The sequence below is a fragment of the Rattus norvegicus genome, chromosome 3 (assembly GCF_021556685.1).
Source record: "Rattus norvegicus strain SHRSP/BbbUtx chromosome 3, alternate assembly SHRSP_T2T, whole genome shotgun sequence".
Classification (NCBI taxonomy): Eukaryota; Metazoa; Chordata; class Mammalia; order Rodentia; family Muridae; genus Rattus; species Rattus norvegicus.
In genome coordinates this window covers 118,955,607-119,243,224 of record NC_141536.1, presented here as the reverse complement: position 1 = coordinate 119,243,224, position 287,618 = coordinate 118,955,607, and the positions used below count along the sequence as shown (strand labels likewise).

Here is a 287,618-nt window from a genome sequence, read left to right as displayed (position 1 = left end):
GTACTCACTTTCACTTTGTAGAACACGCTGGCCAGGAACTCAGAGAGATACACTGTCTCTGCCTCCTGGGGTATGGGATTAAAGGTGTGTGCTTAAATCCTAGGTTTATGTGGTGCCCAGTGGACAGGACCCATGACTTCCTGCATATGTGGAAAGTTTGTGCAACTTGAACCACATCCACAACCCCAAATTCTAAGACTTTTAATATTTATTTCCAATTTCCTACCAGAAAATTACACCAGGCACAGACTATGGGGATAACTTGGTGGTAGATCAGCAGCACGGTCCTGGCTTCCATCCCCAGCCCTGACAAACACCACCTTTTACACTCCCACATGCAATGCTTCATATAGAAGGTTAAAACGTATCTCTATGGAATGTATATTTGTTTGCTAAGGTGCCAAACAATATTTCACACATACACTAACATCAGGCCTTGACTCTGGCAGCCATGCCTTTCTGGATTTTTCGTAAAGCTCCCTTTCTCTTACTGAAGGTAAGTCCAGAACTGCAACCAAGCTTCCTGCAATGGTTTTGAGTGTTAATAACTTAATAACTCTGTTGGTTATTACTATGACCCGGCCAGTCCCCCAGTAATTGAGACAGACTCCTATGGATTTTTAAAATCAGCTTTAGCACATTAACTGGGCAAATCACTCCTAATCTAATTATTTATACCATAGACTTTAAAATTCCAGTTGTGCTCCCCAAGTACTTACTCTGTGAATCTCCTCGCCTGGGTTATTTCTGTTCTGTCAGTCAGAGGGCATTTCATCTGGCCATGTTCTCCTGGTCCACCACATCTAATGGAGACCCCCTGTTCTCATTCTCCCTTCTTCCTGTCTCCCCCCCACCCCCGTGGTCCCTGCCTGTGACTGAAACCCCACCTACTCTGTTCTCCCAAGGAATTAGCTGTAGCCTCTTTTATTTAACCATCAGCTTTAAACAGACACAACAAAAGATGGTATATGTTGAGAATCTGCTGGGGGGGGCGAGTCACAACAGATCTTGGGGTTCAGAATTTAGCATTTGTATACACAGCAGCACCAGATCAGTGGGAAAGCTGTGTGAGCTTGCTGAAGATCCTGTGTCCCATGCCAGTACTAAAAAAATAGTCAAAACTTTTTTTTTTTAAACAGGAATCCTTCAGTAGGAATTTTTTTTTTTTTGGTTCTTTTTTTTTTTTTCCCCCGGAGCTGGGGACCAAACCCAGGGCCTTGCGCTTCCTAGGCAAGTGCTCTACCACTGAGCTAAATCCCCAACCCCAAGTAGGATTTTTTTTAAGCAAAGAATACAGAATGCCACTCGAGATTCCATCAGCTCCCAGAACCAAGATTCTGAGATTTGGGGCCAACAATGCAATCAGAGAGCTTTTTCAGAAAACCATCCCTGTGAATTCAGAAACAATTTAGGTGGCTACAATTTAGTCAAGCAACTAGCAATTGACTAGTTGAACTAGATAACTGTTCCCAGCTTTACCGGTTCATTGGCTATAGGACCTTAGATAACCAAGCAAAGCTGAACTGGTTTGGTTTATTGGGCTCAGAACAGATGCCTAATCCAAATCTAAGGCTCCATCTTAAGCCAGGTTGCTCATGCCTATAATCCTGGCACTCAGGAAGCTAAGACAGGGGAATTATTGCATGCCTAAGGCCATTCTGGAATACATAGTGAGTTCCAGGCCAGTCTGGGCTCCATTAAGAACCTGCTTCTAAGGGTTGGGGATTTAGCTCAGTGGTAGAGCCCTTGCCTAGGAAGCGCAAGGCCCTGGGTTCGGTCCCCAGCTCCGGAAAAAAAGAACCAAAAAAAAAAAAAAAAAAAAAAAAAAAAAAGAACCTGCTTCTAGTTAAAAAAAACAAAACAAAAAAGCAAAACTCAGTTTGAGTTAATGTCCTGGAAAAAAAACCTGGTGTGTTCACCGAAGCCGGACTTTTAGAAGTTTTTCTTTCTTTCTTTTTTTTTTTTTTCTTTTTCTTTTCTTAGCTCTACCACTGAGCTAAATCCCCAACCCAGAAGTTTTAAAATATTCATGTCTTATGAAGTGTTTTATGTTAGAAGCCCATGCAGCAAGATGTCATAAGGATTCACAAAAATACTTTTCTTACTGAATTTACATTCATTTGAATGTAATTTGACATCCTCAACCACAGCTCACCCTTGCTTCTCAGTTGTTTTAAGAAGGTCTCACATAGCTGTAAACTTGTCTTGTAGCCAGGGACTACCATCATACTCCTCTTCCCTCATCCTCCCTAAAGCCAGAATTGCTGTCGAGGGAATCTCTCAGGAATAAGTACTCCTGCACCAGGAGTGGAACAGAGATATATTCACTGGTCGACCAAAGCCAAGATAGCTCCTGAAAGACTTCAGTCCTGAGTGGCTATGGGAGTGCACTGTTGGTCCCGCACTTGGGAGGCAGAGGCACATGCATCTTTGAGTTCAAAGCCAGCCTAGTCTACACAGTGAGTTCCAGGACAGGCAGGGGTATGTAGAGAAACCCTGTCTTGAAAACAAAATAAAGGGTTGGAGAGATGGCTCAGAGGTTAAGAGAACTGACTGTTCTTCCAGTGGTCCTGAGTTCAAGTCCCAGCAACCACATGGTGGCTCACAGCCATCTATAATCAGATCTAGCGCCCTCTTCTGGCCTGCAGGCAGAATAAATAAATATAAAAAAAGTGTTAAAATAAATAAATAAATAAAACAAAGACCAAAAATACTTCAGTTCCAAGTCCATTTTACATTCTCATTTTATATTTTATTTTATTTTTTTAAAGTTTTGGGTTTTTTTTTAAAGATTTATTATATATGAGTACACTGTAGCTGTCTTCAGACACACCAGAAGAGGGCATCAGATCTCATTACAGATGGCTGTGAGCCACCATGTGGTTTGTGGGATTTGAACTCAAGTCCTCTGGAAGAACAGTCAGTGCTCTTACCTGCTGAGCCATCTCTCCAGCCCTCATTTTGTATTTTAAAATGAGATGGGGTGAGTAGGCAAGTAAGCAAATGTCTTCCACGAAGCATGCATCACAATTAGCTTTTTGCTTTTCAAGTACATGTGTTACAGTTGGCAAGTGTAAGCTTTTGTGGTCAGATTGCTAGGGACAACAAGCATTTTGAGGCTGAGATTTTTCAATTGCCTTATCCCCTGTCCATGTCATTCTGATTCTGTAGCGAGGTGATGTTATGTTTGGCCACAAGCTGTACAGCCAGTGTTTTCACAAAGTAAATCAATAAACCAGTATGTAATAACCACTTTTCCTTTATGTACTTCATTACCAACTTACGTTATCGCACCTAACTTAAACTTGAGCCCTTTATCTGGAGTTTGAAGAATTGTTACTAGGAAGATTCCATTGATGTGTTCTAAAAGTTTCACCAGGCATCAGATAAAATATGCATAATTCATTTATTTCATTCCTAAATGTTAAAGATTCCCTGAAAATGTAAACTGGACCATGCCAGAGACATGTTGTAGAAGGGTCCTAAGTTTGAGGCTACCCTATGCTATGTAACAAGTTCCAGGGCAGCCTGACCTACAGCGAGACCCTGTATTTAAAGTGCAGGGGTCTGTTTTAACACTGCCTTGCACTTACAAAGGGCCAGCACAGTCCTGTGTGATCTGTCCCTGCCTGGCTCTGCAACCTCACCTGATCGGCCTCCACCTGTTCATTATGTTTCAGCCCTGTCAACCTTTGGGGTCTACCACACGACACTGAGCGCACCTTTTCTTATCACACTCTTCGGTCTCGTCCTCTCTTTCTTCCTCTCCCTCTCTTTCTCTCCTGCGTTTCTGGGGATGGAACCTGGAGACTTGTGTATGTATGAGCTACATCCCCAGCCCCAGTGGCTACCATTTTAATCATTCTGCTCTCTACTACACTGCTCTTTCTTCCACTCCCAAACAGCTAGCTTCTCTGGTAAAATGCTACCTCCTTAGGCAGGCTTTCTACAGCTAATACATAGCTAGTTGTAAGTACTTGTTTCAGTAAATTCATGGGCACTGCAGGCAGCATGCCCAATGGAGTTCATCTGCCATTTAAAGGCAGATGTGTCTTCTGTGTCTTCAGGAGGCTGGGGTGTGGCTCAGAGGCGGGCTTCCGTTTAGCTTTTCTGAAGTCCTGACATCAGTTCCCAGCATTCAAAAAAAAAAGTCTCTAAAATGACTACTCTGTGTCTAGGCATTAAAGAAAATATTATGTGGGGGCTGGAGAGATGGCTCAGCGGTTAAGGGCACTGACTGCTCTTCCAGAGGTCCTGAGTTTAATTCCCAGCAACCACATGGTGGCTCACAACCATCTGTAATGGGATCTGATGCCCTCTTCTGGTCTGTGTGAAAACAGCTACAGTGTACCAACATTAAATAAATAAATCTTTAAAAAAAAAAAAAAAGAAAAGAAAAGAAAATATTATGTAAGCCCCAGCACTGAGACAGAGCAACAGAAGATGTATATTGTTGTTAGGAAAGAACAGATTCTATGGTTTGCAAAGGAGACGAGATTTTAAGAAACACAAGAAAATTCTCACAGATTTTTGCAGCTATATTATGGGTTTTTATTTTTGTTTGTGCTGTGGTATTGGATATCTAACCCAAGGTCCTAACCACACAGTAACACTGAGCTGCAAGCCCAGCCCTATGTCACCTTTGATGTGTGAAGGAATTACTCAGGCTGTCAAGACAGCGTAGTAGGCAAAGGGACTTACCACTAATCTGGGCGACCTGAGTTCTATTCTGCGATCCACGGTGGAAGAACAGAGCTGAGTCTTGCATGTTTTCCTCTGACCTCCACACATGTGCTGAAGCATTCATGTACCACATATAAATATTAATAAAGCAATAATCCCAAAAGCTCGGAACACCCAAGATACAATTCACAGACCACATGAAGCTCAAGAAGAAGGAAGACCAAAGTGTGGATGTGTCAGTCCTTCTTAGAAGGGGGAACAAAAATACTTGCAGGAGGAGATATGGAGACCAAGTTTAGAGCACAGACTGAAGGAAAGGCCATCCAGAGCCTGCCCCACTTGGGGATCCATCCCATAAACAGCCACCACACCCAGACAATACTGCTGATGCCAAGAAATACATGCTTCCAGGAGCCTGATATACCCCTAGCTCCCAGGTTTTTCTTAAAAGATACCCACAAGGGTAATATATGATTAAGGGGTCGGAGTAGAGGGCCTGAAAGTATAATAGTGGGGTTTTCTGCATTTTTTATTTTAAAAAATTTTATTCAATATTTTAAAGATTTATTTTTTTAAAGTTTTTTTTTTTTTTTTTGGTTCTTTTTTTCGGAGCTGGGGACCGAACCCAGGGCCTTGTGCTTCCTAGGCAAGCGCTCTACCACTGAGCTAAATCCCCAACCCCAAGATTTATTTATTTTGATTTATATGAGTTCACTGCAGCTGTCTTCAGACACACCAGATGATCCCTTTACAGATGGTTGTGAGCCACCATGTGGTTGCTGGGGATTTGAATTCAGGACCTATGGAAGAGCAGTTAGTATTCTTAACCGCTGAGCCATCTCTCCAGCCCTAAGATTTATTTATGTGTTTATATAGAAACAGGTACTTTTCTGCACATACATCTGCACACCAGAAGACAGCATCACACAGTTGTGAGCTGCCATGCAGGTACTGGGAATTGAACTCAGGACCTTTGGAAGAGCAGCGAGTGCTCTTAACCACTGAGCCATCTCTCCAGCCCATACCATTTTTATTTTTAACTATACAGTATCAAAATTGTATGTAATAAAGCACTGCATGGCAATTAGAGAGTTTCCCTCTTTTGTGCTGCAGGAAATAATGATGCTTCTTATAAACTTATAAACTTCTTGAAACGTATAAAAAATGCTGGGCTAGAGAGATGGCTCAGTGGTTAAGAGCACACTAGCTTCTCCTGCAGAGAATCTGGAGCTCAGTTTCCAGCACCCATGTGGTAACTCACAACCCTATGTAACTCCTCTCCTGGGAGATCCAATGCTGCCTTCTGCCCCCAGGGGCAGTAGGCAAGCACATAGTACACAGATATGCATGCAGACAAAACACTCATGCACATAAATTTTAAAAAGTCAAATTTGCCAGCCTGGTCCAAGCAAACTCCAGTACAGCCAGGGAACATAAGAGGCTCTTATCTCAAACAAAACAAACAAACAAACAAACAAACAAACAATCAATATATCTAAAGTCCAATAACACAGATACCCCTAATACCATATGCCAGATGGGGTAAACAGTGTAGGGAAAATTGACATTTGGCATCAGAATGGTCAAGAGTATTCTAGACTTGATGAAATAAATGAGTTATTTCATCATGATGCCACAGCCCTAGAATCCCAGCTTCTCCAGAGGCTGTGGCATCAAATTGTGAGTTCAAGGCCAGCATGGATAACAGAGTGAGTTTAAAGCAAGCCTCAAAAAATTATGGAGACTCCTAACAGGCTGAGGCTATGGCTCAATGATAAGAGTTGTTATACAATGTCCTGCCTAAATCCCCAAGCCAGGAAAAGAAAAATCAAACAAGACAAGCTAAAGAGAAATGCTGTAAATAAGGGAAGAATAAATACACATGATATGTGGTTAATATTTTCATACGTAAACCATTCCTTTTTCCCCCTTCGTGTCAGTCTTGGTAGATAGTCCAAGCTGAGTTTAAATCTAGGCCCTCCCACCTCAGCCTTCCCATGTGCTGGAATTAGCTGTAAAACACTCTTACCAGCTAAAACAATCCTTTTAACTTTCTGAAATTTTATATATCTTATTAGTAAAAAAAAAAAATGCAAATAAATAAAACATCACACACCAAAAGTTGTGTCTACAGTTAGAAGAGGCATTCCAAATGGAAGCTGGAAGTTTTACACTTCCACTATCAAATATATTTTATCTACCACCAAAACCAAGAGAAAAAGCATTAGAAATAGAAATCATTTATATCCTTTTGTAAATGATGCCCATTACCTACATTCAGTTCTTCTCCATCCTCATAATCAATAGGAAAAAGAAGTTTTAGTAGAACAAAATGCTGCAGCCCAGGGACATATGAAAGACGCTTCACCTGCAACAGCTAATATTTTCAAGATGGGGCTCAGGCTTGGGTTCATCTTAAGCCTAAAACTAAGATGAAAATACTAATATCTACCTTTAAAAATATAAAAGAAACCAACCATACAGGAAACTAATTACGTGGTACACATGAACTATATATCTTTGCAGAAGCGTTCGCGTTAAGAGGCATTTTTTTTTTTAAATCTTTAGGGAGGAAAGTTCAGAGCGAAGCACCCAGGTAAGTGTTATGAAATTGGGGAGTGTTCAGATAAGATGGCCTCTTTATTACTCAATATTTTGCGGCATATTTTTTACGCAGTAGTAAAAGAAACGCACTCCACTGTGTTTGAAGGAACTACAGTCTCCCTCTTCAAGGCAGGCCGCCGCGCACTGCAAGTGGCTTTCATTTCCGTGGCGCAGAAACTTCCTAAGGAACATGGAAACCACAGCCTAAGCTCCCTCCAACACCGGCGGTGACGACAGCCTACGCGAACCCCGTGATGCCCCTCGCCTCCCACGCTCTTACCGCACAGCTCCGCCTCTGTATACGCGGCGGGGCGGGCCTTGCTCAAACCACGGATACGATTGGTTCTAGAGGAGAGGTGGGTGGGTCAGCGCTGTGACGCCACAACCTCGCGCACTGAAAGAGCGCGCGCCTAGGAAGCCGCGGCATTAGACGGTTGCGGGCGCAGGTGACTGGTTATCGTCCCTCCTGGTCTTCACGCTACTTCTGCATCGTGAGTCGGGGTACCTTGTCAGCAAGACCTCGCTCCCCTTACAGTAACTCTCATCTAGACGTCGCAACTCCGCCACCATGTTTGAGGCACGCCTGATCCAGGGCTCCATCCTGAAGAAGGTGCTGGAGGCCCTCAAAGACCTCATCAATGAGGCCTGCTGGGACATCAGTTCGGGCGGCGTGAACCTACAGAGCATGGATTCGTCTCACGTCTCCTTAGTGCAGCTTACTCTGCGCTCCGAAGGCTTCGACACATACCGCTGCGATCGCAACCTGGCCATGGGCGTGAACCTCACCAGGTGAGCGGGTGGCGGGAGCTGGGCCCCATCCCTCCCGCTTCGGCTCTTGGCGGGGCTGTGTTCCTGCACTCGCATTGGCTGGCATGGCCGTCCGCGCTTTCTGATTGGCCTGTGGTGCCGGGGACATCACCCACCAAAGCGCGCGGTTCCGAAAAGCCCGCGCTGGCTGTCGCGCCTACTTTTTTCCCGCGCCAAAGCCACAAAGCGGTAGTCAGCGGGAAAATGCGTGCTTCCGAGCTGCGCTCATTAAGTGCCTGCAGCTTTTTCTGGCCGATTTTAGCGCCTAATAAGCGAGTTCTGGTGAAAAAGGACTGTCGACTTAGAGTCTTAGAGTGACGATAGGCCTTTTCTTGACTTCTAGAATCTCACTGCGCGTCATGGATTTGCAGGAAAATCTCAGTTTTAGCTTTTAACTTTGCTACAACTACCTGTGTTAGTGCCTCCTGTATACATTTCAAGGACAATATGTGACTTATTTTGGTACAGATATATGGATTAGTGTCACTTGTATACATTTTGAAACATTTATGAAAAGGCCAGACGCGATAGGGCACACTCTCCAGTACGCTGAAAACCGAGGACACCCCACTAAAAAGGATGCGTTCTTGAATGTTGGCTTTTAGTGCATTTTACTAAATCGATTTTTAAGGATCACATATACCCGATAATTTGCTTAACCTCTGAGAGGGTTCGGGGTACCCTTATCCTCCCTAACAATTCTCCAATCATGAATGTGAAATATAAATTTAAAAATGTAAATGTGGAGACATGATGTTGATAAGCCCTGTGTCCTTTTTTTTTTTCTAGCATGTCCAAAATTCTAAAATGTGCTGGTAATGAAGACATCATTACATTAAGGGCTGAAGATAATGCTGATACCTTAGCACTAGTATTTGAAGCACCAAGTAAGTTACACCCTTAAAACTCAGTTGCTACAGAAATTAAAGTGTGCTGTTTCTGTTTCTCACAATTAAAAACAACAGGGTTGTGGTAAATTTACAACATAGATATGAACATGTGCTTCAGTAACACTTGGATTTCTTTTGGTAGATCAAGAGAAAGTTTCAGACTATGAGATGAAGTTAATGGACTTAGACGTTGAGCAACTTGGAATCCCAGTAAGTATCTTGTTTCTGATGGTGTTTTACCAAGCTGTGATACCAGCTGATGCATGTTCTAAAGTGGAGTTGTGGTGTTTGCCATTTCACCAGACCACAACAGCCTAAACTTGATTGAGTTGTAAAGACATCAGAAGTCTTGTGTTCTGAGTTCTAGTTAAGGTGCTGAAACTTGAGAACATGAAGCTGAGTCTTCCTCTTTTCTAGACTGACCTTTAACCTTGCATTTACAGGAACAGGAGTACAGCTGCGTAGTAAAGATGCCATCTGGTGAATTTGCACGTATATGCCGGGACCTTAGCCATATTGGAGATGCTGTGGTGATCTCCTGTGCAAAGGACGGGGTGAAGTTTTCTGCGAGTGGGGAGCTTGGCAATGGGAACATTAAGTTGTCCCAGACAAGCAATGTTGATAAAGAAGAGGAAGCTGTAAGTAGCAAGAGGTGTCGTCCAGCTAACTGTGTCTGAAGCAGGATTGCCGGCTTAGCCATTAAGCCTTGACTTCTGTTTGTTTATTCATTCTTTCATTTTGAGATGGCATTCTGAGTAGACCAAGCTGGCTTGGAACTCAGATGATGCCACATAAGCTTTTACAGACAGGATTTGGAAAGCTAAGTGTACAACCTTTTGCTTCCTGGAAATACTCTTGACAAATCAGTGAGGATTAGCAAGTGAACGGAATGGTTGGGGGTGTAAAAGTCTTGGGATCATGTAGCTCCTCTAATAGCTTTTATGTGTTGTAGGTTCAGTTACTAGTTCATTTAATGGTGCAAAAGCAGACTGAGCAAAGTTAGGTTGTAATTTAGGCCTAGCTACAGGCAACAGGACTCAATACAATAATAAGAATATCCACAGTACCAAAGGAAATAAGACTTCATGCAACTCGGAAAGAGTTGCATTGAATACTCTGACATTTTATGTGCCTAGAGGAAGCTGGACATGGTGGCTCAAACCCATAACTGTGACACTCAAAGCAACAACAGGATGATTCTCAGTTTAAAGTCTACCTTGCAGAAAATGGATCTCAAAAAATGGGGAAGAAATTGGGATGGCAGGGGAAGATGCTTGGCAAGCCCTCATTCAAGCAGAACACACTAGTTCTCTTAATTCCTAAGTAGCCCTGACTCAAGGCTTTCTCAGGAATCAGATGTATATTTCATGGTTACACTTTTAAGTTTTGCTACCGAGCCTTAGCATCAAAGTCTGAACTAAGTGAGATTTCAGGGTTAATATGGTGAGATTCAGAGTGCTTACCACAAAGTATGTAAGGTAAATAGAAGGTGTTACTTTCTTGTCCTCTGCACAGACTTAAAGTAAATGTAAGTATAAGAATTAGAGCATAGATAGATATACACACAACTCAGAGAGCTAGTTCTTAACCTTACTCTGCTGAATTATGTCTACTTCCCTGTGAACTTCAGCTCCTCACTTCTCAAGACATTCAATCTATCAGTATTTGTCTGAAGTGCAAGCATTTCCACAACCAAAGAAATAACTTCAGTATCTACATATTCTTTATTTGAGAAGTTTAAAGAATTGGGACTTGAATAAAATTGATACTCATACAATGAAAATTGGTTTACATATTCCTTAGCTTACATTCAACTGTTGGTTATTTTTGTTTTTAGAAGTGGTTTTTGTGTCGTTTTCCTTCATGCATTCTTTGCAACAGATCAGTGTTTGAAGTCTGACTAGGAACAGCTTTCTCCTTTGTCTTGATTGCTTGGGGTATGGTTCTACAGGATTGATGAGCTAAACATGTTTTTATTTTTCTTTAGGCAAGGTTTTCCTAACAGTTTTGTTTTGTAGTGTATATCATGAACTAGTAGTATGAGTTTTTGATGATGTCTAAAGTGAGCCTGTTTTCGTTTTTAGGTGTCCATAGAGATGAATGAGCCAGTTCAGCTAACTTTTGCTCTGAGGTACCTGAACTTTTTCACAAAAGCCACTCCACTGTCTCCTACAGTAACACTCAGTATGTCTGCAGATGTACCCCTTGGTAAGATAACCAACATTGTTTTGAACACTGTTTTGTAGTATGGTATTTATAATACTCGGTACTGAATTTTTCCTGTCTTTCAGTTGTAGAGTATAAAATTGCTGACATGGGACACTTAAAGTATTATTTGGCTCCCAAGATCGAAGATGAAGAAGGATCTTAGGCGTTGCTAGAAATTGAGAAACTAAACCTTTGACGATCGCTTCTGAGATGCCAGCGTGTTCTGAGGTCTTTTCTGTCACCAAGTTTGTACCTGAGTATTCTTAAATATTAAAATAAAATGTAGATATCTTCTGTAAATAACCTTTTTTTTCCTCTCCATAATTTGCTTACAGAATAAGCTCCAAAGTAAAAACTGGTTTTGTTAACATAAATGTCTCTGCCTTACAAATACTGGTGATTTTCATAAATGATCTTGACGCTAAATGCAGTTTTAAGAAATATTTTTCAATTTAAATAAAGTTAACTGAATTTGAAAAGTCAAGAGTGGTGCCTTCTTTGCGCCATAGCTGCTGAATAGTTACTCTGTTATATAAATGGGTTTTTGTTTTCCATCATGGAGATGGCAGTAAAAATGTTTAGCTTTAGTATATATAATTAAGTTGTACAAATTTTTTCTGGTAGTCTTATTTGGGATGTAGCTCTTTTAAAATGCAACTTTATTGGCTGTGTGTGTGTCTATATCAATAAATAAAAGGCATAAACTTTGTGGATACTTGATCCAACCGTGAAGGGTTTAAAAAGGCCCTGTGGTTTTGATATGCTACACACTAAAGAATACTTGAATGCTTTGTATTTTCTGTGTATGTGTGAGCCTCATGTGGAGATCAGGACAATTTATAGGAATTGGTATACCCCTACAACATGGCTTCCAGGGATTGAACAGTTCTTCAAGCTTGGTGACAAACACCTTTATGCTGTAAGCATTGCTCATCCAAATCACCCCTCTTCCCCTTCAGTTTTTATGTGTGCATGTATTTTGCAGGTATGGGTGAGCGTGCGTGTATTAAACCTGGCTTGGTGTGGGGAACCATCTTCTGTGTTTTTGCTTTATTCTAGCAGGCTCTCAAAACATGGTTAATATAGTGTCTGAATGCTCTGCTCCCAGAGGCCACACTTGACGGTTTTTAAACACTAAGCTCTCCATAGTCCCCAAATTCATTTTTTCCATTGTGTTTTATGTTTGACAGTATGTAAACTACAGCTTTGACTGTTCTAGGAGGTTATTGGTTAGCGCTCATTCCCAGTTAGCTACAACTTTCAATTCTTTGAGCCAGTTAAGTATGGAAAGAAGTAGTAGGTAGGCTGCAAATACTCCTTTCATAGACCTCTGGAATGATGGAAATGCTTTATCAAGGCTGGTCACTGTTTCACGTGGACGTATGTTAGAACTCAATTGTGCCTAGTAGACACCTGGGTGTGTCTAATAATCAGGTAGGGAAGCAAGGATTTGGGGCTGCGAGAACGCTAATTAGTGAGTGCCAACCAGTGTCAGCATAGGAGTGTCTAGGGCAAGGCAAGATACCTGGTATGTATTCCTTGCCCACCCCTTTGGATCCCGGGGACTCTGCTGTGCACAGGCTTGGCCATAGGGTCTGGACGAGAACCTGATTTAACAGTTTTGCTGTGGGCTTGATCCCAATGGGTGAAACCCTAAGTACACGCCCACCCACCCTATGGAGGCAGCAGGTCCGGGTCACCAGAACAAGACAAAAGCGATACCCCGTTGAGCGTGGTGCCATTCGCCTTTAGTCCCGGGCAGACCTCTTGAGTTCGAGGACAGTCAGCGCTACATAAACCCTACCAAACATTAAAAAGACAGCAATGAAGCTCTCCAGCCATGCGCCCTGGAAGCGGGATTCGATGACATAATTTCCTGGTGACACCACTTCCGGTGCGCCTCTATCCGTCACGCCACTTCCGCCGGGCTGGCCTTCGTACAGCCAGTCGTTGGCTGTTGAGCGAGCCGTGCGAGCGCGCCTAACGGAGAACGGGGCGCGCAGCGCGGGTAGGGGGGCGGGAAGCGCTCCCGGAAGCCAGCGGCGAGACCTGGCCCTGCCACTGAGGCTGCTTCCCAGAGCCAGTTATTTTACGTGGGTCCTGACCGTGGGCGACGAAGGCGGAGGCCGACGGGAGGTTGTCCACAGCGCCACGCGCAGGTGCTTGTGGGGTCGGGAGGGTGGGCAGAGATCGCGGTGGGGCCGATTAAAAAGTGTAGTAGAAACTTGGGCTGATTTTTCTTAAATTGTCATTTACTTTGTGATAACTCCACTTCAGAATTCCTTGCTAAGAAAAACAAATCTTGGGGCTGGGGATTTAGCTCAGTGGTAGAGCGCTTACCTAGGAAGCGCAAGGCCCTGGGTTCGGTCCCCAGCTCCGAAAAAAAGAACCAAAAAAAAAAAAAGAAAGAAAAACAAATCTTCCCATTTTGTTGTCGTTCAGTAACATTTTTGTTTTGATGCGAATTTATAAGTGGAAAGCACAAAACTTTATAATCTGAAATACTAATCCGGCATGGTTTAATGCTTCGAAACTCCCGTTTATTGGTAGCTTGAATTTTCAGGTATGAGGAATTAAACATGAGATGAGATGACAACACCAAAAACCTAGTTAGTACTTAACTTTTAGAAATGTAAATGAATTCCCGTTGCTCCTTTTTAATAATCTTCTGAACTAGGATGTAATTAACAAAAACACAGAAACATTTGGCACCAGTTTCTGCATGCTAGTTACTTTAGGTCGACTGTGAGAGCAGTGTCTAGCACCTCATCAAGATCGAATAAGTATCACACGCCATTACGGAGATGTGCAAAATACCACACCAGTGAAGGCCAGGCTATTGAAATACTTAGTACTCTCTAAAAGATGGGCTTTTGCGTTTAGAATTCAAATACCTTTGCAATTAAAATATTCTGTTTTGTTTACATAGTTTTATGACTTCGTAAAGAATCCACACATTTCATTTGCGATAGGGGAGAATGTCTGGTCTTACTATGTTGCCCAGACTGACCTCCATCTTCGTATACCCACACCTGTCTTCCCAAGTAGCTGGGATTACAGTCACCTACTGAAGTACTGAGCTTCAATTTCAAACTTTTAAAATGTTAATGTCATTGCTTTTAAATTTTACCTACTCTCAAATAATGCAGTAGTTGTGGTTGTATTATGGCTGTCGGCTTTGAATAGTTTGAGTAAAACAGACTTTTAAATCCATTTTTTCAGGAGCTACATGATGTGGAATGTAAAATCACTTGTTTCATGCTTGGGATGGGAGCAGAGAGAGGCAGGTGGCTCTGGAATGGCTGGTGTGGTATTGATAGCCAGTAAGTTACCTACATGGATAAGATTTTGTGGCTCGTTTGTACATAGAATGATACCACACCTAGAAGTAGACACGATGCTGATGTGAGTGTCCACCGTTCTCTATCCACCCCCAACCCCCTTCATAACAAACAAACGTTACTTGAATTTATGCTCCTGGGGTTGGGGATTTGGCTCAGTGGTACAAGCGCTAGGCCCTGCGTTCGGTCCCCAGCTCCGGGGGGTGGGGGGGGGAAGAAGAGTTGCTGTGAATTTATGCTCCTGAGGAAAGTTAAGGAGCAGGCAATACTGTAAGGGAGGGGTTGAAAATGTGAAAGTTGGAATCAAGTCTTCACTCACCTCCATATGACTTTGGGAAATTAGGCAGGAAACATTGGTAGCAAATTAAACAGAGCCTGATTCTTTGCGAAAGGCTTTTGATGTCTTTGTGTGAAGTCAAGCCAGATACATGAAGGAAGCATGCTTAGTGTCCAGGAAGTATCAGGTCATGGTAAGAGCGGTGAAGCCTAAGCTGCCTTGTGTCATGTATAGCACGGCAGCACAGAATGGCATTGGACATCCTTTCCTGTGTTCTAGTACTGCTATGGACAATAAGTCTTTCCCTTTCAGACTAGCTGTGTCACTGTGGTATGATGCCGTCTCGTACCAACCTGGCAACTGGAATCCCCAGTAGTAAAGTGAAATATTCAAGGCTTTCCAGCACAGACGATGGCTACATTGACCTTCAGGTAACATGATCAGTCAATCAATCAATTTTAAAAATTTAACTTTATTATCTCTTATCTGGACCAGTAAGAAACAAGCTTATCACTAAGATCTTTTGAGCCCCAACTTGGAGAAGGGACCTTGGCAGGGCAATTTCAAATAGGGAATATCCATTTTTAGTTTCGGTTGAAGTGTTAAAGTCATGTAGCTGTAGATTTTTTTTAATTCATCCAGAAAATTCTTCCCTGACATTATGAGATGCAGTTACAGATATTCTTTATGGCAAACGGGAATTAAAACAAGTTAAGTTTGTGTCCTCTTCTGACCATTTTTAAGTAGGGTAAGTATCTCCTTTTCCCACTGTCCCTGAGGATAACGTAGTCTAGGTGACGTCTGAGCCCAGAATGAAGCCACAGGAAGGAGTCCATTCTTTTAAATATAAACAGATCAATAATTCTTTGTATGTATTTGAAGAGGGGAGAGTAGCTCTGGGAGCTTCTAAACCCTTAGTGTCAGATTAAGTAATAAGCTGAACCTTAGAAGGTTTGTCCCTAAGTTCCTAAGTGTTATTAGCCTGTCTTATTTGTACTAATATTGGGGTTCACTGTAACATTTTCATAACATGTCTACACTGTATTTCAGCCTTAATTTATCTCTGAATCTTAACCTTGAGCTGAATTTATTCATAATGCATGCTTGGGAAAGCTGAAATTTAGGTTTTAGTGGTGGCTCAGCAGTTAAGAGCATATATTGTTCTGCTGTCTTTAATATTTGTTTTATTAATTATGTAGCATATAGATATATAGATGTTACATATATAAAATAAATATGAATACTATAATAAAATTAATATCATATTTATGTGTTATATGTATGAGTGTTTTGCTTTCATGTGTACCATGTATGTACCTGGTGCATGAGGAGGCCCAAAGAGGGCATCCAATCTCCTGGAACTAGAGATCCAAATGGTTATGAGCACAATGGCTGCTGGGAGCCAAACCTGGGTCTTCTGCAAGAGAAGTTGTTGTTCACCGAGCCATCACTCCATGTTTCCCACACTCCTTATAATTAAAAAAAAAAAAGTTAATTCATTGGGTTTTTTTTTTCCAAAAAGATTTATTTATTATGTATATAGCATTCTGCTTGCATGTACACCTATATACCAGAAGAGGGCGCCAGATCTCATTTTAGATGATTATGAGCCACCATGTGGTTGCCAGGAATTGAACTCAGGTCCTCTGGAAGAGCAGTCAGTGCTCTTAACCTCTGAGCCATCTCTCCAGCCCCAATTCATTGTTTTAAGTATATGATGTTTTGCCTGCATTTTTGTCTGTGTACTGTGTGCATGCAGTGCCTGAAGAAGCTAGAAGAGGGTATCAGATCCTCTGACGCTGGAGTTACAGACTGTTGTGAGTCACCATGTTGGTTCTAGGAATTGAACTCAGATCATCTGGAAGGCAAGTGCTCTGACCTGGAGCCATCTCTCTGGCTTACAAGTACCATTCTTGCAGAAGACGTCATGTGATTTGCACCGCCTGTAACTCCAGCTCTTGGAGGATCCAATTCCTCTGGCCTGAACAGGATCTGCCCTCACATATATATACCCACACATAATTAAAAGTAAAATGAATCTTTAAAAAGGAAGACAGAAAAGAGAGCTAAAATTCTGTTTCTGACTTTTGACTATAAGCTAAGTCACCTTCAATTCCAGATTTTTCATGTCTGCATAGCATGGTGCTTTTAAATCTCCACAGGTTAGTACAAGCTTCCATGCATATACTCTTAGTAAATACATGTTCAGCAACGAGGTGACAAAGTCATTTTAAAGGGGTTTCCTTGTTTGTAAGGAGGGGTCCGTGGAATAGCAGAAGCCTCACCTGCTCATGTGCCTGTTCTGTGTCCCAGTGCTGTGCCGTGGACGTACAAGACACTTGAAGCCTCACCTTGGCATTCACTTACCCACCCTGCATTAAAGTACTTTAAGCCTGGTCTCTTCTCAGTGTTCATCATTTCTGTTTTTCTCTCTCTCTTCCAGTTTAAAAAAAGCCCTCCTAAGATCCCTTACAAGGCCATAGCCCTCGCCACCGTGCTGTTCTTGATTGGCACCTTTCTCATAATCATAGGCTCTCTCCTGCTGTCGGGCTACATCAGCAAAGGGGTAAGCCAATGGGCGTGTGGCAATACGCCATGGGTCTTTCAGAGGTGAGCGGAAGGTACAGTGGATTCCACTAGAAGAAAAACAATCATCACAGATAGTTTGTTCTCTGATGAGAAGGCGTGCATGGGTTTTGTTTTTGTTTTTTCCGCCTTTGAGAAATGTTCCTATAATTCTTAGAAGGTGGGTACTTGTAAGTAAGCAGGCAAAATTTCTGAGATCATTTAGAATAATGCAGCTTTGCCTGGGTTTGGGCTTCCAGACTAGTACATGGCTGTAGCTGGAGTAGCATGCCGGGGTAGTGTTACTGAAGTATGCACGTGCTGACCCATGTTTGGGGCGAGGCAGTATGGCTTGTGTAAGTGGGTTCCTCTTTCCATTGGTTTGGTAAGAGTTCTGTTGAGTTTCAGTATTCAAAACCTCAGTGTGCTTGGTAGTGCTTTCCCTTGTGTGATGCTTATATATCCAGTGTCTTAAATTATCCTAAGTAGGCTGGGCATGACGGTACACGTCCCTTTAATCACACTCAGAAGGCAGAGGCAGATGGATCTCTGAGTTCCAGGACAGTCAGGGCTACACAAAGAAACCCTGTTTGGGGTGTGGAGGGAAGTTACCCTAAGCAGTATAGATAGGCCTCATTATAAATGGTTGTGAGCCACCATGTGGGAAATTGAACTCAAGACCTCTGGAAGAACAGTCAGTGCTCTTAACCACTGAGCCATCTTTCCAGCCCTATTTTGTTTTTTAAGACAGGGTCTCTCTACATAGTCTTGGCTGTCCTTAAATTCACTATGGAGACCAGGCTGGCCTTGAATTCAGAGATCCTCCTGTCTCTGCCTACAGAATGCTGGGACTAGAAGTGTGTGTCACCACACCCAATTGCTACTTAAGTAATATTATCCAGTCCTTAGAGACAGGACAGAGGATGCTATGTTTACAACTAAGAACTTGAAAAAAGTGATAGGGAGATTGCGCACCAAGAAAGTGCTTAAGGACCTGGATTCTGATTCCCAGCACCCACATACAAAGCTAGATGTGTTGACATGCATCTGTAGCCCGGCACTGCAGGGGGGAGCAGACAGGCAGATCCCCAGAGCTGGCTGCTGCAGGGAGGAACCAGACAGGCAAATCCCCAGAGCTGGCTGGCCAAGCCATTCTAGGCAAATTTGTGAGCTCCAGTGAGAGACTCAGTGAGAGATGGGATGAGTAAGGATAAGACTAAGGAGCTGGAAAGATGGCTTCACTGTTAAGAGCCTGTTCTGTTCTTGCAGAGGATCCAGACCTACTGTAACTTTTTTTTTTTTTTTTTTTTTTTTTTTTTGGTTCTTTTTTTTCGGAGCTGGGGACCAAACCCAGGGCCTTGCCCTTCCTAGGCAAGCGCTCTACCACTGAGCTAAATCCCCAACCCCGACCTACTGTAACTTAAGTTGGATGGCTCACCACTGCCTATAACTCCAGTTCCAGGGCAATTTAAAGCCTCTGACCTCTTTTGGAACCTGTGCTTAGGGGCACATACACAACATAATTAAAATAAATCTTGGGGCTAAAGGGACAGCTCTGTGGTTAAAAACACTGGCTGCTCTTCCAGGGGACTAGGTTCATTTTCAGCACCCACATGGCTACTCACAACTGTCTGTAAGTCCAGTTCCAGGGCATCCACTGCCTCTGTAGGAGTTAGGCACAGTTGTGGTGCATAGACGTAAGTATAGGCAAAACATGTCTTTTCAGTTATTAACTTGGGGCTTACAGTTGTAGGAGGTGGGCAAGTCTTCTGAGACTATAGTCTCGGGAGAGTCTTTAGACTTGTAAACTGTTGAGACTGAACAAATAGGGACTTTTGAAGTTGAACTAATTCTTTGCATCATGGTACAGCTCTTAGCCTGTAGGAACCAAGGAGTGAAATACGGTTTGTGTGAGAAGAGCCTCCATGGGCTCAAGTATTTGAGTGATTGGCCCACAGTTGGTGTACTGTTTAGGAAGGATTAGAAGGATTGGCTCTATTTTTCTGTGCCTTATGTTTATGGGTCAGATGTAAGCACGTAGCTACTGTTCCAGTGTCCTGCCATTTTCCTCACCATGATGGTCATGAACTCTAACCCTCAGAAACTGTAAGCCAGCCTTCAATAAACTCTTCTATAGGGGTTGGGGATTTAGCTCAGTGGTAGAGCGCTTGCCTAGCAAGTGCAAGGCCCTGGGTTCGGTCCCCAGCTCCAGAAAAAAAAACAAAACAAAACAAAAAAAACTTCTATAAATTGTGTTGGTCATGATTTCTCTTCGCAATAGAAAAGTGACCAAAACATACCCATACATATATATTTAAAATAAGGTGGAAAGCTATTGAGGAAGTCACTTGAAGTCAACCTTTGGCACACATCTGCATGCACGCTTGTAGACCACAATAGTATGTACTGACCAAAACACGGTTGCATAAGCACACAGCTTGAAAGAGCAGAAGGAAATAAGCCTAATACCTGAATAAAAATAGTTCTTTTTTATAATTTTGGATTTATTGCTTAGTTTTTAATCAGGAAGAAATTGGGAGAGTAGTACTTGCCTAACATGCCCAGCATCTCTGATTTGATCTCTAACATGGAAAGATAAGAAAATAAAGAGGAGGTGACGATTTATGCTGAGAGACGTAAAGGCGTGACTTGGTGGGACTAATGTTTTCCTTCTGCCACCAGGGGGCAGACCGAGCTGTTCCTGTCCTCATCATTGGCATCTTGGTGTTCCTGCCAGGATTTTACCATTTGCGCATCGCCTACTATGCATCCAAAGGCTACCGGGGTTACTCCTATGATGATATCCCAGACTTTGATGACTAGCATTCACCTCAGCCTTGAGAAGAGTCACAGCGCAGCCACTTTAAGACATCAAGCAAGAACTATAGCTACGGGCTGAGGAAGTCTACAATGTGCAGAAGTTTAGCAAAACAATGGCCAGATTGTATGAGTTCTTTTCCAAAATGCTCATGCTTTATAATTAGCTAATTAGGACATGGTATGTTTTCATCTCCTGGCAAAGCTTGACAAGTTTTTCCACATGAGTAGGCACCATGTCAGAGCTGTGAGGCTAATTGTCTGGGGAGGCAGCCTATCCTATAGTGGAAAGTGTTACTCTCCTTAGAGGTGAACCTTTCTTTTGTCTTCCATTGTCTGCTTGGTTTTGTAGCATATGGAAAATGTATTATGTCTAGTTTCTTATTACTAAGTAATTTATTTTTAAAATTACCTATCTTATCTCTCACACTCTCCTCTACCATTACATCCTATAAAATTAAAGTATCTGTCTTATCCCTTATACATTCCTCTACCTTCATACACCAGTAAAACCAAATATCTGTGGGTCCGCCTGTCATAGGCTTTTATTAAATTGACAGCAACCTGGAATATTTAAACCAGGAAGCTGGGTATGGTGGGACACGTCATGATCCCAGCACTTGGGAGGCAGAGCCAGGTGGATCTCTATGAGTTCAAGGCCAGTCTGGTCTATAGAGTTTTAGGACAACCAGGGGTACCTGGTGAGATCCTGTCTCAAAAAAGAGAAACTTCCTCTGGTTTCTCCATAGCTTGCCCACCACAAAACTCAGGTGATTCTGTCCTTCATAGGTCAAGAGATTGGGTGACTCATACCTTAAGGACTAGACTTTGGCTGTTTCTTCGTAAAACTGTAGATAAGTGTACTTAAAGAGTTTATAACCCTACTGCTGGCACCTGGTACTATGATATCATTCTGCTAAAGATTGCAAGACTTGGCCAAGATCCCTGAAAATGTATTAAGTCAAATCTGGTTTTCAGCTTGTAAAAAGTGACAATTTTTTTCTAACTGTGTGTGTGTTTATTTATTACTAATTTATTTTATTTTATGTGCATTGGTGTTTGCCTACATGTATGCTTGTGTGGGTTTGTCAGATCCTGTAGTTACAGGCAGTCGAGAGTTGCTGTGTAGGTGCTGGGAATTGAACCCAGGCCCTCTGGAAAAACACACAGTGCTCTTAACCACTGAGCCATCCGTCTCTTTAGCGCAACATGTTTTTGGTTTTGGTTTTGGTTTTTAATTAAAGTGTCATTAATTCAAATTTCAGATTTAAAACTATTTAACTTTAGGCCTGTTTTTGAAAACCATTCTAATGAGTCCCAGTACATGGGGTCACCTCTGTTTTGGGGTAACTGGCCTTATGAGTCAGACTCTGCATTTGTTTTTTTCTCCTCCAAGGTTACAGACTTGGGCAACCAGAGTTCTAGACGTGTCCTCAGCTTGGAAGGCTGTGAAAAGGGAAGTTTTGGGAGAAAGGTAATTTTTTGGATGTGTTGCAACTTGATGTCCACTCAACACCCGAGGAGTGCTGTGGAGAGGAGAGAGGAGGCAGTTGAAGTGCTTGCTCTCTGTCTGGAAATTGGATTGGGTCTCATAAAGGTAGACATGCTAGAGTCCGTGTTTGGGTAGTAACTTCAGAGCCATAGGGCTGGGCGAGCTCGCCTGTGGAGTTAGTAAACACAGAGGGAAGCAGCTTAGAAAGAAGGCAGTGGGGTTGGGGATTTAGCTCAGTGGGAGAGTGCTTGCCTAGCGAGGGCAAGGCCCTGGGTTTGGTCTTCAGCTCCCATGGCTGGGGGTTGTGGGGGAGGTGAGACAAAATAACAGAAAGTAAGGCAACAAACCCCAGCAGCTGCCAGGTTTGGTTGTATTTAAAAATTGGGGGTGCAGGAGGGGTGGGGTGGCTGGAGAGATGGCCCAGTGGTTAAGAACACTGCTCTTCCAGAGGTCTGAATTCAATTTCCAGCAATCACATGGTGGCTCACAACCATCTATAATGGAATCTGATGCCCTCTCCTAGTGTGTCTGAAGACAGCTACAGAGTACTCATATAAATAAAAATTAATTTAAAAACGGGGGAGGGCTGGAGAGATGGCTCAGTGGTTAAGAGCACTGACTGTCCTGAGTTCAATTCCCAGCAACCACATGGTGGCTCATAACCATCTGTAATGAGATCTGGTGCCCTCTTCTAGCCTGTAGGCATACATGCAGACAGAATGGTGTATAAATAATAAATCTTTAAAATAGATTAGAGGGGAACCCAAAGGGTCTTTGGTGCTGAGCAGTTCTAGAACCTGCTGATGAGGGTTTGCAGTGGCATTGGATACACAGCTTCCTGTCAGGCATTGCTTGCAAAGCTAGAACTAGATTGGTTCAGCCAAAGCAAAGAGCTGGGTGGTATTTATATTCTAGAAGGAGTGCTGCTGCAAAGGAAAGGAAATGCTAATATCACAGAAGGGCACAGGATGCAAAGGCAACCTCTGTCCCAGTTCACGTCATGCCGTTCAGGGTTTTACTTTACAGACAGCTGTGGATGTAGAAACACATGCTTTATAAAAAGGCCTAAATCTCCATAGTGATGAACTTTTCTTTCATATTAAAAAAAAAGAATGCATAAATGTATGTGGCACATGTGTATGGGAACCAGACTCAAATGTTCCAAAGAACTGTACATGCTCTTATCCTCAGAGCCCTCTCTCCAGCCCCTGCTAGTCATTTCTTTTTCTGAGACCTTGTGTACAATATTCTGATGAATTCTGTATGATTTTAATCTCTGCAAAAGTCCTGTGTTAGGAAACAAAAATTCCCATGCTTAAATTAATGTCTTAGGGTTGAGCAAGTAAAGAAATAACAGGGATACGTACAGTAGAAGCAGAGATCAAGCCACTATCAAATGAGTATTTGCCTAAAAGCAGCCAGTTCTCTTAGGCTGTTGGCTAAACTAGTTGACACAGTAATTACGACACCTATTACACTTTCCAGGAAATCCAAAGCAGAAACAACCACAGTGACTTGTGGTGGTGTTCGTGTGATGAAGAGTCCAGACCCATTCGTTGGCATTGTGGTGGAAAGTACCACATGTGGCCAGCATATCACACGAGTTGACCACTTCGTTCTTTCGGCAGGTACAAGGAAAGATGGCATGGTCACCGAGGAGTAGAGGTTGCAAACTAATGGTCACTTGACTTGCTTAAAAACAAAAAAGAGTTACGTAGTGTTGGTGTTTGATTTTTCTTTAAAAAGAGATTGTCAGACCTCTTGGAGCAGGTTGTAAAGGTAGCTTTAACTGAGAAGAGATTCCCAATTCACTGTAATCCCAGGCCGACTCACCATTTGATATTTCTTTACCCAGCCTACAAATATCCCTCCAACAACCGTTCATCAAAGGAAGAGTATGACATTTTCCCTTCAGTATGGACAGGTGGGCAGGTCCGCTGAGTTGAGGCTTCCCTGTGTGTCCTTCCACCCATTGCCATGACAGTCAACTACCCTTCAAACCGTTGGTACTCTGATGAGTCCGGTCTCTGCTGGAACCATGTGCTTCATCCCCTGGGTCCACACCTGTGCTTGGCAGCGAACTCACAGGAGCTGCTGCTTGTACTACAAAGGAACCTGGAGCCAGAACACCACAGCGTGGCTTCTGGCCTTTGAAGTGTCACTTGCCAATCATCATTACCCTTTAGCTTTCTGACCTGTCATCTTAATCTTATCCTGAGGCTTCTCGTTCCAAAGGTGTGTGGTTTATGGTTTAATGCACTGGGAGGGAAGGGCAGACTCTTAGTTATAGGGGATTAGACAAATGACCTGAGCTTTGCCTGCTTTAGAAAGTGGGGTAAATTAACTCCTGCATTAGGGGGAAATGGCAGGGTTCATTGGACCAGGTTAGGGTTGGGGTGGCAGGCTATTGCTCATGCCTAGAACCTGCTACTGGGAGAAGGGAAGGTCAGTCCTTTAAGGGCAGGGCCTGGAGTAAGGCCAAGGATGCTAGAGAGCTCACCTGCCATCCCTGACCTCCTGAGGAACTTGTTCTATGACAAGGCCACCCCAGAGGTAGGGCTTCTTCCTAGATGGAACGGAAGCGTATGAGGTAGTCCTTTTCCTGTATGTGGCTGGGCCAGGCCTTCAACTAAACTAAGGCAGACTTGCAGAGACGACCGTGAAGATGAGGTGTGCCTCAGCAGCGTCTGACCTCTCCTGAAACTCGTCCCTTATGTCTCCACCCCTCTCTCTGCTTTACCCTATCTTGCCCCTTGCTACTTGGAAGCTGTCTTCATTTCTTTTTCTGTGGCTGTACAGAGATACTGAGACCAAGGCAACTTATAAAGAGTTTATTGGGGGGTTGGGGCTTGCTTAGTTTCCCAGGATTAGAGTTTATGACCATCATGGCAGCAGGCTGGCATGATGACAGGGCACTACTCGAGCAGTAACTGAGAGCTTACATCTGAGCCACAAGTTCAAAGCAGAGAAAAAGAGCTAACTGGGAATGCTGTGACCTAGTGATAGACCTCCTGACCAACTGTAGGCTAGTCTCAAATACATGAGCCTATGGGGGCCATTCTCATTCAACCCACCACCGAAGCTGTGCTCTGGATCAACAGCATGGCAAGCTCCACTCGGGAGCTTGTGAGAAAAGAAGTAATGCCACAGGAGACTGGGACTTCATTATCCCTAAGCACTCTGCACCTCCTATTTCATTTCCTCTCCTTGGGGCTAGACCCCCTTCCAGCAATGCTAGTGGTGGGAGAGGAGAATTCAGGAGATGTAGCCCTTGAGAGCTACCATTACTCTAAAACTAATGCTGGGGTGGAGGTGAGGAAATCTCATAGGCAGATCAGGGAAACAACAAAGGAAGACTCTGGGAACGCTTTTGTGAGCCAGGAGAAACCAACAGAGTCCCAGGGTAGGAATAGAACAGAGTATGCAATTTCATCCAAGAGAGGCAGGAACATGAGCTTGGCAGGAGTTAGTCCTGATTATTGGAGGCTGTGACTATCCTCATCTGACAACCCCATTCTTCTATCCCTTACGGTAACTTGAGAAAGAGCTGTCCAGAAAATGTTCTAGTCTGAAGTTATCCTTTGAGAAGGTTTTCTTTGAAATTTATAGAACCTGCAGCTTGCTGGTGTCTCTTAAAGCTGAAAGTGGGAGCTGCAGAATCCCTAGTAGCCTAGCAGGGTTCATGGCCCGGCTCAGTTGAGGCTGGCACTCCATACAGTAAGCAGGTGTTGGGTGTGGCCACGAGCAGCCAGAGGACAAGCCGGGCCACCTGCTCTTGTGTCTGTGGCTTTTATTTCTGCAGTGCTGATTGGACCCAGAGTCTCACATCTATTGGACAATTGCTCTACCACTGGTCCTGATCCTGAGTGTTGGTTTTGTATCCTGAAATTTGATTTAGTTGGAGTCTAGTAGTTCGGGGGAGTAGCTTTTGTATTGACTTGTGTTTTCAGGTCATGACATCTGCAAATAGACTGCTTTGGCTCTATTGTGATGGGCACCTCTCTCCATTTCCTTTTCTTGCCTCACTGTTCTAAGACTCAGTACTACGCAGTGTGGAAGTGGGGAAATAGGCAAGCTTGTTCTTAAGCACAGAGGAGAGCCTTCCAACTTTTCCTCATTGAGTGAGCTATTAACCGTTGTGTCATGTGTGAATGAAGGTTCGCAGAAGGAAGCTGACCTTCTGCTGAACCTTCTGCAAGGCTCATTAACTAATTAGAACTTCAGCAATTGTAGACGAGTTTGGAATGCTGCAGGTTCAGAGCCTAATTACAATTTCTCTAAATAAGCATTCCTTGCCCACTTCTGTGTCTGACCTAACATCCTGTGGCTAACAGATAAAACCCTTTGGAACCTATTAACAAACTCTAGTTTCCACTAACCAAAAAAGCTAAGGATGTCATCAGAGAACATCTGAAATCTATTGCAAGACTTCCCTGCTTCTCCATACCCCAACTTCCTACTGTTTCCACCAATATGTTTGAATAGTGCCTTGACTGATGACCCTGTTCTGTTGCTATAAAAACTTCCAAGGCAGGTATACGCCTTTAATCCCAGCACTCAGGAGGCAGAGGAGGGTGGATCCCTGTGGGATTGAGGCCAGCCTGGTCTACATAGACCTGGACAGCCAGAGCTGCATAGAGAAATCCTGTGGCAGACAGGGTAAGGGTAAAAAGATGAGGAGGGAGATAGGACCTCCTAAAACTGCCTCCACGTTGGAACATGGAATTTGGGATTATTTAAGCCTGTATTCCTGGACCATCGTCACTTATTTTTTGGCTCAAGAATAAATTCTCTTGAGTCTGGGGAGATGGCTCAGCAGTGAAGAGGATTGGCTGCTGCTCATCTAGAAGACCAGGTTTGATAAGTGACTCACCACTGTCTAGTTCCAGTTTCAAGAAATGTGACACCTTCTAGCCTCTGCACACCAGATACAGATACAGTGCACAGACATGTGGGCAATATACCTAGACACATAAAAATAAATAAAAACTTTAGAAAGAAAAAACTATCTCATATACCCTTTAATATAAAAGAATGCTGGGTTTTTTTAATATTTTTTTCTTTTTCGGTTTTTCTTTTTTTTCCTTCTTTTTTTTTTAATGTGCATTGGTATTTTGCCTACATGTATGTCTGTGTGATGATGTCATATCCCCTGGAACTGGAGTTACGACAATTGTGAGCTGCCATGTGCATGCTGGGAATTGAACCCAGATCCTCTGTCACTTAACTGCTGGACCATCTCTCCAACACCTCAAGGATACTGAGTTTTTTGGTTTTGTTGAGTACACTGTTGCTGTCTTCAGGCACTCTAGAAGAGGGCATCAGATCTCATTCAGATGGTTGTGAGCCACCTTGTGGTTGCTGGGATTTGAACTCAGGATCTTCTGGAAGAGCAGTCAGTGCTCTTAACCACTGAGCCATCTCTCCAGCCCCTGGGACGCTGGATTTAATTAGCTTTTCTACAATCCATTAGTGATGGATACTTTTTGTTCTTTATTTTATTGGTGTGGTGTAGTGTTGATTGTTCTGTGCTGAACTGGGAACATCAGAAAATGGTAAGAACTTTTCCCCCTTTAGCGGGGAATTCACATTCACACAAAGAGCCATGGAATGGTGCTGGTCTGAGGCCGGGACTCCTGTTTGGTCTGAACATTGATCCCTGAGCCCTCCCGCTGCACTGTGCTGATGTTTCGCTATTGCTCTTCAGGCAAGGGGCAAGAAAGTCTTCTCTCTCCCACAGTCTTATCAGATTGGCAGTAAAGAAGTTAACCTCGCTCACTGTGCGGAGATTGTGATTTGGCAATCTGGAAAACCAAAGGAGGCAGATACGGAGTCTATAAAGGCATATCAAGTATTGACAGACTGGACCTGCATTTGCCTACCCACCCCCAGATCACAAACCAGGACCCAGAGAATACTTTCAGAGCAAAATATCTCTTTGTTAAAACAATTCGACTTAAATATTAACCAACAAAGCAGAGCAGGAACTTTGAAGTCCACTCTATCATTCAATTCAATCCTTTACATATTTTAACTATAATCGGTCATAGTATTAATCTAACCTTGGCTTTTATCTCCAGACTTTGATTTAAAACTACATATGAATTCACCTTGAATCCTATAACTTTCCAAGAATGAATGTATATTGTTTATGTGAGTATTATATAAAGTATAAGTATATTTATAATTCGTGTACCTAGTATAGACACAGCACTTTAATCGGGCATCAGAAAGAGGTCTCATTTACCCTGGTATGGTAGTTCACACCTGTCGTCCTGACACTTGGGAGGCTGAGGCAGGAGGACCCGGAGATTAAGGCCAATCACATCTACATAACAATTTCAAGGCCATCCTGGACTACATGAAACCCTGTCTCAAATGACAACAAAAGGAACTGCGTTTGAAGACATATTTTAAAAGAATACCCTTGATTTTTGAGCTCCCTATCTCCTGGAAGGTGAAAAGCTAGACCTGGCAGTCTCCTGTGAGGATAGAGGATGTGGTTGTCTGTTGTCCAAGAAAGATATAGCTGTGTTATGGAATATCTCTGGATGGCTCTGGTCATCTGGAGTCAACTGACTCTCCTGGTACTTGGATAATTTTCCAATTTTTTGCATAACTAATTTACATATGAAATTGTATTGGAAAAATACTCAAGGTCTCTTATTATTTCTCTTTTTTTGACAAAAAAATAAAAACTCCTTTCTTTGTGAAATACAACACACAGAGAAAGGTATACAAAATGTCACGTGCATAGTCTAAACAGTCATCAAGTCTGAAACTCAAGGATACACTGCTCAGATGAAAAATATCCTGTGGGGAATGGGGCAGATAGCAACACCAGCAGTATGGTAGCAAGTGACATCACAAGGGAGCCCTGAGCACTACCTGCCTTCATGGTGCCTGGGAGGTTCTCACAGGAGAGGCCTAGTTGTGGACAAGTCCTAGCTTCTGCCCTGACAGGGAACCACCCCCTCTCCTCTGGTTCACGTCTAAACCTATCACATAAGACCAGTGACAGCACAGCTTTTCTTCTTAGCGCTGTGAGTTAGGATAGAAGCCCCCATCTCAGCTCTTGACTTTAGGTGGAAGCAGGGGCTTTGAGGGGGGCACTCAGGAGACCCCAGAGCACTAAAGGAAGTAGAGAATTAGTGGAGAGTTGCCACCCAAAACATTAAGTTCAGACAAAGAAGATACCATTTGTGGAAGATTAGGGAGGGCATCGGCAGGGGCGATCTGGAATTCAGGAATACTGCTGTCAGATAAAAACCCAAAGATTCAGGGAGAGACATTTCAAAAACAACACATCAAAGTTTAGACATTGAAATGAATTTGTTTGGCAATGCTAGAGGTTAAACCCAGGGCTTTATACAATAGTATAAAATATTAAAATTGACTGAAGGAACTGGAGAGTTGGCTCAGTATTTAAGAACACTTGCTCTGGCAGAGGACCCAGGCTCTGTTGCCAGCATCCACACGTTAGCTCACAACAATCCTTTACCCTAGTTGCAAGGGATCAGATGTCCTTTCCTGACCAATGTGGGCACCAGGCACACACATGGTGCACAAACATGCATCCAAGCACAGCACTCAAGAGCATTTAAAAGTTGACTCAGGAAGAAATGGAAGTCTGAAAAGATCCACTATTGAGGAAAATAAATTCTAGTGGACTGAAAAAGGTGATAAAAAATTTTTTTCCCAAGGATCCAGAGAAATGCCTCATCACTTAAGACCACTACTTGCTTTTCCAGAGGACCGAGGTTCAATTCCCAGCAACCACATGGAGGAGGCTCCACAACCATCTGAAAATTCCAGTGTCAGGAAACCCAATGTCTTTTCTGACGTTCATGAGCTCTGCTTACATGTAGTATACAAGCATGCAACCCAGCAAAGCGGCCATGCACATAAAAATAGTGAAATCTTCACAAAAAATATATTGGGCTGGTGAGATGGCTCAGTGGTTAAGAGCACTGACTGCTCTTCCAGAGGTCCTGAGTTCAAATCCCAGCAACCACATGGTGGCTCACAACCGTCTGTAATGGGGTCTGATGCCCTCTTCTGATGTGTTGACAGCTACAGTGTACTTATATAAATAAAATAAATCTTTTAAAAGAATGTTACGGGTTGGGGATTTAGCTCAGCGGAAGAGCGCTTGCCTAGCGAGCGCAAGGCCCTGGGTTCTGTCCCCAGCTCCGAAAAAAAGAAAAAAGAAAAAAAAAAAAAGAATGTTACATAGTGGTGCATACCTTTAATTCTAACACTCAGGAGGCAGTTCAATCAATCTCTAAATTCAAAGCCAGCTTTGTCTACCTATTGAGTTTCAGGATGGACAACCAAGACTACACAGAGAAACCCTGTCTCTGAAAAAAAGTCTTACTTCAGGGCTGAGGCGATGGCTCAGTAGGTAACATGCTGTTTAAGCATGTGAGCCTGAGTCTGAATTACCCAGAATCCAAGTAAAGCCAGGCTAAGTAGCCCACATCTCAAACAAGGCAGAGGGCAAGAGCTAATACTGAGGTTCTCTGACCTCCATATCTGATCTTTCACACACACACCCCAACACACACAGTTTTAAAGTCTTCCCTAAATTTTCAGGCCTAGACCAAGTTGCTAATATCGTACAAAATGTCTAGTAAACCTTGAGAGTGTGATTAGTTTGAGAGTCTAGACCATGAGGAATGTCTCGATATATCACTGTTTACTTTACAAACCTAGTATCACCCTCAAATAAAATCTTGCCCAAATCAATTTCCAAATGTTGATTTTAAGATTGTAAATAAATTGTGAAAGGATAACGCCTAGCTTTTGAGTAAAGCGAGTAGGCAAAGTCAAGGGTATTGTGTTATGTTTCCCTGCCTTGATAAGTTAAGGAAAAGAATCACACAGCCATTTTGACAGATACCAAAAACTACAGCAGACAAAACGGAATACCCATCTTGACTTAGTATTTACAAAATAAACTCCAACCAACTTCAAACACATGGTGGTGCCTAACCTCATAAAATATGAATAACAACAGACATCACAACTAAGAAAATATCAGATGCATTGCCATTAAGAAACAAGGTGAGCGTGCCTACAAATGCCTGTCATCCTGGCCAAAAGGCCAAAGCAGGCGTGAATCTCAGACAACAGACAACTTCTAAAGAAATAAGGCTCCCCACCCCCTTTCTTTTATTTAAAAAATTCCACTGGCTTTGACTTTCCATCATGAGTCACCATTTTTCCAGGTTATGGAAACTTACTCTCAGTCATTATGGGAGAGGTCCTCTTCTTGGTAGCTTTGACATCTCATTGGGAGCAAGGACGTCACACAGTGTCAAGAGCCCCGGGGAAGAGAAACCTCAGACCCATGAGTGCCCACACTAGTATTTGGTTTGTTCGGCATGGTTTATGTTTTTAAAGATATTTTATTATGTATTTGTTTTATGTAAGTACATTGTCACTCTCTTCAGACACACCAGAAGAGGGCATCAGATCCCCATTACAGATGGCTGTGAGCCGCCATGTGGTTGCTGGGAATTGAACTCCAGGACCTCTGGAAGAGCAGTCAGTGCTCTTAACCACTGAGCCGTCTCTCCAGGCCCCTGCTCTGCTGGTTTTCACTTTTTAAAATTTACTCATTTTGTGTGTGTGTGTGTGTGTGTGTGCCCTGTGTACCTGTATGGATACACAGATACCATACTGTGTGCATACTGTGTGTGTGTGGATTCAGAGAACAATTTTGGGGAGTTGGTCCTGGACTTCCACCTTGTTGAAGCTGTCTCCCTTGTTCTACTATGGTTTTTTGCCCAAGCTAGCTGACCTGAAGCTAGTTCTGGGTGGTTTATTTGTTTCTGTCCTTCATCCCCCGACCCAGGACTGGTAAGATGACAGATGTGCACACTGTGTCCTGCACACTCAGGTCACCAGGCTTGGGTGGGCAGGGTTTTTAACTACTGGGCCATCTCCTTGACCCCGAGTTTTGGTTGTTTCATTTGTTTGACTTTTGAGGCAGGCTCTATAGCCCAGGCTAGCCTTCCCAGTGGTGGGACCCACCCATGTACAAGGCTACTATTTGCTGATGTAACTTGTCTAGAGTGTAAATGGCTTAACTTCGGGGCAGCTCCCTGTCTCTCAGATGCTTCTGCTCTTCAATTGGACATGCAGGAACATTTGGGCCTGCTTGGTGGGAGTGTTTCCCAGCTCCTGGCGTCCTTCTAGACCTGTGTCAAATCATTCTGTTGCCCCTAGCACTGTGCTCTTAGGGCTGCCCAAGTGCACCCACAGTTTTTAACTTCTTGATGAAACAATACATTTGCTGCCCCTTGGACACAACTAAAGGCTCTGCATCTCTACAGATCCCAGTTGCTTGTTCTGTCTGGGGTCTCTTGCTGTCCTCCTGTCAGCTGTATCAACCTATCCCTCACTGTCTATTTGTGTCAGTGTCTGGGCTTCCGAAGCATGAGGACAGGCTGCAGAGACATTTTCCAGTGTTGGACATTTGCTTCTAACTCATTTGCTCTGAACTTAGAGGCATTTCATTCGACTTAAGAGGCACTTCTCGGGCCACCTGTGCTGGAAAGCCATTCTGGTTTACTCCTATTGGTCCAGATGGCAGTGATGTCAATTTGTCAGTCTAGAAATTGACTAGAAATTAAACCCTTTGATTAGCCGTGGCATCTCCGAATGCTCATAAGGGCTTCTCCTCCAGATCTATGACAGCCCAGCCCAGGGACTTTGGTCAGAATCGAGGAACCTGTCATGTGGTCACTGCTTCATGTGCTCTTCCAAATCTGATAGACTTGGCAACTTGACTTCCTTTTCCTACATTCTGCTGTCTCACCCCATTCCTAAGCCTGCAGGCAGAGAAAAGCCTCAGCACTACCACTAGAAAGAATGGGTCACAAGGTCCCAGAAAATTGTGGAAATGAAAATTGCATCATCTAGCTTGGCAAGTTTCATTCTTGCTCCAGAAATGAAAAGTACCTAGGAAAGAAAATGTGAAAACCCAATCACAATTTGTAAGTAAGTCCATTACAACCCTCAAAAGACAAGAGACGGTTTTAAAACCAGAGCCAAACATAGTAGTCCAACACCTTTAATCCCAGAGGAGGCAGAGGCAGGCAGAGCTCTGTGAGTTTGAGACCAGCCTGGTTTAATGAGTGAGTTCCAGTACGGCCAGGGCTACACAGTGAGATCCCATCTTGAAGGAGGAGGAGGAAGAAGAGGAAGAGGGAAGGGAGAAAGAGACAGAGAAAGAATAACACTAATAAAGAGAATTTAGTAAAACAGAATCTCACTGAGAATATCAAAATTGAGGACATTTCTACTACCTTTTAGGTACATGTAGCTAATACTTATCTTATTCATTTCTGAGCAGTACAACAAAGTCTCATTCACAAAAGGCTGAAACAGGGCTGGAGAGATGGCTCAGTGGTTAAGAGCACTGACTGCTCTTCCAGAGGTCCTGAGTTCAAATCCCAGCAACCACATGGTGGCTCACAACCATCTGTAATGGGATCTGATGCCCTTCTCTGGTGTGTCTGAAGACAGCTACAGTGCACTTATATATAATAAATGAATAAATCTTTAAAAAAAGACTGTCTAAAGATCAGAGCTATGGCATAAACCAGAAAGAGTCTCAGAGGGTCTTGAAGAAATCCTGCCCTCTGACATTAAACAGCATTCTAAAATGGCCATTTATACAGAAGTTATGTATAGATATCTACAGGAAAATCAATAGAAAGGAAACTTGGACAAGAAGCCCAGGGCTGAGGTGGTGGCTGTCAGTTCAGTGTGTACTAAGCAAGTGTAAAAAGTTCTTATCCCTAGAACCTATCTCAGATTAAATAAATAAAAAAATCTATCATTAAACAAAGATTCAGGATATTGGTAGAACATTAAGACCGTCTGTGCATAGGTTCCTATGTGACCACACAAACCACATGCTGGCAACACTGATCCTGCCTATAATTGATGTACTGGTCCCCTCCCTTCTCCCTTCCCTTGAGTACCTTTCCCTAATCACATTCCGGAGACCACACTTCCCTGGGGCAGCAGTGCTTTGTGTGTGGTCCATTTGTGATCTGGTCACTCAGATGTCATCCTCCATGCTCCTGATCCCTGAATCTGATTTGTTTTCCTTCTAAATCCTCACCACCAGCTGTCACAGTATATACTACACTGTATATGTACACACACACACACACACACACACACACACACACACACATTTACTGTGTCCCCTTGCTAGAGTGTAATGCACAGAACTACAGACTTATTTAGTTTGTATCACTTCAAATTCCCAAGCCGCTGTTAACTATGTTTACCGAGAGCAGTAAGTGAATCAGAGAGTACATAGCATGCATCTGCTATTGGTGGGCCTATCCACCCCGCCAGGTCATGTCTGTCCAGTCTTTGCATCACACCATCCCTAGAGTATCTGCCTTAGAACACTCCTTGTCCAAGGGAACAGATGTTAGGGGTGCGCTTGGGATCGTGATGGCGTTCTAAAGCATGACCACACAGAATACCATGAGGTTCTGTGCTGTGGGGAAAGAATTCTTCTTAAAAATCACCTTTGCTAGCTGGGCATTGGTGGCCCACACCTTCAATTCCCACACTGGTGAGGCAGAGGCAAGTGATCTCTTCAAGTTCCAGCCTGGCCATCAGGCAGAGTTTCAGGATAGCCAAGACTGCATATAGAAAGAGTCTGTCTTGAAAAAACAAAACTCAGCTGGGTAGCAGTGGTGTACTCTGGGGCAGAGGTAAGCAGGTCTCTATAAGTTCAAAGGCCACCTTGGTCTTCAGAGTGAGTTCCAAGATAGCCAGGGGTACACAGTGAAACCCTGTCTCAAAAAACAAACAAACAAAACAACAAAAACAACAAGTAACAAAAACCAGTTTTACTAGGGCACAATTGACATAAAATATACTCGATCCTAACTTCATAGCTGGAGGAACTCAGATATATGTACATACCAGCATTCTACGGAATTTTAAAATTATGCTTAAGAACCATAGTGTTGCACTTCCTAAATCAATCACATTTATTTGTGCATTTATGTGTTTCCTCTATTTACGCATGTGCATGTGTGAGTGCAGCTGTACACTGTGGCAAAGACAGCTCTGGGGAGTCTGTTCCTCACCTTCCATGTGGGATGAGGGGACTAGCACAGACTGTCAAGTCTGAGCCATCACGCTGGTCCAACATTAGCATTTCAAGTCGCAGATCTGTCGTGTTAACATGCACACTGCTGTGCACTCTGCCTCTAGAACCCTTTCATCTTGCAAAACAAGCTCTCCCCTCAGTCAACACCAGTTCCCTTTCCCCCTCCCCAGGGAAAAGATTCCTTTTGAGTCACCCTTGTAAGTGGAGCATTCAGGATATTTAAAGAACTCCTGAAAACGATCCCAAAATACAGCTGCTTCCAAAAAGAGCCAGTGATTCATCCAGGGCTCGTGAGAGTGCAAAAATTTAAAAACACCACTTAGTTTGACTAAAATTTAGAAGGGATTTGGGAACTGCTGTTCTGAATACTCCTCTGACCAGGGTTGAATGACATGGCCAGCCCTTCCTGTGTCAGCATAGTCTCCAGTTTTCTCTCCCTCCTCGGCAGCCTGCAAGCACCAGTGATTATGCACTGGGTCGTTCTTTCTTTTACAGTCTTCTTCCTGGCCTCCCCAAACTGGCTGACCTGTTTCTTCCTAAAAACCCAAGAGAGGGCTCTCAGGTCTCTAATGGGTCTGTTTGAGTCTGCTGGCCACAATGACCAGAGGAACGAGCCTGTTTCTTGGGAGTGAACTTCAGTTATAAGGTTACTTGACCTCTTTCTTGATCATCAAACAGCCCAGGGAGGTTGGAGTCAAATTCTCAAGATGCTTCAAGCTCACGTCCATGACCAGTTCTTCTCTAAGAGCCCCAAGTAGAGACATCCCAGGATCTGTCCTGCCTTGCCACCATGGATCATGCGTGTGGGCTTCCCTGGGCCATCGCCATGGGCAGAGAAACCTGCTCAAAAACTCCACAATTACAAAGTGGAAGTTGGTTAGTTTTACTCAATGCCAGCCTAAGACGAGAGACTTGACTATTTAACAGGCCCTCCTGAAAGGCTTTTGATCAGGGATATGAGGTAGCTTAAATTTGTAGAAAGATCTTTACATGGTAGGATAAGGAGCCCATGGCTAAGCAGATACTTATGCCTGCCACGTAACAACTGAGTTTGATCCCTGGGACACACAGGTAGAGGGACAGAACTGACCCCCCACGATTTCTCCTCATATCTCCGTGTTTATGCTGTAACACACACAGATATTAGACACCGTCAAACATCTACTGATACTAAATCAAACATTTATCTTTAAACATTTGTGATGCACATATAATCTTACCATTTATTAAACACAAAAGCAAAATTGCATATTAATGACACCGATGCTATTCTGTCTGTGTAAGGAAGTGTTGGCTGAATGTTCAACACTGCAGATGGAGAGGGGGCTCCAGGGTGTTTCAGAGGTGACTGACATTTCACTTTTACAGTGCTGAGATGCCATTTGTGTAACTTAGTAACATAAAATGACCAAAGCATGTCGAGGGCCATTTCAGAAACTGTTGGGGATCCTCTCTGAATCGCAGGTCAAATTAATTTAATATTTTTACTTCCTTTATAAAGACTTATCATGGGGTTGGGGATTTGGCTCAGTGGTAGAGTGCTTGCCTAGCAAGCGCAGGGCCCTGGGTTCGGTCCCCAGCTCCGAAAAAAAAAGAAGGAAAAAAAAAAAAGTTCAAGGCCACCTTGGGCTATATAATAAAGACTTATCATCTTAATCATGTATATGTGCTTGTATCTGTATGAGGGTATTAGAAATAAGTTTGAGGTCACAAAAGAAAGGACCCACCATCCCAGCTGAAGTGTCTGGACAGACGAACGTTGCTCTCGATCAAGAGAGAGTGCTCAGAAGAGCAAATACACGTAGATAGGAATTGCATCTGGTTTTTATTCTAATTCAGGTGGTGGATGTGATTTTCCTCATTGGCTGGGGTCTGACCTCACAATCTTATTCAATTGGCTGGTTGGTCAGTAATGAATTGGCACACAGGGATGTGGACAAAAGGGAAAGGAGGCTCTGCACTAAGACGGGGGTCACTGCTCCAGGACATCAAATCCTAGAATAGAACAAAGGTTTTAATGAATCAGAGGAAGCAAAACACTTGCGTGAACATCTTGCGTGAGGGAGATAAAATATTTTTATTCCTTGTCCTTGTTGTATAGGATTTAATAGAAAAGACTCATAGATGTTATTTCTTACAGATGTATGTGCTGGTGCCCATGGAGGTGAGAGGCATCAGATTCCCCTGGAACCTGGGTCCCAAGTGATTGTGTGAGTGCCCAGTATGAGTACTGGGACCCCAAATAAGGTCCTCTGTGAGAGCGGTTCATGCTCTTAGTCACGGAGCCATCTCTCTAGTCCTTTGTATAACAATTTAAAAATAATAATAAGGCTTAACACAGCAACTCAAGCAAAGGTTTTAAAGTCTTTGATTATTGTGTTTCTCTAGGAGCGGAAGACTGTGTATGCTCTGGGGCTGGAGAGATGGCTCAGGGGTTAAGAGCACTGACTGCTCTTCCAAAGGTGGTGAGTTCAATTCCCAGAAACCACATGGTGGCTCACAGCCATCTGTAATGGGATCTGATGCCCTCTTCTGGTGTGTCTGAAGACAGCTATTGTGTACTCATATGCATAAAATAAATAAATCTTTAAAAAAAAAAAAGGACTGTGTATGCTCATTTAGACCTCTGCAGTGCAGAGCATACAGCGCTCAGAATCTATGTCCTGGTGTTTCAGAGCGCTGCTGCTGTGTGTTCAGAACCAAGGCTAGGTGACATTGCAAGTGCAGCACGGGTGAGCACCGTCAGCAATGGCTCCATGCATTAGGTCTTTTATTTTGAACTATTCTTTGGCCATTGTGCATTCAGAAATTTGCTGAATTTCCAGTGAACCTCACAGTCAGGATCCATGTAGAAGATCCTAACACAGACAGTAGAGTGCCTAGGCCTGTTGCTTTCTGAAGGCCCAGACAGGAGGCTGTCTGGCCTCCAGAGAGGAAATGGATACAAATGAATCAGCATGTTCTCATCTTGCTTTCTGACACAATTAGTCATCACTTTTCATTTCTGACCTATTAGTGATTTCTTGTTTTAGTTTCTGGCCTGATTTCTTGTAGAAGATTCAGAATGCACTGTATCAGTGCTTACCTATCATACTGCTGGGAACTTAGAGGCAAGCCCTAGTGTCTCCCAAGGGCTTCAGACACTCACATCCTCCAAAGCCGATCTTAATCTTTGTTTTCTGAGGCAGGGTTTCACTATGTAGCCTATGCTGCCCCTGATTAGATAGTTCTTTCTGCCTCAGCTTCCTGAAAGGGGGAGTTAACCACCAGGTCCTGAATTAAATTGTTGGTACTTGTGCTAGGTTTCTGTCAACTTTATACAAGCTAGAGTCGTTTGGAAAGAGAGAACCTCAACTGAGAAAATGCCCCCATCACATTGACCTGAGGCACACCTGTGGAAGCATTTTCTGGGTAAAATATTGATGTGGGATGCTATGGCCCACTGTGGAGCAGTGCCACCCCCGGAGCAGCTGGTCCTGGGCTATATTAGAAAGCGAATCCCGTGAGTCATGAGGAGCCAGCCCAGAAGCAGCGTACCTGCATGGCCTCTGCTTGGGTTCCTGTTTCCAGGTTCCTGCCCTGATTTCCCTCACAGAGCATGTATGACGTGGGAGGAGTGAGAGAAATAAGCCCCTCCTCCCCAAGCTGGTTATGGCTAATGTTTTATTATGCAGCAGAAAAGGAAACTGAGATAGGATGTTCAGCATTCTCTCTCTCTCTCTCTCTCTCTCTCTCTCTCTCTCTCTCTCTCTCCCTCCCTCCCTCCCTCCTTCCTCCCTTCCTCTCTCCCTCTCTACAAGAGTTTTGGGGTTTTTTATTGTTTATTTTGGTTGATATTGTTCTAGCTGGCTCTGGCCTCCTGGGCTCAAGTGCCCTTCCTGCTTAGGGACCCCTCCCCACCCCCACCCCCACCCCCACCCCCACCCCCACCCCAGTAGCTGAGACTACAGGCTCTTACATTACCCCCAGCTATTCAACCTTTACTTTTTTAATAGTGTTTATAGATAAATACCGTAAAACAGTTTTCAATGATAAATAAAAGTGAACATGTACTCCACTCTCCTAACCATGTTTGTGTATCACACTCCAAGTTTTGTCAGGAGACATTTTTAAAGTGTATGAATGTTTTGCCTACATATAGACAGACAGACAGACAGATGTAGATATAAATATAGATGTGGCATGGTTATGGCTGGTGCCCTCAGATGTCAGAAGGAGACATTGGATTCCCTAGAACTGGAGTTAAGGGTGTTCGTGAGCTACCGTGTGGGTGCTGGGAATTGAACCCAGGTCCTTTGCTTGAGTAACACGTGCTCGTAACTGTGGAGTGCCAATGGCTTATATTCTTGAACATTTTTATTATCACACTTGTAGTGTACATGCTGTTCTTCATGCCAACTTTATAAAAGTATTTCCATGAAAAATTAAAAAAAAATATTTCTAAGCTGGGCAGTAGTAGCCCATACCTTTAGTCCCCACACTCGGGAGGCTGAGGCAAGAATCAAATCTCTGAGTGCAAGGCCAGCCTGGTTTACAGAGTTAGTTCCAGGATAGCCAGGGCTACACAAAGAAGCCCTGTCTCAAAATAAACAAACAACAAATAAACAAAAACAAAACAAACAAACAAAAGAAACAAGGAAAGAAGGGAGAGAGAGAGAGAGAGAGAGAGAGAAAGTAGATATTTCTAGGCTTATTTGGAAGTTTCCATAGTCATAAATAATTTAGAAAGAACAGCAACAATAAACTTTTAAAATATTTTCAAATTATCAGCCCTCTCTTTTCTCTCCCTATCAGAATATTTGTATTTATCTCACACAGAGACATGACCTGCGGTGTGTGCATATGCCTCAGATATCTATCTTTCCATATGTTTCTTTCTCTACATGCAGATATTGATATCTACGTGCGTTCTGTTATGATGTCTCTTTCCCTGTACTTATAACCCATACTCAAACCCCACCTGCCTCCAGCTCCGTAGAACCACGCCCACTGCTCATCTGTTCTGCATGTTTTGTGGTAGACATGTACAGGTCAGTGGTGCACACTTCCTGAACTGAGACAGTCACTCATGACAAATGACTGACTCCCACCGTCACATTTCGCCATCATTTCTGCGGCATCTAGGACATGGCCATCTGTGTTTTAGTGCCTCTTGACAACCACCCCATTGCTTTCCACCTAGAAATGGGGCCTCCACAGCTTCCGGAAGACAATAACAGCAGACAGGAACGCCCAGGCATCTTCCGAAAAGGCTCTGTTCTTCTGCCACATTTGCTCCAAAGCAACGGCACAAACAGAAACAAAACACAGCACTGAGGGACCAGGCAGGAGTGAGGTAGGAGTGGAACTTGTCAGGTTATTCACAGGGAAGGAACAAAAATCTTTTTATGCAAATACCCATTGTCTTCACCCACTCCGTAATTAAACCCTGCCTTCTGCTTGCATCTGCGTGAGTGGAACCACCAGCTGCCGTCTGCCAGCCGTTAGCGCACCTGGAGCAGGAGGTGGACAGACTGGGGGAGCTGGCATTCCTAGGTAATTAAGACAGATTTCAGTTCCTGGCTCAGTGGCTCTTCTGGTTGTCTGTTTCTGTATTGCCATAACAGCTGAACCCTGGGGGTCGTATATTATTACATTTGGTGGAGACGATGGGGCTCAGTTCAGCTCTCTCAGATTGCTACAGGGTTGGTTTGGGTGTTGGTTAGGGTAACAGTTATCTGAAGACTGGCTCAAAAATGCAGGATGGCTCATTACATAGCTGGTGGTTAATGCTAAATGCAAAGCCCTCGGCTGGAGCAATTGGAAAGATCCATGATAGCCTCTCAAGGTGACTTGAGAATCCTAGGAAAAAGTGGTTGGAGACTGAGAAGGAGTATCTCAAAAGCAAATCTGTGGAGATGGTCAGATGAGAGAGAGCTACATGTATCTTTTTTTTTTTTAAAGATTTATTTATTTATTATATATAAGTACACTGTAGCTGTCTTCAGATACACCAGAAGAGGGCATCGGATCTCTTTACAGATGGTTGTGAGCCACCATGTGGTTGCTGGGAATTGAACTCATGACCTCTGGAAGAGCAGTCGGGTGCTCTTAACCGCTGAGCCATCTCTCCAGCCCCAAGCTACATGTATCTTAGGACTGAGCTCCCCCAATAGCCTCACCACTCTCAAAGGTCATCCCCAATCCGAAGAGAGAACTAGACCTCTTTAAGGAAGTTACTGGACCAGTGACCTTCTTCAGGGGTAACTTATTCTTGTCATTCAGTGAATGACAGTTCAGAAATGAGCAATGGACAAGTAGGTCTCAAATCCCTGACTCATGCATACCCCTGGGAGGTAATGTCTAAGGCAAAGCTTCCCTACAGCTAGGATTACTTGTAGATTTCAGAGATTAGTGACATAGGGAAACCTTCACGGTGGGAATCTTGAGACTGAGACAGGGTGTCTCTCAGGGTGTCAAGGTCACATCTCAGGAGACTGCACTGCAGTGCAGTGGCCACACTGCATACAGGAAGCGAAGGAAGAAGTCCCAGAAAATGACTCAGCTCAAGGCTTCTTAGAAGGAAGGGCTGATAGGGTGTCTTCAATTGGGGATGAGTGTTAAAAGGATACATATGCTCCTGTCCTGGGCATGAGTATTTGAACACAAAGCAAGTGGTTATAAAGTGTAGAATAGAACCTGGGCAGTGGTGGTACACACCTTTGATCCCAGCGCTTGGGAGGCAGAGGCAGGCAGAGCTCTGTGAGTCTGTGAGTTCGAGGTCAGCCTGCTCTACAGAGTGAGTACCAGGACAGCCAGGGCTACACAGTGAAACTGTGTCTCAGAAAAATATATATATATAGCAGAGGCTTCCTGAGCAGGACCTTATGACTGAATGCCATGGTCACCCAGGAAACAGTCAACAAGGGTTCCTACTGTTCTCCACCCCTCCCCCGAAGCTTCTCCTCTGAGAGTGACAGGAATATCCCCAGGAATCCTGGCCCCACTCTAGATGGCACCTCCTCCTCTAGCTATCTTTGGTATTGAGAGCAATGTTTTAGAAGATGGGATGTTCGTGTTCTTCCCAAAGGACTGCCCTGTGGTATGCATGGCAGGAGGCAGAGCCCTCCCTCCAACCTGCCCTTTGGCCCAGATGACTGGAGGCTGCAGCCCTATGCTCATTTCCCCTCTATTTTGTAGCAATAGAATGATACAATCTTGTCTGAGTAAATAACTTAAGTACCAGATGGCCTGACCTGGCCACCAACATAAAAATGTTTCCTGGTTTCCTTGGTGGATAGAATATGGTCATGTAACTACTTCTGGCCAGTAGAATGTAGGCGGAAGTCACTGGTGGGAAAACTGCATAAAAAGGAAGTGTTAGGGGCTACAGAGATGGATCCGTGAGTAAAGCACTTGCTGCGTAAGACCCACGTAAAGTCAGGCATGGTGTGTGTGAGCCTCTAACTGCAGTGCTGAGGGAGGCAGAGATAAGAGGATTGTTGGCTTGCTGGCTACCAGCCAGGTTCAGTGAGAGACCCTGCCTCAAAGGAATAATAAGGCAGTCTCTTAGCTAGCTCCAGCTGTCAATTTGACACAGTGCAGACTTATTTGAGGATCTCTCTCTCTCTCTCTCTCTCTCTCTCTCTCTCTCTCTCTCATTAGATTTATTTGCGTGTATGCTGTGCACCATGTGCACGGTTAGTGTCCAAGGAGATAAAAAAAAAAATCAGATACCTTAGAACTGGAATTAAGAATTCTTGTTAAACACCACGTGGGTGCTGGAAATCCAACCCAGGTCCTCTTCGAGAACAGCATGTGTTCTTAACCACGAAGCCATCTCTCCGGTCCCTCTGAGGGAATCTTAACTGAAAGATTGCCTTGATCAGATTGGACTGCGGGCATGTCCATGGGGCGTTTTCTCAATTGCTAATTGATGTGGACAGCAGGCACGCTGTGGGCATGTATCAGCTGTAGGCAGTGGGTACTGGACTGAATGAGAAAGCTCGAAACAACAGATCAAGGCAGTAAGCAGAGTTCTTCCTCCATGGTTTTTGGTGAGGGTGTTTATCTCAGCAACAAAACAAGGAAACTAGAATAGGCAGAGAGTGCTAGGTCAGGCCTCTGTACATATGCGCGTACACACACACAGACACACACACACACACACACACACAGACACATACACACATACACACACAGACACACACACAGACACACACACAGACACACACACAGGTGCATCTACACACAGCAAGGAAAGAGAGACACAGGAGGGGGGAAGGGAGATGGGGAGAGAGGGACAGATGTTACTGTTATATTTATTTTTGCCTTTCTACCTGTCTGGGATACAGATGCTTGGCTTTATAACCATGAAGAAATCTTGATGTTGGATGTGGAACAAGTGCCTGACACTACTGACACACCTGACATGTGCCCACTTCAAAAGCCTCAGAATTTCCTCCCACACATGAACACTCCAGCCTGGTTACAGTGGTAGTCTGGACATACTGGTGGTTTGGGAACCTAAGGACACCAACCAAGTGCCAGGCATCTGTTTCCTTTCATCAGGTCACTCTGAATAACCATCAGCAGCACTACTTAGAGAGAGCCAGGACCCAGCCTGGGTCCCACGGTGGTAATCTATATCAAACAGGCCATTCTTCCGTCTCACTGCCCCACTTCTCGGAACTTCCAAACAACTGAACACAAAATTCAGAGATGGGTGCAGTGTCTGTGTCACTTAGAACTGGAGAGCTCTTAGATGATTAAACGGGGCCTCATATGGGTGTAGGTTGGCAGTAGGGGACCATAGAGGTGGAGGCAGGGAACTGTAGAAGTGGAGGCACAGGACTGGAAACAAAGAAGTTTCAGGGAGATGAGCATACTTTTGTCTACAAGGGGTAAGGACGGCTGACCCACATAAGTGGCATTCAAGGCATGAACCTCTTCAACTATGCACCAGGACAAAACATTCCCCTGGATGTGCTTCAGTCTTGACACTTTCTGTTTGTTTGTTTTGGCTTTTCATTTTGATTTTTAATTTTTTGTTTTGATTTTTTTAAAAGACAGCCTAGATTGACCTTGAACTAGCTATATAGTCTAGGCTATCCTCAAACTTGTAACTCACCACCATACCTAGCAACACTTCTATTTTTAACAAAACACTCTTTGGGGGCTGGGGATTTAGCTCAGTGGTAGAGCGCTTACCTAGGAAGCGCAAGGCCCTGGGTTCGGTCCCCAGCTCCAAAAAAAAAAAAAAAAAAACAAAAAAACAAAACACTCTTTGCTCCTCCACATTGCCTTCTCCAGAATGCTCAAGAACTCTAGGAGGAGAAAGAAGCATTTCACCTCCATCAGAAGAAGACAGTGTCTTCTAAAGAATGACTCACCCTGCTTGGCTAGCTGAGTGGCCTGAGGTCAGAGCCTGGGACTTGGTTGGCCAATCCCAGCTGTGTCCAGGAAGCAAGACAGTGTGGCAATGATGTGTCACCTACTTGGTTTACTGGACTTGGCTGGCCTGACCATGACTGAGCGAGACTGTGAGGTTTCCCCAGTGTGGAAGTGGGGACCACATAATGGTGATGCCTAAGCAGATCTCCAGAGCTCAGAGCTTTGGGGCAACTCCCCTTACATGGCAGCTTCTGATCCAGCCTTGGGTGTATCTGCTCCTGCTTCTCTGATCTCCTCAGCCTCCACTCCATTATAGCGTTGATCATCCCCAGAGAAGCCCTGGTCTCACCCACACTATGGTCTCTAGCATGGCAAGGGTGTGGTCAGTACCCCATATAGCCAGTGAGTCAGAGTCTGTCTGTGGAGTGGTCACTTCCTGTCGTTTGTGTGCCCCAGGGCTAGAGCTTACCCTGGGGCCCTCATTTTACTTTTTAATATTCTTACTAAATATTCTTTGAGATGTTCATACAATATATTTTGATAATACTCACCCCCCACACCTCTCCTAACTCTGCAAAGATCCACCCCACCTCCTTACACCCCTCCAAATCCATGTCCTTTTGAAAACAAAACTTAATGTAATCCATTGAGTTCAATTTGAGCTGCCTAGACACTCCTGAGCGTGGGAACATCCTGTAGAGTGTGGTTGACCTACTAAGGTCCACACCCACAAAGAATACTGACTCCCTCCCCTAGGACCCATCAGCTCTCCATAGTTCCTTATTTGGGAGTGTGGTTTGAGAAGCCCTCTATCTCCGTGTTAGAATATTGATTGCCCTGCTTGACCCTGTGCTGTAAGAACAGCTGCTCTGGACTTGGGAGTGCAGCAACTCAGTCACGTTCCAGAAGACCCTGCTCTAGTCCTCTCTGACTCTGTCTCTCACAGTCTTTCTGGCCCTTCTTCTTCTGAGCCTTTGGGAAGGAGGTAATACAGATGTATCATTGTGTCTGAACACTCCACTGACAATCTTTGCACTTGACCGGTTGTGAATTTCTGTGTTAACAATAGTCCGTTGCACAAACAAACTTCTTTAGTAAGGTCTGAGATGCTCTGTTTTTTTTTTTTTTTAAGATTTATTTATTTATTTATTTATTTATTTATTATATATGAGTACACTGTAGCTGTCTTCAGACACACCAGAAGAGGGCATCAGATCTCATTACAGATGGTTGTCAGTCACCATGTGGTTGCTGGGATTTGAACTCAGGATCTCTGGAAGAGCAGTCAGTGCTCTTAACCACTGAGCCATCTCTCCAGCCCTCTTTCTTATTTCTGATTTGTGTTTATTTTGTTCTTTACAGATTTTTCATATCTTTATACAAAGCATTATTAAAGTATGATTTACCTTGCCTTTAAAATAATATTTTTGGGGTTGGGGATTTAGCTCAGTGGTAGAGCGCTTGCCTAGCAAGTGCAAGGCCCTGAGTTCGGTCCCCAGCTCCGAAAAAACAAATAATATTTTTATTTATTCTTTGAAAGTTGCATGGAGTTGTCTACAATATATTTTGATCACATCCATCCATCACTACCTTCCTCATAATCCCCTTGGTTTCCCTTCCATGTCTCCCTCCGAGCTCCATGTTGTTGTTGTTGCTGCTGTTGTTGTTCCCTGAGTACAGCTAGCACTGCTCATAACTGCAAAAGTGTAGGGTCAGCCACTGGGGCACAGGCAACCTACTGGTGGCCACATCTACAAAGGAGAGTGACTTGAACTCAGTAGTGATCAACAGCTAATAGCTCATACACCAAGAGTGAAGCCCTGGAGCCCCTCCTCTGTCCATGCTGGATTTTGCCTGGCTTGATCTTGTGTAGGTCATGTGTCGGTAACCACAGCTGCTGTGAGTTTAGAAGTCAGCATTCACAGCGGTCCTCCCCATCCACCAGCACTCCTCCCCAACTCACAGTGTTCTTCCCCATCCTCCAGCACTCCTCCCCATCCTCCAGCACTCCTCCCCAACCTCCAGCACTCCTCCCCATCTCACAGCACTCCTCCCCATCTCACAGCACTCCTCCCCATCTCACAGCACTCCTCCCCATCTCACAGCACTCCTCCCCATCTCACAGCACTCCTCCCCATCTCACAGCACTCCTCCCCATCTCACAGCACTCCTCCCCATCTCACAGCACTCCTCCTTATCTCGCAGTGCTCCTCCCCATCTCACAGCACTCCTCCCCATCTCACAGCACTCCTCCCCATCTCACAGCACTCCTCCCCATCTCACAGCACTCCTCCCCATCTCACAGCACTCCTCCCCATCTCACAGCACTCCTCCTTATCTCGCAGTGCTCCTCCCCATCTCACAGCACTCCTCCTTATCTCGCAGTGCTCCTCCCCATCTCACAGCACTCCTCCCCATCTCACAGCACTCCTCCTTATCTCACAGTGCTCCTCCCCATCTCACAGCACTCCTCCCCATCTCACAGCACTCCTCCCCATCTCACAGCACTCCTCCCCATCTCACAGCACTCCTCCCCATCTCACAGCACTCCTCCCCATCTCACAGCACTCCTCCTTATCTCGCAGTGCTCCTCCCCATCCTTCAGTGCTCCTCCCCATCTCACAGTGCTCCTCCCCATCTCACAGTGCTCCTCCCCATCTCACAGTGCTCCTCCCCATCCCACAGTGCTCCTCTCCATCTCACATCACTCCTCCCCATCTCACAGTGCTCCTCCCCATCTCACATCACTCCTCCCCATCTCACAATGCTCCTCCCCATCCTCCAGCACTCCTCCCCATCTCATAGCACTCCTCCCCATCCTCCAGCACACCTCCCCATCTCACAGTGCTCCTCCCCATCCTCCAGCACTCCTCCCCATCCTCCAGCACTCCTCCCCATCTCACAGCACTCCTCCCCATCTCACAGCACTCCTCCCCATCTCACAGCACTCCTCCTTATCTCGCAGTGCTCCTCCCCATCTCACAGCACTCCTCCCCATCTCACAGTGCTCCTCCCCATCTCACAGCACTCCTCCCCATCCTCCAGCACTCCTCCCCATCTCACAGTGCTCCTCCCCATCTCACAGTGCTCCTCCCCATCTCACAGCACTCCTCCCCATCTCACAGCGCTCCTCCTTATCTCACAGCACTCCTCCCCATCCTCCAGCACTCCTCCCCATCTCACAGCACTCCTCCCCATCTCACAGTGCTCCTCCCCATCTCACAGCACTCCTCCCCATCTTCCAGATCTTACATCCTTTCTGGACCCCTATTCCATGAGGTTTGCCAAGCTTTAGATGTGGGGATGTTAATACAGATGATTCTGTTACAACTGAACATTCACAACCAACTCTTTGGCAAATTATGTCTCTGCATTATCCACCAGCCACTGAAAAAAAAAAGAAGGTTTTCTTACTAAAGTTGAAGTCAATCTATGGATGTTTAGAGAGCAGTTTAACCGCTTGTCTCCTTAGCATAGCAACGATATATATCCCTCACCCACCCACCCACTCCTCAGTCATGGACATTTGGCCACATTTAAAGTCCATGCATGAAATCCTTCCAATGGAGGAAGCCTCTTATCCAATGAGAAAACACTTGACTACCCCATAATTGTAATGCCACTATTGCATGTGTGGGCACATCTAGCCAGACACATTGGTATTGTAGTGTGCAGGGACAAGTGTTGATTGAGACCACTGTGTCTTTCCTCCCCCAGGCAGCATGCACAGTGCCTGCTGACACAGTGTAAGCTAGTCAGCAGGGAGGGAGTGTCCTGGGCAGTTGAGGTTGAATTTGCTGTGTCATCCAAGGTGGCTTTCTTTTGTTTTCTCAAGGTGGGGGGAGGGAGAGGGATAGAGAGAGAATCTCATATATCTCCAGGCTGACCTCAAATTCACTATGTAACTAAGGATGACCTTGAACATCTGATCTTTCCATGTGCAGCCTTTAAGTGCTGGCATTGCTGGTATGTGTCACAGTAGCCAGCTTATGAAGAGCTGGAAATTGAACCCAGGGCATTGTGCAGTGCTGGGTGGGCACTGCTACAGCCCAAGCTACACTTCTTTTTCTTTTTTCTTTTTTTCCGAGCTGGGGACCGAACCCAGGGCCTTCTGCTTGCTAGGCAAGCGCCCAAGCTACACTTCTAATCCCTGCTCACGCTTTTCACAAATATTTATTTTGTATTTCTATCAGTGGATTAGTATTTGGTTTGATTTGTTTTATTGACTTTTTGCTTTATTTTTACTGGCTTCTGGTTGTACTTTTTTGGGGTTGTTTTCTTGTTATTCGCTTCCTAGTTTCAGGGACTGAGCCCGGGACTCACGAAAGGGCCACAGTGCTTAGTGCCCCCGTGGGTGTGAGCCACTTTGAGTACATGGCCCGGGTGTCTGACACAAAGCTCTCCAGTTACGCTTATTCCAGAACAGTTCATTCTTTCTGCAGTTTCTCTGCAAAGCTGAGAAGGAGCCTCAGTCTCCTCTGGGGGAGTCCCTCGTTGTTTATCCTGTACCAGGCTGTCAGCCCTGAAATCATATAAATAGGAGCATCACTTAAGAAGCTCAGTTGGGGGCTGGGGATTTAGCTCAGTGGTAGAGCGCTTACCTAGGAAGCGCAAGGCCCTGGGTTCGGTCCCCAGCTCCGGAAAAAAAAAAGAACCAAAAAAAAAAAAAAAAGAAGCTCAGTTGGTTGTATTTATATATTTATACACATACATGTAACGATAATAGTGAAAGAAAAAGAGGCCATGAATTTGGGAAAGAGGGGGGGAGATATATGGGAGACACTGGAGGGAGGAAAGGGAGGGGAAATGTAATTATATTTTAATTTTTAAAAATTGCCCCCAAATGCTAGGCCTCTAAATGTGCTGAGTTGGAAATTTTACTGGTATAATATAGCTATTTATTTAAGTGACACAATAATAAAATTATGTCTTTTCATACTTAACTTTTCTCAGAAAGTATACTTTACATATGAGTCCATTCCTAAAATATTATATCTGCTTTTAGATTAGCAAATACTTGGATTCATAATGGTGACATAGTGTATTTACATTTTTTCTCTTCCAGTTTATTTTTGTTTGTTTGTTTGTTTTGCAACTTGTTTTGTTTTATTTTTTGAGACAGCGTTTCACTGTGTAGCCCTGGCTGTCCTGGAACTCAGTCTGTAGACCAGGCTGGCCTTGAACTCACAGAGACCCACCTGCTTCTGTCTCCTGAGTGCTGGGATTACAAGTGTGTGCTACCACCACCAGGCAAGAAACTAGTCTCTTTAGTGAATACTTAGGAAACTATAGTTTCTTGTGTGTAAACTCGGTTACTAAGCAGAGAAAAAGCATGGAGTGTTTCTCAAACACATCTGGAATAGAATCTTGTAGAACAAGCACTAGTACATGTTCCAGAACAGACCCTATGCTGCCCGGGACACTATTTGCAAAAGGGTTTTTGTTTTGTTTCCTGTCTCAATCAAACGTCATTTCCCTCAGTTGTTAGCCTCTCTCATCTGACCCTCTTAGGGTGTTCGCTCCTGATTCTACAACGCTGGATGTCTAGAGCGCCTCTGACATTGATTTTGTCTGCAAATCAAAGCAGCCCGTGTCCTCGTTTGTTATGCACAGATAATTGCTTGTCTTAAACCTCTGAATAGGGAGGGCATACATTTCATCTCCCAGAATGACTTAGGTAGGGGCTGCCTAAACAGCACTTCTTGTACTCTCTCGCAGAGATGAGTCATCTGCAAGCATGGCATTGCTGGTAGACATGTCATTAGAGCAGTTTAGGGCGGGGCCCGGGCAGTTTAGGGCGGGGCCCGAGCGTCTGCACCACTCACAGGCTCCCTGGATGCTGTACTGTGCACCTTGGAACTTCCCAGATAGCGAAGGACAAACCCACTGTGTGGACATGGAATCAGCGGTGACATGGAATCACGGTGGGAAGGAACGCCATGATTAATTAGTGCAGCCAATGACGAGAAAAATGTTGAGCTGTGAGTAGCTGCTGTCTCTATATTTACCCTCGTGGTGCCTCTCTTTAAAAATGACATATTCCACAGAGGATTTTTAAGGAGTTGGTTATTCATAGCATAAAATGTTATGCAGCCATGGAATTAATGTTCTTTGTTACGGCGAGAATCTGAAATGTCATTCCTTAGACTCATGTTGTGAATGTTTGTTCCCTGTCTGGTGGAACTGTGGAATGTGAGAATCCATGTAACCCTTAGGAGGAAGGACCTAACTGGCAGGTAGGGCACAGATGGGCACCTCGATATTTACCCTTGCTCTCTGCTCTCTTCTTTCTGGTCCACGGCGATGGACACTCCCACCATAGACCTGCACTCTGCCTGCCTTCTCTACTCGTGGAAGTGAGAGTGTAGTTAAACCACCAAGCCAGACTACTCCATGGGTTGGAGGGAAAGTTTACTGGGAGTAACAATCTGCTGCGCTGATTCTGAGAACGAAGGGCATCGGCTTGGTGGGAAAGCAAACAGATGTTACACGGTAGTCAGCAAGGGCAAGGGGGGGGGGTGTCCTTGAGCTGATCCAGGCTGCTTGGGCTAATCTGGAACTAGATGCCCTTTCATGAAGCAGTTGGTCATTGGCACAAATAAGGTAAGCAGTGGTTTTCCTGGTAAGCAGCAAAGCAAAGCAAAACAAACACCTTACAAGATTCTTGAGGAATGCTGAGCTTATGCTTCTGTTTACCTGATAATAATTCTTCTGTTTGCTTGGTCAGATTATTTTTGTCCTAGTGGCTTACTTCTGGTAGCTTAGACTCACCTTCTACATGTTCTGCACTCTCCCTAATTAGGGCCACAAGCTGGGGAATCCAATTAAAACATGAATTTGTAAGGGATGTTTCCATTTCAAAGCATAATATTGTGCCCTGGCCCCCAAAGGGTTACGGCCATCTCTTAATACATATGTGTTTAATCAGATTTAAACTTTTCTAAAGTGTTTAACCAGTCCTGACATTATTCAGAAGTCCGTCCTCAGCTGAGGAATAATGAGATGGTTCAGTAGGTAAAAGATGTTCTACCAGCCTGATGACTTGAGTTTAATCCTAGGGACACACATGGTAGAAGGACAGAATAAACACTCACAAATTGTCATCTGACCTATACACAGACACCATGACACACACACACACACACACACATACATACTGTGGCACACATGAACCCAACCTCCACTGCATGCATGCATGCATATTAAAAAGTCTAAAGTTCGGGGTTGGAGCGATGGTTCAGTGGTTAAGAGCACTAGCTGCTCTTCCAAAGGACCTGGGTTCAATTCCCAGCAACCACATGGCAGCTCACAATCTTTTGTTCCAAGGGATCCAATATCCTTACACAGACAAACATGCAGGCAGAACACCAATATACAGGAAATAAAAAGAAACCAATCATTAAACAAAATAGTCTAAAGTTCAAAGTTTCCTTTGAGACTCAAAAGCAAAAAACAAGTAAACAAAAATACCAAAACCAACCAAACAAACCAACAAAATGTCCTTTGAGCCTCTGTAAATTCACAAAGAAAATTATATAGTTCCGATATTCAATAGTAGAGAATGAACATCCCAGTTCCAAACCAGGAGCTGGAGAATCATGAGGGACTGGACCAAAGCAAGAGCAAAGCCTGGCAGAGCATTAAACCCTAGAGAGCCACATTTGGCAACCGACAGGTGGCGGAGCAATGTGTGCCACCAGGCTTAGCAACCCCACCCCTCCACATCCTCTCCAACATGAGCTGTCCTTGGTTTTGTTATCTTGGCCATTATGACTGGGGTAATACGAAATCTCAAAGTAAAATTGTTGGGGTTTTGGTTTCTGTTTTGAGACAAGATCCCTCTATGTAGTCCTGACTATCTTTTTTTTTTTTAATATTTATTTATTTTATGTGTAAGTACACTATAACTGTCTTCAGACACACCAGAAGAGGGCATCAGATCTCATTACAGATGGTTGTGAGCCACCATGTGGTTGCTGGGATTTGAACTCAGGACCTCTGGAAGAGCAGTCAGTGCTCTCAACCACTGAGCCATCTCTCCAGCCCCTAGTCCTGACTATCTTAGAACTCACTATGTAGACCAGGCTAGCCTAAAACTCATGGAGATCTACCAGCTTTTGCCTCCTCAGTGCTAAGATGAAAAATGTGTGCCACCATGCCAGGCTTCAAAGCAGTTTTAATTTGCCTATCTCTGGTGTTCTCAGCCTGTCCTTAAAAGTCTCGCTGAGCTTTTCATAGTCTTTTATTTCTGTAATTCCTTAAAACCAAAGGAAGGGGTAAGCACCAAGTTTTGCTGATAACTCAAGTACTAGCTGAGCCTCCTTGAACTACAACCAGAGAGGCTCTGAGGGATACATTTGAACCCAGGGAAATACTTCCAATATGTCCCTTCCCACCAACATGCCCTGGAGACTATTTTAAAGGAATGTCTTCTAGGTGAGTGTTTCATTTTACACACCCTGAGGTGTGGTCTTGTTGTCAAAACCATTCTCTACTGTCCCAGGGCAAAGTTCACAGCTTTTTAGCAGCACTAATTTCTTTAACACTGTAGCAGCTGCATCCGCACTGGTTTGTCTGTCCTTTAAACTCGCCTCTCATGGCCAAACTGCACATTTTTCAAATCTATTTGTTCCACTTTTGGCTCCAAATTCTCCCTGTAATTCTGGCTACAACCAGCCAGCAAAAACCATTCCACAGTCTGAATGCTATGCTGCCTTGAAATTACTCTGTCAAAGTAATTAATGAAGCCTCATTTCAAAATGTCCAGAGACAGATTATTTCCCAGAATATAATACCAGTGGTCTCTAGTTGAACTCCCAAGAGTCTTTCCTCCCTATCTGAAACGTCATGACCTTGATCTCTTGTCTATGTTTTATTGTCATTATTCTATGTGCATGCCTGATGGTGCTACAGAGCACATGGTGTGGGACCCAGAGGACAGCTTGACAGAGCCGGTTCTCTCCATCTACCTTTCTGTGGGGTCTGAGGAGTAGACCTGGGCCTGTTGGCTTGCATCATGGCTAGTGCCTTAATCTGCCAAACCTCTCTGGCCCAAAGCTTTTAATTTTTTTTTTTTTTTTTGCTTTTCTTGAAAATATATTTATTTTTAATTTTTATGTATGTTTATCTGCCTCCATGAGTTTATGTGGACCACGTGCATGTAAGTGCCCATGGAAACCAGAAGAGGGTGTTGTATTCCTTAGAACTAGAGTTATAAGCAATTGTGAACCACCCAGTATGAGTGCTAAAAACTGAAACCAGGTCCTTCGAAGAAACTCCTCTTAAAGCCGATCCATCTCTCTGGCCCTTCAATTCTTTGTTTTATATGATATGATGTGCTCTACTATAATTTTATTAGAGAGTATGTGTTTGTATGTGCACATGCACACCTCATAGCACATATGTGAAGGTCAAAGAACAAGTTTGGGAGTCAGTTGTTGTCCACATTTCTATTGATGATCTGAATCTTTAAACTCACGTGTAGCTACAGCATTCTGGGGCATTTCTTGCCCACATCTGCAAACTCTTTCACATTCCTCCTAAAAACATCGAAAAGGCTTAAAAGGCACCTAGCCAGACTTTCTCACAGCAACAGCCCACTCTTAGTGCCAGTTTTCTATAGCAGTTAATTTGCATCCCTTTCGTCAAAATACCCCAGAGAAACAACTTGGGGTTGGGGTTGGGGGAGCAAGTGCTAGGGAGGCTGAGCCAGGAGGATTTTGAGTTAGAGGCCAGTTCAGTCTACATAGCAAGATCTGGCTGACCCAGTACAGATCAAACATACGATAGAGAGGTCAGTCTCAAACTATATCAAAGCAAGATGGGAGTGTCTGAGGATGAAGGTCAATGTGTGTTTAGAACATGAAAAGGCCTGGGTCCAACCTCCATCATTTAACATATCAAAGTGGACCTGGTCACCTAGTTCTCCCAGCATTCCTCAGTCCCAGCATACCTGTTACATGGTAGGGCTGGCGTACCCTTCCATCTACCCCTAAACTCTTCAGCCCAGGCATTGGGCTACTCATCCCCCGAAACTCTTCCCTATATAACTCAGGCATTTTGGTTACCCACCCCTTTTATACCTTTGCCCTCTTGGCTGCTACACCTGGTTCCCTTCTCTCCCCTCTCTTTTCCCTTCTACTCTCCCAACGTGGCCCAGCTCAATCTGCTCATGTCCAGCTTGGACTTTCCCGGACATCTCTGCCTCTGACTATGCTCTCCCTTTTATCCACAATGAATTTTCTCCTCCACTACACCTGGAAGCAGTCGTATCTTATTTATTTAACTGAGAAGGGACTTCTAGTGCCCGTCTCTCCTCTTCATTTCCTTTTCCAATTCCTGGAGATCATCTTGCCCATCTTGTTCTGCCCAGGGGTACACCTGGAGTTCTGAAGGAAATGACAGAATGTGTCATTAGCAACACAAAAGAGAAATCAAGACTAAGAGGGGGTAAGGACAACAACGGAGCCACACAGGAAGTAGAGCGTGGGGAGTAGAGTTGGAAGGAGGCTTTTTTTTGAGATGTGAGAGAGGGGGATTGCTTCTGGGATATCAGCTGAGGAGGAGGGGCAGCGGGTGTTTTCTCGGCCTCTCTGAGCTCGCAGGCTTTCAGCTCAGCATCTGGCTCCTTAGTCTTCGTGGGTAAAATCGCACGATCGAGATTTCATTAAAAGGCAACAGTGAAATAATTCACTCGGTGGATCTGAGTATAAGCTGTAGGGAGCAGAGGAAGCCCTGGGTGCATTGTGTTGCTGACATGAACACAGCTGTGTCAGGAACCTCATGTCCCAGGTCCATGGGAATGGCAAAGCCTTCTTCTGGTCCATGTGGATGTTAACTGTGTGTGTAGAAAATGGACCTCAGCTTCTTCCTCCCAGATGTTTACAGCTTAAGAAGGCTTCCTACAGTCTTCCTACTGAGAGTAGCTAACCCACGTCCTTCTACTGAACATAATAGCTGCTTCGTTTTCAGGTTGCATAGTAAAAGGCACCCTCCATCAGATCAAGTACAGTCCTCCCAACCCCAGCTCTTCCGTATACATGTGCTTCTCCTTCATTCCCAAGTCACTCCAGCCAGGGTTCCAGGTCGGAGCACCGGACATGACAGTAAGCCATTCCATGTTTGATTGGATTTATTCCATCCCATAAATCCCTAAAACATGGTGAGATAACCTAATATATTAATTCTTCCTCCAAGCTTTGAGTCTTTTATAATTCGATAAATATTATTTTTATTCCTTCATTCCAAATTACTGAAAAATATATTAAATAATACAGAAGTAAGGGCAGGCTTTTAAAGAGCACTTTTAAAGAGTCTGTAAGCTAGACTTGGTAGTGTATGCCCGTGATCCCAGCTGAGACAAGAGGATTATTATGAGTTTAAGACTAGCCTGAACTACAAAGCAATTACAGGACAGCAGTATGATCCTGTCTCAAAAGAACAAACATAATTAATAAGGGCACACTAGCAACACACACACACACACACTATATTAATTATGTGTATGAACATGTCTCAAAGTCAGACATATTTATTATTGTACAAGGATGTTGGGATTTGGCATGGAAGCAGGAGATATTATGTAAGGCCTTTAGTCTAGGAATGCATTGAATTGTTTTGGGTAGACTATTTTATTTTATGTTTTCGTATTGCTGGAGATTGGATTCAGGGCACTGTGTATACTAGACAAGAAGTGCTCTACCATTGAATTATTCTCAAAACCATGTGAAATGGTTTTGAATGAATTACGTTATTGATTAAGCCACATTGCTGCTGCTGCTGAATCCAAACTTTCTTCTTCTTCTGGGTATGAATTAATAATTTCCAAAATTTAAGGTTTTAAAGGAAATTTCTCAAAGGCATCATTGAGCAGATGTGCATAATACTAACACTGGAGATGCTGGGACAGGAGTTTGAGGAATGGTGAAACCCTGGTTCAAAAAAAGGGGAACATGCACAAATATACACATGCATATATACACATACATACACACATGTATACAGACAGCATACAAACACATGAACACACACATACATATATACATAGCACACAAATAGATGTACATACCTAGACACACACACATACATATATACATAGCACACAAATACATGTACATACACAGACACACACAGACACACACACACACACACACAGAGTATAAGATCTCCTAATCTGTATTATTTTAGGTTAAGCCATTTACTATATTAGAATAGTTCTCTCTCTCTCTCTCTCTCTCTCTCTCTCTCTCTCTCTCTCTCTCTCAGTTTATAGAAACAGGAGTCTTTCTATATTATCAAAGCTCCTAAATTCTAAATTCAAACAATCCTTTGCCTCAAACTCTTGTAAATGTTATGTTTGGAGGCATGCACCCCCATGCCTGGCTCCTTTTGTCTCCCTCATGATGTAGTTATATAGAAAGCTAGATGTTATATACAAGTACACACCTGTTGTCCCAGCTACTTAGAGGCAGAGACAAAGAGGATTGCTAGAAGATCAAGACCAGCTTGGGAAGCATAGGGAATCTCAATAAATAAATTAATGAAAGACAGACAGACAGACAGACAGACAGACAGACAGACAGACAGATAGATAGATTAAGCTAGGAAGGAAAAAGCAGGGGTGGCCCATTGTGGCCCTGTTGTGGTATTCACAGCCTGTGTAGCCAGCCTGTGTTTGAAGCAAGGCTGCTCTGTGTGATCTGTAATGAATAGCAATGCTTTATCTTCCGAAGACAGGTCATAAAGACATCTAGCTCCTCTCTGGCTCTCTTGAAGTCCCCACTCTAGACAAAGCCAGTTTCTATGCTATGTGCCACTCAAGCAGTCTCTGAAGATCAGAAGCCCAGATAGGGAGGAACCAACCTGATAGTTATGGGGTGAAGCCTTGGTGCAACCTTTAGAAAGCTAGATAACTGGAGCCCTGGGTGACATCTAACAATGACATCAAACAAACCCTGACTCATAAACTTTCATAGCCCAGGATGCCAGGCTATGAAAGCACGAGAGATGATAAGTATTTATGATCATTCGAAGCAACTTATTACATGACAAGAGCGGCTAACACATAAGTCCTTGAGCCCGTGGCATTAGTCAGCATAGTGAAAAGCAAAGCTTTGATAAGGTTTATTGAAGTAGATGAGAAGGTAGGTTGGAACAAGCCTTGCTCAGATGCACGTAAAAGAAATGTTCTCAACACTTTGTCTGGCCAAGAGACTCTCCCTAAACCATGTGAAATCTGAGTGCTTTACCTCATGAAGGACATTGGGTTCTTTTTGTATCTAAGCACACTTAGTTCAGTCCATCAGATTATTAGCGAGAACTATAGTATATCAGACCCATGTGGAGCTGTGAGGGTTAAGTGAGGACACACTTGCTTTTCCTTTAATGGCCCATGCTTTAGCGAAGAAGGCAGCTTATATACAACCAAGAACAGGGCAATAAAGCAGGTACACTTGCTGTGTGGTGACAGCTGTAGGACCGAGGAGGCAGATGACAAGAATAGAATGCACACACGGGGATTCGGGGACATAGATTTTCCAATGGAGTGGAAATGCAGGTAATAAAAAGGCATTCGGGGCTGGGGATTTAGCTCAGTGGTAGAGCGCTTGCCTAGGAAGCGCAAGGCCCTGGGTTCGGTCCCCAGCTCTGAAAAAAAGAACCAAAAAAAAAAAAAAAAAAAAAAAAAAAAAAAAAAAAGGCATTCACTCTACACAGCAAGGATAAAGCAGCGCTGGGTCTAATCAGGGTGTAGCCTGGGAACGTGGGGTGAGCCATCCTGGGCAGGCCTTGGGAGGCCATGTTTAGGCATGGGACTGTCTCCTGCGGTCTGGATGGCAAAGTGATGGAGAGTGGTCCTGAGAGCAGGATGGGTAAGTACTATGGCTTGGATATGTGTCCACTGGCCCACATGCTGGCAGCTCTGTCCATGGGACAACAACACTGGAAGATGGCAGAACCGCTGAGAGGTGAAGCCCAAAGGACCCCGACAGCAAAAGAGGTGGGGCCTGCTGAAAGGTAGTCAGATCATAGGAACACTGCCTTCAGAAGGGGTCAGTGCCCACCTTCTGGGACCAAGATTGATCAGCTTACGTGAGTTGTTATAAAAAAGAGGAAGCATTAAGCTGGGCACAGGTATAAGTAATCTCAGCCCTTGAGAGAGGAGGCAGAAGGATCAGAAGGACAAGGCCAGTCTCCTTGAGTTTGAGGCCAGACTGTGTCTTGAAAAACAGTACCAACAACAAAAACAACAACAACAAAAAAAACACAGCGCGCACACACACACACACACACACACACACACACACACACACACACACACCCTGAGCCCACACTGATGGTGCTGGCAGGGACCAATCTTGAACGTCTAGCCTTAAGAATTGGAAACTCAGTAAGACTCTTTTCTTTAAAAAGTACCAAACTGTCTTAGTTTTCTTTCTGTTGCCCTGATTAAATACCCTGACAAAGAACCTAAGAAAGGGATGGTTCATAGCTTAAGAATACAGACCATCAGGACCGGGGATCAACAACAGCAGGAGCTCAAGGCACACCCAGTCGAGAAGCAGGCTGATTAATGCTGATGTTTGGCTCCCTCTTTCCTTTTTATTTAGTCTAGGATCCGAGCCCGTGGAATGGTCTCATCCATATTTACGATGTGTCTTCCCTCCTCAATTAACTTAATCTATACTCCTCATCAGCATCCTCAAGGGCTTGTCTTCTAGATGATTCTAAACCAGTGGTTCTCAGCCTGTGAACCATGACTCCTCTGGGGCGGAACAACCCTTTCACTGGGGTCAACAAGACCATCTTGCACTTCAGATATTTACGTTATGATTCATAATATTACATAGCAAAATTACAGTTACGAAGTAGCAATGCAAACAATTTTATGATTGGGGGTGGGGGTCATCACAGCACAAAGAACCGTATTAAAGGGTGGCAGCATTAGGAAGGTTGAGAGTCACTCTTCTAGGCCCTGTCAGGTTGATAGTTTCTGTTTTGTTACAGAAACAGAAAATAGACTAACACAGTAAATGTTTTAAGCCAGAACAAAATATATGCTCGACAACATTACAAAAAGGAACTCTTGAGAAACTGAGGCAAAGAAAGAGTTCTGGGATGAACTTTTGCCTAGGAGAAAGTTGCTGATGCCCTGAGACCCTGGTTGCAGGAACTGATAGGAAGGAACAGATTCAAGGACCATTTCAAAGACAGAGAGTAATATGCACTGCCTTGGTAAACTGCCATGCGCCATTTGAGTGTACTGAAAGGATTACTCTGGACGCAAGGTTGTGCTGTGTCTCATTCCAGACCCAAGCAAGTTTGTCTCAACGAGTGCCAGCTCTTTGTCTCAGCTGCAGGTAGGATGACCTTGCCAATTGTGACAAAGGGAGAAAAACAGCAAGACAGTCTAAGAATAAAAACATCACGTCCTTGAGAATAGCCAGAAAGCAAACCATTTCCAACAGACATTACTACTGTTTACCCTGTGATCTGAAAGTGTCTGCTGTGTGAATGGGAATTGCAGCCCGGGAGAAAAAGTTTGCTAGGGAACTGCGCTGACTTGGGTCAATCTTCCCACTAGGTGTTTACTAGATGTTGTGAGCAATCAATTTGATGATGTCATCTCTATCTCTTGCTATTTATTCTTTTACTTGTAAGCCTCAGCTAAGAGGATACAAGTCTTCTGAGACAAGGTTCTACCAGGACTCTTTTGATCAGGAACTCTAGCTGATGACCTAAACAGGACTTCCCCGGGTTACTTCTGCTGGATGTTTGAGCTCCAATTTGGTGATGTTTGGCAATTTATCCATCTACCTTACCATCTATAACTTGCTACTTATTCTTTTACTTTGGCTTGATATATGCATAATAAACAGACTCATTCAAAACTAAAACGTATGGCTACCATAGCCATTCTCCGCAGCATACAGAACATAAGAGAAAAAAAATATGATCATAGTGAAACTTTACATTTTCCATCTCTAGATCCTAGGGTTTAAAATAGAATAATCTCATTCATAATAGCTCCCAGAAAAGTACTAGGAATAATCCTAACCAAAAAAGAGACCTCTCTGATGACTGTTCTTGGTTGTTAACCCAACTATATCTGGAATGAACTACAATCCAGAAATGGAGGGCACACCTGGGAGAGATTTTCTGCTTGGTATGAAGTGGGTGAATCCCACTTCCAATACAGATCTTAGAGGCACACCTTTGATCCAGATCTCTAGGCAGGGAGACACATGTCTTTGATCCTGTTCTGGCATGCCTTTAATCTGGGCCACATCTGTTGCAGGAAGTATGTATAGGGACACAGAGGAAGGAAACACTTGGTCTTTGCCTGCTGGCCCTCACCTTGCTAGCCCATCCTTTCCTTCATTGGCATTGGAGCCTATGTCTTCAGGATGCCAGCATATGTAGAAGACTGAGACACCCAGATGACAGAGCCAAACTTATGGGACGGAGCAACTACTAGATTCTTGGACTTCTGCTCACAGATAGCCACTGTTGTATTAGCTGGACTGCAGTCTGTAAGTCAGTAAATTAAATTAGATCTGTGAAATATGACATTGGAATTTTGATGGTTGTTTCATTAAATCTGTAGATTAATTTTGAATATACACACATACACAGACAGACAGACAGACAGACACGCACGCGCGCGCGCGCACACACACACACACACACACACACACACACACACACGGAGAGAGACAGCCATAAGTCTGTCATTAGATAAGTTCTGTGACTTTGGGGAACCCTGACTAACACAAGCTCTAATGAAAGTGAAAACTTGGGGTTGGGGATTTAGCTCAGTGGTAGAGCGCTTGCCTAGGAAGCGCAAGGCCCTGGGTTCGGTCCCCAGCTCCGAAAAAAAGAACAAAAAAAAAAAAAAAAAAAAAAAAAAAGAAAGTGAAAACTTGAAAAGAAAGTCATAAAGACATTAGATGATAGAAAAACCTTCCTTGTTTCTGGATTTGCAGAATTAACATTTAGAAATGGCCATATTACAAAAATTAATGGCTGTATTATCAAAATTTCAATATCATATTCCACAGAAAAAAAATACAGTAATTCACATGGATCCCACATGAATAGCCAAGACCCATGAGTAGCTAAAACAATCTTAAAGAGTAGGAACATAGGTGAAAGCTGGACCGTTCAGTAAGGCTTTCAGGTTAGATCCAGCTCTAACAATCAGTCTTGTGCCCTAAGTCTCCAGGGTATCCACAATAGGGGCTGACTTTCAACCTTGGAGAGGTAACCAAGGGCAACAGCTATGGTGTATATGTGTGTGTGTGTGTGTGTGTGTGTGTGTGTGTGTGTGTGTGTGTGTATAAATATACATATATATACATATATACATACATACATACATACATACATACATACATACATACATACATATACAGAGAGAGAGAGAGAGAGAGAGAGAGAGAGAGAGAGAGAGAGAGAGAGAGTATTGGGAGTTACTTGGACTTCCCTGACCAGTGACTCAAAACGAAGTTGCTTGTGCCTGGCACTAAGATTTTTGTTAGTTTGTGGTTCTTGAATTGTCAGCCCAAGTGGCATAACTTCTGTGCTGTTTGGAATGAGCATAGCCACCATAGGCTCAAATATTTGAATGCCTAGGCATCAGGGAGTGAAGTATTATCCCTTTTGCACAGGATTTCCTTGGCTATCTGGGGGTTTTCAGATACCATATGAATTTAAGGATGCCTTTTTGTCAATTTCTGTGAGGAATACTGTGACTATTTTGACTGGGATTGCACTGAATATGTACATTGCTTTTGGTATGACGAACATTCTTGCAATATTAATTCTACTGATCCAAGGCCGTGGGATGACTTCCCATTTCATAATGTCTATCTCCATTTCTTCCTTCAGATATTGAATTGTCCGTTGTAGGTGTCTTTTGCCTTCTCGCATAGATGTTATCTCAAGTTGTCTCATTTTCTTGGGTGCGATTATAAATGGGAGTGTGGCCATCATCCCTTTCTCAGGGTTTGTTGTTCGTCTACAGAAAAGCTTTCATTTGAACTTTGGTTTTCTGCCACTTTGCTGAAATTGCTGGTTGTTTCTGGAAGTTTTCTGGTGGAGCTTTTGGCATCTCCGATGTGTACTATCATGTCATCTGCAAAGACTTCTCCCTCCCGACCCCTTTACTTGCCCTCTCTTGCCCTATTCCTCTAGCTAGTGCTTCCTGCTACACTAAAAGGACTGGGATGGTGGGCAGCCTTGCCTCATTCCTGGTTTCAGAGGTCGCTTCAAGTCTTCCTCCACTGAGGATGACATTGACTGACTCGGTCACATAGAACCTTTGCCGTGCCTCAGCGTGTTCCCACCAGTCCGACTGTCTCCAGGACTTTTATCATGAAAGCACGTTGGATTTTCTCAGAGGCTTTGTCTAAATCTATTGAGATGGTCATGTGAATTTGTCTTTAGGTCCATTAATATGATTTATTATCTTTATTGACATACATATGTTGAATCAACCCTGCATTTCCCAGAGAAAGTCAATTTTTACAATGGTAAATGATCATCTTCTAATGTGTCTATATTTAGTATGCTAGTACAGTACTAAGGATTTTTGCATCATCAAGGATGTTGGTCTAGAGTTTAGGTTTTTTGTTGTGCATTTACTGGGTTTTGGGTGTTTGCAAGCTGCCAAGATATGGGATCAATTAATGATCCTACCCAGCTACAACATCTATAAACTACAAAAGTTGGTGGTAATAAAAATCTAATTAGACTAAGTCCCGTCAACAGGAGGAAGTCATGAAACCTAGTACTAGAAACCTAGCCACTTCCTGGAGCTGGTGATGCCGTAAATATCAGAAGATAACCTACTACTGCCACTTTGACACACCAGCATACTTCTTTGCTACATTCAAAATCTTATCCTAATACCACAGATAAACAGCTACCACCCCTTGTCTCAAAGACAAAAAAAAAAATAAAATAAAATAAAAAGAAATTTTGCAAATATTGGAGTGGATACAGGGGAAAAGGAACTCTTATTACCTGCTGGATGGTGTGCAGCAACTAGTATCCATACGTTATTCATAAATAGTCATATGTTAAATGGATATTTAATATCCATTACAGAGATCTATTTAGAGAGTCCTCAAAAATTAAAACTATAACTACCATATGATCCAGCTGTACTAATCTTGGACCCGTACCCAAAGAACTCCATATTCTGCCACAAAAATATATGTACAAGCATGTTTATTGCTGTTCTATTTACAATAGCAAGGAAATGAAACCAACCTAGATGTCCATTAACACATGATTAGATAATCGAAGTGTGGCATGTATACCAAGTGAAATCATGAAAAGGTGGTCTTGGGAATTATAATATTAAATGAGGTAACAAAACAGAAAGAAATAAATTGAATATTTTCCCTCAGGTATAGATACATATGTATGTATATATATGGGCTACAATGTATCCTTGTATATACACAAACAGGCATAAGTGTAAAGTGTGATAGCTAATCTTGGTTGTCAACTTGACTGGATCTTGAACTAAGTAAAAGACAAGCCAATGGGAACTTCAGATTATTTGAAGCACTGAGACTCAGTGTAAACGTGGGAAGCTCCTTCTGGTGGCAGCCCAGATAAACCAACGTGGAAGGAGGAAGCTTTGCTCTTTGCTGGACTGCCTTCACTTTGGTTGGCAAGGTCATCTATCCAGTTGCTGCACTGCTAGTTCACTGCTATTAGGACTAGTTTCTTTGGATTCCCAGCACACACTGAAGACAAGTAGCTCTCCCAGAAAGCCCTGTGCCTTCAGCACCAGATTGGGGCAGCTGAGACATCCAGCCTTGTGGACTGAACAACTCCTAGATCTCAGGCTCTCCTACTGGATCTGGGCATTGTTGGACTGCTCCAACAGTATCCCCTCTTACTATCTATTCATCCTAGCAGTTCTGTTCCTCTAGAGAACCGTGACTAATAACAGTGTCATTTAGAAAGGAGACCAAGAGAGACTCTGGTTGAGAGACAAGGAGGGACAGAGTGCAGGCAAAGGAACAAAGGAGACATAGAAGAAGTCTTGTGATGGCTAATCTACACTGTCACCCTGATATACCTGGGAAGAGAGAGCTCCGTTGAGAAATTGCCTCTATTAGATTGACCTGTGGAATGCTGTGGGGCATTTTCTTTTTCTTTTTTTTTTTTAATTTAGAGAATACTTTATTAGTTTTTGTAATCAAACCCACGTAGATAAGACCTTACATATTTAATACAGTGTGTTACCCCTGTACAAATGGAAAAAACTTAAGTTCAACATTTCTAGACCAATATGGCTGTTAATTTCTGTACAGTGCCAACTCAACACAGTAAACAGGGATACTTTTTTCCAAAGTTGACAGCACAGCTAAAGTTTCAAAAAATTCAAATTATATAACTGTATATATATATTTATATTTATATAAAAAGACCAATAATAGCAGTGTGTTATGCATCAACAGCAGCAACAGCTTTTCCAGGTTCTGCAGTCATCTGAACAAAACTGTAGAGACATCCAGCACACTCCATTAAAAAAAATAAAATAAAAAAACAAAACCCGAGAAAACAGCACAGTTCTGTTACTCTTGTGGTACCTGGCACCATTTTTTTTAAATTAGCTTCTCAATCATCATCTGGAAAGAAAACATTCTGAGCAACATCATTAAAAACAGCTCTGATAAAGCACGGTCACTACTACGTATCATAAAGCAGGTACAAGCTATTTTACATCCACAGAGGTATGATACAGTACTGTCCTACATCTATAATACTAGAGGATACAATTTAAAAGGCATTATTTGAGACTTGATTCTACTTTTCCAGCAGAGGGCCCAAAGGATGGTATGACACAGCTTTGTAAAGAAACATACTCTAGATAGGATTTCCTTTCACTAGTGGCACAGGTCTAATGATTCATTCTCTCCATGAATGTCAGCTAAAACCGTTATTAAAAAAATGAAATATCCCTAGAACAAAACCGTATAACCACCGGATTCACATGAAGATGACCTAGTGGAGACAAGCTGGACCTCACCTTACCAACAAGCTATCAAATCTGTTATGTTTAAACAGTGAGACCTCCAAGGAAGGAGATGCCAAGTAGTGCTTCAAAGCTTCGGACCACAATCAAACACAGCATCCTTTTCAACAGAAGCAGAAGCTCATCTGAATATGCTCAAGGATGCTGACATCAACATTTAATCATCTCCTCACTCATCCAGGAAGAAGGGGAGATCAGTTACTACTGTACTTTATTGTGTTCAACCAAATCACCATGTTACAAAAATAGCAAGCTGCCATAATAAAAAATAAGGCTCCTCTATCCAGCACCAGATAGCATCATTTTACTTTCAAGCCTAGAAATTGCACACTTGTATATAAACCAACCGAAGATGAGGATTGAGAGTTCATCTTGGTGGATTTTTCCTTTGATGAATATGAAGTGTCCTTCCTTATCTTTTTTGATGACTTTTAATTGAAAATTGATTTTATTTGATATTAGAATGGCTACTCCAGCTTGCTTCTTCTGACCATTTGCTTGGGAAGTTGTTTTCCAGCCTTTCACTCTGAGGTAGTGTCTGTCTTTGTCTCTGAGGTGTGTTTCCTGTAGGCAGCAGAATGCAGGGTCCTCATTGCGTATCCAGTTTGTTAATCTATGTCTTTTTATTGGGGAGTTGAGGCCATTGATGTTGAGAGATATTAAGGAATAGTGATTATTGCTTCCTGTTATATTCATATTTGGATGTGAGGTTATGTTTGTGTGCTTTTCTTCTCTTTGTTTTGTTGCCAAGATGATTAGTTTCTTGCTTCTTCTAGGGTATAGCTTGCCTCCTTATGTTGGGCTTTACCATTTATTATCCTTTGTAGTGCTGGATTTGTAGAAAGATATTGTGTAAATTTGGTTTTGTCATGGAATATCTTGGTTTCTCCATCTATGTTAATTGAGAGTTTTGCAGGATACAGTAACCTGGGCTGGCATTTGTGTTCTCTTAGGGTCTGTATGACATCTGTCCAGGATCTTCTGGCCTTCATAGTTTCTGGCGAAAAGTCTGGTGTGATTCTGATAGGTCTGCCTTTACATGTTACTTGACCTTTTTCCCTTACTGCTTTTAATATTCTTTCTTTATTTTGTGCGTTTGGTGTTTTGACAATTATGTGACAGGAGGTGTTTCTTTTCTGGTCCAATCTATTTGGAGTTCTGTAGGCTTCTTGTATGCCTCTTTTTTTAGGTTAGGGAAGTTTTCTTCTATGATTTTGTTGAAGATATTTACTGGTCCTTTGAACTGGGAGTCTTCACTCTCTTCTATACCTATTATCCTTAGGTTTGATCTTCTCATTGAGTCCTGGATTTCCTGTATGTTTTGGACCAGTAGCTTTTTCTGCTTTACATTATCTTTGACAGTTGAGTCAATGATTTCTATGGAATCTTCTGCTCCCGAGATTCTCTCTTCCATCTCTTGTATTCTGTTGGTGAAGCTTGTATCTACAGCTCCTTGTCTTTTCTTTTGATTTTCTATGTCCAGGGTTGTTTCCATGTGTTCTTTCTTGATTGCTTCTATTTCCATTTTTAATTCCTTCAACTGTTTGATTGTGTTTTCCTGGAATTCTTTCAGGGATTTTTGCGATTCCTCTCTGTAGGCTTCTACTTGTTCTCTAAGGGAGTTCTTTATGTCTTTCTTGAAGTCCTCCAGCATCATGATCAAATATGATTTTGAAACTAGATCTTGCTTTTCTGGTGTGTTTGGATATTCCGTGTTTGCTTTGGTGGGAGAATTGGGCTCCGATGATGCCATGTAGTCTTGGTTTCTGTTGCTTGGGTTCCTGCGCTTGCCTCTCGCCATCAGATTATCTCTAGTGTTACTTTGTTCTGCTATTTCTGACCGTGGCTAGACTGTCCTATAAGCCTGTGTGTCAGGCGTGCTGTAGACCTGTTTTCCTGTTTTCTTTCAGCCAGTTATGGGGACAGAGTGTTCTGCTTTCCGGCGTGTAGTTTTTCCTCTCTACAGGTCTTCAGCTGTTCCTGTGGGCCTGTGTCTTGAGTTCACCAGGCAGGTTTCCTGCGGTTCCAAGGCTCAAGTTTGCTCGTGGGGTACTGCCTAAGTCCTCTCCGCTGTGGCAGCAACCGGGAAGATCTGCGCTGCTCTTTCCGGGAGCCTCCGCGCACCAGGGCTCCAGATGACGCTTGGTGTTCTCCTCTGGCGTCTGGACGTGCACAGAGTGCAGCCTCCTCTCTGTGGGGCATTTTCTTGACTGCTGATTGACATGGGAGAGCCCGGTTCAGTGTGGGCAGTGCCATCCCTAAGCAATGGGTCTGGGCTATATAAGGAAGTTAGGTAAACATGAACCTGGGAGGAAGCCAGTAGATGTCTTATCTGTGCTTCAACTCCTGCCTCCAGGGTCCTGACTTGAGCCTCTGACTTGTTTCTCTTGAAGATGGACTGTAATCTGTAAGAAAAAGAAACCCTGGGCTGGAGAGATGGCTCAGCAGTTAAGAGCACTGACTGCTCTTCCAGAGGTCCTGAGTTCAATTCCCAGCAACCACATGTTGGCTCACAACCATCTATAGTGGGGATCCGCTGCCCTCTTCTGGTGTGTCTGAAGACAGCAACAGTGTACTCACACACATGAAATAAATAAATTAAATAAAAATAAATTAATTAAAAAAATAAGTCATTAAAAAAATAAAAAAGAAAAGAAAAAGAAACCCTTTCCTCCTGAGTTGCTTCTGGTCCGTGTTGTATCACAGTAACGGAGGGCAAACTAGAACAGGTTACAGAGCAACTGTGTCATAGCTTTTCCTTGTTTTTAAATGGATAAGTGAATTCCACTTTCTGAGTATTGAAGTAGCAATAAGTAAATTAGTATTACGAAAAATAGCAATTAAAATAATTCTGTTATTAAAATAAACACAAATATCATCCAATTGCTGAACTTGATGAATGAATGAAAGCCATCATTGATAATAAAAGTACGAAACCCTAAGCAGTGCTCCACGGCTTCAGAATGGCCATTTAGACTGCATAGGTGTTCACCAGACCCATAGAACTCAGGCCGGGCAAATGTCTGAATGGCTGCCTTAAACCAGTTGTGTAATGGTGTAATGTTTTATCTGTGAACTAATTACAATAAAGTGATTTTGGATAATCTTTTTTTTCTTTTTTTTTCGGAGCTGGGGACCGAACCCAGGGCCTCGAGCTTGCTAGGCAAGCGCTCTACCACTGAGCTCAATCCCCAATACAATTTTGGATAATCTTAAAGGAGTATCTTGTGTGTGTGTGGTGTGTGTATGTATATGTGTGTGTGTATGTGTGTTTTGCTGAGGAATTAAATCTTGGTTAAATTAGACAAGTGCTTCCTTGATGGACTATATCCCCAGCCTTTCATTTTGTTTCATTCTTGGTGCTGGAGAGATGGTTTTGTGATAAAGAGTACTTATTGCAGCCGAGCATGGTTAATCCCAGTGCTCAGGAGGCAGAGGCAGGCAGATGAGAGCCCAGGTTTGGTTCCCAGTATCCACATCTTTTTCCAGAGCACCTGCCTCTGCCATCCACAGGCATCTACTACCACATATATACTCATAGCTAAAGATAAATAACATACTTTACTTTTTAAAGGGAGCTGGAGAGATGGCTAAGTAAGCTGTTATGAATACTTGTTCTTGCTTGCTGAAGCTCCAGGTTTGATTCCCAGCCCTGGTTTTGTGGTGCACAACTGTCCACAACTCCAATTCCAGAGGATCCAACACTTCCAAGGGCACCAGGCACACACTTGATACACAGATGTTCATGCAAGAAAAACACTTATTTTCCCCTCCCCCAACCCTGCCCCAAGAAAAGCACTTATACACATAGAATAAATAAGCTAACCAAAAGACAACAACAAAAAAATCTTTAAATGATATTTTCATTCTAAGCAAGTTGCCCAGGCTGAATATGAAATCTCTTTGTAGTCCAGGCAGGCCTTGAACTCGTGATCCTAATGTCTTAGCTTTCCAAGTGCTGAGATTACAGGCCCATAACACCAGGCCTGACAAAGACAAGTAGGCTGAGATAGGATGTAGGTGTGCACAATTTGATTTATTGAGCTAGTACCTCATTAAAGGAGAGGAGAAGGGAGGTCAGGAGTCAGCCTCGGGGGTCCTCCAGACACCCCTCCCTGTTCTAGTGCTTCGCGGGGGAGGGGGCTTCAGACTGCTGTACTGGAAGGCGGGGTGGGGTGTCGTGGGGCATACGAGATCCTCTTGGGAAGGGTTCCAGAGTGGGTCCCACCAATCGGGGCAACCTTTGCTGAGCCTGACCTGTGTGGATCTGTAGTGGAGGCTTAAGCAACCTGCTCTTTGATGTTCGCTAGAGAACCATGTGCCCAGTGTGGTCGGGGAGCCCCCACAAGGTGCTGCTAAGACTCTACTGGGCCATCCTGCAGAGTGTAGACTCCTTGGTATTAGAAAGTGTGATGTTGGGTTGGGGATTTAGCTCAGTGGTAGAGTGCTTGCCTAGCAAGTGCAAGGCCCTGGGTTCGGTCCCCGCTCTGAAAAAAAGAAAAAAGAAAAAGAAGAAGAAAAAAAGAGAGAGAGAAAAAGAAAGTGTGATGTTTGCCATACTTGCAGAGAGGTCTCTATGGCCCCAACTTTATGGAGTGTTTCCAGAGGGCCGCTTGGAACAGTACCTCCCAGTTACTGGGTACAGAGCCGGCCATTGAAAACTCAAGAGCTCTAGGACCCAGTGTTGTTAGGAGCCATTGCAACAAAGATGGCCCGTTTCCATAGTATGGAGATGCCCTTCACTAAGGAGCCCTGCTGGTTGTTTGGGACCATGGACCCGTACCTAAAGCAGATCCAGGACCTGCCTTCCACTAGCCTTCCCCAGACGAACCTGGTGGAAATGTACAACCTCAAGGATGAGATGAACAACCTCAGGAAGTTACTAGATGCTACACTGTCACCAGTGGTCTTCTGCCACAGTGACATACAGGAAGGAAACATCTTATTGCTCTCAGAGCCAGACAGTGATGACAACCTCATGTTGGTTGATTTTGAGTACAGTAGTTACAAATGACTTTGACATTGGGAATCATTTCTGTGAGTGGGTTTATGGTTATACTTACGAGGAATGGCCTTTCTACAAAGCAAGACCCACAGACTACCTCACTAGAGAACAGCAACCCCGTTTCATCTGTCATTATCTAGCAGAGGTTCAGAAAGGTGAGGTCCTCTCCAAAGAGGAGCAGAAGAAACAGGAAGACTTGCTGATAGAGATCAGCCGGTATGCCCTGGTGTCTCATTTCTTCTGGGGCCTATGGTCCACCCTCCAGGTTTCCATGTCCACCATAGAGTTTGGCTACGTGGAGTACGCCCAATCTTAGTTCCAGCTCTCCTTCCAGCAGAAGGGGCAGCTGACCAGTTTCCCATCACCGTGAGTATCCAACCCCACCTCATATTTCTCCTGGAGCCTCTGGGGCAGGACCTCGGAGGCAGGGGCAAAGACCCCAGAGCCTGGGCTGTGCCTCTAAGTGAGACTGTTGTTGAAATAGCTGACCACTGTACCCCTTTTTTAGTACTTGCCCAAGATGGGTATCTGAGAATCCCTGGGGCTGTGTACCTAAATAAATGAACTTCACAAATACAAAAAAAAAAAATTAAATAAATAAAAAGGAGAGAAGAGGAGAAGGGAAGGGAAGAGAGGGAAGCCAAAAGTGGCAGAGGAAGAAGCTGGACAAATATGTGCCTTTCAACTAGAAGCTGTTCTTAGTCAAATCCCACAGTCCCACAGTGGGCTCAGGAGCATAGCGAACATCCGTGTGTCTGGCTCATCTGGAGACAGAACACTGTACCAGGCAGCATTGTTTGAGAGCTACTAGAAGGAAGATAACCTCCCAAGCAAGACAGTCCTGGCTGGCCCTGGCTGGATAGCAGAGTCACTAACAGTCATCCTTCCATCAGCTGAGGGAGCAATATACAAGGGAGTCCAATGGATTGAGTTCTTATCCCTCAAAAATTCCCTGGGAGCCCTAACCAACCCAATATTGGGACTTTAAGGAAAGAACATTAAAATGAGTTTCTTAAGATGCCTCCTTACAGCAGTCTGACTGGAGTTCTTATACAAAAAGGGTATTCAGAATGTAGAGAGACATCACAGATTCGGGCACACAGAGACATCAAGAATGCAGGCACACGGGCTGGGGATTTAGCTCAGTGGTAGAGCGCTTACCTAGGAAGCGCAAGGCCCTGGGTTCAGTCCCCAGCTCCGAAAAAAAGAACCAAAAAAAAAAAAAAAAAAAAAAAAAAGAATGCAGGCACACAGAGAAAGACCATGTGAGGACATAGCAAGAGGATGGCCAGGGGTTGGAGATTTAGCTCAGTGGTAGAGCGCTTGCCTAGCAAGCGCAAGGCCCTGGGTTCAGTCCTCAGCTCTGGAAGAAAAAAAAAGATGGCCATCTACAAACTGAAGAGAAAGAGAGCCACCTCACAAAACACCAATCCTGCTGACTCTGAAACCTTCGGACTTCCATATGCTGAGGAGAGCTCATTAGTGTTCATGAAGCCATGTGGTCAGTGGCATCAGTACGGTAGGCACGGTGAACATAGCAGGTCCTATAAATGTCCCTTCATCACGATGGAGCCTCACCAAACCCTTTTCTTTTTCACCTCTGCACCTTCAGCCTAGCTCATTTAACTCTGCCATTCTCTCTTTGCTGCCAACTCTAGGAACTAGCTAATTTTCTTGACGGAATACCAGCTGCCTTCCACGGATAGAAGCCAACTGGCTTTCCCAACTTCTCTCCACAGCTTTGACATCTTGATGGAAACAGTGCAATAGCTTAGAGATTTATAATCCTTTAGCAATAAACAGCAGGTAATTGCATGCGTTGCTATAGTTCAGCCCTTAGCCTTAGCATCTATATCCAGGTTTAATGACCTGAGTGATTTGTGCAGTCTTGCCCAAGTCTATAAAGAGCTTAAGAATTGTTTCCGTGAGAGGCAGGTCAGTCGCGAAGAGAAGGAGGCAGAAGTGACTAGACTTTCTGAGATGAGATTTTTAACTTACGTGACCATCAATCATTGAGGTTAATATTTATTGATGGCCAATTTTCATTCCAATGCTAGACTTATCTTGAAGCAATAACTCCATCAATCCAGCTTCCATGTCGAAATGGGAATTCTGTAACCTTCCAATTTACTGCCACAATGAATAACCTAGCAGTGGACACCAAGTCTGTTAAATCTGTTGTTCAGAGATTTGTAGTTTAGTAATGAAATGCGGCTTGTTTTCTGAATCAGAATGAGTGTGCTGGTTTTTTAGGGCTGCCATTACAAGCACATAGAGTGTCTAAAACAGCAGCAACTTATTCCCCCACCCTGCTAGGGGCCAATGAGTCTGAGCCCAAGGGAACCACAAGGCTCATTTCTCCCAAGGCTGCTCTCTTTAGCACATAGATGACTTCTCTCTCTCTCTCTCTCTCTCTCTCTCTCTCTCTCTCTCTCTCTCTCTCTCTCTGAATGCATGTGTACATGCATGTCTTCATTCCATTTCCACTGTATGTAACTCATCAAATGTCCTCGTGGACTCAAATGGCCCAGCAATCTCATTGTATTTATTAGGCTCCTTTCTTCCCAGTTGCCTCTTTGCAGTCCTTGCCTCCAAGTACAGTCCCTTTTTAAGATTCTAGGAGTTAGAACTTCTCAAGACAAAAGAATAGACTTGAATCCATTTTAGAGAGTGACACTTAGAAGTTTGCTTTGGACGCAGCAACAAGAAGATCAGAGGTCAAAGTATAGAGGGCAGAGTGCACAGGTGTGCCAGGGCCTTTCGCTTGCTGACATTTTTTTTTTATAGTGTTATTGGGGATCGCATTAAACAGGGTGTTGTGCTCTCATGTGTAGCCAAGGATGGATCTGCCCTGGGAGAGAGAAGCTGCTGCCTTTGAGTGATTTTTGAGAAGTACCCCTTCATCTAGGTGCCATCCCTACTTTGTAAAGTCTTTCTCTTTCCTTCCCTTTATTTGAATTGTGGATGCAAAGGCTAGAACTAGTGATGCTTTATTCTGAAAGAGAGAAAAGACAAAGGGAATTGGAACTTTAAAATACCTTCACGGGGGGGGGGGGGGGGCTGGAGAGATGGCTCAGTGGTTAAGAGCACTGACTGCTCTTCCAGAGGTCCTGAATTCAAATCCCAGCAACCACATGGTGGCTCACAACCATCTGTAATGAGATCTGATGCCCTCTTCTGGTGTGTCTGAAGACAGCTACAGTGTACTTATATATAATAAATAAATAAATCTTAAAAAAATGTTTATATAAATAAATAAATAAATAAAATACCTTCACAGCAGGTGCCTTTCCTTTAAATGAATTTGAATCCTTACAAGGGCAGCCCTTGTTGAATATGGTTTTGCCCTCCAGACACCCTGGCTTTTGTCCCAGTGAAACACAGGATGTTCTTCAGTGATGCTGGTCTCTTTAACAACTGCAGCCCTGTTCTAGGTAGAAAATTCTCTTGTCCTGATATTTCTTCCTCTGCCAAATGAATCTTTATCTTTAAGCTCAACTTTGAGCTGCAGTCAAGTTGTTAGGACATACACAGAATGAAGCCAGATTCTGGGCCAACATGACACATAAATGGCCACAGGCTAGTTCTTGATAAAAATCCCTGCTCCCCCCTGAAATCTCATAATCTGAACTTCCACTGTCCGAACTCCTATGAGAATGGCCCATTAAGATCCACTTTCATGGTCTGGAGAGATGGCTCAGTGGTTAAGAGCACTGACTGCTCTTCCAAAGATCCTGAGTTCAATTCCCAGCAACCACATGGTGGCTCACGACCATCTGTAATGGGATCTGATGCCCTCTTCTAGTATGTGTCTGAAGACAGCTGCCATGTACTCATATAAATAAAAATAAATGTTTTTTGTTTAAAAAAGATCTTGGAGAAATTCTGCACTGTGTAGGTTAGTAAGAACAAAAATAAAGGAAATGCTGCAAAAATATGTGTTTTTACCACTAAAACAGAGCCAGAATATCCAATTAGCAAGTGTTAATATAGATTAAAAAAAAAAAAAAGATCTGCCTTCATTCTTTGATTTTCCTAGCCCTAAGTGCTAAATTTTTCTACATTATACATTATACCTTCAAGATCATTCCAAAGGTCTAAGAACTACGTAGACTATCACAGAAATTAATGAGATGATGGATCAGCAGTACTCAGTGTTCTTATAGAGGACTTGAGTTTGATTCCCAGAACCTGTATAGTTGTTAGCAAAATCTTTAACTCCAGTTCCAGGGAATCTAATATCCTCTTCTGGCCCATGGGGGCATCAAGCATGGACAAGCTGCACAGACTTACCATGCAGACAAAATACCCATTCACATTAAAAATAATATTTTTAAAGAGCCCTGTGTGATGGTGCATGCTTCAATCCCAGCACACGGGAGGTAGAGGCAGGTGGATCTCTGTGAGTTGGAGGCCTGGTCTACACAGTGAATTGTAGGCCAGACAAAACTAAATGGTGAGACCTGTTACCAAAACAAAACAAACAAACAAATAAGAAAAAGGGTCTGGCAAGACGGCTCAGTGGGTAAAAGTGACAACCTGCAGGCCTGATGAACTGAGTCTGATCCCAGACACTGAAACTGTGAGAGGAAAGAACTGTCCCCAGTACACTATCCTCTGACCTATAAACATACACTGTGGCTTATTGTGCCCCGCCCCTACAAAATAAATATGCAAAAAATTAAAGAGTGAAAGAGACAGGAACGCTGGTTCCGTGTGGTTAAGAGCTCAGGCTGTTCTTGAGAGAACTCACATCTTCAAGTCCAGCTCAGGGGCTTCTGACTCTCTCTCCTGGCCTCTTTGAGCATCAGCATTCAGTGCATAAATCCCCAAGCAGATACTCACATATGCAAGTAATTAAAAGTAAAATAAGCCGGGTGGCTGGGTGGCGGTGGCCCATGCCTTTAATTAAGCCCAGCGCTCAGGAGGCAGAAACAGGCTGATCTCTATGAGTTCAAGGTAGAAGTGGTCTACAAAGTTGCAGGATAGCCAGGGTTACACAGTGAAACCCTGTCTTGAAAACAAAACAAAATAGACAAAATAGTAAAGTAAATATGAAAGGGGGGGGGAAGAGAGAGAGAGAGAGAGAGAGAGAGAGAGAGAGAGATGAACAAAGCAATTTCTAGGGAGAGTGAGCTGTTGTGTCCCTCCTCACAGACCACAGTTTCTGTGTGGCTGTAAGGCCTGTTTAGCCTTGAGTCTGGTAAATGATCTATAGACAAAAATTGGTGGACACTAAGAGACAGCAGCATTGTCTTGCTTGGTATCTCCTTCAGGGGAGAGATCATTGCCAGTTCCACCCAATGCTGGATTACTTCCCTCAGGCAAGGGCAGAGAGTGAAACACTGAAGGGCAGAGTTGGGATGCACCCTCTGCTAAGAATAAAGAGATTTCCTTAGGCAAAATAAGCCTAACAGAATCTGAGAATTTGGTGTCCTCAGGTTCTTTGGGATCCTCCCACACGTCTCCATCCCAAGTTACAAGATGCCCCTCTTTTCCAATCAGTGCCATCACTTAACTGATGACACAGTGGTGGTTTGAATGAACTGAAATCACACAATCATCTCAAAAACAATAGATGCAGAAAGTCATTTTTTACAAAAGCCAGTATCTTTCAAGATAAACACCAGAAGAGGCAAGGAATGGAGGAAATGTATACCAGCATAATAAGAGCTCCATATCACAGGCTGTTTAGCCAACCCCACATTAACAAGAAAAACTCAAAGCATTCTCACTAAAATAAAGACCATAACAGGGTGTCTGTCCCCACTCTCCCTGCTCCTACAAAACATAGTGCTTAAAGTCTTAGCTAGAGCAATAAGACAAGAGAGGAAAATAAAAGTGATATGAACAGGAAAAGAAGTCAAAGTATCCTAACATACAGATCACTTGATTCTATACATAAAAGACCCCAAGAGAACTACAAGCGCCGATGAACTTGGAATATTCATAAATAACTCCAAAAGGTCAGTAGTCTTTCCATATAGCAATGACAAACATACTGAGAAAAAAAAATCAGGGAAACAATCCCATTCTCAAGGGCTGCAATAGAATACCATGGAGGAAAGAAATACCTTGGAAAAAGACTAACCAAAGAAGTAAAAGACTTCTACAATAAAAACTTTAAGACATTGGAGGAAGAAATCGAAAAGACGCTGAAAGATGAAAAGACTTTCCATGCTTGTGCATCAGAGGAAGCACTGTAGTGAAAGTTACCATCCTTCCAGTAGGAATCTACAGGTTTGATGTATTCCCAACCAAAATTCCCAGCCATTCTTCACAGAACTAGAAAGAACAATCTTAAATGTCACGTGGATGTGAAAAAGACCCCAGGAAGCCAACTTATTCCTGTGTAAAAAGAACAATGCTGGAGGTATTACCAACCTGATTTCAGGTTATGCTCTAGAGCCATAGCAACAAAACAGCCATGAGATTAGCACAGGAACAGACGCACAGATCAGTGGAATAGAACTGAGGACCCAGCTGTAAGTCCACAACTGGTCCAGCTACTTGATTTTTTTTTCTTGGTTCTTTTTTTCGGAGCTGGGGACCGAACCCAGGGCCTTGCGCTTCCTAGGTAAGCGCTCTACCACTGAGCTAAATCCCCAGCCCCCAGCTACTTGATTTTTAACAAAAATGCCAAATAATGATGATGACAGCGATGATGATGGTGGTGGTGGTGGTGATGATGATGATGATGATGATGATGACAAAGACGACGATGATGATGAAAACAACAACAACAACAACATAAGATAAAAGACAGCTGCTTCAACAAATGGTGCTGGGAAAGTGTTAGCATTCTGTCTAAGCTCCACCCCCACAGTTACCTGGCAACATGTATGCCTGACACTATCAAAAGGGCTGCTTGCCCCCTCCTCACTCTCTTGCTTTTATCCTCTTCCCACTTTGTCCCTTCTCTCCCATTCCCCTCCCTTCTTCCTTCCACGTGCTCATGACCGGCCTCTACTCCTCTCCTCTTCTACTCTTCTCTCTCGTCCCTCTCCCTTGTCTCGTCTTCTCATTAAGCCTTTCCATGTGGAACCATGTTGGCCTGGTGTGGTATGTCCAGATGCGAGCCGAGATTTCTACTCCAATAGAAAGCAGGATATGATCATGCATCTAGAATGCAACTAGACACCCATCTTTCACTCTGCACAAAAAATATCTTCAAATGGATCGCAGACCTCAACATGCCTGAAACTCTGAAAATGCTGGTGGACAAATTAGGGAGTGTGTTGCAAGAAATAGGCATAGGAAAGGACTTTGTAACTAGGACACTCTGGTGGCTCAGGAAATAAGGCCAGTGATTGACAAAGGTGATCTCAGGAAACTAAAAATGTTCTGTACAGCAAAGGCAATGGTCAGTGACCTGAAAGGGCAACCAAAAGAATGCAAGAAAAGATTTGCCAGCTGTACATCTGACAAAGAATTAATAGATAGAAAACACAATGAAGTAAAAGAACAAAACATCCAGAAACGTTCGACTTCAAAAAAGGGAGGTCCTCTATGGCTGGGTGTGATGGTTTATGTGATCTCAGGATGCAGAGGCAGGCAGATCTCTAGAAGTAGAGGCCAGACTGGTCTACGTAGCAAGTTCCAGGCCCATCAGTGAGAGCTTGTTGTTTTGTCATTGTTGTTGTTGTTTAAAAAAAAAAAAAGAATAAAGAAAAGGGGAAAAAACTATGCTTTGAATCTGAACAGAGATCCCACAAAACAGGGATTGCAAATGATGAGCAGACATTTTTAAAGTGTTCCACATTGTTAGCTAACAGGGAAATTCAAATTAAAGCTCTTCCTTATCAGAGTGGCTGCCAAGAAAATGGGGGCAGGGCATGTGTAATCCTAACACCTGGGAGGCAGAGGCTAGCCTGGTCTCCATAGAGTTTCAGGACATCCAGGGCAATATAGAGAGATTCTTATCTAGATAAATAGCACCCAATGATGCTAAGGGTGTGATTCGAGGAAAAACCGTATTCACTGCCGATCTACCCTTGTGCATATACATAAAGGGGCAATACACAAACCTAGGTGTGCCTGGGAAGACGAGTCTCAGCTGAGAAATCGCCTGCCTCAGATTGACCTGTGGGCAAATCCATGGGACATTTTCTTGATTGCAACCAATGTGAGCCCGGGCGACTGTGGGCACAGTCATCCTTATCCTGGTGCTGTGAAAAAGAAAAGTGGAGCAAGGCAGAGGGAAGCCAGTGTGCTGCCATTTCTCCAGGGTTTCAGTTTCTGCCTCCAGCTCAATGGTGAACTGCAATTTGTAAGCTAAAATGAATCCTCGTCAACTGAGGCTGGTTGTGGTCGGTGTTTTATCATGGCAACAGAGAACCAGGCTAGAACAGACTCTCTGACCCACCGTGGAGATACCCGCACGTCCATGTTCATTGCTGCTCCATTCACAAGAGCCAGGAAATGGAAGGTGGGACCCTTCCCTATGGATGGTTGGTCAGAGAGACTCCAGAGGCTCCACTGGACCTAGGTGATAAGGAACATTTGCAGAAGACACAACTCGCTTTAGCTGTAAGACATGGAGAAATGAAGCTGGAACTGAACTGGAGGGTTCCTCCCCATGGCTAGCATTCTCGATGCCGAAAGGTGCTGGGGGAGGGGGGGAAAGACATCGGTCGTCCTCCTCAGTGGTAGACCCTGCGTGCTATTGTACCGAGGCGTGCCCACTGGCACAGTAATGATAGAACTATTTAAGAGGTTATTTATGTGTATGAATACTTTACTTGCATGTACCTGTGCCATGCGCCTGCTTGTTAAGACTAGAAGAGGGTGTTGGATCACCTGAAACTGGAGTTATGGATAGTCGTGGGTCGCCATCTAGGTGCTGAGAACCAAAGTGGGTCCTCTGAAAGAGCCACAAGTGCTCTTTTTTTTTTTTAATTTTATTTTAGTGTTTTTTTTCCTGTATCTCTTTCTCTTCAAACAGGTAACATCGTTGTTGTTCTTGTTGTTTTGCTTTGTTATTGCTGCCGTTGATTCTTTTTTAAAAGATTTATTTATAATATATACTGTAGCTGTCTTCAGACACACCAGAAGAGGGCATCAGATCTCATTACAGATGGCTGTGAGCCAACATGTGGTTGCTGGGAATTTGAACTCAGGACCTTTGGCAGAGCAGTCAGTGCACTTAACCACTGAGCCATCCCTCCAGCCCACAAGAAATGCTCTTAACCACCAATCCATCTCTCTGGACCTGGAGGTTACATTCTATTGTCAACCTCATACAACCTAAAGATTGAGAAGGAGTATTTCGAAAAGAAATATATAAGGCTTGTAGGTGTGTCTGTGAGGGGTTGTTGTTGCTGTTGTTGTTGTTAATTGAGACGGGAAAACACCCCCAATGGGTGACAACTATGTCACAACTTGGCTCCTGAACTGGGTAAGAGTGAAGAAAGCTGAGACACAACAAAGGAAGCACGTAGTCTAGTGATTCACTTGGTGTGATGAGCTGCTTGAGTTTAGCCTTGACCTCCCCTCAGTGATAGGCTATAACCTGGAATTATAAGCAAAATAAACCCCTTCTGCCCTTCAGTTGTCAGAATATTTTATTATAGCAACAGAAATGACAAGTACAAGAGAGGGTAATCATCTACTTTCTGTCTGGATTTGGGGCCAGCTTGAAGGGAAGGGTATCTCATTTGTAAGCCTAGTCAAAAGCCCGTGGCTGGGGAGGTCAGAGGCCTTAAAGGAGATCTGCAACTTTGTCTGCTGCATGGACATATGAAGCTTTAAGCCTTTAAACCTCTCTGAGCTCCCAGCTCATAGTTGCATGCTTTATGCTGCCTGCCCCAGATGCTCTGGATCTCGGACAGCAACACACACACACACACACACACACACACACACACACACACTCACATTCACACTCACACTGTCTTTATATTTAAATATGCATCAGCTAGCTCAATGGTTGGGCTACTCCCAAACCTCTCTGAATTAATACTTTCTAAAATCTATACTTAATCTCTGCTACCCCAGACCCAAATGGGGGAGTGGCCCTTGGGGTCACTTTTTCCTGATTCTTACATGGTTGGTTCTCTGTCTTCCACAGTTCTTATGTTTGTATCCTCTTCCTTTCTTCTGCTGGGCGATTCTCTCCTCCTTCTCCTTCTCCTGCATTTCCTCTGCAGGAATCCTCAAAGTCCTGCCTCTGTTCCTTTGCCCAGTCAATGGCTGCTGGCTCTTTATTAACCAGTCAAAATAACCACTGTTGGCAGGGACCCACAGTGGACATGCGAATTCCCAGGTAAGCACAAATCAAATCCCCATCAGGCCTACAGCAAAGCTGCATTCTATATAGTGATTTTTAGAGCTGGTGAGATTTTTAGAGCTCAGAGGGAAAGGTGCTTCTTGCACAAGCCTGATGACCTGAGTTGCATCCCTGAAACCCACAAAAAAGGTGGAAGGGCAGAGTTGACTCCTCAGAGTTGTCCTTTGACATCTACATGCACACTGTGGGTTGGGCACTGTGAGAAAGAATGAGACCACCATTCTAACTGAAGTGTCTGGATAGACAAACTTTATTTTGAATCAAGAGGGTTTGCTCAGAAGAATGAACACATAGAGGCAAGAAGTACATCTGGCTTTTATTCTAAGTCGGGTGGTAGCCGTGTTTCTTCCCCATTGACTGGGGTCTGACCTCACAGCCTTAGTCATTGGCTAGTCAGAAAAGAATTGGTGATTGGGAGATGGAGGAAGGGAAAAGTGTTGCTGCTCCAGGACATCAAATTTCTAGACTAGAACAGTGGGCCTTAGTGTAAACAAGGTTATACTGGGTGAAGGGGATTAAAACATTTGCATAAATGCTTTTCAAGATAAAATTTGGGGTTGGGGATTTAGCTCAGTGGTAGAGCACTTGCCTAGCAAGCGCAAGGCCCTGGGTTCGGTCCCCAGCTCCGAAAAAAAGAAAAGAAAAAAAAAGGATAAAATTTAACTTAAACATTTATGATTACGTTTTTAAATCTTTATGCGTATGGGCGTTTTGTTTGCATGTGTGTCTGTGCACCATGTGTATGCCTGGCCCCGGCAGAGGCCAGAAGAGGGCATCAGATTCCCTAGACCTGGAATTGTAAGCAGTCATGAAATAGTGGGTGCTGAGGCCTAAAGGTGAGTCCTCTGGAAATGCAGCCATGTCTCCAGCCCCTAAATAGTTAACATCCATAGAGCAGCGCAGTGCTCAGCGTCTGTCAGAAAAGCTTCTTTTTACAATGAACAGTAGTTACTACAGAGACTCAAAACTGGCCAAAGTGCAGAGAAATAAGCAGCTGAGACATAATAAGCTGAGAAATAGGTTGGGTGTTCATCTCCAGACATAACCTCTGTGCCACCCTCTACAAGGTTCAGGGAACACAGGGAAGCAGGCAGAAAGATCCAGAGAACCCGGAGGGCTGTGAAACATCTGGCTCTGACATGACCGCTGTAACCATCAACCTGTAACAGCTATGTCTATCTGTACAAAACATGCATGGCATTCCGTCATTGGTGAGGGAAGGGCTCATGACGCCTCACCCTTCCCTGTGGTTGTTGAAAGAGGGGGAGTCATCTTCCCAGTGCTACCCAGGGTCGTGTAAGCAACCCTAATTAGAAACAGTCAGCTGCAAAAGTAAAGTAAGAGGAAGACTAGCTGGGAAGAAGAAAGGGGAAAGTAGGAATGGGAGGGAGATGGGAGGACTCACGGTGAGTGGGGAGATCACCATCATACCTTATATACATATATGGAATCGCCAGAATTTTTTAAAAAATCAGGCTGGGTCTCATTGTAGCCGCTAGGTTGGCATTGAACTCAATGGTCAGCTTTCCTCTGATTCCTGAGTGCTGGGATTAAAAACATGTGCCAGCATGCCTGGCTCTCACTTTTTAATATATATCTTATTTATTTTTTTAAAAAAACTTTAATTAGGCATGGTGGCTTAAGCCTTTAATCCCAGTACTAGAGAGGCAGAGACAGTTGGAACTCTGTAAATTCAAAGCCAGCCTGGTATACATCTACGTAGAAAACTGTAGGCCAGTCAGGACTAGTAAGACTCTGTCTCAAAAACAACAAAATCAAAACAAGATGCTGTCCTATCAGGACAGCCATTATTCTCTCTCTGATGCAGCCTCTCCCAAGGAGAGCAAGGAGGACCAGCTGCTCATCTTCTGGGACCTTAGAGAATGCCTTTAAGGACAAAATGATCTATGCTATGCCAGCTCCAAGGATTCCATCAGCAAGAAGCAAGGATCAAGGATGAATTATGAGCAAACTTCTAGGAAGAGGTCAAGGACCACTGCCCACTGGCAGAAAAAAAACGAGGTGATGGCATTGTCATGCTCTGAAGGGCAAGCCTTTGTGAGCCACATCCTGCTCTTGCCTGGAGCGTTTAGCACTCCAGTCTTGCTCTCGGTGTTGTAAGTTCCCCACTTCCTCTAGATAGGCTAGTGGAATCTTAGCAGGGGGCAGACAATCCCTTCACCCCAGTTGCAAAATGCCACTCCCACACCCTGACCTCCTCCTCTCCCTCCATCTCTGAAGGTTCTGGCCTTCCCAAACTGCTTTTGATCTTCCTGTTCTTCTTAGGTTGAAGCAGAACTCCCCTCACCCAAGCAGTTTGTGGGAGGGCTTTAACGACACCCTTATTCAGCCCTTCTCCATCCTGTGCTGTCAACTCTAACTGCAATAGTGACTCTGAGCTTTTCTGTCCTGTGTTTAAATGGGACATTGTGGAAATGACCTGCTCAGAGTCAGCTGGCTTTACTTCCTCTCTCCTTGGTCTTAGCTACTTACAGAAGCAGGTCCATTAAGGGACTTATGATTAAAAAAAAAAAAAAAAGAAGGAAAAATATGATAAAAGTAAAAGGGCTAATTAAAACATAGAAAAGAAAAACAAATGTGGGTCGGATAAAGAATCAATGTATAACTAGCAGGATACAACAGATGATAGGTAGGTAGATAGATGGTAGGTGGTAGATAGATGTTTGATTGGCTGATTGATTGATCGGTTGGTTGATTTTGTTGGGGCGAGGAACGCAGCGGGATCCTGGATGAGTTTATGCGTACCAAGTGCATGAAGGTATCAGAGGAGGCCAGAAAAGAGCCTGAGCTCCTCTGGAACTGGAGTCACAGGTGGCTGTGAACCAACTGATATGGGCATTGTGAAATGAATGCAATTTTCTGGAAGAATAGCAAGCACTCTTAACTGTTAAGCCATTTCTCGAGCCCTATATATATTTATATATTATTAAGAATTCTTGCTGGGTGTTGGGGGTCTTATCCCTTTAATCACAGCACTTGGGAGGCAGAGGCAGGTGGATCTCTGTGAGTTCGAGGCCAGGCTAGTTTACAAAGAGAGTTCCAGGACAGCCAGGGCTACATTGAGAGTGCCCTATCTCGAAAAACAAACAAAAAACCAACCAAACAAACAAAAGAATTCTCACGTCTTCGTTCCCATCGCTCATCTCCGACCCAGACGAACTGTGGACTTTCAGACCATGGCCAACCTTGAACGCACCTTTTTTTTTTCGGAGCTGGGGACCGAACCCAGGGCCTTGCGCCTGCCAGGCAAGCGCTCTACCACTGAGCTAAATCCCCAACCCGAACGCACCTTCTTTATCATCAAGCCTGGCTTGCAGTACAGCCCGGTGGGCCAGATCAAGTGCTTTGAGCCGAAGGGGTTCTGCCTGGTCGCCATGAAGTTCCTTCGTGCTTCTGAAAAATACCTGAAGCAACATTGCATCGATGAGAAAGACTGGCCTTTCCCCCCACTCCACCCCACCCCCACCCCCGGTCTGTTGAAATACAAGAACTGTGGTGGTCATGGATAGCAGGGGCTCAGTGCGGGCAGCACAGGCCTGGAGTGACCAATCCAGCTGATTCTAGGCCAGGCACCACGCCCACTAAAATAGCCCTTCTCTGTGAGTCCACTCAGGTCCGGTTGGCTTGAGACCAGGGTGGGACCAGAGGTTCTGCAGTCCCATTCAACAGGAGAAGTGGGAGGCTGTAGCTTCCAGGGGTCCATCCTAGAAACAGTGCTCTAGAAAACTCTGCCCGGGCCTCCAAAAGTAGAAGTATGTCCTGCTCTGTGAGTGTGAGACACAGATAGGGAGTTACAGAGGCCGGCGCCCGTGGTTTCCCTGCCTATTTTAGGAGTTCTTAGAAGCCTGACCTGGCCTAAAAACCTCCTTTCATCTTTCCCCAGCTGCTGCCAGTGGATTTTTAAAATCTCCCCTTTTTAAACCTCCCCCATGCCTACCTTTATGTCACACAGGTTTACTTTCAGTTTTTATCTTTCCAGCCTTTGTGAAGTTCACTCATCTGCCTCCCGTGCTCCTCTTAAAGATTCTTAACTGGTTTGGAAATGTTTAAGCTCTAGTTTTACCCTGCCTTCTCTTTCTCTTGCCTTCTATATCTCCCATGTCAGTGACCGTTGTTCGCCCTCTTAACGTCACAGACCCAGCACTGTTTCCAATTTGTTTACACATTCCCCCCTTTCCTCCCCTCTTTTTCCCCCCTCCCCCCCCCCATCTATTTTTTGTGTCATTTTCTTTCCAAATGTTTGTAACCCTGGATGGCCTGAAACTCACTATGCATGCAGAGTAGGCTGGCCAGCTGAGATTAAAGGGGTATACCACCCAACAAGACCTATTTCCCAATACTCTTGCTATGATCCTCATTGGTTTAATTCGCTGATTAAGTAACTCACGAAGTCACAGGGTGGCTGAAGTAGTTGAGTAGGAATGACCTCCATAGAGCCATGTGTTTGAGTGTTTGGCCACAGGAAGTGGCTCTATTAGGAAGCATATCCTTGGTGGAGGAAGTGTGTCACATGGGGCTGGGTTTTGAGGCCACATATGCTCAAACTATACTCAGTGTAGCACACAATCGCTTCTGCTGCCTGACCTGAGGGTCAAGATGGATAACTCTCAGCTGTAAAACTTAAGCCTGGTTTCTTCTCCCAACCCCATGCTCCCAGAAATAAGATTCAGACTCAAGATATATTTACAAATACCTTGGCCATATAGCTAGGCTCTGACTGGAATCAAAATTTAAGATGACCCATTTATGTTAACCTACATTCTGCCACATGGTTGTTTGCCTATGTTCAAGTACCATGAATCTGTCTCCTCACATCTTCCTGGGCAGATCTCCTGCCTATCGCTTAATCTCAGAATATTTTTAGCCTCCCTGATGTTCCACCTTATATTTCCTGCCTAAGCCACAGGCCTTAGGCTTTTAATAGACAGGCGATGCATCCACACAATACACAAGAGATTCCCTCTACACTCAGCTCCTTCTCCAGCACCACATCTGCCTGTACATGGCCATGCTTTCCACCATGATAATAATGGACTAAACCTCTGAACCTGTAAGCCAGCCCTAATTAAATGTTTCCCTGTATAAGAGTTGCTATGATTCTGGTATTTCTTCACAGTAATAAAAACCTTTACTAAGACAATGGCCTCCTAGAAGCCTATCTTGTTCAAAAAACCTTTAAATCCCCAGAGAAGATACAGGAATGGGTAATAAGCACATGAACACGAAACAATGATGTCTTAGTTAGGGTTTTACTGCTGAACAGACACCATGACCAAGGCAACTCTTACAAGGACAACATTTAATTGGGGCTGGCTTACAGGTTCAGAGGTTCAGTCCATTATCCATCAAGGCGGAAGCACAGCAGCATCCAGGCAAGGATGGTGCAGGAGGAGCTGAATTCTACACCTCATCTGAAGCCACCTAGGAGAAGACTGGCTTCCAGGCAGCTAGGATGAGGGTCTTAGAGCCCATGGCCACAGTGACATAATTTCTCCAACAAGGCCACACCTACCCCAACAAGACCACACCTCCTAATAGTGCACCTCCCTGGGCCAAGGATATTCAAACCACCACAAATGCTAATGTCACTAATCATGTGGGAATTACAAGTTAACACCACCAACCACGGGCTATGACAGAAAGAAGAAAAAGAAAGACAAATACAAGCAAGTGCTGGTGAGGCTGGGGAAGCTGGTGTTGGATGGCTGGTGGGGGAGACATGGTGTAGCTGGTGTGGAAAGTGTGGAAGCACCTTAAAAACCTCAGAGCAGGGTTTGGGGATTTAGCTCAGTGGTAGAGCATTTGCCTAGCAACCACAAGGCCCTGGGTTCGGTCCCCAGCTCTGAAAAAAAGAAAAGAAAAGAAAAAAAAGAAGAAGTTATAAAACCTCAGAGCATATTTCCCTGTGTTGGTAACTGGGTTAGGCAGGCGTCTCCATTCAAAGCTCCACAGTGCCAGCCGAACATGCACACAGGCCTTTCTGACCACCATGTTCACTTTTTACATATGTTCTTCATGACTTTGAACTAAGAGTACCCAGACACCTGTCTACTGTCTTCCTTTTAAATTGAGACCTCGGGTTGGAGATTTAGCTCAGTGGTAGAGCGCTTGCCTAGCAAGCGCAAGGCTCTGGGTTCGGTCCTCAGCTCTGAAAAAAAAAAAAAAAAAAAAGAACTGATTTTAAATTGTGACCTCACGGCTTAAGAGATGATGGCTTAGCAGTTAAGAGCACTGGCTGCTCTTCCAGAGGACCTGGGTTCAAGTCCCAGCAATCACATGATAACTTCCAACCTCCTATAACTTTAGTGCCAAAGGACTCCTTCTGGCCTCCCTGAGCACTGCATGCGCAAACATACATGCAGACAAAACACTCATGTACATAAAAAGAAATAAAATCGTCTTTAAAAAGAATGAGTAAACATGAAATCCAGAATTTACGTATTGAAATGTTGAAGGACTTATCCAAAGGAACTCTCAGATTCAAAGAAAAAAATTAAAAGTTTCAATAAGTTAATACAGAAGAATAGGGAAACATTACTCAACAACCCATACTGTGATAGCAGATTAGTAAGTGGGGGGAAGAAGACATTGAAATAGTTCATCAAAATCAACTTTAAAGCCAACTTTAAAGGTGGGGTGGCACTGACCTTTAATCCTAGCAGAGGCAGGGAGATCTGTGAGTTCTAGGCCAACCTGGCTTACATAGGAAGTTACAGCCTATCCAGAGCTGTGTAATGAAACCCTGCCTCAAAAGAAAAAAATGGAATAAACTATATAGTTTCTCTAGGATAAATTTCTAGAACTGTAAAATGTTTAAACATGGCAAAGTACACACTACATAAATTACCACCTTATCTGTTCTAAAGTGTACTTTGTTGCTGTTAAGTCCTTCTGTGCTGTTATTCTTCTGCCTCTCAAACCCTGTGCACGTACAAAGCTGGACCTGCACCAGCTGCTGGATGCTGTCCATCTCAGCTCCCTTGGCCCTTGGAAACCTCATTCATTGTCTCTATGACCATAACTCTCTGTCTTAGTTAGGGTTTCTTTTGCTAGGATGAGACACCATGATCAGAACACAAGTTGGAGAGGCAAGGGCTTACTTGGCTTAAGCTTCCAGATCATGGTCCATTACTGAAGGAAGTCAGGACATGAACTCAGGTAGGACTGGAACATGGACATAAGGGTTGAAGCCGAGGCCATAGAGGGTGTTGCTTACTGCCTTGTTCCCCATGGCTTGCTCAAATTGGTTTCTCAAGGAAGCCAGGATCACCAGCTGAGGGGTCCACTGCCCACAATGAGCTAGGAAAATGCCCTGTAGGCCTTTGTACAATTCATCTTATGGAGGCATTTTCTCAATTGAGACTCTCTCCTCTTTGATGATAATATCTCGTGGCAAGTCGAGGTAGAACTAGTCAGCTCACTGTCCTAAATACGTCAAACAAGTGTATCCATCTGTGTCTTAGGGTTTTATCACTGTGAAGAGACACCATGACCATGGCAACTCTTAGAAAGGAAAACATTTAATTGGGGCTGACTCACAGTTCAGAGGTTTAGTTCATTATCATTAGGGAGGAAAACATGGCAGTGTGCAGGCAGACATGGTGCCCCAGAAGGAACTGAGAGTTCTACATCTTGATCCACAGGCAAGAGAAGGAGACCCAACTTGGGCCCAGCTGGAGCATTTGAGACCTCAAAACCCACATTCACTCATTTTTTGTTTTTGTTTTGTTTTGCTTGGTTTTTTTTTTTTTTTTCTGTGTAGCTCTGGCTGTCTTGGAACTTGCCCTGTATACCAGGCTGGCCTCCAACTCAGAAATCAGCCTGCTTCTGCCTCCTGAGTGCTGAAACCAAAAGTATGCGCTTCCATGCCCTGCTGCCACAAGCACTCTTTAACCACAGAACCATCTCTCCAGTGCAAAGACTGAAGACGTTTTTAAACGCTGGAGATATAGCCCATTGAGAAAATACTTGTCTACAGTGTGCAAGTCCCAAGGTGTAATCCCTAGTAAACACCACACACACACACACACAAATGCACACACACGCACCACGCGCACACCACACACACACCAAGAGACTTCTTTAAGATTATCTAAATTTATTTTATTTTTAAAATAAAACCACTTTATTGTAATTAGTTCACAGATAAAACATTACACAACTGGTTTAAGGCAGCCATTCAGACATTTGCCCTGTCCTGAGTTCTATGAGTCTGGTGAACACCTATGCAGTTTGAATAGCCATTCCAAAGCCGTGGAGCACTGCTTAGGGCTTTATATTTTTATTATCAATGATAGCTCTCATTTACTTATTAAGTTCAGCAGTTGGATGATATTTGTGTTTATTTTAATAACAGAATGGTTTTAATTGCTATTTATTGTAATACTAATTTACTTATTGCTACTTCAATACTCAGAAAGTGGAATTCACTTATCCATTTAAAAACAAGGAAAAGCTATGACACAGTTGCTCTGTAACCTGTTCTAGTTTGCCCTCCGTTACTGTGATACAACACGGACCAGAAGCAACTCAGGAGGAAAGGGTTTCTTTTTCTTACATATTTCAGTCCATCTTCAAGAGAAACAAGTCAGAGGCTCAAGTCAGGACCCTGGAGGCAGGAGCTGAAGCACAGATAAGACATCTACTGGCTTCCTCCCAGGTTCATGTTTACCTAACTTCCTTATATAGCCCAGATCCATTGCTTAGGGATGGCACTGCCCACACTGAACCGGGCTCTCCCATGTCAATCAGCAGTTAAGAAAATGCCCCACAGCATTCCACAGGTCAATCTAATAGAGGCAATTTCTCAACGGAGCTCTCTCTTCCCAGGTACATCAGGGTGACAGTGTAGATTAGCCATCACAAGATCTCTTCTATGTCTCCTATGTTCCTTTGCCAGCACTCTGTCCCTCCTTGTCTCTCAACCAGAGTCTCTCTTGGTCTCCTTTCTAAATGACACTGTTATTAGTCACGGTTCTCTAGAGGAACAGAACTGCTAGGATGAATAGATAGTAAGAGGGGATACTGTTGGAGCAGTCCAACAATGCCCAGATCCAGTAGGAGAGCCTGAGATCTAGGAGTTGTTCAGTCCACAAGGCTGGATGTCTCAGCTGCCCCAATCTGGTGCTGAAGGCACAGGGCTTTCTGGGAGAGCTACTTGTCTTCAGTGTGTGCTGGGAATCCAAAGAAACTAGTCCTAATAGCAGTGAACTAGCAGTGCAGCAACTGGATAGATGACCTTGCCAACCAAAGTGAAGGCAGTCCAGCAAAGAGCAAAGCTTCCTCCTTCCACATTGGTTTATCTGGGCTGCCACCAGAAGGAGCTTCCCACGTTTACACTGAGTCTCAGTGCTTCAAATAATCTGAAGTTCCCATTGGCTTGTCTTTTACTTAGTTCAAGATCCAGTCAAGTTGACAACCAAGATTAGCTATCACACTTTACACTTATGCCTGTTTGTGTATATACAAGGATACATTGTAGCCCATATATATACATACATATGTATCTATACCTGAGGGAAAATATTCAATTTATTTCTTTCTGTTTTGTTACCTCATTTAATCTTATAATTCCCAAGACCACCTTTTCATGATTTCACTTGGTATACATGCCACACTTCGATTATCTAATCATGTGTTAATGGACATCTAGGTTGGTTTCATTTCCTTGCTATTGTAAATAGAACAGCAATAAACATGCTTGTACATATATTTTTGTGGTAGAATATGGAGTTCTTTGGGTACGGGTCCAAGATTAGTATAGATGTATCATACGGTAGTTATAGTTTTAATTTTTGAGGATTCTCTAGATAGATTTATATAATGGGTATGTTAATTTGCACTCCAACCAGCAATTAATAAGGGTTCCTCTCCCTCCCACCACCACATTCTTTCTAACATTTACCAAATTTTTCCTTTTCTCTCTCTTTCTTTCTTTCTTTCTTTCTTCCTTTTTCTTTTTTGAGACAAGGTTTCTTTTATGAGGGGTGGTAGCTGTTTATCTGTGGTATTAGGATGAGATTTTGAATGTGGCAAGGCATTACCTGGTATGTCAAAGTGGCAGTAGTAGGTTATCTTCTGATATTTAGGGCATCACCAGCTCCAGGAAGTGGCTAGGTTTCTAGTACTAGGTTTCATGACTTCCTCCTGTTGACTGGACTTAGTCTAATTGGATTTTTATTACCACCAACATGTGAGTGTCACTTGCTGCCCCCTTACTAATATCTTGCCATATTGGTCCTTCTTGTAGTTTATAGATGTTGTAGCTGGGTAGGATTAATTGATCCCATGTCTTGGCAGCTTGCAAACACCCAAAACCCAGTAAATGCACAACAAAAAACCTAAACTCTAGACCAACATCCCTGATGATGCAAAAATCCTTAGTAATGTACTAGCATACTAAATATAGACACATTACAAGATGATCATTTACCATTGTAAAAATTGACTTTCTCTGGGAAATGCAGGGTTGATTCAACATATGTAAGTCAATAAAGATAATAAATCATATTAATGTACCTAAAGACAAATTCACATGACCATCTCAATAGATTTAGACAAAGCCTCTGAGAAAACCCAACATGCTTTCATGATAAAAGTTCTGGAGACAGTCGGACTGGAGGGAACACACTGAGGCCTGGCAGAGGTTCTATGTGACCGAGCCAGTCAATGTCATCCTCAGTGGAGGAACACTTGAAGCGACCTCTGAAACCAGGAATGAGGCAAGGCTGCCCACCATCCCAGTCCTTTTAGTGTAGCAGGAAGCACTAGCTAGAGCAATAGGGCAAGAGAGGGCAAGTAAAGGGTCGGGAGGGAGAAGTCTTTGCAGATGACATGATAGTACACATCGGAGATGCCAAAAGCTCCACCAGAAAACTTCCAGAAACAACCAGCAATTTCAGCAAAGTGGCAGAAAACCAAAGTTCAAATCAAAGCCTTTCTGTAGACGAACAACAAACATTAAGAAAGGGATGATGGCCACACTCCCAATTACAACGTCAGAGAAAATAAAGGAGCTTGGACAAACCTAAGTAGAGGGCCTGTGCACTCACTCTTAACGGTACAGCTCTGGTAGGCACAACTCACTGTTTCCAGATCTGTGGCAAAGAAGATTTTGGTAGGATTTGAAGTTCCTGGCTTATCACTGGATGGTTCCTGTGACAACTGCTAGGGTTATAATTGTTGTATGGTGAAAGGGAACTGGGAAGTCAGGTTATCTTTATTGCATAAGCAGTTTTGCTTGAGATTCTCAGGGCAATGTCTGGGGAAAGGAACAAAGTCCTAACAAACCAAGGTCATGTTCAGTTGCCCTATGCCAGGTCATTGCTATTCTGATATAAAATATCTATACAGAAAAAGAAGATTAACCTCAGGATGGCGAACATCACTGCACACGCTCATTTCGATGCTGTCCTTCCTTCTCAGATGGCAGAGGCTTTGGCCAGACGCCAGGATGGTGTGGCTGTTCATCCTGGTGCTGTCGTGTCTCATGTCTCCATAATTTCCCTGTCTTTTAAAAACATCTTATTTTAGATTTAACTTATTATTTTATGTGTGCAAATAGGTTATGTATTCATGTATGGACATGCCACCACATGTATGCCTAATGTCTGGGAGACTGGAAGATGTGGGATCCCTTGGAACTGGGGTCATAACCCTCCTTATATGGGTGCCAGGGGTTGAACTCGAGTCCTCTGGAAGAACAGTAAATACTCTTAAATGCAAAATCAGCTCTCCAACCCCATGTCCAGGCTCCTTCCCGGCACTTCTCGGGTTCTCTTGAAACAAGTTTTTATGCTGCCGTTTAGGGTGGCATGGAACTCACTGTGTAGCTCACACCGGCCTTTAACTCATGGCAACTGGACCTCAGCCTCACAATACAGCAAGACAAACTCTTTGTTTAGATAAAATCTTATTGTGTATGTCTGGCTGGCCCAGGACTCATTATATAGATCGGGCTGGCCTTAAATTTAGAGATCCATCTGCCTCTTGCTTCTTGAGTGCTGGGATTAAAAGTGTGTACCACCACATGGACAAGAAGATTTTTAATGGGTATAAATGACTAAAAATTGGTCTGCAAAGTTTGTGGTTGTTGTTGTTGTTTGTTTTGTTTTTCAAGACAGGGTTTCTGTGTTTAATAGCCTATGCTCTCCTGAACTCACTTTGGCCTGCCTCTTCCTCTGAATTCCTGGGATTAAATATGTGTGCCACCATGAGCAGCTCCTCCAAGGTCTCTTATGTGAGAAAAATTATTTGCCAAGACGGGATGGTGGGGTGGTGGGGTGGTTGGCTGGTGGGATGTTGGGGTGGTAGAGTGGTGGGATGGCAGTGGTATTGCATGAATTTAATCCCAGCACTTGGGAACCAGAGGCAGTCTGGTCTACAGAGCAAGTTCAAGGACAGCCAGGGCTACACAGAGAAGCCCTGTCTCAAAAAAACAAAACAAAACAAATAAAAAATAATCCATGAAGCAATAGGAATTTAGTGTCTGATGGACAAAACATACTATCTCACTGTGAATTTGTTTTGGCTTTTGAGACAAAATCTCACTGTGTAGTCCAAGTGTAGCCGTAAGTTTAAGTTTATTCTCTCTCAACAATCCTAGCACTAGGGTCATAGGCATCTTTTCCATGTAAAAACGTTTTACATAGGGCCGGGTGTGGTGGTGCACGCCTTTAATCCCAGCACTCCTGAGACAGAGGCAGGTGGGTCTCTGTGAGTTTGAGGCCAGCCTTGTTCTACAGAGTGAGTTCCAGGACAGTCAGGATTTACAGACACTCCGACTTGGAAAACCAGAAAGTTTCCTAATCTGTAACTTTCCACTTTTCTTGGCCATGCAAGAGTTTTCAGTCAGTGGACGAGAATGGACAATAACGAATCTCTTTTGATTTGTTATTTTTGCTCTTTTGAGACAGTGTCTCTCTATTATGTTGACCATGATGACCTTAAACTCACATAACTCTCACTGCCCCTGGCTCCCATTGCTGGGATTAAAGGTATAAGATACTACACCCAACAACAATTAATTCTACTATGAATTTTCCCCAGTTAAAATGCGTAAAGATGTTTTCATCTCTATTTTTGTTTTTGTTGGTTTTATTTTGAGATATGGTCTCACCCTGTATCCCTGGCTGACCTTGAACTCACAGAGATCCCCTCTCCTCTCTGCCTCTGCTTCCTGGAGCCTTTTGATGCATTTTCACATCCGGAAAACTTACCATCCCCAGTCCTGTTTACCATGAGTCTACTCCTCGTACACATGTGCCTCCACCCAGAGACTGTGTGTTTGAGGAAGGCAGAGAGCAATGCTTTGGAACAGTAAAATGTGAGGTTGAAGCAGGGGAGGCTTTTAAAGCCAAAGGAACAAATGTTTGTTTTTTGACACAATGCTTAGGTCATGCTAGGCAAGCACTGTACAGCTAACTATATTCCCTGTGCTTGAATTGTTGAGGCAGAGTCTGGCTCTATCCTTACTGTCTTGAACTCTCAAGGAGGAAAGAAGTTAGGTCATTGGGAACATGTTCTTGAAAGATATTGAACCCTGGCCCTCTTTCTCTTTTTTCTGGTCCCATGTAATGAGTGGCTTCGCCCCAACATCTTCCTCGCACCCAAACTCTGTGACATCCTGCCTTGTCATAGGTCCAGAAAAAGTGGGACCTCAGAAACTGTGAACCGAGACTGTAGTTCCCGTTTAAATGGTGGCAATTAAACCTACAGGGCCTCACATATGCCAGGCCACTGTCCTACCACTGAAGCACAACTCCATCCTATCTGTTCACTTTCTTAGCTGCCTATCCAGGGGAAACCTACTGTCATCATGCCACAGGGTATAAATGTGTGTGCACAGGTCCATGTGAAGAACCAAAGCCAGGCAAAAGCCATAGGAGCAGGAATGCAAGTGTCCTCCTGGCGCATGGTGGCGACCTTCTCAACAACTTCAGCTTCCTGGGAGCCTAGGCAACCCTGCCACCCTATGACCCTCACTTTCAGAAAGTGCAGTAAATGTTTGTTTGCAGTTGCTTAAGTTGGGATTACTTCTTACACAGCATTAGCTAACCGATAGACCCGGCAGATCTGATCTTCCCATGGTAACCATAAGGCCTGCGAACTGTGGCAAGCTTGTGTGTGGCTTCTTTGCCAGCCCTTCACTCGACTTCCTTTTTCACCCACTACTCTTCATTAGGAATAGAAGTACTGCAAGAAGGCTGGAGAGATGGCTCAGTGGTTAAGAGCACCGACTGCTCTTCCAGAGGTCCTGAGTTCAAATCCCAGCGACCACATGGTGGCTCACAACCATCTGTAATGAGATCTGATGCCCTCTTCTGGTGTGTCTGAAGACAGCCACAGTGTACTTACATATAATAAATGAATAAATCTTTAAAAAAAAAAAGTACCGCAAGAAGGTAACCTCCTTGAAGAAATAGGCTAGCATCTCTTCAGCGAGGAAGAGTGGGGAGAGGAACTCACTGTACAAACCTAGCAACCTAAAGTCTGGTTCTCCAGTGGAAGGAGAGCACCAACTCTAGAGAGGTGAACTCTGATCTCCGTGTGTGCACATAGCAAGCACATACCTGCATCCTACACACAATAATAAATTAATTTTAAAGAATCCACTTGAAAATAATGAAAAGCAGGTAAAGGCTACTCTACTACTGGTGTGTGAGGTATGGCAAATGCTCTCTGGGTCCTGTCACCTCAGACCTTTCTAGTACCAAGCATCTATTAAAATGTTGGCATTGGCCAGGTATTGTGGTGCACACCTTTAGTCCCAGCACTTGGGAGCCAGAGGCAGGAGGATTTTGTGAGTTCTAGGCCATCTTAGTATACATAATGAGCTTCAGGATAGCCAGGACTACTTAAAGAGATCCTGTCTCAAATCAAACAAAACAAAGCCGACAACAACAACAACAGAAATTGCTGGCATCATCTTCTATGGGCCCGTGGTTTTCCATACTCCCCTCAAACTTCAACCTATAGATTTGCCCAGTGGTAAAGCCTGGATGTGTTAAAGAGTTGATAGTCCCAAGATCCATTCTAAGTCACCAATATCTCTTGGGCACAAGAACTGTCTAACCCTTAGCTCCCACCTGTCAGGTGGGATGAGTAACATGTATATATTTTGCAGCTTCTCAGAAATCCCTGTAGGAACTGAAACCCACTCCTCTGGGCAGTGTCCCTTTCCTGTCTCACTTCCTTATCCCCCAAGATGGGTGCTTTGCTTGGCAAACATACTCAATTTACCTGTTTGTGCTTGAGACCCATCTTAGTTAGGGTCGGCTTCCAGGGGACCACGTGGAAACTAGATGCATCTACAAAAGGCTGATAGCATACGTTCTGATTCTTTTCTTTGTGTCTGCTGAGACGATCAGTTCTTGCCTCTTTACTCTGAAGCTGTGAAAGTCACATTGTTGTTTCATGACAGGAAAGCAGTATCCTTGTCATCCTGGAATAAATACTACTGGGTGGTCCTTCTGTCTGTCATGCCTCAAGGGAGTCTGCCCCACTGCCACAAATTATGTATTCCAGTTTCCCACATTGGGGGAAATCACAGGGTCAGTACATCCGAGTACAATCGCTCATGGTATCCTGACCACGGCTTTCACGCCCTGCCCCCCCTTGGAAAGCATAGTTAATGCTGTCCCAAAATTGTCAAATTATGGAAAATTTACAAGTGAAGCAGAGCCACCAGTTTCTTTCCACTGCCCTTTTCAGTTTGGTGACAGATCTGGAAGTGCCTAGGTTTTGTTTCTTAGTCTGTGGCATGGCAGAAGGTTCTTGCTCCTCTGTGGTTATGAAAGTTGCTTGTGCACACTTGGTGAAGTGTTTAGCCACTAGAATTTTTAATTTAGATTCAGTGTCAGTATCAAACAAGTATTTTGTTTGCTTGTTTCCTCTTGAACAACTTTTAGTAGTTGTTATTTTTCAGTTAAGTTTTCAAATGGTTAGCCTGATGGACATAGTTCAGGAAGGGAGCAAAGAAAATTGATGACTACAGCCTCAAAAAAAAAAAAAAAAAAAAAAGACACAGGAAAGAGGCCATTTGTTTCTCAAATACCCCCATTCCATCCCTCAAACACTTAGTGTAACCCTTAACCCTAAGAATCTAACCAAAGGCTGTGGGACTCAGTGGTAAGGTGCTTGCCCAGCATGTGAGGCCAAGTTGGATTCCTTGTACCACTCAGGGAAGCAGGGACAACGTTTATGGACTAACAGGCCCATTCTGAGTGAGCCAGAATGAAGAAAAGCCAGGAAAAACAAAGGTGGTTCCAGTTGAAGGTGAGCCCAGTACAGAGAAGACAGCGATTTCCTGGGCCAGGCAGGGAGACAAGGCAGGAGGCCTACCTAACAGTGATGGAGACCGTGCGACCAATATTCAAGGATGTACAACTACAGCACAGGGCCACCTGGGCTTCAGCTCTCTGCTAAATGCTTCATCTTCGGGAAATGCCCTGGAAAAGGTTGGAAAATCAAAGCTGGCTTCCAGTGGTGATCCTTACATGGGTAAGGCAAAGGGAAAGACACAAACTGGCTTTTCTTTTTAAGTTTAATTTATTTATTTGAGACAGAGTCACACCATGTAGCTGACCCAGAACTCACTATGTAGACTAGGTTGGCCTTGAACTAACAGAGATCTGCCTGCCTCTGCCTCCCAAATGATGGGATTAAAGGTGTGCCACCACATCTGGCCCTTGTTTTTTTTTTTTTTTTCTTTCTTTCTTTCCTTATTTCTTCCTTTCTTCTTTCTTCTCCCTCTCCCTCTCCCCCTCCCCCAACCCTCCCCCTTCCCCTCTCCCTCTCCCTCTCTTCCTGAGAGAGGGTTTCTCTGTAGCCCTGCATGTCCTGGAACTTGCTCTGTGCACTAGGCTGGCCTCAAACTCAGATCTACCAGCCTCTGCCTCCTGAGTTCTAAGATTAAAGGTGTGCACCACCACCACCTGGCTCCTTTTTTCTTTAAAAAAAAAAAGACTTTAAGATTTACATTTACATATCTATTTTGTGTGTGTGTGTGTGTGTGTGTGTGTGTGTGTGTGTGTGTGTGTGTGTGTGCTCATGTGTGTTGGGGGAGGTACCTGTACAACAGCTTCTATGGAAGTCACAGGACAAACTTCAGGGGTTGGTTTTTCTCTGACACTGGGAGCCACTGCAAGCATTCAGAGGTCAAAGGACGACTCGTGGAAGTGGGTCTCTCTTTCTGAGGTATTGATCATAGGGTCCTCTGGCTTGGCAGAAAGAGCCTCTCCCCTCTGAGCCTTCTCCCCTGCCCAAGCTTGCTGTTCTTAACCTCCTAGAAACAATTCTAAAAGACAGTTTGTGCTCACTTCAGCATTCACATACTAACCTTCGAATAATACAAAGACTTACCATGCCCTCCCCACAACACAGAACACATGACCGACGGGTTGTGTTGGTAAAGTGCTGTCCTTGCAAGCATGAGGATCAGAGTTCAATCCCCAGAATCCATATAAAAAACTGCCTGTGATGGCCTTCACCTGAGATCCCAGTCCTGCAGGGGCAGAGAAAGGATCTTGGAAGCTCACTGATCAGTCAACCTAATTGGAAACCCCATGTCCTAGATGCACGCACACACACCACACTTGGAAGTCATGTTAGGATGAGCTGATGCTGGGCTGAGTAAGGAGAACGGAGACTGAAAATGCAGAGGGTCTAATGTGGCAGTGTGCGGCTTCAATCTTAACACTTGGGAAGCAGAAGCAGGTGGATCACTGTGAGTTTAAGAATAACCTTGTCGGGGTTGGGGATTTAGCTCAGTGGTAGAGCGCTTGCCTAGCAAGCGCAAGGCCCTGGGTTCGGTCCCCAGCTCTGAAAAAAAGAAAAGAAAAGAAAAGAAAAAAAAAGAATAACCTTGTCTTCTGTTCTACATGGCAAATTCCAGGCCAGGCAAGTCTGTGTAGTGAGAAACTGTCTTTAAAAGGAAAAATGAAATCAAGGGGTTTGCAGAAGTCCGACCTTGAAGCAGTGGCTCCCAGACTCTTGGACTGTGGGAAAGAGTCTCTGATTCTTAGCTAAGTAGTTTTGAATTCCTGTGGGTTAGTGTCAGGGATGTGGCCATCTGAGAGGATGGGAATGTCAAAGTTTTATTTTCAAGGCCTCTTCCTCAACTTAGCTTAGCACTTGTATTATATCTGATTTATATTCTGTGCACAGGGATGGGAGTCATGATACTGGATAGGAAGCCAAAAAACTGCAATCCTGCTAAACCCAGTGCCACGTGCCTAGTGGACCGACTCAGTACTCAGTGCCCTTGGGTAGGAAAGTTCTAGGCCAGCCTGGGTCACATCAATTTCGAAGTGATATAAAACAATGCAAAACCAAGAAATAGTGAAAAGTGGCTGCCCCGGTCACTCAGGAATAGGGCTGGTGTTTTAGACTAAAACACTCTAACCCTGTGCAGAATGGACTGGGGAGCAGGGCGACTGATCCCCAATCCCAGACTGCGCTCCCCAGAGCACCACCATCACCATCACCCGAAGCTTAGAGGAAGGAAGCATTCCAAACCAGCCTCAGTTCAACTGAATTGGAACCTTAGGAATACTTCAAACCTGTGTCAGAGGGCCCAAACCAAGGCTTTCAAATCCAGTCAACAGCTGACCAAGAAAGGCACAGAAATGAGCAAGGAGCCTGTGTGTAGAGACTCCAGAATGACAGAAGGATGCCCCTCAGACACCTGGGCACTAGGACAACTTCATCCCAGTCAGAGGCCAGGCCAGGACTTTGGACTGTTTTCAAAAGGAGCCGGAAATACTGATCGCTGTGTGGAATCTTCCAACTTCTAAATGCTGGTGACCAATGTTAAAACTTACGTTTCATTTTGAGAAATTAATTAACAGAGAAACACAAGGCCTAAATATAAGACATTTGTAGGTCAGTGAAAGGCTGTGCTGGAAGCGAGAGCCTTGGAGCTGGTGAGTATAGGCCCACCTCCTGACAAGCTACCTCCCCCACTGGACTCTATCTGCCCACCTCTTTTTAGGGTGTTTTCTGTACCTTCCCCTCTGCATTTAGGGGCCCAATTTGAATATGACATTATATCACTTCAATTTGAGCTTGATCTTACCCTGCCACCATCTTTGGAGTCCTGAGTCTGTTTTTCCCTCAAATCACAATATTTCTGGAGGTTCAAATATAGGGTTGGGCATGGTGAAACATAGCCTGTTTGCATTGGCCAGGGAAGGAAGGAAGCTATCTTGGCAAATTGGAGGGGTGTTTGTTATTCAAGATGAGGAAGAACAGAATCTGCAAAGAGGAAAGGTGACCCTGTTGTTGGTCTAAGGTGGGCTGCGACCCCTCTGCGAGTTGAACAGCAGGTTGCTTAAGATCATTGGGAAGCACAGATATTCACATTTTGATTCATAACTAGAAAAATTAGAATTATGAAGTAGCAATGAAAGTAATCCCACAGTTGGGGCTCACCACACACACGGACCTGTATTAAGGGCTGAAGCACTGAGGCTGAGAGCCTAAAGCAATCTGCAGAGATCGTTATCGGCACAACTGGAGGGCACGGAGCTGTGTGAACTTGTCAGCCTTCATCCAGAGTATGACGTCGTGGTTGTGTGAGAGAATGTCTTTATTCTTGGGAGATTCCCAGCAAAGCGTTTAGAGGTGAAATGTCATAATATATGTAACAGTTCCCAAATGGTTCAGAAAAAAAGAGAAAGAGACCCATGAGTCCTGGTGAAGGATTTAAATAAAGATAGATTCTGTCTTCCTAGTGAAGCTGATGTTGAGCGTACGTTCCTACACTATAACAATGAGCAGGACCGAATGGGGTCTCTCTGCCTTGGCAACATTATCTTTTTTTTTTAAATTAAATTTATTTATTATATGTAAGTGCACTGTAGCTGTCTTCAGACACACCAGAAGCGGGCATCAGATCCCATTACAGATGGTTGTGAGCCACCATGTGGTTGCTGGGATTTGAACTCAGGACCTCTGGAAGAGCAGCCTGTGCTCTTAAACACTGAGCCATCTCTTCAGCCCGGCAACATTATCTTAAGTGAAACAAGCCAGGCCAAGACTGGTAGTTCCACCAAAGACTGGAAAGAGAACGCTCTGAGGGCTGGGCTGGGGCAGGAGAACAGAGCTGGTTAGTGCGTAGTTTCCATTTTGTAAAATGAAGGTTTCATCCACCTGCTACATAACAGCGTCAACACTACTGTACACTCAAAAATTAGGAAAAGTGGGTAGGGAGGAAGAGAAAAAGATGCACAGAGGGGAGCTCAGAGTCAGGTCACATTGTAGATCACTGTAGTCTCTGTCACATCAGGACGTGCGAGGGGAAAGCGAGCGGCCTTGGTAGTCAGACTTGGAAGCAAGTGCTGTCCTTGCTTCCTCTGCTAAGCTGGTGGCTCCTTCCTCCAGCTTCCCCCTGACCCACCCCCAAGCGCTCCGGCCTTCAATCATGTACTTGCACGAGCGCTTCAGCGAGAGCAATGCAATTCAGCTTTCAGCCTCTGCAGTAGAGGAGGATATGCTGGAAGTTAGGTATGGACCGAGAGTTTTCTCAGCACTCCCGCACACTGGTACATTGCCACCACAAGGATAAATCCTGAATCGTCTGACCCACGTCCTCTGCTGCTTTACTTCACAGAATCCTCCTGACTCTGATGAACTGGGACCCTTGAAACTGTGAACAGAAATAAACCTGAAGTGGCACGATCATGTGCACCTCTGATCCAATCTCACGTACACACTTACTCTCATGCTTTCTATACAGACCCACATTCACATACCGGTACAATTGTGCATACACTCACACTCTCACCCACACACATACACCCTCTCACACACAGTCAGGTACAACATATTTTTATATGTGCGCGCGCACACACACAAGAATGTGTCTTTTTAGGGGCTAATTAGAGGCCGGTGGTGTAGCTCAATGGTAGAGCACTCAAATCTTCTCCAGTAGCCACCTGTGAGTGCTGGGCTCATGTGCACCTGGCATTAGTTGTGTGTGTGTGTGTGTGTGTGTGTGTGTGTGTGTGTGTGTGTGTGTGTGTGTGTGTGAGAGAGAGAGAGAGAGAGAGAGAGAGAGAGAGAGAGAGAGATCTCACTATATAGAAGACCAGGCTAGCCTGGAACACACAAAAATCTGCCTGCCTCCACACTTCCAGAGGACTGGAATTAAAGATAGATCATATATAACTTTTATCTTCATTTTTACTTAGCTATTGTGAATAGGGCCATTTTTAATTTTCTTTATCATCTAGTAAAATGGCAGCACACTGCTGCGGCTTGTAAATACGCCAGCATTCACTTACCCAGGTCTTTATTTATTTATTTTTATTTATATTCTTGGCAGGGTGCGGGGGTAGGTGGGGGAAAGGTGTGGGGGGGTGCATTGAGACAGGGTTTTACAATCTAGTTTTGGTTGGCCTGGAACTCCCTACACCCTACCTCCTACCCACTGAGACAGGTTTCTCTGTGTGGCCCTGGCTGTCTTAGAACTTGCTCTGTAGACTAGGCTGGCCTCAAACTCAGAGATCTGACTGCCTCTGCCTCCCCAGTGCCTGAATTAAAGGTGTGTGCCACCAGGCCCAACTTTGGTCCCGATATTTTACAATCAGTCTTGGTCGTGAGAAAACCTAAGACAACAAAAACACGGGTTCTTAATGATCTATGCAATTTTAAAATCTGTATTTAAAATTTTCTACTGTGGATTTGTTTGTTGTATGTTAAATAAGCTGCTAGGCTGGGCGTTTACTTAAAATTTCTGCTTTAATAAATGAAGTGGGGCTGGAGAGATGGCTCAGTGGTTAAGAGCACTGACTGCTCTTCCAGAGGTCCTGAGTTCAATTCCCAGCAACCACATGGTGGCCCACAACCATCTGTAATGGGATCTGATGCCCTCTTCTGGTGCATCTGAAGACAGCTACAGTGTACTTATATATAATAAATGAATAAATCTTTAAAAAAAAAAATAAATGAAGTGGACCCTGGTATGGTAGCACATACCTTTAATCCCAGTGCTACAGGGCAGAGGCTGGCAAGTTTCTATGCATTTGAGGTCAGCCTAGTCTAGGAAATGAGTTCTAGGATATCCCGAGGTACATAGTAAGAACTTGTCTCAAACTACATAAAAAAAAAGATTAGCAAGCTCAGGGTGTGACTTAGTGATAGAGTGAGCACTTGTCTTACACAGAGGACCTTGGGTTCAGTCCCCAGTTAAGGAGAGGTGGCAGAATGGGAAGAGAGGAGGTAATTAGCAGCTTGGGGACAATGCTTTGAAATGTCAGAGAGCCCTGTCTGAGACTCCACAGGCTGGAAAAATATCAGTGAGAGAGCAGGTGGAGCCAGAACCCGGGAAAGGACTGAGCCCGGTTCCAACAGCAGACTCTGCAGCGGCTGGCGGCACTGTCTGGAGTCCCACCCTCCATATGCTGGATTCAGACTCTGGAATAAACCCATTAAAAGAAAATCAGGCTCCAGGCAAACGAAGATACTTACAAAGCCCATCTGGACAGACAGTCCCAGGCTGAATTCCTCAGCAGACTCTCCCCCACCCAAGAGGAGCCACATCTTATATAGTTAAGAATATTTTATCGGAGCCTCACCACGGCTTGGCATATAGTGCAGGTCTATAATCCTAGTATTTGGGAGGCAGAGACAGGAGAGCCAGCCTGGTCTACATAACCATTTTGGGGTTCCAGACCAGTTTTGTTTACAAAGTCTCAAAACAACTCTCCTCAAATAAAACAAAACCAAAAGCATCTGTCACAGGGCCAGCTGTGTTGGCTCATGGCTAAAATCCCAGCACCAGAAGACTGAGTCAGGAGACCAAGACGTCAAGACTGAGCCAGGCATGATGGCATACACTTTTCATCCCAACCCCCAGGAGCCGGAGGCAAGCTGATCTGAGAAGTGCCAGGCCGGCCAGATCTATATAGTAAGTTCCAGACATCCCATCTAAAAAAAAATATCCATAAATAAATAGATAAATAAGAACTGAAGGCTGGCCAGGCATGCTGGTGTATGCCTTTAACACCGGCACTCCGGAGACAGAGATTGATGATGTCCACATCGTCTACCTAGCAAGGCCAAGGCAGTCCTGGGTTTCAAAGCAAGACCCTATCTTAAAAGAAACAAAACAAAAACCTGAACCATACTGAACAAACACAAACCATCACAGGGTTGTGGATGTAGGTCGCCAGCAGCATACTGGCTTTGTACAACCAAAGCAGAGCAAAGGCAACAGCAGCAAACCGATCACGTACACGAACACAGGTGGGCAGGCTTACCAAGCGAAGTCTGGGAAACTCAGTTAAGCTTTAATTTGAGCTGGGTGGTGGTGGTGGCACACGCCTTGAATCCCAGGACTCAGGCGGCAGCAGCAGGTAGATCTCTGTGAGTTCATGGACAACCAGGTCTGTAGAGTGAGTTCGTTCTACGCACAGCCAGGGCTACACAGAGAAACCCTGTCTCGAAAAACCAATAAACAGATAGATAGACAAACAGATATTTAAAGAGGGTAACATGTCAGTTTTAATTTGGGATAAGCTGTGTGTATTAGCAGTCACAGCAGCCCTAGCCAGGGATGTGTTTTTTCTCCCAGTCTTCTGGCTTTTTCATAACATTCATTTGGCCGTTCTTGGGCCAAATGAAAACAAGACGCACTCCCTTTACAGAAAATGTGTACAAGAAAACCTGTTGCATAGAATACTGTAAGACTCTTGAACTAGGAGCAGCTAAACATCCATTGACAGCAGATGAATAGATAAATGGTGATCTTCGTGTAATAGGACTTTGGGCAGCTCTGCTGTGCAAGTCAAAGAAACCAGACCATTTATAACTGAGAAACCAGACTAACTCCATCTTGGGTTCATCTCCATCTTAGAGAGAACCTGACCTAAGGTTAAACTCAAGTTAACCAACAAGCCTGTAGCCAGCACTAGTCTCCAGGTCACTCCCCAACAACCACCGATCAGGAGGAAAGCAGGAGTTACAGTTGTTCCTAAAGATATTTACTTATGAAGGTTTATGGCTTGGCTCCCAGCTCCAGCCAATCATTTTAAAGGGCAACAAATTCCATAGTAGCCCCCACAATGAGATGTGTGCCAAGCGGGAATCCCCCTTGCTTGTTCGCTTGCCTCTATAAATGCTTGCTTAAAACTGGGCTCGGGGCTTCACCTTCCCGTCCTGCTGCATCAGTGATGGCCGTGTGGCCTGAGCTCGAGCTTGGATAAAGTCCCTAGTGCGATTGCATTGGAAGCAGCTCCTTGATGGTCTTTTGGGGTAAGAGAAATTGGCACAGCAGTAACAATGGGGATAAACTCAAACAAAATGCTGTGGAAGCAGTCAGACACGGAAGAGCAGAGCCTCGTGATTCTGTGTAGATCAAGAACAATAAATGGACAGATCTAACAGTGACAGACTAGTGACTCTCTGGGAGAAGTGGCTGGGGGAGTATCTGGGGGAATTTTGAGGACTCTGAGTATTGCATAAGCTCATCTGGGTGGTATTTCAGAGATATGTATTATGAAAAACTTCAGACAACCTATTATTGAGTGAACTTTATATATGTTATACCTAGGCTTAATTTTTTTTAAGATTAAAAAACAAAAAGCCTTTTTATTAGCCAGGCAGTGGTGGTGCATGTCCTGAATCCCCCAGCAGTTGGGAGGCAGAGGCAGGTGGATCCCTGAGATGGAGGCCAGCCTGGTCTACAAAGTGAGTTTCAGGATAGCCATGACTACACAGAGAAAGCTGTCTCAGAAAACCAAAGTCAAAAGCAAAAGCAAAAACAAAGAGACCAAACCAAACAAAAATCAACAATAAACAAAAAAACAAAACAAACCCAACAACAAAAACCCCAAAACAAAAAACCTAAAACCCCTTTTATTTATGTGTATGCGTTCTTTTCTGAGTATATAGTTTCTCATAGAGGCCAGAAGGGGTATCAAATCCCCTGGAATTATAGGTGGTCGTGGAGTGCCCTGTGTGAGTGCTGGGCACTGAGCTGGGGTCTTCTGGAAGCGCCATATCTCCAGCTCCTACACCTGTTTTAAAAAGGAGAGAAAATTATTTAACTTATTTCAGACCAGGCATCGAATTCATGCCAGGTAATGAATCTAATTTGGTATTTGATTGCTCTTTACTACCTCTGATCACTAACTTGTGTAGTGTGTATTTGTGACAGTGCCCCTGTCAATCATGGTAACAATGATCTGTGACATTCCTTGTCTCCCTCTGGCCTTTCCTGTTTTCCCTCTATACCCTCTTCCTAGACGACCCCATTGAATCCCTGGGTGAAATCACACCTCAGTGATGACTCCTATGTGTATGACTCAGCCCAGTCGCCCCTCCCCATGCCCACACAAATGAGTCTGCCTGCAGAAACCCAGTGGTTGACCTGATGGTTCTTTAAGGATTTCACAGATAGAAGCCTCCTAGATTGTTCCCCATCCCACTGTCCCATCCCCCTTGACCAGGTTCCAAGCCCCAAAGCTCCCCATGCTTCCTCCCTTCTTTTCAGTAGTCTAGGAACTTCAGAGTAGTTTGCATCTGTCTCCTCTGAGCACTGTCTCTGCACTTGGTCCAGGCCCAGTACCATATGCCACAGCAGACAGAGAGAGCTGTCCCCGCCAGCGGGGACCCAGTTATTCAGGGTCCCGAAGAGGCTTTCTACCTGTGGGCCAAATGGGGGTGAAGAGAAGAAGGAGCCCAAGCAAGAGTCTATTGTCAAGGTCTCCAATACCTCAACAAAGAGACAGCGTCCTAAATTCTTTTAGAAGCCTGGTTTCTAGGATAAGAGTTCCATAAAAATATTATCTCAATTTAGACCTGTTTCCCTAGGTTGGCTCATGCCACATGTTGTCTAGAAAGACTTTATCCAAATTACCAGTTTTATGTCAACTTTCTGTTACCAATGTTACACTTTTTTAACCATATCTAATAACTTAAAAGCCAATAGTCCATAACCAAGGCATGTAGAGCATATTTATACATTTAAAACCAATCAGAAACAAAATTGGAGTGGCTACACTTATCTTTAATATTTAGACCAAACACCATTTTTATTTTTCTAGCTGTGATTTTAAGAGAAGCACCTTGTCACCCGCTAAGTCTAATAATAAATCAGGGATTTTTCTAAGAGAAACAGCCATCAGCTCCCACATCACAGAATCTGAGGAGCTGCTGGTGCCTTTAAGATCAGCTCCTGTAGACGCTCTGCCCCCGGGCAGCTTCTCCAGCTGACCTAGGCTCCTAGCTGGAGGTACAGGGCTCCAAAGGCCAATTGAAACTGCTTTTTTATTCAGAGAGCACTTCTTTTTTTTTTTTTTTTTTTTTTGGTTCTTTTTTTCGGAGCTGGGGACCGAACCCAGGGCCTTGCGCTTCCTAGGTAAGCGCTCTACCACTGAGCTAAGTCCCCAGCCCCCAGAGAGCACTTCTTAACCTGTAGTATGACCGTGTTTATTTCTTTGTTAGATTCATTTACTTCTCTGTGCATAAGTGTTTGCCTATATGTATGTATGTATGTATGTATGTATGTATGTATGTATGTGCACCACGTGTGTGCCTGGTACTCTCAGAGGCCAGAAGAAGATGTCAGATCTCCTGGAACTGGAGTTCCTGAGAATCAAACCCCGGTCCTTTGGGAGAGCAGGCAGTGCTCTTAACTAACGGCTGAGCCATCTCTCCAGCCCTGTTTGTTTCTCACATCATATTCCTTATAACCAGGAGCCAGCCAAACAGGGCACCCGGTGCTTTCTCTATTCTCAGTGAGGGCTCTGAGGGGCAGGTGAATGTCAAGTGTCATGAAACCAGTACCTGCCAGGCAGCATATAACCAAGTGGGGTCTAGCAGTCTCAGTGGTAGAGAGCTTAAAATGTAGAAGGTCTCAGGTCCCACGACGATAAAAATGAATACATCTTTTTATCCTACATACAAATTTCTACTTCCGAAGGCACACATCCTGAGAGCTTCACCTCCTTCGGTCTGACCGCGTGTCCTAGGCCTCTTTTTTAGTGGTGGAGTATACTACTTTACACAGATGTAGCTACATGGAATTTTAATACTTTTTACTGTATATGTGGGGAAGAATGCATGTAACTTGGTGGCATAATGAAATATCACAGTGTCTAACTCTCAGATCGACACACGGAAAGCTTTTCAGGAGACCCTTGCTTCTGCCTAGTCACCATCAACCACAGAATAACATCTGGAGTTTTATACCGCTGATGGAGTTTTCTTCTGACCTTCCCAAGCCTAAGTGTGTTTAAGGGGTTCTAAGTTCAAATAATTCCCTTTGTTTATAAAACTAGTTTCTCAACCCACACCTAGTTATCCAGTTTTGATTATTTTAAAATATTATTTATCTAATGTGTATGAGTACACTGTCGCTGTCTTCAGACACACCAGAAGAGGGCATCGGATCCCATTACAGATGGTTGTGAGCCACCATGTGGTTGCTGGGAATTGAACTCAGGACCTCTGGAAGAACAGTCAGAGCTCTTAACCACTGAGCCATCTCTCCAGCCCCAGGTTTTGCTTTTTTAAATGATTCATTATATGTATTCAATGACATGACACTGTATTACATTAAAAATTACTGTATGTTGTACACATTCCTGTAATATCTCCTATCTGTTTCTTCCTCACCACTTTCTCCTCAGACTAGTCCCACTTGACAGTTTTATAAAATTTTTCTTTACCCTGGCAATGGAGACATTCCATGTTTTCCATCTAGCCTGTCTCCTTCTGGACTTCTGTGTGGTTAATTTTACATATCAACTTGACTGAGACAGGAGACGGACAGATAGTATTAAAATCCTATTTCTGGGTGTGGCTAAGTCTGTGAAGTTGTTTGCAGAAGAGATTAGCATTTGAATCGGTAGACTCAGGGGAAAAAAATTGACCTTTGTCAAGTGGGCGGGCTTCGTCAAATCTGTGGAACATATAGGTAGAATGAGAAGTCGAGGAAAAGCAGAGCTCTTTGCTCTGCCTGGAGCTGGGAGGTCATCTGCTGCTGCTCTCAGACATCCGAGTCCTCAGGCCCCCTGGCTCCAGCTGGGTCACACCCTCAGCTTTTCTGATGCTGCAGCTTACTTGCCAGCACCTCACGGGACATTCTGGTGTCATAATGGAGTGAGTGAATTCACTTAACAAATTCCCTCTTAGATGTCTGTACCTCTCCCTGTCCTAATGACTCTGTTTCTTTGGAGATCTTGTCCACCTTGCTTTTCAGTTCTCTAGGAGCCAAGGAGGCTGACCCCTGCCCTCCGTCCCCTTCATAGCTCACCTTCATGGTTTGTTCAGTTGCCAGCTCAAATGCTGGTGCAGGGGAGTACTGACTGTGTGGTGGGGTCTGTTTGAAGAACGGGCATACATACAGAATTGTATAAATCATATTATCTGCCCTGGGGGAACTGACATGTTTTGGGAGAGAGACAAAGAAAACCACATATCACTCAGCAGGATTTCATTCTAGATGCTAAGAAGTGTAGAGAAAGTTCACTTACATCAACCCAGGGACATGGAAAATTTCCAAGAGATGGCTAAAGCGAGATATAGTGAAAGAGAATGTTCCAGTGGAGTGGGGCCATCAAGATGGCTTAGGGCAAAAGTGTCCTCTGACCTGTATAAGTAAGATTATCATGTGTGCCTCCCCACACAGAAATTTTTAAAAATTAAAATCTGTCTGTGTGAGACAAAGTTTCTCTATGTAACCCTGTTTGTCCCAGAACTCACTATGTGGGCCAGGCTGGTCTCAAACTCATTGAGATCTACCTTCCTCTGCCTTCCGAATGCTGGGATTAAAAGAGTGCACCGCCATGCTTGGTTAAAAGAGGTTTTGAAGAGCACTTCCTTTGCTCCCAACACTGATGTTAGACCTGGGCCAAACGAAGGTGAGACTGGGGAAGGAATCTGTAGAAACTGTAAAGTAGGAGAAGCCGCAGGAAACAGGGCTGCAAAACCAAATGAGGACGAGCTTCCTGACGGGACATAGCATCCGCCGTGCCAAATGCCTCCAGAAAGTTCCAGGAAAGATCCCCAGATTGTGTAATTTGGAGAACATAGCTAATTTGCTTGGGTAGTTTCAGAGGAGAACCGCGGACAGGAGCCAGATTGCCAGTGGGTAATGAGAGGGGAGAAGTGTACAAGAAGGCGCTTTCTAGAAGCGGAGGTGGGTAAGGAACTGATCGCAGGACATGCAGAGGGTACCAGAAGGATGGTGGTCTCTGACAGCCTTCTGTAGCCAGCTGGTTAAAGGGACCTTCAGGAGAAAGTGGGCTTGTGGGTAAGGGTGTGTGTATTCAGGTGATGGAGCATACATATCTCTTACGATCTATCCTCAGAAGACAAGAAGCACTGCTTCTAGCCAGATGTAGGAGTAGGGGAAAATGCTTAGGTAAGGAGTTGGAAGTCATTTGCACATGAAAAGGGTCTTTTGTGAAGAACCAATAAAGGAGCAAGGACTGCAGAATTGGGGAACCTGAGGAACCTTTTATGGCCTTTTGTGCTATAGCTCAGGTCTTTGTGACTGACTCTGAGCCACTTTGGGCATCACTAGGAAAGAGAGAAGGTATGGAAGAGACTGAAGGGCAGTGGACTACGCTTTGAGCTCTCTGACACACATATCCTGTTCCCATTAGTGTGTGCTAGCGTGTGGAAAGATTCTGAGAACTGATGTTCTCAGTTAGACTTTGATAGACATTGCCAAATCATAGTCTAATAAGTGAGTCCATTTTCCTTTTCCTCTACCATTAATGATGCCAATTAATCTCTGCCCATCTGGTAGGTGGAAATATTAATGACTAAGTTTTTGTTCCTTCTGGGAGAGATCCACCAGTCCTCAGAGATCAGTGGGTAAGCCCTGTCCTTCCAGGTCAGCTCTTCTCTACTTGTTCCCAGGCTAGACCCTTATCTGGATAGATAATTTCCTACCCATACTCGGATCCTTGTGATCCATATTCTTATCTTCCTATCTGCATAGTTGGCTTTTCATGCAGATTTCTCATTCACACTCCTAGTTATTACCAGTCTTTGGAGGACACTGCCTTTTGGCTTCTGGCACACACAACCACGTCCTCCTGGTGGTAGCCTGGTGGTGCAATGCTATTTATTTCATGGTCCAACAGTACAGTGTAATGGTTCTTGGCCTTAAAACAGAATGAAGAAAAAGATTGTATCAGCACATACTTGTCACCCCAGCACTGAGGAGACTGGGGCAGGAGGATTGCTCCAAGTTCAAGGCCAGAGTAAGACCTTGACTCTAAACACCAAAACAAACCCAAAAACCCCAAACCCCAAACTCTCAACCTTTAAATACAACTTGGATATATGATAAAACAGAGATGATTCCTTAAAAAAAATTATGCTAGGTGAAAAATGTTAGAAAGGAAAGACGAGAATTGTCTGATTCCATTAATGAGACGCCTAGAGTGGGCAAATTCATAGAGAGGAACCGTGGTGACCAGGAACTGAGGAGAGAGGTACTTGTCATTTAAAGTGTATAGAGTTTCAGTTTGCAGATGAAAACTCTGGAAATGGATGGAGTGATGGTTCTAAAACATGAGGAAACCTGACAATAGCAAGTATTGTTAGGAGTTGTAAAGGGCAGGGCATCGTGAGAGAGAGAGAGAGTGTGTGTGTGTGTGTGTGTGTGTGTGTGTGTGTGTGTGTGTGTGTGTGTATCCTTTAACCTCAGCACTCAGCAGCAGAAGCAAGTGATCACTGACTTCAAAGCCAGCCTATGTAGCAAGTTCCAGGGCAATCCAGGCCATACAGTGAGACCCTGTCCCAAACAAACAGCCTTGTCCCCATCCTCCCCCTCCCAATCAAACTGCACAAAACCAATCCTGTATGACGAGTCTATCTATTCTGTGTTCACAGTGGACACATCTAAAGAGAGAGTGTGGATCTCGTGGTTATCAGGGACAAAGGAAGAAGAGGGGATGAGACTATAGGCCTGAAAGTGCTCTAAAATGAAGCAGTAGTGATGGTTGTACCAGTGAACTCTATTTTTAGGTAGAAACTGTTATGGCGTGTGAATTTTATACATCAATTTACAAAAAGAATGCAGGGAGATAGGTAGGGAGAGGGCTGTGTGAGACACAGTTCCATTTCTACTCTTCATTCCAGAGACACAGAGGCTGCTGTGTAGCCTAGGCCGGCTTTATCACTCCATCCTGCCTCAGATCTCGAACATTTGAGATTATGGGCTTATTTTCAGGTCATTACTTTTGTTTGTTTGTTAATTGAAGTACTGTTGCAATGAAGAACACTGAACTAGAAACAAAGGAAGGAAGGAAGGAAGGAAGGAAGGAAGGAAGGAAGGATGGAGGTAGGGAGGAAAGGAGGAAGGGAGGGAGGGAGGAAAGTCACTAGGGTGGTAGTCCTCTTCATTTAAAGGCAGAGATTGTTATGTAAGGTCTTTGGGGATTGGAGGCCAGCCTGGTCTACATAGCTAGTTTCAAACCAGTCAGAGTTACTTACTGAGACCTTGTCTGAAAAAAAAAAAAAGAGATTAAAAATAAGGAAGCAGTCATTTTAGGCAGTTCTCACAGAGTTGCCTCAGGCTGTAGAGTGGAGCTCTGCTGGCTTGAAGCCAAGGTGAGTGGTAAGTTCTATCTCTTGCAAGCACTTGCCCAGCATTAGGTGAAGGGACCTTGAAACAGTTTTTCCTATCTCTCAATCCAATCTCTCCAAAATTAAAAATGTCTTCCCTAAATCGTTCTGAAGAGACAACTCAGAGTTAATGGCCGGGGTTGGGGATTTAGCTCAGTGGTAGAGCGCTTGCCTAGGAAGCGCAAGGCCCTGGGTTTGGTCCCCAGCTCCGAAAAGAAAAAAAAAAAAAAAAAAAAAAGAACCAGAGTTAATGGCCTAGAAGGAGACTCAGCAAATGGGGGATCAACTGTTTTCCTTTGTATGAGCTAAGAATGTATTTTTATACTTGAACCGCAACTAAGTAAAATCTTAGCAAAATACTGTACTCAGGAGGTCAGGCGCTATTGCAGTGGTAGAGCATTTGCCTACCTGGGTTCCACACCTTGCTTTCCCAAAGGAAAAGAATATACTTACTATACTTAATTATACAATTATATATACATATGTATGTATTTTTATGTATTTTTAATTTCATTTAAAAAAAAAAACAAAACAAAACCAACCCCAAAACTACAGGGATTTGATTTTGGTCCTTGATGCACAAAATACAAAACATTTTACTCTTTGGCCTTTTCCAGAAACAGTTTGTTTTAGCTAAACACCAGAGAAATGTTAGAAATACTACTGTATTTCTAAGTCTGTACAAAGATGGATTAGCTGCCAGCTACTGTCACTTCTCAAGGATAAAATAGCCTGTGTATGAGGGGAATGTCAATCAAATTAACCAGTCATAAAACTCTCTTGGTAGGTTCTGTAAATTTGAGCTTAGAGAAGTTAATGAGGTTAGGGGACAGAATCATGCTTGTAGCTCTTGTAATAGGAAAGGAAAATAAAGGAGAAAGGAAGTGAGAAGAAAAATGCTGGTGTCGTTTTTGAATTGATGATGATAAAAAAAAATGCTAATTTGTAACAGCGACTTTGAACACCTGTGTGTCGCTGCACTGAGTGAATCTTTTGTATGCATGCCTGCACTCGGTCCTCATTAGAGCTTTGAAAAGCTGAAGTCAGGGAGACCCTTGATGTCACCTCCAGCCTGCCAGCGGTAAAATGCAGTACTTTGTCCAGGAAAAAAAAAAAAAAAAGGCATGAGATTAGAAAGTCAAGGGTCTTGCCTGTTATGCTTTGGAAGGGACTGGATTCTGTTTATCTTTGCTGGGTCATTATTTAGACAAAGGGGCCCTGAAGGAGTCTCAGAAGGGACGTCGGATGGTCAGCTGTGTTTTGAGGTGATAACAAAGATGGTTTTAGGAGGCACCTCTTAAGTCAAGAGGTCGGAGAGTTAAGAGCAAGAGAGAGTCTGTATCCGTGGTTACAGAACAAGCTGCAGGTGACTGGGTGGACACAGAGTGGAAGACAACTCCAGGGTTTTTGGTAACAAAAAAAAAAAAAAAAAAAACGAAAACTCAGAGAACATCCTGTGAAAGAGAGATGAGTCTAGGGATGACTCACAGCCACCCCTACGGAGTACGGGGGATGGTTTCTGGGACCCCTCTCCCCAGGACACTGAAAGCCTCAGATAGGCTAGACTGGTAGTCTTTCTATACAATGTCACACTTTGCCTATAACCTACTGCAACCTGTGCAGACTATTGTAATTCCAAAGGCAATGCAAATGCCATGTAAATAATTGTGTAATGTGAAGGACCGAGTGGCACAGTCAAGGCTCTGCAAACGTTCAGTACAAAAGTACCCTAAATAATCGTCCTGGCACTCTCAAACCAGGAATTATTCTAATGCTTGGAAAGTTTTGATACACGGTGGTTTGACTTGGTACGTGTACACGCTGGGGGTACCAATGGTGTATTTATAGTGTCTGGAAACATTTGGGAAGTTGTCTAGTTATCACCAGACGTGCGTCTAGAAGTTCAGAAATGACTGGAAAGAGAGGTAATGGGGGAAGAGGATTGTGAGAAGCAGAGAGTGGTGGGTGGGTAGGGGACTGAGGAGAAAGGAAAGAGGGCATCAAGGAGATCAATGTCTCTAGAAACCCACGCCTGAGAAATCCTTCTGTTACTAACCTGGGTGGAAAAGTGTGGGACAGTTAGAAAGGCTGAGTGGCTTTATCGCATACAAACATCTCCAGGAGGGGTTAGTCAATGGAATGTTACTAAGCCAGGGAAGAGAGGGAAAAAAAAAAAAGATCTGTAAACAGGCAAAGGGATTTGGCACTTAGAAGGTCACAGATGACGTCTGAGAAAGAGGGAGACTGATGGTGCTTTATAGTGCTGGTTCAGTGCTGAGGGTGGGGGAGGAAGAGATACAGGAAGCCAGGGAGGGAGGAGAGAAACCGGGAATGAGGTAGAGCTTTAGGATGGAGAAAAACTATAAATGGAGAGTTAGGGAGAGGGAGACAATATACGAACAAAAATTAAGAAAAGAGATGAACTGAAGAGATAAGGGGTTCTTGATCTTGGAACAGCCCTTCTATTCCAGAAGGTTCCACACTGTTGAGCAGGACACACACATTATGTTTTAAGGGTGGCTGGAAACTCTGGCATAGAAAGAGTTGTGTGTTTCTCCGGTTCTGGTTACAGAACCATCTATTCGTTTTCAGTGGAGATGAAAAACTCACGTATGGTCTTCCAGAGTAATACTGGATTTTACAATTCAATTTACTGCTTTTTAGCTTTTTGATACAGGGGTCTAAGTAGCCCAGGCTGACTTAAAATTCATTGTCTTCCTACCTCCCCCTGCAAAATGCTGGGAGTAGAGGTGTGCACCACCAAGCCTCACTGGTTTTATTTTAGTGTGAGAAGATTTAGAGAATTACATATTGATTCTCTCAGTTCGTGCGCACTAGCCTACTTTATAAAATGCCTGTCCTTGCTGGTTACAGTGTGCCCCTATTGATCAGTGTGCCGCCAGTCCTCAAATATAAACAAGTCAGGAATTAAAATCTGCTTTTTTTTTTTTTTTTTTTTTTAGGTGAGGTCAGACGTGCTCGACCATTCTTTATGGCTCTCCGGAGTTGCTTGGGGATGGTTTAGAAAAACAACCAAGACCGTGGTTTCAAGATGGAAGACAGAAGAAAGAGCTAATTATTAGGGTTTTGTTTGTTTGTTTTGGTGGAGGTAAGGACAGTTTTCACAGTACCTTACAAATTAGTATTTTAGACCACCGCCCGCAGCATCACCTAGAAACTTCCTGGAAACGCAAATTCTGAAGCCATACTTCAAATACCCAGTTTCAGCACCTCTTGGGCTGGTATCCAGTCTTTAATGGCCCTCTGGGCAAGACTGCCCAGCCTAAGAGCTATGGGTTAATCGGCACACAGCCTTTTGACTCAACTGCCTAAGCGCCCATCCAGCAGGCATCCCCTGGGGGGCACTTGAGAAATACAGAATCGCAGGCTGCCCCCAAACCCGCTTTATCAAAACACACGCCCCAGAGATATCAAGCCTGGTATCTTCTCCCGCGTCAGCATAAGCAAGGAGGATCTCTTTCCCAGCGAGTTCGGAAGCCGGCGTGGATAAGCCGTGAAATTGCTTTAAAGCGCGTAACCCACTGGGCCGGGTGCACTGCACCCCACTCGCTGTCACCCCGCGGCTATCTCAGGACTCGGGGTCCTGCAGGGTAAAAAGGAGTCTCTGGAGAGGAGAGCGGGCGAGCATCGAGCCTCCCAGGCGGGCCCCGGAGCAGGTGTGTGGGGAAGGGTCTGCCGCTCCGCGCCCCGGGGCGCGCGGGCGGAGCCGGGGGTCGGGCGGGGAGGGGCCGGCGCGCGGGGCGGGCGGCTGCGCGGCTCCCGCCCCCGGCCCGCCCCTCCGCGGCGCCATTTTGCAGGCGGCTGCCGCGGGGACCCGAGGCGGCGGCAGGCACTGCGGCGCGAGCGGTGCGATCGGCGGGACGCGAGCCCAGCGAGCTGCAGGCAGGTGAGAGCCGGGCCGCCGCGCCCCACGCCCCACGCCGAGCCCGCGGCAGCACCTGCCGGCAGCCCGGGTTGCTAACCGAGCCCACGAGGCCGGCCCGCGCGGCCCCCGCGCGCTGTCACCCACCCGCGGCGCGGCCTGTGCCCCCACGCCGGCTCGCGCGGCCCGGTAGCCCCGGCTGCCGCGTCAGGCCGCGTGTCCCGAGCGCTCGCTGCTGCCCCGCCGGGTGCCCCGGGGGCAGCCACCGTGGGCTCCGCGTGCTGCGTGACTTGCAGCTCGCCCCTCCCCAGGTGGTGAGCCCTGCATCCCCGCGCCCGGGGATTCAGGGTCAGCCCGAGGGGCGGGGGTGGCGGTGCTGTTTCCAGTCTGGTTTCCTTCCCTCTTTGCGGAGGCGACACGGAGTAATTTTAGATGCCGCTGCTCCAACCTCGCGACCTTTCCCGCTGGCCTGCCCCGCAGGGGTCCCGGGTCGCCTTGTTGCCTCTGGTCTTGACCGAGAAATTGACATTGGAGTGTGATAACTTGAAGGTGAAGAATTGTCACCACCCTTTGGCCGGAGATGTCCCATTAGATGTGTAACCTATAGGAACTCGGCCTTCATTCAGGATGTGGGGCTTTAAGCAGGTCTGATGGGAAAAGTCCAGATTCTCTCAGCGCAAAGGGTAAGTGAGGGCAAGTGCAGAGGGAAGAAAGTTAGCTTTTTGAAGGCTTCCTGGGGATGGGGCATTTGCAGTAGCTGTTAGTCTGCTTTTTGTAGTGCTGGGAGACCGGATGACGGGAAAGATGCTATCCCTTCTGACGTTTGGGTCCTCTGAAGGAAGGAGATGTGAGGATCTGGGATCTGAGTCCTGAGACAGCCTGGTTTGAGCTGTCATTAACTGGCCATGTGACTTCCCTTAGGCAGTTTTCTCCTTTCTAAAGGCTAGCTCGGCTAGGTGGCTGAAATCTTTCTGTGTTCTGTATTTGAGTGTTACTGGGCTCAGGCCTCACCTGTTCTGGTTCTCTGCATCTGTCCTTTCATCTTGTGTGACTTTGCTGGCCTGCTCCTTTGAGGTGTTTGACCCAGGTGAAGTTTGTGAGAGGCTTCACCTCTTAGAAGTTCAGGATTCTCTACTGGGTTATAGTTGACCTTATCAGGGTCACTTTGGAATGTACAACTACTCTTTATGCTTAACTCATCCAAAAGTTAATAGCTCTGGGCAGTTGAGTCTGTGCACCTTGTTAGCTCTCATGACACATCTGGTAGTTAAAAGGAGACACTGAACATTCCCAGGCAGACATCATGGAGGCATGAGGTATCTGCTTTCTAGACAATGCCCTTTGCTTAACTGCTAACTGATCCTTTCTTTTTATATCAGGGTATATCTAACTCCTCCCCCCGCCCCTGTTTTCTTCTTGTGGGAAATAATTTCTGTAAGAAAGTAGGTGTTCGCCTGGCAGTGGTGGCACACATCTTTGACCCCAGCACTCAGGAGTCACTGGCAGAATTTCTGAGTTCAAGGCCAGCTTGCTCTAAACAGTTTCAGGGCAGCCAGGGCAACACAGAGAAACCCTGTCTTGACCAATACCACTCCCACCCCCACAAAAAAAAAAAAAAAAAAAAAAAAGGAAAGGGAGGAAAGAAAGTGGGTGTTTGAGGAACTTTTTGTAGTGCCATTCTTTTCTTTTTTGTCCTGGCTGACCTGAAACTTGCTCCAGGCCAGCCTCAAACTCAGGGAGAGCGTCTAAGTTCCAGTTTAAAGTTACAGCCCTTTCCCCTTGTTCTAGATAGTTGTCTGGTACTTAGTTTTCTGAGTAGGGCACATTATGCTGAGATTAAAACATCCACTAAAAAGCAGTTAGGCTGAGTGTGGTGGTGTAAATGTATGTGTAATCTTAGCAACTCAGCCCAGCTGGTGAAGATGACAGGTTCCAAGCCAGCCCGGGATAAAGGGCAAGACCTAGCCTTGTAAAACAACACAAGTAAATAGTATTTATTTATGTATTTTGAGACACGGCTGACCAGAATTCATAGATCCACCACATCCCTGTTTTGAGACTAAGGTGCATACCACCATGTCCAGCCAGAAAATTTAAAAACAAAAACAAAAGCTAGTCATGGAAGTACTTAACTAGAGGGCTGGAGAGATGGCTGGGCCGTTAAGAGCACTGGCTGCTTTTTTTTCCCCTTTAGATTACAGGATCTGGGTTTTAATTCCCAGCACACATGATGTCTCATAATCACCTTTGAGTCCAGGGGATCCGGCGCCCTCTTCTGGCCTCTGTGGTGTGAACACTGCACACACATGAGACAACACACTCGGGATACCACCTACACACAGTTTAAACAGTGGGCACGCCAGAGTGGATGGGGAAAAGGTCACAAGGGTGCGGCCCTGCACAGAGAACTGTACACAACTGAGGAAAGCCAGGAATGGGAGAGGTGGGCCTCCCCAGGGAAGAGTATACCAATTGGTTGTTCGGTGCCAAATGGTCATCCCTGAAAACACACATACAAGTAACTGAACGGTTATATGTAGGAATATATATGCATGTACACATTAATAATTAGTGAGGAAAGAGGACATGAATTTGAAGGAGAGGGGAGAGGTAGATGGGAGGGTTTGGGAGTAGGAAAGGGAAGGGAGAAATGTAATGGTCTCAGAAAGAAAAAAATTAGAGCAGTGGGGATGGTTTCAGTAGTGTTTGGTTTTTGGTGTTTTACTTTATTTATATGAATGCACTGTCATTATCTTCAGACACACCAGAAGAGGGCATTGGATCTCATTACAAGTGGCTGTGAGCCACCGAGTGGTTGCTAGGAATTGAACTCAGGACCTCTGGAAGAGCAGACGGTGCTCTTAACCACTGAGCCCTGGTCTACGTAGTTTTGAATGCCATACTGCCTCCCTCGTTTGTATAGCAGTCTAGAGGACTTGACATTTTTGGAATGAGCTCTGTGTCTAGACAGTAAGCCTGCCCCCAACTCAGTCACCGGTTCTTCAGTTCATTAGGTGGCTGATGCTACTGAACAAACCATTTTTGGATTAAAACCAAGACATCTGTACTCAAAAGGTCTAAGGTCTAGTTCCTTGCTTATGGGAAGTACTGAGTACAATTGTCAACTCTACCATGGTTCTAAAGAAACCTGGGCTCCGGGGCTGGGGATTTAGCTCAGTGGTAGAGCGCTTACCTAGGAAGCGCAAGGCCCTGGGTTCGGTCCCCAGCTCCGAAAAAAAGAACCAAAAAAAAAAAAAAAAAAAAAAAAGAAACCTGGGCTCCATCAGGGATTTGAGCCTACTGATAGTTTAAGGAGTTTTCTCATTTCAATTAAGAAAATCAAGTCATCACCAGTAATTTGTCTTTATACACACTTTGAACCTATAGGTGTAAGCTAAGAAAACCTTGTTTACTCTCGTACTTTTTAAAAATTTTTTTGAAGACAGGGTTCCTCTGTAGTCTGGGCTGTCCTGGAACTCTGTAGACCGGGCTAGCCTTGAATTCAGAAATCTGCCTGGCTCTGCCCACAGTGGTAGGATTAAAGGTGTGTGCCCCCACCCATGCTTTTTTTTTTTTTTTTTTTTTTTGGTTCTTTTTTTCGGAGCTGGGGACCGAACCCAGGGCCTTGCGCTTCCTAGGTAAGCGCTCTACCACTGAGCTAAATCCCTAGCCCCCCCACCCATGCTTTTTAAGCCTTCCCCCAACCTGTTTACAGGTCTTACTTCCCCAGAGTCCTTTGGTCTCTGATTCATTCTTTTACCCTGCTGCTCCTCCAGGTCTCTGCTGAGAAAAGGTGTGTATCGGTGTATGTGTCAGGGTATATATGTGCATCTGACTGCATGCATATGCGCACATGCTTATAGCTGCTTGTGTGTGTGTGTGTGCGCGCGCGTGTGTGTGCGCGTGCGCGTGTGTGCGCGTGCGCGTGTGTGCGCGTGTGTGCGCGCGCGCGCCTCTGCATATGTCAGGATGTGTGCGTGTGTGGTGTCTGGGGCTCATTTACTTCTGTGATTCTTGACCAGGTTAAGCCCAAAGCTGCTAGGTTTAAAGGAGCCCTTTGTGCACTGTCTGGTATTCTTGTCATTCTCTTCTTGGCTTTGTTATTTCTATCTTGTCACACGTTCCAGGTGGTTGGCTATTTCATACTTAAGGGCTGCTTTTATTTAGCTTGTACCTTTCGTGGGCCTTTTACTATTTATCTTGACCCTGCATCTGGCTATGTTGCCCAGGCTGGCCTCAAAAGACTCCAGGGACTCTCCCTCTAAGCTTTCCTTCACCCGACCCCCAGGCCTGGGCTTTCAGACATTCCTTTACGTGTAATATATGGCTGGACTGCCTACTCTTTTCAGAGTAATAGTCTGTGGTTAGATGTGCAGGGAGAAACACTGGAGAGTTTGATGGTACTTGGTGTTTTGAATGTGGCACTCTCTAGTGGAGGAGGCAGAAAATAGGATTTGGAAAGCATCTTAGGAGGAAACCTGGATGTGGTTTCACCTGGAACAAGAGTGGCCAAGGGGTAGGTTCAGGGTGTATGAAACATGTACCAACATGTCATACCCAAGCCAGGAAATGAGGCGGGTGGGATTTCTTTCTGTCTGCAAATGTAAGTCTTCTTGGAATCTTCTCAGTCTAGGCAGCCTCTAGTCCTCCTGGGACATTTACTCCATGAAGGAACGTAACTTTCTAGTGCCCTGTCAGGAAAGGTTCACTCATGGGTTCCTCTCAAAGCATCTGATGTCCAGACTTCTGTCTAGTTCACCAGAGTATCTCATTAAATACCTGGTGACGGTTACACCTCCTCGGTGTGCGTGTGTGCGTGCATGCATGTCTGTCTGCGTTTGTTTATTCACATGTACAAACCAGAAGACAACCGTTAGTGTTGTTCCACAGGTACTGCCAACATTTATTTATTTTTATTTATCATTATTTTTTGAGATTGTATTTTTATTTCGTGTGGATATTTTGTGTGTTTTGTCTGCATATATATCTGTGCATGCATTATTCTTAGAGGCCAGAAGAGGGCATCAGGTATCTCTGGGACTGAGTTGCAGGTAATTGAGAGTGGCCGTATGGGTGTGAGTTTTATTAAATTTGGGACCCCTAGAAGAGCAGCCAGTACTCTTAACCACTGAGCCATCTTCCCACCACACAGAAAGTGTGTTTTGGTGGCTGAAGGTGGGACAGGAGAGTAGTTGGTGGTGGTAGGCAGGTACTGTTTGCATCCAAGGTGCTGCTGACCACCCCAGCTCTTAAGGACGTCTCTGCCCTTGGCTAGGTGTTTGGAGCCATGAGTGCCGAGACTGAACCTTAGTCTTCTGGAAGAGCACCTGTGCTCTCAACTACGTTGTCATTTCTTCAGCCTCTGTTTATTTTTTATTGAGACAACTTCTCACTGGCCTGGTAGGTAGGCTGGGTCGACTGGCCACCCTGTCCCAGCAATCTATCTGTTTGTACTTTTACCAATTGCTCTCTCCCTGGACTAGCCATTTTTTTCTTAAATATGTATGGGAAGCTTACAGAGTTGAGTCCTCCCACTTTTGCAGTTGAAAGTGAGTGAAACTAAATGAGAGCTACGTCTGTAGGAACCTATTAAGCAGTAAAGGGGACCCTACGAGGGCGAGACAGCAGCCCGTGAAGCGGGGCCACTGGGATGATGTTTGGGCTAATAGGTTTAGGTGATATTTTGGGCCCTTGAGGTCAGTATTGCTAGTGTGAAAACCAATGGGTTGAATCTGTGTTTGATCTATATCTCTAGGGTAGTAACTACTGGATTTGAATTTTCAGATGGCCTGAAACTCTGGGGACTCAGTGATAGAACTCCACTTCCAGATCTTATTCCTGGTGGAATGAGGAAGGCAGAGAAAGAAGCCAGAGCTAGTTGTGTGCTGGGTGCTCTGCCTGGCGCTGATTGTATCACTCCTGTAATTTGGTCACATCCCTGTGGGGTTTACTCATCCCATTCTGCAGGGGGAACGCTGAGGCTTGGAGGTTTCAGCTACATGTTCATGGTCATAGTCCCATGAGCAGCAGAGTCAGGATTGGACTCCAGGTTGATCCGAGGCCAAACTCAGAAATTACACTGCAGTCCTGCTGTGCCTTTTTGGTCTCAGATGCTTGTCAAGGACTTGAGCTTTGGAGATGGGCTTTGACTGGGAGGGTGTGTACAGCACGGATGGAGGGATCATGGTGAGCAGAGGGGACTGTGGGAGGAAGCACACTCAGTACAGCTATCAGCAGCTAGAGGTGGGGTAGAGAGAGTCAAAAGGGCCCTTGACACCTTCCTGGTGGAAGGCCACCAGAAGATGCCTGAAGTGGGTGGGCGGCTTGTTTAGATGTCCATTCTGGAAACTCCAGTGTGAGTGGACTGGAGGAGGCTGTGGTAGGATCTTCTCTTGCTCTTAAAGTCTGGGTCCAAGGGTTGCCTGTTCTGTGCTCTGGCTTGGACTCCTTTTGTTAGTGGAGGAGTTACCTAGGGCACTTTTTTTTTTTTTTTTAAAACTGGCTTCTCTTTGCTCAATAACTAAATACATGGCTTATTGACTTAATTAAAATTGACTAGTTTTTGTTTTTGTTTTTTGTTTTCATGCGACTGGGCTTCTCTGTGTAACCCTGGCTGTGCTGGAACTCTATAGACCAGGATGGCCTTGAACTCAGAAATTCACCTGCCTCTGCCTCCTGAGTTCTGGGATTAAGGTGTGTGCACCACTCCTAGCTTTCATGCATTTCTTTTTATCAAGAGCTATTTAGCTTGTAAGATAAGGCTTTATAGCATGCTCCACAAATGTGAGGGGCATGAGTGTGACCAGGTCTCTGATAGCATGATAGTTCCTTCAAGCCGCGCTCTATCTAAAAACCAGTGTGAGCTGTTCTCTATTCCACCCTAGTCTATACACCTCAGGTCGCCCTTGTCCTCCCCATCTGCACCCAGTGTCACCCTTGGTCCTCCCATCTGCACCCAGTGTCACCCTTAGTCCTCCCATCTACACCCAGTGTCACCCTTGGTCCTCCCATCTGCACCCAGTGTCACCCTTGGTCCTCCCATCTGCACCCAGTGTCGTCCTTGGTCCTTCCTGTCTGTACCCAGTGTCGCCCTTGGTCCTCCCATCCGCACCCAGTGTCGCCCTTGGTCCTTCCATCCGCACCCAGTGTCGCCCTTGGTCCTCCCATCCGCACCCAGTGTCGCCCTTGGTCCTCCCATCTGCACCCAGTGTCGCCCTTGGTCCTCCCCATCCACACCCAGTGTCACCCTTGGTCCTTCCTGTCTGTACCCAGTGTCACCCTTGGTCCTCCCATCCGCACCCAGTGTCGCCCTTGGTCCTCCCATCCGCACCCAGTGTCGCCCTTGGTCCTCCCATCCGCACCCAGTGTCACCCTTGGTCCTCCCATCTGCACCCAGTGTCGCCCTTGGTCCTTCCTGTCTGCACCCAGTGTCGCCCTTGGTCCTCCCATCTGCACCCAGTGTCGCCCTTGGTGCTCCCCGTCTGTATCCATTTGCATCTGTTGCATTTGTTTTTTTCCTTCACCTGCATTTGCACTATTGTCCTAAGGTTGAGAATTCTTTGACTTTGATTTAAAATATTTTCCATAGTTTCTCTATACCCAGGATCTCATAAATATTAACTCATATTTTCTCTATTTTTTAAAGTTTGTAATTAATCAGATACTTGTATTGGAGTGCAGCGTGAGGTAAGGACTATCTCTCCTCTAGTTTATTTCTATCACCATTCATTGCTTTTAAAAAGATTTATTTATTATGTAAGTATACCGTAGCTGTCTTCAGACACACCAGAAGAGGGCATCAGATCTCATTACAGATGGTTATGAGCCACCATGTTGTTGCTGGGAATTGAACTCAGGACCTCTGGAAGAGAAGTTGGTGCTCTTAACCGCTGAGCCATCTATCTCTCCAGCCCTCCATCACCATTCATGAACTCCTTATGAACTTACCCACTGTTGTAAGTATTTGGACCTGTCATGAGGTATACTGTGTGATCGCTCTGTCTATTCCTTTACTTAACTGCCTCTGTGCAGTCAGTCATTAAACATTTATTTTTTATTGTATGTGTGCAGTCAGAGGGCCACTCTGAATTGATTGGTCCTTTCCACCATTGGGTCCTAGGGATCTAATTCAGGTTGTCAGGCTGAGTGGCAAGTGCCTTCCTTCACCAGTTAAGCCATCTTACCAGACCTCTTTTTTTGAAAAGGGGTCTTATGTTGTTGCCGAAGTTAGCCTATGTTGCTGAGGATGACCTATAACATCTAAGTCTCCTGCATCTTCTGAGTGCTAAGATTTCAGGCACAGGCACCATACACAGGTTTTTAAATTTTTACTTTAAAATATTTTAAATTTAATTTTCTGTGTATGGGTAGTTTCCATATGCATGCAGTACCTGTAGAGGCCAGAAGAGGGTGTCAGATCCCTTGGAACTGGAGTTAGCAGTTGAGAGCTCCCATGTGAGTGCTAGGAATTGTCTTTTTTTGAAGACAATGAAGCTAGTGCTCTTACACGTAACCACTGCAATGTCTCCAGTCCCATATTTAAAAAGTATTTTTGCTGGGAAGAATGGCCCATGCTTGTAATCCCAGTACTTGGGAGGCTGAGCATTAGGCCAGTCTAGGATATATGGGTCAAAGCCAACTTGACTTACAGAGACCTTAACTCAAAACAGACCAGAGCAGAGTGGGAGCCTTGGGCGCTCTGCTGTGGAGCTGACCCCACCTCTGTCAGGCCAGGGAGAGTGGAGGGTTGTAAATTCTTAAAAAAGCAGGGCGTGCAGATCAGTTCTCTATTACCATGTGGTCCAGGGGACTGAGCCCAGGCAGGACTTCACCTGCCTGTGACTTAAGCCCTAAGCCCCTGAGTGTCTCTTGGAAACAAGTACTATGGTCCTGGTCACTGGGGTAGTTCCTGTAAGCTCCCCTTCCCGGCTGTGAGGACAACCTTCCATTTCTTGTTAGGAGGGATTAGATGTGTTCTATCTCCCTTTCAGGCCCTCCCCAGAGCTTTCTAGTTTTAGCCGTACCTTTATGCTGTGTGGCCACTTGCCCCTTTTCTGTCTATGAAAAGTCTCTCCTCCTCAGAGAAGTTTCATGAGTTTTGTTTTTCCCCATTAAAAAAAAAAAGTCACTGTCACGTGGACACAGACTGAGAACCCACACAGTGCCCGGCTCCCCTCTTTGTCCGCCCACCTTGTTGCTGAGCTGTCATGGCTGAAGCCCCTTAGTTCCTGGGGTGCCCACCCTGTGGCCTTACATTCCTCCTGTTTTCCAGTCACTGGTGGGTGTGTGTGCTCCCTTCCCCACGACCTCTGTGGGGTCTGCTGTGGACGCTTGCAGGGCCTGAGTGGATTAGGAGTGAAAGCTCTCCTAAGTCCTTTGCTTTTGCCTGGGATGGGGGCTGACTGGGCAGGGAATCTGGTGCAGTGTTTCTCATGATAATCAAATACAAGTTCAGTTACTTATTCAGTGATGATTTAGTGCAGTCTTAACGCTTTAAAATTTCTTTTCATATTTGAAATCACATGCTTTTATCTCTTTCGGTGTCCATCAACTCCTAAAATACATTTTCCAGATTTCATTTTGACTGTTCCATTTTTCAGCATATCTCTATCACTGTGTAGTCTTATGTGAGCTCGGGTGAAAAGACTACGCTCTGCCAGTTGAATTGTGTTAAGATTTATTTCTGGGGTCCCTATTATATTCCAGTAGTCTGTCTATATGTATGTCCTTCTGCCCACATTGGGTGTGTCCTTATACCACCCTGTCTAAATCACCATAACTTTCTGTTCATTTTTGAAGCTGGAAAAAAACAAGCATCTGCTTTTGTTCTTTTGCTATTCTTGGACCTGTGTGTTTTTCTGGGAATTTCAGGATCAGTCTGTCAGCTTTTGCTACAAGGCAGATGGGATTTTGATAGTGATTGCCTAGAATCGGTAGTTCAGATTATGTTAATTAACGATAAAAAAAGTTATGTGGCTGGGTGGTGGCTGTGGGTGCCTTTGATCCCAATACTTGGGAGGCAGAGGCAGAGACAGGTAGATCTCTGTGACTTGGCGGCCATCCTGGTCCACAGACTGAGTTCCAGGATAGCCAGAGCTATTACACAAGAAATCCTCTCTAGAAAAAAACAAAATAAATAGATAAAAATAAAAAAAATTTGCTGACCCCAGGCCATTGATTTACCCCTCACCCTTATGGGGCATTTATTATTTATTTGGAAAAAAAAAAGACGCTTGAAATCAGTGGTTCTCAACTTAAAAGCAAACTGAAATCACCTGGGGAACCTTGAGAAACCGTAGATGCCTGGTCTCACCCCAGATGCAGTTTCAGCATTCAATAGAGTATTGGAGTTTTAAACTTTTTTTTTTTCCAGGCAGTTTTATTGTGGAGGCAGGGTTGAGACCCAGTGCTTTAAAGCTCAGACATGTGTCACTTTCAAAGCCCTGGCAGTTAATTGATAACAGGACTGGAGGGAAATACACACATTACTGACTGTAGAGCCTCTGTTTCTCTGCATGGATATGGTGTCTGCTTTGCCATTTCTTAATTTAGTGTGGTCCCTCCACCCCCCATTGCAGACTTTGTTCTGATAAATTAAATGGTTTTGCAAACTGACTTCTCATGGCGGTGTACAGTTGTCTTTATTGGTCTGTGTAGAGAGCAGAGATAGAGCTGTCCCTGGAGGGTGTCATTTCTCAGAAATCTGACTTTCTCCGCCCGCCTCTTTGTAGTCAGAAATGGATTGAAAAAAAAAAAACCACGCTGGGGATTCGTAGGTGATTTAGGGACGTTATAGAGAACACTGAAGCTGTCGATCAGAATCCCTAGAAGGCTCTCTGGAAGTGAGAAGCCATCCTTCTGCTCCGCAAAAATGAAATGGGAGGCTTGTGGTGAAGTAGCCATTTTTTGAGTATTGAGCCATTGCTTTTTGAGTATTCAAGGTTGCATGCTTTATGTGAAAGTAAAATTTCTGTGTATGTGTATACACATACACAGTTATGTACAGCTGTCAGCGTGGAGGCCAGGTGGGCTTTTAAAACTTCTTTAGACCAGTGTGGTGGCATGATGCGTAAAGATGCCTGTCACCAAGCTGACAGCCTGGCTTCCATGCTCATGGCCCACAGGTTGGAAGGAGACCGACCTTATTGTGACAAGTTAGTTCCCTTACTTCCACATGCATGCCCAGGTGTGGTCTCTCCAATACAGACCTGAAGGGCAGTAAACACAACACCCTGCTGCTGCCTTAGGAACACAGTTGAATCGATAGCTATTTAAAACTTCTTTTAACAACTTGACTGTCTGCAATGCTTCTCTTCCTTCTGTGGAGTCTTTGGCTTCTGAACTCCCCCCACTTCCCAGGCTGTGGTGAATAGGGATAGTGGGGATTAGCCTTTTTGTAAATCTAGGTGCACCTGGTTTTTCTGGTTATTTAAGTCTTTTTATGGGGCACCATTTGCAATTTGATGGGTTTTTATTTGCATGTGAATTCTTGTGTGTCCTATGTCTATGAATGTTCCCTTGTGAGTGTGTGTGTGTGTGTGTGTGTGTGTGTGTATGTAATGTCTTTCTCACTCTGTGTGTGTGTGTGTGTGTGTGTGTGTGTGTGTGTGTATGTGTGTTGTCTTTCTCACTTGCTCTCCACTTTATTTACAGGGACAGGGTCTCTTGCCAGAACCTGGAGCATCAGGAAGTCTGGTATCAGCCTGCCATTGGGATCCTGTGGTGGGGGTTGCACACGGGCCACATGCCTGCCAGACTTTCCTGACTGATGCCAGGTCCTGCGCAAGAGCAGGAAGTGCTCCACAGAGTCATGCCTACCAGTTTCTGATGCACTTTTAATGACTTTGTTTTGAATTTACATTTCGTCAGGCTTATTTATTTCCAAGTTTTCTTAGTCTGTTTTTCCTGTTGCTTTATAATTGTTCTTTTTTTATCAAGGATATTAGTATTTTTAATAAAATACTCTACCTTCTACATCTTCGTAATCTTATGCATTTGAGAAATAAATTTTATTGAAGATCATTCTTCCTGGGTATTTTAGTTTTCCAATTTGAAATGTCTTTCTTTTCTTTTTACTTCTTTCCTCCCTTTTCCTCATGCCTAGACAAGGTTTCTTTGTGTAGCCCTGGCTGTCTTAGAACTCTGTAGATCAGGCTATCCTGGAACTCAGAGATCTGCTTGCCTGTGTCTCCCAGTGCTGATTAAAGCCACCACTGCTTGGTAGAAATGTTGTTTTTAAGTAGTAAAGTTTAGCATGGTTTGGTAGCACTGGAAGGCAAAGAGGCAGGGCTCCATGGTGAGAACCTGTTTCAAACAAAGGAATAATTCTGCCCCTCAAAAACACATTCTTGTTTGCTTTGTTTTTACTTTTTATTAAAGGATGAAGAAAATCAATCTGTCAGACTATGATTTTAAATATATCTTAGATTTCAAATTAATTGTCTACTAAGATGTACAGAAAAACTAGCTGCCACCTTAATTTAGAAATTTAAAGATTTATTTATGTGTATGAGTGCTTTGCCTGCATGTATTTGTGTGTGCTCCACAGGCATGTCTGGTGCCTGGGGAGGTCAGAAGAGGGCATGATGGTCCTAGGAAATGCAGTATGGTTGTGAGCTATCTTGGGGGTAGGTACTAGGAACCAAACCTGGGTCATGACTCTAGCACCCCCAGATTTTTCAGTGCTATTTTTGCAGTGAAAGTAAGGTAGACTAGAGGCTGTCCTGTTACTCACAAAGAGCACGGGAGGGATGCTAGGTGTGATTTGCAGACTTTCTGTTCAGGTTCTAAGTTTGGGTACTTGGGTGTTATAAAACAACTCTGCCCTAAGACTTAGGGCCATGTAATGTCTGTCTGGGGTTGGCGTTGGAGTGCTCTTTTTGATCCTTTTTGCTCCTGTAGAATGATGAAATAAAATTCAAAACTGTCTTCATGCTTAGATGAAAGCCCCAGGGAACTCTAATGCTGGTTTTTGGGCTTTATTTGAACTGAGTCCCTTTTGCATTTGGGTTCTGGAATCATGACTTTAATAGGAATTAGGGCTTACTGGTCCTTCTGTCTCTGAGGTCTTGTTTGTGGCTTTCAGGTATCCAGCAGGATACTGTGTCCTGTAGAGGGCCCAGGAATGCACCTTGGCACTTCTCACAACTGAGAAGGAGACAGACAGGTCTGTTTCTGTTTCCGGAGCAGCTGGTGAGCTGCTGCCAGCAGGCTGAGTCCAACCCCGCTGTGTCCTCCCCTGCCCCGCAGAGGGGGTGGGGCTGCGGCATTTCTAAGTGTTCCGTGATTGGTTGCCCCCTTCCTTGCCGAGGTCTGGGCAGAACCCATTTCCAGCTCTGGTTTTGGAGTGACCTGAGTCACTGTAATGTGCTTATCACCTAATTGTGATCAGGCCAAGTCATTTTGGGAAAGGCTTTAGGAAATTTTGGTTCGTGCATGTACAATGGCCTTTTCAGTGTGATTGACTGGTCATATGAAGAGGAAGCAGGATCGTTGTGGTTTTTTAGTTTTTTGTAAGGTGTGTTTGACATTAAGTAAATGCCATTGGACTTTTCAACGTTGCCATTTTTCCAAAATATAATTATATTTTTATTACGTCGATCTTCATAATTAGGATGGGGAAGCTCTAATATTTTCTATCTCCATTTTTCTAGAGATGAGAACATATGTTTGTAATATGAAATTAAACATGCTGTCCTGGCTAGTTTTATGTCAACTTGACAGAAACTAGAGTCATCTGTAAGGCATTTTCAGTAACAGTGATGGAGGAGACCCAACCCATGCTAGGTGGTGCTATTCCTGGACTGGTGGTCCTGAGTTCTATAGGAGAGTGGACGGAGGAAAGCCATGGAAGTCATGGAAGCAGGCCAGTAAGCATCATCCTTCCCAGGCCTCGGCCTCAGCTCCTGCCTCAGGTTCCAGCCCTGTTTGAGTTCACGCTCTGAGCATGCAAGTGTAAGCCAAGTAAACCCTCTCAGTGTGCTTTTGGTCATGGGGTTTCATCACAGCAATAGTAACCCTAATAGACACATGCCAAGTGAAGAAAAATATCTTCAGAATGTTTTCAAAGATATTTACAGTTAAGTCGTTGGGTACAGTTATACTTAATAAGTTGATTTGCATATTTATTTATAAAATGTAGCCTAGATATACAGAAAGCACATGTACACACATCTTTTAAAAATATAATATGCATTAAAAGTATTTTCTACGCACTAAGAATTTATGTCAGTGAGGGGAGGACCTGGAGGGATGATAGCTCAGTGGTTAAGGTGGGACGCTCTCAGGGAAGCCAGGCTTACATCTCAGCACCCACATGGCAGCTCTAAGAGCTATGATGCCATCTTCCCATCCACAGGCATCAGGCAGCATGTGTGCAAACATGCAGGCCCTCATACACTAAAATTAAAGCAGGAAATTAAACAATTCCCTCATACAATTAAAGCAGGAAATAAAGATGAAGCTGGTAGATTTCAGGCTGGGGGTGTGGTGGGGCTGCTAAGGCCCTGCCCCAGTTGAAGAGCTCTTGACAGTTGATGGCGGGATAGTCGTGGTTGGGGGTGTGAAGTTGGGAGGGAGAGTGTTGGTGAGTTCATGGAGGAGTTGGGAGGTAGATGGTGTGTGTGGTGTGTGTGGATAAGATCAAAATACATTATATGCAGGTTTCAAAGAGGAAATTAAAAAAAGATTCTTATCACCTGACATCCTTGACGTCCTTGAGAGACTCCTAGTTTATTTGTGTGTGTGTGTGTGTGTGTGTGTGTGTGTGTGTGTGTGTGTGAAGATTAATGTACTTTAACTTTGTGTGTAAGAATGAGTTTGATCCCCTGGAACTGTTATACGCTTGTAAGGTGCCATGGACTGCTCTTTCACCTCTCACCCATACCTAGGCTTTTAATTAATTAATTAAAAGTTTTGGAGGGCAGGGACTTATGTCATTTAGGTGGACCTCAAACTTATGACTTTTCTGCCGTAGTGTCAACAGCTGGAGCATGTGTAGGGATGCGTTTCTACACTCGGCTCCTAATGGACAGATAGATGATGTGAACGCGAGTGGGCTCTGTTGGTTAATTCCCTTTTACTAACAGATGGATTGACTGATCCCCACGTCAGCAGATGGATACCATATTGGCTCTGTGGTATTCATGGTAAAAATAACTGTTGTCATAACTTAGACAATCCTTAAATGTTGGTCATTGTTCTACTATTAAAGTGAGTACAATTATACCCATTTAGTTATCTTTCTAAAATAATCTTGTCAGGTATGTATTTTTAGGAGGTTTATATTTAATTGTGGGCATGCGTGCGTGCGTGTGCGTGTTTGCCCCAGAGTACAGTGCCAGAGGCACTGGATACCCCTGGCACTGGAGTCACAGGCAGTTAGTTCATCTGACGTATGTGCTGGAAATCAAACTCAGGTCCAGAAAAAGCAGTTCATGCTCTTGACCCCCAGCCATCTCTCCGGCCCATTGATACATGTTTTTTTAATTTAAACTATTTATATGCTGTACATGGAGGCACATCCCTTTAATCCCAGCAGTTGGGAGGCAGAGGCAAGAGGATCTCTAAGTTGTAGGCCAGCCTGTACTACATTAGTGAGTTGTGATATTAAGGGTGTGAACTATCACAACTGGCTGTTGTTTTTTAAAGATAGCTATTTAAGATTTGTTTTTGGCCAGAAATATTGAGCTGAAAATGACGACTACTCTTCTGATTGATTCAGAGTGGAGGGACTTTCTAAGCATGAAGGTTGTAGGAGGATTGAGAAAAGATACTAGATTTGACTTCAGAAACACTTTTGAATGACCTTGAGGTATTAGAAAGAGCATCACAGCAAAGGCTTACTGCTGCCTTTACACCATGAGGCACCCAGACAGGAGTGAGAAAGACTCTAGCACTTACGGAAAAGATGGGGGAAGCACCCACAGAACCTTATGAACTAGAGATGTTGGGCTGGAGAGATGACTCAGTGGTTAAGAGCACTGACTGCTCTTCCAGAGGTCCTGAGTTCAAATCCCAGCAACCACATGGTAGCTCACAACCATCTGTAATGAGATCTGATGCCCTCTTCTGGTGTGTCTGAAGACAGCTACAGTGTACTTATATATAATGCATAAATAAATCTTAAAAGAAAAAAAAAGAATTAGATATGTGGACCAAAGGAGTCAAGACAGTCCCAATGCTCTCAAAGCTTGCTTTTAGACAAAGAAAGGGCCAGTGAGTCACTTAACTGGGTGACTCTCTCATGTTTGGGGGCAGCTCTTTGCTTTGTCATTTTCTCCATTCACTTAGTTACTTGTTCAGGCTTCAGAGCAAGCAAACAACAAGAAGAACAAGAATTTTCTTAGTTTATTTACATCTCCACTTGTAGGTGTTTTTCTTAGCCCTGAGAAGTAGGAAGACTTAGGAGCCGCTGTGCTGACTTTGTGCTGCTTTCAGGGGCACAGCCTTAATCTGCACTAAGTGCCTTTCGGTCCTTGTTATTAGATCATGACGTGGATTCTCTCAGCTGATCACTGTTTCATCTGTTGGACTGACACCGCAGCCTGGCGTCTGAGAGGGCTGACGTGGGATGAGGTCCTCCTGACATCTACTCTTCCTGCTGCTGAGCAGTAAATGTCTCTCAGGGAGACGATGATGAGAGTCAGTAATTGGTGTTAAGTCTCCTGAAATAGCATGCTGATAAGTGTATTATTTGCTCTACACTTTTTGGTGATTTTACGTATTTTCTTTGTGAAATTAAAGATTGGCAACTGCAGAGGTTGAATATCCCTTGTCTAGAATGCCTAGGACCTTACACATTTTTTTTTAAAGTTGAGCTTGTATAATGAGATTTTAGGGATAAGACCCAACTCTAAACGTGAATTTTTTTTTATGTTTTTATACTTCTAATAGATACAGCTTGACGATAACTTTATACAGTTATACTTTAAAATAGTTGTATGTATTAAGTGAGGTCTTGTGGTATGGAATTGTGTGTCCTTTTGTTACTGGATTTGGGAGTTTTGGTTAGAGATGTTAATCTTGTGGCTCCTTTATAACTGTGGTACGTGTGAAGCAACAGGGAAGGAGTTGGTGACACCCCCTCCTGCTCTGCACTTTGGTGTGAGGCCTGTGGCCTGCGGATGGGGTGGCGTGGGAGGTGGGAGGGGACTCTAAGGTGAAGGAAGCTCACTCACTGTCCAAGCCTGGTTTGTCCCTCAGGCCCTTGTTCAGCGGACAGGAAGCTAATCTGTCCAAACGCACATCTTTCTGATCAGCATTAAAACATGCCCCCCAAATAAGTCTTTCAGGTGTCTGGGACTTTAATTTGCACTTTATGTAATTTTGGGGCTAAAACGAGATGTTAATTGTGTATTTTGAAATTTGCCTTGGGGGAACCCTTATTTTTAAACTGATACGTTTAGCTCTTTTCTTTTTGTGAGATAAGATCTCACAAAGTCTGGCTGACCTTGAACTTGTAATGCTCCAGCCTTCATCCCCCAAGTACGGGGCTTACAGCTGTATATCAAAAGAAGCATAGGGGCTGGGGATTTAGCTCAGTGGTAGAGCGCTTGCCTAGGAAGCGCAAGGCCCTGGGCCCCAGCTCCGAAAAAAAGAACCAAAAAAAAAAAAAAAAAAAAGAAGCATAGACATATGGGAGAATCATTCAGAATTTTCAGAATTGTGTTAATTAGGAAGGTCTCACAGTCTTATGTTCCTCTTCCCTCTTCAAAGTAGCCTGAGGTGTGCTCTCATCAGAGAGAGAGAGAGAGAGACAGAGAATTTACTATTTCTCAATAAAGGTAGGATCATACTATAGATATCGTGTAACCTGCAATTTTTAAAGAACTATATCTTTATTTTTAGGTGTAAGTAATCCATTTTAGAGAACTACTTTTTCATGTACTCATGGGCTTTTTAGTTTTACTTTAAAAATTATTTTACTTTTTATTTATGTGTATGTGTCTGTGTAAATTATGCAGTGTGTGATGGTGATTGTGGAGGTCCGAAGGCAGTAACTTATAAGCCACTGGCATCTACCTCACAGGGGTTCTGGCAGCAAGCACTTAGCCACGGCTCCACTGAGGCTCTACGCCCGGTGCCCTCATTATGCCTCTTGTGGTTTGAGTATGCTTGGCCCAGGGAGAGGCACGATTTGGAGGTGTAGCCTTGTTGAAGTAGGTGTGCTCTTGTTGGAGGAAGTGTGTCACTGTGGGGGTGGCTTTGAGATACCTTCCTCCAAGCTGCTTATAAATCAGTCTTCTAGCAGCCTTCAGATGAAGATGTAGAGCTCTCAGCTCCTCCTGCACCATACCTGCCTAGATGCTGCCTTGATGATAATGGACTGAACCTCTGAACCTGTAAGCCAGTCCCAACTAAATAGTTTTCTAATAAGAGTTATCTTGGTCATGGTGTCTGTTCACAGCAGTAAAACTCTAAGACACCTCTTGACTCATTTTCAGTGGTCATTGCTACAGTGTGCCTCTTTTCTGGTAGTTATGAAGATTTTATTTTGGTGAGTTACATTTTTCTGGCCTTGCATTTCTTTATTCATATTCTAATCACTTAATTTTCCTTTCACCCATCCATCCCTCCATCTATCCGTCCATCTGTCCATCCATCCATCCAAATTTCCAAATAAACGAAACAAAACAAAACAAAAACCCAGGTTCATGATGGCTTATTGAAGGTCAGACTGGAATTTCTTTGCTTATTTACCTCTAGCCCACTGGTGAATGCTGGTAAGAGTGGAAACTAATCAGCCTGAGAGTTTCCCGTCAGTCTGCCCAGACTGTTGGCTGCCTCAAGCTTCTTTCTACACTCTGACGGGCCAGGCTCATGGCTGGGGCTGTGCTGGCTGTATGTACCCAGGATAGCCAGCCACTGAGTCTGGCTCTGGGCTGTAACTGAGATAGATAGCCAGCCACTGAGTCTGGCCTTGGGTTTTGGGTTGTAAATGGTACATACTACTTTTCTGTTGCTGTGGTAGAATACCATGGCCAAAGCAACTTATAGGAGGAAGAAGGGAGAGTCCATAGTCATGGCAGAGGTGTGGCAGCAGGTGGTCAGAGCAAGAAGCTGAGAATCCATAAGTCCAGCTATACACAGAAAGCAGAGAGCAGACTGGAGAGGGCTGGGGCGGTAAATTCTCTAAGCCTGTCCCCAGCGGAACCTCCTAAAAGTTCATAACCTCCCTCTACAGTGCTGCCAGCTGAAGAACAAGTGTTGAAAGTACATGAACTTTTGGGTGACAGTCCTCATTGAAACCACCTGCTCTATTTAATGATTCTAGAGAAAACTTGGAGAGCTGCCCATCCTTTTAGCTTTAGACTTTAGAAGCAGGGAGCGATCACCCCAGTGTGTTACTAAATTCTGATTGTGGTAGTATTTGAGCAACATGGAACACTAGTAAATTAAACGCAGGGGCTTTGCTTCTGAATGGACACGCCCTCCTACTTCCTCTCTGTGTCCCAAGGCCTGGCAGGAAGGAAAGAAGCCATTTACTCTAGGATGTAGACCAGTGGGTCCATGAGTTGTGAACAGGCACACAAACTTCAGAGTACTGAGTCCTATGTGAACGGTGTACTTTCTTACGTACAGATACTTGAGATGACATTTAGTGTATAAACTGCCATAGTAACTAACAACCACAACAAATAAAGAAGAACAGTTGTGATATACTCTAATAAGCTCACCAACACTGCTTTAGGAAAGATTTAGTGTGCTTGTATTTCCAATCAAAGCCCTATGCTTTAAGTACATGATGTTTAAATTCATGAAAAAAAATCCAACTGAGAGCAAAATTGATTTTGCAGGTAAACTTCTAAAGTAATAGCTTTGAAAATATTTTGTGCCCCGTGTGGTGGTGGCAGGCAGGGGCAGAGGCATTTTTGAATTTGAGGCCACCCTGGTCTACAGAGTGAGTTCCAGGACAGCCAGGGATAGACAGAGAAATCCTGTCCCAAAAAAATCAAAAGAAAAAAAGAAAGTATTTTGTGCAACAAAAGGAGAGTTTTGTTTTGTTGGTAGGGAGGTTTGAGGATGCTAGGTAAATATTCTAACCACTGAGCTACATCCCTATCTATCTATCTATCTATCTATCTATCTATCTATCTATCTATCTATCTATCTATCTATCTATATCTATCTATCACAAGGAATTACATTAAGTTACCAAGACTAGGCTACTAACTTTGAACTTCCTTATCCCAGGCTGACCTCAGACTCACTCTGTAGCCTAGGCAGACCTTGAACTTGTGAGCTTCCTGCCTCAGTCTTCCAGGTGGTTGTCATAGACCTGAACCTGTACAGGAACTGAAAGTGTGCTGTGTGACCAAGCTTGGTTTGGGCTGGAGCCTTGAAGATGTTCCGTAACAGAAGAAGCCACGGAATGAGTTTTAGGATTGGGCATGGGTGGGTGAGAAGTTGACTCCATTCCTGCAGAGCACCTCCTGCTAGGTTTAAGATGGCTTTAGATTTGAATTCACCACTTGCTTTTCTCCAGCTAGAATCTGAGTCTGCTTTCTAGGACTTGCTGTTTGTTCAGCTTTGATCTTGAGTTCAGCTGCCAGTAACATTGTGCAGACTGGTCCACACAGTGCTACGCGTGTTTCTAAAACAGGGCTCTGCTGAGAGCCCTTATCCCGGAGCCGACTGCACTGACCTACCTGCTGTACATTTAGAACAAGCCTGGGAGTGATGGATGAATTGTTAGGTGGCTTCGAATCAGAAGATGATGGGCTCCTCTGGGCCAAATTCAGTGTCCACAGGAACACCCAAGACCAAGTTCTCAGCACAAAGGAGGTTTAGTTACCCCAGGACAATAAAGGGCAAGGAATACAGACCAAAGCAGGGGACACGGGAGAAGGAAAGGGAACAGGGAGAATGAGAAGGGATATTGCCCAGGAGAGGGTAGGGGAGACTACGAAGGACTGCCTTTGGATAGAGAGTGGGCAGATGTGGACCATAGGCAAATGGTAGATTATAAAGGGAAAAGGGGAACCCATGTTAGGATGTGTTGTCTTGTTTGACTGGCGTGTTAAGTATGCTAGTCAAAAGGGCCTTTTGGTTGCTGGATTTCAGTACTTGGATAGCTGGGCCTTGGTGGTCAGCCTCAGGAGGAGGAAGTAGACAAACAAGGGAACAGACCTTGGTGGCCAGCTTTAGGAATGTTATCTAACAGTTTAGAAGGAGGGAATGGGGAGGGGAAGGCCGTCAGAGCCATGTGTGCCAAGCTGGGGCCTGCTGAGCCCCAGTAAGCAGATCAGAAACATAAACGTGTACAGTCTTGACACTCAGATTCATTACAAGGCACGAGGTAAATATTTGTTTTGCTTTTGGCTTTCCTTAGTAGCAGAGCTCTGTTGAGTGTGCTGCTGTTGGCTGTCCTGGGGTCACCATGGCAGTAGCCTGTTCTCTCACTCCTTTCTAGCACTCTGCAGTTTACTCACTGGCATTAAAGCCTTATATATCACTAAGAAACATTACTCCTTCTTCCTTTTTTACTGTTCTTACCCCAAAGCTCGATGGGCAATATTATGTTTTTGATTTTTGTTTGTTTCAGTACAAGGGATTAAACCCATGGCCTTTTACATGCCTTACTACCAAGCTATGTCCACAGCAGACCCCCCTCCCCCACTTTTTTTTTACTTAAAAAAAAAATGAGGCAGCGTTTTTCTCACCAAGCTATTTAGGCTGACCTTAGTTTCTGTAGCCCAGGTAGTCCTGTCTACCTCATTCTCCCAGGTATCTGGGCTCACAGACCTCACCACCAGTCTTAGTTTTGATGTCATAGATGATTCTGCAACAGCATCTCTTCTGGAGGACAGTGACCTAGGTAAGGTTGTTACACATAGTACATACTGGCAAGTCTTCCTATAGAAAAGTCACAAGGCCTTTTACAAATGCAAATACTTTTAATCCCAGGCACAAGTAGGTGGATTCCATGTTGTTTGAGGCTAACTTGCGCATAGTGACTTCCAGGCTAGTCAGAGTTACATGGTAAGACACTGTCTTAAAACACAAAAATTAAAATACACAATCAATAAATACAAAGTAAGTGCTTTTCTTTTTTTATATTTATTAACTCCATATATGTACAAGTTGTCTCTCATTCACATGTGGGTCCCCAGGATCAAACTCATGTAGTTAGGCTCAGGGACACCACCTCTTCCCACTAAGCCATCCCTCCAGCCCAATCATTTATTTAAAAAACTGTACTGTATTTCATTTATAGTAAAAGACATCTGTCTGTGCTTACTATTAAAATAAACCTAGGGCTGGAGAGATGGCTCAGCAGTTAGGAGCACTGACTGCTCTTCCAGAGTTACAGCTGATCCCCAGCACCCGCATGGCGGCTTACAGCGGACTCTAACTCCAGTTCCAGGAGATCCAGCATTCTCCTTTGTCCTCCACAGGCACAAGGCATGTACATGGTGCCCAAAATCAGACAAAACAGTCATTTATATAATAAAATAATAAAAATCGATAAAACAGGGTTAGCACATTACAAAAATTAGGACAATATATTCTTGAACCTACCGCTATGGACATTTTCGTGTGATTCTTTTTCTGTCCTTTTGCTTCCTCTGCGTAACGGTTCCTTCACTTAAGCCATTGTCATTAAAATGCACATTATGTTCCTACAACTAACATGCATTGATGCTGAAGGCCAAAGGAGGGTCGTCTGAGGGCAGTAGTTACCACCTGCCCTCAGGGTCTCACGCATCTCCTCCTGCCTCCAGGAGTTTTCTGACCTGGTTGTCTTTAATGGGTGTTTGTCTTTCACCCCTGGGATTTGCTGCATCAAATACATTTCCCTTTTCTTTTTAAGATTTATTTATTTTTATGTTGCATATATGAATGTTTTGCCTATGTATATAACAGTGTCCCATGTGTATATCTTGGTTCAGTGGAGGCCAGAAGAGAAACTGGAGTCACAGATTATGTGCTACTGTGTGGGAGCTGGGAACTGAACTTGCTTCTGGACGAGCCACAGGTGCTCTTAAGCACTGTGCTTTTTTTTGGACTCCTTCCTTCCTTCCTTCCTTCCTTCCTTCCTTCCTTCCTTCCTTCCTTCCTTCCTCTTTGCTTGCTTGGTTACTCACTTGCTGAGATGAGGTCTCACTGTAGCTCTGGGGGGCCTGGCGCTCACAGAGATCCAGTTGCTCTGCCTCCTGAATAGAGAGAGCCCTGGGCTTTATTATCACCACTCCTTAGTTATTTCTGTTCTTAGTTTTGTTTTTTCTTCCTTGCCTAATGTTTCTGTCTAAATACTTCCCAATTGTCAAGAGTGTTTCATATTTGCTCTTAATATCCATGGCTTTTATAGATTGAATTTAGAATAGGGATGGAAAGATAGCTCAGCAGTTTAGACTTAAAAATGCCCTTGCAAATTTTCCGGGTTCAATTCCTGATATCCATATGATGGCTCACAGCTGCAGTTCAAGGGGATTTAATCAATCCCTCTTCTGACCTTTGCTGGTTCTGGCATGCGTGTGGTATACAGAAAAGCATATACATACATATATTAAATATTTTTAAAAATATAAAATATTGGAAAGAAAAAAGTTGCATGTGTGTTGAAAATATGCAGGTCTGGTTTCTTGTAGTCACTCCCTAAACAATAAAGCACTAAAGCTATTCCCATGGCCTTCTCATTGTTTTAGGGATTCTGAGATAGAGGTGAGTGTTTATGACTGTGCATGTTACATGCCAATACAGCCTTATTCATACAAGGACTTATCTCTGACATGTGTTTTGGTTTGGAGGGCTTTCTAGAAGCAGTACACATCTGTCTTAGGGTTTCATTGCTATGAAGAAATGCCTTGACCAAGGCAACTTTTATAAAGGAAAACATTTAATTGGGACTAGCTTACAGTTACAGAGGTTCAGTCCATTATCATCATGGCAGGAAGCATGGCAGCATGCAAGCGGACATGATGCTGAAGGAGGGGGGAGTTTTACATCTTGATCTGAAGGCTGCCAAGAGGGGACCATCTTCTGCAGGTGAGCCAGGAGGAGGGTCTCTTCCACACTGGGCAGAGTTTGAGCACAGAGACCTCAAATCATACAATGACACACTTCCCCCAACAAGGCTACACCTATTCCAATAATGCCATGCCTCCTAGTAGAGCCACTTCCCATGGGCCAAGTATATTCAAACCACCCCAACATCAAGGGGCAACCTTACCTAGATTCATTAGTTGCTGCTGCTGCTGCTGTTGTTGTTGTTGCTGCTGCTGTTGTTGTTCTACTTCTTCTTCCTCTTCCTCCTCCTCCTTCCTCTTCCTTTCTTCTCCCTTCTCCTTCTTTCTTCCTCCTTCTGAGACAGGGTCTTACTACATTAGTCTGAAACTCACTATGTAGACTAGACTGGCTATGAACTCATAGAGATCTGCTTGCCTCTACCTCCCAAGTGCTGTGATTAAAGGCATATGCTACCATACCTGGCCTTGTAGCCTCTTGATCTTCCTTCTTGAGATGATTGTACCATAAACTCTGAAACTTAGGGTTCCCAAAGCTGTGCTCCATTTACATCCTTGAGATGGCTCTGTGAAGGATTGTTTTCCATCACTTTGCTGTGTGTGCTATGGCTAGACTGGTATTTTCCATGCTTGGAGACTACATACCTCTCCCTACCCATTAGATTTTCATGAGCACTTCCTTCTTGATTCTGGTCAACATATAAGACTGACTCCAAGTCCCACTGGACTCTTACTCATATAGAGTGAGTGAGTGTGTGTTTCTCCCATTCACTCCAGACTGTCCAGTTATATGGGTCTATTCCCACCTTAGTGCATAGACCACAGTCACAGTCAGAAAGCTGTGTGACTCATCTCATTCCATTTGCTTTAAGACCTGAGATGCCAACCTTGTCCTAAACTAAGAACAGACTTATTATCTTCATGATTGAGACCAAGCATATGACAGCACAGTACTTGGCTTCATAGCTCAGAATACCTGCAGTGTTTGGGGCCAGGAGCATGATTAAGGAGCATTCTAGAAACAGCTAGGACTACACAGATGCAGAGGGATGTGTGTATCTGCCCCATTAACAGTTTTCAGCAGTGAGGAGGAGGAGTTCTTGTTCTCTTGGTGTCTGTTCCCAAGAGACCTTACTATGTTTGGAGTTTTGTTTTGAGTTTGCAGTCTGTGTGCTGTTGACGTCACCTTCTTACTTTCTGACTCTCAAACATGTTATATAAAAACTGTTTATGGTGTGATTCTTAGCAACAAGACAATTAAATATTTACCAAAGAAATTGAGTAGTTTCAGGAACCCGTGTAAACTCATGGTGACTTGCATAAGAAGGAGAGAAAAAAAGATGGCTGGTTGTGTAGTGGTGGTCATGAAGGAGATTACAGGTAGGTTAGGATTCATGCCTTTTCAACTAGAGAGAAATGGTTTTTAAATCAGCAAGTTGATGCTGGATCATATACACTGCATATCAGATATTTACATTGCAATTCATAACAGTAAACAGTAAAATTACAGTTATGAAATGGCAACAAAATAATGTTATAGTTGGGGTCACCACCACAGAGGAACTGTGTTAAAGGATTGCAGCATAGAAAAGTTGAGGACCACTGAGGCTTTGGTGGTATTTGAACTAATGTGGGGCTGTGCCTATGTATGCACGTGTGTATGTGAAGATCAGCTTAGAAGATAATATGCTGTGGTGGTGTGAATGAGACTGGCCCCCATAGGCTCATATGTTTTGAATGCTTGGTCTCCATTGGCAGCAATTCGGAAGGAGTGGGAGGCATATCACACAGGTGAGTTTGAGATTTCAAAAGACTGTGTCATTCCCAGCTCTGCCTGTCTCCCACTTGCCACTTAAAATGTAAGCACTAGGCGGTGGCTGCTGCTGCTGCTGCTGCTGCTGCTCTGCTCTGCTCTGCTCTGCTCTGCCATCTTGGACTCCCTCTGGAACCCTTGTAAGCCCAGCTAAATGCTTCCCTCATGAGTTCCCTTGGCCATGATGTCCTGTCGAGGCAGAAGAAAAGTAATTGAGACATTTTGTTATAACTTATTTTTATTTTATGGTACATATAGTCTGTCTGTGTGTCTGTCTGTTTTGCTTAAATGTATGTATGTGTTACACATGCATGCCTGGTGCCTGCAAAGGTCAGAAGAGGGCATCCGATCCCCTGGCACTGGAATTATGGGTGGTTATGAACTGTGGTTATGGGTGGTTATGAATATGTGGGTAGTGGGAATTCAGACCCTCTACAAGAACAGCAAATGCTCTTAATTGCTTTTACACTAGTCATCTCTCTGGCTACCTCTCTCCCTTCCTCCCTCCCTGCCTCCTTCCCTCCCTCCCTTCTTCTTTTTTCCTTCCTTCCTCCTTTCTTTCATCTTGTTTTTTTTTTTTTTTTTTTTTAAAGACAGAATTTCTTTATGTAGCCTTGGCTATTCTGGAACAAGCTCTGTAGACCAGGTTGACCTTGAATTCACAGAGATCCACCTGCCTCTGCCTCCCAGAGTACCACACATCCCTACTCTTTCTTTAAAAACATTTCACTTTAATTATGTGTGTGTGGTAGGGGAGGGTATGTGTGCATGAGTCAGGGAGTGTGGAGCTCAGAGGCAATGGATCCCTTTAGAGTAAGAAGTGCTTTAGAAGATCAGAACATACTCTTACCCGCTGAGCCATCTCTGCAGACCCAGAGGCTTAGTTTTTAGCAAGTAGTGTGGTCATGATCACATGCTTGTGTGCTCTGAAATAGCATTGTCTTCTTTAATTTTCTAGTATGTACTTTCTCAATAAATTATGCAATTATAATATAAGTCACATACTTTTCTGGTAGTTATGTTAAATAAAAATAAAAAGTAAAATTAATTGTAGTCATTAATCTATGCTGAGAAGTCTACCATTAGATAATATATTTCTAGCTTCTAAGCTTTGAGTTAAGGGTTTGTGTCATGTGAGGCACTCTTTCAGGAGTTGGGGAGTAATTCGTTCACACGTGCATAGTTCCTAGTGCCTGGAACGTGCTCCCAGCCTCCGCAGCTAACGAGGCCACCGCCCCACCTTTCTCCTCCCTAGGGTTTAAATTGTCTGTGTGTTTTGCCTGCATGTGTAAGGGTGCAGTGTAGTGCCTGGTGCTCATGATGGTCAGAGTAGGAGTGCATTAGGACGGTTGTAGCTACCCTGTGGGTTCTGGGAACTGACGCTGGGATGTCTGCAGGAGCAGCAGATGCTCTTAACCTCTGGGCCTTCTCTCTAACCTCCTTCCTTATTTGAAATGATGTAATATATGTATGTACTACATGTTTCCACAGTCTGGACAGGTCTTTATTTTTAGGCATTAGTGTTTTCCCACTTGTCTTTAGAATTTTAGTGAACATTCTTAGTGAAAAATTTAAGTGTATTCTATTTTAAACTAGGATACATTCTTCAAAATGTATTGTTAGTGCTTTTGATTGGTGATTTTGGATGACTTGAGACATTGCACCAGTCAGTACTCTCACTAGCAGTGTTGTACATAGACTTTTCAGCTAGAGCTTTTACAATTAGGTTGTAATTTTATTACTTGTTGGTTGAATTATAGATGTTATACCTACTTTTAGACATTTTATATTTTTTAAGAATGCTCATGTATAACTGTAGTCCCGTCAGCAGTGTATTGAGAATCCTCAGCACAGAAAGAGAAGTGGGGGAAGTCTAGAGGCCAAATAAGCCTTCAGTTAGGCTGATGAGTCTTGACGACTCCAAGAAAGGAAAGGGACAGCTAATGTAAAAGACAGATGAGGGCTGGCTCGCTAGCTCATCAGTGCAGCAGGGCTCAGCTGCTGTTCTCCCACTTGGGAATGCCCTGGAGAATTCTAGGTCATTTCTCTCTCTCTCTCTCTCTCTCTCTCTCTCTCTCTCTCTCTCTCTCTCTCTCTCTCCTCTCTCTCTCTCTCTCTCCTCTCTCTCTCTCTCTCTCTCTCACACACACACACACACACACACACACACACACTACATGTGTGTGTAGGGGTGCACACATGTGTGGCTGTATGTACTTGTGTACTTAGGCTTTTAAGGCATTCTGGGAAGACCCTTTACTACCAACTTAGACTTCAGCTCTTTCCTGCCTTTTTACTTTGAGGTGAAGTCTCAACTAAGTTGCTAACCTGCCTTCAACTCGCAGCTCGCAGTATTCTTCAGGGAGCCTGACCCTCCAGCTCTCTTGCAGCTAGCTCTGTCCTGTGACTTCTTACGGATCCTGAGCTTGCAGAGTCTCCGGTCCTTGGCCACTCTTACTCTGAAATTCCTCTTGCATGCTTGTTCTTAACTGGTCTCTGGCTCTCGTTTTCCTGTGGGCTGCAAGGTGGTCACCTATCTGTCATCTGACCAGAAACCTACATTTTTACTCACAAGCTTCTTCAGTGGGCTAGTCCTGTTATTCATGTATTACTTTTACTGATGTGCATATGGCTTATGTGCAGGTGCCCGTGGAGGGGTCAGATCCTCCTGGAGCTGGAGTTAGTTACCTGGCGATATAAGTAGGTGTGAGACACATGATGTGGGTGCTGGGAGCCAAACTCTGCAAAGAGCAGCAAGTGCTCTGAATGGCCAAGCAATCTCTCCAGCCCCAATTTACTTACTTTTGTGAATTTTTTTAATTCAACTGGCGATAAACTGGGTAATAAGGTGACACCTTTACAAGTGTTAATTAAATCTCATTTTTGTTATTTAAAAATATTTTAAATTAAAAAGTTATTAAATTTCCTTTCCTCTTATGTAACATTCCATTAGTCTGCTACCTCAACCCTGACCTTCTTGTTCTAGGTCATTAAGTCATCAGGTACACCCTCCCCCAACTTCCTGCCCCACCGCCTGATGTGGGCTGACTGTAGATCTCTGTATACATCCCAGTACACTTACATCTGTTACCCCCTCTTCCCTTACAGTTTTGGACACAATTTAGTTTGCTGTATCCTGCTTGATTACTAGAATTGAGGTAGGTGCCTACAGGGGGAGGGCAGTGCTCAGGACAAGCAGGTAGTTTCCCCTTACTGTTTGAGTTCTCCAGTGCTCACGGGCATACATCAGTCATGCCTTGAGATTATAGCAGTGGGCAGTGTTAAGTGATGCCAAGGGAGGCAGTGTAATAAGTCTGAGCCGAGGTGAACAGTGGCTCATTCTTCTCCCATAGATCTGGTCTTTAGTGGGAACCTTCTACTTGCCCCGCAGAAGGAAATCCTTCGCCTTCTCCCCACCACACTCCCAGGTTTGGGTTACTTTGTTGGTTCTCCACCCAGGTTTTGTGTCTACATTTATTTTAAATGTCTAGTTTGCTCGTCTTTGAAATACAATGATTATAGTTTATTTGAATATTAAATGTTTATTGGGTTGGGGGATGGCTCAAGTAATACTTGTCTGGTATGCTTGAATCCCTGGCACTTAGGGAGCAGGGGGACCATGATATTTCTCCCTTCTTTTGTGTTCCATGCTGGGATTAAACCTGAGGCCTGCAGATGGCTTTGTGTAAAATGTCTTGCATGTGTGTGTGTGAGGAGTAGTTTGGGGTTTAATATGTCCAAATAATGAAACAGAAACTTTTTTTTCACAGTCTACCCCCATGCCCTTCTCTTTTTTATTTATTTATTTATTTTTTCTTTTTTTTCGGAGCTGGGGACCGAACCCAGGGTGCCCCTTTTTTTTTTTTTTTTTGAGCTGGGGACCGAACCCAGGGCTTTGCGCTTCCTAGGTAAGCGCTCTACCACTGAGCTAAATCCCCAGCCCCCCTTCTTTTTTTTAAACACACTATTAGCTAGATGGTCCCTGCAGTCAGCAGGAAGAAGCCGGGGCTTTTCTCCCCCAGCCATCCCATTGGCCAGAACTGGCTGTGTCTAGCTTCATGATATGCTGGAAAATGTTGGCTGGGCTTCAAAGCCCAGGTACTAATTGAATTATTAATTGTATAAGAGAGTTCACCTGTTAGTAAAACAAAAGTTGCTATATGAGTCAGCGTCAAAAGTAAATTGAATATAAATAAATGTATTTTAATACTGTTCTGTATGTTGAAAATGTCCAAAACAAATTTTCTTTAACTTTTTATCCCAATGCTTGGGTTCTCCAGGCCCTACATTGCTAGGCTAGCATTCTACTACTAACTGAACTGTGTGGCTCCAGATCTAGAAAGTTTTGTGTGTGTGTGTTTTTTTTTAAACCTTTACCAGTGCCAGTTAATCATTACAACACTAGAGGGCGCTGTTAGTTAATGGTCTCTCCTTGTAGAACTCATAGCCATCAGCTCCCCTCTAGTCAATAGAGTCACATAGGTTTTGTTCATCTGGTAATTCTAAATTTCTCATGTTCTCAGGTTAACAAGAGCAGAGGCCAGAAATGTCAGTATGTAACATTTGTTTGCAAAGTCACAATCAAGCCACATAGACTCTATTATTTTTTTAATTTACATTTTTAATTGACTTACAGAATAACCCTTTCCCGTGGCAGTCTCCTTCACACTTATTTTTGCTTGAGACAGTACAGCCCAGGTGCCCCTCTGTGTTATCCCCCAGCCTCCAGCCTGGTCTGTACCATTCAGCCCCAGTGATCCCTGTCAGTGTTCAAGTCACAGCTGGTCTCTTACCTTTCCGTTTTTCTCATGGGCCCCCTTTAGTTTCCTGGTCTGAATACACACACACCAACAAACTTACTCATGTTTAAAAGTAGAAGCAGTGTGCACACGAGAGATAGCCTTATTTGCCTTACCTCACTTGATATGTTTTCTAGCTTAATTCTTAGTAAAAAACAAAGACATTATTACATTAATAAAAGGAGATATTTTCAAGTGTGTACTTATCATTTTTAAAAATGCATGTGTGTTTGTGTGCATACATGTATGTCCATGCACACGTGGAGGCCAGAGGCTGACCTTGGGTGCCATCCCCAGCAGTGCTATTTCCTTGGAGATCAGTCTCACTGGCCTGTAGCTCAGCAGTCAGGCCAGACCAGCTAGCTGAGCAGCAAGTCCTAGGATCTTCCTCATTCCCTCTCCTGTGCTGGCCACAGCCATGTACTGCAGCGCCTGTCTCCTTACCTCTGAAAGGGACTCTGAGGATCTAGCTTGGGCTTCAGCCTCACAGTTAGCTCTTGATTAGCAAAGCCATTTTTCTAGTCTATCACATGCTGGTCCCCGCCCCCTCTCTTTCCAGGGTTTCCCTGCAGCCTTGGCTGCCCTGGAGCTAGCTTTGTAGATTCATCTGCCCTTTCCAGAGTGCTGCATTTAAAGCCATATGCCACCATGCCCAGCTAGTCATTTCTGATGACTTAAATCTGCATTTGTCCAAATTCAGTCTTTTAGTTGCTTTGCCTTATTTTTTGTTTTGAATTTACCCATACATGGTTGCTAAGAACAGAGCCACTTATGTGCCTCTTACTACATAGAGACATAGTAGAATTTTAAATACAGGCAAACGTGAGCAGCAAGGAGTCCCACTGTAGAGACAGGAACGCCTCTGGATGCCCAGCTTTTCCCTTGACACAGTTTGTGTCTCGCTGGTGGGAAATCCTGGGAGGGAAGTTTGTGTTAGTCTGTGGGAATATTGTGGTTCATTTACTCTCTCAGCTTCTCTGCAGTATCATTTGTGTATATGTGTGTGTGTGTGTGTGTGTGTGTGTGTGTGTGTGTGTGTGTGTTAATTTGTGTCTTTAAATAGTTTTTTTTTTTTTTATAATTAAATGTGATGAGGAGGATTATGCATTTAAGTTCAGGTGCCAATAGAGATCAAAAGAGAGGGCATCAGATACACTGAAACTGGACGTGGAGATGGCTGTGAACCAGCTCACTTAGGTGCTGGCAACTGAAACAGGTTCTGTGCAAGAGTACCGTGTGCTCTTTAGTCGCTGAGCCGTCTCTCCAGCCTCTTTGTTTGTTAAATATGTATTTATTTCAATCCTGTTTCGGCATCTGTGTGACTATATGGCATGTGAATGCAGTTTCTGTGGAGGCCAGAAGAGAAAGTCGGATGCCCCTGGAGATGGACTTAAAGTGGTATCGAGCTCTCATGGTGCTGGGAGCCAAGGTTGGGTCCTTTGTAAGCAACAAGCATTCTTTGTGGTGGTTTAAGTAACAATGGCCCCCTTAGGCTTATGTATGTGAATACTTGGTTATTAGGGAATGGCACTATTGACATGGATTAAGAGGTGTAGCCTCATTGGAGTAGGTTTGGCCTTGTTGGGGGAAACGTTTCACTCGGGGTGGGCTTGGGATTTCAAATACTCAAGCCAGGCCCAGTGTCTCTCTCTTCCTGATGTGTAGGGATTTGGATGTAAAATTCTCAACTAATTGTCTAGCACCATTTCTGTTTGCATACTGCTGTGCTTCTCACCGTGATGATAGCGGACTGAGCCTCTGAAACTGTAAGCTCGCTGCAATTAAATGCTTTCTTTATAAGAGTTGCTATTGGTATGGCCATGGTGTCTCTTCACAGCAACAGAGCTTCTCAGGTGAGCAGCTCTGCTGGCGAGCCTCTCCTGCCTCTCACCTGAGCTTAGTGTTCCCTCTGGTCTGGGAAATCTACTGTAAGAGAGATGGGGACAGATGCTTGAATGTCCCAGAAGTGGAGGTGCTCCCTGCCCCTTGCCCTTTGTTGGAATCAAGACTAGGAGGGGCAGTCTGGCTGGCTGCCTGTGCAGCCTTTCCTCCTCTGGGACTGTAGTTAGGCCCTGTCTACCAGACCCCAGGGACTTGAGTTGTGTGGTTTGTTGTGAGAGCTCATTTGTGTTGACTTTGGTTATTTTTTAATGACGGGCTCCTGCCTTGACACCACTGCAGTTCTTTGAGTTTTGCAATCTGATGTCTTTGGGCTCCTGATTGGGGGTAGGGGGGCTGCCAGTGAGTAAAAGTAATCTCCCTTTTCACTGAGCTGGCAGCAGCATGGGCAGACTTGCTCATCTGAACTGTTTGAAAAGATAGGTTTTAATTTCCCTTCTTTGTTTGGGTTTGAGAACTACAATCGCAGCAGCTGCTGGGATCCTATAATAGAACACCCAGATTGCTCTGAAGAAGCCTGCAAGACTGAGCTCAAGACCGGATAGAGGCCTGCAATAACTGCATGTGACCAGGCGGTGGCTGTTGTGTAACACAAATAGCATTTGATGAGGTGTGGTTAGTTATACAATTTTGGCCAGCTCGTGTGGGATATAAGAGCTGAAATTACTTCAGCACCTGAAAGCAGCTCCTGCTGCACCTCAGGACACCCGGACTGCCCAGGTGTGGTGGGCTGCACTCTGACTCCAGGACGATTTTGTGGGTAGACTGAGATTCCACTGAAGGTATGAGCATTGCTTAGTATAAGAGCTCTGCTTTGGGGAGTGAGTTCTGAGGCTTATCGGACTGTGTGTCTGAATATGTCTGTCTGTTTCTTATGTGCATTTGTGACCATGTATGTATTTATGTGACCATATGCCCCATCTGTGTGTTTGTGTGTATGTGTATGTGTGTGTGTGTGTGTGTGTGTGTGTGTGTGTGTGTGTGAGAGAGAGAGAGAGAGAGAGAGAGAGAGAGAGAGAGAGAGAACGCTGCATATACAAGTGTTTCTATGAGAGAGACAGAGACAGAATGTAGGTGGATGAATAGTTTATAGTTCAAGCTCATCCAGATGTGTCACTAGAAAATACCCAGACTTTCTCAGACTATTTAAAAATTGGCAACTAGGGCTGGAGACATGGTTCAGTGGTTAAAAAGCACTGACCTCTCTTCCAGAGGTCCTGAGTTCAAACATGGTGGCTCATAACCATCTATAATAAGATCTGATGCTCTCTTCTGGTGTGTCTGAAGACAACTACAATGTAATTATATATAATAAAATAAATAAATCTTTTAAAAAAAATTGGCAACTAAACACTTGCACTTGCAACTGTCAGAGGGCAGTGCCCTAGTCATGCACACGAGAGTGAGTGCAGACGCGACAGCCATCTGTAGCAATGAAGCATTTGCTTCCTTCCTAGTCTTAAGTCCTGTTGGTTCTAACAGGGCTCTGTGTGTTCCTGTCTGTTTTCATTTCCACAGCCTTAGAACTTTGGCAAAAAGCAAGTATATAAACAAAAATAAATGCAAATAACACATTTTATAAAGAGATCTTCTTTATAATGGAGTACATTAATTTTTTAAAATCCCTATAATTATAGGTTTTTAGAACATTTGGTTTGAGAGTTCAAAGAAAATTATGATTACTGTGGTGTCTGACTAAGTGATTCCAGTTTCTGTGTTACTTGGATATTACTATTATCATCCCCACCATCATCACCACCATCATCACCATCACCGTCATCATAAGATTTTGCAGTGTTACCATGGCTGGCCTTGAGTTTTCAGTCTTGAAAGCTTGCTTGGGCTTAGAATTGTGTGCCATTGGGAAAAATACTTTAAAAGGGATTCCTGTAGGGGTTGGGGATTTGGCTCAGTGGTAGAGCGCTTGCCTAGGAAGCACAAGGTCCTGGGTTCGGTCCCCAGCCCCGGAAAAAAAAAAAAAAAGAAAAAAAAAAAGAAAAAAAAAAAAGGGATTCCTGTAGTGGGGGGTGGGTGCGAAGGGCAAGATGGTCACAAGCTCATTTATAGAAGACTAGATAAAGCCTTGCTTTATCTGTCATTTTTATAGTTGGTTTTAACCTGGAAAAGGATTATAATTCCCACCAAAGTAATTGCAGTGCACTTTAGGCAAAAATACCTCATCTAGGGAAAATCTGCAGGTGAAATGAGTCCGGATGGGTAGGCAGAAAAAGGATATGAGACAGAGATTTGCAGATGGAGGGGAATTGAGCAGGCAAAAATCAGCAAAAGTGGGCGAGGACATGAATAAGTAAGTGGAGAGGGGCTCTCTGGGATTATGAGAAGGAGATTTGACTTTGACGGTGAGACACAAAGAAAAGGTGGGAGCATTCCACTGAGGATTGGCTCAGAGAGAACTCTGGAAAGAGATGGACAGTATCGGAAATGCTTCTCCAACAGGTATGGCTCCTCTCAGTGGGGTAGCAGAAGAGGAAAGCCACTGGTGGTCTCCTTAGAGGGTTATGGTACTGCAAAGAGAGGCTGGAGCACAGTAGGACAGGCAGGTTTCTTTCATATTAGAAGGAGGGGAGGCATCATGCAACAAAGCATTGGAGACCTGGAAAAAGAGAAAGCTGTTGGTAGTTCTTGACACTAAGTAGGAACTTGGGGCTTTCCTTGGCTTGTTCCAAAATAGCTACCAGTCTTCAGAGCTTTGTCCTTCTTCATTTTATTTTTAAAATGATTTTATTTTTATTTTAAAATTGTGTGTATATGACTGTAATGCCTGTGGAGACCAGAAGAAGGCATCCTGGAGCTAGAGTTACAGGTAGTTAAGTTACTCCACACAGGGGCTGGGAATGCAACTCAGGTCCTCTGCTTGCTAATTTTCTGTTAGTTCAATGCATGCTGGAGTCACCAGAAAGGGGAGTCTCAACTGAGAAAATGCCTCCATATGAGTGGACTGCAGGCAAGCTTCTAGGGCACTTGTTACTTGTTACTGATTGATATGGGAGGGTTTGGGCCAATGTGTCTGGGGCCACCCTTGAACAGGTAGGTGGACTTGGCTTCTATACATACAAAAGCAGGCTGAGCAAGCCTTGGGGAGCAAGCCACGGGGAGCTAGCCAGTAAGCAGCATCAGCTTCCCTCTATGGCCTCTGTCAGCTCCTGCCTCCAGGTTCCTGCCGTTTGAGTTCCTGTCTGACTTCCTTCAATGATGAGCAGTGATGTGGGAGCCTAAGCCTATAACCCCTTTCCTGCTTTTAGTCATGGTGTCTCATCACAGCAATAGTAACCCTAACTAGGACAGATCCTCTAGAGAAGAGAGTGCAAAAACTTGTTCTGCAGGAGGTCTGCATGGGAGCACAGTGCTTGCTGTTCTCGAATTTTGCCTCGCCCACTTTTGCTCTTTGGCAGGAACGTACCAACCTCCTTGCCTTAGTTGCTCTACTCTGGAATAGAGACAGCAATACGGACCAGAGTTTTTAGGAGAGTTAAACGTTTGCATCTGGAATGTACATTCGTTTTACCTCTTTGTCTTAGGGTTTTACTGCTGTGAACAGACACCATGACCAAGGCAACTCTTATAGGGACAACATTTAATTGGAGCTGGCTTACAGGTTCAGAGGTTCAGTTCATTATCACCTAGGTGGGAACATGGCAGTGTCCAGGCAGGCATGGTGCAGGAGGAACTGAGTTCTACATCTCATCTGAAGGCTGCTAGTGGAAGACTCGATTCCAGGCAGCGAGGATGAGGGTCTTAAAGCCCATGCCCACAGTGGCACATCTATTCCAACAACAAGGTCACACCTCCAATAGTGCTACTCCCTGGGCCAAGCATATTCAAACCATGACCGACTTGTAGAAGGATCTTTTTCAGAAGGAAAAGTGCTTGCTGCACAAACATGAGGACTTAAGTCTTATACCTGTGTGAAAAGCTGACCTTTTTATATTTAAAACACCACTGCTGATAAGGTGGAGACAGCTGGGTCCTGGGGCTCACTAGTCTACTCAGGAGCTCCAGGCCCATGGGAGACCTTGTTTGGTCCTTGAGTCTCCACATCCACCTGTACACGCGCGCACGTGTACACACACACACACACACACACACACACACACACACACCCATGAACACTCATACACAGTTAGCTTTCCATGGCTTCTGTGATGATGATGAAGATGAAGATGAGGATTTGTGATTAACATTGTTTGTTTTGTTTTTGGGTGCTAGAGAGGAAGCTCAGAGCTTGTACAGGAGAGCCTGCTCCTCTGCCACTGAGGTGCTCCGAGCCCTACATTTATGTTTTAATTCTAGCTCTCAGGTTGGGGATTTAGCTCAGTGGTAGAGCGCTTGCCTAGGAAGCGCAAGGCCCTGGGTTCGGTCCCCAGCTCCAAAAAAAAGAACCAAAAAAAAAAAAAAAAAAAGTAATTCTAGCTCTCCCCCTCCTCCCCTTTGATGTTCCAGCCACAAGTTTTCCCGGAGTAAACCAGGAGAACAACAGCTAAGTATTGTTTTTCTCTGTAACTAGAAATGCCCTTTAAAAAACGTTGTTTCCCTAAAACCTGTGAATGCCTTTTGTGTACTTGTCACTGTGTCCCTAGTCTGCTTGCTGGGGAAGCTGGACTGGAGCCAAACCATGGAAATGTAGAGAAGGAAGAGGCAATTTAGGAATGCTTCTGAGGAGCAGCCTCTTAAGTCCAAACCTGGAATCTAGAGGTAGCATGGGAATCAGATACACCATGCTCAGTGTAGGTGGCAGCTGGGGCTGGGGAGGAGTATCAAGGAGGAGGAGGAGGAAGAGGAGGAAGATGAAGAGGAAGAGGAGGAAAAAGAGGAGGAAGAAGAGGGGAGGAGTAGGAGGGGAGGAGGAGGAAGAGGAGGAGGAGATTTCGAAAGGTGGCCTTATCAGTTTTATTTAAATAGTGTTTGGGGAGGCAATTTCTGCTGGTAGACTCCAGGCAGAATTAGCATAAAGCATCTGATGTGTAAAGGTCACTTCAGAGGGCTTGTGGCCTTGCAAGCATGAAGGTCTAAGTCAGATCTCCTAGAACCCAGCCAGGGAAAGAGCTGTGTACAGTAGTCACATTTGTGACCCCAGCATCCCTGGGGCTCAGCGGGAGGTCAGTGTAGCTTGAGTTGACAAGGTCCAGGCTCAGTGAGAGATTGTCTCAAAAAATCGGGTGGATTGTCATTGAGGAGGTCACTCAGTGACAACCTCTGACCCGTAATCTAATCCATGAACACATACATGTGTGTGCACACATTCGGGGGTGGGAGGTGGGACAGACACACACAGGTACACAGAGAGAGGGGGGGGGCAGACAGCGGAGATTGCTGGTAGACTTTGTCTGCACGAGCAAACTGAGCTTACATTTTACATTTTGAGGGTTCTACCCTTCCCCCAGCTGAGCATAAGTGAGTGTATTGACCTCCTGTGGGTGACTGTCACATCTCTAGGCATTTTGGGGATGGCTTCTTGAGCAACTGTTACTGCCAGGGCTCTGAAGACAGAACCTAGTTTCAGAAGTGGAACTTGGCATGAAACCTGAATTTCCCCGTTAGAAACCAGGCTTCATCTGATTCTCTTGATGCTTTTTTCTTTTTCTTAAAATTTTTGGGATTGGAGAGATGCCTCAGCAGTTAAGTGTGCTGGCTGCTCTTCTAGAGGGCCTGGGTTTAATTCTCAACACCCAGTGGAAACTGCAGTTCCAAAAGTTCCAATGCCCTCTTCCTGCCTCCATGGGCACTAAACACTTACGTGGTGTACAGACATAACATTCAGACACAATAACGAAACAAATAAACTGATCTTTTTCTAAAGAGGACAAATCCACTGTGAAGGCGATCCTTTTCAGTGAAGCCTGGGGCGAGCAGTATGTATAGAATCCAAGCAAACTTAGACTTGTAGGAAAGACTGCCCTGCTCTTAGTGGGCACTTCCATGCCTCCTGTAACTAGTGTTGTCATCTTGCTATGTGCATCAGCTTTGTCACATGGTTTCCCTGAGTGTGTTGGTTACTACAGTACATCCAGGCACAGGCTCCTGCTTTTGTATCACTACAGAGCTTTTATACCAGTGTTTTTCAGACTTGATTTCACTGATCCACAGTGCAAAGAAAGCATTTTACCTTGAAGCTTGGTATAAGATACCCAAAGCTGAGTAATTTAAAAAGAAAGGGGGATTTATCTCATAATTTTGGAGGCCAGAAGTCTAAAGAATGCTACTAATGTGCGGAAGGCCAGGGGCTTGCCTGACTGTAATCACCTCATGCCAGATGACATCATGTCCAGGGTCAGAGGAGAGATCACACAGTAAGACTGGAAGCCAAGAGTGTGCTGCAGAACTTGACTACCTTGTTTATAGCATCTCTCTTAGCTGGGTTTCCAGAACTGCCAGAGTCCTAGTGCCTTCCCATTGGCTCCCATGACATCACCACACTGAGGATCAAGTCCCCACCACAGTCAAAACATCTAAGCACCACACTAAGTTACCCTTACCTTGTGAGATGTGCTCAGAAATTGCCGCTATGTCTGTTTTTGAAGCCCTGGCTAGTTTGGAGCTTTCTATTTAGTCCAGGCTAGCCTTTACCTCTGCCCCTGAGTTTAAAGGCTTTGTCCCCATACCTGGCCTAGACTGAAACCTCACCTGTGGAATAACAATTCTTCCTCCCCTGGCAATGCTGGTAACTGTCAACCTGTTTATTTCTGGGTTTGCTTGCCCTAGACAGCTGATCCAAAGGAGAAACAGGAGAGTTAGTTGCCCTTGTGTGGTGGGGTTTTCTCACTTAGTCTAAGTAAGTATGTTACTGTTTTTTTAATTTTTCTTTTTTTGTGTGAACAATTTTTCACATGAATAAAAGTTTCTGTGCAGTTTAAATTATTTTCTTCATTTATCTTATATGTAAGAGTGTTTTTGCCTGAATTTATTTCTGGGCACCTTGTGCATTACTGGATCCTTGGGAACTGGAATTAAGATAAGAAAGGCTGTGAAGCTACCATATGGGTACAAGGAATGAATGAACTGAGTTCTTCTGTAAAGAGCTGCAAGTGCTCTTAACTGCTGAGTCATCTCTCTAGCCCCTCCCTCCCCTGTGCAGTCTTTTAAAATAGCTCATTGGCGTTGTTTATGAGCGGACCATAATTTTACTATACACTCTAGCTGTTTGTCTTTAGTAATTACCTTAGGATACATTGCTGGAAGTAGTGTGCTCTCAGACAAATAGCATGTGCAGGGCCTTAAAACTTCTGTGATACCCAAACCAAATCACGTCTCAACCAACTCACCTCTCCCCGGGAAAGCATGAGTGTCTGCTCTCACCATGCTTTCCTTGAGTGTTAGAACGGTGACACCGGCAGGGGTGGCCCTTCATCTCATTTGGCCTTAAGTAGGACATCTACTGTGCTCTTTGTATTCAGGGAACTGAGGATTAGAAGCACACTGTCCTGCTCACTGTACACAGACAATTATGGCTTCTTTTCATTTGTAAGATTGACTTAGAAAGTAAAAATATTTATATGCCATCTTATATCTACTCCATTTTGTCCCTTAGTTTTTATTTGTCTCTATAGAGAAATCTAAAGAGCTTTATATTAAGAAGTCTGTCATCTTAATCTTTAATGATAAGCCAAGAAAAGAGTTCCCTAGTCCTGATATGTAATTATGCAGACTTTTTAAAATCTTAGGTCTTTCATTGCCTTTTATAAGTAGTGAGTTAGCTGTTATGGCTTGGATTGCATCCATACCTGCCCTGTCCCTTGATATACCACTATACCATATGTCCACGGCTCGCTCATACCTGTTTTGTTCGTTGGTTGGTTGGTTGGTTTTTGAGACGGGGTTTCTCTGTGTAGTTCTAGCTGTCTTGGAACTTACCAGGCTGGCCTTGAACTCACAGAGATCTGCCTGCCTCTGCCTTCTGAGAGCTGGGATTAAAGGCAGGTGCCACCACTGCCCCGACATACCTTCTTTAAAAAAAATTGCAGCCATGTATTAGGCTTTCTAGCTAAGAGAATACATTTTTTTTTTTTATAATTTTCAAATATTTGAGTCTTTTTTTCTTTTTCTGAGACAGAACTTTCCTGTGTAGTCCAGGCTGGCCTTTAGCTGAAGACCCACTGTGCCTCAGCCTCTTATGTGCTAGGGTTGTCAGAGACTTGTGCACCATGGTGAGTGCTGTTTACTCAGTTTTGCTTATTGGAAATGATATGCTTGCAGTATATGCAGGAGCACTCTGTTTCAGTGGTCACTCAAGTCAAATAAGATGATGAGTTCAGACCAGAAGTAATCGTTACTTATGTAATAGATACATGGTGTGCCTGCCATAAAGGCCACTTAACAAATAGAAAGTGGCTATTGTTACAGTCATTGTCGTCATCATCCCTCAACCACCCTTCCCCCCATCAAGTGGTCAGGGGCCAGACAGCAAGTAGCCTGGCTCACTCTCTGTCCTTTTGCAAGGAGTAGAAAGAGAAGCCTCCACACCATTCATTAATTAGTGAACTTCCTCCAGTGCTAGCGTTCCTGGAAGATTTTCTTTTTTATGTTCACACACACACACACACACACACACACACACACAGAACCTATTGAAGAGTATATGTACCACTTGTGTGTAAAAGCCTTCAGGGTAGAAGAGGTGTGAGATTTCCTAGAATTGGAGTTGCAGGCAGTACTGAGCTAACATGTGGGTACTGGGAACTGAACCCAGGTCCTCGGCAGGAGCAGCAAGTACTCCTAACTGCCAGGCTATCTCTCTAGTACCCATAGATTTAAAATTAAAAAAATTTAAATATAGTCTTATAATGATAATATATGTTTTGTAATAATTATTTTTATTTGCTTTTTTGAGATACAGTCTGTCTACATAGCCCTGGCTGTTTCAGGACTATGTAGACTAGGCTGGTCTCTAGGTCATGCCTCTGCCTCATGCTGGGATAAAAGGTGTACACTGCCTTTATGTGTACGTGTGCTTGAGTGTGCATTTGTAACCTTGAATGCAATGACTAGGGTGTTGGAGTCTCTTAACTGGAGAAACAGGTAACTGGGAGCTGAAAATAAAACTTGGATCTCCAAGAATAGTGTATACTCTTAACCACTCAGCCATCTCTCTGGTCATGTGTTCAGAAATTTGAACAAGTCCCTAAACTTCTCTCCGCCCTGGTTTGTCCCTTCCCCTTCCCCTTTTGCATTTCCCCCAGACCTTGGTATTTCCCATGCAAAACAACTTCATGTGTGGGTGAAGCCCACTTTTTAAGTGCCAGGTGCCTAGTGATATCAGCCGAACAGGGCAGGTAGAGAACGCTTTCGTCACTGGAGAATGTTCTGTCTGGTAGCTCAGGGTTGGTGCACATCATAGGAGTCATAGGAGTACTTTAGCTGTTTTTTTTTCTTGTGTTGGTACACAGTTTCTGACGTTGCTTGTGGCTGTCTCTGTGAGCCATGCATATCACATCATTTGTTGTCCCTGTTCCCCAAAGCCTTCCTTAGAGTGTGGTGTGTGAATTGGAGGGTGACGGTCTTTCTTCTCCTAAATAACCAGCTCTCTCCCACTTGCGGCCAAATACAAATATTGCCACTGGCGTGCAAAATCAGCCGTGTTGAGAACTACTATTTTAAGTAGATGTGGATACAATAAGAATGTAAATGAGTACTTTTCTTTTTTTCTTTTTTTCTTTTTTTAATACATTTTTTGATTTATTTATTTTATGTATATGAGTACACTGTAGCTGTCTTCAGACACACCAGAAGAATGCTTCTAACCTCATTACAGATGGTTGTGGGCCACCATGTGGTTGCTGGGATTTGAACTCAGGACCTCTGGAAGAGCAGTCAGTGCTCTTAACCACTGAGCCATCTTTCCAGCCCATGAGTACTTTTCACTTCAGGAAGGTTTGATGGGTGTCTTGGAGTCTCTATCTTCAAGAATGCAGTTTGGGGTCTGGGAGATGGCTCAGTGGTTAACAATACTACCCTCTTTCCCAGCACCTACATGGAGGCTAACAGACATTTGTAACTCTGGTCCCAGGGGATCCGATGCCTCCAGGCACCAGGCGTGCACACAGCACAGCCATACAGGAAGGCAGAACACCTGTACACATAAGACTTAAAACTCAGTTAATTAAAAAATAAGAATGTAGTGTGGAGTGCTGGCTGCTGGGTTTTGTTTTCCCTTTCTGCTTCATGACTGCCCAGGACTCAGCTGTCATATGCCTCGTCTTACCCAACCCAAATGGAGAAGTCTTTGAAAAGTTTCCTACTTCTGTTTTACACACCCTTTAGTTTGGTTAGACGTTTCCTTCTTGGAAGGAAGATTCCACATTGCTGGCTCTAATGTTAAGAACCCTGTGTGTGCTCCCCCGCCCACCGTGTTCCTCTTGCTTCATACAAAGCCAGGCATACCTGGGCATGTTTTATTGTTGGCGTGCCAGCCTTTGTATGCTTTGCGCTTTGTCATCTTTGAAGACAAGTTTTTCACATGTTCGTTAATCCGGGGTGGATTATCTGTATTGACCAGGTTATGTTTCGTGGTTTGAAATTGTTTTAATTTTTTTCTCTTTTGAAGTGTGTCTGCTTAATTGTGAGATCTTTCTTTCTGCTTTTGAGTTTTTCTTTTAGTTTGGGATATTGGGTGTTTCTTTGTTTAATGACTCCATCTCTTAGAGTCTACACCCTTGTCGTATCTATCTTGGATTAGTAGTGGTGATTGCTCTCTTCCCATGCCTTGTGTACCTCACTTTAGGGTGCTGGAGGGAGGCCCCAGGTTTTCTTTTGATGCTTACTTATGTTACCTAGTTGAGCATGCATGCTTTGACTCTCGTTTTGTGGCATCCTAACCAATTGAGAATGCTGCTTTTGCCTTGCTTGAATTCTGCATAGCCATGTAATCGTAGGTTATTTTTATCTTTTATTAGATGATGAATGCCTTCTGCTTTCCATAGCATCTGTAGGGAATTTAGAATTATTTAAGTCACCTTTTTATTTGTGATAAATTAGCTATATCTGCATTGTCTTAAATTTTAGTTAAAATTCACTTCCGCATTGGCACTAGCCACTTTTTTAAGTGCCAGGTGACTAGTGATAGCAGCCGGACAGGGCAGGTAGAGAACGCTTTTGTCACTGGAGAATGTTCTGTCCAGTAGCTCAGGGTTAGTGCACATCATCATAGGAGTCATAGGAATACTTTAGCTGGTTTTTTTTTTTCTTCCTAGTATTCTAATATTTTGACATACCATTACCCTTCTTTCTCCAGGGGAATGGTGGCTGACTATAGTAAAGAGGGTGGGTTCTTGAAAAGTACTGGTGTCTTGCCAGTTGTTTGGTGCAACTTGTATTGCCTAAGGACTCCGCGTCTCATGGCTGTCTTTCTGACTCTCCTGCACTGTCTTTTGCAGGTGATAAGCGATGACAGTAATCTGCGTCTGAGGATCCAGTGTTCCAAGTGCTAAAAGCTGCCTCTGGTCTTAGACCCCTGCCTTGCATACGCCTTCCCTGCAAGCACTCCAGGCCACAGTTTGTAGGCTGCTCAGCCTGCCTTGATGATGGGTGTCGGCAAGAACACATCAAAGTCGGTGGAGGTTGGGGGCTCCACAGAAGGCAAATATGAAGAGGAGGCCAAGCGCCCCGATTTCTTTACTCTCCCGGTAAGAGTACCTCCAGCCTTCTCTTTCTCCCTGGAGTGTATGTAGGACACACTTTAACACTCGTATTCTCAGGAAACATTGTGGCACTGAAAGTCAACTGTCTCTCATGCTGTTGTATTGACTACACTCTTATCCAGCCTCAGGGGACCTGCTTGAGCTAACCCAGGAAGGAAGTACACGCTGCTGTTAATGTTTGAGAACCATTCCAGTGCTTACTGTGTTCTGGAGAGAGTCTTCATTTTCTCCCCAAAACTGTACTGTTCGGAGATTGAGTTCAGATCTAGCATACATTAGCTACCCGAAGCTGGCTGACGCAAAGCCTTTATCTATATCTATCTGTCTGTCTGCCTGCCTGCCTGCCTGCTTGCTTACCTGCCTACCTACCATTCTTTGAAAAGTTCATACAAATATAATTTGAACATGCTCATCCCTCTTTCCCACCAAGTCCTCTCATCCCTTCCTACCCAACTCTGAGGTTTCTTTTTGTTTTCTTTCCCCACTGAGCCCAGTCTGTGTTGCCCAGCTTCTCTTGGGAGTTGGCTGCCCTGCTGTGTGGTCATAAGGAAAACTGATTCTCCCTCTCCTTGCAACCATCAAATGCCAGTAGCTCCTCAGCTAGCACTGGGATTTCTTGCTCTTTTTTCCCATTCTTTGTTGGGATTAAAGCCTCTGTTCTTACACAAAGCCCCTGTTTACCCATGGAGCGCTCTGACATTCTAGGGGCCAAGTTCAAAGCCCGCTGCCATAGCTGATAGATACTCCAAGAGTTCACAGGCCTTGAATCCTGGGCTCTGCTCCTCTCAGCTGGGTCCCCTCTGGGAGCTCCTGTAGCTACGTTGGGTTGTAGCTCACCTGGTCCTTTAATGCTACTTGTGACATGACTGTCCCTGACCCATTGTGAAACTGTAGGCTGTGTCCAGCTTTACGTAGAGAGGGGTGGATGACTAATGTGTCTGGCACACACGAAGCCCTTGGGTCACGAATTTTCACATCTTCTCTACAAAGTGAGGCTTACAAGCACCGGCTTAGAACTGCCTACTGTGGTCTCAGTGTGGTCTGTTTCCCCTAAATCTCATTTTGAAATTTAATCCCCACAAGGAAGTATGAAGAGATGGTATCAGGTGGGACTTTTAAGAGAAGACGAGAGCTCTGCCCTTTTGAATAGACAATCTGTTTGTGAAAGCAGTTAATAGATTAATAAGTGGTTAGCTGTGGAAGCCAGCCTAGCTCCCAGACTCATCAGGCAAAGCAGAGACACAGCCCACTGAAACTGGGTCGGAACCACAACTATTTCCCTTTTTGAAAAACCTGTTTTTATATGTATGGATGCTTTGCCTGCATGCATGTCTGAATCCCATACAGGCAGTGCCTGGATCCTCGGACCGTGCAGGTGCTGAGGACTGAAACGATGTTTTGTGTTTCTCATCTCAGTGCTATGGAGCCAGTCTGCCCAGATGCCCACCCTACCCTACAAGACTCTTCATCTGGTGGCACCTCATTGTCACATTTAGCTCAGCATCAGCTCTGCGCAGAGCCACCTCCCCAACCACAGTACAAGTCACAGCAATAGTGCAGATCAAAACCAAATCTTAGAAAGCTTAAAATGCAGTTCAACACTGTACCGAAGGTCTTGAAGTGAAAATGTTATACCACCCTGAAGAATCGATGTTAGCATTTGATTTGTTTCTATCCTTTTTTGGGTGCTAGTTATCTTATCTACAGCCTTGCACGTTCTAAGACAACCTCTGCCCCAGCATCTGGCCAGTGGCTGGACTGTACTCACCACAAAGCCCCTGTTTACCTCAGTGTGTCAGTCTTTGCCCTTATGCTTAAATGGGACTGTCCTGTCCAGTCCACTGTTACTCCTGCACCTGCCACTCGGGAGGGTTTGCATACCTCAGCTCCTGCTGCTGTCTTTTGACTTTAGCCTACCTTCCCACCTTCTGCTGTAGCCAGAGTAGCATGCTAGGCCTCCCTTCCTGGCTCCCAAGGCCTCCTGAGTTAAGCTAGAATTTCCTGGCCTGACACCCAATGCTTACCCTCAGTGGGCATCCTGTAGAGTATTAGGATTGAGTCTTGCTTGCCTGGGACATAGCTAGTATCATTTAAACAAGCATCTGAGCTTTTGTGTAGTCCAAGGAGTGAACGTCCATCGTGTGTATATGTATAGAAAGGGAAGAACAGTTGGAATTGTGAACTCTTAACCTAAATCTGTTTTTTGGTACCATGTAAAAATGCAAAGTTTTGTGAGATTGGCTAAAGTAGTGAGTGCTAATTTGTTGCAACCCAGCATTCAGAAGGCCAAGCTAGAGAGGCTCAGGAGTGGAAGGCTAGCCTGGGTTACATTTTGAATCTATCTCAAAAACTTTTTTTGAGGTACAGTGTATATAACATAAAATTTGAAGTAATCACTGGGTTGTGTAACTACTAACTCCAACAAGTTTCAAAACATCTGTGTTCCTCCAAAGGTGCAGTTACCCACAAAGCAGACCAGCCTTAGCCATGAGTTCCTCCACTCCAGTCGCTTTGTGTTGTTAGGAAGATCCATCTTACCCATGAGTTCTCCCTGGCTTCTCAGTCGGTTGAGTGTTTGTGTGATGCAGTGTGGAATGCTATAGCTTCAAGTGCAAACTTGAATTGGGCTGGGAACATGGGTCTTGCTGCAGCCAGTACAAGCAACCAGTGTCACATACCCAGGTGTTCACGTAAGAAACTCTAGTGTGGTTTAGAATTTTCTGTGTTTTTCTGTTTGTTTTGGTTTGGTTTTTGCGATAGGGTTTTGCTCTAGTCCAGGTTTGCCCCAGACCCACAATCCTCCTGCCTCAGTCTTTTGAGAGCTAGAATTATAGGTATGCACCAATGTACTTGGATAGAAATAGTTTTAAAAGCAGACCTTTGCTTAAGTAATATAAGACAATTCTTCCCCATTAGAGCGTGTTAGATTAGAGCTCCACTGAGATCTGGTACACTTTCAGGCTTGGACATGGGTCTGGTGCTTTCAAATGAAAACTTTAATTTGTTGCCTGCTCAGTTTCTTGAGCTGCATGAATCAGTGGATTGAAAACCTCTCTGAACTCCTCAGTCTGAGGAACTTATACCTGCTATGTGGCTTAGCTAGCTCTGTAGTCTTTTTGACTCCCTCTTGGAGAAGAAACCTGTGTTCATGATAGGAAACTACCAAATGCATTGTAAAAGCAAAAGGAAGGTAAAATGACCTTTTGCTTAACAACCACTGTCACTATGTGGGGGCATATTGTCGTTGTCCTTGTTTTAAAGGCAGGGTGAAGATGGTGCACGGACCCATGCTGAGTAAACAGATCTGAATATTCAGGTAGTGTGAGGAGTGAAGTGTGAAAGTTCGGCTGTTACTGTCCTTGACCCAAAGCTCATTGTCTCTGCATCTTTTGCCAAGCAAATGGACAGCTAGAGTGTGCTAACACTGTTATTGTAATTTTTTACACAGTATTGCTTGGCCTTTTTCCTTTGCTTCTTCTAGCTCCTCTTTCCTCCCACTTCCCTCATCCTCTTTTTTCTTTAGACAGTCTCCTGCTATGTGGCCCAGACTAGTCTTGAATTCATCAGTGTGCTTATTTTTTATTTGTGTATTCGTTGAGAATTTTATACAATGTATTTTGATTGTATTCAGCTTTTCCTGACCATGTCTTACTTCTCCCAGGCCTTCTTATATTCTTTCTCCCAATTTTATCCCATGCTCTTCTTCCTGTTGAACAGAGTTCAGTTAGTGCTCTGTAAATATGTGCATGGCTGTACAGCTATGCTTCTCACCTTTCCTCACACCACGACCCATTAACCCCACCCCATATACAAACCCCAACCATATTATTTTGTTGCTACTTCATAACTATAGTTTTGCTACATAATGTAAATATCTGATATGCAGGATATCTGATATGCAATCCCTGTGAAAGGGTTGTTCTACTCCCAAAGAGGTCTCAACCCCCAGGTTGAGAACCGATGATGGAGAGCCATTCCCTGGTCCCTCGGCAACCTACAAGGGGCCAAACCACTAAAGAAAATTGACTTTCTCTGTCTCAGCAGCCATCAACTGCCAGTGTCTTTCAGCTAGGAGTAGGACTTCTGAAGCCATGTTCCATTCATGCTTGACCTTGTATAGGTCTCTCTCTCTCCCCCTGTTGATTTGGGGTATTCTTTATAAATTGTTGATTCATTTTGTTCCTCCTTCTAAGAAGGTCTGAAGCATCCACACTTTGGTTTTCCTTCTTGAGCTTCATGTGGTCTGTGAATTGTACCTGGGTATTCCGAGCTTTTGGGCTAATATCCACTTATCAGTGAGTGCCTACCATGTGTGTTTTTCTGTGTGTTTTTTACCTCACTCAGGATGATATTTTCTAGTTCCATCCATTTGCCTAAGAATTTCATGAAGTCATTGTTTTTAATAGCTGAGTGGTATTCCATCGTGTAAATGTACCACACGGAGACCATGTGGAGCAGAGACTGAAGGAAAGGCCATCTAGAGACTGCCACATGTGGGTATCCATCTCACATGCAGTCACCAAACTCAGTCACTATTGTGGATACCAAGAAGTGCTTGCTGACAGGAGCCTGTTGTGGATGTCTCCTGAGAGGCTCTGCGAGCCTGACAAACACAGAGGCAGATGCTCTCAGCCAACCATTGGACTGAGAACGGGTCCCCAATGGAGGAGTTAGAGAAAGGACTGAGGTTGCTGAGGGGGTTTGCAGCTCCATAGGAAGAACAACATCAACCAGCCAGAGCCCCCAGAGCTCCCAGGGACTAAACCACCAACCACAGAGTACACATGGAGTGATCCATGGCTCCAGCTGCATATGCAGAGGATGGTCTTGTTGGACATCAATGGGAGGAGAGGACCTTGGTCCGGTGAAGGGGAATGCCAGGGTGGGGAGGCATGAGGGAGTGGGTAAGTGGCTGGGGGAGTACCCTCCTCATGGAGATGGGGTACAAGGATGGGATAGGGAGTTTCCGGAGGAGAAACTGGGAAGGGGAATAATATTTGAAATGTAGATAAAGAAAATATCCAATAAAAAAGTGAAAACAAATTGTTGATTCAGTCCCCCTTTCTCACACACACACACACACACACACACACACACACACACACACACACACACACACACGTTCTCTTAGACTGTCATCGACGTTTTATGTTTTGTGTTCTATGTCACAGTGCTGGAATTTAAACTGTGTTTTTATCTTTTGCTAATCTGCTTTGTTGGTGTGGTTGTGGCATTTGAGATAGGGTCTCACTCTGTAGATCTCCTCCAGCTGGAGTTATTAATATAAGATGTTTGTGAGCTCCCATGTGGATGCTGGGAATTAAACCTTGGTCCTCTGCAGCCACTGTTTTTAATCATTGAACTATCCCTCTAATTTCTATATATGGAGTTTTTATTACGATGATATACTTCTAACCAATACAATCTGTACTAATTAATTTCTCTCTCTCTCTCTCTCTCTCTCTCTCTCTCTCTCTCTCTCTCTCTCTCTCTCTCTCTCTCTTTTCTCTTTTTTTCGGAGCTGGGGACCGAACCCAGGGCCTTGCGCTTGCTAGGCAAGTGTTCTACCACTGAGCTAAATCCCCAACCCCTCTCTCTCTCTTCTTAAACATGATCTCCATCTCACTCTGTAGCTCTGGTTGGCTTCTAATCTGTGTTTTTAAACAAGTATTTGGATCCTTGTACAGTGGCATCACCCATAGTGCCAGCATAGGGGGCTGAAGCAGGAATACTGTGAGCTTTAGGACAGTCCCCAAAAAACAAGCAAAATGTAGTTCTCCTGTTTCCACGTACAGCTAAGTTATAGGTGGTTTTCCTGGATGTTACATATTCCAAGTAAGACTCACTCTCCTGGGACTAGAAAGATGGCCGAGCAGTTAAGAGCAGATGTTTCTTAGATGCCCAAGTTCAGTGTCCAGTAGTACCCAAGCTGGGTTAGGCAGATCATAACTACCTGCAACTTGAGATTCAGGGGATCTGATGCCCTCTTCTGGTCCCCCAGGCACCCACTAACTTATATACACATACATGTCCATTTTTCTTAATAGTACCTGAGTATAACTGGTTTGTGACTACTTATTGTTACACATAAAAGGTGCTTGCTTTCTTGGGGTTAAAACCTCTTTTGTTTTCAGTATTGCATCTTTAGAAGAGATCCCTAGGAATGGAACCATTTGATTAATGAATGAAAATACTTTGTTTCTTGTTTCTAACTGAAGAATGCACAGCATAGGCTAGACCTCCTTTGAGTAGATTCCAAGATGGGTCCGTTCTCCTGCTTCCCAGTGACCTAAGCAGCTGCACACAGCAGGCTGCTTAGTTAGTCTTCTGACTACAACCCTTCCTCTTTCTGGAGCAGACAGGCAGTAACCTTGGATCCTGAGGAAGTGATCTTAACCAAAGCAGCTTAGACACTACCACTCAGCAGAAGCCTGGTCACCTGCATTGCAACACTGGCTTATCAGTCACTTCCCTTGCCCTGAAGGGTGTTGGGGAATCCTATGGCTAGAAGTTTCTTTGGAATGTTCCATTTCTGTCTTTCCTGGGGGACTATGCCTCACCCAGCTCCACCCTATGAGAAACTCTACACTTCTCCATTTAAAATAGCCTATACACATCAGATTCATTTAAGGAAACAAATCTTGCCACTGTGATATATAATATGTAGTTTGGGGCTCTCAAGAATTATGGGAGATCATTTGGAAAAACCATATTTCCCTACAGCAGAACGGCAACTGCTGAAACACCCTCTCACTGCAGCCCTTCTCTTCAGGTGGTGATCAATGGTGGGGCCACGTCCAGTGGAGAACAGGACAATGAAGACACTGAGCTCATGGCCATCTACACCACAGAGAATGGCATTGCAGAGAAGGTACTCATGCTCACCCCTTCCTACTGCACGACTGCTTCTGGAGAACCAGGGGCTCTCTGGTTTGGGACACCATGCCTTCTTGGGGGTAGGGTGTCTGTTTGTTTTGTAACGGAAGAGTCATAATTACTAGGTTTTAATTGTCTTAGTAACAATTAAGGTTAAAAGCTCTTAAGAATCATTATCTAGATGTTTGTAAAAGCCTTGGCCAGAATATTTGAGGACGGTGGTGTTACAAGCCTCAGGGCCAGACAGCAGGTCTGGTCACAGAGGAGACACAGATGCTAAGGAGATTATCATGACTCTCTGGGTACCAGCTTTCACCTATTCAATAGGAATAAAATAAAGGTGAGTCTACCTAAGGTGGATGGTATCTGAAACCCAGAACTTTCAGCTACTAATGTGGCGTTCCAAAGCATGCATGTATGTATGTGAGTGAGTGATTATAGAGGTCTGCTTGTATTTTCATATACACACATATGCATATGTACATGATACATACATTGTATGTATGCTTGTTCATTGTTTTTTAAATAAAATTTGAGTGACCATGTTTTGTATACTTTTGTATTTTGCATGACTATGATGAAATGAAGTAAAGAGAGTTCTATTTTGGCTTAAAGGGTCTGGAAGGAGAAGATAGGCAACCCTCGTGGGAATTGCCCCATAGTGTCTCATGGCACATCAAAGCAAATGCTCACATCCTGACCCAGAAATCAGAAAGGGGGCAGGGACAAGCAGGGTCCCACAGTGCATTTCAAGAGCTCAGATCTTTGTGTCTGTGCCTTTTTTGGGGGTGGAAGTTGGGGGCTAAACTGGCCTTTGTTTATAGTCCTCTACCCCAGCTTCTAGAGTGTTACCTAAAATCTATCTCTTAAAGGTCCATGATATATTAGGCTGTTGCCACTCTTGATGAAGCCTTTAACACATGGGCATTCATTAGGCCAACTGCAGCATATACTAAGGAAGGAGTTATTTTGTCCTTGGCTTTATTCCTTTGTGTAAGATGTATGACTGTGTTGAATTTGTATGGTGAGCCCAGTATGTTGTTAGTGCTGTCTGTAGAAGTGTCTGAGGAATTGCAGTTGGATTCAGTTATTCTTTAATGATTCATAGAATCCATTCAGTTCTCATCCTTGCAGTCGTGTATAGAGAGAGGCTGCAGGTTAAAATCCTGGTTGGAAAATTATAAATAGCTGAGTTAGAGAGACACCAAGCACAGGCTTCTCGACACCTTTCCCCTGGTGCAGGCAGGTAGGTAATGTTGTAATTCTTCCACATCAATCTATGAGAGTTCTCGTGAAATATTGCCAACTAGCTCAGGTGAGCTTTGGCCTGCAAGTTTTATCAGGAACCAGCCTCTTAGGTATGGCTGGCCACCATGCAGCTGAATTTAGATTTTGAGTTTCTCAGAGAACAGGTGACCCAAGGATCCTGCTATAGCTGGGGTTGATTGTTGTGTAAGCCTTAAACTTTAGAGGAAGAAGAGAAGTAATATTATTTTTAAAACCCAAGAACAAAAGCAAAGCACATGGGAGCTGGTGCCAGGTAAGGCCAGACCTTCTTTGGGAAGGCGAGAAAGCCCAAGCAGCTGGCCTGCTGAGCCAATCCTTTCCTAGTCTCTCATGCACCGTGCAGTTTCTCGGTCATTTCTACTACTGCAGTCTTTGACAGACACAGCGCCATTTGGCACTGCAAGCCTGCTAACGTCTGCTGCTGGACCAGAGGCAAATGTTTGTTCTGTAATTTGTGTCAAGTGTAGCTTCATTAGACTGTACCTTCTACCTGTAGACAATGAGGCAGAATTCCAGTATGTTTGTGGAAAGGGATTTAACCCCCAAGACAGTGTTCCCCTTTCAAGGAAAACTAGGCAAGAGCATATTGAGTCAATGGCTCACTGTGGGCTAGATCCATCAGACACGGACTCCAGGGGCACAGTATTATTTCTACCCATATTTTGTGGAACATTTTCATTTTGTTTTCTATTATTTTGTTTGCTAGGTTAGAAAATACTTTTAAAAGTACATATTGTGTTAGTTACTTTCTAATTAATGTGGTAAAATACTGTGACAAAAGTATTTGTGAAGGTCATGGTTCATGACCATCACTTCAGGGAGCGAGGCAGCAGGCAGGCAGCTGAATGCAAATCTAAAACCACAAACAGGAAGCAGAGAAGCCTGTACCCAGTGACGCACTTCCTTCAGCAAAGCCATGCCTCCTAATCTTCCCCAAACAGCCACTAACTGGAAACCAGGTATTCAAATGTCTGAGATTACAGGGGACCTCTCATTCCAACCACCAGAGATATATGCACCTCAGATTCTAAGAAATGCAATCAATTATTTGCAGTCTTAGAAACTAGAGCAGTTTTAAGACTCAATGGAAAGAAAGATGATGGTTTCTTCAAGCCATCTGTTTAGCTGATGTCAAGGCTGAATAATTGCTAGGCTGAGTTAGTTATTTTGGTGATCTTCACCTTTGAAAGCATGGAATACTTAACATTTTAAAGATCTTTACTGCCACATAAAGTATTACAATTTTTTAAAAAATAAATACAGGTGAAACCAAGATTTAAGTCATTAGGCTTGGGCAGAGGCTCTAGTCAGGGTTAGTGCTCTTGGGAATGAGGCAATATCATGGGAGTCAGAGCCCTCATTCTGAGAATTATCTCTTTGAGGTAATCAAAGGACAGAATGGCTGCCCCAGCAGAAGGTGGTTCTAGGCAGTGGAGGGCTGTGCTAAGTCAGATAGAGCTAATAGCCATTCCAGGAGTGACTAACCCCTTTCTCCTCCCAACTGCAGAGCTCTCTCGCAGAGACCCTGGACAGCACTGGGAGCCTGGATCCCCAGAGGTCAGATATGATCTACACTATAGAAGACGTTCCTCCCTGGTACTTATGCATATTCCTGGGGTTGCAGGTAAGATGATTCTTCCGGGGTGGTGGCCTCTGGCCTAGAGCTTGTACCGTCTACTGGCCAAATTTTCAAGATAGTCTACGTTTATTTTTTATTTTATTGTTTTTAGTTCTATGTATTATGTGTGGGTAGGAATGTGACTACAGGTGGCTGTGGAGGCCATAGGTGTTGGAGTCTCACTGCCTGATGGCGGTTCTGGGAACTGAACTCGTTTCCTGCAAGAACAATACATGGGTTTAAACTGCTGAGCCATCTCTCTAGTCCCCAAGATTTACTTTAACTAAGATTTATTTTAACTGAGATTTATTATAAATGTATTTTCTAAGAATGGTGTATAAGAATTTTCAACATTAGTCTCAGAACAGCAGGACGAAGAGAGAACTGGGAAGTAAATGCTCAGGGAATGAGAGAAGATGGTGGGAGGGCAGGGCTGTGGCTGCAGGGAAGCTGGAGCAGGAGAAACAGAAAGGGGTCGCTAGCTTTGACCTCCCACCCCAACCTTAGCATCCACAGTCATGGCTAGTATGGTGGCCAGGGAGTGAGGGGAGGCTTCATTGTCTTTAGAGGAAGGGAAGTTTGCTGCCTCCCAGCTGTAGTTTACCCTAGCTTCTAGCCAGAGCAGGAGGCTGGCAATGGACAGGTCTACTGTGGTGTTAGCACTTCCCCCTCAGTACTCTTGTCCTGTTCACAGGACAAAGTGACTTTGGAGAATTGTGAGGGCACTCGCTCCTTACTGGTCTCACTACCTGGCTTCTGACCCCTTTGTTGGGTTTGGACCCTGTTTCAAGGTCTGAATTTCTACACTTCCTTGCTCGTTTGTGTGATCAGCTCCCTTCAGGTTTCTGAGGTGTGGAAAGTCAGTCTCTTGCTCAGGCCCATGCTTACTTGCAGCTGAACTGTGCCTGGCCCACCCTGGCTGGTTGGGCCTTCCTCCCTATCGGACAGCCGGAGGGCTGAGTGGGCTTGGTGAATAACTTAACCTAGGTCAGGTGCCCTGGACCTAATATAAGCACAGCTTCCAGATCTTTCTGTTACAGATGTTTCTGTGATAGTCAAACAGGAGTGACAGCTCTTTTGCCTCCTGTTCTTAACAACACACAGTACATTGTGCACGGCATTGAAGAGTTCTGAACAGAAGACACCTGTACCTTTGAGCAGTAGTCAGTGTGCTTCTCTGACTTGGGGCAGAAATAGGAAGCTGTGGGGACGAAAAGAGGAAGTTCACAGAACAGAAATAAAGAGCTAGAAAATTGGGGGGAGGAAGGGAAATGAATTGTGAGTGCTGGGGCTGTCTTCAGGGGCCATGGGAGGGAGTATGTGGTACTTAGAAGGAGAGTGAATATCTACCGGAGGCAGCTAGACCATGGAGCAAGGAAGAAAATTCCCTTTGCTATGAAATCATTATGGTATAATCCCCAGACCTGAGAGGGCTAAAGAAATGAAGGAAGCCCACAGACTGGTATCTTAGGAATACAGATGTAACATGTGAGCATCTCAGCTGGGTTTGGTGCACTCCTGTTATCCCTGGACAGCAGGAGGCTGAAGCAGGAAGATTGTGGGTTTGAGATCAGTTTGGGCCATATAGTCAGTTTAGCACACTGTGGATTCCAAAGTGATAGCCTAACTCCATAAAACAACCAAACAAGACCTTATCAAATCAAGCCTGAGGGCATGCCCAACAAGGGTCTCTTTCAAGATTGCAAGAGTTACTCAGCACAATGTACTTAGCATGTTGGACAAGTGTAATTGGGGAAAAAGTAGGTATCTCTAGTAGAAATATCTAAACTTGTGTTGAGAACTTCCTTTGTGCTGATATGAACTTATGTCAATGATGCCATAGGACATAGGTAATAGGGAAAGGAATGTTACAAAATGGCCAGACATGTGATCAGAATGGGTAACTCATAACTAGAGGTTCTTCATGTGGTCTGTATGTCTTAAAGACACCACCAGGGCACCAGTGTTAGGGGAAAATCAAGCAAAAGCAAGGGCAGGTTTACCTTTCCCCTTGTCTCTCCTCGAGCAGCACTACCTGACGTGTTTCAGTGGCACAATCGCAGTGCCCTTTTTGCTGGCTGATGCCATGTGCGTGGGGGATGACCAGTGGGCCACCAGCCAGCTCATCGGGACCATTTTCTTCTGCGTGGGAATCACTACATTGCTGCAGACAACATTTGGATGCAGGTGAGACAGGGGTACTGTGGGATTTTTACACCCCAGTAAGGTACTGAGAAGGATGGGCCCTTTGCTCAGGGCTACTGGACAGATCAGTTGATGTTACAGCATATCCTAGTGGCCACTGGTCTCAGCCCACCTTTACAAGGTGTCTCTGGCCCCATATTTCCTCTCTTCATAAAGAGAACTACCTGTTGTACAAGCTGGGAAAATAGCCTTTTTATTTCTGTGGGTGGCTGGAAGGCACTACTGGTCCCTGGCATGCCTTCTGGTCCTCTACTGTAAGTCAGACCCAGTCTCTTTGACCTAGTTTCCATTTGGTCTCTTGCACTGAGACTCTGCACTCGGTGCACTCCCTAACCCCTGACCTCTACCACTCCCCTCCTTGGGCTACCCAGGTTGCATTCTTCCTGGTGTACAGCTTCTGTCCTCTCTGCCTTTCCCAGGTTTCCACCTGAGCCTCTGAGCCCCGCCCTACTGCATGTCCCAGTGGCCCACCCGTACAGCACACATGCACATCCTCACCCAACTTGTTCCCCTCCGGAGTTTCCTGAAATACTCTGTTCTCCCCTGAATTTCTATACATGTGTTTATGTGCTTGGATTCAGTCTTCTAATGTGTCTTGCTCTTCTGTCTTTGCCCCACTTTCTCGGGGTGCTCTTTTTGGTGCTAGCACTTTGGCTTGTTTACCTTTGCATCCATAGCCCCAGTAACAGTAAAAGCCGGCCTCTTCTTCTTTTTCAGTCAGCCCTATTCAGAGCACAGCTTCCTCCCTGTCCAGGCTCTGCTGATTACTCTCAGAGTAAAGTCTGTGGATCTCTCTTTCTCCTTGCAGACAGTACAAGAGGGGCTTGCTTTTCCCTGCTAGGAAGAGGTAGCAAGAGGGACTGTGAATAGCAGGCAGCTGCGACCTGGAGTCTGATGTGCCAGAATCCTCAGGACTCTGAAGGGCTACCTCACCAGAGGACAGTGGGCAGCTGGGGTGTCTGGTTGCAGTAGAGATGGAGTGGGAAGGCGAATGGCAGTTGCCTTGCAGATCTGCTGGCGGAGAGAAGCTGTTTGTCCCGTTGGCAATGGCTGTCAAGATGTTGGTTCTTAGATTCCCACTAGATAGACTGCAGCCACTCTACTGAACAGAAGGGTCAGAGGGTGTTCTCATCAGGGGCCCAGAGGAGAGGAGTAAGTATGCCACTGATATACTAGGGAAGGAGATAAACCCAGGCCTTTCACAGAACATTCAAGCCAGGCAGTAAATGTGGCAGGAATGACGTTGGTATTTGGTGTTGATATTCAAGGCTCTGGATCACAGATCTGGATTGGGTAGCACTTCTTTTGCTGGCTTTACATTGTACACAGGCACACTGGGAAGACATTTTTCCTAAGTACCTGGTGCTGCCTATAGTTGTTACAGGTGCTAACATGGGAGAGGCGGAAGGGGCTCCTGCTTATGGCTGCATCTGCCTGTGTAAGCTGCATTCCCAGGTCATGCCAAAGGCCTGGCTAGGTGACTGCTGAACCTGTTGGGCAGACTTACATAAGATGACATAGCAAGTTGACCTCAGGGACTTCAGGCAAGTAAGTACTCTTGGTCTTGAGGGCACCCTTTTTAAAGGCATCAGGCATTAGCCTGTGGAGAACAGTGTTAGTCAGTGCAGTTCATTGGCCTCTCCTTTCCCACAAAGAGCAGCCAGTCAAGAAAGACCTAGAGAGGGTGCTGCCACCTGCCCACTCAAGAGCTGGAAATAAGGAGCTGTGTGTCGGTATGGGGTGTCTGCAGTCTGCTCACGGGGATCTGTGCAGTCTGCTCACAAGCTTTACATGTGGGCAGCACATCCTTCTTCACCATGTGTGGCCACATGCTTGCTTGGTTCTTTATTACTAGGCCAACATCCCATCTAAGAAGCAGGCAGTGAGTGCACACTGTCTAGGAGAGTGGGTGCTATGGTATCATGCTGGACCTGGGATGTGGGATTCTGTGGCTCTTGAGTCCTGGGTGGTATCCAGTCTTGACCTTTGAAAAGAGGGGAAGTGCTGACAGCCCCACAGATACCTAGTGACCTATCTGTAGAAGATGCAAGCAGACAGGATCATGCAGATAGGTGATGTCCATGCCCCCGAACATTGTACAGGGTCATGAGAGGCAGGGACACCATGTCTAGGACTTGAGGAGGTGGCAGTAGTAGCAATAGGTCACAGAGACTTGTGATTTTGGCCCAGAAGGGTGAGGAGGTATCTTTCACCTTGGCAGTGGGGGCAGCAGAAGCTAAAAATAGAACAGGATTCCCGTCACCAGACACTAGGGCTTGGCTGAGCAGCAAGGCCCTGGGCTGGTGGCACTGTACCTTGAAAGCCTTTCGTTTTCAGCATATGACCAAAGAAAAGTATTGGGACACACCTTCTCAGCCTCAGGTCACAGGCAGCTGTGTCCTTGGGAGGGTGAGGGACACTGCCTGCAGTGTTCCTGGGTGACATTATTGCCTGTGTCCTAACCATCTTCTGTAGTCTTGCAGCTTATTGGGCAGCTGTAGTTTGTCACTGCTACATAGTGATGTGGACCATCACCAGGTGCTGAGAATTAGCATCTCAGTTGGCATTTTAAAATGCCCTGGCTAAAGCAAGCAGTTCACACAAAGGAGATACGAGAGTGGACAGATGGGGAGGGGCTGTGCTAGTGTGGGGATGGCGATCCGACCAGTCAGTTAGGCGATGGTAGACAGTCTGTATCATTTTTTTTTTAGGCTTCCCCTCGTAGCAGTGTTTTCATGTTAAACTTTTGTGATTTCTTGACAGATTCTTACTATTTCCCCACTCTGTGGTGGTTTATCTGTGTTGTGTTGTAAGTTCTGTGTTATGTGGTTTTCTGACATTTGTTGACACCCAATGCTTCCATCACACAGGGCAGCTAAGGTGATTGGTTCCTGCCTCTAAGGGGCGGGCCTCGTATTCTCAGGAAGCTAGAGAACAGGGAAAGGAGGGGTGGTCTGTGGCTAGGTCCTCCTCCCTTATTGCAGCCTTGAAAACCAATATTGTCCATAAAGATAGAATTCAGGAAGGTGTTGGCTTTGGATGCCTTTAATTTCAGCTCTTTGGATCAGAGGCAGGTGGATCACTTTAAGTTTGAGGCCAACCTGGTCTATATAGAGCGTTCTAGAGCAGCCAGTGCTGCATAATGAGGCTGGTCTCCAAAAAGAAAGAAACAAAGATGTTGAAACAGACTGAAGGCTGAGCCCAGAGTACTCCTGCTGGGCAGACCTGAGCTCCCCCTTGGTGTATGTGCTGTCCCTGAGCTGGTGCACCCTCCATGGCTATGTCCTCCTTCCCTGCTTTGCAGCCTGAGAGTGCCTCCCTTGTCGCTGGGGACTACCATCTTTCCTGAGGGGGTTGTGAGGCTCACTCCCTAGAGCATGTGTCTGTCGGATGAGCTGATTTCAGGACACCTTTTCCCATTGTCCCTTCTCCCTCCCTGTGCCGCCCCTCCCTGTACTTTCAGTTCTATTTCTGGGCTCCTTTGATGGAGATGCGACAGTTCTCTGGTTACTTGCTTGTTAGTTTTAGTTACCCCTTTAACTTGTTCTAAGATCTGGTACCAAACCCTTTAAAATCTCCCTCTCACTGGGATAGGATTTTTCAGATTCTCCCTAACCCACAGCCACCAGCCTGCAGTAGTCACAGTCAGAGGCCCCCACCTCTGCGAAGATATCCTGAGTTAGTGTGGAGGAAGGGTCTCTGAAACCCATGCTTCTCTGCCTCACAGATTTTTCTCATAGTTGTTTCTAGAGGAGAACCCCACTGACTTTAGAGGACCCCCCCCCAATCCTGCTGCAGGAGCCTCACTTACTCTGTCATCCTCAATACTGTAAGGGGCCCCTCGTGGTCAGGCACAAATCTGCTTAAACACATAGCAGATTTCTTTGCTGAGAGCCACTGACACTAGTTTAAGTATCTTGTTTCTGATTAACCACTGCCTATAGGAGAAAGTCTCCTACTTTCTATCTTATTAGCTTCTTGTGGCCGTGTGTGTGTGTGTGTGTGTGTGTGTGTGTGTGTGTGTGTGTGTGTGTAGTATAAATGTAAGGGGTTGGAGTGTGTGTGTGGAGGGGGTCTTCTCAACTGGAATACCCCCTTATGGCAGTACACTTTCCAGGTCTTACTTTGAACCCATATTATCAGAGTGCAGAGAGGTCATTTTAGGGAGATTGAAAAATTCCCCATGTTTCTTCATCCCTGAGGAGTTTTTGTGTTTGTTTTAGTGTTTGTGAACTAGTTGGAAAGTTGCAGATAGTGTGATGTTCCACTCCAAATGTCCTAGGGATGATAGTCTCTGAGTAACCACAATGCCAGTTATCAACAAGAAAATAATTATCCCATCATATCATCTAGTATGCAGTCTACATTTAATTTCCCCAGTTGTCCCTAAAAGATGTGTTATAGCTGTTCCCCAAGCTTCTCCAAGCCGTGGTCCAATTAAGCTCACACAGTGCTTTTGCTTGCTGTCTCTCATCTTTTTAAAGTCTAGGCCGGGTGTCATGGACTCACGGTCCCAGGTTGTCTGGATGTGTTGTCACGGTGCTGTTTAATTTGCTGCACAGAATCTTACCTGTAAACTGGAAGATAAGGCCAGAAATGTGGATGATTCAGTGTGAGCATTTCACCAAAATTACCAATTGGTGATACCACGACTTTTGTATTCCGCAGTGCCAAGCAGCACATAATAGCTGGTTGCAGAGTTCCCCACAAATAAAATTTACTGCCTACTTCACCAAGAAAGCGTCTTAGTGTAGTGAAATGAAAGGCCAGTGCAAACCTAGAAGGAAATGACCTTGAAAGACATCATTTCTAGTTAGCCTCACTGGGGCTATCCTTAGTGGCTTGGACCACTTAGTAGCCAGGAGACTTCCACCAGACTGCTTAGCTTCTCAAAGACTATTTCCTCAGATGTAAAATAATGTGTAGCATGTTAATGAGTGCCTGCACATGCTGGCTGTGAGCTGTCATTATTACCTGGACTCTGGAAGGGAAGTGGAAGTCTGGAGTAGCAGGTCCCTGATGAGTGTTACAAGACTGCGTGTACATCCTGGTCACACAGGCAGCATCCTGACTCGGATGGGGAAAAGGCTATTAGAAAACAGCAGTGGTCATTTGACCCGGATCCTCCCGCCTCCATCGTGTGTTTCCTGTGGTGGGGATGCCAGCCCTGCTTCCTGAGACTGCTCTTCACTGTTGTTCTTTAAGTCTTCAAGGTGCCAGAGACTTAAAGACTGCCTGATGCTTTGCTATGTGTAGATTTAATGAATTTTGTTCCCGATACACTTTTCGGGGGGGAGGATTTTTAAAAATAGGGCTTCTCTGTGTTGCCTTGGCTGTCCTGAAACTAGCTCTATGGACTAGGTTGGCCTTGAACTCACCAAGATCCATGTGTCTCTGTCTTGTGAGTGCTGGAATCAAAGGCAGGCCACATCACCATCTGTCTTCTCTACACCTCTTTTTATTTGACTATCAGACCCTGCTGGCCTGGTGCATTCCCCATGCCACTGGTTACCCATTCATTCCTCCATGCTTCTCATCTCTAGGCTGGTGGCTGACGAGTCCTCACCCAATGTCAGGAGGAAGGAAGGAAGCTCCTTCCTCTCTGTACAACTTTGAGACTGTTGTTCAGCATCAGTTATCTTCCCTGTACTCCCTCAAAGAACTGATAGACGTGCTTTCAAAGTAGTCCTGTGCTAGGTGTGGTAGTACTTACCTTTAAGGCAGATAGATCTTTGTGAGTTTAAAGACAGCCTGGTTAACATGGTGATTTATATAGGACAGACAAGGCGACATCATGAGACCCTGTCTCAAAAATAGATTAAATAAATAAATACCCATTATCTAATGAGTAATTGCATTAACACCTCATTGTATTAACGTACAGAAAAAGCACCTTTTCTAAGATGTGCAGTCACACAACCAGCTTCGCAGTCAGCAGATAGAGAACCATGCCACATCATGCAGCCGTGCACTTGGCTTCATTTTATGCCAACAGAGAAGTTTGCAAAGGAGATTATCCAAAGGAAAAGGTGATCTGATATGGTAAAAAATGTCCAAGAGGGGCTGGTTGGCCTGGGGGTATTATCTTCCTGATTCTCTCCTCCCCCCTTCTGCCTAATCTCACCTGGTTACTTACTGCACATAAGGCTAAGAACAGTGAGCCCACACAGTGTCTAGACCTCTGGTCCTCACTACCATTCTTTAGGATAATGGACGAGTTAGTGTTCTCTGAGCAAGTGGCTGGCGTAGAGTTGGGCCTGGGAGGACAAGGGACCTCTCATACTGGAAAGGTGTGTTCAAAGAATGACAGGATGAGTGCAGGTCCCTTCACAGGAAACAGGAGCCAACAGGCTGTTCTGCACAGGTTTGGACAATTCAGTTATCAAGAACATGCATAGTAGTAAGTTATAAAATTTGAGTAAAAGAATTGTGTGCCTGCAGTGATGTTCAGGAAAGAAAGATGGAGATCCAGTGAAGAAACCGAGACTCTTCTTTACAAAGGATGTCAACTATAAACATAGATGAAAACCCAGGAGCACAGCCTGGACTACATAGCAAGATTATGGTTCAAAATATTATTGACTGATTAATTACTAGAGGATCACAACATCTAAACCTCATTCTAGAATTTAAAGTTAGTGGTAATATTAGACAGTTGACGAATCACCCCAGAAAACGTCACATGATGAAATGAGTCACCCACCTTAAATAAGCACCTTCACCTAGTAGGACATCTTGATGGATGGGTTCCAGTGTGACAAGTAGTTATTGAGAGGTCTCCTTATCGGGATGCTCAGCTTGTGGGATGCAGACTTGGATTGTACTGGGTGTGGGAACTTTAAATACTTGAGAAAGAATAAGAGAAATATAGTTATGCCCGAATACTAGATTACAGTACTGTTATTTTTCTTGGAAACATCGACAGTTCTAATTGCTGCTCAAGTGTTTGGATGAAGTATTTTTGGTATGACCAATGAGAAAACAGCTCCAAAGTGTTACTAATTTACAGAAGTTCTCTTCGGCACATTGCTCTGCATTCCGTCACAGTCGTCCGGTCTCTGTTCATGGTGGTTGTTTGATTCAGTTAGGAAGCCAAGTCGAAGTCCCTTAGGGATTACTGTCTTTACATTGCTCTGCAGACCAGATTCCAGCCAGAGTTCATTTGGAGTGAAAGATTTTGCACCAGGTTTGGTTGTCATCTATGCTGAGGAAGCACAGACTACACTATAGTGAGGAATTCTGTCTAACAAATACGCCGTGCGACTTCATGGTGCTTCTGCAGGACATGGGGCCTTTTGACCTGACCAGTCAGAGACCAATCTCCTGCCATAGAGATTGCAGAGTTCCTGAAATTTGTTGTGCTTACTTTTCTGCTCTCAACCCAAACAACGTCCTACACAGGCTGGCATTTTAAATCAATATATGAGGAAAGCCTAACTTCTTAATTTTAATCTAACAAAATTTCTTTCCATGTTTGTAAATAGCCCCTTAAATTCTTTACTGTTGGTCCTGGGAATAAGATTGTGAACAAAAGGGCTATACCTTTCTGTCAGGGAGTTGTAGCTTCAGAACAAGATGAGCAGGCCAGTATAGAGGGGGAGCCATTAGAGGCTAAAAGGCTAGCAGGTCCTGGCCCTCGATGGCTTGCCACCAGAGTCAACACCAAAGGACTTGGAAGTTGGTCAGGTAAGGACCACACCTAGAGCTGTGGCACAGCCTGTTCCAGTCTGAGCAGTGGCAGTCACTGTCCGTTTCCCTCAAAATGATCCTTTCAGAACTTAATCCCCTGAGCATTTTTCTTTTTGCCTACAGGTGCCACTGGTCCCCTTTCACCTTCAATGTGTCCCTCTTTGGGACTTCCCTGACGTTGAGTATCTGTGTTCTTGGGGGTGGGGGATCCCGTTTGCACCTCTTCTTTATGCCTGGGCCTCTCAGCATGTGGCATAGTGCTTTGCAATCTTAAGACAGCCTTATTCGTGACAGAGCTCCACAGCATGTCCCTTGATTGCATTGGAAGTCTTCCTAGTGCTGACTATTGTCTCCTTCCCACAGCAGAAGCTCCTCAGGACCCTGGAAGCGTTCATTGCTTTTAGTTATGTTTGTGTCAGGCAGCGGTTGCCTTGTTATCAGATGTCAGAATTATTATCCTCTCCTCTAGAGCAGTGGTCTTAAGCTTCCTTACGCCACAACAGTGCTATTATAGGAAACTTGTGAATATCTAAAAGGTGCTGCTGTTGTTTCCAAGTTCCGAGGCTGATATACTTAAGGACAGAGACCAACCAGATGTTGTCCTTTTTTTCTAGAGATGTTATGCCCATGATTTAGCTTTGCAACATAAACTCTAATTGGTAGGATGAACGCTTCTCTTTGATGAGTAGCGTGTTTATTGTAATTAGTTTCTAGATTAACTCTCAAGGTCATTGTATAGTGGAAGGATTGAGAGAATCCTCAACAGCTTGCTTCGCTGATTTACTGGATTTCTCAAATCGGAAATAATCAGATATTTATTTTACAACTTATATCAGTAGCAAAATGTCAGTTACAAAGTAGCAATGAAATAATGTTAGGTTTAGGGGTCACCGCAACATGAGGGCCTGTATTAAAGGGTTGCCTTAGGTGACCTCTGTGAAGGGGCTATTTGTATCCCCTCCCAAAAGTGGTTGAGGCCCATAGGTTTGAAAACTGCTGATTTAACACAAGGAGGTTGGGGGCTTGAGGGAGTTTAAGGCTCGCTCAGCTGCACCTTGAAGTAATGGATCAAAAATGCAAATTTGGGGCTGGAAAAGACGGCTTGGCAGTTAAGAGTGCATGCTGCTCTCACATAGGACCCGGGTTCAGCTTCTGCCCCAGGTTAGGTTCATAACCACTTGTACCTCAGCTCCAGGGGATCCTATGTCCTCCTCTGGCATACTTTCACACAGACACATAAATAAAAATAAAATACTTTTAAAGATGCTGAGTCGGTATCACCAGCCCAGAATCAGAAGCTGTGCTGTAGACGGACGAACAGCACATCCCTGGGAAATACTCCACCTACCGACCAGGGATGGTCCTGTCAGCTGTCAGCCATCCACGTGCTCCTGTAGCACTTGCCAAGACCTCAAGTCATGTGTCTGACTTGAAATGATGAGACTGCAAGGCCAGCATGAGGGTCTGATAGTCCATCTTAGGAGACCTCATTGTCACCTGTCACCTGCTCAGGACACCAGAGTCCCAGTCAACACTCTGCCTCACTGTTACACAAAATGCTCACCGTAGCACCAACATCAGGTTCAGATTGAGGTTTAATGTGCGAGTAGAGCTCAGCGTCAGCCTTGACTTCTGTCACTTGCCAGGAAGAGCCAATGGATGCAATGATCAAGATTTCCAAGTGCAGCGGGCCTGGCACGTACCTTTAACCCCAGCACTCAGGAGACAGCGGCAGCCAGATCTCAGAGTTAGAGGCCATCCTGCTCTATGTAGTGAGTTCTAGGACACGCAGGACTATGTTGGAAGGACAACCTCCCAAAGAATATGAGTATGAACACATATATGTGCGCACACACACACACACACACACACACACACACACACACACATTCAATTCAACGTTTGTGTTATAGTACCCTATGATGCCTTATTTGAAGTCTGAAAATGGTAAAATGGTGTTATTTGTACTGTTCAAGATGTCATCCATTCTTAATGGCACAGTGACATCTTTATCCTTACAATATATTTCTAAATTTTCGTGTGAGGAATTTCTGTAAGTCATGGCTCCAGGGGATCCAAAGGGAATTTCCCTTTGTTGTACATCTCCACTAAAAAGGACCGTCACATTTAGTGGCACTGTGCTCCAGACCCCTCTAAGCTGGTAACTATAACCATGTGGTCAGCGGAAACCATGTGGTCAGTGGAGGGTGTGCCTGGCTATACTTGTGAGGCCCATCTCCATCTTGCAGTCCACATCCTACCTGCTCTTACTAAGGTCACTGTAGTTGAAATGGCCAGGAGGGTGTTCTTGACAAAAGAGTGTGTCCGAAAGGAGCATCACACCCGGTTCTGGGACTGCCCGGCAGCCAGCTGTTCTTTGGCCAGGGCTACTTTATTTCTGTGTATTCTTTGTCTCTCTCTGGTACAGAACTTATCAGGAGGCTGCTGGGTCCCTACCTCATGAGCCAGACCACTGGCCAGGCTGCCTGGGCATCTAAGGATGCGTGTTTAGCCTCCTCATTCTGCAGACAGCAGGAGCAAGATTTATACTTTAACTTCAAATACTGTGAAAAATAGTGATTAAGTTCTTACGCTAACTGTTAACTTAGCTGAAACAGTCTAATTTCCAGTAAAAATAGCAAAATCGTTGTGATCTGATTAGGTGCATTCAGTTTGAGAATGTGGGGAGAAAATATAATGGGGAATTTACCAAGTTTCTGAACCCTTTAAAATGTATTAGAATACTTTTAAGTATTTTATATGATTAATCAGAACATTTATTTCTATATATATACTCATAACTTACAACTTCTGAATACATGTAGACTAATATGGTTTTATATTTATCTTATGACTAGAGCAGTCTTTAACTCTCGGAATGAAGTCATGGAATGAGTGAGAATTTGAAACAGGAGGAGGAGGGGAGGAAGGCCCTACACTGGAGATTATTAGGGATCCCATGAGCTCAGCAGGAAAGAAGGAAGCCCAGATCCGCACTGAGTACCTCCACGGGGAGAGGAAGCAGTAGCAGGAACTGACTGGTATTGGGGTGTAGCACTAACTATAGGGGTCCCCTGGAACTGCCCGAGGCCAGGGCAGCAGGAGCAGGAGGTGTGGGAGAGCCTCGTGACTCCAGCTGTGTGCTGTCAGATCTTTGCAGGTTCTTTACAGGTGTGGCTGTGTTACTCATGTGCTGCGTGTCTATGGAAAAGACTGTTAAGCTGTCAAATAGTGAACTACCTCGGTAGTTCCCGATGCCGTGATCATGGTTTTGGTCTCGTTTCTTTTAGGTTACCCCTGTTTCAGGCCAGTGCTTTTGCATTTTTGGCCCCTGCTCGAGCCATCCTGTCTTTAGATAAATGGAAATGTAACACCACAGGTAATTGCAGTTATTTCCACATATGTCCTTGGGGTCCTTTAAAGCAAGTGGAAGGGGGCCTGGACACCTGCCAATAACAGCGTTCCTTCCAGTATTGATCCTAGAGTATACCAGCCCCTAAGCAGCTTAGAAGGCTCAGTCTGTGGACCATGCCTGTTTCTGTCTTTACATCTCCTCTTCATCCCTAACCTTAGGGCAAGCCAGGGCCAGAAATGACCTCATTTCTGTTTGCCAATGAAGCTGATAAGTATGGGGATAGGATGAAATATGTGTGCTGTTTTCCTGCCTCTCTCTTTCAGTGGATTTTATACCTGCCATAGTCACTCTCTCGCTGCATCAGCATCCCTTCTCTGAAACATCTTTGCTTTTTAAGGGTCTGGCTACTGTGGTTTTCTGCAAGTGACTTTCATTCCCCTTCATAGTGACTGCAAAGATCCTTATGGAACCTGATAAACTCAAGGAGATGAGAAAATCAGACTGTGCTCTCAGAGTAGTTTACATTCTGAGATTCTAGGAGCCGAGCTTTCCTGATTTCCTTGTCTTCCCTACTCCTAGGGGTTACTTTGTGACCATCGATTTTGACTTAGGAACTGGAAAAGGCCCTGCTTTATCTAGATTTTTAAAACCTCAGCCCACAGCTTTGCTTTGGGGCGTTTCAGGCAGCAGTTTGCAAAGAGTGGTTTCTGTGAGGCTGGCCGGCACTGGCTGGTAGCACCACTTCAGTCAGCCTTTGAGACACTGAGAAGCTCTGTCAACAAGTACATTTGCTGACTTAGTATTGGGAGTCCATCTCCAAGTATAGGCCCTACTGTCGCAGGCTGAGTTTTAGGAACTGATACTTAGTGCAATGAAGAGGTGGTTATAATAAATATGTACTCTGAAACATCAGTATCACTCCAAGAAAAAATCTCCTTTTTGTTTTTAAGAGATCACAGTTGCCAACGGAACGGCAGAGCTGTTGGAACACATCTGGCACCCCCGGATCCAAGAGGTAAAGGACGAGCACTGGCCACTGGTGTCTTCCTGCCCCTGATGCTGCAGTTGCTTTTATTAAGTTCCTTTTGTTTTCAACTACTGGAGTGCCCATTTCTTTTGTCTGTTGAGCTTCTCGTTGTCAGTCTCCAGGCCTGCCGGCTTGTGTCCCCCAGTGTGATGGCTTAGGCTTGTTGGTGAGAAGAGGTCTGGCTGCTTTGTGCCTGTATGCTGATAGCTTGCTTGTTGCTGTGTTGGAATGCTAGAATCGGCTTGAATGGAGAAAGCTCAGTGTCCCAGGGCTTTGTCTGTCGTGGTGGGGAGGTCATGGTTCAGCTCTTGGCAGCCCGGAAGAGATCAAGGAACACAAGAAGGGACCAGGGCAAGACAGAGTTCCCAGACACACACCTAATGTCTGCTTCCTCCAGTTAGGTCCCATTTCTCAATAATGTTCTCATATTCTGAGCCATCCATTGACTCTTTGTCTCTGGAAGCAGCATGACAGACACACCCAGAGGCGAGCTTTGCTGTGACACAGGCCTCTCAGAACAAGCAAGTGGTTAGTCACTCCTGCTCGTTGAGAGAACTGAAGATAATTTGGGGGACCAAAGTGCCCTTGAGCACAGCTGATTGAAACTGTCCCCAGTTACAGAAAACTAGTTGATGAGTGCATATATTCACAGTGTCACCGTGAAATCTTTAGATTTAGTACAAATGTCACTTTATGTGACAAAGACATTCTTTTAGAATTTTTGTCAGTAATTCTGTGTTTTGAATGTTTTCAGGGGCTTGGTCTTTTAAAGATGTCTATACTGAAGTATCCTGCAGGGCTGGATTGACAGCATGCTCATTTGAGAGCTGACAGCTATCCATCTCACCCTGCAGTGGAGAAAACAGCAGATTTGTCATCAGTCCCATTTCTGCAGTTAATCTTATAGCATTGATGTCATGTTAGTGTCTGGTCCTCAGTTACCCAGCAAGGATGTCATGTTAGTGTCTGGTCCTCAGTTACCCAGCAGTGATGTCATGTTAGTGTCTGGTCCTCAGTTACCCAGCAGTGATGTCATGTTAGTGTCTGGTCCTCAGTTACCAGCAGTGATGTCATGTTAGTGTCTGGTCCTCAGTTACCAGCAGTGATGTCATGTTAGTGTCTGGTCCTCAGTTACCCAGCAGTGATGTCATGTTAGTGTCTGGTCCTCAGTTACCCAGCAGTGATGTCATGTTAGTGTCTGGTCCTCAGTTACCCAGCAGTGATGTCATGTTAAAGTTCTAGTCCTCAGTTAACCTCCATGGAAACCTTGCTTGCAGGGCCCTGGGGAGTATTCCAGCTATTGTGCTGCTATATCATAGAACTTGTTGCCTTGAAGAAATGTCAGTTGCTGCAGATAACATTCTGAGTGTTTGACGTCACTCTCAAACTGCCCTTGTCTGTTTCAGATCCAGGGGGCTATAATCATGTCCTCACTGATAGAAGTGGTCATTGGCCTCCTTGGCCTGCCTGGGGCTCTGCTGAGGTATATTGGACCCTTGACCATCACACCCACCGTGGCCCTCATTGGCCTCTCTGGTTTCCAGGCAGCAGGAGAGCGAGCTGGGAAGCACTGGGGCATTGCCATGCTGTAAGTGTCTAAGAGAACTCCGGGGCTGGGGACAATTTTTACCACTGTGTGGGACAGTCTTGTGGAATACTTACAGCAGTCACACTAACTTGAGAATGAAGAAATCTATTAAGACAAGAGTGTTTTAACACTTTAAACTTTATTCAATTCAGGCCAGGGCTAGTTAAGTGATCGTTTTAGATCAGAGTTTGAGACATGGCAATGGTTGTGCTGTTCCGAAGGCAGACAGCAGGTGTGTGCAGATGGGAGAGTGTCAGAGTTGCTTGTCGTGTGGTCCTCGCTCCTGGCTGCTGAGGTCATACAAAGAAAGCATCATGCAAGTTTGCTGTGCTGCGATGCCACATTGTTTAGATGAGGCTGGCAGCAGAGAGATGCTGTGGAAGGACCTCTGTGCTCTCTTCTGATCTCAACAGAGGGTGCGCTCTGACGGTGAGGCCTCAGTCTCTCAGGGCTGCTTGGGCAGTGTTGGTCCTTCCTCTGCACAGAGCCGAGTGCATCAAAGATATTGACCAGTGTTGTGTGTTAATGGACATGTAGGACTTTAACAATCTTGTAAGAGAGAATTCACGTTCTTTTTTACATGTGTAGAGTAGATGTAAGGATTATATCATAGGTAAATGCTTCTGGTCAAAATTTTACCAACTAATAAAAATTTTAAAACAAACTAAAAATATTTCCAGTTTTTTGTTTTGTTTTGGGAAATATTCCAATTTAGTAGCAGCATTTATTAATTTCTTTTACTGTGCCTCTGCTTTGTTTAATGGTCACATAAAAGACTGAGATAAGTGTTCTGTGTGCTTAACCAGTGAAGAGACAGACACACAGTGAGGCAGTGCGACTTGCAGAGTCACACAACTGGTCAGACAGAGGTCAAGATTCTCTGAGTCCGTGTGGCCTGATTGTGACTCAGCTCACGCTCACTCCTCCCTCTGTGCTGTTCAGGCATGGAAAGATACTCACTTCACTGAAGGTTGGTGGAAACCCTCTCCATACAGCATGTGTGTATATTGCTAAGGGATTTAACTCCATAAAATACAATAAGTACTAGAAAGCTAACATCATGTTTATAAAACATTGGAATTTAAGACCAGTAATGAAAAGGTTAGGGAAAGCCTCAAGGGAGTTTTAAAATACATAAAATTTATATTAACAACTCCCAGTCATCAAAGGGATTGGGGCAGGTGCTAGTGATTTAGCAGGTGACAGTAGCAGTGTCAATAACTATGGAGTGCTCAGAGCGTCTGGAGAAAGTGCATGTAAACGTTTCTTTCCAGTAGCTAGCAAATCATGGGTCCAAAGTGGTGGAAGGCACTATAAAAGAGGAGAAAACAAATAGAAGTAATACCCAAAAGAGCTAAGAACCTTACAGACCTGTCTGGCAAGGCTGAGTAGAACACAGTGTGTGTACATATGCGGTGAGGGCTGATCCCGTAGACCAGAGAGACCTACAACAAAAACAGTGAAGTCTTCCAGAGAAATAGAGGTGGTGAAAGTGGATGCCTCATACTTTCCCATGGGAAATCCCTTTAGGAGCCCCATAGTATCCACGGTGTCCTCTATGCAAGAACACATGAACTGTAGCCACCCCGTAAACTCAGCAGCTAACTCTCCCGGTGCTGTCCCACAGCATGTCTGGTTTTAGCTGGACACACCCAGGCTCCCTCTCCTGCCTTTCTCCACCCCTGGTTTGTTGTAATCCCCCCTCCACTCCCCACTGTCACATGCAGCCCAGGACGGATTCTGCATTTGTTTTCCTCTCTGGGGCTTTGCTCCTGTTTGGTCCCTGCCTCTCCTTGTCCCACCCCTTTCTGGCCATTTCTTGCATATGCAGGACTTAGCCGTTAGTGTCTTCCAGGACCTTTCCTCTGTCCCTCTTCTGAAATCCCAGTTTAGACTCGAGCTAGACTTTTCTCCGCTTTCTCTCTTGGTGAGTCTCTTAAGTGTATCTGAAAAGAGAACAGCACAGTGCAGGGACTGTTGCTGGACACAAGGGGGAAGGTAGGGCTGGGCTCTTTGGGATGTTGTAGATAGTGTTCATCTTGAATAGAAGTCGTTTCTAATACTATGTTGGCTTTGGTAGAATTTTAGTTTTGTTTTTGTAAATCTGTCTGCCCCAGAGGAACTGAAGTGACAGGCCCCATGAGTGTTTTTAACCTTGACCTAAGCTGTCAGACATCAGTGGGTTACCAGTTCATCCCATCACCGCAGCTGGCAGCCTGTGCTCAGCCAGGCTCTGCACTACACCTCATTAGAAGTGCAGCAAGGAAGTCAATTTCCTTAGCCAGTTTTCCCGTCTCAGCAACTGGAATCATTAATCTTAGCTCTGAGGACACTCTTCTTGTCAGCTTTACCTTAGATGGCAAGTGACAAAAGTATTAGACAGCTTGTTAAGCACATCCTCCGTGCCCTGTTGTTTTTTCCATGATGCGATCGACCAGGTAGAATGAGAAATGGCCTCCCATTTGCCAGCCACTTGGGCCTTTTGGTCCGTGTAGGGGTCCTGCTGTGTAGGGGTTCTGGGATCAGCAAGTTCTGTAGTCAACCCAGGCTCTTGCCTCTATGACAATGTACAAGAAGGAATTAAACCCCAGGCTACAGATCTAGACCTTACTGTCAAGTAGACCTGATTGCATGCTGGTTTAGTGCCTGTGGAAAGAGCATGCTCTCCTCAGAAGGTGCCTCTCAAGAAGCTGTGCACTTTTCTTTCTTTCTTAATTTTGAAATTTTTGGTTTTTTTTTTAAGACAGGGTTTCTGTCAGCCCTGACTCTCCCGGAACTCACTCTGTAGACCAGGTTGTCTTCAGAGATTTACCTGCCTCTGCCTCCCAAATTCTAGAATTAAAGGCATGTACCACTTGAATGTTGAAGTTTCACCTTTTTTTCAAAATGAGTTCAGTATGAATAAATAAAAAAATATAGGAAAGTGGGAAAACTAGTCACTAGTCATTTAAACATGTGCAGCTGATCCCTGGTGGCATTTGGATCATGTCTTTCTCCCACTTTGGTGTGTGTGTGTGGAGTCCTAGGTGCACACTGCTCTCCCACTGGTGCATATGCACGTGTGCACACTTCCCTCCTCTTGGTGTGTGCGATAGTCTCCTACTTGCTTCTAGCTGATTGCTAGCTGTAAGTGTGCTCTCTGGTATTGCATCTGGCCTCATTTCCTTCCATGCAGTGAGCTTTGCCATTCTCTGGGTTTTCTTACTTTAGACAGTATCAAGAAATTCTAGGCCAGCTGCCTGTGACACTCTTCTCCAGATGGTAAAGTAACATTTCCAAAGTATAGTGAGGATTAGCATTAAATGTAGGTGAATGGACTGATCTCAACAGCTTTTAATTTTATGAATTTTCTTTCTCTTCTCAGGACAATTTTCCTAGTGTTACTATTCTCACAATATGCCAGAAATGTTAAATTTCCTCTCCCAATCTACAAATCCAAGAAAGGATGGACGGCCTACAAGTTACAACTTTTCAAAATGTTTCCTGTGAGTAGCGATCATGTGATCCTCACCTCTCCCACACCATGCCTTTGTTCACATGTAAGATGTTAGATAAAGGGGGACTATGGGGAGACCTTCCTACATCTGTGGTGATGGCACTGGAGGGCTGACGACCCCAGTCAGCACAGCCTTAAGGGCTAGATGCCATCATCGTAAGGGTCTAGTTCCAAGATCAGATCACATCATCAGGCAGTGCCATAGAAGGACTGTGTCCATGGCTCTGAGGTGTGACTGCACATGGCCTCTGGAGCCATGTTACCCATTCTTCTTTCACTGGGCAGACTTAGGAGGGGTAAAGTGAGTTTACCTGCACAAGCCTCTTGGCGTTCCACTGAAGCAGTTCGACACGGTACTCAGGACGGTGGGCTTGGGGTGTTGGTTCCACGGAAGGAAGGGATGTTTTACCCAACAAAGATTCTGCCGTTGCCCACTCCAGATAATCCTGGCTATCCTCGTGTCCTGGCTGCTGTGCTTCATCTTCACGGTGACTGACGTCTTCCCTTCCAACAGCACCGACTATGGCTACTATGCACGCACAGATGCCAGGAAGGGCGTACTTCTGGTAGCCCCATGGTTTAAGGTTCCATACCCATGTAAGTATCAGGAGGGCCCAACTGAGAGGGGTGGGAAGTGGGCAGAAAGTTGTACACAATGAAAAGCCTTTTTGAACACTCTTCACTTCGATGTTTTTTTCTAATTTATGTATTAATTCTAATACATAATTTATGTATTATGTGTATGCACATGTGTGTGCGCGCGCGTGTCCAGGCACAGGTATATATGTAGGTCAGATGACAGTCTCAAATGTGGCTCTCACCTTCCCTTGTTGAGAATAGGGTCTTTTTCTTGTTGGCCACCGTGTACACCAGGCTGGCTGTGCTGTGAGCACAGAGGTGCTCCCTTTCTGCCTCCTCTCTGGAGAAGCACTGGTGTTACACATATGCAGTTCTGTGTGGCTCTGGGGATTTCAGCCCAAGTCCTCTGCTTTGCATGGTGAGCACATGGTGAGCTCATAACCCTTCTCCCTGACCCTAAAGCTGGGGATCTTAACAGCTTGTGGTCATTAGAGAATTAGAGAGGAACGCTCCTGTCCCCAGAGGTCAGCCATCTACACACAACCACTGGCCAGTTCCCCTCTCAGGTTAACTACTTGGCCTCCAGAGCCCTTTTAGGCTCTGCAATCCTGGCTAGGTGCTCTGGCCAAATGTAAGCTGTCGTGGCAAGGATTTGAGGGCCACTGCTGAGAAAGACAAGCACAAAAGCACCTTGGTATCAGAGCTGCAAGAAGGAAAAGACCTGGAGGTTAGCTGGCAGGCTGCTCCTGCCTGCCTGGTAGAGTTTATGTAACCATTTTACTTCGGTCACAGATGTAGAGGTAAACTAATGCTTAATGACAGCCGGAAGCAGGAGCTTAGGCCTCAGTATTGGGTAACTCGGGGGCAGAGCATGAATCTCTACCCAGATCACCTGAGTGACATACAGCATTCTCCAGATCCCATCTCTGAACCATACTCTCTGAACCAGTGGCTCTAATGCTGGTCCTACATTTTTGGGTTTTCTTAGAGAATGAGCTTAGCCAGGTTAAGCCGGTTACCCCACTGAGCTGTCTTATTTTCTTATTTTACAATGAGAAACTTAAAAAGCAAGAAAAGCCAAGAATATTAAGGTTGAATCAAAGATGACTCCTGCAGGCATGCTGAATGGTGGTAATGTTGGCAGCTCTCACTTTGTTCCTGATACTTTACAAAAGCTTTAACAGGCTTAGCCTTCTAAAATAACATCTCGTCACATGGTGTCTCAGTGTGTATATATACTATCCTGTTTCCAGAAAAATGTGCTTGGTTCATAAACATACTTATAATCCAAGATAAAATGAGACTAAAGGTTATTTGGTGAGGCACCATGGGAGGACAAAGCAAAGAAAGAGCCCTAGCATATCCAATGGCCTGCTCAGGCTTATGGCTTCCCAGCTGACAGCCAGTGGGGACACAGACAAACAGCTGTCCCTGTGAGGGACTCTCCAGGGGCCTCATGGAGCCACTTAACAGGCAAAGTGCATGGCGTCACCATGAGGGTGACTGAGCTCATACAGTTCTCTTCAGGACAGCCTTTAGCTGCCTCAGTCCTATATACTTTCCAGCAGTTTGGATCATAGAGACAGTTTTCAAATATCAAGCAATGCTCTCAGCCTTCAATATATATAGGAAGGATTACCTAGATTAATGTTAACATACAGACTTCTGGTCCAAGACATCAGCAGTGCTGAGTTTGAGAATCTGTTGTACCACCCTGAGAAATTGTTCTTAAGCCAGGCACATGTCCCTATAGATTGCCAGGTCTGGGAGGAGGCTGAGGCAAAAGGATTATGATTTTGAGGTCATAAACAAACTCAAAACTAGTTAGCAAACAAAGTTCTAGTTAGAAGGAGAGATAAAGTAACAACTTTAAGGCAGAAGTAAAAAAGGTGTGTGTGTGTGTGTGTGTGTGTGTGTGTGTGTGTGTGTGTGTGTTAGACACACACACTTGCAGAATGAAAACAGACAAATCAATTAAAAGTTTTAGAAGGGGCTAGAGAGATGGTTCAGTGGTTAAGAGTTCTTCCAGAGGCCTTGGCTTCTGTTCCTAGCAACCACTTGCTGGTTCACAAACCATCTGTAACTCCAGTTCCAGCGGGCATCTGATGATCACTTATGGGCACTGCACACATGGTGCACACCCATCCATGCAGGGACACTCAAAAACAAAATAAAAATAAGTCTTTAAAAACTTAAAAATATTTCAAACTTAAATATTGATACAAAAGATTTTTAGAATCAGACTTAGACTTCAGCTAAAAGGAATTTGAAGTGTACGGTGCAGGTTGAGTTCCTCTTTTTCCAAACTGATTGGGACCCTGGATTGGATAGTTTTGGATTGGGAGTCTATATACTGTATCCCCAGAACAATGAGGGTAGGTCTAAGCATGAAGGTCACACACATTTCACCCAGTGACACACTGCCTGAAGGTCATGCTTTATACATGCTTTTTAGTACAGCTGCATTATTTTATGTTTAATGTATGTGGCTACTTCACTGGCAAGTATATCTGTGCATTCTTTTCCTTCCTGGTACCCAGGGAAGCCAAAGAGAGTGCTGTATCTTTGGAGCTGCAGTTATAAACTGTTGTAAGCTTCCATCTGGGCGACTGGAATCAACTAGGTCCTCTTAAAACCCAGTGCTCTTGACCTGAGCCAGCACTGCCCCCCATCTCCGCCCCTGTCCCCAACCTGCATTTTGACTGTAATCTAACACAGAAGGTTAGATTTGGAATTTTCTACTTAAGATGTCATGTTCTTTAAAAAAAAAAAGATTTTGGAACATTTTGTAGTATTTAGTTAGTAATATGTTCAACTGAAAATGGTCGAATATAATAGGAATCTTCTCTCAAAATCAGGATACTAAAGGGAAACCAGTGTCAACATTGTAACAGCCAAAGCTTATTTCAAAACCCCAAATGGAACTTGACAAATAAGGTCCTTGAACCAACCCTGAGAGAAAGTGCAGGCCAGCAGTGAGGCTCCTCTGACTGTTCCCCCTGGTAGGACAGTCCCCAGCAGGATCACTCCTGCCCTAGGCCCCAGCCCTGGTCTGTGCTTCTTACTTGATTGTATCTTGTCTTAACTGTTCCTGGTCATCTTGGATGCCCAGAGTGACAGGGTCAGCTCCTGCCCCAGAATTGTGTTTCATATTTTCCCACTGTGTAGCATCTGGGCTATTTATTCCTAATCAATCAAGGAATAAGGGCAAGTGAGTTTATCAGGAGTCTATTCATATTGGCGATAAAAGATAGATACATTTTCAAAAGAAAAATGAGTTAAATTTTCCCAATAACAAACTCTGACAACAAACCTGCTAGTAACCAGGTAGGGTTGCACACCTGACTTTCGGGTTAGAGTAGCTGTGCCTGTTCACTTGACGCCACTACCTTGTCATCTGAGTCCCACCACTGTGTTATGAATCCCTGGAAAAGTTTCTACTCCAAGCCAGGAATGTAATCCTGGCCCTGTAATCCCCATACTCTGGAAGCTGAGGCAGGGGACTTGCCTATAAAGTGTGCACACGCGCGCACACACGCACACACGGCCATCCAGGAATACTGTTTCAAAAAACAAAAGCAAAACAAATTTCTGTTCCACCATAGCAGGCAGTGTTAAACTACACTTCAGCAGAACTAGGAACATGACTTTGAGGAAGAGAACTTCCCACCTCTTCTAGCCAAGTAAGGGCTTTCTTAAGACGAGGGGGTCAACTCTTACCAAGACCTCAACTCAGTAACCTTCCCACACATCTAGTGTGTTAATGATTTAAGATCTAAAGGCAAGCAGTTTCCAAGAGCTTCAAAATCCTGCAGAGTGCCCTGCAGTCCTTCTAACCTTTCCTGTCCACAGAGGTGAGTGAACACATCTTTCACGGTTGTCTTCCTCCTCAGTTCAGTGGGGGATGCCCACCGTCTCTGCAGCTGGCGTCATTGGCATGCTCAGTGCTGTCGTAGCCAGTATCATTGAGTCCATCGGCGACTACTATGCCTGCGCCAGGCTCTCCTGTGCCCCACCACCTCCTATACATGCAATAAACAGGTATGTCCCAAGAAAGACCTGCTCATCTAGCCTTGGGGAAGAAGCCGGGAGCTTTGGGTGACAGCCAAACCAGAACTGGCCGCTTGTCTTTGGCCAAGTCACTGCCCTCAGCACCCTGCTTGTCTCACAAGCACAGAGCAGCATCCTACCTTCCTTCCTCCAAGTCTCTCCAGCTGAATGGAGAGGTGGATATATCTCTCCTGTGTTTGAAGCCACTTACACATGAAGCTCAGCAAAGCAGGCATACACATTGCCAATCTTTGCCTGGCTTTGAAAGCAGGCACATTGTCTACTTTGATTTTCTGTGTCTTGTTTTCCCAAATGCTCACCTTACCCCACCCTGACCCAAGAACTCAAATTTTAGATTGAGTTTAGTGGAACAACATCTTCATGGTTTATAGGGTTATTTCTGAGTTGAGGAAATTGTGTTTTTCTCCCATTCAGTCCTGGCTGCCATGGTTAGACAGACGGCAGGACGTTTTTCTGGCATCCGACAGTAACTGCTGTAGGTGTGTCAGTGGATATATTTCAGTTGCCCTTCAGGGTGATCTGCTCACAGTTATGATTCACAGAAACAGACAAGAGCAGGGAGAGGTGAAAACTCTGAAGATCAAGAGTCTTAGGAGCTGTGGGGGTTACAATGTCCTTAGCTTCTGGGGAATGGATCCTAAGGAAGGCACAGAGAAAGGAGCACAAGTCACCCCTCCCTGTTGTTGCCCCAACATGATCAGTATGACTTGTACCCGGTGTGGGTAGGGCTCTGTAAGGCTTTTCACGGTCCTCTCAATAGACTTTCTACATGTGAGGATACTGCTCATTTTAAATTGTCAGAAAAAATTCAGTAGTCATAAGCTTACAAGGCATTTTTTCCTAACAAAACTATTTTAATAGCAACGAATCTAATGGACGTGTCTTACTTTGAAGCACAACTGATGCTTCCCTTAGATTCAGTTGTTCTTTGGTTTAATTTGAAATTACTTTAAAGTGTTTGTTTCTAATGGCAGTGTGGAACTAGCCCTCTTAGAGGTGCTGAGAATGTGGGAGTTGTCCTCATCCCATCAGAGAAGGCACCTGAGAACTGCCACTGATTAGCACCCTCACCCCTCCCAAGGGGGCTTAATTGTTGTAGGTTTCAAATATTAAGAGTTGGTTGCAGTGTTTCCTCGTGAATGACAGTTTCTCTCCCTCCCCCCTTTCCCTTTTAACTTTTAGGGGTATTTTTGTGGAGGGTCTTTCTTGTGTTCTCGATGGCGTATTTGGTACCGGGAATGGCTCTACCTCCTCCAGTCCCAATATTGGAGTTTTGGGAATTACAAAGGTATAAATGTTTTCCTAATTAAATGGATGCGCATTTGTCCATTTCAATGATGTGTCTGACCTGACCCTTCCCTTGTGATTATCTTCATCCCTCATCTCCTTTCCCCTGGATGACTTTGCAGTGGCAGCTAGGAGACCTCTCCTCATTTGGCCACTGCGGTAGGAGGCATCTGGGTATAGCCGTGGTGTCCTGCAGTCTCCAGATATTGATTAAGCATCTGCCCGTGTCAGGCCTCTGCTGTAAGCACTTGAATGTGTGGTGCATTATGAAAAAGAAAATTGGAGTTTACATCTGAATGAGGGAAGGCCCCAGAATTCAATAGGGCATGTTGGATGAGAGATGATGCCTGTTACTACAGAAAACCATCTTTCACATTAAATAATGTTCTCAGGCTTCTGGGACACAATCCCCTTTCAGTGAAATCTGTGGAGGAGATATGGTGAAGGAGATCCTAGATCTGACTCTTAAACTCACAATAACCCTGCCAAGCACTCTACCAGGTCCTAGTTATTGACATGTAAACCTACAGCTGTCCCAACCCCAAACCCCACATGAGTCTGCTCTATACCTGTCAGCTTTGTTATGGGCAATTAAACTTTATGTCTCAGTCGCCTTCAGCCAAATAGTGCTACTTGCCAGGATGTTGAGGAGTTCTGGTTGGCCCAGCAGCCATTGGATGTTGTGTAACTCAAGACTGTTAAGATTGGTTCCCCTTTCTTTATGGGCTGCATGAGTCATCAGTCTCCTTACCTGAGAAGCCAATCCGGAAGCCTTCTAGACCTGTTTGACCTCTGGCTCCACACAGGATTTTATAACCAGATAAAAAGAAACCCAGTACTGTTTGGTTGTCTTGATTACAAATCCGGGTGAGAGGGAGCAGCATCCAGATGCAGGAAGCACACCTGACTTGTTTGTTGAGAGTCAGGGCTCATGTAGGCTCAACTCCACATGTGCCGATGGCACCATCTGCTGCCTATTGCTCCTAGTACATGGCATGGAGGGAGGGAAACTGTATGGTTACTTCCTTCAGTGCCATTGCTGGGGTCCCAAGTGCTGCCTGTGAAGACAGCAGATGTGGAGCCCGGGGAGCTGAAGGTAAGGTCTGGTAGGCACAGAGTGTGGCTTAACCAGCCATCCTTGAGCCTCTGTTCTCCTATGATCCTATGAGCAAATAACTAGTTATAAATAGGCAGATTGTGAAATTGCTGAGAGGGCCTCTTGTTTAACAAGCACCATCCTTCTGTATCCTTATAGATGCCATAGAACAGCTAAGGTCACTGAAAGGAAGCCACATGACTCAGGGGTTGGTTGATCCTTGGATGGTACAGCTTTTCTGAAGTGGCACCAACAGCATTTTCTTACTTTTTGTGTGCAGGGGAAAATGTATCCGTGAGTACAGTTCCCACAAGGCCAGAAGTTAGCATCAGCTCCCCTTGGTGCCGTGCTCTAGGCAGTTGTGAGTCCTTAAACATGGGTGCTGGAAGAACAACAGTATGTGCTCTTAACCACTGAGCTATCTCTTCAGCCCATCATTTATATTGCTCTGAATCCCTCCAGGCAGAAACTGTATCCATTCAAGTACCCACTCTCAAGCCCCTAGCCTATATCCTATATCTGCCTTAGTGCAGGGAGGTGGGGCTTGGAGAAGAAATGTCTATGTAGCCCTAGCCTGTGGCCAGCTAGGAAGACTCCCTGCTTGGGGTAAAAGGGTATGAGCTCTGCACTGTAGTAGACCTCTCATCCTGCTAAATGGGATGGGACAAGCAACCTTTATGAGTAAGGCACAACTTCTAAGTCCTGCAGTTCCAGGTCTAGGTCCATGATGTCTAACATGTCCATCAGTAGCCACATGTAGCAATATTCACTTAAATAAGTTGGTGTTAAGGTTTTCCTTACCCAGTCACAATGACCGTATTTCAAGACTCCAGTTAATGAACACGGGTCAATGACTGGTACACAACAGCACATTCAGAAATCACTTCCACTGTAGCAATCTCCTGGACAGAAAGGGCAGAGCCATTATGGAACCCCAGGTATGGAAGACTAGGTTTGAAAGAGGGCGGTCTGTCCCCCACAGCTCTGCCTGCATTTCATGGCAGCTCTGCTCTTGGCGGCTTTTATCTAGTTACTGCACTCCTTGGACTTGGAATTAACCTTCTCACCAAAGATGAGCTACCTGCCTTGCCTCTGCTAAGTGTGGGCCGTCTGTCCCACACAGAGGACAACAGGAAACAAGTGGGGGGCTGCCCTGGCCCCACCACTTTTTCTCAACATGGCTACAGCAGGTTACCTCTTTGGTCTCTGTGCTGTGGTCTGTAAAAGTAGCTTACAAGATGTTAGAATGTATCACTTGATACCAGTTCAGTTGACTTTCTAGCATGTTCCAACTACGAGCTGTGTTACAGGTACTTTCAGAGGTGCAGTGGGCAGGCAAGCCAGCAGCCAGACTCCAGTAGTTTGCATTGACCCCTTCGCTACACCACCTTTTATGGCCAGACAGCCTCCACTAATGGAAGAAGGGTGCTATTTACCTGACTCTGGAAAGGAGAGTGGAGTCACAAGGGCTTCTTTCTGGTAGACTGTGTTGGGTGAAAAGTCCTATGGAAAAAGTGGGAGAAGTAGGAACAGTATATATAACTTACATCCATGACTCCAGCCCAGGAGGTCATTTTAACCAGTGGCCCCAAAAGCCTGCACTCAGCAGAAGCACTACACCCAGGGAATAAAGTCTTAGTCTCTCACTCCTGATCCCTGGGGTCACCTGTTCACAGCTGAAACAGTGAGCTGAGGTGGTGGAGCAGCAGGTCCACCTGCTGATAAGGTCAGAGGGGAGTCATGTTGCCTTTATAGTCTCTGTTGATGGAAAGTTTAAGGTAACCTAGATCCTGCCTTAGACACTGTCATATTTGCCCTGAGCCCTGGGAGACTGGGTTGAAGAATGGTGAGTAAACCTGTGTCTGCAACTGGTGTGTGTGCCCACAGGTTGGCAGCCGCCGAGTGATCCAGTATGGTGCAGCTCTCATGCTGGGCTTGGGCATGATTGGCAAGTTCAGCGCCCTCTTCGCCTCCCTCCCAGACCCTGTACTCGGAGCCCTCTTCTGCACACTCTTTGGTAAGAGCCCACTTCCCTGGTAGGAGGTTTGCCATCACCTGACAGTCTTCATGTTGGCAGATTCTTTTTTAAAATAAAATGTTTATTTTTGCTCTTTGCACACAGGCTTTTCTATACAGACTTCAGCCTTCAGACTTCCCTAGACCCAGCAGAAGTTTTGTGTAATAGAAACTCAACACTCAAAGTCTGGACCATAAAAATACATGCAGACATACTCGTCTGAGAACACTTTGAATAGAGCACTGACCTACACAAATGTAGAATGAAAGCAGTGCTTTAGCGTCACCAAAAACTGTCCTCATAAAAGGTGTAAAAATCACCTCATACACATAGCTAATTCTTAACGTAGATCTTGGTGTTTTAGTCCATAAGATCTAATAATAAATCTAATGGTTTCCACTTTAAATTGTAAAAAATAGTGCTTCAAAAACATAAAAAGATTTGCATCAGTGTCTAAGCTGAATGTACAGATAGAAGCAATTACTAAGAAAATTATATGAAAATTAAGATAAAATCTAATCTTAATTAGACTTTCTATTGATTTAACTCAGATATATTTCCCCAATACATGAGCCCTTTCAGCTGACACTTTGACAGTGGGACTTTGGATTTGATCTGCACCTCTCAGATGTAGTCACTGTGGACATGCACACGGCTTCTAATGTGGGTTAATCAAAATGCCGAGAGGGGGTAAGAGGCGGCTCCCTAGTCTGAGCACTGGCTGCTCAGGGAACCTGGGTTCAAGACCCAGCCCCACATGGTGACTCACAACTCCCGGTACAGAGCATTTGACATTGACTTCTGGCTTCTGTGGGCACCAGGCACACACTTGGTACACAGACATGAATGCAAGCAGCATACTTTCATGCATAACATTAAAAAAAAAAAAAAACCCTAAGCTGAACCAGTGTCGGCCTACTTGATTTAAATAACATGTAGTGTGTACTTATGTGTGATGTAATAATTCTGGTCAGAGACAGGTGGTGATATTCTACCAACCCTCTCTTTCTGCCACTGCCTTCTCTCTGGTCTCCAGGCTGATTTCTGAGGGACAGAGAAAGGACGTGGGAATCTATTCTCAGCCTCCAGGATAACCTGTAGGCATGCCATAGATGAACCCAGTGAACTGTATTCTGATCCTTTTCTCTCCAGGAATGATCACAGCTGTTGGCCTCTCTAACCTGCAGTTCATTGACTTGAATTCTTCCCGGAACCTATTTGTGCTTGGATTTTCCATCTTCTTTGGGCTTGTTCTTCCAAGTTACCTCAGACAAAACCCTCTGGTTACAGGTAGGAGAAAGTGGTCTTGAATCTTGGGTCGGGCGGTTGGGGTTCCAACCATAGATTTACAAATAGCCCTTGTAATGGTAATGGACGCTGGAACCTCGGGTGTATATTGCTGAATGTTTTTTCTCTGCCTTCCTTCTGACTGTGATTATTTCTCTGGAAGCCACCAGGACATCCCACAGACCTAGCCTGTGCCTCCATACTTGCTTGGGGGAGCCTTCAAATTGGTGGACATTTGATATGGGTGCTAAGGTCTCACTGTGTTTGCTTGTTCAGTGCTTGGTTGATTTTTCAAGACAGTTTCTCTATAGGCTTGGCTGCCCAGGCACACTTATCTGTAGATCAGGCTAGCCTCTAATTATAGAGATCTGTCTGCCTTTGCCTCCTGTATGCTGGGATTAAGGCTCTCACCACTACACCGGCTTTTTTTTTTCTTTTTTCAATTTTTCTGTTTTATTTTACATGTGTGAATGTTTTTCCTGCATTTGTGTACATGTTCATTAGCTGCATGCAGTGCCACAAGAGGGCATCAGCTGTCCCTGGAACCAGAGTAACAGAAGAATGAGAGGCACCAGTAGGTGCTAGAAACCAAACCTGCCTATACCAGAACAGTAGGCATATGCACCCAGTGAACTGTCGTCTCACCGGGCCTCATCTCGTTAACTCTCCTTTGACTCTGTTAAAACTTTCAATTTCTCAGCCTCATGCTGTGTTAAATCGTATAATTCCTCAAAACTCAACTTCACAGGCTTTGATGTAAGTTTTTCTGTTTTCAATTCTAGAATACCTATTTAGGGCCTAGAAAAGTAGCTCAGTGGTTGTGAGCTCCTTTTTAAAAAAATTTTTTTTTTTTTTGGTTCTTTTTTTCGGAGCTGGGGACCGAACCCAGGGCCTTGCGCTTCCTAGGTAAGCGCTCTACCACTGAGCTAAATCCCCAACCCCTTAAAATATTTTTTAATATTTTATTTATGTGTATGAGTGTTTGCCTGCATATATGTATATGCACCATGTGTGTGCCTTGTGCCTGAGAAGGTCAGATGAGGACTTTGGATCCCCTGGGACTGGGGTTAAAGACCCCAGTGTGAGCTATGTGTGTTCTTGGAATTGATCAAGACCATCGGGTGTTTCTAACCAGTGAGCTGACTCCTATAGAGGCCCTGGGTCCCGATCTCAGCATCTGCATGGGGGCTCACACTGAACAGGAAGTCTGCAGCTGTCTTCTCACCTCTGCAAGCATGCAATGCAGATGGCGCCCAGACGCACGTGCAAGCAGACACACAAGAAACAAGTCTCTAGACAGAGAAGGCCTTTCTAGGCCTACTCTTTGTTCTGATAAACCCTGCTGTCAGTCATGCAGCATGAGCAAAGGAGGAAATATCTGTTGCTACTGATGCCTTACTTTTACAGTTGAATAATTCAGGACTATTTGTTCATTCCCCCTATCTAGGCTCTCATATGTAGTCCAAATTGGCACTGAACACACTTAGTAGGCAAGGCTGACCTTGAACCTTTAATCTTTCTGCCTTCACTTCCCATGTGCTGGGGTGACAGCCATGTACTACCATACCTGGCTCAAAATAACTAGGCAGGCAATCTAAATTTGAGGCCAACCTGCTTTATATAGTTAGTTTAAGGATCATCAGGACTAAGTTAGAAAGACCCTGTCTCAAAAAACAAACAACAGCAGTAAAAAAAGACACCCATTTTTAAAGTGTCATGAACAGCAAAGCCTAGGGGCTCTTTTGTAATCCCAGCATGCAGGAGGCTGACACGGGAAGATTGCCATGAGTTTGATACTAGCCCCAGCAGTGTAGTGAGTTCCTGGCCAGCCTGAGCTGTGTATAGACTTTGTCATTTCTCCTCGCAAATATTGTTACGGTTTTTATTCACCTTGTAATTCTGTGCAGCATTGTAACAGCCATTTATTACAAAGATTTGATTTTTATTTTATAAATATGTGCGGTGTTTACCTGTGTGTCTGCATCATGTGTGTGCAGTACCCATAGGGGTTAGGAGAAGACAATGGATCACTGGGAACTGGAGTCACACATGGTTATGAGCTATTATGTGGGTGCTAGGAAGAGCAGCCAGTGCTCTTAACTGGGGAGCTGTCTGCCAAGTCCCACAACAGCCATTTTTAGTACTGAGTCTTTGTAGGTCCATAGACCACACCTCAGTACCTCCACAGTCTATTGAAGTATTTTACGTGGTTCATCTGCCATGCACCATTATTAATACCATGGACTTACTGTCGCAAGTCTACATAGTTTACATTTTACTGGCATGCATATGTACACGTGTACAACTGAGAGTTTCATATGTTCAAGTCCTCTGTTATTTCAGAGGTGTCCGTCTGCCTCCTCCTCATGACCCTCAATGGTGGTTCTCTTCTGTGTCCAGGCATAACAGGCATTGATCAAGTTCTGAATGTCCTTCTCACCACTGCTATGTTCGTCGGAGGCTGTGTGGCTTTTATTTTGGACAACACCATCCCAGGTATGTGCTGTATGTCAGGTTTATTAGATGCAAAAGCAGTTCTGCAGGAAGAACAAGTCCTCAGTGTAGCTCAGGTCTTGAGCTTTGTCACCCTGCGTTTGTCATACAGAAACGAGAACCACAAACAGTGCTTAGTGACCTTTGCCTGTGAGTACTAGTTACCCAGGAAGACTCCCTGGGTAGTTGCTGAGGCAGGAGGATCCCTCTAACCCTGGAGGCCAACCTGGGTAATATAGTGAGACCCTGTCTTGGAAGTGGGTATGGGAATAAATAGGAATAAGTTAGTTCAAAAAGCTGTTACTGGTAAACAGTGTTTTCGGAAGTGGTTGAGACAACACTCTATCCAAATGACAGTTATAAGACAGCATGTCGGGGATTTAGCTCAGTGGTAGAGCGCTTGCCTAGCAAGCTCAAGGCCCTGGGTTCAGTCTCCAGCTCTGAAAAAAAGAAAAGAAAAAAAAAAAAAAAAAAAGAAGAAGACAGCATGTCAGCCTGAGCCTGCTGCTGTGATTTGCATAGTCCTGAGCTGTAGAGAGGTCTCCTAGAGATGGCTGCTGTGCTCTTGTTAGATGCTGTCTTAAAGGACAGATGACACAGTCCATCTGCCTGATGTGTCTCCTACTGGTTCCTCAGCAATATCGTGAATGAGACATTTTAGTGTTGGATTGGTCTTTTTGTTTTGTTTTGTTTTTCTTTATTTTAAAGAATTGTTTATTTTATGTATATGAGTACACTGTAGCTGTCTTCACACATACCAGAAGAGGGTATCCAATCCTATTACAGATGGTTGTGAGCCACCATGTGGTTGCTGGGAATTGAACTCAGGACCTCTGGAAGAGCAGTCAGTGCTCTTAACCGCTGAGCCATCTCCCCAGTGGGCTGTTGTAAGGGGCAGTCTTAACACCTCCCATGCCGCACATCAAACCGGAACAAGACGTAGAACCTTAGGTGAGTCCAGCGGCCCTTTGAAGACAGTGTGTGTTTTACATTGTCATTTTAGAGAGCCAGTTCTCTTACTGCATTTCCTAATAGATTGTGAAGAAGGCACGGTGAGGTGACTAGGCAGACAGTTAGGAGACTGGAGTAGTGATAACCACGAAGGTAGTTACTTGCCTAGGTCAGACCTCAGCAGTGAAAACTCTGAGTCCTGTAACAGGACAGGAAGACATGACGTCACAAAGTCACATGACTATGGAGAATGAGGGATAAAGAGGAATAGCCGTCGCAAACTTTTATTTTGGCACTCGAAGGGCTAAGTATCTTTCGCTCCTCAGATTTTCTGTCTCTGTCATTAGGCAGATTTGGTTTCGTGTGTGTGTGTGTGTGTGTGTGCGCGTGTGTGCGCGCGCATGCACGCGTCATGCATGCCTGTGCAGTTGTCTGTCTGTCAGTCTGTCTGTCTGCCTGCCTGCCTTGTTACTAAGATAATTAAGTATTCATTTTGTGTTTCTGCATGTGCGGAGCAGGAACCCCAGAGGAAAGAGGAATCAAGAAATGGAAGAAGGGTGTGAGCAAAGGAAACAAGTCTCTTGACGGCATGGAGTCCTATAATTTGCCATTTGGCATGAACATTATTAAAAAATACAGATGCTTCAGCTACCTGCCTATCAGCCCAACCTTTGCAGGTTACACATGGAAAGGCTTTGGGAAGAGTGAGAACAGGCGGAGTTCAGACAAAGACTCCCAGGCCACAGTATAGCCTTTGCTGTGTCCTGTGGCCTGGCCACAGTACGGCATGCATCTGTAGTTCCTTGCTGAATAACAAGAAGATATATGTTTGTATATCTATCTACATGGCATCCTGTACCTCAGAGCTAAGACAGGTTGCATATCACTCTTCTGTTGTGGGTGGTGATTATGTCCAATATGGTGTCTCACTTGTGTCCTTATTGATCCCTTACCCGTTTTGTGTCCATTGCTGGCCATGGTCACTGAACTTGAAATCACAGTCCTGCCATTGGAGTGGGCATTTGGAATCTATAGTGCTCCTGCCTTCAAGTGCTCTCTTTCTTACAAGCTGCTTCGAGGTCTAGGGGTTTCTGCTTCTTAAACACTATGTCCCAGTCTTCCCATGTGACCTCAGCCTGAACCCTGTGGAGACCTCCTCTGGCCAGGGGCCACTGGTGTCCTTACTTTGTTGTGATTCTATTATCCTTGATAGCCCAGGAGCCTACTGACCTGACTGAGAATAATGACATGTCTGTCCTGTGACCAGATATGAGTGTGCATAAGGTCCTGTATAGCTGTGACTGGGGGAGCTCTGGTTAGGAGATTGACAGGGAGTAGAACGATCCTGAGTCAGTGGGATTCTCAACCATGCTCCCCCCTCGTCACCCTGGACCCATCTGGGCCAGCACAGTTCATACTAGTCTCTTTCTGGCCGAGACACCCTATTTGGCATTTTCACTGCTGGCTGGTGTGATGGGTGTTAGAGTGCCCACAGGTAGTCTGTGGGTGTCTTGGCTCTGCTGCCCTGTATTTGCGTGTGTTTTATTCCTATTTAATGTTATTGACTATAGCGGATTTTTGAAATCAGTGTTTTCCGTGTGAACTTCCAACCTTGCATCCTGTTCCTTGGCCTGTACTCTTTACTCCATTGAGAAAAGAACCAGCGTCTGTAAAAGCTGTGGGTGCCATCAGGGAAGCTTCTTGTGTCGGCTGTTGAAAGCCAGTGACAGTTGTTGTGGGTGTGTTTTGTACTGCTCTATACCATGAAAGTGTAAATACTGTAGTGTCTAATCTATTTATCACAACTGACTACTGGACCAGGGCCCAGAAACATGGGTCAAGTTACACGTGAATTTGTTTGGTGAAGAAGGGAAGCTGGGGCAGCGACAGCATCAGCACGTGGGATGTGCCGTTGTCTAAGCCGCTCCTTCCTCCTGTTGCACGTCATTGCTGACAGAGCTGACTTAATGACTGTGTGGGTTGTCAGGTCACATATCCACTGGATGTAGATTCTTACAGAGGGAAGATTTGACCCCTTAGTCAAATAGCCTATGGGATTTGTTACAGATGATAGCAGAAAAGCAGCCTTTGGGTGCCCTCTGTGAAAGAGTTCTAACTTGGAAAACAAACTCCCACAGACAAATGACTTGTACTGAATCTGGTTTTGGTTTCCAAGCCAAGGGCAAAGCTGAAGACATGAGAATGCCCTTGCTTCTTGAGGTTGTACCTCTTAAGTGGCTGTGGACCTGGCTGAACTGTGGGTGGCAGTGGGCATCCCCGTCACCCTTAGCAAGGTGTGGTTGGTTCTCAGTGCCTGTCCATGGTATGTGTTTCTGTCCCCAGGATAGCTCAGTGTCCCCATGTTACCAGGTCTTTGTGTTTCTGCAGCCCTCACGACCCTTGAGAGTTTTGGGTTGCAGTCACACCTCAGAGCCACTGCATTGTTTTGCCAAAATCTTACTCCAGATTAAGTTCGGGACTTGGTTTCTAACTGTATTTAGTTTTGATGGTTTATATTCAGACAATTAGTGCTTTGGAAGCACATTGTTGAGTAGCCTTTTGTCCCTCCTTCTTAGCAAGCCCATTTGGCTGACAGCTCTCCTGCTCTGCGTTCACTCTGTGCCTCCATTTGCATTTTGCTTAGTTGACCCAGTTTCTCTGACAAGGTAGAAAACTGGCAAGCATCTCAGATCTGTAGTATTGTGGTGCTGTGGTGGGCAGGAGCAGGAGTCCATCCAGAGGCGTGAGAACGAACGGGCTGTAATCCAGGCCGTGCCCTGCCACTTATGCTGTACTGCCGAGTGCCACCCGAGGCTTCTATTGGCTGTAGTTTGCTCTGGGGCTTTCACAGTTGAATCCTGGAGCCTGGGCTCAGCAGGTATCTGTGTGGCCAAGGAAGTGCTATGCCAACATCTTCCGTTAGAATCAGGGTTTCCCCTTCTTGCTTCATCAGAGCCAACTTTTGATATTCTTGGAAGGGGACAGGAGGTAGGAACAAAGAGAGAAGTAGCCTACGCGTGCACCCCCAGGGTGGGGTACTGTCCACAGTGCCCTGGGTGACTAGTACCTTGTAACCACTGGTAAGGTTTGTCCATGAAGCTTGTGGTCCTCCCAACATATAGGGAATGTGTGTTTATGTACCAGATGGGAATTTTTAGGGGACATGGTGACTGTGTGATCTCTTTGTCCAGTGTTGGCCCTCGGTACTAGAACTTGGAGTTGCTCTGTTTGGTTACCAGTGGACTGTTTTTCAGATGTGAGCATCTTACAGGGCATTCTATCCTAATTCTCACAATGAACACCCCTCCCCCCGCCCCAAATCCTGAGAGCAAGCATTTGTGCCAGCCACAGGAAGCAGAAGTATTAAGGGAAGAGGTGCTGGCAGCTACCTTGCGGGGAGACTCCAGTAGGAAAGTCACAGGCAATGACACCAGTCTTCATGACTTTCATTCTCATTTATAAGTTGGACTTCGAGTCAGTAGAACATTTATGCTCAGAATCTTTCTTAAGACAGTTTCCAGTATTTCTTTGATTGGAATTAATCCAGGCAAAAGAAGAGGCTTTATCAGAGAGCGGGAGTGAAGTATCGTGGGTCCAGCCCGTATCCCATTTTCACAGTAACAAATTCACATGCAGGATTTACTTTATACTGTAAAATACTGACTTTCATGATGACAACTTGATTTATGCATGAATATCAACAGTATTTCCATATAGTAAAATAACATTTCTGCCCAGGATAATAGTCACAGTTTTCCAGGGAGGGAATGATATAATTTTCATGACAATGTCATGTGCTGATAGAATTTCTCCATTGATGAACCTCTAGTATGTGTGTATACTTTATTTACCCCTGTGTATATTTTATGATCATGATCTAAGCTGTTAATTCTTTCATTCATGTCCCCGCTAAGACACTGATATTAGCAACTTAGAGTTGGTGAGTTTTATCTTCAGTCATACCAGTTCCACAGAGATGAGGCCTCAGTCCAGAACCCATCTTCACAGAAAAGCAGCAGTAGCCTGCAGGTGGCTATGCTTGGAGCGACATTTGGCTGCCAGTAGCAGGCCTGGCATGGTGTGACGTGAGGGGCCTAATTACCTAGCTGTTGCTGGACACCAGCTGTGCATACCTGAGCATGCCCAGTGTATTGGGTTCATGCACAGTCCTGGACCCGAGCTTTCACAAGCTCTGTCCTCAAGGGAACTGTGTCCTTCTCCGTCCCATTAAGATTTGGACACAGATAAGACATCTTCCACTTCATTCTTCCTGGTCATAAGCCAGTAAGGCAAGAAGGCCCCCACGTGGCAGCATTCAGCTCTCATCCATGGAGCCCAGAGCGCAGCAGTGCTGGGCTCTCCTTTTCAGCAGCCTCACAGCCTCCCCATCCTTCCAGGATGTCGACCGCCATGTCACCACTCTGATGCCCAGCATTCTCGGGTTGCTGCATGAGTGTTGAGAACACTCCTAACCAACATTGCTGTCTGCTGCCGTCTGGCAGTCCAGTGAGCCCTTTTCTGTCCGTTCCTAACAACTTTGATTGGACACATTGAAAATTTTCTGACTGTCCTTAAGACAGCAGAGACGCCTCTGTTTTATTTGGGTTTTGTGACTGACTTTGCCTATGTATCTTCCTGGGGTTTTGTTTGTGTTTAATTTTTATTTTGCATACTGAGGGTATTGGGGTGGGGTTGTTTTTTGAGATGTGTAATTCTTTCATGGAGTTTTTAAAAAGAATTTTCATATTGTTTTTCTAACATGGCTTCATTAAACGTTTAAGTATTTTAAAACTATGTAATATTTGGACCAGATGTTGTGAATAACAGTAGAGAAAAGCTATTTTATTCTGTATTTTTAAAACTGTTCCGTACAAATAAAAGCTCTCCTGGATGTAGTTCTGCTGTCATGTGCCTCTTTCTTGGGCTGGAATTCAATTAAAAGTCATGATGAGTATTAAGGTTCTTAAGAAGGGGGCTGGAGATGGCTCAGTGGTTAAGAGCACTAATTGCTCTTCCAGAGGTCCTGAGTTCGATTCCCAGCAACCACATGGTGACTCACAACCATCTGTAATGCCATCCGATCCCCTCTTCTGGTGTGTCTGAAGAGAGCAACAGTGCACTCACATACATTAAATAAATAAATAAATCTTAAAAAATAAAGAGGTAAGTTTCTTAAGAAGCGCCCTGCCCCCCCCCACACATACATAGCAGAGGACGCCAAGTCTGGCCTCAGTGGGAGAAGACAAGAGCCTAACCCCCAAGAGACTTGAGGTCCCAGGGAGTGGGGAGGCCTGATGGGGCGGGGGAAGGCATTCTCTTGGAGATGGGGTTGGGGGGAGGATAGGATGAGGATTTGTGGGAGGGTGGACCAGGAGGCAGGCAATGACTGGACTGTAAAAAAATAAAATAAATAATAAAAACCAGAGCCAATGAGATTGAAAAATATATATATATATATACATACACAATACATATACATGAATTTATTATATATAAGTCAATATGCATACATAAACTATGAATTTATTAAGTCAGCTTACAGTAAGTAACAACAGCTGGATCACACCTAAGAGTCTGAGAACCAGGTAGTTGCTCTGTCCTGAGACTGGGTGTCTCAGTAGAGTCCTGCAGTGGCTCTGTCTCACTGGAGAGGCCAACAACCCAGTCGTCGCTGTCCACAAGGTCTGGCACCTCAGCAGTCCTAATCTAGTGACATAAACCTGAAGCTTCCTGGAAGGATGCTGGTGCTTAGCCTGTGGTGCGAGCTTGGCAATGCTGGTTCTGATACCAGTGAGGAGGCAGCAGCAGCAGCAGCTCCGAGGAAGGCTGGCCAGCCAGCAAGAGAGGCCAGCAACCTTCCTTTTTAATCTTTCATGCCCCCTTCTTCAAAAGGCTGGACCTGTCCAGAAGATTCCATTAGTGCAATGGGAATAGTTCTTCAGGTGAGACTCCCTACTCAGGTGAATCTAATTTGTGGTAAATTGACATTAAAACCGTAATAGCACCACCCAATGGAGAAATTGACTAGTATGGAGTTCTTGTCAGCACTTATGAAATTGAAAGCTGGGGTGGAGGGAATTAACCTGAACCAGCAAGAGATGTACTCTTGGGAGGGAACAGAGGGGCAGGTCTCTAAGGTGTCAGAGAGGAATTGGTCCTGATGGATTGAGGGACAGGTTAGAGTGGGATTTTTAACCCCTTTATAAATAGCATCCACACAGGAGGCCAAGCACTGACACTCTGAAGCCAGGCCCCATTTGGTAGGTGCTGGGTTGGGGAGGAGGCCAAGGGCAGATCCTGGGGTGCTGGACATAGTTTTCGAATTGGAGCAAACTTAGAATGACTCGGTCTCCATCCTTGATCCTTCCCTGACAGTGCAGGACAAAATGACACAGCTGCTTTATGGGCCACACAGCCTGCTGCTGCCATTCTCTGTCCAAGGAACGATAGTTGAAGTTGTCCTCTGCCTCTGGCCCACACAGAGTCAAAGAACAATCTAGAAGCTTCCAGAAAGATCTGAACCCCAAATAGCTAGGATTCAATGGACATCAGTGTTCTCCTTGGTGAAGTCTCTTCCCCGCCCAACTCCCCTGTCCCTTTCTTTCTTCATCCCTCCCTCAACTTTGAGAGATGTGCTCTCTTTGTTGCACTGAGTGGTACCAAACTTATAACCCTCCTGGCTCCATTTCCTGAGTGTGAAGATGACATGTGTGCCATTGTGTGGGACAAGAAGACCCAACATTTAAATGCATATTGGATGAGTACTACCCCGGCAAGAGAAACAGCCTCAGAAGTGCTGTGTGTGATACCTGAAGGGTGGGTCAGTAAGAAGTTTGGAGAATCTCTCAATAAAAAGCAATAACCAAAGTAAGAAAAAAATATATATCCATAATGATACCAAATTAAGGCCATACATATCAGAATGGTAGTGGGAGAAAAGAGAACCTAAGACGTGAGAGAAGGAAACAGGCCCAAACAGACCAATAGTTACAAATAACCAAACTGCCATTCAAATGGTCAGCTGACCGTGTAAAAATCCTGAGACGTGCTCCTAAACATTGGCCACATGCTCTCTGACTGTTAGAGGCAGCAATGGTTCCTTCTAAAATGGGTAGTGTCTTAGCAATCCATAGAAAGACAAGTATCTCATCATATTTGTTGAACCTGAAAACAACTGGACTTATGTCTTGTATATGTTTAATTTTGTTGTTTTCCTTATGAAGATCAGGCTGCTGTAGGTTGGGTTGGAGGGGGCTGACTAGCCTTAAATGATCTCTTCCATCATAGATACACTGCAGAGCATAGCTTACAGCATGATTCTGGGTTACATAGAATATACAAAGTTACAAGTAAGAAAAGTGAGGTAAAAATCACCTTGGACCATTGCTAATAGTCTACCAAACCATCAAAGCTGCCCTGAAGGGAGAGATCCTGGGGCTAGACCTTTCTTCTGGACAGCTGAAGAAGCGTTTCTCAGAGGTTTCTGGATGTTCAAGTCCATTTAGCACTAGGACAAGAGAGAGGGGAGGGGAGGAAAAGAGAGAGAGGAGAGAGAGGGGAGAGAGGGGAGAAAAAGAAAAGAAAAAAGAAAGGGGACAAGGAGGAGGGAGAGAGGAAGGAAAAGGAAAAGAAAAAACACCCTCACCTTTATTTTTCGTTTCTTAGGAAGGGTGTCTGAGCAACCTGTTCCCCCTCCTGAATGTGGACTTTCATCTGTAAACTTTGTCCTAATTCCTAACTCTGCCTCTGAACTTTTGGTCCTGGGGCAGCAAGAGCCTGGAAACCCTGAGCAGGGCTGAGAACCCCAGCCTTCACTAGCGTGGCCCTCCCTTTGGCTTCCTGACTCTTACAGTTTAATTACACACTCATTTAAGACTTTTTTTTTTTCATTTAAGACTTGATTGGTGCCTACCTTTCTGACTGGACTTACAAGCCCCGGCACTGGGGAGGTGCCTTGCATGCAAGTAGCAATGAAAGAGTGTTTGTAGAAGTGGGGACTGCCCTGACCTGTAGTCTGGGGATGCCGAAGCTGAAGCAGAAGGAAGAAAACTCAAGGCCTGCCTGGGCTACAGAATGAGGTCAAGGCCAGCATGGGCAGCTTGGTGAAACCCTGTGTAAGAATAAATAGTAACCATAAAGAGGAGTGCCACGAGCTGATGACTAGCACTCTTCCCTAGAAGGTGCAGGCCCTGCCTTCCCCGGACAGCAGAAAATGTCTGGAGATTATAACAGTACTTTCTGGCTACTTTATTGGATTATTATATCTGCCACCCTTCTCCATCCCAATCCCTTCCAACCCCCCAACACTAGGTAGGTAAGGAAGAAGGTTAGAGGAGAGAGGGGGTGTCCATCTCATTAGACTGCTTCCTGCTGATTTAGGGGTGTTCAGTTCTTTGGGGGCAATTATCAGGATATCTCTAACCAGCAAGCAGCAAACGCAGTCAGCAGCCAGCAAAAGCAGCAACAGCAGGGGCGGCAAGCTACTGCAGCCTCTTAGGCCTCTGACATTTTTATACCCTCTCAAGAGTCTCCAGAATCCCAAGTGTAAACTTACCCCTGCTAGGGGATGAGCTCGATCATAACCAGATGCTGTGGACGGTCTGAAGCAGTCCCATATCCCAGACCTGGCAGTAAAACAAAAGCACAGTCACAGAACATAACTAACTAAGCCAAAACTCTCCATACAGGAGACGCAAGGACAAAAGGATGGACCAAGGGCAGACAGAATGGCTCAGTGGGTAAAGGTGCTTTCTACCAAACCGGTGACTTGAATTTGATCCTCAGAACCTATAAGGTGGAAGGAGAGAACCAACGTCTGCAAGTTGTTCTCTGACCTCCACAAGCATGACCTGCCACCAACCCAAAAAGCAAGTTAAAAAAATGTCGTGGGCAAGAAAAAATATATATATATCACATAACAGTTGCCCTGGGTTGTTGTGGTGATGGTTGATGATTGATTCTGGGAAAACAAACACAAAAAAAGCCACATCTGTATTAAGCATTCTACGAGGCTAATTGACTGTACATAGAGAGTTAGGATGTTGCAGATCCAGATCCAATTTCACTTGGACCATCTCAGCCTCTAAGTCACTGTGTGACGTGACCTCCTTGTGACTATTAGGTCATTCCTTTTGGTATATACTGACTTGTAGTTTCACTAACCCAAAGGCTAGGAATGTCATCAGGTAGCATCTAAGGCCTATAGCAAAGGTATCCAGGCTTTGCTCTAAGTCTCCTGTCTAACTTTGCTTCTGTTGCTGTGGTAAACGCTGAGATAGAGAGCAACCTGGGGACTAAAGTGTTCATTTTACCATTCACATTATATCCCATCATCAAGGAGTCAGGCCCTAACCACTGAGCCATCTCTCAAGTCTCCTGCACTTACATTCTCCACCAGTGTTGTTTATGCTATCTTTTATTTTGTGAGACATCTTTTGAATATTGTATATATTAATATACTGTACAATAGACATCAATACTGCAATCTCTCCAGTTAAGAATCTATTGCAATTTCTTGCCAAGAAATCGCCAATAAAGTGAATAAATTTCTGGAAAATATTTGCAAGAGAGAAAGTTAAGTACTCTCAACCCAGAGTTCCTTTAAGCGCTTTGTATAGCCAACTATGTTTCTGTGTCCAAAGTAAGGATTCTGTTTTAGTAAAGACCATATCTCCACCCCCAGGTCGGATGGATACACATCAAATGATAATCTCAGAGCACCCAAAAGCACTTTAACGAAGAGTGAGCCGAGATATGAATTCTCTACTCTCTCTATATATCTTCTGCCATTTCCTATCTGTCTGTTCTGAGTCTGAATCCTTGCTTGCCTGAATGCTGTCTTGTGAATCGGTCCCTGTGCCTGTGTCGCTCTGTTCTATGTCTGTGTCCCTAACAAAGGGCTTTTGGTCTGTAGTTTTTGAGCACAGAAAGTATCACATGGGGAAGGAATGAGGGATTAAGTCATTGACTCCAACAAATGACCCAGAAAACAAACAAATGCTTACAGTCAAGCAATGTATCGTCTTCAGCATGCACAGCAGATATTCACCTTAGAAGGTTGCTTTTGACCTATTTGCTGTTTTCAGTATTTGTTGCCATCACACACACACACACACACACACACACACACACACACACACACACACTATTCTGGGTCAAGGGCACATACGGGTATATATAACAAGGTTTCAGCCATGCATTTGCCTAGGTTGTAAAAGTTGATCACATGGGAACTCCAAGGCAAGGAAAGTCAATTGTTAACATTTGTTCTCCTAAAGGCAGGTTAAACAAACAAGCTGAGTACACAGTAGGACAGCAATCTCAAATCTTAGGTGACCTGAAGGTGTATTATTAACTCTGGCTGTGAGGTCCAGCAAAATCCAAGACTCTCAGAATGTAAGAGACATTGGCGTATTGCACCACCACCTTGGTAGTCTAGAATTCCATTCTTGATTTTTATGATGCAATTCATTTGAAAATATTTTAGCTTTGTTTTATGTGTGTAAGTATTGTGTGCATGTATATATGTGCACCATACAGGTGCCTGGGGCCTAGAGAAGGAGTCAGATTCCCTGGAACTAGAGTTACAGGTGGTTGGGAACTGCCATGCATGTGTTGAGAACTGAACCTGGGCCTACTGTAAGAGCATCCATTGCTCTTAACCACTGAGCTATCTCTCCAGCCCCTGTAGTCATCACTTTAATTAATTAATAGTAGTTAATTAATAGTTAATCAGATGTTCTTTCAGTTTTTATTGTATGGTTTTGAGTGCTTACTTATTATAATGAATTTAGTATCCTGTGATAGTTTCTGGCTTCGAGCTATATTTTTTTTTGATAATTTTTGCTTTTCAAGACAGGGTTTCTCTATATAGTCCTGGCTGTCCTAGAATTTGCTCTGTAGACCAGGCTGACCTGACCCTCATAGAGACCTCCCTGCCTTTGCCTGGAATTAAAAGTTCCAAACAGATTTTAATCACTAAAATACAGCAAGTGTGTGTATTTGCTAACACCCAGTAAGGAATTTCACAACTGCATTCCTAAATCCAGCTACTTATAATCTGGTTTTGTATTCAATGTGAGCATTCTAATTAGTTCAGCTTCATAAATCAGTAGGAAGCTTTTAGTCACCTATGATCTAAAATCAGTATCAATCATCATGGTTTCTTCCTTCCCCCTTTCTGTGTATACACACACACACACACACACACACACACATACACACACACACACACATACACACACACACACACACATACACACACACACACACACACACACACACACACACACACTGTAGGTGTCTTCAAACACACACTAGAAGAGGGCATCAGATTCCATTACAGATGGTTGTGAGCCACCATGTGGTTGCTGGGAACTGAACTCAGAACCTCTGGAAGAGCAGTCAGTGCTCTTAACCACTGAGCCATCCCTCCAGCCCACATCACAGTTTCTTATGAGAGGATTCCCCAGGCCCCAGAGGCCAGAGCTGGAAAGTTAACTGGCTTGATCTTGTGTAGGTTTTGTGCAGACAACCAGAGCTGCTTTTAGTTCATGACTACAATGGTCTTGTCATGTTCAGAAGACACTGATTAGCTACAGCTCTTCCTGACCTCTGGCTTTTATAATCTTTTCACACACCCTTCTTCAGTATTCTTGAGCCTTGAGGCACAGCCTTCTTGCTGACTACTTGCTGCCTACACTGTAACTAGTTGTGAGTCTCCCCATTAACCACTGTCCACTGCACAGGAACATTTCCCAGATGAGGATAGAGAGCTGTGTTGATGCATGGGTACAGAGACACGAATGTAGAAAGCAGTCTGACGCTATGGCCTGTAGCAAATCAATAGTGAGAGCTTCACCAGGGTGCCTATGGCTCCCCAGACCTGGCCAGATTTGCAGTACCAGGCTTGAGTTTCTTCCTGTAAAACTGGCCTTCGATCCAACCAGAAGGTGGGTGGTGACTCCCCATAACATTCAAAGCACTCTAGAGATGCAGGCATTAAAGAATTTAAGAGTGTAGATCTGAGAGCATGAAAAACAGAAGACAATAAATACACTTATCATGGAAAAGAGTGAGTGAAAGGAGACAAGCGAACGCCCTATGCTGCCCTTCCCCAGAAGCACTGGGAGGTTTATCTACGAGCCTTTGTCATGGGAACCACAACCAGAATCAAAGACTGGCTCAGCTCTTACTTCTCAGTTTCCCACTCTGTGGAAGCTCCTACTGCATCAACCAATCTAAGCTACACATTTCCCAGAGTTCCCTTCCCTACACGGACTCAGGTGTATGTTCTAGAAAGAAGCATCAGATGGCAGCAGCTGCAGTCATCTTGGAAGTCAGCCTTGGAAGGCGGGCAGCTGTACACTAACCTGCTACATGGCATCATCAGTGTGCAGCCAGACTCCAGTTCACGCTTCTTCCCCAATCTGGGCTCTGTTATCTTCTGCCCAACACTCTCCCGCATGTGAAAGGAAGACACGGGTGCCAATGACTATTTGGGTTCAACTTTGTCCTTACTTTCCTTGCTTTGGGTCCACCTTTCTTAACTGTGTAACTCTAGCTGCCCTGGGCTTGTTACCTCACATGGAGAACATAGCCTTCCTTTCATAGAGTTCTTCCTCAATTCCCTGCTGAGTTTCCTGAACTCTCATTGGGCTTCTTGAAGATGTTATGAGGGGCTGGGGATATGGCTTAGCCGACAAAGTGCATGTTACACAAGCATAAGGACCTGAGTTCAGATCCCCAGTGCCCATCTGAACAGCTGGGCAGAGCAGCCACACCTGTAATCCCAGTGCAGGAACGTGATGGCTGCTCGGCGGGTGTAACTGAACCAGTGAGCTGCAGGTTTGGAGAGAGACCCTATGTCAAAACAAACAAACAAACAAACAAACAAACAAAAACCCTAGAAAGTAAATGAGGAGTATACCCATGTGTGCACAAATGCATGTGTAACCACACATATAACACAGAGAATTTGTACACACACGAAGGGTGTTTCCACACCAACTGCTGCTTCAAGGTTCTGCAGTCTATGCTCATAGTAAACCCACTCATTATGAAGGCAATCCCAAACTCTTCACCACAACCTCATGATACAAGAGTGACATGACTTCCTCCCCCTTCTGTGTCCTTCTCCTCTGAGCTGACCTTCTCCCTGCATTCCTGGGGACTACCTTAACATCCCTTCAGAACATGGCCAACAGACTGGACATTGGAATTACATTCTCTATGGAGAGTCACTTAGCTGCTTCAGACACCTTCTTCCCTGGCAACTAGGATCTGGAGAGGAATTGGTTAAGCTTGTTAGAAGGACTGGACAGCTCAGGTCTGTTCTCAATCAATGCACAGTAGGAAGGCTTGGGGAACTCTCCATAGCGAAGAGATTAGGTTGACCGTGGGAGAGAACATGCTGATAGTTATCTCTGTGTGTACCTAGAAGGGTGGAGGGCTGGGACAGGGAGGAGAGCAATCAAGGTCTCGCAGTGCTGAAACCTTGAGTTGGCTTTGCAACTGCAGAGATCAGGCCAGCTCTGGCAGAAGATCAGCGTCTCAGGGTCAGCTGGAAAGAGCCTGTGGACTATCCTGCTGGTTGGGCTGCCCTGCCTGCCCGTTTGGCGTCTTCCTGAGGTTTCTTGGCCCAGGAAGCATGCCTTTTCTCCAAGCAACTCCCCCCCAGCTGGCTCCTCTCTATAAGAACTCCACATGAGAGGAAGGGGGTGTCAGTTCCCTGGCCAGCCCTTGGTCTGAACTCATTCACACACAGAGAAAGATACTCAGGGTTGCTGAAACGCCATGGGAAACAGGCAGCTCAGCTCATCTCGGGTTCTGACTCTTGGCCGTGTAAGTGGAACATAAAACATCCCCCATTCCAACGGTTTGCTCCAGGCACACAGCCCACATGCTGCTTTCCCACTGAGCTGGGTCTTCATGGGATTTGAATTTGCTACTCTTACCTCAGCCCAGAATGTTTCTCCCCGTCTCGGGAGCTCCTGCCACCCCAGCCTGGAACTGACAGCAGTTCCACAGGGTTGCCCCATATACACCTTGTTGTTCTTTCTTTCTAGAAACTTCCATGTAGTACCTGGCACTGAAAATGGTGGAGATGGGAGTCATCTTCAACCTGAGGAATATTTATCTTAAGATACTTCAACAAATACTGGAGGCTGATTCTGGGGATTTTTGTTTCTTGTTTGTTTATGAGAGAGTCCCATGTAGTCAGACTGGCCTTAAACTTACTGTCTTAGCCAGGTTTTTTTATTCCTGCACAAACATCATGACCAAGAAGCAAGTTGTGGAGGAAAGGGTTTATTCAGCTTACACTTCAACATTGCTGTTTATCACCAAAGGAAGTCAGGACTGGAATTCAAGCAGGTCAGCAAGCAGGATCTGATGCAGGGGCCATGGAGGGATGTTTCTTACTGGCTTGTTTCACCTGGCTTGCTCAGCTTGCTCTCTTATAGAACCCAAGACTACCAGTCCAGGGATGGCACCACTTATAATGGGCTGGGTCCTCATATTGATCACTAGTTGAGAAAATGCTGGGTCCCGTGGAGGCATTTCCTCATCTGAAGCTCCTTTCTCTGTGATAACTCCAGCTTGTGTCAAGTTGACACACAAAACCAGCCAGTACACTTACTATGTAGCTGAACTCCTGATCTTCCTACCCAGCTCTGGTTCTGAGTTCATTGCAATGCCCAGGTGAAAGATGTTATCTGTCCACGGACTCTAATCCGGAAAGAGTTAACACATTTAGGCTGAATGTCCATGTTAAATATTCTGGTGTGCTACACACAAAACTTAAAAATCATATTCTCTCCTTGGAAACTCTGTACAGCTGGTAACAAAAGCCATGATGATTGAATTAAGGCAAACCTGGTCATTTAAGTTAGTTCTGCAACGCCTCTGTTGGCCACATCTTAATGGGGGTGGTGGAACTATGTCATATCTTGGCCATCGGGTCTTGAGTGAATGGCATACTTGTTTTAGGTACAGCATCCTTCCCCTACAGTCTCTACCAAGATATCCCAGTTTCCGTGTGACCCCCCCAAATGGCCCAGATATCGTCTTTCTATGTTTCTCATCCCTACTGTAGGATATCTGTGGGGTCCCCAGTTTTCCTCTTTTAGTCTTATCTCAGGGGTAAGAATGTCTGCTCCTTTAGAAATTCCTGAAGCTTTAGAAGCTATCTGGTTCTACCATGGCCGAGGACGCCCGAGACAGCTTCATGCTACAAGGTCTCTTACTACTGATGAGGGGTCTTTCCACTGAGACCCTCACTGGTCTAAATATGAGGATCTTATTGTCCAAAGGCTCCCTTCTGAGATGACCTTAGACAAAAGGTCTCTGTCCACCTCAGTCAGGATGCCCAGGATCCCACAGATGTGTTTCATTCCTCCATCTGCGATGGCCAAACAAGCCAGCTTCCTCTTTCCTCTCCATCACTCACTCGTGTTGCCGTCATTCATTCTGTTGTTTTCTCTCTCTGTGAGGACGGCCAAGGCAGTTTAGCGTACCACAGTTTCTGTTTCTGTTTCTGTTTCATCCAACACAGCTCTATTGAAGCCCCGAGGCAATGCTGCTGCCCCTCTGAGGCTCCCTAGCAGCCTCTCGAAGTACCTCAAACTGACTGTCAGCTCCAGGAGCGGAACCATTTATTCTGCACGGACCCTTTTACTCCCTTCTTCTGCCAAGCTCGTCGCTGGCATTTTACTTTCTTGGTACAATGGCTGTAACATCCACGTTTTGTTCCGGTAACCACAAATCTAATAGCTGTCCTAACAGGAGTCCAGCAGCGCTCACTCTGGGCTCGGGCCTGCTTCGCCTTTGAGTATTGCTTTCTTGCCCCAAGGCATTATGGGAACCCTGGAGGGACAGGAACACCTCACTGTTCTCTGAGTGTTGCTGTGCTGAAGTATCTAACAAGGCTGATTTTGAAAAACTGGGCATTTTGGCCATTCTGAGTGGTCAAAGAATTTTTGTTCTTAAAGTATAGCAGCAAGGACAGGGCCTGACACTTTGGTTTCATTCGATCTTTCAACAGCTCAGTCAGTATTTGTTTGCTTATTGGAGTTTCTAGGTGTCAGGCATTGTTTCAGCACTGGGCACCTGGGGAAAAATTCAGAAGGACTAAGATCACTCGGTTGCTATAGTTTGGATCTTCGGTGTATCCCAAGGACCTGTGTGTTAAGGACACTATCAGAGAAATTGGGAGACGGTAGAAACTTACAGAGATGAGGCCAGTGGGGAAGGAGTTTGCTCATGGTCGCTGGGCCTTCAAAGAGGATTGTGGCATCTCTGCCCCTCCTGTCCCTCCTGTCCCTCCCATCCCTCCTGCCCCTCCCATCCCTCCTGCCCCTCCCATCCCTCCTGCCCCTCCCATCCCTCCTGCCCCTCCCATCCCTCCTGCCCCTCCCATCCCTCCTGCCCCTCCCATCCCTCCTGCCCCTCCCATCCCTCCTGCCCCTCCCATCCCTCCTGCCCCTCCCATCCCTCCTGCCCCTCCTGTCCTGTGCCCATTACAATGTGAGTAGCCCGTTTCTCCATGCATTCCCTGCCATGAGGTGACCTGACCTCAAACCCAACAGCAAGGGGCCAAGTGGACCCCGTGAAGTTGCAGCCAAGTCAAGCTTCTTAGAAGGCAGCTGTCACTGTGACAGAAAACCGACGGATACCTTGCCTCCCTTGTCATATGTTCTGCTGAGGAACCGAACAGGAAAACCTACAGGCTTCCTCAGAGCAGATGATATCATTCTAATCTACGAAGCAGCCTTTGCCTTTGGAAGGTTTCTTTCTTTCTTTTTTTTTTTTTTTTAAAGATTTATTTATTATATATATTCACTGTCACTGTCCTCAGACACACCAGAAGAGGGCATCGGATCCCATTACAGATGGTTGTGAGCCACCATGTGGTTGCTGGGATTTGAACTCATGACCTCTGGAAGAGCAGTCAGTGCTCTTAACCGCTGAGCCATCTCTCCAGCCCCTTTGGAAGGCTTCTTAACTTCCCGTTTGGATGCCCATGGTGCATTTGCTGGATCTTAGCTTCGCCCTGCGCCTCCCTCTTGTCTTTTGCAGCCTTTGTTGCCACACTCAGTGCTCTGAGCCCACAGCTCATGGTGGTCAATACTCTGAGGTCCATTTCTCCCCATACTTAGAGTTCTTCTCATTCCCTGTATTTATATGTATACAGGATCTCATCTGTTATACATTCTCTGGACATGCAGCTTTTATTGGAATTATTGGTTATGATGATTTTTGTTACACTTAATTAATTAAAGAAATTCTAAGTCACCATTTTATCCTCTGAAGTCCAAGTTATATTTAAGTGCTATCGAGAGGTCTCTCAATGGTTCATGGGAAAGTGCTGAATAATCAGGGGTGTGTGGTGTGTGTGGTGTGTGTGGGAGGTGTGGGGTGTATGGTGTATATTGTGTGGGGGTGTTTTGGGGTGTGTGTATGTGTGCTATACAGTCTATGCATGTGTAAGCATGCTTGCGTATGTATGCTTGTGTTTGTGTGGGGTTATGTGCATTTGTGTGGAGAGGTGTGGTAAATGGGATGTGGTAGTTTGAGCTTTCCTACTGCAGAGCACTGACTGCCATAAACATCCCCTCATCCTATGGCTTGGTTCTCTGTCTATATGTTTCTTAAGATCAGCACTCACCTCTCTTCTGCTTCCTTGTATTATTTGGGGCTCAAAAGAGTTTTTCTCCCATAGCCAAGATGCTCCTGTGTGTGCTACCTGCTGATTCTCCAGCACATTACCTCACTATAGGGATAGTCGGTCGCTGTTTCATTATATCGGAACGCCTTAATGATTAGTCTCTTGAGGGCTAAGAATAATTGTGGCATGGCAGGTGTCCATTATGTTTGTTGAGTAAATTGACAAGAGGCATTCACATCATAGTCAGACTTCAGTAGGGTGAGAGCTGGGAGGAGAAGATGTGGGAGCACACTTGGCCTGGCTGGGAGACTGAGGATGGGATAAACTTGACTCTACCTAATTCTGGGACATAAGCCAGCCTCAGCCTCAGCTCAGGTTTATCACCTGGTTTCAGGTGTCAGTCGAAGCTAGCAGTCTAGGTAAGGGTCAGTGGGCATCATCTCTCTGCTGGGTCTGGCTTCTCAGAAGGGAGAAAGCAGATGTGCCAAGAGATCATACTTCTGGCTCAGATCTTGAATGAGTCACTTACTGACTTGGTACAGGAGCAGGACCACCTCCTGAGACGGTGTGAGGATTGAATGAGCGGATGCTTCTGACACATGGGGTTCTGAATGGCAATTATGGGTGCACTGTACAACCCACGTATTGCCCCCCATACCCCACACTGCTCTGGATATTCAACACTCTGCCAAATGCATTTCTTCCTTTGCTAGCCGTGTGCTGAGTACTTGCTGGCTGGCAGGTGGAGGAGGACAAGGACCGCAGATAGCCTGGTTCTCAATGTGGCAGCATGCGCCTTGTAGATGTGGCTGGAAGCAGGGCAAGTGGTGGTGATAGTGCTAAGGAAAGGTGACACTTGAGCCAGTTTTAAAGGTGAAGGAGCCCCCTGTGTGTATGACTGCAAGAGCTGGAGAGGTGGTGGAACGTAGCCTTTCTTCCAGAGGACTCAGGTTCATTCCCAGCACCTACATGGCAGCTCATAACTATCTGTAACTTCAGTCCTCTTTTGGGTTCTGTAGGCACTAGGCACGCATGTAGTGCACAGACACATGTGCAGGCAAAATACTCATACATAAAATTAAAGAATAAATAAAAATTTAAAAAGAAATATATGTACAAAAACCCCTGGGACTGTATGTTTAATGTAGACACTTATGGGGGTTGTGCCACGGGGCTCACCCCCCCAGATCACGCTCAACAATGCCATGGAAGAAACAACTCAGCAGAGAGGGTGGTAAGGGCATCATGTAGGAAGACAGGACCTGGAGAAACCTCTGGAGTATAAGAATGCATGAATCCAGGAACCCATCATCCAGGATCTCTGAAGGATGTTCAGTACTCTGAGCTAGTAGAAGAGGGTCCTAGAGCCTGGTCCCAACCCTGGGCACAACGGTAACAGATGAGAGTTCAGCCAGCCATATGACCACTCAGACACTTCTAAGCCAGACAAGGTGGTGCATGGCTACAATCCCAAAACTCAGGAGCATCAGGAATTTGAGGCAAGCCTCAGCTGCATAGCAACTTTAAGGTCAGTCTACACTACATGAGACACTGTTTCAAAACACCAAAACAGCAAACAAACTCCCCAGAAAGTCAAAATCATTTCCCCTTCTGCTTATGTCTCATCCTCGCGAGAACACTGGCCCATCTCATGTCCAGAGTTCCTCCTCCCTGCTGGCCAACAGTGATGGCATCTAGAATCTCAAGGATATAGGAGCCTTCATCCTACATGGATACCGGGGCACAGGTTACTTAGGCATAAACTGGACAGCAGATGGGGAGAAAGCAGTGTAAGAAACAGAGAGAGAGAGAGAGAGCAAGGAGGGCCAGGGAGGCATGGTCCTGTAAGACAGAGTCCATTGGGACCTGTTGCTCTTCCTTTGCTCAGAGGCCCAGATTCTTTGAACTTCTGTGGTGACTTAGGTTGGCTCACACATGCTTTTACAAGCAAATGGCGAGGTGACTTGATTTCCCTAAGTCTGTGTTCTGGGCCCATTAATGCCTGGTTGTACAAGATGCTCCTTGGTGCTGCTCTTGGCTTTGTGACACTCGCTTTTCCTGTCTTTTAGCTGCCTAATACAGTGGCACACACTATTGATACCTCACAAATCAACACTGAGACAATGGGGGAGTGCTTGTTCTGTTTGTATGGACTCACACCAAAGAACGTTGTTCCAAGTGGAAGAGAAGCTTCCACGGACTGGGACCTTGAGTCAAGGAACTTCAAAGAATTCTATGGACTATTCCCTGTACTTGAAAACAGTAAGCATATTGTTTAGCAGGCTGCCTTCTAAGTTTAATCTTGAGGCTCGTTCCCAAATACTCCCCGTGAAAAGAGGCATGTGTGTGGTGTGTGTGTGGTGTGTGTGGTGTGTGTGTGTGTGTATGTGTGTGTGTGTATGTGGTGTGTATGTGGTGTGTGTGTGGTGTGTGTGTGGTGTGTGTGTGTGTGCTGTGTGTGTATATGTGTGTGTGTGTGGTGTGTATGTGGTGTGTGTGTGTGGTGTGTGTGTGTGTGTGGCATGTGTGTATGTGTGTGGTGTGTATGTGGTGTGTGTGTGTGTGGTGTGTGTGGTGTGTATGTGGTGTGTGTGTGTGTGGTGTGTATGTGGTGTGTGTGTGTGTGGTGTGTGTGGTGTGTGTGTGTGGCGTGTATGTGGTGTGTGTGTGTGGTGTGTGTGTGTGTGTGCTGTGTGTGTGTGTGCTGTGTGGGTATATGTGTGTGTGTGGTGTGTATGTGGTGTGTGTGTGTGTGGTGTGTGTGTGGCATGTGTGTATGTGTGTGGTGTGTATGTGGTGTGTGTGTGTGTGGTGTGTATGTGATATGTGTGTGTGTGTGGTGTGTGTGGTGTGTGTGGTGTGTATGTGGTGTGTGTGTGTGTGTGGTGTGTATGTGGCATGTGTGTGTGTGGTGTGTGTGGTGTGTATGTGGTGTGTGTGTGTGTGTGTGGTGTGTATGTGGTGTGTGTGTGTGTGTGTGTACAAAACTCAGGACCTTTGCCTTCTTCAATCCTTACCAGAGTCACTTGTGTTTCAGTTGAGGACGGAACGTTTGGTAAGATAGCTCCACTCTATGGGGCTGTGCAAGGATTCCGAGCTGCTCTACTCTTCCACCGTCTAGGAGGATTCCAGATACTGAGCCACATAAATATTTTAGACTGGATAGAAACCTGTCACCTGTGGATAACGTGGATTCTTAGTTAAGATAGCCCTTCTCCGTGAAAGGTACACTGGGAGAGTTCACTGACAAAATCTTTACCTCTCAGATTTCTCTGCGTCTCTCCACCTTGTGAGAACAAATGGGGTCATATTAACAGCTGTGAATCTAAATTTTGCCAGCTCATTCCGACTTGAGCCATGTGAAAACACCACTATGCTGTGTGGTTGGGGGTCCTGGGAAGCCCAGGGAAGGCAGGGTAAGAGGTCCCTTGGACAAGTTCATAAACAAATCCAGGGGTCTGACCTTAGGACCTCATCCTTGGACAGCCAGCACTTTACAGGGGAACCATCTCTCTAGACCCTGTGTTGGCATCTTATCCCAGATCCTGTTTGCTATAACAGAGTACCTGAGACTGGATAATTTGTAAAGAAAAAAGGTTTCTTTGACTCATGGTTTGAGGTTGAGCGGCTACATCCAGTTGATCAAAAGTGGATAAGCAGATCATTCAAAAGAAACAGCTGTTCGGTCCTCAGCTCCGGAAAAAAAAAAAAAAGAAAAGAAAAGAAACGGCTAAGGGCGCCTTCTGTGTCAGTTACTCATTGCTGTGACCAAATACCTGACACTAGAAGCTTAAGGGAGGAGCGAGCGGTGCCAAGAAAACATGGTGGCAGCGACGGGTAGCAGAGGAAATTCTGCAGCTCCTGTAAGACAGGAAGCGGGGTCCTCCTAACCTTCAAAAGCCCTCCCTCACTGGCCTACTTCCTGCAGAGAGTTTCTACCTTAGAACTTCCTCAAAATAATACCCCTAGCTGGAGACCAAAGACCAAAGGGCTTAAATTAAATCTCTATCCAGCCCCCTGAGAGCAAGAACTCACCAGTGAAAGGCAGGAGTCCATTTGGGAGCATCTCCCAGAAGTGTTGCAGCCTGCTTCAGAGGGCAGAACATGCCTGCCTTGGGGGAGTCACTGTGGCCACTGAACAGTCCACCTTCTTTTTCCTGGGAACTACCAAGCCGGATGGTAGCCTGCGGTCCCTTTAGTGTCACTCAGCAGGAAAGTCCACAAAGCAAGGCTCTGTGGGCCTCGGATCATCCAACTCCTGTCAACTAAGGCTTTGTTTCCCAGCCCAACTTGTTTTGTTTTTAGTGTGAGAATAACCTCCCAGAGGGGCCCTTTTTTCATCTCTCAAACAGATTTCCAGCCAGCTTCCTCTGCCAAAGTTCCAGGCACGTCCAGATGTGGTTGGGACCTCAGGGTAGGACTTTGACTTCCTTATTTCTCTGTAACTCATTGTATCTTCTTGTAGATTTTACTTCCAGGATAGAATGGAGTGGGTGGTAAATGCAGTTTGACACAACCGTTTAAACAGCCCCTCTGGTCTCTGTAGGTTAAAATTCACTTGGAGTTTTCCTTCATTTCTGGGTCCTGGGGAAAGTATGTCTTTTCTTTTGTGGTAGCATGTGGCAACATGCTAGCAGGTAGATAGCAGCACCAGAATCTCCCTATCCCTGCAAGAACCCCAGAGGCCCTGCTTTGGCAGACATCTTGAAAGCAGAATGCCATGGGTTGGTGGACCCAACTTTGAGAGGCTAGTTGACGCTTCCTACTTATGTCTGTACTTATGGATCATGGTCTGGGTGCCTCACACCCCTTCAGGACTCAGGACTGACTGTGGCCTTTGGTCACTGAGAGCTCCAGTGAGGTCACACAGCAGACGACCTGTGTGTGCTGAGTCACACCTTCTAGGCCTTTCACAATGACTTATGTTGGTGTGGCAGGGAAACATGGCCGACCCTGGGACCTCTGCTCAGGTAAAGTGCAATCTGGCTACGCTTTGATAATAGAGTTCCAGAAGGAGTCAGAGGATGAAAAGTCAGTAGTTTTTAAGAGATAGGAGAGAATGTGCTTGGAATTTACACGGGTGTTTAGAGCAGTGTGTCCTTAGGTGTCCCACAGTGACTGCACACATGCTTCTGTGACTTACGTTATATAGCTCCAATTTATAATAAATACGATTCATAATAAAGTTTAAAGATGGAGAAAAGCTTAAAAGTTTACTTATTTTCTTTATCTTCAAGATTCTCCTTTGAATGAAATCGTAGGTAGTCTTACAAGGCGTGTTGTTCAGACTTAGGGACGCCCTCATTTGAAATGTCTTTGGGAAGTCAAACTCCAGCTCAAGAGTCAGATGTGATTTGCTAGCTGAGTTTCTCACTCACAGCCAGATTCCACCGGAAGAGGCTTCGTCTCCTCTTGTGTCTTCTTAATTTCCCACCTCTCTCTCCTGTCCCTACCATCACAGGGACAGCTGCCACAGCTCCCTTTTTTCTCTCAGAGACCAACAGAGGCCACACAGTTCAGGAGGTCTGAGGACGTGAGGTAGGCTGGAAGCAATACTCAACTAACTGGTCAGGTTTCCATGAGCTTCGCAGTCCCCCAGCCTCAGAGCAGACATTTATCCAGTTCCTCAGAGGGCACCCTGAGGACTACAGCCCTAGATGCTCACAACAGAAACGTGTCTATTAATTTTCTTCTTTACATCCTTATAGTCCTTCCCTCGTTCTTGCTTTCTGGGACCTAAGTAAATGACCTGCATCCAAGTCTAACCCGAGCCTCAAAATTAGCATTTCTCAAACCTTTGGGGGCCTGTGGTACCCTAGGATTTACGGTGACCTTAGTAAGCTCAACCCAGGCCTTCCCTCTGTATAATCACGGGGAGTATAACCTATTTCTCGGCAGGCACCTTTCCAGATGCAAGAGTGAGAGCTAAAGGAAGTTGGGAAATTACTTTCTGTGGGTGCTCTACACTTCTGCCTGTGTTTTGCTAATGAGAAGCAGAGGGCCTCCTCAACCCACTCTGGAAGCCATTAGTCCTGGGTCATCCTTCTGTGGAATCTGTTGGTCACATGCAGTTACTGATTGGCTCCTGTTCTTTTTGCTGTTTTCTTTCTCTTTTTCTTTTCTTTCTTTTTTCTTTTTTTGCCTGAGTCTCACTCTGTATCCCTTGGCTTGGAACTCACTATGTAGAATAGACTGGCCATAGGCACTTAGATCTGCCTGCCTCTGCCTCCTGAGTGCTGGAGGAGTGCGTTAAAGGAGTATGCCACCACACCTGGCTGGCTCCTGTTCTTTAGGAACAGAATTTTAAGTTTATTTACTCACGACTCACATTAAATATTGCTTCTCAATGCAATTGCTAGGTAAATCTGAAGTCTATTTGACCCAGTTAGATATGTGACTCTACTTGTCCAACTAGAACTTTTAAAAATGTAACTACAGATTGAGAATTTTTTTTCTTTTATCTTGAGATTATCCTCCTTCCCTCTCCTCCACACTAACCCTCCCTCATAATTTCTTACTCTCCTTCAAACTCATGGTCTCTTTTAAAAATAAATTTTTGTTATATGCATATGCATATACATACATATATTCCTAAACACATGAATCAGATTGAGAAATTCTTTTTTTTTTCCTTTTCTTTTTTTCGGAGCTGGGGACTGAACCCAGGGCCTTGTGCTTGCTAGGCAAGCACTCTACCACTGAGCTAAATCCCCAACCCCCAGATTGAGAAATTCTTGATAAAAATTTAGCATCTGAATTATGATACACTGAAGTTTAAACATGTACCCATTTCATCCTTAGTATAAAAATATACTAAATATATAGTATCAAATATAAAATACTTCATGAATAATTTCTTTATATTATTGTGTGTTTAATATTTATTTATGTGGGGGCTGGAGAGATGGCTCAGTGGTTAAGAACACTGACTGCTCTTCCAGAGGTCCTGAGTTCAAATCCCAGCAACCACGTGGTGTCTCACAACCATGTGTAATGAGATCTGATGCCCTCTTCTGATGTGTCTGAAGACAGCTACAGTGTGCTTATACATAACACATTTTTGAGATAGGGTCTCACTAAGTAGCTCTGGATGGCCTGGAACTCACAGAGATCCTGCCTATGCCTCTCAACTGCTGGTATTAAAGGTGTGAGCCACCATGCCCAGCATACTTTTATATTGATTGCATGTTAAGATTATGTTTTCAACACACCAGGCCAAACAGAAATATTATAAAACTTAATTTTACCTGTTCTGTTTCACCCCTCCTCCTCCTCCCCCCCTCCTACTCCTTCTCCACCAACCATCACCACCACCACCACCACCACCACCACCACCACCACCACCACCACCACCACCACCACCACCTCTGAGACAAGACTTTCTCTATGCCCTAGGCTGGCCTTGAAATCACAGTCCTCTTGCCTCAGTCTTCCAGATGCTGGGATTATAGCTGTGTGCTATCATGCCTGGCTTTCTCCAACTATTAACCTAGCTACTAGAAATTTTAAATGCATGCCTTTCCTTCTGAGCTACTGCTCCAGTATTTGGTACCATTTTTATTGGTCTGTTTCTTTTAGACGGTGCTCCTTTGCTGCTCTCATAGGCAGTGGACCTTCCTGTGCAGCCTGCATGTGGAAGTCTGCAGTGTTGAAACGTAAAATTCAGTGTGTGTTTCCTATTGAGAAATAGCATCTCCAGCCCAGATGCATCACCTCTATCTTCTCTGAAAGGATGAAGGACCATTCTCCTCTTCTGTGGCCTCTTTATGAGGAAACGGACCATTAGAAAGGTGTTTTCCAGTGACTCAGATCACCACTCATTGTATTCACAGAGGTGCTTTTTAAAAGGTCTCACTATGTGCACAGAATAGTCTCACATTCACAGCGTTCTTGTCTCAGCCTCATGAGCACTGGGATTATGGCTGCACATCACCAGACTTGCCCGATTTGGATTTAATAGGGCCAAGGACCAGTATTTCTGGCATTAAGAATGTACCCTAATTGTCAGAAAACCAGATGATTGTTTATACAATGACCATCTGACTCAAGTGAGTCAGGGAGCAGCTCTTCTGAGAGGTTGGGGTAGAAACTGAGGAATTCTAGCAATATCTTACAGCCTTCTTGAACAGCAAAACCAGTCATGGCTTCCCTTTGTCCTGTTTCTGAGGTCATGGAAGGCCAGGTTAGAAGAGAAGGAAGAACCCTTCGAGAAGGTTTCCTCAGCTCTCCCTGCAGTTCTAGCTGTAGAAATGCTACATCCTCAGAGCACGTTTTTCCTGGAGTCCTGATACCTGTGAAGTAAAGCAGTTTACCTAATACACAGTAATGGCTCCAGTGAGAGAAATTAATGGACCAGATTTGTGTTTATAGCTCAAGGGGAAAGGACTAGATGCATTTTTCCCCTAATACCTCCCTCCCTTTTCATAGTAGAAAAAGCAGATCAGTAGCCTTCTTGTTCAGTATTGTGGGACGTTTCCAGCACCACCCCACAGCTGCGCTTTGGGTTTAGCACATTTGTGGCTTGGTCTGGGAACGGATAGCCGTTTATAACATTGTTTCTATGGGAGACACATTCCAAGAACCAAACAATGAGTTTAGAAGAGAATATCTGGCTCCTAGGCAGACGGGATGCACTTTGGGGGCTTGGCCACCCTTTCTTTAACCGTTAGATTTCCTTCTTTGGTTTGGGAACCGACTGCAAGGTCGGGCATGTATAAACGAAGAATTATGGCTAGAGATTTCAGAATCCGTAGCTGGGTGCTCCCTCCTATGCACAAGAGATCCCCGGAGGTCTAAGGATGGAGAGGAGGAGGAGGAGGAGGAGGAGGAGGAGGAGGAGGAGGAGGAGGAGGAGGAGGAGGAGGAGGAGGAGGAGGAGGAGGAGGAGGAGGAGGAGGAGGAGGAGGAGGTGAGGGATGGACAAAGAAACTTGACTTCCTTCACATTGCTGTCACGTCTGCCGGCCTGCGAAGTCGAAGGGGCCCACTTAGCCCTTTGGCAGCTCAAACCCTTTTGGGAACAAACCCGGGTGTTAGAAAGAACCACTACCCGACTCCACCAACTGCACATCCTCTGCTAGGAAATCTGCATTCTCTAGGCGGGCTGCTCCCTGGGAGTGATTGTCACAGTGCCAGGCTAACTGAAGAGCTCGGGCCAAATCTCCGCGCTGCTTGGAGAGGGCCGGCGCGATGGGGCGAGAGGCAGCACCTTATTCCCTCCACCCGTACTCTCCTCCCCCCTCCTCGTGCACTCTGGCCCGCCGAGAAGAAATGCTGGCTGCCCGCGCGAGCTGGAAGGGGCGGGGTTGGGGGGAGATGAAGGGAGGAGGCCGACACGAAGCCACAGCATTGTCTGTCTTGAAGGGAGGGGAGAAGCTCCGCCCCCTTGAGGGGGAGAGGGAGAGGAGGGAAGAAAGGCAAGAGAAGAGGGTTGGGGAGAGAACTACGGGGTGGCGGGTGGGTTGGTCAAGGATCGGCAGATAAAGGCAGAGCTTGGGGAGGCGGGGCGGAGGGGCCAGGTGGGCGGGGCGCCCGCCCTCAGCCGCACTGTCGCCGCCCAGACCGGCCCAAGCGAGCCGGTCCCGCGGATCACTGGCCAAGCACGCTGGAGCACCCCCACCCCCGCAGCGGCGCCCCCACTTTCCAACCCCTGCGGCGAGAGCGGATGCAGATGGTCCCGGACACAGGCAAGACACAGTGCGCGGGGCTCGAGGAGCCGGGTACTGGCGCGGGATGCGGGTGCAAGGTGCCGGTGGTCCTGTCTCCCTCTACCCAGCCCAAAGTTTTCCCTCAGCGGCCCGTGGCCAGCCTGGTCCGGTCCCTGAGTCTTCCCTGTCTCCGCTCGCCATCCCTCTCCCAAGCCGCAAGGTGGGCTTAGGTGTGCGGGCTGCCCCAGGAGCAGCGCAGGCGGGCGTCCCAGCCCACTCGTTTTTCTCGGGTAGAAAGTTGTGGCCTGGAGCTCGTGCTGCGGCTCTGATCCCTTAAGACCTTTTCTGCGGTCGACACTAAGTGCAGTGGCAGGAAAGTACTCCCATTCCCGGAGCAAGGTGTCCCCGAACTCCCTGGAGGGGTGAAGAGATAGCAGGTGCAGGCCTGGGGAGCTTGGGGGAGGGTCGGACTGTAGTGCGCCCTCTGGCTCCCAGGGTGAGGACCAAGTCGCCGGCCGGCGGCGAGCCCAATCCCCTTTGGGTTTCAGAGTTTAAGGGCGCGTGGTGCTTTGCGCACTTCCCCCTCTCGGGTTTCTTGTCCCTTCCGGAGCTGGTGCCTGAGGTCGCTGGAGGCCGAGCTAGGCAGGTGCTTAAAAAGACGGCCTGGCCACTCGTGTATATAGAGTGCTTACTCTGCACCCAGCTTTATCTCCGAGTGCGCCTTGTTAGGCAGCAGAGTGGTGATGACCCGACAGGGACAGATCTCCAGCCACTGGACAGACAACTACTGTGCTTCAGTGTCAGGCTCAGCACAAGGCTTCTCAACGGTGCGCGCGCTTTAGTCCCAAGAGTCTGGAAATCAGGGCATTAGAAACGATTCTTCCTGAGAGGAGAGGCCAGGGTTACAGTAAGGTAAGCACCCCACAAGTGGAGGATTCCTGTAAGAGGAAGCGGTGGACAAACGACAATTTGTCCGAGCGGGCTCTGTCCCCGCGGTAAATGGTCCTGGGACAGTGGGAAGAAAAAATTAGGGTCATGGTTCTCAGAAACAGCCGGAAGATTCAGCAGGGGACATTTTTGAAGAGCACATGAATGAGGAACCTGAGGTTGATTTGTCATACTTTCATCCACGTTTATTAAGTGGAAGCTTTTCCTACAGGTGGTCTGGGCTATACTGGATTTGAGAGAAGAGTGCCCCCCCTCCTCCTTTCTTTCCTAGGGACTAACTGTGTGGTATCTTCTGAGCTCGGAGAACCTAGGGTAGGGCTGTTGAAGCCTGCCTGATTCCTGGGACCTGCTGCAGTCCAGCAGGATTCGGGAAGGTAGAGAAAGGATGGCAGAGTGCGAGATGACCTTTGTTTGCAAAGAAGCTTGTTTCTTGCCCTAGTACCAAAGGGGACTGCCTGACCAGCTGGGGGTGTGGACTGGTAGTATTTGGGATTGCCTGTGTTGGGGGAGGGGTCATGTGAAGCCACACCCATTTCTTCTTTAAAAAATAGAGCAGAGGTGGAATACCGCAGAAACACAACCAAACATGGAGTTCAAGCACAAATGATGAGGGTAGACTTGGGAAATCCAGCTAAAAAGAGACCAGGGTATCCCAGATCTCTATGCCAGCATCCATGGATGGGATGGGCCAGGTTGGTCAGTGTGTGATCTGCTCTGTTCTTGTGGTATCTGCAGTCATCACCACCCCCACTTCCCTGAGGGCAAAGTTCCCAGGCTCTGACTTCCACAGCATACCTCTCTCCAGCTCACTGTGTCTTGTCTTTAGTGGTGCTTGCTTTCTAGTTTGTGGTATTTTAGGGGGAGGACAATAGATGCCACCCCTGTTTTCTGTGTTCTTCCTCTCTCAGCTGTTAGGGTTCATCTGCAGCATCTCAGAGGCTCAGAGGCTGACTGGTTTCCCTTTGATTTTTTTTTTTTAGATTTATTTATTATATGTAAGTACACTGTAGCTGTCTTCAGACACACTAGAAGAGGGCATCAGATCTCATTACAGATGGTTGTGAGCCACCATGTGGTTGCTGGGATTTGAACTCAGGACCTCTGGAAGAGCAGTCAGTGCTCTTAACCGCTGAGCCATCTCTCCAGCCCTTCCCTTTGACTTCTTTCCTGTGTGTGATCTACTCAGTGATGGCTAAGGGTTCCAGCTAAGGTGTGCTCAGGGCTGTACTTGTGACACCTCTGCTTCTCTTTTGGGCTGGACTCTGGTGCTTGCCAGAAAGGAAACTTGCCGTCCAATGACAAGAGAGCCTGAGTTGATTGTCCTCTTTGGGATTCTTAGAGAGGAAGTGTCCTGGCAGCTTGGGAGGAGATGGAGGTGGATAGCTGAGTGTAGCTGCTAGAGTCCTAAGGAAAGGCTGAGAGGGGATGGGGGAGGGGTCCTAAGAACAGCCTTAGAGCCTGCCCAAGCCTCCTCTCCTCTCCTCCAGTGAAAAACTGCTCAAGTCTTATGTGCTTGGGATAAAAGCATGTCCCGTCTCTGATCTCAAGTCTTAGCTGCTGAGAGCTGCCCCAGCTGTACTGATAATGGCAGGGCAACAGTCCTCCCCATCGCTTACCACTATTCCTGACCCCTTCACAGTGCGGTCCATTTATTTACCCAAATGACACACTGCCACATATAAACACCTCCCTGATTCCTAAAGGAATTTTTTTTTGAGACAGGGTTTCTCTGTATAGTCTTGGCTGTCCTGGAACTCATTGTGTAGATCCAGTTAGCCTTGAACTCACAGACATCTTCTGCCTCTGTCTCCCGAGTGCTGGGATTAAAGGCTAAAGATATGTGCCACTACTGCCCAGCTAACTCCCAAAAGAACTTTTTAAAGTCCTCGAGGAGGGGTAAACTCCCACTTAAGCTGCCAGTTTGCTTCTGAGTTTCCACAGAGGACATGGCTGTCGGGGGGAAGTAGGCGGAGCAGTAGGTACAGTAACATGGGCATGCTTGGTTTCCACTGAGTGGGTCATTGCTACCCTCCCTGAATGAAGATGCCAAGTCTATGAGCACAGCCTGATGCAGTTGTGTGGGTTAAGAGTTTGAGGCTCCTGTGGACCCCTGCTCAAGGCAACCGTGACTGAACCAGAGTGAAGGACATTTGGCTGACTTTAATGACTTCCAAGTTCCCCTCTCCACATCCCCAACTCTCTCTAACAGCTAACAGAAAGATCTCCTGTGCTTTCCTTGGCTCTATCAACCCAAAGTGATTGACAAAGTGGGCATATTCTATCACTATGTGGTCTTAGCACTCAATTGTGTTTGTTTGGTTAACTTCCTTTCTATGGGTAGAGTGGGTTTGGAGTCTGTCTTCCTTTTTATCTTTTTTTCCCCTGTGGTAGACTGGTCAGTGTCCTCCTTACATGTTGGCTTCTACCAGCCAGTGATGAGAGAAATTATATAAGCACACCCCAGTCCCCTCACTCTGAAGGGATTATTTTGGGACATGTTCTGTGCTGTCTTTAAAGTTACTTCTTGGGACAGTTTTCCAACTGCTCACAGGAATGACTCTCTGCTTTAAAGATTGAATGAAGATGGGTAAATGCCTACATGTATGGTACATGCACCCTGTGAGTGCTTGGTACCTGCAGAGGTCAGATAAGGGCCCTGGATGCCCTGGAACTGGAGTTACAGATAGTTGTGAACTTCCACGTCGGTGGTAGGAACCAAACCTGGTCTCAGGAGCAGCCAGGGCTCTTAATCGGTGAGACGTCACTCTGTTTTCCCTTCTTGTCTTACATCCTCATTCCCCTTCTACTTGAACTTGACTTCTTGTCTCTGTGTTCAGCAAGACATTTTCTAGTTCTTTGGTTGATACGAGGAAGGGTGTGATAGATCTGAGAGTGTGTATTATGGAGGGACATGGAGAACTGGATTTGGAGAGACTGGTGAGAAAATGGAAGTCAGCAGCTCAAGGGTGCATAGCTAGGCTGTGACCAGTGATACCCTGTGGCATTGTAACAGCTGGCTCTCAGAAGGGTGGTTTGGGGAAGTCTTAGGTTGGAGTGTTCACCTGCTTCTGTAGTATAAATATTCCGGTTGTTGCTGATTTTTTTTAGCTATCAACATGATGTCACTGAACACTGGGTTGGCAGGACATGAGTTGTGTGAACCTCTGGCCACCGCTGAGCTGGGGTATGACACTGGTGACTTCTTTCAATTTTATGCCCTGGCTGAGGAGAATAAGGATTGCACTAGGTGTCCAAAATTTTCTCTGACTTGGTTTGGTTGAATCACCATTTGAGACAGTCCTGGGACTCTAGGGTGGTTACTGAGACATTTGTGCTGAACCTTTCTGAGCCTTACTTCCCCATCTCAAAGGCAAGGGATTAATTAGGCACTTCCGTGTGTCCCTTTCAGCCCTTGGCTTCTTTTGGAAGGGTCTATTTGCATTTTAAGGAAATATTTAAATGTCTCCTCAAGATTGAAATCTTGAACACAGAAAGCTTTCAAAAGCATGAGTCCCTGGGCACCCTCAAAGAGGTGCTGGATAAGAAGTTCAGTGGACATTAACCCAGGATAACCCTGCCTGCCTTGTTAGGTCCCAGTTGCCTGCTTTCTGTGGCCCAGGCAGGATGTGTCCCCAGGGAAGTCCTGGGACTGGAGGTTAGGATGGCTTCTGTGGAAAAGACAGTCTAACTTTCTGAGCACTATGCAGTATGTTAGGAACCCAAGTGGAGTCTAAGAAAGATCCAGGTAGAGAGCAGAATATTGGTAAGACAGAAGTTAGCCCCCTTAGAGAAGCTTAACCTCTCTGCTCTTTGGACAGCCTTCCTGAGGGAGCCCCTGACTCCGCACTCTGCTAAGGGTATAATTGGACAAGTGCTTGGGGATGTCCCTGGAGTCATTGTTTACAAAGCTCCCAATCTCCAGCTAGTTAATTATGGCATGGAATATCACATGGCTTGGAAAATGAAGGTTACAGATGCGCGTCTGTAAACATGGACAGATACTATGTATTTCTAAGAAGGAAGCTACCAGGCAGGGTAGTACTTTTGTGAAACATGCCATCCATTTAGATATGTGTCTGCGAGGATGGATGTGATGAACTGGTGGCCTGTCTAGGTGGCAGAAACTTGGGAGATTTTGTTTCTCATCTCTTTTTTCCCCTCTATAGGTAATAGCGATAGTTTTTAGTGCCCCGTTGAAAATCATAAAAACTATTTCTTTGATAATTTTTAAGTGTACAATTCAGAGTCAGCAAACTTACTTGCAATCCTGTAGGACCATCGCCACTGTGTATTTCCAGAGTATATGAACAGATAGTGTGCACCCCTTAACAATGGTCCCCACTGCCTCCTCTCCCCAGCTCCTGGCTACTGCTATTCTACATATTGTCGTCATGAATTTGCCTGTTCTAGAAAGCCCCTATACAAGTGAGAGCATGCTATAGTTGTCATTTTATGACTATACTTTTTGCTTATTCATATTTAAGAAAGCAAATACGTAAAATGTGTATGTTGTTTGTGTATTAAAAAAGGAAAGTCTTGGGAGAGACAGGTGGTGATTGGTGTTTGTGGTTTATTTTATGTCAGGCCACAGGGCCCTGGCCATTCTTCCTGCCCTGGGACAGGTACTGAGCTCCGTCTCCATCTCCGTTTAGCAGGAGGGAGGGAGGTGGTTGGGGTGGATGTGTACAGCCCTGCTGGCTGGGCGATGATCATAGCTGGGTTTTATGGCTGCTGGCTGCTGGCTGCTGGGTCTCAGCCCCTTGCTGCTGAACCATCTCATCCAAGGACTGTGTGGGTGGTGAGTTTGGGAAGGTGGATCAGTAGCTGTCTTGTGGTGAGGGAGATTCAGTTATGGGTTGTCAGATTAACTTCATTAAATATGGAGTCTCAACTCTTCTGTTTTAAGCATTCGTGTGTGTGTGTGTGTGTGTGTGTGTGTGTGTGTGTGTGTGTGTGTGTGTGTGTGTGAGTGCATGCACGCACACGCACCTGTGAGTGTCCCAGAACCCTGTGGCTGACCAGGACTTGCTGAATGCCCCTCATGGTGACCATGACTATATGTGTTGACCCTTTGTTCACAAAATGGCCTGGGGCATAAAGAGAACTTTGGTTGGTAGGGTCCAAGAAGCTTCAGGTATTCTGAGAAGTTAAGTCTCTTTATGTTCTGCGTCGGATCTCCTTGACCACGGGGACATTCAAGGTGAGTCCCACTCTGCTGTGCACGTGGAAGGCTAGCTGGGGCTGTGGTATGGGGGCAGGTCTAGTAAATAAGCAAGTGTGTTCTTTGAACTGATACTGAGGTGAAGGTGATCTGGAAGCTGTGGTCCTGTGGTCAGCTGTGGACCTGAAGCCAGGTCTTGTGGGTAGTCCAGGGTCACTGAACAGGTCAGGGTGATTTTGTAGGGTGCCATGCTCTAGGATGAAAGCTTTAAGATCCTTGCTAAGAGAAGTCCTGCTGGGGCCGTGAGTCTTCAGTGCCTTGATCAAAGGTAGATCTGGGAAGCCTCTGGGAGGCTCTGTACCTGGTTCTGCCCTTAAAATCCCAGACTCTTAGGGAGTGTGAAGCAGTCTGTACAAACTGTCTCGGAGGACCTTGAAGGGACTCGGTTTTTCATGGTGCTGGTTTTCCTTTGTAGGACTAGTCAGCTAGGGCAGGGCAAGCCGAGCAGGCGGGACTATGATGCTGTGGAGGATTTCCCAAAATGCCATGGAAACCCCCAAGTGTGCAGTTTCTTCTGGTGTTGGGAGATAGGCTGGGTCATACAGAGTTTTCCTTCTTTAATGGTTGGGCATTGTGTCAAAAGAGGTGGAAAAGACACCCTGGTATGACTGATTGATTGCCTGGAGACCCTTGCCTCTAGTCCAAAGACCCTGTGGATTCTGGGAAGAAAGGGAGTCAGACATCCTGGCTTTTGATTTTCAACCCTGACCTCAGGTAAGAAGTAGAGGAAACCCCAAAATTCCAGTATGCAAAGTTTAGATTCTCAGCTTATAGCACCAAAAAAGGAAGGCTTGTGGGGGTTCCCTTCAGGAAGAGGATGTGAAGTCAGAGCTGAGTCTCGGTGCGGCCGGTGACTTGGAAACCATCCTGTAAACAGGACGTGTGGCCCTCACAGAAACCTATCATGGGAGGAAACCAGAGGCAACCCTTCTTTACCTGCCGTTGGCAAGGCTGCTGGGCTGGGAGAGAAGGAGGTTCAACTGTCTTTCCAGGGAAGACTTCTAAACTACCCTATTAAAATAACCCTTGCTTCTGAGAAATGCAGGCCTGGAATGTATTCTTTTTCACCTAGCCTGGGTCTGTGTCATCTCCCCAGTACCTCCTAACCGCTCTGAGATAAACCAATCTGGTGAAATTTCTATCACAGTTGACTTTCACTTCACAGAAAGGCTGAGATATGTACACCATGGCAGGGTCCCCATGCATGGCCACAGAGGCCGCCTCACGGAACTGTGACTAAGCATTCCTTCCAGGGTCTGTATGTAATAGGGGACGAGGACCAGCATCCTAGGACTCTGCTTGAGCCGGTCTGAATTCTCTCATCTACCTTGTCTTAGAGCGGATCACACTGCTTCTCCTTGTTCCAGACTGGTCTTGCCCCATGTCCTGGGAGGGGGACTGCTGAGCAGAGGCTAATATGCACGAAGCCTTGCTGGAGCATTGGAACATACCCTCTATGTTCAATCACACATCAGTGCAGCTGTCGATGCTGCAAGCCTACCTATGTAGGGAGCTCTTCATGCTCAAATGGATCGGATTTAGAGCATCACCAGGGCCTCGCACCAACGGAGGGCACAGAAGCTTCTAGACCTCACACTGTGCAGCTCCTGCAACCCCTGGTATGCTGTATAGTAAACCCGAGAGGGTAAGTACTTCCCGGAGCTGCCTAGCCAAACAGCTCCACTGGGAGAGAGGTTGTAGGATCTTGATTGGCGGCTAGCCAGTTGGCCAGAAGCACAGGTTACAACCTGGATTTGCGCCTGGCTTATGAAGAGAGGGATGGGCTAGGGGTTTGAGTGTCCAACTCGTGGAATCTGATGCTGCCTCCAGAGAGCTAGTGTCGGGACTTAACTGGATCAGAGGACACTGGGTGTCCACTGCAGAAATGATTGGTACTTACTAGCGGGGAGAAATTCCACTGCTATAAGGCTTCTGTGTTGAATGTGGGATGTCAAGAAAAAACATTGACACGTTCTCCTGACGCATATTACCCTTGAGCCCTACCCCCAAACATATATAGCCAAACATACACACCTCACACAGCTCCCCCACCCTCATTCCACATCTCAAAACACTCTACACACATCCACACAGCCATGCCTATCTTTAGACACACCCTCTCTTACACACCAATACCTGGACCTTCACTCACACGTAACCTTTTTGGAAAGAATTCTTACTTCCTTCTGTGCCATTTTTAGTACACACCATGGCTGTTGTTGTCTCATAAGAGATAAAGGGCCTTTGAGCTTCCTCTTATAAACATCCACTGAAAAGCCTTTGGACGCCTGAGGGATGTCCCTCTATAAACAAGCTGCCCTGCTGGTCAAGCTGACTGTTTTGGTGTCTCGGGCGGGCCCCAGTCACCCACTTGGCCAAGCCCTGCTGGTGTGGAGCAGGAAGCAGGTGTTTGGGGCGGCTGTCTCAGAGCTGCTTCCTGACTTCTTCTGCAGTAGCTGTGTTGGGGAATTCAGACCTGAATGTGTAGGACTCAAGTCAGAGGCGCAGGTGCTGTGGAAGGAGCTGGTCTTTGCAGACTCAGTTACTGGGGGAATCCCAGCCCAGCCCTCTGCCGTGGCTCAGTTCTGCATTTGCCCCGTGGTCCGTGGGAATGAGGTGACTTGGATAGGATCTGTGCCTTTGCCCGTAATAGAGGCTCTTTCCCCAGAGAGTAGGGATAAGGTGGGGACTGATTGCGGAGCCTGGGATGGAGAAAAATAGTTTTTTTTCTCTCTCTTTTTCTTTATAGTATAGGATAGAGTTTATTCAGGACATGGGGAGGGGGGTTAGGAGGCTAGTAGGTTGAGAGGGAGAGAGAGAGAGAGAGAGAGAGAGAGAGAGAGAGAGAGAGAGAGAGAGAGAGAGGAGAGAAGAAGAGTAGAGAAATAGAGGAGGCTGGTCATGAGCACGTGGGGTGGGGGGTAAGGGAGGAGCAAGAGAAGGCAAGAAAGCAAGAGCTAGTTTATTCTCCTGACAGGTCACTATGATTGTGGATCGGTGGCTGTGACTGCCAGGCTCAACCTGGACAGGACATTCCCTGCCCTGCCCGGGATCTGGCTCTTATAGGTCTGCCTTTTTTATGGCCTGTTTGCTGGACCACTCCCTTCCACCCTCCCATATCCCAAGACTCCCAGCCTCTGTTGGCTGGTGCCTAATCCACTTGCTAAGCCCATGCCAGCCAGGCACTGCACCAGGAACACTGGGCTCTGTGTGGGACATGGGGCAGTCACCTGACCTTGCACCTTTTATTTCTTCTCCGAGGCTTCTTCTTTTATGGTGTGTGTGGGTCAAACCATTTTCCTTTTTTTTTTTTTAATTTCTTTTATTTATATGTGTACAGTGTACCTGTCAGAATCATCAGATCCCATTACAGATAGTTTTGAGCCACCATGTGGTTGCTGGGAATTGAACTCAGGACCTTGGCAAGAGCAGTCAGTGTTCTTAACCACTGAGCCATCTCTCTGGCCCTCAAAGCATTTTCCTTATAGTCATAATCTCACGTTCTCTCTCACCCCCTACCTCCACACACCCCATGCTGTCCTTGGTGACTAGCTCTCCCACTGGTCTACTTGTAATTTATCTCTTCTAACATTCACACTGGTTCACATGCTGTCCTCCTCAAGGCCAGCTTTTGGCTGGTCTGATATGTTTGGACTTACACACACGTGGCTGGGATGCACCTCTTGATATGCTCCCACCTCAAGGTCTGATCGTGACGCCCCACGTCTCTAAATTCCTTCTCCATATTTTATTTTTATTTTTCTCTTCCAGACAGGGTTTCTCTGTGTAGCCCTGGCTGTCCTGGAACTCACAGAGATCCACCTGCCTCTGCCTCCCAAGTGCTGGGATCAGAGTCATGTGCTGCCATCATCCGGCTTCAAGGCACTCTCTTCTAATAAAGCACATTTTAAAGTGTTTAAAGGATAACAAGTGTAAGGCTTTGGGAGGGATACTTTTACTGACGCTCAGCTCCAGCCCGCCTTGTGGTACTGGGTGCTGCCAGGGATCTCAGGTATCGGGGCGCCAGAGATGGAGGTCATCTGAGGAAAGCTAGAGAGCGGTAAGCAGGTCCCACTCAGGAAGTGGGCCCTCCATTGATCAAGGCACTTAGATAAAGACGAAACATTGAAAATCTGAATTCGCTCATATGAAGTTGTGAACCACTGTGTGGACTCTCTTGTCGTCTGTAGATCTTGGCAGAGCAGGCCCACAGCTCAAATCTCCTTCCTTGTATGGTGCAATGGGGCTGGGGCTTCCTGTTTGCCACCAGCCTTTCTCCCTGCCCTGTTAAGAGGGGGCTGAAGCACATACAAAGGGCCTGGTACTGTCTCCTCTCCGTACAGCTCCTCCACAAAGCCTGTTCTCTAGGGCGGCCGGACCAGTTAGTCTTCACACTACAATATGAAGCACAGCATGAATGCTCTGGGCTGGGGGAGGGGGAGAGTGCGGAGAAGAAATAGAGACTAGCCCCAAAGGGGAAGCTGGGGCCTCTGGCGAGCATTTCCTTTGTAACAGGCAGACTTCCTGCTTCTAGTTTGCAAAAGGGGGTTCAGCACCAGCTCTGTGCCTGCACATCATGGCCCCTAGAGATGTGTTGCCATCCCGTTTCTCTTTGGAAGCATAAATCAGAGGAAGGGATGCTAAAGACCATCTTGGTTCTCTTTTGGACACTCCTTCCTTCTTTGTAATACTTTTGGTGTTGCCCTGGGTCTACACAGCTCCTTGTCACAGATTTCGCCCTGGATCTACACTGGCCTGACAGGGAAGGCTCCCAAGGGTACTGCTAGTCATTGATTTTCACAGTGGCCTGGGCATCATGGGTTTTTTTGAAACAATCCCTTCACTGTCCTATTCACTGACCCATGGGTGTTGAATGCTACCCTCCTCTATCCCTTCATGATTGCTGAGGTAGGGGGGTGACCAGATTCTACCACACACCCAGGAAGACAGGTCAGGAAAGGAGAACAGTAATGGCTATTGAAGGGGACTCTCCACCTGCCTCCCTGTGGGCTGTCCAGCCAGGATCCTGCCTTTCTCTCCTGTACCTGCTTCTCTCCTTTGGGCCTTTCCAGTGGGCAACAGGAAAGATAGTCTCAGAGCTGGGACAGAGCCGGAGCCAGCTTCTGACCTCAGGGAGTAAGGGTGCCAGCATTGGAAGGAAATGAAGGCCTGGGAAGAGAGGGATTTGCTGTTTGGTGGGAACTGTGGCCTTTCTCACCTTCTGAGGCTTCTCAAGGCCTGGCCTTTGTTCTCACAGGAAGCTGAGGAGAGCTGCCCTTTTCAGGTTTGAGCAGCCCTTCCCTGATTCTGTGGAGTCAGGTGTGAGAGGCCCATGCACCAGACTGGTGGAAAGGAAGAGGGAGGCTTCTAGGCAGTCGGTGACAAAGCCTTCTCTGGCTGTCTCCATCCTTTTACTCTAAGCCAGAGTCCTGCCATGGGTGGGTGGCTGTTTTACCAAAGGTAAAGGTGGGCAGTCTTTAGTTCCAGACATGGGGTTATTGTTATAAACAGAGTTTGGGGGAAAAGACCTGGCTCTGCAGCCATAACTGGCTGAGGTCAGTCACCATCCATTATGCCACCTAAGGAGACCAGTAATGAATGTCAAATACTTGGATAATCAAGCTGTCTGCTGTCCGACTGGCCACTGTCTCGGTTCATGAGGTGAGGGGATCAGAGCTGCTGCTTTAAGACACATCTCCCACTGGTGGCTGTCACCCTTCCAGGGTAACCCACTCTGAGAGGCGTTTGCTGTTCTTAGAATCCACACTCAGGTTTAGAACAGAGACTTATTCCTGTGCCTTCCGCCTTGAAGAGGGGTGAGCAAGGTAGACCACCAACTCCTTGACTGACTGGCAGGCCTGTGCAGGGTCTAGAGTGAATGTGACTCAAAGTTAAACACGCAGAAGGCAGAAAATGCCAGCTTTTAAACGGTATTTAGTTACTTAATGGTCTCAAACTGTTTCTCAGTGTCCGTTAGGGTGTGGTGGATATTGCTGATGTCCCCGCTGGCCTGTTTTACTATCGCACGTTCTAAGTATTGCCCACATACGAGTCTTAGCTGCTGCCCTTACCCTGAGAACGTCTCTCGCCTGTGAGGTCACTCTTCCTTCCAGCAGAAGGGGCGGGGCCTTTGGGCTAGTGATAGTACTGACATCACTGGGCGACTCCTAGCTGCTCTTCACACACCAGGGCCCCTGTGGGAGCAGGCAACTGCCTGTCTCTGGAGGAATCAGCACCACCACCTCATTCCCACCACCTACCACCTCCTAGCTCCCTCCCCCTGACAGCCCTGTTACATCTTTCTCCAGCAGATATTATAGAGAAACCCCGGGGGGCTGGAGTTGTTCTGTGCTTGGGCTCTGCTCCTAGGGACTGCCTGCCTCACCCCCGAGACCAGGTTTTCCTTCACAGACAAAGTTGAATCCAGATTCTCCATTGCAGGAGCCATCATTCCCGGGAACCTGGGCAGGGGAGGAGTCAGGCTGGGAGCCGCTGGCCCAAGAATGAATGAAGGCTCAGACAGGTGGTTTTTGTGTCACAGCTGTTAAGTATTGTAAGGACAGGCAGGCTGATGGTGAGTGCCTGTCCCTCCAGCACGGCCCTGGCCAGGTGTGGCTGGGTTAGCTCAGGCAGTAAGGAAAATACGGATGAGGGTTTAGAAAACACAGGAGCTTGCCTGCATTTGATTTGAAGATGAACGGCACCTAAGGAGTGTGAGAAGCAGGCCCAGAGCTTCTCTGTGGGTGAGATGTGGTCAATGACCAATATCTTTTGGAAGGACATTCTCCTGGGTCTTAGAGAAGGAAGGTTGTGATATCCATGTGAGTTAAAAGCAAGCAGGTAAGAAGTCATGATTGTTCTCCATTTGGGACACACCAGATCGCCCTGACAAGCCGGATGGCGTCACACGGGAGTTAGGTAGTGCTGAGGAGAACCCAGAACTTTCTGCCAAAGGATGAAGCCAGTGTTAGCAGGAAATCTGCCTGGCTGGTGGTCTCATCAAGAAATCGGTGTGACGGGGGCCTGAGTGGCCTGTGTCCAACAATAGTAACATCTCCAAACGTCAGGGCAGACATGCTCTGCCTTTAGGGGTCACTCAGAAGTTACCTTCGTTTTTAACGCACTGACTTAGAAGTCCTGGGAAGGTGATACCCCTGTTCATAAGTCAGCAGAAGGGAAGGTTTAGACAGCCAAAGAACAGATCCAGATTAGTGATAGGGTGAAAATGCTCCCTCCCACCTTTTATTTTGAGATAGGGTCTCTCTGTGAAGTGCTGTATGGCCCGGGACTCCCAGGGATCTTCGTGCCTCCACCCCCAAAGTGCTCTGCTTAAAGGCACGAGCCCCTGTGCCATGCTGGCCCCTCCCTTCTCCTTCTCTCCTTTCTCCTTCCCTTTCTTTCTCAGTGTGATAAACCAGAGGGAGTTTCGGTCCTGCACCTAGGATGCTGACGGACGTGGCCTCTGGTTTATTTTTCCTGTCTTTTCTACAAAGGCATATCCACTGCCAGTTTGCTCCCAAGGCATTGTGGGACATGATGCTTATAAATGATTTCTCCAAGGCATTTGGAGTAACAGCAACCTACAAATTCCAGATAATAACAGGGAAGACAGGAGAGTTACAGCCAGCAGCTGCAGAACCTGAGGGTCACCTTGGAGGAAGTCTTGCATCGAACCACCTTCCACCTACACAAATCATCTTCCTTTGACCCTCCATCTGTGAAGACCTTAATTCTAAATTTCCATTTCTGTTAGGATGCCTCTCAGGCTTGCCTTGCAGTGTGTGTGAGCTTCATTTGTCTAGCTGGTTGGGATAGTTAGGGAACTGTAGAGATGGTTGGAAAGTCTGTGAAGAGAATCTCAGGTGTTCTGGGAACGTGGGGAGGAGAGGTCCTGCAGCCACCAACATGGTCAGTTCAGCAATATGGTGGGAGTATTCTTACACGGTGGAAGCAGTCTTCGTACATTCCTCTCCAGAGGTGTAAAATCAAGGGAAAGGGTGAGGAGGAAGCAGGCCGGAGAAGACAGAGTAGCATAGACTACAGGGCAGACTTTCATGAGGATAGAGTAGCAGCCCATTTCTGGTTGTGCACGTGGTAGGATTGCCCAGTAACTAGAAAGAGTAAGGCCCTGGGGAATCCCTACAACTGGAGCTGCCCAATGACTTGCTTTCTGTTCTGACGAATAAAGATGGTCGCAAGAGAGGTGGAAAGAATTCCGAAGACTTACTAGTAACTTGAATTTCCTTACCGAGAAAGTTCTTCATATGTTAAGGACCTTAGCCCTCTGTCATGTACGTTCTCATATTTGCCTTCTGACTTTCTGTGGACAAATTTTTTTTCTAAATGAAAGTTGAAAACATTACTTATTTTTGTTTGTTTTTGGTCATCGGGTTTAACACACACACATACATAGATGACACCATAAATTCTTTTGTAATTTTACTTTTTAATATTTAAATTTCAATGCATGTCTGATCTTTTGGTAGATGACATAAGAAGATAAGTTGTTTCCCATCTCCTCATCTTCCCTTTCCAAAAGCAGTCAGCCTTCTAGTGACTTTTTTTGGCTAATATGTCTTTTCTCTGCTATTTAGTGATGCTGCTCACACTCTGTTTCTGGATATATTTGGGTCTAATTCTGGATGTGAATTGTTTCACTGATCTGCCTATTTAAGCACTAGTATCAAGTAGATGTTAATAACTACATGGAGAGCTCCTGGTCTCTAATTGGTATTCCCAGTAGGTTTAAGAGGATGTGGTATCAAAAGGGAGCTGTCTGAAGAACTGGGTAGATTGCTTTCAGATGAAAAACAAAATTACCAAATTATAGGCTATGATTGAGGCAGTGAACAAAGACCTTTATAGAAAGTACACGAGGTTTATTTGAGACTAGCTAAATAATTCTGAAGAAAAAGGGGAATGGAAATTGTGGGTGAAAATGATATGAGGCTTGGAAGATGGATGGATGGATGGATAGATAGATAGATGTGAGGTAGGTGGATGGATGAGAGGTAGATGGGTGAGTGGATGGGTGGATGGATGGATGGGTGTGCAGATAGATGAATGGATGGATAGGTGGGTGGACGGGTGGATGGCTGGGTAGATGGATATATTGGTGGGTAGGAGCTGGAGAGATGGCTCAGAGGTTAGGAGCACTGACTGCTCTAACCAGAGGTCCTGAGTTCAATTCCCAGCAGCCACATGGTGGCTCACAACCATCTGTAATGGGATCTGATGCCTTCTTCTGGTGTGTCTGAAGACAGCTACAGTGTACTCATATATATAAATAAATAAATTTATTTAAAAAAAGATGGGTAGATGGAAGATGGATGGATAAGTGGGTGGGTGGATGTGACTGGGAGATAGATGGATAGATGAGAAGATGGGTAGATGGGAAGAGAGGTGGATGGATGGATGAAAAGGTGGATGGGTGGAAGGTGAAAGGATGAATGGGAGATAGGAGATGGGCAAGAAGATGATGGGAGGGTGGATGGATAATAGGATGGCAGGATGGGTGGAAGGACGATGGATGGTTGGGGAAAGCATGTATGGGAAGACGGATGAACAGCAAGACGGAAGGACGGATGGATGGTACTAGAGAGAGGGGAAAAGAGTTTTGAGAAGAACTACTAATGGAAGAGAGGAATTGAGAGGGGGTGGGGGAATATAATTTCCCTTATGTTTGAGGTGGGAAAACAGCCAGGGGTCAGGCACAGTCTTTACCATCAATCTGTTTTTCACTAGGACCTGGCTATTGAACGACTCTAACCAAGGTCCCCTATGACCTTCCTGTAGTTTCAGTCAGGCCCAGGCACATTCTCTGGGCTTCAGCACCAGCCCCTGGCTCCACTGTCACCTCCGAGTGCCTTGTTATAAAGGCGTTTAGAACACTTCATCTCGTTTCCTCTCTCTCCTCGAGGGACTCCTTCCCCTCTGCCCACTCTCTTGGCTGGGATACCCGGAAACTTGCCCTAACCCTCTCCATTCTCACTGCAACACTGTCTGTTCTGACTCAGAGGCCCACACTCCCCTCTTGTACAAAGGGTGTGCTTCTGCCTGGACACATCCACCCCGCATGTGGTCACCACTGTCTTACATTGACACCTTAGTTAAGGGACCACTGAGTCCAGTTCATCCCCAGGACCCAACGTAAGCTCAGGTATGGTGTCCTTCCTGCGGTCCACCATGGTCTTGCCCTCCCATGACAGAACGATCTACTCCTCCTATTCACTCCTACACAACCTGCACACTGAAGGCAGTGTTGGCTTTCACAGCTAGGACATGGATGCCTACGGACTATACAAACCTGCAAGTACATAGAAAGAGGCCTTTTTTGGGTATTTTGCTAGACATGAGGAACGGCCACTTTAAAGGAGGGAAAGAAGAAAATTTTCAAACCAGTTTGCCTTCCTATTTTTTTTTCTTTCTTCTTTTTGTATAGCACATATTTACTCTGGTTTTATGGTCATATTATGTTGGTTTTTTTTTCTTTTTTTGGGAAAAACACAAAAATTTAGAACCTAGAGCTCCTTAGGGTCCCATAATTTGGTACACAGATGGGCTACAAGTCTCATCCTGACTGAGGAAACCTTTTATTCGCTTCCATGGTTGATAGAACAAATCAAACCTCAGGGCCTTAAAACCACAGAGACTTATTGTCCTACGTTTCTGCCAGTCAGAGTTCTGGCTCTGTTCTCATGGGGCAAACTCAAGGTTGTGATCAGAGCAGTGGGTTCAGTTTAATGATATACTTGCTGAAGTCTGCCACAAAAAAACTCCAGGCGGTGCTGGAGTTGCCTCAGAAATAACAGATGCCTGACAGATAAGCATAGGATGGCCTAGCCACTGGCTGAGCCCTATTTCTGTCACTTTAATGTTTTACGTCACTTTTACATTTTATAACTCTATTCTTCATGTATTTTCCTTTTTTGACGTTTATCTATTTTTATTTGACTGGTAGATGTGCTTTGCCTGCATGTGTGTTTGTGCACTGAGTGTGTACAGTAACCACAGAGGTCAGAAGAGGGGATTGGATTCCCCCTAGGACCGGAGTTATATCCAGTTTTGTGCTGCTGTGTGGGTGCTGGGAATCCAATTTGGTCCTCAGGAAGACATCTCACTAGCCCTGAGAAGTACTTAGCATATTGGGGGGTCGGGGAGAAGTTAGTGAAGTCACGACTAGAGAAAGCCAGTCTTTTACCTTTACTTGAGTCTATGTAAGGGCCAGGGCTTCAAACCAGAGGCAGCTTTGACCCAGTGAGGCACTAAGTGATATCTGGAGACTTGATTTTTCTTTCATCTAATAATCTCACTGTAGTCTAAGCTTGTCTGGAACTTGCTATGTAGCCTGGGCTGGCCTCAAACTCATGATCCTCCTGCTTCTGCCTCCCAAGTGCTAGGACATTTGCCACTATGCTGCGTCTTAGACACCTTTGTGACTGTCATGATGGGGACAGGCTACTGGTTTTGAGAGGGAAGATGCCAGGGAGGCTGACAAGCGTCTTCCAATGCAAGGGACAGACCCACAGCTGAGTATAGCCCAACTGCACATTTCAGTAGGTGAAGGGGAGGAGATATAAATATATATGAATATACGTTTTCATATACTTGTCTGTGTAGACATATGCATACATTACTGTAACATAAAACTAAACAAAATGAGACTTCTACTTTCCTAACCCATGACTTGTTTTCCCAAGTAATGAATTTCCTTCACACACTGTGTTCCAATGACCCCACCCGGAACTATGCTGCACTGCTGGGCCTGGCTTTATTTGGACATTTCAGGTGGTTTCTTGTCCTTGGTCAAGTCCGATAATAGATGTTGGGATATCTCTGACAGATGAGACTTTGCCCTGTGTGGCAAACATCTTTTTAGAGAGGAGACTCATTGGCCATCCTTGGGACTAGCTTGGTTTCCTGCATTTTCCTTGGCTGGGACAGAGTCGTGCTCTTTCCTCTGGGTATTTTTTCCTAGAGGCCGAGGCCAGCGGGGTCAGCATGGCACCTCATTGCCCTACTCTGGGCAGCTCCTGGCTGTGGATCTGGGGGAAGGAGAGCCATTCTGGCTGGTTTTGTCTCCTCCTGTCTTCTGCAGGATCTACCAGTGTCATGACCAAGCTCTGAACTCTGCCTTCTCCTTTCGGTTGCAGGCCTCTACTTCTGATGAAAAGAGGAGGGAAGAATGGACTACACTCACCAAACTGCCCTAATTCCATGCGGACAAGACAAGTACATGCCCAAGTAAGATGTCGGGTAGCGTTAGCCAGAGGCCCACCGGGACTCTGTTCATAGTGGATGGAAGCCAGTGGAGAGGAGTTCCATCTGCATGAGCAGCTAAGCAGGGAAAGGGGGGCTAGTGAGAGCTATGTCATGATACACAGAAGCCATAGAGAAAAACGTGCTCCAGTGGGCCTCACCTGACCAGGAAAGGGGTAACAGGACACTGCACCTTTGGGAACTCAAGCAAGGCTTCTAGAAAAAGGAGTTGGCTGGTGGCTGCTTGCTGTGCTTTGGATGTTTGTACCTCCACATTCCCTCTGAACTCTGAAGACTAAGATGATGGATTAAGATATGAGGGTGTGGGTTTATCCCTCTAGCATGTGGGGAAGCAGGGAGGAGACAGCGAAGACCCAGCCCTTACTAAATCAGCTGCTGCCTGAGAGGTGAAATCCTGTTGTTTTGAGGCTCCCCAGTCTGAAATATTTTGTCATAGCTACCATAAATGGACACAAGCACGGCTCACCACCCCTACTGTCCTGTTGCTTAGGGAAAGAGCAGGCTGCAATCGTGTGCTGTGGATTGCCATTTCTCTGACTAAAACAGTCTCACCTACCCTCTAAATAAAAAAGGCAGGGTCAGTGGGGTGTGGTAACACATACCTATAATCCCAGCAGTTTGGGAGGCTGAGGCAGAAGGATTGCTGATTCGAAGCTAGCCTGGGCTATGGTGAGTTCAAACCAGTCAGGGAAATTTAGTAAAACCCTGTCTCAAAATTAAAAAGAAAAGGGAGCTGGGTGTGTAGCTCAGAGATAGAGTAGTTGCCTAGCAACCCCCAGTTCATGAGAGAAGAAAAAGGAGAAGGAAGGGACTGGGCCATGGCTTCCTGTGGTAAAGTCTCTGCAACAGGTTTTGTTGATATGATGACAGCGGTTGAGCAGACGTTGATTCTGATCCCCTTGAGATTGAACCTAGGCCTCATGGAAAGACAAGCACTCCACACTAAGCTGTGCCTCCAGCCTGTCCTACTGCAAGTCTGACCAACTGACTTTTACCTCTTTGATGTCCCCCACCTTTAAAAATTACTTAGCTTATCTGAGACTAAATTGTTCTAGACACTATACTTGGTCTCATACAGATGCCTGTTATATGAGATCCAGAACATTCTTACATCTTCACCAAAGGGTTTCCCGGGAGACTTCTCTCGAGCAGGACTTTTGAATAACACGGTCAGCCTTTGGTTGGAGTTTTGTGGAGTCACATCTTTGTGGCGTCTCTAATTCAGCCCAGCTTGTATTGAATAACCTCTTCCTTCATTGAGGTTTAACTTATCTGAGTTTTGAAGACTTGGCAGTGGGTTTGCCCTCTGAAGGGCTGAGTCTGCCACCTCTTTGGGAAGCAGGCAGTCACACAAGATAGGCAGCTTCCTAAACAGTCACCTGGTGTTCCTTGTGGAGTGATAAACAGCAGGCACATATGTATCAAAAGTAGGAGACACATGAGATTCATCAGTGCAACGTGGGCCACATTCATATAGCCATTGCTTCATTGTTTCCTTCTCATCTATTCTGTTGGTGAGAGTTTGCTAAACACAACAGGGGTTCGCCAATGAAGCCTAATATCAGGGACAACCCCCGACCCCTACAAATCTCATGGCCTGCTGGGGAGTGGGGGACAATCCAAGGGAGGAGTGAAGAATGAAACTCCATGTACTTCTCAGCCTCCACCAATAGAATCTATTTGTTACCACAGATTCTAGCCCTGAGCTCTGTTTATCAGCCAATGGACAGAGCATCATTGTAGGTACAAGACCTCCAGGGACTGACCTGGTGTTTTACTTTCCTTATACATTTAAACATTTGACCTGTGACCTTTACGGTAAGAATGAATTCTATTGGCGGATGAACAGAGCTCGAGTCTAGAGCCAAGACTAAGGCTCTGTGATCAGCATTAAGGGTAAGAACAGATTCTATTGGTAAAGGGTGAAAAGAACATGGGGCTTCTTTCAAAGGGGTGGGCTCTATTCACTGCAGGATCGGGGCCCAGTGCTCAGGGTATTGGGGGTTTCAGGTGGAGGCTGGATCCTAATAGAATCACCAGATCAATTGACCACCTTTCATTCTGGCATCCCCAATTACTACTAGGTGTCACCCATTTCCTTCCACTGAAGAAAATAGGCCTGTGTGACTGGCCATCCTGGTTTCTCCAATGCCTTCTTTAAGCCTAAGCCATCCCGGTCCTCTTCCTAAACACACTAGAAGCTTTGGAGCTTTGTGAAAGCCAACAGCATTTAGCCTGTCCTTACAGCAAGCCTGAGAGAGGCAGGAGAACCCCTGCCAGGCCTTTTGTCTACAGTCTGCCATGATGTCCCCAGGCTACTTCCTAATGTTTGTCTTGACCTTGATCCTGGGGGAAGGTGTGGATGGGATGGTTGGTTCAGAACTTTGCGTGCGTATGTGCATGTGTATCTACACGTGTGTGTTCGTGTGTGCACACGCATGGGAATATACAGTCAAAGGACCACTGAGGCCAGTTGTAGGGTAAACAAGAGGGGATGATTGCTCTGTGGTGGCTTCAGCTGGCAATGTATTTCTCTTCCAAGGAGTGAACTTCTCCTACATTTAAAGACATACAACTTGTACTATGAAGGCCAGAACCTGCAACTCCGACACCGAGAGGTAAGGCATCCCCAAAGGGGCATGGAGGCTCATGCCCTGATGGGGTCCACACTTTTAATGGTCCTTCCTGCCATGGCTGATGACCCTAGTATTTAGGACAATGATGGATGATGTCCTTTGGATTCTTTGGAAGGTTCCTCTGTTTCAGTTTCCATCCAGAAAGGATGGGTGTTGTTCTAAAGGCATTGCTATAGCAGACATTGCCTAGGCTTCATCTCAAAGCCAACTTTACTCATCCTATATCTGTTTCTATAAACTTGTTAGAATAACTCATACTCAAGTGTTCTGTGAGCTTTTTAGAATAACTCATACTCAAGTGTTCTGTGAGCTTGTTCTCAAGTGTTCTTGGTTGACTAGAACCTATTTCCAAGTGATCAGTCCTTGGTGATTTAGTTCGTAGAAAGAGAGAGCATGTGGTGAATTTTAGTTCATAAAAGAAAGCCAGGCCCTTGGGGGAATAGGATGTAAGGTGCAGTGACCTTCCTCTGTCTCTTAAAGCACTCTACTCTGAGTCCTATCTTGGGTTAAATCCCATCCTGCAATTGGACAATATCAAGGAGCAATGGCCACATAAAGCCCTTCTCCTTATGACTACCAACGTGCCCCAAAGTTGTGTTCCTCTCCTGTCTTGTTTTGTATCGCCCTGTTCACAGGGAGGATCCTTTGGCCCAGTTGTTGATCATACAGGTGTCCTGGAGCTCTTCATGGCCCCACTCTGACACCTAAGAAAGCTTGGGTTCAGAAGGGAGAAGCCTGCCCCTTAGCTGGTGGCTGGGCTGTAAGAGCCAGGGCCTGGCATAGCTACCCTCCTTCTATCCTTGGACTACTTTGCACATCTGTGAATGCACAGCCTGGCAGACAACTTAAAAGGAGAGAGGATTTGTTTGAGCTCACAGTGTCAGAGGCTTGACCTGTAGACACTTGGGTTCACCTCATGGTAGTTAGAAAGTAGAGACACACAGGAAGGTACTAGAGACTGGGTATCACTCTCAGCCACCCACTTCCTCTAGCTAGGCTCTTCTTCCTAAGGTTTCCACTAGCAGGGAAGCAAGCATTTCGCATGTAGCCCGCAGGAGCATCTTGTAATCAAGCTGGAACAATCCTGTTGTCAGCTCTCTGACATCTCACAGTCTAAATAGGATTGGAGGGGCTGCGTCTGGGAAGGTTTTACATTGACCTTCTTGTTAGTCAGCAACCTTTGAGTATAACTTTGGAATCCCTGAAGACTTTAGTCACCTCTTGGGAGGTGTAATGGTGTGTTAGTTTACAAAAAACACTGGGGGAGTTACTTCTTCTTTAAAAAATAGTCAGATCAGAGCGGCAGCTCGCAGCTAGCAGACACTTGAAACCTCTTAAGGCAACACTTCTGCTCCGGGAACATGCTCTGCAAGTAAACGTGGGGAGAGCTTTGAATCTCTGTTACCCAAAGTTAGGTCAGATTGCTAAACACGAGGGAAAACAGCCAGTTCTAGGGTTTTGTTCTTGCTTCTAATTAGTAAGGCCAGTCTCTGTTATTTTAAGAGAGGTCTGACCCTCTCTCTGTTTCTCTCTCCATCTTTATTTTTCCCTCTCTCGCCTTCCTTCCTTGTCGTTTTTGGTTATGTACTCATTCTGAAGCTCATCCTGGCCTGGAACTGATGGCAATCCTCCTGCTTCCACTTCCTGAGTCCCGACACCACAGATATGAGCTATCACACCTGGTGTTATACTCTGATTTCCTTAAAGTCACTAAGATGAAGGCAATAAAATGGTTTGATGAATTGCACACGTGTGTCTCCATTTTAAAGAAACAGGGTTTTCCTGGGGATCTCCCACATGCCGCTGAGAGCCTTCCCTCAGTGCAGCCCCTTCGCAGAAACTTTTGTGCTGTTGACTTTCGAGGTCAGCTGTGGGGATCTGGGAATTTCCCAGCAGTGTGCCTCAGAGCTAGGATTTGCACACCGCTCTCTTTCTATGGATCCCACTCTGAGCTCAGCATCCTCCATTGTTTCATGCAGGAAGAAGACGAGTTCATTGTGGAGGGGCTGCTGAACATCTCCTGGGGGCTGCGCAGGCCCATTCGGCTGCAGATGCAGGATGACCACGAACGCATCCGTCCCCCACCATCCTCCTCCTCCTGGCACTCCGGCTGTAACCTGGGTGCACAGGGGTGAGTGAAGGGAGATGAGTTTGAGGGTATCTGGGGGGCTCCTGGTCCAGTTCCCAGCACACCAACTGCTACCTACCCTGGGTTTGGGTTGGGGATAAAGGAGCCTCTGGCCTTTGTGACTCCACAGGCACACAGGGAAGAGGGGTGGTTCTGAGTCAGCAAGAGGGAGTACTAGGGGATGGGCAGCAGGAGAGGCCTGGACCCTCCAGGTTTCTTGGTAGTGGCTCACTGATCCAAGCCTGAAGCTTCCAACAGAGTGCCAACCCACACATATCCAACTGGAATGAACCTGTTCCAGGGACATCTAGGATTTGAACTCCCACTGATCAAAGCTCTCTCCCTCTTGGTGGAATCTAGTAGAAGAGAAAGGAATGTTCTGAGCCAGCCAAGTGAGGTCAGCCAGAGGTCTCCTGGATCCCTGGAACAGGTCATGGCAGGAGACAGTAGTCTAGGAGGTCCTCTATTACTGAAACGAGGAATTTCAGGTCAGAGAAGAGCATGTGCGCTCTTCCACCTTCTGTGACTGAATGGATGCTGCCACAGGGCCGATCTTGTCCTCTCTGGGACTTCAGTTTTGAGATCAAGTGACTAACTAGCCTTGTTCCCCTCAAAACTTGCTGAGGTGGGCGGCATTCGGGCCAGAGCCTGGGTGGAGTGTGCTGGCCACTCAGCCAAAACCACAGTGACGTGCTCTCAAGTTTAAAGGGGAACCAAGCCCTCCCTCTCTGCTGGCTGCCTGGAATGTTGTTACACTCCACAGCCAAGTGTATCAGTCTCCTTAGTTGAGAAACATCCACAGAACAGCCAAACCCTGGAACCAACCTTGGCCCTAGGGAGGGAAGTGGTTGCCCTGCCCATCGAGCACGGGACCTGGTCAGGCCTCTTGGGCTTGCTCTCAGCACTTTTACAGTTCCAGTGGGCCAGCCCGTGTCGGTGCCCAGCTTTGACCTCTCGATTGTTACATTCTGTTCTTCAAGTGAGATGATTTTTTAAAATCCCATTTTCCTGTGATGCCCTGGGCTGGAGCTGCCCAGGGGTCCTTCAGTCTGCACTCTTGGCTTTTCTCCTTTCTCCAGCGACAAGCTGGTCCTTGAAGCCTGTAAATGTTTTAAGGGCTTTCAGAAGCCTGTTCTCAAATGCCAGCAGAACTTAAATGCTGCCTGCAGGAGTGTGTTTGAGATGCCCAGACCAGATTCTGCTTTGGACCGTGGAGACGGGGTGCCGCCTGGGCCAAGTGCCTGCATTTCTTGGAAGGGCAAAGACTGAGGCTTAGGTGGCTATGAGGAGTAATTCTTCCAGTTTTCGATTTTACTTTTCTTTCCTTAAATCCTAAGAATGTAGGTCTTTGGGAGCCCCTCCCCCTTCTCATCCTGGTCCTTACTGTTAAACATGGCTCTCCCTTCAGACTGAATCCCCTGTTGGCCTTGGATGTGCTTTTCCGAGCTGCCTCCATGGCTCTTAAGGGCTTTGAGGAAATGTTCCCAGGTACCACAGCAAACCTAGGTCTCTGCTCAGGTGACCTGCTGTGGTCTCTTCTCCTGGTGGCAACCCTGAGATAATCCTCACTCCTGAGTCAGAGATGCCAGAGGCCATCTCTGAGATATTCCTCCAACAGAAAGAAACGCAGCATGGAGTTGTGTCCCTAGAAAATGAGCCGAAGACCCCACATGTGCTTTGGGACTCAGTGTAGGGCCACACATGGACTTGGTTCTGGGTCCTCCCTTCTGGGTTCTCGTGCTACTGCAGAGGTGGGGGCAGAACATGTTTTTCCTGAGCTCCCTGCCCCTTCCAGCACTAAGAATGGGATCTGGACCACCCTTCTGAATACTCAGCTTATCTTGCCTGCCTGATATGTACTAGAGCTCCCCTACATGGCATGTATAAAAGCTCCCACTGCAGGAAAGGGAGCCATGAAATCGGGACACGAGCCCTCAGGGTCTAAACAAGCCCTTCCTGTTTGTTTGCCTCCCTCAGCACCACACTGAAGCCCCTTACCGTGCCCACTGTCCAGATCTCAGAAGTGGATATGCCCGTTGAAAACATGGAGACGCACAGCCCAACAGGTGAGCAATAGAAGGAGCCTCCTGCTAGAGGCCCAGCTGGGTGACAGCTATGTTTTAACCTGTGACTTCTTGTATACATCTATAAAATCCACATGGATCAATAGCTTTTTAAAAAGTTAAAAGGAAAGACTTTAAATGCTCCCACCTCCTCTCCTTCAGTTTCTCCATTCTGCAAAGCAGCCCACAGCATCTCCTTCCCCAAGATGAGACATGCAAATGCATGCAAATTCAAACAAATCCAAACAGGTGGCCTGCTGCCACTACCTGGATTGGGTGTGACTCCTTCTGGTCCCCTCCCCAGACCAGTGGCAGCTTTTGCAGAAGCTCTATTCCCCTGAGTCCCCTCACCAGGGTCAACCACCACTTCACTTCCTGCCTCTGTGACTTTGCTCTGAGCTCCTCCACCTCATGGGAGTTGACTCACAAAGTACTTATATTGACTGGCTAGTTTCACCTCAGTGTAAGGCCTCCAGGTCCGTGTATGCGGCAGCTTGTCTGCAGCACCCTGCAAGCCCTTAGGTCGTACCGGGCCTGAGTCAGGTTCTTTTCTCAGCCCTGTTATGTGTATTAACTTACTGACAGCCTCACTATGATCCCACAAGGCAGAGGCTTTTGTGACCCCTCCAGAAAAATGAGGCATGAGAAGCCAAGGGCTGGAGCCGGCATCTGAACTTGGGAGCTGGCTCTGAGGCCTGTGCTTGGAACCTGTGCATTGTAACGCTCAGTAAATTACACGCTGTGTCCCCTCCAGCAGAAAAATCGTTTATAGAGTGTGTTACTGGAGAGACAGTAGGTGCCAAAGAGTAGGCGAGGCTCAGGTAACTGTCCGCTTTCCTCTTTCTCCCAAGATTCCAGAGGCCTGAAGCCTGTGCAGGAGGACACCCCACAGTTGATGCGCACACGCAGTGATGTTGGGGTGCGCCGCCGTGGCAATGTGAGAACATCCAGTGACCAGCGGCGAATCAGACGCCATCGCTTCTCCATCAATGGCCATTTCTATAACCACAAGGTAGAGGGCTCATGGAGGAAAAAACCTCGGGGACATCATCACTTCCTGGGGTCCACCACTTCAGTGCCATGTGGTCCCTGGGGATGCATCTGGGAAGCTAGACATTTTCAGCTCAGTGTGAGGGTTGTGAGTGTCATGGAGGCTTCACTGGTTTCTTGAGAGATACGGAACTTTGGGCGAGGAGTGGTTTGCACTAGGTGTGGGAGGTTTCAGCGTCTGTATAAAGCAGATTTAGTCTTCAAAGCTCCAAGAGCACATCTTATGAACCTTCCCTTTGCCTTGGCAAGTCATCTGTGTAGTTAATTCCTGGTCTCACCCCTGGCCTCACCCCTCCCTGGAGTGAGAAGTAAAGATCTTCACTTCAGAATAAGAGTACTGGGGCTCAATAGTGAACTAGATCTATTTTATGACTTTACAAAGTCAATGGCATCCTACAGAAAAGGCAAGAAGGCTGGTGTACCATTTGGTACAAGCAGTGTTTTTTATATTCCTAATCGAATTTAACTCACCCATAAATTCCTAATTGGCTGAGTTCTTCAGGGAGGTACAATCTCTCCTGAGTCTAAACATTGCTCCCTCCCCAGATTCCCCATCCTACTGGCTCAAGATGCAAACTTTTCTGATTTCTGTCCTGGGGCTTGAATCCCCCTCCTTTTCTGATCCATGAGCTCAGTCACGTAGCAGACTGCCTGCAGCTTTTCAGCCCCTCTGATGGGCAAACCGAGAGTGTTTGGTCAAGTGAGCCCTGGCTCCCAGCTAGAGGAGGCCAGGGCTTGGTGCTGGACCCTCCTGCTTCTCTGTGTTCTCTGACAAACTGTAAATGTACGCACTGAAAATGGACCAGAATGTTTTATTCCTTTCTCTGCTGCCATCTGACCCCCTGAGCTATCGACTGTTTTTGAGCAAGGCTGAAATTCTCATGTGAGCACACAAAGTCCTCCTTACTTTCTGCTGCTTAAATCTCACCAGAAGCAAGTACATGGTGAGAAAGTGACCAGAGACTACTTCCTGCACAAGTGCATGGTGGGAGAGAGGCCAGAGACCACCTCCTGCACAAGTGCATAGTGGGAAGGTGACTAGAGAATCCCTCATGCACAAGTGGTGGGAGGGTGACCAGAGAATCCCTCCTGCAAAAGTGCATGGTGGGAAGGTGACCAGAGAATCCCTCATGCACAAGTGCATGGTGGGAAGGTGACTAGAGACTACCTCCTGCACAAGTGCATGGTGGGAGGGTGACTAGAGACTACCTCATGCACAAGTGCATGGTGGGATGCTGGTCTTTCAAGGGAAGCGTCTTTGTGAATGTTTTGCTTGTCTAATCTCATCCCCACTCCAATTCTGCTCTTTGGAGCTCAGACCTGAACTTCTCAGGGGAGCAGAGTGTGAGCTGGCTAAACCCTGAGGGCCACTTTGTCTCCATCTAAGGCTGATGCTGGCCAGAGTGCCAGGGGCTCTCCTCGAGCACATTTTGAAAGCTGTTGTGGTTGTGCCCCTTACTCACTTGGGTTTTGATACTCAGTCCTTGTCCCCGCTCCCCTCCTAAGCCAGACCCCTCTGTTGACAGACATCAGTGTTCACACCAGCCTATGGCTCTGTCACCAATGTCCGCATCAACAGCACCATGACAACTCCGCAGGTCCTGAAGCTGCTGCTCAACAAGTTTAAGGCAAGTTCTCTCCGTTGGTGGTGAGCCTCAGTGCTCTCAGGCCGAGTGTCCCGTTTTCCTCACTCTTCTACAACCCATGATCCATTGCTAGTGAGTGGCACCATCCACAGGGAACAGACCTTCCCACCTCAATTAGCATTGTCCAGCTAACCTCCACCGGCCAACAGACCCTAGACATCCATCTGTGAGGCTGCTTTCCTAGTGACTCTAGATCGTGTCAATTAAAAAACACCAAGTATGAGGGTACTAGAGAGATGGCTCAACAGTTAAGAGCACTGACTGCTGTCCGAGAGGTCTTGAGTTCAAGTCCTATCAACCACACAGTAGCTCACACTGTAATGGAATCTGGTACCCTCGTTTGGTGTGTCTGAAGAGAGCTCTTACATACATTAAATAAATAAATAAACCCGCCAAGCATTATTTACTCACTTTTTGAGTTGAGACCTCACTATGTCGCCCAGATCAGTGTTGAACTCCTGGGCTCAAGTTGCCTTCAGCCTCAGGACTGACTGGAACTATAGATATTATCTCTGCTAGTATAATTCCCACCCCCCAGTTTTATTTTTTTATCTATATGTTTAGGATTTTTGTTTTTGTTTTTGTTTTTTTATAGCGCTAGGACTCAAATCCAACACTGAGCAACACCCCCTCTGTCCTTGTATTCCTGTATTCCTAGTTTTTTATTTATTATTTGTGTATATGTAGGTTCAGGTGCACGTGCCACAGGGCACATGCAGAAGGCAGGGGAACTTTGTACAGTTGATCCTCTCCTTCTACCTTTCTATGGGTTCCAGAGATTAAGCTCAGGTTGGCAGACCTGCACCCTTGCCCGGTTTGCCGTCTTACTGGCTCGACTATTCTTACCTTGTTTTGTGGAAGGCAGTGTGACCTAGGGCACAAGGCTCCGAGTTCGAGTCCTCATGCACCACCTGCCAGATAGCCGAGTGGGACAAGTTGCCTTAAGCTCTCTGCGCTCCAGCTTTCATTTGTGTAGGAGGGTGATGCTCACGTGTTATGGGATGATATAATATGAGATAAGTAAACACATGTTAAGTGTCTTGGGCTTTACATTCTAGTACGTGTTAATTACTGCAGCCCAAAAGCTTGAAATCCGAAATGTACCAACCGTGGAAACTTGAGCAATGGTGTGACTCGGCCAGCATCTCAGGTCTCAGGGTTTTATAGAGGAGATTAGCTGGCAAAGCTTTTGCCAAAATTCCCAAACCTGAAAAAACTCTACAACTTCAAACACGTCTTCTCCCGAGCCCTGCAGCTGAAGGATGCTCGGCTGCTGTTATCTGGCATGGTTGATAGTTCCCTGCCTGCTGCTTGACCTCCTCAGCCATAACTAAAAGGCCCTTTACTTTGTAGAAGCCTTGAGTCTGGCTTTGCACTGTGGATGCAGAGGGAATGGCTCAAGGCTGGGGTGTTTGACTGAGTTTCTTTTGCTCCTGATTCAGATTGAGAATTCGGCAGAGGAGTTCGCGTTGTACGTGGTCCACACCAGTGGTGGTAAGTCTGAAGAGCACATAGTACACTTCAAATCCTTTGATTAACTCAAAGTACCATGTTTTTAAAACAGCAGCAGCAGCAGCAACAGCAACAGCAACAGCAACAGCAACAGCAACAAAACCCTCTATTCTCTTCTTGAGATTTCCTAAAATTCCAAATGTTACTTGTCCCCAAGCCTGATAGGCTTTCATGACAAGTGCCCCAGGGGAATACCATGTGGGCAACAACACTAAATCCCTGAACTTAGCTGCCTATTAGAAAGGGAACTGGGTTTTCTCTAGAGGTAGATGCCAAACTTTTCCCCAGTGGCATCTTCCAGAAGGTCTGAGGCATGGTTGTGTGTGTGTGTGTGTGTGTGTGTGTGTGTGTGTGTGTGTGTGTGTGTACTTTTAACAACAGATGTTGAATAGTTTATCCCAACAGCGTCTGGCTTGTGCAGCTGCGTCTCCTGAGGCGCCTGGCCCCTTTGGACCCCTGAATTGGCCACCACTCTTGGGGAGAAAGGTCCTGGGCTGAGCTCAGGCTACTCTGGTTGTGTTTCAGAGAAGCAGAAGCTGAAGAACTCTGACTACCCCCTGATTGCCCGCATCCTCCAGGGCCCCTGTGAGCAGATCTCCAAAGTTTTTCTGATGGAGAAGGACCAGGTGGAGGAGGTCACCTATGATGTGAGCCCCTTTGCTTGGTGGTCTTGGGGTGGAAAGGGATGGTGCAGGAGGAGACCTACTGGGTTACTAAACAACTTGATCAGAGCTTCATCCCCTACAGCCACCATTCTTTAATCTCAGGTTCTTTTGATACCAGTTGAGGGTGGACCCTGTGGGGATTGTTAGAGGAATACCTTTCTTGAGCCTCCCAAGAGTGCTGGGGCTCTGAGGACTCCGGAAGCATGCTTTCCACACCGAGAGCTCAACAGTGAGTTTCTTTTCTCTGGTGTTAGTTCATACAGGAACATGCGTCCCCAAATGCAAAACCTTATAACACTCGTGGGTTTTCTCACGATTTTGCTGTCTGGAATTGGGAACTAATGAGGCAGAGTCACGTAAATGCAGGCCTCATGCAGGTGTGACCAGCCCGAGATAGACAGAGGCCCGGCCCTTGTCTGAGGAAAACCTGGGTTAGTGGGAAAATAGATTTCTGACAGCTTTGTGGCCTTGAGGAGAGCGATAGCAAATACATTTTATAACCATGGGATCTGCTCACCTTCCCCAGGTGGCCCAGTATATAAAGTTTGAGATGCCAGTCCTTAAAAGCTTCATTCAGAAACTCCAGGAGGAAGAAGACCGGGAGGTGGAGAAGCTGATGCAAAAGTGAGCGTGGTGTCTGGGTGGAGGCTGATTTCAGGGCCAGCGGAAGTGAGAAGCGCCATTGTTGAGCTGACTGGTGGGGACTGGTGCAGGGGCAGTGGCGGGGCTAGGAGGGTGTCCCACTTGATAGACCCAGATCTCAGACAGGGACACGAACACCCGTTTTCTGTTTCATGCTTCTTGTGTTAGCTGCTTATTTGGATAAGAGATATCAAAATATCTTTTATGAAAGAACTCTGGGAAAGAATGTGCTGGCTTTGGAATCTGGATTTAGAGTCAGGGAGTTCACTTTCTCCTGCATACTCGTCTATTGTCTGTTCTGTAACCAAACACTTGGGGCTGGGTAGTTTAAAAAGAGGTTTATTTAGCACATAAAGAAACCTGTGCTCACAGTTCAAGAGCATGTGCGGCCCACATCTGCTTGGCTCTGGTGAGGCCCTCGTGGCAGATGGCAAGATGGTGATAACCACATATGATACAGGAAGCTCCCAAGAGAGAGACGTGGGCTGATCTTTTTAGAACAATGTGCTATTTCAAGAACTAACTAGAGTCTCATGAGCCTATATTAATTTGACTATTACCAGACATCCCCACCAGGCTCCAAACACGCGAACCTTTGGAAGGAGGCACGATGTTCAAAGGACGGCATGGTGCTGTCTCAGACATGTGACTAGACTCCCAGCAGGAAGATGGCTTTCCCTCAGATGAGCGTCAGAGTCTGAGGTTATTTGAGGACAAAGTCTGGAGGTCATTTAAGGGTTAGCGCAGGTCCAGGGACACATGACAAAGAAGTTTAGGCATAGAATGCTAAGACACACAGGCTCTGGGAATCTTAGGAAGGTGGAGTCCACCTGTGCTGCCCACTCTAAAAAATTTTCCCATCCTCCCTTCTTTTAGTTGTGTCTCTTCTGGAAATTTCCTTTGGGCTTTCCTTTCTGGGGAGGAATTGATACCTCATTCTAATCACAGAATAGGCCTTCTTTTGTGGGTGTAATGGAGAGTTGTTAATCCGGTGCTGGAGATTAAATCCAAATCTGTATTTGCCGCCATCAGCAATTAGTATGACAGCAGCTACATTTTACTGACCGTAGCTCTTGCTCTGTAGTGCAAACTCCAAGTATGAGGAGTGTGCCCCCGGCCCCTGTACCATGATTCCCACTCCAGCATCTGCAGTGCTGTGCTCAGTATCTCCAGCAAAGTAAGCACCGATGAGCCCGGCTCTGCTGCTGTTGGTGACCTCAAACGGGGGTCCCCGTTTACCACACTGTGTACCCAGTGTAAAAGACTCTTACTTGGAATTGAGCTGTGTCGTTCCTGCTGTCCTAGGGTGGAAGGATATGTGAAGTGGATGGGAGTGGCCGATGATGACAGCTCAGGGGGCAGGACGGTTGGTTTCAATGATGCTTGGGTGACAGAAAGGCACAAGAGGCAGATTGCAGACTGCTGTCTACTTCAGGCTGCTTTTGTTTCCCAGGTACACGGTGCTCCGGCTAATGATTCGGCAAAGGCTAGAGGAGATAGCAGAGACCCCTGAGACTATCTGAGCCATGGGAATAAAGGCAATCCAGACACTCCAGGGCCCGAGGCTGACCTGAGAAGACCCATGGGAAGCTAGACACTGTCCTTCCACAGAAACGTTTTCACACGAACCTTGCAGCCCTCCGAAAGCCAGTACTGCTCCTACAGTAGGACCTACAAGCAGCAGACGGCTCCCCATCTCTGGATCCCTGCTCCTCTTGGTTTCATTCTGAAAGACCTTCATCCTAAGGAGGACCCACAATGTGTATGCTCACATACCTGAGTGTGCACATGTGTGCGTATGTGCGCTACACACGCAAGCGTGCATATGTGTACTTACTATGTCCATGCGCCTCCCTGATGTTCTTACATTTGGTTAAATTCTGAGCAGGTGCCGTGAGGCTGGCGCACAAACTGCTTCTGCGCAGGAGGAACGGGGGGGTGACTGAGGCTTCTTGCCTCTTCCAGTGCCAACGGCAGCCACACAGATCTGACAGGGAAGAGGAGGCCGCGGGCTCACCGTTTGGAACGCCTGAAGGTTTATAGCAGAGATTGTTCTCATTTGCCAAGGAGGATGGGTGACCCTGAGATCTTTGGGAATTAGTCAAAGTGACAACCCCACGCCCTGGGGGCAAGGCCAATGAAATGGCAAAGCAAGATCACCTTGGGGCAGATACACTGAGTCTGTGAGTTTTTGCACTGGAAAGGTTATCGTTGTACAAAGCACAATTAATGTCCTGTTCTATGTGGACCCCTGGAAAGAAGGGATTCTGATTTTGTTCTTGGCTTTGTGGATGCTTCTGGGTATTTCTTCTCTCCAGCTGACACTCGAATTCATTCTGACCTGCTCATGTACCTAGACCGGGTGTGTGCTGGGATAAATGGCACTCGTAGACTGGAGGGAAGGTCACAGGTGCCACCATCACATCAGTAAGAGTATCCCCCACGTGGAGCTGGGGCATTGTGTTTGAAATTACATGGTTTTCTTTCCGGCCTTTGCACACTTGTAAGCTCCTTCACTTTATACATGGAGATGGATTCCAAGAATGGAGACCTGTCCTGTTCACTCAACATAGGGAAGCTCTTTGGGGAGTTCCATGCGTGTGGGCAGAGAGGATAGTGCTTGCTTAGCCTTTGAGAGGCCATGGTTTTTAGAACCAGTCTCATTGGCAGAAAAGAGCAGGGATGATCCTGTAGTCCCTCCATTTGGGACGCTGCCATGTAGCTGGTCACCTGAGTGACTTGTACCATTTGAGGTTGGACAGATGGATACTAGGGCCTTGCTGCTGGTCTATGAAACTCGACCAAGCAAGATGAGCAGCCCGTAACTCAGGCATCTCTGAGTCTTGCTACAACAGGATGCCCTTTCCTACCTGCCCTCAAGAAAGCTCTAGAAGCATGGCAGCTAAGGGCCCTGACCAGTGTGCCTTTTAAGGAAGGTGGAACTCTGCCGCAGATATCTTCCTGGGTAGGAGTGTTACTGTCCTTCACTCTCCTCAGAAGGTTCACGGCTGTGGCCTCACTGTGGTCAGCCATTTTGCTGGGTATCATTTAGCACCCTAGCTCCTCTTCTAGGGCAGCACAATGCATCCCATGAGCAGTGGGATGGAAACCCAGTGGTTCTTAGTCTCTATCACAGACTCCAAAGACAGCAAAGCACAGAGCTGGGGCTGGGGATGCAGCTCTCCTTATGAGCACAACTGAACTCAGTGGGCAACTGGGGTGGGGGTTCCTTTACTACAGACAAAGAACAGCTTTGTGAATGCAAATATCTGAGAAAGTTTGATTTGGATAATTTCTCTCCCAGTTATCTTTATCTTGAATGTTCAGAGCCTATGTTGATCCACACTTCTCCCTCGGGAACTTGGGGGGTTTCCACGGAGCACACTAACTGACTGGGAAGTTATTTCTGATTTATGAAAGCTCAGTGTGATAGTGTCAACACGTGACTGTTTCTGAGTGTCAGGTTGCCAGGCTCTCCAAGGTGGTGGTGCCAAGGTAGATGGCCTTTAAAGTATGGGGTTCAGAAAGGGAGTTGGGGTCCATGCTCACTAATCCATCTCGGCACATCCCCTAAAGATCATTTCTCACACCCAAAGAACTAATTAGGAGTTTTTAGGAAATTGACTGGGGCTGAGACTCAGTGGTAGAGCATTTTCTAAGTGTGTGTCAAAAGTAGCACAGTCTAACACACACACACACACACACACACACACACACACACACACACACACACACAAGTAAAAAGAAAAAAAGGAAGCAAGCAAGCAAGCAGCCGTAGCCCAGTGGTAGAGGGGTTCTTGGAGTGTTAGGGCCTGGTGCCTGAAACCTGCACCAAGCTCCACTCTACCCTGTGAACCTGGGAAACCTTTGACAGAGCCGCAGCAGAACAGACCACTACAGTGGCGACCGGATTTTCTTGCTGGTCTCACTTCGCAGCTTTGAACTCCAAGACCGATCGATTAGTGTGGGCTTACGTAATTGAGCGCAATGGACCTGAAATCGGGAGGAATAAAAGACTAATGCAAGGCAGTGGTGGGGGTGTTAATCCAACAGGTGAAAAGTGGTTCGCCTGCCTCTGGACTCTTCCCCTCCCCTGCCCTCCACAAAGGCTTATGTTACAAGGTGACCAAGTGAACACTGGCGTCGGTCTGAGGGAGGTGGTGATGTCAGGCATAGGTTCGCTTTCTTGGTGGCCAGGTTAGTGGGGAGGTGAGGCCTCACAGCGGGTGGGGGTGTTAGTTGGAAAGACCAGCCATGCCTGTGCTACTGATGAAGGGCACACTGCTGACACACCGGACAAGTGCAGCTTGGAGCCGAGGCTGGGGAGAGACGACCTCAGCAGGACAGTGGCGCAGCCCAAGACCGGGATGTTGGCCTGAGGCAAGCTGATGGTTTGGGAAGAAATATTCACAACTTTCTCCTTTCCTATTTCTAGAAACTTCCAGATAAAGAAATTTTATCAGTGCCATATGATGGTCCTCCAATATCTGCAAAAGCATCTCGGCAAGGATTGTGTTTTGTGGTTTTGAGTGTGTATTTGATGTCAGGAGGGTAGATAAGGAATCTGGTCAAACAGGGCAAGAAGCATTCAAGGAATGACAGAAACAGCGAAGCCTCAAGGCAAAACCCAAATTCTGTTTGAAGCTTTGTAACATGGAGAACTTGGGGTTAGGGATACATTTCCAAGAAAGAAATATGTCCGTGACCAAAGGAGTTTTAATGTCCCACAGGAATAAGCTTGGCCCTGTGTGAGGGAGGAGGCAGGAGGCTGTCCTAGCTCACTTACTCCCACAGCACTGCCTGTTTTAAAGTTTCTTACTTAACTTGTTTTCTGTAAAGCCTGGCTTCCGCCAGATAGGAGAGCATCTATAAACCTGACGTGACATCCCCTCTCTCAGACATAATTGAAAGTGTTCACCATATCTTGGGTTACACCTCCCACCCTTCCTCCTACTCCCATGAAACTGAGCACAGAGGTGCTTAAGCTGTGAACTTTTGAGAAGCCTTAGTTTCCAGGACGCTGGGTTCTGGGGGTACTACTAGTGTTTCTTCAGTTTTCCCTCTTAGTTGGGTAGAGTCTTTTTTTCCTCGTCATAACTTGCGTATTAGGAATGGTACATGACTTGGTTCAACTGTCGGTTATGAACTGAAAAATCGGATGTTAGGGCATCTTAACACGATTGGATGAGGCCTCAGTGGGGAGCCATGGTTTTGCAACCTTTTAATTTTGTCTTAGACCTTATTTAAATAAAGCACTTTTAGAAGCGAGTCCCCGTGAATTTGTTCTGTGGGTCTTAGGAGGGGAGCTCTGCTTCCCCAGGTCAGTTGTAAGGTGAAGGCTCAGAAACTTAAGCCTGTTCCCTTCCCCCAGGGTTTGTGGTTTGAACGTACCCAGGATTACTAATAATGCTTCTAGTCTGTTTGGTGTTATATAACAAAGTAGCAGAGACCAGGAAACTTACAAAGCATAGAAGGCTTATCTAACTCAAGCACTGGAGTCTGTAAAGTCTACGAGCACAGGGTTAGTGTCTGGTGGAACCTTTGGAGAGCCACAGAGTAAGACAGAGAAAACAGAGTAGAGAGTTCTCCGTTTTACATTATTCTGCTTTGTTGGTGGAGGGGATGAACTCCTCCCTGTGCATGCCAAGTACACATGCTACTGCTGAGCCTGAGAGCTTGTGCTGACAATTAAGCTGCTCCTCCAATATCCCATGATTCCATGAGCAGTTTATTCTACTCACCAGGGCAGAATTCTAAGGGCCCAGTTACCTCCAGGCCCTTCTACCACTGGAGACTGAGGTTCCAACATGTGAATTTGGGGGACACATTCAAGCCACTAACTGTTTCCAATCAGAAACAAAAACGAGCTTGTTTTCCTGTGAGTCAGGTTGAGGCCACTGGTGTGGTAGAAGGAGCTGGGACCTGCCTCAGAGTGGCAATGGATGTCACCCTGAGGTCACCTCTGGCTCATTAGGATCCGGAATAAATCCATTCTGTCAAATCCTTGAATCCGTCTCTCTGATTAATTTTCTCACCTATAAACTAGGGTGTGGGGAACTGACCCTACTTCATTGGTGGCACCCACTTAGCGGTCTCCTGGAGCTTGGCTTTCAGACTGACATCTAAATTCCACTCTGCTGAAGGTATGAGGGCAGGAGGCTGGTGGTAACTGTCAATGTGGTTAGGCCCTGGTCCAAGATGTTTGCTAGATGTTGTTGTGAGGTGTTTTGTTTGTTTTAGCTGGAATTAACATTTAAATCAGTAGACTTTGAGTAGATTGCCCTCCACAGTGAGGGTGGACCTCATCAAAGCAATTGGAGGCCTTAGAAAAAGCACTGAGTCTCCATGGAAAAGGTCCACTCCCAACCTGCACCATACTTCCAATCAAACTTTAACCTTGGCTGCATAAGCAAGTTTCCTAAAACAGTTTCTCCGTGTGTGTGTGTGTGTGTGTGTGTGTGTGTGTGTGTGTGAGAGAGAGAGAGAGAGAGAGAGAGAGAGAGAGAGAGAGAGGAAAGAGAGAGAGAGAATATAGTCGGACCTCTACCTGTAGATTCCGCATCATTGGATTCAACCAACTGTGGGTTGAAAGTGGGTGTTTGTTTGTTTGTTTGTTTGTTTGTTTGTGTATAATCTCATGAATTTCCCAAAGGCAACTTTGAATTTGCTGTGTTCTCTACAGAGGCTGAGTAAATGCAGTGACTGTCGATACAGCTTGCCTCGGCCGTTTCCCAGTTCCTCTGTCCTGCTCCAACACTCATTTCGACATCGTTTGACTTTTGTCTTCTTCATTAATATCTTGTGAATTCACACACACACACACACACCTTCAGTTTGTTCTGTTTCTCTGGAAATCCCTGACTAATGCAAAGGGGAGAATGGTCGGCTTATACAGCTTGAACATGCAATCAATAGTTGTCTTCCTGGAATCCTGGCCATGAAGGATAAATAATTACCACAATTTGTTCCCTAGAACAAGAAAACAACCAAGACAAGGTTTTAATGATGTTTCCCCAAAATGCAGCAGACTTTTAACTGCATGCCACCAGGAGTGCTGGTGGCATAGGCAAGAGACAAATGTTTTCTTTGGGGTCCAGGCAGGCAGTAGGCCTCAGAAAGTCAGAATTCGTAGATTACCCAGCAAATATTAGCCGTGAGGGAACTGGCAGTTCGTGCTGTGGAAATGGGTTTGATTTTTACATCTGTTTCCCATGCTATAGTCCTCACGAGGTGGAGTACAAGACTCTGCATGTCTGTGATGCCCCTGAGCGAGTGACTGTGATTCTTGAGTGTAAGCAAACGCCACTCAAAAACAGAGGAGTGAAGTCATCACTGCTATTTCCCTGTAAAGTGATCCAAAGTCAAAAGAGTAACCCAACAAACCTGTCATCAATTACGATTCAAACACACGTGTAAGATACACACACACACACACACACACACACACACACACATACACACACACACACACACATTCACTCTGTATAAGTTACACTTTACTAATACATACTTTATAAATGTGTAAGTCGGGCTGGAGAGATGGCTCAGAGATTAAGAGCACTGACTGCTCTTCCAGAGGTCCTGAGTTCAATTCCCAGCAACCACATGGTGGCTCACAACCATCTGTAATGAAATCTGGTGCCCTCTTCTGGTGTGTCTGAAGGCAGTCACAGTGTACTCACATACATTAAATAAATAAATAAATAAATAAATAAATAAATAAATAAATAAATAAAAATTAAATGTGTAAGTCAACTGTACAAGTTTTAAAACTGAAGGCACACCAGGAGAAACTGTGTGGGAAATTAGCTGCCATGCCTAGAATCCTAGTCACCAGTGAGTGAACATGACTTTTATCAATTATTCCTCAATAAAACTGATTTGCTATTCAGCATGAAATGCCTGCCGCGGTAAGATTAATGAACACATTCATCAATGTGCCATCACCGTGTTGATCGTATTGGGGCTGGGTTAGAAGGAAACTCCAGCTCTACTTTCCCAGAAAATTTCAAGGAGACGACACGGTGTTGACAACCACACCCAGCACACTGAGTTCTAGAATCGATTCATTTTTCAATATATCAATTATATATACGTGTGTGTGTGTGTGTGTGTGTGTGTGTGTGTGTGTGTGTGTGTGTGTACATTGTATCTGAATCTATACATGTACATCATGTGAATGCCTGGTGCCTTCACAGTACAGGGTGTTGGGTCCTCTGGAAGTGGAGTTGCAGATGTCTGTGCGCTGTGGTGTGGGGTCTTGGGAATCCAACCCAGATCCTTTGGAAGAACAGCCAGTGCTCTTAACTGTGGAGCCCTCTCTCCCTCTGGGTTCATTTCTAAACGATAGCTTTTTTGAAGTGACACTAATAAGCATGTGCAAAAAAAAAAAAAAAAAAAGCAAAGGCCTGGGCTTATGTGCGACTACATGGAGCTGAAAGTCTTCTCCACAGCGAAATCAAAGGGGCTCCCACAGGATGAACGAAGACTGCATTCATCTGATAAGTGTCACTCTACAACTCATGATTCTGAATGTTGCCTGCTAGTCACCAAGCCCCCTGAGTTGTCATGGTCTTCCTACATAATACCCTGGGGTCAGCATCACCAAGGCAGAGCACTCCAGGGTTCTGGGAGGATAACTGGTGCCAACATTGGGGCAGCATGAACAGGACAGCGTGGGTGTGTCCAACTAATGAAAGATAATTATGTCTCAGAGATGTCTGGGGTGTAATTTTGGGGAGAAACTTTTGAGAACTCCCACGCATACCAAATAACTGTCTGGTACATTCTTTAATCCAAAATTATCCTAGGTAAAAATCCTAAAGATAAGGACTATATATGGAAAATATAATTTTGGTTAAAGTTCTTTAACCAGATTTTGGCAATAACACAAATTGCCACAAAAATAAAGTAGTTTGGTCCAAAGCTCTTGAACAAAGAAAACTAGAAATGCCAGCAACATCTATGATCTGTTAAAAAAAGATCAGAAAGGAAAGGTTGAATTTAAAATGCTCATAATAGGCTAGAGATGATTCAGCGTTAACCTTAGATGATTTTTCAAAGTTGTTAAAACAATGACAGTGTATAAAACATTATATTTCTAGTATAGACTTTAATAAAAGATTAGAAAATAAAATTGAAAAATGGGAAGATATACTTTATCCATAGATAAGAAATGTTGCAGGCAATGAGAGGGGATGGCCAGTTGCTGGAGGGGAAACTGGGTAAGGGGATAACATTTGAAATGTAAATAAAGAAAATATCCAATAAAAGAAAGAAAGAAAAAAGAAAATTTGCAGGCTTCCTATATTTATCTGTAGACTCAGGTAATCTCAATACATCAAGTAGGTTTTTCATGACTTTTATGATAATGTCTCAACTAAAATTAAACTATAAACATAAATGTCATTCAACCATTGCAAGTATAATTTAAAAATTGATGTTAGAGCATTGTGCTGGTGAGCTTTAACTGTCAACCTGACACATGTAGGAGTTATCTGAGAGGACAGCATCACCCAAGGAATTGCCTTTATCAGGTGATCTGTGGTTGTGTCTGTTCAGGATTGCTCTGATTGTTAATAGATGTAGGAGGGCCCAGCCCACTGTGGGCGGTACTATCCCTAAGCAACTCATCCTGAGCTGAATAAGAAAGATAGCTGAATATAAGGCAGTTTCTGGGCCAGCTGGTAAGTTTCTCCTTCTTTCCTGCTGAATCCCTTGGTCAGAAGTGATGCTCTGTGGGATAGCAAGCTGGTCTGCCTTCAAGATCTGGCCTTGGGCTCCTGTCTTGACAATGAAGGGCTGTGGTCTGGAATTGTATGGGGAAGTAGACCCTTTTCTCCCCTAAGTTGCTTTTCATGAGGGTCTCTGTCACAGCAACAGAAACGAAACCACAACAATTATTATATAAAATAGAGAGATCATGCTTGCTATCAGTGTAAGCCCGTGAAGACAATTACCTAATGCTGGGGTTATGCTTTATTTATGCTTTGATTACACAGGCTGTAACATAAAATTTCCTGTTTTCTAAGTCCAAAAGTACAGATCTCTTTTTTTCCTCCCCCCCACCCCTCAAAGCTTTTAAAAATGAAAAGAGAACTAGGCACAGAGGTAATGCTCCGCTGACTAACTAAGTCCTCTTGTGGGCATTTCTGGCTAATACGGCTCTTGCAATAGGCCATGCCCCCATCCTCAAATGAGCACCCGAGACCTGAGTCAAGAGTTCAAGAGCTGGGCCAGAGCTGAGAGGTAGAGGCTGTGGTGATCGTTTCTGGTCCGACTCTCATAGCTATCAGACAGAGTTAATAGCAGACTCAGATGCCTCCTAGTGCCTGCTGTGGGTGTGCACACTACACGAACGACAAATATCTGGACACTTACCCAGCTGATCTGAAAATGCCCTTAGAATTTGCCACCCTCCAAACCTCAAGGATCCTGGGGAGAAAAAGCAACCCCATAAATCCTTGTGTCGGTTGTTGAGCTTTAGTGAGTAACAGAAACAACAGGAAGTTGGCCCCTAGCCTGCTGGGCTGCGGTGGTTCCCCATTCTGCAGAGGGTAGTGATGTCTCTCAGAGTTCTCTCTAGATGCTGATGTTTAGGTCAGCGCAGTCCCGTGCTTATCTCCACGAATCTGAGGCACACATTGCCATCAGATTCAGTTTTTCGGGGGTGTACCTCCTAAAGTTGACTTTAATTTTTTCTTTTATTGAAGTGTGTGTGTGTGTGTGTGTGTGTGTGTGTGTGTGTTCTGTATGTATGTGGTATGTATATGGGGTATAAGTGTGGTGTCTGTGTGTATGATGTAGGCTCATGTGTGTGTGCAGGCATGTGCCTATGCCAGTGTCACAGGAGGATGGTGAGGGTCCTTGCAGCAGGCTTCCTACTACAGTTCCTGTCAAGCTATGCTCTTGCCTCTGCACCTTCCCGTATGCACTAAACTTGAGGACCACACCACCACACAATCCTCTAAGCTTCCAAATCCAGATCCAGACAGCCCTAAGCAATGATTCATCATCCATGCAAAAACACTGAGACATGATCTATCAAAAGAACACTGAGCTGCCCAAACACTATTATCTAGCCCTATATGACCCAACAGAATCCTAAGAGATCCTAAATGACCCCTAGTGGCCAAAATTCTTTTAGGGAAAACTTCCCAAAGCCCACAACAATTGAAAAAATATCCTAAGTAGCCTTAGAGAAGTAGACTACAGTGTGAAGGCCCACCTGGTGGCTCTTGACTACTGCTGAGGTGGGAGGATTGATTGAGTCCATGACTTCGAGGCTATCACAGAAAGACTCTATCCCTCATATGAATAAGTTTGGGCTGGAGATGTACTTCAATGTAGGGTGCTTGCATGAGGTCTGAGTTCAGCATCTAAATACCCCAAAACAGAACATAAACTAATTAGTCACATAAAAATAAAAAAAATCAAAACAACACCAACTGTAGGATCTGGAGGGCTCCTAACTGTAAAACCTAAAACTTTAAAACCTTAAGTCCTTGACACTAGAAGCCCTAAAAAATCTCAGCTGAATTCCAGAATCCTCTGCTCTAGCAACATTCTAAATGCCACCAAACATCTCCAAAAGTCTTAGTGGCTCCTAACAGCTCCAGAGGTCTCCAAACCGTAAATGAACCAATTCAAAATATTAAGAACCTAATGACATTCAGTATCCTAAATGGTCTCAAAAGAAAGAAAGGAAGGAAGAAAAGAACGGAAAGAAGGAAACCAAGTTCCTTAGCCAATTCTACCTAAAGTCTCCAAACCCCAGATCCTCTCATGCCCCCATTCCTCCCTATCTCTGGACAGCCATTGCGGTGTCATCTCTCTGGACTTGCTGTCCCTCAGACATACCCAAGCCCCTGCTTCCAGGATTCAGACTTGTCACTCCTTCTTTCTGGAACAATCTTTCCCAGCTCTTCACAAGCTGTCTCCTTTCTGATGGGGCTCAACTCTTGCTGGTGATGTTTCTGGGTTGAGCACAGTCATCAGTTCCGGTTATCCTTATGGATAACAGAAAGTGCACGGGGCTCTCCTCAGGACCTCGAGTGGTACCTGGCCTTCGGTAGGAATGAATGAATATCCATATGTATCTTAAACACAAAGACTTTGAAGGTGTAAATTTAATCTCCACTAAAGTGACCTTCAGTGGAGCTGGAAAGATGGGTCAGCAGTCAAGAACACTTAGTCTTGAAGAAGACCCAGGTTTGCTTCCCAGCTTCCGTTTAGTGGCTCACAATCATCGTCTCAGTCCTAGGGGATCTGATACTCTCTGCTGACCTCCACAGACATCAGACACGGTAATGGTGCACAGGCATGCATGCAGGCAAAACACCCATACAAGACACCCATTTAAAAAAAAATCTAAAAAAAATCTTTTTAAAAAGGACCTTAGGTCATCTCCAAATAATCCAGAGTCCTTTATGATACTGAATGACCCTGAATGGCCTAACACCTAAACAATCTTGAAGATTCAAAAGAGACATAAATCACTCAAAACAACTGTAAGAGCTGAGTGTTTTTCCAGGACTTAAAACCCTGCCAAATGTCACAAACCACACTTAAAGAACACTAAGCAACCAGAAAGAACTGTTCTGAGAAGACTGGGGTTTTTTGAACACCACCCCATCTTAGCATTCAATGTATAAAATGTCTGGAAGGAGGAAAGTATACGAATTCTAAAAAATTCTAAGGCATCCAGTCATTTAAATGAGCCCCCGCTAAAGTGTCTAGTAAGCCCTGGCTTAACACGTGGAAATGACTGCAAATGAACCTAAACCGCTTTTATTAGTTTTCCACTGTTGCAACAAAATACCTGAGATAATTTAATTAATTAATGGGACAGTTTTCCCCTATGTAGTCTCTTGGTTGGCCTGAAACTCACTAGGCAGACCAGGCTGGCCTTGAACTCATAGAGATCCACTTGCCTCTGCCTCCTGAATGCTAGGATAAAAGGCATGCGCCACCCCAATCTGCTACCTCAGATCATTTAAAAGCAAACCGGTTTATTTTGGCTCATGGTTTCTGAGTGTTTCCAGTTTGGCCCTGCTGCTTTGGGCCGGGGTGAGGCATCACAGTGGAGCAAAACTTTTACCAGGAAATGAACATAAGGGGAGGACCAAATATTCCACTGAAGGACAGACACCTAGTGACCTGACTTCCTCCAGCCAGGCCCTATTCCCTAAAGCTTCTACCACCTCCCAACAGTACAGGCAACCACAGACTGGCGGTCAAGTCTCCTACAGATGACTGTTGGGTAACATTTAAAATCTAACCCATAATACTGCACTAACACAGAGCTTTAATACAGAGGATTTGGGAAGGGATTCTTGACTATGTTAAAATGTTGATCCCTATCCGTCACATCTGGTGTGGGCCTTGAGATCTGTTCTACTGAGCTTCGTGGGCTAGTGTTGCTGGTGAGACACAGAATACACTACAGCAACACTGGAAGGTAAGTACACCTAAATGATTCCAAGAGATCCCCCCGCAAAACTAAAACCTGAACTATAAGATCCCAGACACTTAAAAGATCCTGAAGTTTCTGACATGACTCTCCGATCCTTCAGCTCAAAATTATTCCACATGACCCTAAACTGCCAGGAATCGCTCTGAACCCTAAGAGTCCTAGTCGACTCTACCAGATCGTACATTACACCTGTCCATACGTTTCAGCTTTATGTGACTGACTCTAGTCCGGCAGTCCAAATGATCCCCAGAGGCCCAAGATCCCAAATGAGCCTAAAACTCTCACACTAAAAACCAAGCAACTAAAACACCAGAATGTGTTTTAATTGCCCTAAACCCCAAATGACTGCACACAGTTTTGATGGAGCCAAACTTTCAGTGAGCTCAGCTGTTATGATTTGATTAGTTTTTGTTTGGTTTTCTGTTTTGTTTTTGTTTGTGCATGTGTGTGTGCTTGTATGTGTGAGTGTGTGTGTGTGTGTGCATGCGTGTGTGCGTGTGTGCATGTGTTTTGTTTTGTTTTCCAGACAGGGTTTCTCTGTGTAGCCCTGGATGTCCTGGAACTCACTCTGTAGATCAGGGTGGCCTCTGCCACCCAAGTGCTGGGATTAAAGGTGAGAACCACCACTGCCTGGTCTATGATTTCGTTCTTAAGCACACTCCAAAGGCTCCCACATTAAAAGGTTGTGGCACTACTGGGGGCGGCTGGAGCAGGAAGGTCAAACTCTCCTTAAAGGAGATGTTGAGACTGCGGCCACCACACAGTGATCAGTTGTCTGCTATGGGGTTCTGCCTCGTTGCAGGCTCAGAGGAGTGGAACCAACCAATCACCATTGACTCCTCTGAAAACATGAGCCCAAATCACAGTGTCATCGTTTTAGGCTGTCTCTCTAGGGAGTGTTGCCATAGTGACTGACAACAAAAATTTCAATCTCATGGTTGTTAAAGCTAATGACTTCAAAGACTTTAATGACTCGATAACCCTCATCATTGCCCCAACAGGCAATGGAGCAGACATGGGGACATCGGCTTACCCTGACTGCATCACTAACTAATGATTTAACACATTCATGCCTCTTCAAGCAAAACTCTGATTATATACTTTGACTTTAATTCTGCTCAGGGATCTACTGCCCCTGTACCAGAAGGCCCTGAATTCCTAATGATGATGACCTCAACTCTTCCCAATACCAACAAATTTAAAGCTTAGCTAACCATGAGCTAATTACTAAACCCTGAATTCCATAAGCCCACATACACCCTGCTGAGAGCCCTAACCTACCTTGCCCTTCTTAATGAACACAGATCTCCCTCATAAAGAATTCTAATGACATAAGAAGAATCACAAAGATGCCCAAGGCCTACCCAACTCCTGTCTCGACTCTGATCCCAAGGGCTTAAGTCCTAGAGAGCTTAGAATTAACCTAAAACTTTGCCCAACACATAGCATTAGGATAGCCTGAGCCTGCTGCTGAGGACAGTCCTGCCTCACCACAGTGCTCCTTCCCCTAAGCGCGTGAGTGTGGACTGTGTCTGCAGTGCGGGCATTGTCTGCTAAAAGTTGCCCTCACCTTGTGTGGTAGGGGCCAACCCAGCATCTGGGCTCTGGTTTGCCAGGCCTTCCTAATGCATTCTGTGGAACCCCAGGAGGAGACACTCACAGAACACAGGCTCTGGTAGTGCCCTTCCTTCTCATGGACTGCAACCTTATCCTTGTTTCTGACTCACTTTTTAGGGGTGCCGCTGGGAATCATTTTGGGAACATGCCTTGCTGTCTACTTGCTGAGCAGCTCAGACTTTGGGGTGCTTTAAGTAAGCCTGGTATGTCCTTACATTTCTGTTTTCCCTCTGGTCCCTATCATGTTTCCTACCCGTGGCTAAGGTAGTGCTTGGTCTGACCAGACTACTACTATCTATGGACCCTTTGTGGCTGCTTCCTAGTCCTTCTTTAGTCTCTACCTGAACATGGTACCAGGACTGATCAGAGTAGGAATCTCTCTACCTTTCTTTCATCCTGAATCTCAGTGGCTTCCAGTTGTACCTAGAATGAACTTAGAGTTCCTACTTAGACTTCAAGATCCTCATTCTAGCCGCCCTCAGTCCCTGCTGATCCTTAACCCATCTTACATACCTCTTATCTTACTCCTCTGTCTACCCACACCCCCATTTCGGGAGGAGATAGCAGATATCGGCATGGCCAACTTATTCTAATTCATTCTCACTGTCTAGGACTCAGTCCATCTTGATAGTACCTTACCCCAGGTACTCTGCTCACTATATATCCAGGCGTGCCACGATAGTGACAAGTACCTATAATCTTGGCACTTGGGATGTGAGGTCTGAGAAGAGTGAGAGTAAGTGTTACATAGTGAGTTTAAGGCTAACCCAACACTCATTGTGGGACTATCTCAGGCAATCAGAAGCAGCACCCATGTAGTCACCATTGCAGTCCCAACCCAGCCTTTTCTCGGCCATCTTTCACATCGCTTCACTTCATCCATGCACACAGCTCTAGCACTTTGCTTACTGTCAGCTCCTTTCTCTGTAGCAGATCTTCCAGAAAACATGGCTTTCTCCGTTTGGTTCACGGCTGTATTCCTTCTGTTCAAGACACTGCTGTTGTCTGTGCTGAGGGGATGAGTGGTTTTCCCAATGGCATGAGCCTATGGCCACCAATCTCTGGTAACTCACCCAAGGATCTGTGGGATTAGAAATTCCTTCCCTTGGTGGGATGGAATTCAAGCCATGTTTCCCTGGGGTGGATTGCCAGACCTTCCTTTGGCTTCTGGGTAAGAATTTATCAGTTCTTTCTCATGAGCCTCTTCACCCCATCACGCCTGTACCACCCAGCTCAGTCCCACTGCACCATCTTGATGCTTTAATGTGACGTCACAGCGCTCTATGGTGACGTCACAGCGTAGCCTGTGATGTCACAATGCTCCATGTGAATTCACAATAATGAACTGTGACACCACACTGCTGCATTTTTGCCACAGCATCCTACCATGACAGCACTGTGGATAGTGACATCACAGTATTCTATTGTACTGTTACAATGCTCTACGGTGACATCATAAAGTGGCATCGAGTTATCATATTGCTCCTTTGTGCCATTACCATGCTACCCTTTGATATTAAGGTGCATGGCGTGTCATTGTGACATCACAATGCAACAGTGTCCCATAACTATACTGTATTGCAACATCATTATGCTAAATTATGACATCGTGGAGTACCTCCCTCAGGAGATGGCGTACAGTAGAGAGACTGAATATCTTTCTTGTTCTGTCTGGAGTTCTGGGTGAAGAATGAGTGTGAATCAGTTTATGTGTCTCACACTTCAACATCAATTTCTGTTCAGGCAGGTCCCTGGGCTGATGTTCTCCTGGCAATCATTAGGGAAGGTCCTAAATAACTCGTCTCCAGAGGGCACCTGTGGAGGCAGGACGCAAGACAGGGCCTCCCAGAGGCTCTAGGAGACTTTCAAGGTCATTGCCTATCCTGGAAGGACTTGGAGCTAAGGGGAGGGCCTCCCAGAGGCTCTAGGAGACTTTCAAGGTCATTGCCTATCCTGGAAGGACTTGGAGCTAAGGGGAGGGCCTCCCAGAGGCTCTAGGAGACTTTCAAGGTCATTGCCTATCTTGGAAGGACTTGGAGCTAAGGGGAGATTGGCCTATCTTTCAGCCTGGCTAGGTGATGGCTTATGAAAACAAACAACAAACAACAAACAAACAAACAAACAAACAAACAAACAAACAAACAAACAAACTCCCTGCATCTGTCCAGTAGCCCATCAACTGTGAATGGGGCTAGTGATGATGGGTCCTTGCCTTTCCTGGTCAATGTTAGGATGCCCCCTGGTGGTGATGTATGTTAATGGCCTAACATCCACTTCCCAGCTCTACTAGTGATGGGCAAATGGGGTAGTGCGTGTGCGTGTGCGTGTGCGTGCGTGTGCGTGTGCGTGTGCGTGTGTGTGTGTGTGTGTGTGTGTGTGTGTGTGTGTGTGTGTGCGCAATTTTTCATTATGTTGCCCAGACTGACTTGGATTCTAGGCTCTCATATTTAGGATTGTAGCCCAGGTAGGCCACATCTTTTACCCTGATGTCCTTACTTAGTTTGTCTATTCATCCCATACTATTTTGCATAAGGTAAGGATGTGAGAGCTTCCAACCTCAGGAACTATGCTTTCCGGAGTTCAGTGGTTTTGGACATAGTTTTTGACATATTTTTGGTGCATTTTTCACCTTGATATTTTCCCTTTTTTCCTTTCTTCATTCGTTTGTTCATTCATTCTTTCCTCCCTCCTTCCCTCCCCCTCCCTCCTTTCCTCCTTTGCCTCCTTTTGAAAATTTGAGACAAGGTCTCACTATGTCACTTTGGATGGTCTGGAACTCACTATTCAGGCCAGGTGGTCTTGCACTCACAGAGCTCCATCTGCCTCTGCCCGAGAGCTGGCATTAAAGATGTGTGTGCTAAGTCTCTCAGCTCTTTGGTGTTTCCTGAGTCAGAATTCCCAGGCTCAAATCTTCGCTTTATCGCGAGGCTGTGACCTATGCTGCCCACCTCCACTTCTTCACTGACCCAACGTATATAACATTTATTCTCATTTCACGGGGGCTATGCAGAGACACTTCGTGTTGGTCTCCTCAACTGGCAGCTACTACTGCTCTGGTTATTGGTTTTACTTAGTCTAAAACCCTCACAAAACCCTGAAAAGCCTCAAGAATTATTGTAAAACCCCAGAAAGCTGAGGAGACAGCTCAGTTGGCCAGGCAATCATGTCCTGAGTTCAATCACCAAAACCCATACAGAAAATGCTGGAGCTGGCAGTCAATCCCTGTGCTAGGGAGGCAAAGCATGGTGAACCTCTGTGGCTTAGTGGCCAGCCTGTTGAGCCTACTTGGTGAGGTCCACACTGGTGAGAGGCTCTGTCTCAGACAGGACAGTGGATGGCGACCGATTACTGCTTAAGGAAAGACATGTGGGGTCACCCTCTGGCCTTCATATGAACATACTTGCACACGTGAGTGCTCATGTGTACACACACACACACACACACAAGGAACACAAGTTAATGCTACTGCTCATTCATAAGCATCAGTACCTATAAGGGATGATTTCAGCGTGGATGTTGGGTTCTGAGATAGTTGGGGGCAGGGCCTCTGTCTTCTCATTCACTAACTTCCTTAACCACTCTTTGGTTTTGAGAACCTCAGTCTCCTTCTAGGTGGGGACAACTGAAACACACTGCTCTCTTAAAAGGACACCAGTGAGATTGGATCTAGGCTTATCCTGACAGCTCCATATTATCCTACCTGTGAGGGAGGGCCTAGCCTCCAAACACTCTCCTTCAGAGGAGCTGGGAGTAATGAAATACACTGAGATGTAATGGGGGACTGGGTGCCCCCACATTTGCCTATTCAGAAGGTCTGAACAGGGTTTTAGACAGGAGTTTTAAATAGATGTGGAAAAATCCCCCTCTGCTGAACTCGGCCCCAGCCTTCTGAGCTAGTGCCTGGTTTGACAGTGATGTCACCTTTACTGTATTCCCTCCCATGCAAAGGCTTGCTCTCACAGTTGTCATTCCTCCACACAGCTCAGGAGCTGCTGGGCCAGCTGCACCTTCTCCCCGGGGGCCTCTGACTTTCCTCTGTCTCTTTGTTCCGTGGGTTTCCTTTCCGGCCAGCCCTAATCTTGCCAATATCAGGAAACAGTGACAAAAGCCGGAGCCAGGGTGTCCCTCAGCTGGCCCCCACATCACCTTGGTGTGTTGGAGACTTGAGAACAATGGCGCTTGAGAAAGTCTGCCTTCTGTTTCCTCAGGACGGACACCTTCATCCTCATCTCCTGTTTGGGCTGGAGCTGTTTCTCTTGGTTCTTTGGCAGAGACGGCCACAGAACGTTTGCCTTGAGACACGAGGCGTCTCCATATTACCATAGAAGCAGAGGAGACAGACTCTGCACTATGAACTGGGGAGATAGTTTGTGAATTTGATGGTTTGTGTGGCTTTAGGGTTTCTCATTCTTCAAAATAAGAGGACAGAGCTCAAGGCCAGTCAAACCTTGCTTTTCCTTCTACATTTTTTTAAAGGTTTATTTTATACATGTAAGTACACACCAGAAGAGGGCATCAGATCCCATTACAGATGGTTGTGAGCCACCATGTGGTTGCTGAGAATTGAACTCAGGACCTCTGGAAGAGCAGCCAGTGCTCTTAAACGCTGAGCCATCTCTCCAGTCCCTGTAGGAAGCTTTCTAAGGGCCCTTACCCAAGTGTTTTGTCAGATTTCCCTCAGCACTCCAGTCCCCACTTGGGGACCACAGGAGAAGCCCCTGACTATCTCTGTCTTGGTCTATGTGTCTGTCTCTGTCTCTTTGTCTCTGTGTCTGTCTCTGCTCTGTGTGGAGCCATGTGCAGCAGGCCGGAATCATTTTAGCTTGTGCATGAGGCTTGCTGCTGGGTTAAGCTCTCTTGCTCCTGGCTGGGCAATCCGAGGTATGCTGTGCATTCTCTCAAACGGGCCTCCTGCAGCTTGATGCCATCCCTGCCCCCTCCTCCCTGTGCTCCCACACAGAGCATTATGTATTTGAATCCTGCCTCAGGCTTGCTGTGGGATGGACCCCATCTTGTATGGATGCTGTTGGGAAGTTTGGGTTTTGAATTGAAGTGATAAAGGGCAGAAGGTGGTTCTTTTCATGAAGTGAAACATGGAGAGCTCTTGTAGGGCTGAACAAAGAATGAAATCATTGTGGTCTCAACAGAACAGTATTTGAAACGACCCCTGGGAACCCCAACCACACTTCTTCATTCAGAGCCATTCATGGCCATTAACAGAGCTTGCGAGTCATCTCAGCCCCAACTGTTCATTTCTTGCCTGTCAGATCTCATGCAACTGGCAGGGCCTCCAAGAGAGCCAGTTTCCCCTGAGAGGTGGGGTAGGGGAGGGAGAGAGGGGAAAGGGGGGAGAGGGAGGGATGGAGGGATGGAGGGAGACAGAGAGAGAGGGGGGAGGGGGAGGGGGAGGGGAGGGAGAGGGGGAGGGAGAGGGGGAGGGAGAGGGGGAGGGAGAGGGAGAGGGAGAGAGGCTTAACAAGAAGGACCAGCCACATTACCCATGACAGATAGCATCCTTGCAGATCTGGCATCGACAAACCTTCATTCAGGGCTCCTGTTACGCTCACTGTCCTGCTTTGGGTGGGGGGAGGGCAGGTGCACAGGCAGAGGGCATCTCCTTCCCCTCCCCACTTCCGCACCTGCTGGGAAATTCCAGCCTTCCTGGTGGAGAGTAGAAAGCAAAAGTTTATTGAAGAGAGGAAACAAGAGGCAAGCAAAATGGCTCAACAATGAAAGGTGCTTTGCCTCCAATCTGATGACCTGAGCTCGAGTCTCCAGAGCCTGTGATACGAAAGGAGAGACACGACTTCCTCAACGTGAGTTTTATCTCCACATGCACGCTGTGTCATGTGCATGCCCACACACACAAATATAGGAGCACACACCCACACAATAAATAAGTAAATAAATACATGTGAATGATGTGTAAAGGAAGAAACAAAACGTGGTAGTAAAATATGAATATAGCTGTGTGGTTTGAAAGGAAATGGCCCCTTTAGGCCCATAGTGGGTGGCACTATTAGGAGGCGTAACCTTGTAGCGGCTGTGGCCTTGTTGGAGGAAGTGCATGACTCTGGCAACGGGCTTTGAGGTCTTGGAAGCTCAAGCTAGGCTTAGCACGGTATTTCTGTTGTCTGCAGATCAAGATGGAGAACTCTAAGGCACCTCTCTCCAGTACAACGTCTGCCTGCATGCCACCATGCTTCCTACGATGATGATCACGGACTAAACCTCTGACTTGGTTGACATTGTAGTGTGCTAGCTGGCTTTTGAGCTCTCAGAGGTTCTCCGGTCCCACTTCTATCTCTTGTAGAGAAACTGGGAACAGGACATACACTACATGCCAGATTTTTATATGTGTCTGGGGACTTGAACCCAGGTCTTCCTGTTTTCATGGCAATTGTTTTACCCACTGAGCCACCTCCTTAACCCATCAGTGTCTTTAAGCAAGTCGAGTGCATGAGAAACAGGTAGGTATAGGAGAGAGGATTTAAGCCTCCAGCAAAACACAAGCTTTCATTTCTCTGGACTTTGAGCTCCCTTGTGGACACTGTAGTTACCTCTCACCCCAGCCCGAGGCCACCTGCATGAAGCAGTGTGGCTTGGTGGTTTGGTACCTGTTTGTGGTTGGCCTTGCCCTCAGCAGCAGCAACAGTTGCAGAGGAATTTTAATCCAGTAACAGGGCTGCTCTGGCAAGGGATCACATCCAAAGACCTTTGTCTGTGTGATCTGGCTGGAGTGACATACCTCTAATCCCTCTGACTGGAGTATAGACCTTCCATTAGTACACATCTTTAATCCCAAACAATGAAGGTAAAGTTAGTAGAAGGAAGCAGCCATATTTGAAAGCAATGTTTAATTGGGGTGCAGGCAAAGTGGCAAATCAGAGAAAGATTTAACAGAATGAGTCAGTGATAGGATGTTCCCAACTCTCAGGAGAACAAACAGGAAAGAGCAGGGCAGAGTAAGTCAGGTGTGAAAGGCAGTTCAGTTGAGTGCAGTTGAACTCAGTTCAGTACGGAGCAAAGTAGTTGAGTTCAGAGCAGTTTAGTTCATGGAGTGCAGAGGCAGTCCTCCCAAGCAGAGCAATTCAGTCAGAAGCTGAGAGAAGGCAATTAGAATCAGTCAGCTTGGAGAGGAGTTTGAATCCAGAACAGCAGAGTTGAACCAGCCAGAGTTTAGAATGAACTAGAAAGGGTAAGTTTATTAACAGCAAGCCTCTGAAATGGCAATTACATCTGGAGAATAAAAGTTACTTTTGTAAACAGCACTACCCAACAAGATACACTGATCTTGGAGGAAACTTGTGGAACCTGTTGAGATCTTGCCTTTGCTGCTGCCTCATAATTTTAAATTCAGTGGATGGACAGTCAGTGCCCTGGCCTTGGCCCATCATCCTTCCATCTTCATATAGTCTGGAGCTGAAGGGCGCTGGGGGTCATCGTGGTCCCTATGTACCTGACAGAGGAGGAGGTGATTCAGCATGGAAATGGTTTGTTTAGGGGTGATTCCCTGAAGTGGGCCTCTCTGTAGAGGTTCCCTGACCTCAGCAGACCTCAGCTTGTTGACCTATATTTAATTGTTCAAGCATTGTGTGAACAGTCTGTCATTTATCCTCACATACTGCCCTGCCCTCTCAGTAACGGAAGTCCCTTTTGCCAGCTGGACAGTAATCTGCTGTCTCTTATGTTCTACAAACAATTCTTTATTTTCTGTTGGTTGCTTTTCCCCCAAGATGTATTTTTACTATTTTTTTCTTTTTTTCTTTTTTTCGGAGCTGGGGACCGAACCCAGGGCCTCGCGCTTGCTAGGCAAGCGCTCTACCACTGAGCTAAATCCCCAACCCCCTATTTTTACTATTTTTAACTATGTATACATGTTTATGTCTGTGAGCCCTTGAAGGAAGGCGTCAGTGGAGGCTGAGGGCATTAGACTCCCTGGGAGTCGGAGTTACATGCGGTTGTGAGACACCTGATATACATTATGGGAACAGAAAGTGGGTCCTCTGCAAGACCAGTAAGAGCTCTTAACCCCTGAGTTAGCCCTCTAGCACCTCCCCTGTCCCCCATTGCTTGTGTTGGTTAGAGGACTTTTGTTGTTACTGCTTAGAATGATTTTATACTTATAGATAAATCAAGGAGACAGCACAGAGTCCCCATACTCTTGTGCTCCTCCACATTGGCGAGACAGCTGGTTATAGATGGAGCCAGTGCTGATAAGATTCTCATTGTTGTGTTCTCCCAGACTCCTCTGGGCTCTGATGCTTCCCCTATTGTGGATGGCTTAGGGGGGTTGGAGGAGAACTTTGAGGACTATCTCCTTGACTATCTGACATGTTCTTGTTTTTAGACTAGGAGTGTGGAATTGTGGGAAGGAGCCACAGGGAAAGGTAGTGTTCTCCATGCAGGAGAACCTTGGCAGGATCTATGGCTGCTGCTCTTGATCTTGAACACCTGCTGAGGTCCTGCTGACAGTCCCTCCTCTCTGACGCTGCTCTGCCCTCTGTCCTCAGCTTGCCCCACACTTCCTAAGTGCAGCGGTGACTGTCCTGTACACCCCCACCCTCAGGATGGAGAGGAATTTGCATAAAATGCTTGCAGTTCCTCTGCCTGGGAGATTTCTCTCTCCCTCTGACTTGCTCATATTACTAGGGACTCACTTATGTTTACGATGGGTTCTTACTCAGCACTGCTTCGCTTTGTGTCTCAGGCTGTTCTGGTTTGCTTACTAGGGATGCTTTCTATAGCCCCCTGTGTCTTTGACATAGACCTGTGAAGATGGGTGTGTTAGCTTTTTGTTACTATAACAACAACACCGTGAAATAACTGGTTTATAAGTCACAGAGTTTGTTTTCTGTCTCTCCGTCCTTGAAGGTTAGCCCTACTGCTTCTTGGGCCTGTGGGCCCACAAATGGGGAGACAGGCACAGGGCTGAGGGCACCAATCCCCTCATGATGTCTGGGGAGGAAGTAGGCAGGATTACATTATTGCCTTCAAGGACACAACCCTAGTGACCTATCTTCCTTATAGGTACTGGCCTCTAAAGATTACACGACTTCCCAATGGCACCGTGGGCTGGGGACGTCCAAGGTCCAAGCTGTCACAATGCATTTGCTTGTGTCTATCTATTTGTTCATGGCACTTCTTTTATTTTCTGGTCCCGAATGATGCCCCCGGCGTCTTGTCCCTTGTCCACTCTGCCTGTCATAATAACCACCATTTCTCTAAGGGTTCTTGGGATTGGAATCCAAAGTCTCGGTGCTAAGTGTGTTGCTGACTGCTGGGATGGCATTTCTTTTAGGTCTTTTCAGCTGGCAGAGCAAGGAAATGTGTGTGTATGTATTAATGGTGCGCATTCTGATATGCACAGGATTCTATATGTAACTTTCTGTAGCTGGGAGAGCCGAGCCCAGCAAAATAGGAAATAACTGATTTATAGAGTTATGTCGCTATCAGCACTCACTTACTACAAGAATCATCGAACCTTTGGGCTGGGGATTTAGCTGAGTGGTAGAGCGCTTACCTAGGAAGCACAAGGCCCTGGGTTCGGTCCCCAGCTCCGAAAAAAAGAACCAAAAAAAAAAAAAAAAAAAAAGAATCATCGAAGCCTCTTGTGCATCTGTAAATTCCCACTACGACAGTGAGAAGATTGACTCCTCCTTTCCACCATGCATTTAATTAATTACGTATTTCCACTTTGTCTGAGTTAGGCTGTTATACTAAGCCTTCTCAGGAAGCAACTCCATCAGCTGAAGTGCAGAACGGATACAATGGAGAAGGCCTTGGTGGCCGAACAAGAATGGGGGTAACTCAGAGTTGGTTTGTGCAGGATCTAAACTGAACTCCAGATGTGCCCGGCAGTCTAGTAAAGACCCTCAGCAAGAAATGGCTGGAATATAAGGAGCCACTTAGAGGTCCGACCTCAGTGGCATCTTGTGTCAGGTATACACACCTCACCTTAAAAAGTATGGGTTGAGGATTTGTATTCATTTCCTCATTTAAATATGTGACCAATGGGCATAAAAGCTTGGTGAGTTTGTGCCTCTGCCCCTCAGGACCAACAGCATATGCATGGCTCGAGAAGGAAGTGTTCATACAAGCAAGGCATGGTGGTCTACACTTGTAATCCCAGCAGCACGCTGGAGGCTGAACTGGGATGGCCACAAGTTTGAGGTCAGCCTGGGCTACATAGTGAGATTGTATCTCAACCCCATCTGAACCCCCAACCCCTTCCTGCTCAGTCCCAATAAGAAGAAAGGAAATTCATACACATTCCTGAATGGATATGTTTCTTGGTAACCCCGATCCTGCTCCGTGATGTATACAGTGGGCAAAGGGCTTGGAGGAGCTTGCTGCTGTGTTGAAAGATACATGCTGGGTTCTTGTAAGCCTGGAGAGCCTGGCGAGCTTTTGGCTGTATTCTGCATTTGTTGGGGGAGTCATGGACTGTGCATGGTGGACCCCTAAAAAGATTATTGAATAGATATGATATCAATTTACTCTGCTTTCCTTTTAGAGTCCTACATGTCTACAGCTTAGGGTGTTTCTGAAGAAAGGATGTTCTCATAAATACTCATACTTCTCTTCAACAATTGTGTGGTTTTTAGGGTGCAATTAAGCTCTAGAGTAATTGAACTTTTATCTGAATGGGAAGGGAAAGAAATTCATACCAGACAACCTTGAGTTACTTATAAAAATGTTGCTATAGCAACGACATACAAAACAGAATCTCCTAAGTCTGTGTGGGAGTAACAGGAAGAAAGGAATGTGGCTTCTGCTGCACATTCATTCACTCGCTGACTCATTCATTTATTCATTCATTGACCTGACGTGCTTATCTCTGTGTCAGGTGCTAAGTGCTAAGAGAGCAGACGTCTGCTTAGGAGAGGGAACAAGGTCAGCAGCTGAGACAGTGCAGCGTAACCTACGGGTAAACGTAAGGGCTCTGTGACTTCAGAAAGGAGCTGCGCTGCTTTTGAAGCAGATGGGAGAATTCTAGGCATAGGGTTCAACCAGTCCAGATGAAGATAGTCCTGTGCATAGCTGGTAGGATGGACACATGTCTCCGTGGTAGGGGACCTGTTCTGACTCAGGGATGGGTTGCATGGGGGGGGGACTCCCCCGCTGACCTGTGCTCTCCACCAAGCAATCACACCCTGATGTGTCCCTTCTCATCTCGAGGTGCATCTCATAGACCTGAGCTGATGGGTGGAGCCTAGAGTGCAACTGTCTCTTCCTGTGCATGCACACTCTAAGCATGAGCCAAGAAGCAGCTCATTTATGAACTCTCTCTATAATTAGAAGTTGAAATTATTCTCATCACAT

At 45.4% G+C, this 287,618-nt stretch overlaps 4 protein-coding genes, 1 long non-coding RNA gene and 1 pseudogene across 36 annotated transcripts; 5 read left to right on the top strand and 1 right to left on the bottom strand.

The window, feature by feature from the left end:
- The first annotated feature begins 7,793 nt into the window (after positions 1 to 7,793).
- On the top strand, positions 7,794 to 11,667 carry Pcna (proliferating cell nuclear antigen). Its single transcript, NM_022381.3, has 6 exons — positions 7,794 to 8,076; positions 8,884 to 8,981; positions 9,127 to 9,194; positions 9,428 to 9,622; positions 11,069 to 11,192; positions 11,276 to 11,667. Exons 1-6 carry the CDS (start codon positions 7,856 to 7,858, stop codon positions 11,353 to 11,355), a joined length of 786 nt encoding a protein of 261 aa, NP_071776.1. The 5' UTR covers positions 7,794 to 7,855; the 3' UTR covers positions 11,356 to 11,667.
- A 1,470-nt stretch (positions 11,668 to 13,137) lies between these two features.
- On the top strand, positions 13,138 to 37,438 carry Tmem230 (transmembrane protein 230). Of its 12 annotated transcripts, XR_015683413.1 has the most exons (7): positions 13,138 to 13,351; positions 14,415 to 14,515; positions 15,123 to 15,241; positions 17,254 to 17,376; positions 21,589 to 21,666; positions 23,540 to 23,919; positions 27,392 to 27,458. XR_015683413.1 is itself a non-coding variant. In XM_087654421.1 (6 exons), the coding sequence occupies exons 3-6, from the start codon at positions 15,143 to 15,145 to the stop codon at positions 37,274 to 37,276; spliced, it is 351 nt and encodes a 116-aa protein (XP_087510547.1). In that variant the 5' UTR covers positions 13,138 to 13,351; positions 14,415 to 14,515; positions 15,123 to 15,142; the 3' UTR covers positions 37,277 to 37,438.
- A 12,614-nt stretch (positions 37,439 to 50,052) lies between these two features.
- Positions 50,053 to 207,996, top strand: Slc23a2 (solute carrier family 23 member 2). 12 transcript variants are annotated; one of them, XM_087654000.1, is made up of 17 exons: positions 50,053 to 50,190; positions 115,132 to 115,277; positions 159,916 to 160,164; positions 166,952 to 167,050; positions 169,850 to 169,966; positions 171,990 to 172,147; positions 183,145 to 183,233; positions 184,160 to 184,224; positions 185,643 to 185,824; positions 189,189 to 189,309; positions 189,761 to 189,917; positions 193,793 to 193,940; positions 195,153 to 195,258; positions 198,241 to 198,370; positions 199,523 to 199,660; positions 202,058 to 202,153; positions 203,620 to 207,996. In XM_087654000.1, the coding sequence occupies exons 3-17, from the start codon at positions 160,060 to 160,062 to the stop codon at positions 203,850 to 203,852; spliced, it is 1,944 nt and encodes a 647-aa protein (XP_087510126.1). In that variant the 5' UTR covers positions 50,053 to 50,190; positions 115,132 to 115,277; positions 159,916 to 160,059; the 3' UTR covers positions 203,853 to 207,996.
- On the top strand, positions 68,443 to 70,657 carry LOC147995694 (choline/ethanolamine kinase pseudogene; annotated as a pseudogene). The gene has a single exon (XR_015684614.1). The product of XR_015684614.1 is annotated as a choline/ethanolamine kinase pseudogene (transcript).
- Positions 207,997 to 208,569: 573 nt separating the features above from the next.
- Positions 208,570 to 225,033, bottom strand: LOC102552722 (uncharacterized). Of its 3 annotated transcripts, none has more exons than XR_015684616.1 (4): positions 224,802 to 225,033; positions 223,784 to 223,943; positions 211,656 to 211,725; positions 208,570 to 210,608 (listed from the first exon to the last, which is right to left on the bottom strand). It is a non-coding gene; the product is annotated as an uncharacterized LOC102552722 (long non-coding RNA). The 3 variants fall into 3 exon arrangements; XR_015684615.1 differs by having other exon boundaries at positions 208,570 to 209,000; XR_015684617.1 differs by lacking the exons at positions 208,570 to 210,608; positions 211,656 to 211,725 and adding an exon at positions 217,393 to 219,208.
- Positions 225,034 to 230,266: 5,233 nt separating this feature from the next.
- Positions 230,267 to 266,471, top strand: Rassf2 (Ras association domain family member 2). Of its 7 annotated transcripts, none has more exons than XR_015682975.1 (12): positions 230,311 to 230,451; positions 248,734 to 248,824; positions 251,403 to 251,478; positions 253,476 to 253,627; positions 255,602 to 255,690; positions 256,539 to 256,699; positions 258,264 to 258,365; positions 259,826 to 259,877; positions 260,421 to 260,542; positions 260,663 to 260,789; positions 261,087 to 261,184; positions 262,656 to 266,470. XR_015682975.1 is itself a non-coding variant. In NM_001037096.2 (11 exon segments), coding segments are annotated over 10 exon segments (981 nt in total). In that variant the 5' UTR covers positions 230,267 to 230,451; positions 248,734 to 248,765; the 3' UTR covers positions 262,726 to 266,471.
- The last annotated feature ends 21,147 nt before the right edge of the window (positions 266,472 to 287,618 follow it).

Bases quoted from the DNA above. Each gene is read 5' to 3' on its own strand.
- Tmem230 (XM_087654416.1), top strand. From the start codon at position 15,143: ATGATGCCGTCTCGTACCAACCTGGCAACTGGAATCCCCAGTAGTAAA. The intron at 15,242-17,253 runs GTAACATGATCA...TCTCTCTTCCAG, and splicing joins ATGGCTACATTGACCTTCAG to TTTAAAAAAAGCCCTCCTAA. The intron at 17,377-21,588 runs GTAAGCCAATGG...TTCTCCTCCAAG, and splicing joins CGGGCTACATCAGCAAAGGG to GTTACAGACTTGGGCAACCA.
- Pcna (NM_022381.3), top strand. From the start codon at position 7,856: ATGTTTGAGGCACGCCTGATCCAGGGCTCCATCCTGAAGAAGGTGCTG. The intron at 9,195-9,427 runs GTAAGTATCTTG...TTGCATTTACAG, and splicing joins TTGAGCAACTTGGAATCCCA to GAACAGGAGTACAGCTGCGT. The intron at 9,623-11,068 runs GTAAGTAGCAAG...TTTCGTTTTTAG, and splicing joins TTGATAAAGAAGAGGAAGCT to GTGTCCATAGAGATGAATGA.
- Rassf2 (XM_087652170.1), top strand. From the start codon at position 248,766: ATGGACTACACTCACCAAACTGCCCTAATTCCATGCGGACAAGACAAG. The intron at 258,366-259,825 runs GCAAGTTCTCTC...CTCCTGATTCAG, and splicing joins TGCTGCTCAACAAGTTTAAG to ATTGAGAATTCGGCAGAGGA. The intron at 261,185-262,655 runs GTGAGCGTGGTG...TTTGTTTCCCAG, and splicing joins GTGGAGAAGCTGATGCAAAA to GTACACGGTGCTCCGGCTAA.
- Slc23a2 (XM_087654000.1), top strand. From the start codon at position 160,060: ATGATGGGTGTCGGCAAGAACACATCAAAGTCGGTGGAGGTTGGGGGC. The intron at 169,967-171,989 runs GTAAGATGATTC...CTCCTCGAGCAG, and splicing joins GCATATTCCTGGGGTTGCAG to CACTACCTGACGTGTTTCAG. The intron at 199,661-202,057 runs GTAGGAGAAAGT...TTCTGTGTCCAG, and splicing joins ACAAAACCCTCTGGTTACAG to GCATAACAGGCATTGATCAA.